The 280,086-nt window shown below is 42.7% G+C and overlaps 20 protein-coding genes and 2 long non-coding RNA genes across 35 annotated transcripts in view; 13 read left to right on the top strand and 9 right to left on the bottom strand.

Moving 5' to 3' along the window:
• The window catches only part of atad2b (ATPase family AAA domain containing 2B), a 39,526-nt gene extending 24,451 nt beyond the window's left edge, over positions 1-15,075 (bottom strand). The window contains exons 1-22 of the mRNA XM_088286658.1: positions 14,910-15,075; positions 12,933-13,090; positions 12,594-12,625; positions 12,336-12,483; positions 11,468-11,567; positions 11,261-11,384; positions 11,040-11,183; positions 10,893-10,968; positions 10,705-10,806; positions 10,304-10,415; positions 10,115-10,230; positions 9,771-9,945; positions 9,611-9,699; positions 9,238-9,397; positions 7,638-7,728; positions 6,986-7,294; positions 6,710-6,866; positions 6,299-6,485; positions 6,037-6,222; positions 4,641-4,776; positions 2,814-3,010; positions 2,583-2,742 (exon numbers count right to left, since the gene is read on the bottom strand). Coding sequence (XP_088142784.1) covers positions 2,583-2,742; positions 2,814-3,010; positions 4,641-4,776; positions 6,037-6,222; positions 6,299-6,485; positions 6,710-6,866; positions 6,986-7,294; positions 7,638-7,728; positions 9,238-9,397; positions 9,611-9,699; positions 9,771-9,945; positions 10,115-10,230; positions 10,304-10,415; positions 10,705-10,806; positions 10,893-10,968; positions 11,040-11,183; positions 11,261-11,384; positions 11,468-11,567; positions 12,336-12,483; positions 12,594-12,625; positions 12,933-13,090; positions 14,910-15,008 — 3,058 coding nt within the window. The 5' untranslated portion in view covers positions 15,009-15,075. The remainder of the gene's footprint in view (positions 1-2,582; positions 2,743-2,813; positions 3,011-4,640; positions 4,777-6,036; positions 6,223-6,298; positions 6,486-6,709; positions 6,867-6,985; positions 7,295-7,637; positions 7,729-9,237; positions 9,398-9,610; positions 9,700-9,770; positions 9,946-10,114; positions 10,231-10,303; positions 10,416-10,704; positions 10,807-10,892; positions 10,969-11,039; positions 11,184-11,260; positions 11,385-11,467; positions 11,568-12,335; positions 12,484-12,593; positions 12,626-12,932; positions 13,091-14,909) is intronic.
• Positions 15,076-16,430: 1,355 nt separating this feature from the next.
• On the top strand, positions 16,431-20,196 carry ubxn2a (UBX domain protein 2A). The gene is made up of 7 exons (XM_088286502.1): positions 16,431-16,553; positions 16,857-16,910; positions 17,086-17,197; positions 17,274-17,383; positions 17,462-17,599; positions 18,484-18,645; positions 19,810-20,196. The coding sequence occupies exons 2-7, from the start codon at positions 16,876-16,878 to the stop codon at positions 19,988-19,990; spliced, it is 738 nt and encodes a 245-aa protein (XP_088142628.1). The 5' UTR covers positions 16,431-16,553; positions 16,857-16,875; the 3' UTR covers positions 19,991-20,196.
• Positions 20,197-21,538: 1,342 nt separating this feature from the next.
• On the top strand, positions 21,539-34,245 carry mfsd2b (MFSD2 lysolipid transporter B, sphingolipid). Its single transcript, XM_088286826.1, has 15 exons — positions 21,539-21,677; positions 22,353-22,675; positions 25,752-25,877; positions 25,960-26,084; positions 28,074-28,197; positions 28,961-29,039; positions 29,109-29,290; positions 30,095-30,185; positions 30,994-31,115; positions 31,290-31,373; positions 31,922-32,005; positions 32,162-32,271; positions 32,335-32,478; positions 33,110-33,286; positions 33,480-34,245. Exons 2-15 carry the CDS (start codon positions 22,370-22,372, stop codon positions 33,526-33,528), a joined length of 1,803 nt encoding a protein of 600 aa, XP_088142952.1. The 5' UTR covers positions 21,539-21,677; positions 22,353-22,369; the 3' UTR covers positions 33,529-34,245.
• Positions 34,246-34,839: 594 nt separating this feature from the next.
• On the top strand, positions 34,840-38,511 carry irak1bp1 (interleukin-1 receptor-associated kinase 1 binding protein 1). Its single transcript, XM_088286007.1, has 5 exons — positions 34,840-35,152; positions 35,590-35,671; positions 35,849-35,979; positions 36,329-36,637; positions 38,332-38,511. Exons 1-4 carry the CDS (start codon positions 34,866-34,868, stop codon positions 36,612-36,614), a joined length of 786 nt encoding a protein of 261 aa, XP_088142133.1. The 5' UTR covers positions 34,840-34,865; the 3' UTR covers positions 36,615-36,637; positions 38,332-38,511.
• LOC148316672 (uncharacterized) lies at positions 37,716-40,441 on the bottom strand. Of its 3 annotated transcripts, none has more exons than XM_088286009.1 (7): positions 40,317-40,441; positions 39,500-39,627; positions 38,751-38,840; positions 38,587-38,675; positions 38,346-38,506; positions 38,019-38,135; positions 37,716-37,942 (listed from the first exon to the last, which is right to left on the bottom strand). In XM_088286009.1, the coding sequence occupies exons 2-7, from the start codon at positions 39,622-39,624 to the stop codon at positions 37,832-37,834; spliced, it is 693 nt and encodes a 230-aa protein (XP_088142135.1). In that variant the 5' UTR covers positions 39,625-39,627; positions 40,317-40,441; the 3' UTR covers positions 37,716-37,831. The 3 variants fall into 3 exon arrangements, with proteins under 3 accessions (XP_088142135.1, XP_088142137.1, XP_088142136.1); XM_088286011.1 differs by having other exon boundaries at positions 38,412-38,506; XM_088286010.1 differs by having other exon boundaries at positions 39,500-39,630; positions 40,317-40,408.
• Positions 40,442-40,889: 448 nt separating this feature from the next.
• On the bottom strand, positions 40,890-45,260 carry wdcp (WD repeat and coiled coil containing). Its single transcript, XM_088286006.1, has 4 exons — positions 45,144-45,260; positions 42,602-44,713; positions 41,899-42,019; positions 40,890-41,246 (listed from the first exon to the last, which is right to left on the bottom strand). Exons 2-4 carry the CDS (start codon positions 44,432-44,434, stop codon positions 41,059-41,061), a joined length of 2,142 nt encoding a protein of 713 aa, XP_088142132.1. The 5' UTR covers positions 44,435-44,713; positions 45,144-45,260; the 3' UTR covers positions 40,890-41,058.
• Positions 45,261-45,926: 666 nt separating this feature from the next.
• Positions 45,927-51,750, top strand: fkbp1b (FKBP prolyl isomerase 1B). The gene is made up of 4 exons (XM_088286012.1): positions 45,927-46,192; positions 46,750-46,797; positions 50,721-50,833; positions 51,202-51,750. Exons 1-4 carry the CDS (start codon positions 46,156-46,158, stop codon positions 51,328-51,330), a joined length of 327 nt encoding a protein of 108 aa, XP_088142138.1. The 5' UTR covers positions 45,927-46,155; the 3' UTR covers positions 51,331-51,750.
• A 237-nt stretch (positions 51,751-51,987) lies between these two features.
• Positions 51,988-58,807, top strand: mmut (methylmalonyl CoA mutase). Its single transcript, XM_088286880.1, has 13 exons — positions 51,988-52,114; positions 52,658-53,065; positions 53,489-53,856; positions 54,264-54,421; positions 55,167-55,338; positions 55,442-55,690; positions 55,898-56,009; positions 56,102-56,217; positions 56,755-56,870; positions 57,122-57,253; positions 57,421-57,568; positions 58,022-58,189; positions 58,390-58,807. The coding sequence occupies exons 2-13, from the start codon at positions 52,690-52,692 to the stop codon at positions 58,516-58,518; spliced, it is 2,244 nt and encodes a 747-aa protein (XP_088143006.1). The 5' UTR covers positions 51,988-52,114; positions 52,658-52,689; the 3' UTR covers positions 58,519-58,807.
• Positions 58,808-110,566: 51,759 nt separating this feature from the next.
• Positions 110,567-145,279, top strand: runx2b (RUNX family transcription factor 2b). Of its 2 annotated transcripts, XM_088286461.1 has the most exons (8): positions 110,567-110,708; positions 110,881-110,988; positions 128,929-129,257; positions 130,917-131,073; positions 133,064-133,168; positions 140,097-140,264; positions 140,859-141,020; positions 144,246-145,279. In XM_088286461.1, the coding sequence occupies exons 2-8, from the start codon at positions 110,931-110,933 to the stop codon at positions 144,746-144,748; spliced, it is 1,482 nt and encodes a 493-aa protein (XP_088142587.1). In that variant the 5' UTR covers positions 110,567-110,708; positions 110,881-110,930; the 3' UTR covers positions 144,749-145,279. The 2 variants fall into 2 exon arrangements, with proteins under 2 accessions (XP_088142587.1, XP_088142588.1); XM_088286462.1 differs by lacking the exon at positions 140,097-140,264.
• A 2,665-nt stretch (positions 145,280-147,944) lies between these two features.
• On the top strand, positions 147,945-155,696 carry LOC148316667 (uncharacterized). Its single transcript, XR_015840205.1, has 3 exons — positions 147,945-148,170; positions 152,371-152,490; positions 155,246-155,696. It is a non-coding gene; the product is annotated as an uncharacterized LOC148316667 (long non-coding RNA).
• On the bottom strand, positions 151,583-157,763 carry clic5b (CLIC family member 5b). 2 transcript variants are annotated; one of them, XM_088286659.1, is made up of 6 exons: positions 157,191-157,763; positions 154,420-154,529; positions 153,577-153,702; positions 153,332-153,438; positions 152,356-152,537; positions 151,583-152,110 (listed from the first exon to the last, which is right to left on the bottom strand). In XM_088286659.1, the coding sequence occupies exons 1-6, from the start codon at positions 157,659-157,661 to the stop codon at positions 151,946-151,948; spliced, it is 1,161 nt and encodes a 386-aa protein (XP_088142785.1). In that variant the 5' UTR covers positions 157,662-157,763; the 3' UTR covers positions 151,583-151,945. The 2 variants fall into 2 exon arrangements, with proteins under 2 accessions (XP_088142785.1, XP_088142786.1); XM_088286660.1 differs by lacking the exon at positions 157,191-157,763 and adding an exon at positions 155,475-155,626.
• A 541-nt stretch (positions 157,764-158,304) lies between these two features.
• Positions 158,305-164,001, bottom strand: enpp5 (ectonucleotide pyrophosphatase/phosphodiesterase 5). The gene is made up of 4 exons (XM_088286724.1): positions 163,740-164,001; positions 161,952-162,811; positions 161,298-161,474; positions 158,305-160,708 (listed from the first exon to the last, which is right to left on the bottom strand). The coding sequence occupies exons 2-4, from the start codon at positions 162,799-162,801 to the stop codon at positions 160,296-160,298; spliced, it is 1,440 nt and encodes a 479-aa protein (XP_088142850.1). The 5' UTR covers positions 162,802-162,811; positions 163,740-164,001; the 3' UTR covers positions 158,305-160,295.
• A 2,462-nt stretch (positions 164,002-166,463) lies between these two features.
• hmgn3 (high mobility group nucleosomal binding domain 3) lies at positions 166,464-170,141 on the top strand. Of its 5 annotated transcripts, none has more exons than XM_088285410.1 (7): positions 166,474-166,702; positions 167,644-167,694; positions 167,918-167,947; positions 168,758-168,808; positions 168,921-169,019; positions 169,127-169,226; positions 169,602-170,141. In XM_088285410.1, exons 1-7 carry the CDS (start codon positions 166,688-166,690, stop codon positions 169,607-169,609), a joined length of 354 nt encoding a protein of 117 aa, XP_088141536.1. In that variant the 5' UTR covers positions 166,474-166,687; the 3' UTR covers positions 169,610-170,141. The 5 variants fall into 5 exon arrangements, with proteins under 5 accessions (XP_088141538.1, XP_088141536.1, XP_088141537.1 ...); XM_088285409.1 differs by having other exon boundaries at positions 166,481-166,702; positions 167,641-167,694; XM_088285412.1 differs by lacking the exon at positions 167,918-167,947 and having other exon boundaries at positions 166,464-166,702.
• Positions 170,142-172,904: 2,763 nt separating this feature from the next.
• On the top strand, positions 172,905-192,715 carry phip (PHIP subunit of CUL4-Ring ligase complex). Of its 2 annotated transcripts, none has more exons than XM_088286271.1 (40): positions 172,905-173,054; positions 173,187-173,245; positions 173,340-173,369; positions 173,510-173,569; positions 176,021-176,171; positions 176,258-176,356; positions 176,721-176,881; positions 177,790-178,011; positions 178,142-178,242; positions 179,263-179,333; positions 179,422-179,522; positions 179,790-179,830; positions 180,054-180,152; positions 180,538-180,694; positions 180,838-180,972; positions 181,398-181,526; positions 181,602-181,827; positions 182,944-183,117; positions 183,225-183,408; positions 183,513-183,615; positions 183,903-184,040; positions 184,331-184,428; positions 184,553-184,760; positions 184,838-184,948; positions 185,295-185,402; positions 185,634-185,758; positions 185,836-185,918; positions 185,991-186,102; positions 186,205-186,266; positions 186,336-186,491; positions 187,616-187,736; positions 187,817-187,942; positions 188,174-188,249; positions 188,324-188,383; positions 188,689-188,841; positions 189,060-189,212; positions 189,401-189,621; positions 189,692-189,918; positions 190,248-190,397; positions 190,509-192,715. In XM_088286271.1, the coding sequence occupies exons 1-40, from the start codon at positions 173,015-173,017 to the stop codon at positions 191,237-191,239; spliced, it is 5,562 nt and encodes a 1,853-aa protein (XP_088142397.1). In that variant the 5' UTR covers positions 172,905-173,014; the 3' UTR covers positions 191,240-192,715. The 2 variants fall into 2 exon arrangements, with proteins under 2 accessions (XP_088142397.1, XP_088142396.1); XM_088286270.1 differs by having other exon boundaries at positions 188,321-188,383.
• Positions 192,716-195,900: 3,185 nt separating this feature from the next.
• On the top strand, positions 195,901-232,227 carry LOC148316662 (uncharacterized). Of its 4 annotated transcripts, XR_015840209.1 has the most exons (8): positions 195,901-196,058; positions 197,254-197,379; positions 198,926-198,963; positions 199,634-199,737; positions 221,990-222,156; positions 228,833-228,999; positions 229,854-230,036; positions 231,321-232,225. It is a non-coding gene; the product is annotated as an uncharacterized LOC148316662 (long non-coding RNA). The 4 variants fall into 4 exon arrangements; XR_015840208.1 differs by having other exon boundaries at positions 228,833-230,036; positions 231,321-232,227; XR_015840210.1 differs by lacking the exons at positions 221,990-222,156; positions 228,833-228,999; positions 229,854-230,036; positions 231,321-232,225 and adding an exon at positions 208,910-209,052.
• On the bottom strand, positions 227,974-236,074 carry tbx18 (T-box transcription factor 18). Its single transcript, XM_088286693.1, has 8 exons — positions 235,785-236,074; positions 234,892-235,039; positions 234,410-234,511; positions 233,767-233,938; positions 232,981-233,148; positions 231,622-231,686; positions 229,675-229,769; positions 227,974-229,532 (listed from the first exon to the last, which is right to left on the bottom strand). Exons 1-8 carry the CDS (start codon positions 235,996-235,998, stop codon positions 228,991-228,993), a joined length of 1,506 nt encoding a protein of 501 aa, XP_088142819.1. The 5' UTR covers positions 235,999-236,074; the 3' UTR covers positions 227,974-228,990.
• Positions 232,354-253,095, top strand: LOC148316660 (hormonally up-regulated neu tumor-associated kinase homolog). Of its 2 annotated transcripts, XM_088286692.1 has the most exons (15): positions 232,354-232,578; positions 233,785-233,979; positions 235,744-236,053; positions 237,082-237,145; positions 239,321-239,428; positions 241,898-241,987; positions 248,487-248,609; positions 248,669-248,838; positions 249,566-249,621; positions 249,708-249,846; positions 249,949-250,076; positions 250,142-250,277; positions 251,076-251,244; positions 251,360-251,585; positions 252,015-253,095. In XM_088286692.1, exons 6-15 carry the CDS (start codon positions 241,928-241,930, stop codon positions 252,581-252,583), a joined length of 1,776 nt encoding a protein of 591 aa, XP_088142818.1. In that variant the 5' UTR covers positions 232,354-232,578; positions 233,785-233,979; positions 235,744-236,053; positions 237,082-237,145; positions 239,321-239,428; positions 241,898-241,927; the 3' UTR covers positions 252,584-253,095. The 2 variants fall into 2 exon arrangements, with proteins under 2 accessions (XP_088142818.1, XP_088142817.1); XM_088286691.1 differs by lacking the exons at positions 232,354-232,578; positions 233,785-233,979; positions 235,744-236,053; ... (1 more) ...; positions 239,321-239,428; positions 241,898-241,987 and adding an exon at positions 247,676-247,870.
• Positions 253,096-253,793: 698 nt separating this feature from the next.
• On the bottom strand, positions 253,794-264,385 carry selenoi (selenoprotein I). Its single transcript, XM_088285443.1, has 12 exons — positions 264,107-264,385; positions 263,579-263,721; positions 259,676-259,909; positions 257,981-258,049; positions 257,517-257,625; positions 257,243-257,317; positions 256,907-257,169; positions 256,731-256,839; positions 256,322-256,370; positions 256,074-256,254; positions 255,744-255,923; positions 253,794-255,170 (listed from the first exon to the last, which is right to left on the bottom strand). The coding sequence occupies exons 3-12, from the start codon at positions 259,736-259,738 to the stop codon at positions 255,066-255,068; spliced, it is 1,203 nt and encodes a 400-aa protein (XP_088141569.1). The 5' UTR covers positions 259,739-259,909; positions 263,579-263,721; positions 264,107-264,385; the 3' UTR covers positions 253,794-255,065.
• agbl5 (AGBL carboxypeptidase 5) lies at positions 261,603-271,633 on the top strand. Its single transcript, XM_088285442.1, has 16 exons — positions 261,603-262,092; positions 262,894-263,163; positions 263,299-263,470; positions 263,543-263,709; positions 264,085-264,262; positions 264,465-264,643; positions 265,006-265,570; positions 266,096-266,265; positions 266,339-266,474; positions 266,582-266,796; positions 267,013-267,218; positions 268,012-268,188; positions 269,622-269,758; positions 269,841-269,893; positions 270,178-270,278; positions 270,388-271,633. The coding sequence occupies exons 2-16, from the start codon at positions 262,952-262,954 to the stop codon at positions 270,465-270,467; spliced, it is 2,748 nt and encodes a 915-aa protein (XP_088141568.1). The 5' UTR covers positions 261,603-262,092; positions 262,894-262,951; the 3' UTR covers positions 270,468-271,633.
• Positions 271,634-271,672: 39 nt separating this feature from the next.
• On the bottom strand, positions 271,673-272,815 carry ost4 (oligosaccharyltransferase complex subunit 4 (non-catalytic)). The gene is made up of 3 exons (XM_088285446.1): positions 272,803-272,815; positions 272,281-272,417; positions 271,673-271,787 (listed from the first exon to the last, which is right to left on the bottom strand). The coding sequence occupies exon 2, from the start codon at positions 272,414-272,416 to the stop codon at positions 272,303-272,305; it is 114 nt and encodes a 37-aa protein (XP_088141572.1). The 5' UTR covers position 272,417; positions 272,803-272,815; the 3' UTR covers positions 271,673-271,787; positions 272,281-272,302.
• A 384-nt stretch (positions 272,816-273,199) lies between these two features.
• c21h1orf198 (chromosome 21 C1orf198 homolog) lies at positions 273,200-276,404 on the top strand. Its single transcript, XM_088285445.1, has 6 exons — positions 273,200-273,545; positions 274,126-274,176; positions 274,361-274,483; positions 274,748-274,915; positions 275,065-275,406; positions 275,540-276,404. The coding sequence occupies exons 1-6, from the start codon at positions 273,240-273,242 to the stop codon at positions 275,594-275,596; spliced, it is 1,047 nt and encodes a 348-aa protein (XP_088141571.1). The 5' UTR covers positions 273,200-273,239; the 3' UTR covers positions 275,597-276,404.
• selenol (selenoprotein L) overlaps positions 276,401-280,086 on the bottom strand; it is a 4,109-nt gene continuing 423 nt past the window's right edge. Inside the window, exons 2-9 of the mRNA XM_088285444.1 lie at positions 279,999-280,077; positions 279,856-279,909; positions 279,278-279,323; positions 279,071-279,201; positions 278,233-278,347; positions 278,039-278,161; positions 277,772-277,909; positions 276,401-277,306 (exon numbers count right to left, since the gene is read on the bottom strand). Coding sequence (XP_088141570.1) covers positions 277,040-277,306; positions 277,772-277,909; positions 278,039-278,161; positions 278,233-278,347; positions 279,071-279,201; positions 279,278-279,323; positions 279,856-279,909; positions 279,999-280,077 — 953 coding nt within the window. The 3' untranslated portion in view covers positions 276,401-277,039. The remainder of the gene's footprint in view (positions 277,307-277,771; positions 277,910-278,038; positions 278,162-278,232; positions 278,348-279,070; positions 279,202-279,277; positions 279,324-279,855; positions 279,910-279,998; positions 280,078-280,086) is intronic.

Here is a 280,086-nt window from a genome sequence, read left to right as displayed (position 1 = left end):
AGAAAGGGCTTTGGCAGCATCTCATGGCATCTGAGTGAATTCCAGAACGAGCACAAAAAAATGCACAAAATAAAGTGCTGTGTGAATTTGCTCCAATATGTGGCAATTTACTGTGTCTGGAAAAACTTAATTTGTTTTTTGACTCCCTATTTTAGGCCGGAAAAAAAAAGTAGTGTTCTCCAGAACACCGTGTCTCTGTGATGTCCCCAGGCATCATTAATCCCCCATTTTGTGTGACTGAAGGGGCACGCTGAAGAGTGAGACTAAAAGCGTATCCACTGTAAACAGGCTGCCTCTCATTACAGACAGGCGGAGGTAGGGAGCGGCAGCGCAGGGGTAGCAATCTGCCAGCATTTGTCTAATTGGATGGCGGCGGCGTAATGGTGATGGAGGGAGTGTGGGAGGGGGAGTGAGAGTGAGAGAGTGCGAGAGAGTGAGTGAGAGAGAGAGTGCATACATTTAAAAAAAAAAAAAAAAAAGGCCTTTCGGAGGCTTTTAATGACATTTGCCCTGTTGGGAGCTCACCTCTTTGCTTTATGGTGAAAGATTTTCTTTGTGTTGATTAATTAGTAATATATTCTACTTAAATTGGACAATCCCCAATAAAATGACGAAGAATCGTGGGCGTGGTCGAAAAGACGCTCAGAGTGCCGGAGCACAGTGCATCAGGCACAACTACTTTTTCAGCCTTCTTTTGGCAGACGGAAAGGCACCAAAAATATTTGCCAACCGCAATAAGTCAACATGATCATGGAAGGGGGACCAGTCCGACCAGTCAAGTGGCACCTGAGTATACGTCACGGGACCAGCCAATCATTGGAGAGGAAAAAAAAAAAAAAAGTGTGACTTACAGTCGGAAAAATACAGTAATAAATAAATATATGGTCGCTACTTAGCGGGGTACTTTTTTGGTAAATGAGCGACTACTCTACAATCACATAATACAGCGCTGTTGGGTTATTTTTTTCCGTTTAGACGCAAGAGAAACAGGGCACCAACGAGCAACTGACAGCTTCACCATCATAATTAGAGGCTTAATTGTACCAAGACCGGGCCACAGTACACAGGATTAAGGCTTGGTTCGTCATCATTATAAAACAGTCTAATTGCATTTTCTCCCTTTGAGTTTATCTTTGGTAGATACCCCCGCATGCGGACAAATGACGGCACGATATAATTTATTCATTTAGCCCGGCAGAATACCGCTTCCCATGAAGCATCGCGGACGAAGCGAGAATTAAAATAGTTACTTGCGCTGTACGCTGATTTCAATTCATAACATTCTGTTCCGCCACCGTCACTAATGTTCTCTTTCAGCCAGCGTGGACATTTTTCACCAGCATACACAAAATACGGATGAATGTGTCAGCAAACAACAGGCCTCTTTCAATGTTTGTGCATACATTTGTCTTCTGTGATGTTCCGGGCGCTCAAGACGGAAAGAAAAGGGGGTGTGGGGGGGAATCAATTCTAGCGGTGAGACAAGAGACGAGATTAAATTTTCATGCATATGCAAGCCTTCCTCATTTTCTACATGGCAAACGGGGAAGCGAGGAAGTGACTTTCTTCATTTGAATTTCCGACGTGTACAAAAAGGCGCTTGGAGCTTTTGTAATTACCGCGCCTGTAGGCTCACTTAATAAGTCATTAGATTTTTAAAAAATTTTTTTGTTTGTTTACACACTCAATCACTAATGGAGCGCGATATAACTACAGAAGCAAACCATCGGACTGATTAAGGGAAGCCGTGTGTGTTTTTCGGTTGTCAATAACTAATCTAGCACCATTTTTAGAACTGATTCAAAATGTCAAAAGAAATAAAATAAATTGTCACCATTTTAAAACGTGCGTAAATCCTGACATAATCACAAAGAAAGATAACATCATACAAGCTGACATCTAACCATGGGGTACATTATGATTTATTTACAAATTTAAAATAATTTTAGTTCAGTTTGTCAACAACTCTGCAAACTATGCTCAACTCATGTGGACAAACCGGCACCTCCACAGGTGGCAGAGCATACTGCATTTTGCCTTAACGACGCCATTCATCAATAATTCATTTTGCAAGATCGACAGAATTCGTCTTCATCAATGATTTAAATATGTGAAGAATAACCAAAGAAGGCCATGGTGAAGAACTCGTTACAGTAATTGCATATTTTTTATGTATTTGTGCATTTATAATGCATTTTTAAAATGTCTAATGGTATTCTGATTTAAATACATTTCTTAAATACATTCCACTTCACAACTCTAATCACATCCATTACATGTTAGAAAAGTACTTTTTTTTGATTGATTACGTACTATAATACGATACTAACTACTTTTTTATAACCGTGTTTCCGGTTTATGGTCCTTGTTTGACCTTTGTAAAAATGGTACTTTGAAAAAAAAATCCCTGCAGCAGATTACAGCTGCATCTGAATATATAAAACTGTGAACAAAAGGTCCAGAGGAGTGTTGGTGAATATATCAGCAGAAAGGTGATAACCATGGAGCAGCCAGGATAAAACGGGAAAAGAAAAAAAAATAGAAGAAAAACACTATGTATGTGATCATGTAGTTCGTCTTACCTCCAGGATCCTTGTCAGGATTATACTCTAGTGCATTGCTGCAGATAAGGTCGATGTCCACCAGAAAGTCTTTGGCCGTCAAGTACTGGTGCTTGTCAATCTTGGTCATGACGGTGGACAGGTCCATGGGCTGTCCAATCACCTCCAAGTAATCCGACACCTAACAGATGCGCAATGAAATTGTGAACAAAATTACGAATAAAAATCCCTGCTTTTTTTTTTTGTCCTCACCTCCTCGATGTCGACGGGCTTGCTGAAGATATTGAAACGTTTGTCAGTGGCCAGCCGCTTGGTCACATCCCTGAGAAAGAGCCGGAGCTCCCGTAGCGTGTTTTCCTCCTGCTCCGCCAGGCGACTCTGCTCCTCAGCAGACAGCACCCTGGGGCCCGGGGCGTCGGCCACCGGCAGCACCTCCTCGCACCGCCGCTCTAGACCAGGGACAAAAGGCAAAAAACGGCAAACCGCTCTTAAAAGAGTCAAGCAGGGATTGATAGAGTTAAGACTGTTTTGAAATTTCTCACTCACACTTGTTACAATGTTAAAAGCAAAGATTAACCACGTCATATTAATCTTCCATTCAAAAGCTGTGCTTATGTATATTGAAAAATGCAGTGAGTCAAAAACATGAATTAATAATTGTTCCTTAATAAACTCATTTTTAAAAGTGAAGCAATAATACAGTTTTATGAATATTTCATAATTTAACATGCATACATACTTATTTTTCCACCTCGTGTGCGAATGACCAGATCAATCTATCCATTTTAAAACTCAAATACGGCCCTGGAGCGCAAAGGTTCACACACCCCTGCTCTGAATAAATGATGTTGAAGTATAGAGTGATTACGCGAAGTAAGGAAAAGCCAATGTCCGCTGCCCAGGCTGCATCAGTAGGCAGATGAGACATGCTTAGGAAGCCCCGGCGGCTTCGCACCGCTCCTCCATCACGAGCGTTCCCTGACTCTAATTAAGGCTAATAGCTCCAGCATTCGCGAGCCGCTTCCCTTCCCACCGATTTTATTCCTGCTGGAAGTCAGACCCCCGAAGAGTGGAGCAGAGGACCCCAGCCTTGAATCGATGAAGAGGAGGTGGTCTGGGGGATCCCATATAGCACATCAATGAAGGAGCGGGGCAGTGGCAGAGGACAGATTAATGCTTGGGATGAGGATGTGATAGGGGGGCACCGCGGGGAAGTGAGAAGGCAATTTTAACCCAGGAAACATTTACATTCGTGCATATCTCCCAGCCACGTAATTCACCTCGCAGGCCAAATATTTAGCTCGTACATATGCAAACAGAATATGAATGAGGCCTACACACGTATTTGGCTCAATGTGTGCTTCTCTGCTTGGAGCTGAAGGTACATATTTTAGGTTTGAAGTGGGGGAAGAAACACATGCAGACCAACACTGCCCTCTAGAGCCAATGTCCACAGCTTCATTTCCTTCGGGTGTCAGGGGCCAGCGTTCCAATCTTTTGGCGACCTCCATAATTGCTTAAAGCCAGTAAACTAAATTTTGAGGGGAAAATATGCTTCTTGGCATAAAACTTAAGTTTGAACGACCTCTGATGACAGAGCACCAAAAGGACAAGTTCTGGGGGGGTCCAGCTTTTGCTTTCATATGCCTCTGTTGCACAAAATCGAGTTTACACTGTTTTGCATTTTTGTCACTTTAAATATGCATCTCTCGCACATCATAGTTATTGCTTTAATATTTTATTATAAGCAATGCTTTACACGCATAGTGGTTAATACACATCACACCGATCATATCCATGGGATGATTAAGTTAATCAAATTGTGTTAAATTGGGTTCAATAAATAAATACAGGTGTAATTAAACATTGACATGTATTTATTCAACTTTTTACATGATTAATTTGCTTTCACAAATTGTAATCTTTAACAAGGGTGAATTATACCCGCAACATGCCAACGCACTTAATGGTTTAATGGCAAGAGTTTGGCCATGGAACTTGTTTATTTTGGGATAATTTCCCATGAGAATAATTCCAAATACAAATTGTCCAGGTGTACCAATACTTATGTCTATGTACCTGTATTCCTGAGGCGTGGTGGAGCTCTGGCCGCTTGAACCAGCAGCAGGTCGGAGAAGAAGCTCCGCCGCTCTCCTTCGCCCGGATGTTGCAGCGTGACCACCTCCCCGTAGGCCTTCTGGAACATACTCCTCACCTAAAAAGAAAAAATGTTAAAAATATAATAATCAATTTTAAAGGCAACACAATCCCAAAAGTTGCATTTAAATTGCTCGCTTCTATGCTTTGGAGTTAAGGCTGCACCCTCTTGGGAAGCTATTTTGCTGACAGAGGTTCTTCTTCCTCCTCTTTCTGTTTCTCATCAATCCTTACTCTTATCGCTTGACGCGTTTGAATGGCCTCTCGGTCTTTCTCGAATCTTTCGTCGGACGGAGGTTGGTAATCATTTTTAAAAACGGAGGAGAAACGGGGGTAAATTCGAGGGGAATGATGTAGCTGCGCAGAGGAAAGTGAGTGATGACGCTGGCTATTGCTCATGGTGATAAAGTCTGCATGGTGCGGGCACGTGGCGTTGGTGAATAATGCATGACTGTGTGTAATTTAACACCTGTTCTACTGGCGTGACACCAATGATATCTGGATTAATGCAGAGCGTAAGCGTCTGAATGTCATCATGAGTAATGCTGGACTACTGTGGTATCCGAATGGTGGTGGAGTCAGAGCTCGCGTTCCAGTTGTTCATCAAACAAATAAAAGGAGGGAAGAGGAAGCCCGAGTGAGTTGCCTCTAAATTGGATTACTTGCAGCTCAGGTGAGAGAAAACAAGTGAATGAGCATGAGGGACTTTTTATCATATACAGAAAAAGTGTGTTAAGACACCGGTAGTGGTAATTCCAGAAAATGCCCTCTGATGGATGCTGTGGAAAAAAAAAGAGATAATCTGGTCACACTGGGATCCTGCAAAATGGTGTCATCAGCGTCAGTATGTCACAAAGATCGCAAAAAAATGGCCGCATCAGAGTCATAAGTGAAGAACCAGTGCGTGGCCAACTCAACCTTTCATGCGAATCAAGCGAACCACAATACTAAAGGATTTCTGTGGGAATAAGTGGCAACATTCTGTGTGATGTACAGCGGGGCCTTGACATCCAAGTGAGACTCATCTTAGGAGGTTTTCAAAATATGAAATGTTGTTCTGGCCATTTTTTGTGCGTCAACTTGCGAGTGTATACTTGATGCGAGCGCTCTAGGGGGGAAGTGAACTCAACGAGACTCACTTCACAACAAGTGGCACTTTGGCAAACAATTCTTATAAAAAAAAAAAGGCTACAAGATGAGTATTGCCACTCATAAGTAGTTCACTGCCAAACAAAACATAAAAAGACTTAAAACAACCACAAAGCTTTGCCTTTCTATCCACGAGCTTAAAGCCAAGCCAATCTTGCCGTGTTCTCACCTCATCGGAGAGCCGTGAGTAGGATGTCTCGGCGGTGGCGAGGATGAGGACGGGACAGAAGGAGGGCACATCCAAAAGCAGGGAGAGGAATGTGCTCTTCAGCGTGTCGCTCACAGTCTCCCACCACTCAGAGATGTGCGGGACAAACACCACGCTGGGGACGCTACGGCAGGCCTCACGGAAAACCTGAAAGTACGGGTAAAAACTAATCGAGGATTCCACTGGGAATTTTCTCGCTTATGTGACTATGTATGTGTGTTACCTGAGCACAAGACTCCTCCGGTGTCTTGGCACTGGTGGAGTAGAGGGTGGGCAAGTCCAGGCGGTGCACTGGCAGCTTGTCCAGGTGGTGCAGCAAGGCAGGGGCCAGGTGGGAACTCTGTCCCGAGCCCGGGGAGCCGGCCAGGAGCAGACGGGGCCGGTACGCTGTGGGTTGCTGGTGGGGGGAACTGCAAGAAGAAAAGACCCCTTCATTACTCGGAGCTGCCAAGGAGAACACCGTTCAGATCAGGCAGATAGCATTGTTCTTGGACCGCTGTCTATTTAAACAAATGGATTTAGTAAATCCTTGTTATTGGTGGTGGAAAGAAAACGAGTCCTGCTGCAAATAGCAAACAAATAAAAATAAGGGGCAAAAATGGAATTTATGTTTATCGGCTTGACTTCGACTCACAAAGAGCAATGAATAAAAGGCCTGCACATGGCGGAGTCAGATGATGCTGATGGACTGATGGGGCATGAGGCAGGTTGGACTTCGTAGATGGAAGTGGCGGTGTCCTCGTTGTCATCGTCGCTGTACACTTCCTCTTCGAGGAGCTGATTGTCGCCGCCTAATACACACGCACACGCGTAAGCCAAGTTACACAAAAAACAATGTCGGAAATAGTCTGTCGGCAGAATAATTAAGTACATCTTTGCCAAGAGGTGAGGCATGGTTATTTCCGCCTACCGTGCGTGTCCCTGTCAGCACACTGAGCATGGGGGAAGACTCTGAGGAGAGCATTGAGCACCAAAGAGAAGGCGCCGGCCAGCAGGGGCCTGAGGACGGGCGACAGCCCTCGCCCCGGGGGAGCCAGGGCCCTCTGGGAGGCCGGCACGATGGCCCTCATGGCCCGACAGAAGTCGGTAGGCCCCAGCACGATGGAGGCCACGTCCAGCTTTAGCTTGACGCTGCTGCCATAGATCTGGGGGTAGCGGCGGCGCAGCGCCACCAGCGCCGTCTCTGTGCAAAGTGCTTTGATGTCAGCGCCACAGTAGCCTGCAGCGGGACAAATGGACGATTCAACAATTGCTTTGATTGTGACAATAATTATTCAAAAAGGTTCATACAGTCATCATGAATCTGAAAATGGAAGCGCCCCACTATTTGAGAGCCACTTTTGGGCAAGGTGACATTGGCACGCTTAAAAATAAATTAAAAAATCACACAGAATTTGCTCATTGTCTTATGTGGTGACATTAATCAAGAACATTAACAACAGTTAAACCCCTTGGCACTGGTAGGACAGTTATTTGTTTTTTTAATTCCAAGCATAAAGTTTGATCATCCATAGAACTGCAAATTGTCTAAGTGACATGAATGATTTCGGGGAGTTTCTTACCGACACATTTTTCTGCAATTTCATCGACAAATGGCTCAGACAATTTGGGGTTCCAGTCCCGTGTGTGGATCTGCAAGATGTGCTTTCGAGCCTGTAAGAAGATTAAGAAAAAAAATAAAATAAAATACCTTCAAGCAAGTAACAGCACCATGACTTAAGTCTGACTGAAACACAAGAAAGAAAGAAAGACACTTTTGAAATCGTATTACTATTATCTGATTAACGATTATATCATCCAATTGCAGGAATAGTCAGGAGTTAAGAAAGTTGTCTGGCATGCTGAATGAAACGCCAGAATAAAAGAGGGCCACAATGGCAGAGTTTCATCACAAGTAAAACACGGGGAGGATTGCTCGAGCTCTCATTTCAAAACAGAAAGCGGCACCAAGATCGGAGGTGAGCTACGCTGCCGCTGAAGTTGAGCGCGTTGCGTCACCCGCGGAGGACTCGGCTTTGATGGGCAGACGTCGAGAAGCAAGCGCGCTCGCTATTGTGTACATAAGGCTTTTCATCGTCTTTCATCACACTTTGTGGATTGGAGAGCCTAACTCGGCCAAGGTTTCACTATTGTGAGATTCAGACGGCTGAACTGATTTCGAATGTGTCCAGAGGGCCCTTTATTTGCACGAAAGCCATGTTTTTTAAAATTGTGACAAGCTCGCTGGTGTAACTGTCTGCAATGTTAAGATCAGGGATCACCAATCAAATCCTCGTCGCCTTAGGCTGCCATGTACGAATTTAAATTTAAACACCAATTGATATGGGCGGATCTCGTTTCTAAGTCCTTGCTCCTCTATTTATGTGCGACCACCTCTCACCAGAAATTCCATTGAGGATGGAGGACATTGACGAAGGCTTGAGGTGGAAAAAAAACGTTTTGGGGCAATGAGGCAGGCGATCACGCTTTAATGTCGTCCGTTCATGGCGATGTCTTCTTCAGAAGACGTTGCATCATTTACGCGCGTCACAAATGCACCATTCGCATGTCATAAGTATTGCTATCATCACAAATGTCCGCTTCATGTTTTGCAAGTGGGATAAAATTCACGTCAAATATGCACATCGTTACACTTCCCGATTTTGGAGAAGGAAGGACAAGCGCTTCAAAACAGGTTTAGTACAGTGTAATAAGCATGAGCCAATGCAATCAAGTCTTTTTGGTATCAGGTACTGCCTCAAATAGAACACTCAGCAAAATATGTGTATTCAATTTAAAATAAATCAATAAATTCCACAAACACGGATTATAACAATTAAAATGGTCCTCCTGGTGCACGCCCGTTTTCATACGTCACCCCGGAGGTACATCAGAGGTCTCTAAATTTAAGCAAGCCCGTTGGAAGCTTCCTGATGCTCGACACATGCACCTCAAGGCGCGTCTCAGACAACTGAGACGCTCCTTAATACGGTGGCGCTGCCTGAGAACTATTTCTGGGTCGTGTGCAATGTTTTAAAGAGCGAGGAGGTAGGAACGCTGCAATTAAGAGACATGAACCTTTTGTGTTGTGCAGTGGTTGCCACCACAGAGATGAAAGACATTTTTGGCAGGTTATAATGGGCATCTCGTTCGGACTCTTCATGCCAACACAGCATCTCTCACCGTCTTGTCGGGCAGGTTGAACAGAAACTCCCGGTCGAAACGGCCGGGCCTCCGCAGCGCCGGGTCGATAGAGTCAAGTCTGTTAGTAGCACCGATGACCACTATCTCCCCGCGGCCGTCCAAACCGTCCATCAAGGCCAACAGAGTGGACACAATGGAACTGACACACAAAAAAAAAAAAGAAAAGTCGGGGATGAAAGCCGATCAGAATATGGGACAAGGACAGTTTCATGGAAAGGCTTTGCATTGTGTAACTTTAGGCTGGTACAGGGTTGGAAGGTTTTGTTCTACCGCGTCAGTCAGAATTTAAAAAAAAAACAGCCAGAGGATCATTTTCAGGTTCTGTAAGGACATCACCATAAAGTTGTTTTACCTGTGTATCTGGTCTTGCCTACTGGAGCGAACAGGAGCCAAGCCATCAATCTCGTCAAAGAAGATAATGGACGGCCTCATCATGTACGCCTGATCATCATTAACAACATTTAAAACCGGCAACCATCTCTTTGAAGTGGGTTCAACAAAATGTGACTCGCCTGGTCGAAGAGGAGGCGGAGCTGGCGCTCCGATTCGCCAACCCACTTGCTGAGGCAGTCGGCGCCTTTGCGCATGAAGAAGGAAACCTTGCGCTCGCCCTGGCTGCACTCGTTGGCCAAGGCTCGTGCCACCAGTGTCTTTCCAGTCCCTGGCGGGCCGTAAAACAAACATCCCCTGCGGATAGGACATCAGAATCAGAATCAGTTTAAAAAAAAAAAATTGCCGGCGTTTTTGATGCCATCAATAAGAGTTGGCGGACGAGCCAGTCCAACTGCATTTCTAACCAAAACAGCAGCGCCAAACCTGTCATGACAAGATTATCTTGAAAATACATTTGACTGACCGTGGAGGTTGAATCTTGAACCTCTCAAAGACCTCCGGATAAAGAAGTGGGAACACCACCATCTCCTTTAAGGACTGGATGTGATTCCCAAGGCCACCCACTTGGTCAAATCTCACCTGAAGGAGAGGACGCGACTTTTGCAACGGCAAGGTATCAAAGTGGTCTCATGCGGGACACGGCGCCACTCACTGAGGTGTCGAGGTTCATGGGGTCGACGTCAGCCAGGCTGGCGCCCACTTTTGTTCTATCGCGCAGGACGCCGCTCGCCAGGTCCTCCGCTGTCAAGTTCATGGGCAAACATCTGCAAGACAGACGTGGTCAGGAGACAAGCTACAATTTTATTGATGAATTTTTTTCTTGGTTTTGTAACTGTCACAAATGCTGCATAAAATTGGTTAAGAGAGATACAATCTTAATTGGCTCTTCCTGACACTTTCTGATAATTAAACGTGCCCGCGAGTGTTTGAACTAAATGAGTTGACTCATTTACTGCCAACCACTTTCAAAGACGCACAGATTATTGTGTGTACTGTAACAATTGAAGCACAACACGTACAGTGAAAATGCCGCAAAATAAAAAATCTTATCACCTGTTCCTGGCCCGAGTCATGCTCTTGCTTTTCCTTCTCTCAAAGCGCTCCTCATCAGAAGATGAGGTTGTGTCGCTGCTGTGGATGGCGTGCTTCTTTATCCTTAAAATAAATAAATAAATAAATGAAAGAATAAAGTTGGCTTTGGATTGGTACATGTAGCTAGCATCGCATTTAGCACTACTCACCGTATATGGCTTCTTCGTGCTGGCGATCTGTGGGTGTCAAACAGTGTGGGGTTGCTTTGCTTCCTGTTCACTGGTTCTGAGGACATGAAATGATTTGGAACGGTCGCCACTTGCTTTTGTCAAAAAGACAATAAAAATCCTATTTACCAATCGGGGGCGCCTCGTATCTCTGCACAGTCTTGCGCTGTCTCAGGTTGTACGGCCTGTCGTTCTCCTCCCCTGCTTCCTCCGCTTCATCCCCTTCGTCATCCTCGTCCTCAGCGTCCTCTTCCTCTTCCTCCCCGTGAGACTCTGAACGTTTTCAGACATTTTCCCGGTATGACTCGGCTGATTCATAAAGAGATAGCCTGCCTGAGTCAGGAACTCACCTTCCGTGCCCTCCTCCTCTTCCTCCTCCGTTTTACTCATGGCTTTATGATGCGTGGGCAGGCTGAACGTGTTGCGGCGCATGGACTTCCTCCGCTTCACGCGAGAGTACATGTCCATGTTTTCCTGGTAGAAATATCAGATCACAGTGGGCAAGATTTCGTTGGGGAACTTCATAGAAAAGGTTTTTGGTTTTTTTTACCCCATACCTCCTCTGTGTCTCTGGTCCACATGCGAAGGCGCTCCACCTCGCGGTTCTGCCTGATGCTACTGATGTTGTCCATCTCCTGGAGTACGGCCTCAGCCGTGCTGCACAATTATCAAAAACAAAGTGATAGATTGAAAGCTACTATGAGGGGGATTCTTGGAGGCGTTACAAAAAGGGACTTGGGAATTGGAAGGTTTTATTGTAGCTTGGACGAAAATGTTGGAAGTTAAAGATAAAGTAAGAAAAAGTAAGAACGGTTGGTTATGAGTGTGGACTTTTTTTGGAAGGTTTTTACATAAAAATGACAGCCATGGCATCGTACTGGTTAACACGTCTACCTCACAATCAATGAGGTCCTTGGTTTGAATCCTGTTTCCAATTCAACTTTTTCCTCCCAAATTCACAAAACATGTATATCAGATTATCGAAATTAAAATGTTCTATAGATGTGCAAGCAGTCCACGATGTTGCCGGCCTTTCACCCATACTCGACGGTGATAGGCTCCCGATGAGGACAGGCGCCATTTAAAAAAAATAAATAAATATGTTTATGCTCAACACACATGCAGGCGCATGCATGTATACATATAAACATGTTATGCTATGTGAATGCTACATGTCTACCACGTTAACATTCTTCTGGGGTAGAACTATCCGGAGCCAGACCCAGAATGAGATGCGGAACAAACGTGCATGACAACATTGCCAAGATCTGGTGAACACTGCTTGGAATAAAATAAAACCTAAAGAATATACATCTAGATTTTCCTGCTACATCATGCGGCAAAGGATTGGCGATTGGCGCTCTTATCGTGACAGTAACCAAAGCACCAGGAGGTGGGTGGGGGGGTTTGTGCCCGGCTGCTCACCTGTTGACCAGCTGGTCAAACAGCAGGCTCTGGTTGAGGTGTTCAAACTGGCTCTTCCTGACACGGCAGCTCCTCTTCAGCTCCACGTGGCCGTTCATGCGCGAGTGGTCGCCCTGGCCCAACTCCTCCTTCCGGTGGCCCATGTGGCCTGCGACGTCAATGGCAAAACAAAAACACACAACTGATTAAATAAGGCATTCTCATTTATTGCTTTTATTATTAATTTTTTTTCAGCTTTACTGGCGTGTATAATATTACCGTGGCCATTTTGCATGATACGAGATGACAACCTAGAAGTGAAAAAACATTTGATATTAGGTTTGGCTGCACTGAAGTCATGATACACCATTTGCAAAAAGTTGGTGTTGGGCTTTTCGGTGGAATTTCAGGATAAACAAAATGCACTATGAACTTGACCTCTAAATTTTTGAATGAACATTCATGTTTGCTTGAATGACATCATTCACAACACGTGTTTGAACCATCTGACAATACATTTCCATAATCCTCAAATTTAGTTCATCCGTAAAGGTCGGTTTCATCCTGAAATTTCAACCAGAAGACAAAGATCCCCAAGACAACGTTAAGCAAGCCAACCTGGTGCGGTAGGTGGGAATGTCCCAGCTAACCCGCTGGCCTTTGGTCTGGGGCGAGGGGGACGTGTCGCTGGAGCTGGGTTCGGACGCCATCTGCCTGTGGGGCCGCTTGGCGGGCGGGCTGAGCCGCGGGCTGCTCACATCACTGGTCGTCTCCTTCTGGTCCAGCAAAAGACAATGATGGTGGAAAAAAATGCCAGTTGACACTTGTTGATCATGAACATAAAGCCATAAAAAAATTAAAAGGGTTGCTCAACACATTAGTCCCATAAGCGCCATCCAAGCATGACAAAAGTCAGAAAAATAATTAGAGAAAATTTACAAATAGACCTCAGTCATTGCTTTATATTTTGTGTTGCAAATGAGTCAATCAATGAAACAAGCATGGACATAATTAGGACACCCTTAATTTGTTGCACGACCTTTTCAGGCAATCAAAGCTACCAAACGATTGCCATGACTTTCAATGATACTTTTGCCACTGTCAACAGGTATTTTTAGGCAAGATACTTTATTCTTACAATTACTGAAGCCATTTTATGATCATATGTTCAGGAGTGGGCGGCACGGTGTACCGACTGGTTAGCACGATGGCCTCGCAATGCGGAGGTCGTGGGTTCGATCCCGGCTTCGGCCTTCCTTTGTGGAGTTTGCATGTTCTCCCCGTGCCAGCGTGGGTTTTCTCCGGGTACTCCGGTTTCCCCAAAACATACATGGCAGGTTGATTGGATGCTCTAAATTACCCATAGGTGTGAGAGTGAACGCGGATAGTTGTTCGACTAAGTGTACCCTGCGATTGGCTGCCAACCAGTTCAGGGTGTCCCCCGCCTACTGCCCGAAGATAGCTGGGATAGGCTCGAGCACTCCCCTCGACCCTTGTGAGGAGAAGCAGTAGATGATGGACGGATGTTCAGTAGTGTGTGTTAAAGGTTGTGTTGAATTGGAATCTTTCTTCCAAGCACTTTTGGGTTATATTGCTCAAATATGAAAATTCTATGTCACTTTCTTTCTGTTTCTCTTAAGATGTGGTAACTCGGGCAATGTGATTGCTTGCTCTTACACCAACTTTTTTACCCTTGTTCTGTGTTTTTGTCTTCCTCTTTCCATCTGTACAGCATGTCTCTATAAAGTGCCACTGACTTGTTTTCTTTCATTGGATTTTAATCTGTCATTGGGTTTTAATCTATGTCAGTCTCGTGTTGTACAGTTTGTCTCACGTTAAGGTTTCAAGTGGCTTTAATTTATATTAGGCCACTTATTTAATTTGGTTTTCTGACTCGACAGAGTGACACAAAAAGGCTGCTGTCAGTCAGCTTTATTGTCACACAAAGGAACTCAAGCTCAACTGGATTCAGTTTATTATATGTACCAGCATTAAACCAGCATATATTGACTAATTAAGGTAATGTATAGTATTAACGCTGTAGAGTTCACCAAGTTCAGACTTGCCTTATACGGGACGTGAGCCAGCCAACTGTTGTGATCCCTTCCCCCACAAGGCTACCCTGTCGGGCTAGCCATAGCTCCAGCCCCGCTTGCGCTTTAACACACTCATAAAAGTGTGAAATACTCCCACAAAGGGGACACACGTTCGCTGTGATACCCTTCTGTCAAACCCCGTGGTGGGCTTCACGCGAGGGGCTAAAACAAGCGAGCAAACGCGAGGCGACTCACCCGGGTCCAACTGCCAAACACAAAGGGAACTCAACTTGAAGCTAGCAGCTAACGCGGCTAGCCTCCGCTTTGAACGCCTTTTAATGATACTCGCTGGAAATGACAAGCGTACAAACCGCGATGTTAAGTTGTTCGGTTGCGTGCAAGCGTGGCCCGGTGGGTGTCAAGTCCGGCGGCGGTGTCATATCGCCGGGTAACGATGCCTCCCGAAGCGGGAGCAGCTCCTTCCCAGGCCAAGGCTACAGTTACAATTAGCCGCAGCTGTGTTAGCTCACCGGGGGGGGAAAGGGGGAAACCGGCTTACATGTTCGTCGGTGTTACGCTCGCTCCTCGACGACGAGCGGGTCCTGGAGGAGATGAAGTGGCCGCTGCCCGGCCGCGAGCTTTTCCGTGTGTTCACCATGTTTAGTTTCACTCAAACGGCTCCCGAACCGGCTCCAAACACTGGCTCAAAGAGCACGGCACCGAGGCGCCATTTCTCTCTCTCTCTCTCTCTCTCTCTCTCTCTCTCTCTCTCTCTCTCTCGCTCGCTCTGCAGCTCGTATGCTCCCTCTCTCTCTCGCTCGCTTTCCCCCTCGTGTGTGTTTGTTTTATGTCTCTCGCGCTCTCTTCCCTTCTTTCTGTACACAGTATGTTTCTCTTTTATGATGTCAAGTGGAAAGAGGGGAAGTTTAGTAATTAATGTCCCCGTGAAGTGGGAAGAGTCTGTGACACAACACTGAGCAGTGGCGTGCAGAGGAAGTGTCCGAGGGGGCGTGGGTGCCGGGGCCACCCTCTAATGAAAAATTAAATGGGCATCCGTATGAAAAAAAGGGGGTGGGGGGTATTTAGCAAAACCAGTTTCAAAAACTTGTAACTTAAGACCCACCGCATTGACAAAATGTTTAAGGTGGGTATCATAAGCATTCGCTCAACCGCAGCATCCGCTGAGCTTTGATGTTAACTTCACTGCCAGATTCAGCAAACATATTTCGGTGCACCCCTAGTCAGTTGATTAAATCATCGGTTTTGGACTCATAAAGCACCAACCAAAAACGGATACATTAAAATGCATTTCCCTGTGGAGGTGACACGAAGCCCCTGTCCACCTGTTGGTTGTCAAGTCAGATTTAACCCCCCTACCTCCTCGGGCTTCATCCTTTTCTGTGTGATGTGTGTGCACACTCAAGGCAAACAACGAGGCACTCTACAGTGTCCACACCAGCACAAAGTCCCTATCTAAAGTTGGCTGTCAAGTCAAGTTCTTATTTGTTTAAATCCCCCTCCCCTTTCCCCCTCCACCTCTTTTGTGTTTCTGTCTTGCTTTCTTTCTCGACTGTATATTTTTCATGATGATGTCAAGCGGTGACTCAAGAAGTTTTACAATGATTTAACATTAAAATGACTTTTTTCATAGTTTTTTCCCTTTTTCATTTTGTGTTTTTATTTTTCTTGCTCTCTTCCTTTACATAACATTCTGTCTCTCTTTTGGACAATGTGGTCTTAACTCACACTCTGTACAGTATATATCTCTCTTTTGGTTGATGTAATCTGAAAAATCAGTGTTTTAATTATTTTCAATTTATTATTCCAGGCCATTGTTTGTTTTATTGACCAATGTGCTATATTACTTCTCCTTCTACGTGTGTTATATATATATATATATATATATATATATATATATATATATATATATATATATATATATATATATATATATATATATATATAGAGAGAGAGAGAGAGAGAGAGAGAGAGAGAGAGAGAGAGAGAGAGAGAGAGAAAGAGAGCAATTATATGACATTAATGAGGTTTACGACAGTCGAACTGAGAACGGAGCTCATTACGACACTACCAGCAAATTTACGGTGTGGTATTGACGTCAAACAGCTGCTGCCGTAAACCGATCCAGTATCCAGCTGCAGATGTTTTATCCACGGATTCGCTGTTACAACACTCACACATTCTGGTAAAGTATTAATTTTCCTTAGTTTACCACATGTTTGAATATGGTTTGGTTTTGTTGTTTAATATATTCGTCAAATCTTTACAGTGCAGGGTTGTTTTGTTACGTCACTCGCGCCCATGTTAGTTATTAATGATAGCCTACGATGTTTATTAATAATAACATTAGACCTTTTTGATCGTTGACGAGTGTTGCATCGTTAAAAACACACGAGACAAGATACATGATGCCGTAAATTACTCAAAAAAATTGTAAATGGTCTTCTATAAAGTGTGCTTGTCTTATATGACTTGTTTTTGTTTTCAGATGGACAAGACACGACGACATGACACACAATGGCACTGAGGATGATGTCATTTGGTAAAGAAAATGCTTGCTGTCGTGGAACTACAACACTCAAAACTGTGAAAATACTTTCTTTTGCTATTGAATGGCAAAGTGTCTTAAAATCTTTAAGTTGTACCTTACATATCACACAATAATGGCCCTAAAGTGTAATAAAAGAGATTTTATAATATAATATTGTGTTGAACAGGGTTGCTAGCGATGATGATGAGAAGGAGATGCCGATGAGGTGCAGCTTCTCTGTGGAAGACCTCCTGGACGAGGTGGAGAAGATCTGTTATGATCCCTCAGAAACGTCCAAGGTCAGTAATTAATTGATGAATTAATTAGTGATATGAATCCACATGGAGATTAAGATGCTTCTGCTTTTATCCCGAGGTGGAGATGGTGGTGCGCCTCTGGAAGGACGGCTTCACCGTCAACGACCAGGAGTTCCGCAGCTATTCAGTCCCTGCAAACCAGGAGTTCCTGGATGCCATCAAAAGGGGGTGAGTTAAAATTTTCGCACAATTTCTAAAGATAGCCTCAAGTGAATATCTTCATTATCGTTGTGATCTTCAATGCAGGGAACTTCCGTCGGAGTGGGAGAGCCGAGCAGAGGAGGAGGAGCTGGAGGTCAACGTGGAGGATTTGACGGAGGAGGAGTACGTTCCCCGGAAGAAGGTTTTCCACCCTTTCAGTGGGCGAGGATACCGGCTTGGCAGGTGAGGGGCGGGGGGCTCTTTCCCCAAAATGGAGAGATTGCATGAAATAGTAATCAGGGTATCATGAAAAAGGCTTAAATGAGAGAAATGATATTTATTTTCTTTAAAAAAAAATAAATACACTTAAAATTTCAGTCTGCCATTCAGAGAGCGAAATGTTGAACCTGGTGATAGGAAAAATAATTACTTAAAGATGGAGTTTGCAACCCCTTCCAAAAAACATTTTTTGTCATCTATGTGAAAACTTCAAACAAAAACAAACCATAAATAATTCCTCTCCCCATCTTGTTCCTATAATTGGATTTTTTTTTTTTAGAAACCAAAGAGGACGAGCAAGCAATCATCAATCAATCAGAGAAAGAAGACGTAATCGACGAGTTGTAAATCATTTTTTGTGCTGATTTTTGAGGAGTGTAAACTCACCCTTTAAGTTAACATCACTCTAAAAAAATAAATATATTTGATTATTAATTCAGAATTAGAATTTTGGTGTAATATTGTGTGCATTGCACCCACTCCGTGTGGTCGCTTTTAATGAAGGATAGGTCTTTTTAATTTAATTTATTCAATCATATTCCACTGGAAAGTTCTTATTATATATTATTATTTTATTCAATAGGGAATGTAATTTAACCTGTAAAGTAAATTTGAGAATGAACGAATGAATTCATTCATTGGAATCTTCACTGGCTAATCTACAACTCGCCACAAGAGGTCACTCACTACCCAAAGCAATTAAAGCGGGTCATGGCATCACCCTGATGAGCTGCAAAAGAGCACCGATTTAATTTTCTCCTCCTCCCATCATCATCATCATCATCGGTATTAAAGATAAAGATTTAATCTGCCATGTTCTTAATCTCCGCTCTGTGTCTGTGCCGCAGTGTGGCGCCGCGAGTGGTGGCTCGCTCGCCATCGGTGCATGAGGACGGCGAATCTCCCCCCATCCCCATGGTAACCCTGGACCACGCCCTGCCCGTCACCTCTTTGCAGCTGTGGTTGTCCGACGGCCGCAGGCTGGTGCAGCGCTTCAACCTATCGCATCGGTGAGTATACAACATCACCAAACAAACAAAAACCACGGAGTTTGTCTTAATCTCTTCAAATGACAAAAAAAAAAGATTCCTGCTCGTTTGGATTACATCATGCTAGTCTGGTGCGCTAATCATAATCTGAGATGGAGTCCGTTTATCAAATCCCAGCAGGGGGATGGGTTGCGTAACCCCCAATGCAGCGTTTATGTAATGGGGTTGAGGAGCTCAAGGATGGAGAGAGCTTGTCTCCGACCTTGGCCAGCCTCCTGCGTGAGCAGGAGGCCACCGGTGCTCATGAATAATGGAGACCCTCCACTCCTCACACAAACACACACACACACACACACCTCGCTTGAATTTTGTGCGAGCGCGTGATGAGCTGTCACTTGTTTGTGTGGGAAGAAGTTAACACCTGTAAGTTACTGACCATATTTTTGAAAAATGAGAACTTTTTTTTTTAAACCTTTTTCTCCTAAATTGATTTTTTTATCTGTTAAAAAAAAAAAAAACGTCTTTGTTTTTTCAACAATTTAGTTTTATGCTCAAACAGTTGAACATTTTTTTCCCAATTTTTTTTTTTTGTGGCATAAAATGCAGATGTTTTGAAATGTAAATTTGGACATTTATGGGGAATGTCAACATATTTCCCTTAACACTATAACTAACTTTAAGAAATAAATTTTCTTCCAAATTCAGAATTTTTCCCCAAAAAATTCCAACTTTTTTACAAATATTTTGACATAATTATTATAAAATTCCTCGTGTCTCGTAAAATAAAAAATTCTTAACTTTTTATCGCCGCAAGTTATCACTGTTTCAAGTACTATTATCACTTTTTCCATTTTAGCTTCTAATATTTACTCTCAAAATATCGTGACAAATTGTCTAAATATTTAGACATGGTTTTCATAACATTTACCACTTTTATTTTCCATAATGTTAATTTTATAATGGCATTTAATTCTGGTAAAATGTAAACTTTATACCTATAAAATGATATATTTTCCCCTCAAAATATTACAACTATTGTTAAATTATTCCTGCGAGGTTGTTTTTTTTCCTCATAAAATCAGTCCGATTACAAATTGTACGCCGGGGTGTATTCACATTTCCCCTGCATTGGCCAAGTAACTGTTGCGATCTTTTAACCCCGAACTCTCGTCTTTCCCCGCTCAGGATCGTAGACGTTCACGAGTTTGTGTCGCGCTGCCAGAGGAGCTGCCCGCCCTTCGTCCTGACCACGTCGCTTCCCGTGCGGGAGCTCCACGACAAAGATCTGAGCCTCGAAGCGGCGGACTTGGCCAACGCCGTCATTGTCCAGCGGCCCCTCAACACCCACGCCCCCTTCGCGCCATAATCCACCTGTCCCCTTTCATAAAGCAGCACCAAAAAAAAAAAAAAAAAGTCTTCCCAAACTGTGAACGCCATTTTTATGCACTTTTCAAAGCTGACACTGCTTGCATGTTCAGGTTTATATTTGCCTTTTTTTTTTTGTCGACTCATTTTTTAATGTATCATGTTATGTGCCTGCATAATTTCCATCAAATAAAAAAATTATGAGGATTTTCCATTGTTTGGCTGCATCAATAACCGCCTCGGGAATGTGGGGGATGAAAGACAGTTCCTCACTTAAACAAGAAATCTTGTATGCGTTGTCTTTTTCCACTCGTCCCATTTTTTTCCCCCCTCATCGTTCTCCCGGGCCGAAAGCCATTATCCGTCGTCAATATTTAAAAGCCGCCCGAGGAGCATGCGCACAAGACGGGATTAAGCGGATGTGGATGGTCAAGGTCATGATAGCGACAGTGTGGTGAACATCCCGAGTTTGAGGGGTGTTGTGACGTGTTTTTGCAGTCAAAGCCCCCTGCGGAGAACCAGAAGAAAGCGTTCTAAAACATCATCATGGAGTGCGATTGTGTGTGGAATTTTAGCTCCTCACATAGATGTGAAAGAGTTCTCATTGTAATTTGAAAATTGCGGTGGTATTTGTTCTAATCTGAATTTGTCACGGATAATCGAAACTTTTTTTGTCATTACATTGACTCTATGGGAAAAATATCATTTGCATCCTAATTTGTCACGTGGTCGCTGGTGGTTTTAGTCCCTTAAAAGGCGCTATCTATGCGAAGATACTTTTAATAATATTTAACAGTTGCGTATTTGTCAAATTCAATAATGATGCATGTGGGAACAATTTTGCCAGGTTTTCTTTTTTTCTCACAAGGCTCACGCCTTTTGAAGGCTGAATCACTGCCTCCGACATGAAGCCAAACTTCATTGTTTGCATTCCACCTGCTGCTACTTAATTACAGGTACAAGGTACCACTGACGTGAGCCCAAGTGTCACTGTCTGGGGATGGTCTGGAATTTGTGTCTGGGGTTATTTGACAGCTCCAATTTTTCAAAGGGAATTTTTGGGCTTCCGTCTTGTGCAAGCAGCTCGCTGGAAATGTGATTGTCATGTTGTGAGCCATCAGGGACCAATGCTGGTTTGAACTGGTTCCATTGATGCTTCACCATTAATCATGGTGACATTTATTATGTACACCCCCGAATAGGGCTGTGCAATCAATTCAGCTAAATTAGTACCTCTTCTATAAAACTAAAATTACAGTAAAAATGCAAATCTATTTTTTCTTATTATTCTTATTAATCTCTCTCTCTCTCTCTCTCTCTCTCTATATATATATATATATATATATATATATATATATATATATATATATATATATATATATATATATAATTCATTTTTTAATTAATTAATTGATTTGTTTCTGCTCTGTGTGCGTGGATGCGTAAGCGAGCGTGCGTGATGTATGAATGAGTGTTGCAGTACACAGTTACGGCCGCACGGGGTCGCCTCAAAAGTGAACCAACCGTCGACTGTTTCCCTTTTACCCCCCCCAGTGTCTCTCCGTCCGTGTGCGGTTGTTCTCCTTCTCCGCAGTCTCCTTCTCATCCCGCCCGGCCGCCCAAACAGCTCCACACATCCAGCAACCCGCCCGCTTTACGGATCTCTCCTCTCCCTTCAATAACAGCAGGTAGGAGTAAGACGACACATTTTTTTCCTTTATATGTGATTTTGTTTTAAAAAAAAAAAATACATTATTGATGCGTGCTGCCAGGAATAGTAACACACTCGTTTTTTTTTTCAACACGGGACTCGCTTTGCATCCCGTTTGCACTGAGCAGACAAAACATTATTATAGGTACACATAATTCACCAACTGGAAAGGACATTCTAGATTTAAAAATCTAAATACTATTAATTAGAATTTTTATTGTTGATGTTGGGAGAGTCCGAATATTCGAAACAGCTTCCTCAGCACTCTTAATTACTATATAAATTTGCTGTTACATGCCTGGTGGTCCTCTGCAGACACAGACAAACCAAACAGGAAAAAAAAACTTGTAATGTAAATGTCACAGTTTGTTCTATATAAATGCACAGAAACTCCAGGAGGCAATTTGCATACGAGACAAATGAACCCAAAATACCACAGATAGCATATTTCCATATATATTGATAAATATAACACAAACTTATTTAGGCTGAACATTTAGCTGTAAAGTAGTGTGTATAGTAGCTTTTCATTATAGAATTCTGTGCACATGTGCGTCAGCATTCCAGAGCAATGTTGGGCATACTTGTTATTGAGTCTATTTTGTGTGTGTGTGTGCGTGTGTCATCCCCTGGTCTGGCCTCCCGGTTCCAGAGCACAGCAGCATGTGAATGGCGGCGGAAAGCGTCCGAGTTGTCCGGGAGGAGCAAGAGGAGGAAGCGGGGGAGGCGGTGCAGTCAGAGCTGCCGGCACGCAGTCAGAGCCACGTCCAATTGCCAGCTCGCCTTCAGGCGCACACACGCAGCCTCAGCCACACGCACTTTGGCACTCCATCGCAGAAGACGCGCACCTGCCGCCTCACCCACAGCCTCTCCGCCATGGCCCGCGGGGAGAGCGGCAACCGAGGGGGCCTGTCTGGAGAGGGAAAGATGCTCAAGGCCACTGAGACGCTGTTGGATGCCAAAGTCCCTCAGCAGGTAAGACCGCGCAAGGCGTGAGAAATGTTCTCAGGTGGTGTTTGGAAACTATTGGTGGTATGCATTTAATGGCCGTGTCAAGTATATGATTTCATTTTAGATTGTTTTTTTTTTTTTTTACATCCAATTTGGCAAGCATGAATTGAATACCTTGGATTTAAGATGGCTTTAGAGTGCCTCATTGTCACATCATGGAAAAGCCCGAAATGTGATGAACTCCAGCCATCGGAGGTTTTTACGTCTATATTTTCAGTTATGTGAAAGTTTATGTGGAGCTTTCATTTTTCCAGGTTGTAGTGTTAGTGTTTGATTCACAGTTGAGCTGGATACACGCCGCGTTCACAAGTGGAGAGAATGGCTGGATTTTTTTTTTTCTATACATTTACTTGCCAATGTTTTTAATCACTCAATCTTGGCAATTAAGGGAGTTAGCAACACTCTTCTCTTTGTGGTCAACTCACTTTAAGTGTCAAGCGCTTTTGTTTTTTGATCCAGTTTCCTTTTCAATGTGTGGCTGCCGGATTGTGGTCGTTCCTGTTCCTGCGCCTTCTGTTTCCAGTTGTCATTGAAGCAGCCTTAGACATGACTCACATAATGAGCCACCGCCATCCTTAATATTGCTGTTTTTCATATTTATTTTTAATTCACTTGCTGAGTGTGTGTGTTAGTTTTTGTTTTCCAGTGCAGTCAGTCTGTAGTTTTGTATTAATTTTCTTTGTGTCAGATTCCTGGTACTGCACCAGTGTGTCGTTCCTTTAAACTAGGTGACACGCACGCTCCCTATAATCCCTCAGTTTTGCTCTTTTTTAATTTGTGTATATTTGCGCTTGTGTGTGTGTGTGTGTGTAAATGCCCAATTCTGTTTGTCCCTATTCCTGTGCAGTCAGTTAATTAATTAATTAATTTTTTTGCTAATTTCCTTTTTTTTGCCTGTTTCCTGTTCCTGCGTCCAGATTTGTTTTCGCTGGTTGCCTGTGTCTCACTGTAAACACTTGAGATGGGATGCGAAGTAATTGGCAAAGCAAGTCATCACATAAAAAAAATAAATAAATAAATCACGTTATAGCCGCCACACAGCCTTCAGTCTAATCATCATCAACTTTTTTTTTTTTTTGTGCTCATAATCCATAATCTGTTTGGTAAATCTCTGGCCCCAACTCAATGAATCAATTTGAACATCTTTAGAATCTGATTAGCTCAGCATTTTAGCTCATCAAGTCTTTTACGTGGTATCGATTGTGCACTGTTAACCATTGAAGACCTCACTTAGAAACTGCATAAAAAAAAATATGTATTTGTTATATAAATGCTCCAACCACAATAAAAAAAAAAAAAATCAACGATGCAGGTGTACCTAATGAACTGACGTGTGCTGAGTGAGGCTTTTTTTTTTTTTTTTCTTGTGAATAACATTAGGCGGGACATCCTGTTTATCTCCTTTGATGAAAGCGGGAGAGTTGAGAAGGAAGGAATAAGAAAGGCTCCAGAGAAGAGTTCACAGCATATTTTTGCACATCATCAGTGGCGTGGAGCCAGCCAATGCACTTTGATTTTTTTTCTCCAATTAGCCGTAATTGCAGCGAGAGCCTCAGCCTTTACTTACCTCTGACCCGACTTGGTCTTGAGTTGGAATAATTACACGCGTCCCTCCTGGTAATTGTCCCTCGCCGGGCCCTTCATGTTTAGACAGGGCGGCGTTAATAAGAGCATTTCACTCTGAGATGTGGTTGCTTTGGTGGTGTTTGCGATTTGGATCGCAATGGGGCCTCTTATTCAGTACTTCAACTTCAACGAGAGATTCAAAAGAATTCATCCTTAGCATGACAAGTCAACGATTCAATAACGCAAAAATGAATGAGGAAATTCGACTCTTGCGTCACTTTCGAACTGTTGCGTCAGTCTTTACGTGAAACATTTGAACGAGGTTGAATTGAACTACTATGTTCTTGAGGAAACAGAAAAGGGAAAATATTCTTTTTGTCCTGTTTACATCAACATGAAACGGTTATTATTTCAGTCTGCGAAACCAAAAAACAAAATATATATTATAATATAATTGCGCCTCTTGTGACCACGAAGAGGCGTCTTTAGGTTCCTTACTCATCATTTCGTCAACGTCTTTCCGGGAATTTTAAGTCAGGAGGATAAAAATAACAAAAATGTTCACAATCCATTATTCAAAAGTGAAAGTGTTGTTAAAAATAGAAACACAGCAGGGAGGAAAATTGGTAAACAGTTAAGTTAAAGATAAATGAATCGTGATGGTGACTCCTGTTGTTCAAAAATTTGGGGTCAATTTAACAAGTAAATAATAAAAAAAAAATATAAAAAAAAATAAATAAATAAATAAAATAAAATAAAAATAAAATAAAAATAAAAATAAAAATAAAAATAAAAATAAAAATAAAAATAAAAATAAAAATAAAAATAAAAATAAAAATAAAATAAAATAAAAATAAAATAAAAATAAAAATAAAATAAAAATAAAATAAAAATAAAATAAAAATAATAATAATAATAATAAAAAGAAGAATTGCTTTGCAATGTCAGCGAATCTAAAGGTAGTCTTGGACTTTGTATGTACTAATCATAGAGAGCAAAGTGGAGTGTTTACTGTTCCCTGAATGCCTTCTTATAATAAAAATAAAACTAAAAATAAACAGCGCAAACAGGATAAATCAATAGACACTTCACCGCCTTGTTATTTACATGGTGTCTTTCCAGGCCATCATCATTTTCACTTCCGCAACCTCAGCCCGACACTTTTAAACCTTTAAATACAGATGCTGGGCACTTAAGGGGAAAACCAAATCGAACCGAATCGCGGGCACACTCACAGAAGTCTGCTTGGCTTTTTTTATTCCTTGCAAATAGAATATGCGGATCGCACGCTCCTGTAGTGGACTGCAATAAAATTGTAAGACTGCTGCAAACATTCTGTGAAAACTGGTCGTAAAATATCAGATCTGGATTTGTAGGAATCTTACCCATCACTCGGAAATTTGTGCATAAATTTTCATCGAATGTTAAAAGAATAATAATAAATTTGAATATTTTTTTTTCTCTTTCCTGTTAGACCGACCTGAGTCAGAAGCTATCGGTGTGCAACAAGCTGTGTTTCGCCATCGGTGGCGTCCCCAAAGAAGTTGCAGCCAGCGCCACCGCCTTCTTCCTGCAAATTTACTTGCTGGACGTTGCCCAGGTGAGCCCGAATGCCAGCGTGACATTTTTTACCATCGCGTTACCATCACACTGACAATGTGGCCGCCCCCCCCCTCCCGCAGATCAACGCCTTCCAGGCCTCCATGGTGCTGTTTGTCGGGAAGGCCTGGGGAGCTGTGGTGGATCCTGTGGTGGGCTTCTTTATCAACAAGACCAAGTGGACCAGGATCGGGAGACTCATGCCCTGGTGAGGCCCCTCTCCATCCGTGGAAACACACTATTACCTCCACCAAGGAACTTGTATTTGCAACATCATACACTTGCGGGATGACTAAATTATTTTGGTAATATATCTATATATTTATATATATAGACTAATGGCACCAGAACAGGAAGTTACACCACTCGATAAATTCAGTCAAAAATTCTAATTGTTCCTAGTCAAAATCTGAAACAGCCAATACAAGCAAAGCATTTGGAAGAATTGATTCCTGTCTTTTTTTTTTTTTCCATTTCATTTTGAAACATGAACAAAAATGCCATTTTAATTGCGCTCTTCCCGACGCACCCTGCATTGAGCTTCAGCATTTACGTAACGCTTCATTTCAACTTTGGGCAACATTTACCACCAAGATCTTTTTTTTTTGGGGTGGGGGGGGCTTTTTTCTTTTTTTTTTTTTCTCTCTCTTTAGCGTCCCGGATTTGCTTGCGTCAGGCTTTTACTGCCGTGATGGACTTAAGTGTAAAGCAGCTGCTGTAATTACACAGACACACTTTAATGCTGCGTGTACATTATAGGTTTTAGATCACACACTAACTGTTTAATGGAAGAGGTCCAAGTAAGAGTAGCAGACCGAAACTGAGGTCCAGTTTAACCACTTTGCCTGATTTGGGAGAATGTGGGCAAGTTTGTTGCCGGAGTCTCCTGCCGTCCTAGCGGCATCTTTTGATACACCGTGACGAGTTTGTCGTTTTTCGCCTCACGCGTTGATGGACATCTTCTCGGACAGGAAGGGCATTTCGTATATAGGCGTGTTTCGGTTTACCTAACAAAAGGAGATACGAGTGGCCCAAATTGCGAGTTTTTCCATGTTGGGATTGCAAATATTTGGAGCGTGTATGGCAATCATAATTCGCAAAAGTGTTGCTTAATGCTGACAAAACAATAGAAAATGCCATAGGCAGGCTAACGATTAACTGTCGACTTAAAATGGCATCACAGTCAGTCAACAGCAAGTTGGCAGTACCAGGCAAAATGGCCTCCTTGGGATTTTTCTGCTTAATTCGTATTCCACAAATGTAAAAAAACAAAAACAAAAAAAGTGGGGCCGCATGGAACATTATTGCAAAGAATATTTTGGACTTGAATTCCTTTTTAAACCATTGCTGACACGGAGGCTACATTACAATAGTACATCCCCAACGACAAGGATTCCTTGAAAATGAAAAGTTAATTAAAAGTAAAATTTCCTGCAACTCAAGGTGTCAAGTCATTTGCGTTGCCTTTTAAATCCCCTCTGTTGCTTTGCGTCTCCTCCAAAGAACTCAATTTAAATAAGCCCAATAACAATCATGATTGTCTTCTTATCGGATGGATGCAGTGGAGGGAGGGAGTCTTTTGTGCGCCACCTTGCTGCACATTCTCATTTGGACATTTTCATGGTGGACGGCCCCCCCCACCCACCGCCCCCCTCCATCCCTAATAGTGCAGCACCAGCGTTGTGCGTCGTCTTTTGTTATCGCAAACAATCGGGAGGTGAGAGGAGCAACACAGCCGGACGCTACCAGAAACCGCTCGGGCACTCACTCTTCATTATTTCTGTTCCTGCATCATGGGGTCAAAGGTTACTTGCTGTTGGGTATTTTTGGGTTCACCTAAATACCGTCACATTTTTTTTTTTGTGCTTTCAAAATGTTGCTGGTCCTGGATCATACTTGTTTGCCCCATCAGTCAATGATAAAAAGCAAAACAACAATTCTTAAAAAAAAAAATAAAATAAAAAAATTGGCAATTTAAATTGAAGCAAAACTAATTTTGGGGTGAAAATTTGCATCAACCGAATAAGTCAAATCAAATGTATGTATTATCCAACATGGTTTAAGCAGAGATCTTAATTTAACTTATCTTCGTAAAGTGACCTCATTCTGTTACATAACAGATTAAAGCAGACAGTTTGATTGACAGCCGTGGTTAAAATGGCATCCCAAACCCCCTTTACGTACCACTCTCGTGCAGGATGCTGGGCTGTACGCCGTTCCTTGTGGTGTCCTACTTCTACCTCTGGTACGTGCCCCCCTTTGATACCGGGCGGTTCGTGTGGTACCTCGGCTTCTACTGCCTCTACCAGACCCTCATCACGGTGAGTAGCATACTCGCTACTTGTACCGGCCTAAACTGCAAATATGTGACACTCTCATTTGCAAACTGACACGTCACTCACTCCCATTTTTGAAAGGCACACGCATTTGTATTCACAGATACTACAGTGTAGAATGTGAATACCTGTACATCACATGCATATTTTTTTAATGCTATTGTAAAATAATCAAAATCCATTTTTTTTTCGACGACTCGACTATTCAATGCGATCATCGGTAGATCAGCAATCTTATTGACAAGGGTACAACCCCCATTTTCAAAATGACCACCCTGCTATCAAAAGGCACTTTTCAAAAAGTTAAAAGCAGCATCTCATCAAATCACTGCCTAAATGGCAGTTTTTCACGGGATGAAAATTGAAGGTGAACGTTGACAGGAGGAGTAATCACATTGGGGAATTACGTCAGATGTTACAGCCTGGGGGCTTTCGGGGCGACGCCCCCCTCAAAGGGAAAGTGCTGCTATTCCTGGCGTTTTTTTTGTTGTCATGACACTTGATTCATCTCTGTTTGGCCTGTATTAGCGTGCCACGTTGTATAAGTGATCTGATCTTATAAACTACTGGATCTTTAATCAATCAAAATGAACTGAGCTTGATTGGACATATTGGTGGCAAATAAATGCGATTTTACGATTATTAATTGGCTACCTCACTTTTGATGGCTCAAAAGCAACAGTGTTCTTGCTCCGGCTTGTGTTACTCTTCCAGCGTTGTAATCTGCTTTGATTTTTTCCCCTGTTAGTGCTACCACGTGCCTTATTCCGCTCTCACCATGTTCCTGAGCACAGACCAGCGAGAGCGCGACTCAGCCACCGCCTACCGTAAGCTCCTGTCAATCATTTGTTGATCATTTTGGAAAGGATGGAATAACTGTACCTTTTTACCGTCAGGGATGACTCTGGAGGTGTTGGGCACCCTGGCCGGCGCTGCCATCCAGGGCCAAATTGTGGCCAGTGCCCACCGACTCAAACACTGCCAGGGGCATAACAACACCATTCATGCGTTGAACAAGAGTGGTGGGGCGGAGGTGGTCCGGAGTTTAGTGCGCTCGGAGGAGTACCTGTCACACGCTGTAAGTAAAAATAACATTCCGGAACGAAAGAATGCAATTAGTGGAGAAATTGCGTGGGAATGTTGAAGAGCTGAAGATGAACTGAAATGCAGTGGAATTGTTGAAATGTGGAATGTGAGACTTGAAGTGGAAGCAGAAATGATGTTTTGTCACTGGTGGAATTAGGGCATCTCGTTTCACAAAAAAAAAAAAAAAAATGAGTTACAAAACTCTGCATCACCGAAGTTGATATCAAACAGTTGTGCTCATGTAATAGGCAGAAATTAATCTGCACACAAACTTACCTTAATGTCTGACTTGTCAAAAAATGGATCTATTCAGGGTTTGATTTTCACTGCACAGCAAGAATGTCTTCGATCATCTTTGGTTGACGAAATCAAAAGGTTTCCTGCCGCTAGAGTAAAGTGGCTGTCAGAAACACATGCAGGCGTCTCGCGTCGGTTATATTAGTGTTTGTGTGGCACTGCGGGCTGGAAAAGTAATGCGATAGGTCACATGTTGGGATTTTGGTTTTTGGCCGCAGCTATTTGGGCCTGGCTTGTTCTTTCCGACACATTTTGGTTAAAGCTTCCTCGGCGGTTGGGGCAAAGGCAAATAATGATGGCAGGAAAACGGGAGCAAACAAACGCACTAAACAGCAGAGGCGTTATTTTTGGCGTCTGACTTGCCGTCACTGTTTGCTCACAACTGTATTCTGCAAGCCAACAAGGCGGCAGGATGGATTAGGATATATATTTTTTTTAAGACATTATAATGATTAAACTGTAGGAAATGATGGGTGTTTTGCTGTTTTTCTGGTTGCAGAAGGAAGTTTATATGATCGCTGCTGGTGTCATTGGAGGAATCTTCCTGGTCTGCACCGTGGTCATGTTCTTGGGAGTCAAAGAGAAAGATGGTGAGGCATTCACTAACCAACTAGCTGGCTAACTAACTAGCCTGATAAGAAGCTAAGTATCTGTCTAAGTAGAAAATGAAGTAGTATTCAAATACCTACTCGATAAAAAGCTAAGTAAATACTATAACAAGACAACTAACTAAGCTGATAATTCACTAAACCACTAACTAGCTAGTTTACTAATATTACCTCGTGTTTGGTGGAGGTTGAAATAACATTTAACTATTTAGCGACCGAGCTAAGTAGCGCGTTGCCTTCACGGCCTACCCAGAAAAGAGGAAAACAAAGAACCCGTGAACTATTTACAAAGTCGCTACAGTATGAAGTGACAATCCGTGTCGTGGAAATGAACAAGGTATGACTGTGTAAAAAGAAGCACGCAGATGAGAAAAATCTTCACCAAAAGGCGTGTTCATCATCAGAAGTACATATGTCGTATATTTAGGGAACAAGTTCAGCAGTGGCAGCGGTTGTCTGCGGTACATCCTGGTGGTTTTGTCGAGCATCAAATGAAGGCAAACATTTCAAAGAAGTGACCTTGAAACTCCTCAGGTGTTTACAAGATGAAAAGCACTCTATTTGTCAAGGAAAATGTTATATTAAGCCACAAAATCCTTACATTTGGACTTAAAGGGATGCATTTTGCTTGTACAGTTTCCCATGCACGTGATGTTGGCATTGAAGCATTATATTTAGCCACAGAAGTATCATATTAATGCACAAATGCCAGAGGATGACACAAAAAGTGTCCAAGAAATTATTTATTAAAAACAATATATGTATATGTGGTGTCCTGATTCCTGTCTAGATCCTTACGCACCGAAGACGGAGAAGCAGATTCCGTTCCACCGCGGATTCATCATGGTGATGCGTCACGGGCCGTACCTCATCCTCACCGCCGCCTTCCTCTTCATCCTGGTGGCCATTCAGGTATAAAAAAAAAAAAAAAAAAAAAAAAAAAAAAAAAAAGCCAGCCCGATCGATGCTAATGGGTCCCGGTCCGGTAGGCGGATCAATGGAGAGCAAATCTCACTTCTTATTTCTGTTACATTTAGTGCAGTCGACTGCCGTGTCACGTGACACCCTTTTGCTTGTTGTGTGCAGCTGGTGCAGAACAATTTTGTCCTCTTCTGCACGTACGCGGCCGACTTGAGGGAACACTTCCAGAATATCGTGCTGACCATCCTGGTGAGTTTGCACTTTCATTTTGTGGACTGTCTTTTTGTAAATTTGTGGCATAATAATTTTGCAATTGCATGACTAGTTTCCCGCGCGAATCCAACATTTTGCTCACAAACGTGCAGTATTTATTAACAAAACGTCAATGGTTCACCCTGTGCGTGTTGACATTTTCATTTTGGACGCCACGACAGAACGCGTCTATTAAATCTTGTTTATTCTTCCCCAAATGCTCCTTGGCGGTGGTTTGACTTCCTCCGCACGAAATTAAACTATTTGGATGTTTGTTTTTAGCTTTTAAATATATTTGCTAAAAAATATATATTATTAAAGATAGATTTATTAAAATCATAGATTTATTACAGTCGTGATTTTTCAACCGCTCACACTTGTCATGTGTGGATCCTGTATTTGTTCGTTATTTATGTATCCTGTAATTGTTGCTGAGTTTCTTACTTTTGTATCTTATTGTTGTTACTTGTGTGTCTTATAGATGTTATTTATGGTATTCTGTAATTTTTTTTTATTTTTAATGTGTCTACATTGTGTGCTCTCAGGTGTCTGCAGTAGTGAGCATCCCTTTGTGGCAGTGGTTCCTGCAGAGGTTCGGAAAGAAGACAGCAGCTTTTTGCGGCATCACGGTGAGTCTATCCTTACTGTTGTATTATGATTTTATTTTTTTTACGAGAATTAAGCCAACTCTTGTTATTTGGTTGTTGTGAGTGCCATCTTGTGGCCGTTTTCTGCATGTGGCGTAACAAAAGAATCGTCACCAGAGGTCTGTCTTCTCTCTTCAGTGGATCATGCCCTTCACAATGATGCTGGTGTTCATCCCCAACGTGGTGGTGGCCTACGTGGTGGCCGTGTCCTCCGGACTCAGTGTTGCCGCCTCGCTCCTTCTGCCCTGGTGAGGCTCCATTGTAGTGGTACAGTATCAAAGTCGCCATTGTGACAGCGAATATGATGACAGGTCCATGCTTCCCGACGTGGTGGATGACTTTCGGTTGGCCAACCCATACTGCAAAGGCCATGAGGCCATCTTCTACTCCTTCTATGTATTCTTCACCAAGTTCGCCGCCGCCATCTCACTGGGCGTGTCCACTCTGTTCCTGGAGTAAGTCGCCAGCACTCAAATCCAGTTGCAACCTGAAATTTGGTAGGCATCTTTATCGCAAGTACAGTTCGTAGTCTCACAATCCGATGTCCGAGAAACACATATGTTGGCTTGAAGCGGTCATTTTAGGAGACTTTAAGCCAGGCGTGTCAAACTCAAATACACGGTGGGCCGAAAAGTAAAACTTGAACAAAGCCGTGGGGCAGCATTGAACAAATGAACCTTTTAATTAATATGGACCCAAACAAGATTTGCTTTAACTTTGAATCTGGAACAAGCAACAGTTATTACTATATAATATCTAACTTAATAGTCCAGATATGCAAAATTGAATTTAATAATAATAATAATAATAATAATAATAAATATAATTTTAATAATAATAAATTATTATTTTAAAAATAAAAAAAACAATAATAAATCAATCCAGAAAAAAATGTTACTATTCTCATATACAATGTAAAATTATAATAATTAAACTGCCGGCCAAATTTGGCCCGCGGGCCAGCATTTGACACCTAGGCTAAACCCATGGAAACTCCAATAAGATGTATTTGAAAATTGCCCCCTGTAACCAGTGTCACTTAGCAAGATTGGTTTGCTTAAACTCGATTCCTTTGTGCGCGCTTAGGTTCGCAGGGTACGAAAACGGCGCCTGCAAGCAACCATTGGCTGTGGTGTACACGCTCAAACTGCTCATCGGCATTGCCCCGGTGGCCTTCATCATCACAGGCCTCATGATCCTGCTTCTGTATCCCATCACGGAAAAAGTGCGACTGCGCAATAAACTACACTTGGATGAGCTGCGGTGAGTAACAATCAAGTTAAGGCATGTCTATCATGAGAAGGCTGGCAAAAAAAAGTTATCAGGAAAGACATTTGAACATTTTCAGGTGTTCTTCAAAAAAAAACAATCTCATCCTAGAGATACAAAGGAAGTCTGCCATTTTGGTTTGATTCTAATTTACATTTCTTTTTCTATATTAACCTATAAAACACAGGAAACAAAGCAGTGTTTCCAGAAGTTCAGATGACTTGGGTGTGATGTGACGTGGAAAAAAAAAAATCTGGACGCCAGACACATATTCCAGCGGTGCATGCTGGGGAATTGATGCCATTGGTGTATATTACACTGAGACTTGATTTGTTTTTACCGTGAACATTTTTTGTTTAAAAACATGTACTGTATAGCCATGATATGATAAGAAGAATATTTATACAAATGAATGTATATCAAGGTTTTATTTCCCCCTCCTCTCTTTCCTTGCTGTGTATAGTTGCTCTGCGACATTGTTATTTATTATTTATAAATCATGTGAGAGAATGATGACACAGTAGGTCGAGGGGTTAATGTTGTGTTACTTTGCAGAGGAAATGAGGTGAGGACAGTAAAGAAAAAGCCACAAAGCTATGAAAAAAATAATGTCTATTTTATTTTATTTTTTAAGATAGTTGTGATTTTCTGTAGTGTTCTTAAACGACTTCCATCTGTGTGTTGTTCCCTCGGTAGGTAGGATGTGATATTAAACTTGCTCAAAAGGGAAATTTTGTGCAATACTCAAGCCTCCAGCCCACTTATTTTATTTAAGGTGCATTAGTTGTTGGACAATCAGCGTGGATTTAGAACAATATGAATGACATGTTTGGTGCTGTAACAATCAGGCGAACATGTCTCGGATAATGTCTCTGGAGTGAGATTGCGTACATGCCAATCTGATTATTAATCTGATGCCAAGAGCCCTGCAATAAAACCTCCTTTCATGATGATCTATATTGCTTTTATGTCTTTCTTGAGTGGGAGTGTGATGAGGCTGTGATTGGAATCACTCCCCTATATAGCTATATATAGTGTCCTATATAGTGACACTGGGACTGCTTAGTTTGAAATACTCTTGTAAAATACAATCATCTTAAAATAATAAAATGTTTATTTAATATTTATTTCAGGGTTACCATCTGTACTGTTGATCCTGCGTTTTAATAATATGGCCGCGATGACTTAAGGCATTAACAATACTGTTGCAGTTCAGAAACTATTATATCATAACAAAAACATAAAACATTTAAATAAACAGATGCTAAATATTAAAAGTATTTGTCGATACATCCCTACAAACGTGTTTTGCTCGTCAAAGTTGGTCGTATGAAATTTCGCGTCCATTCAGATGACGTAAATCAGATTGGACGAAAACATTTTTTTACATTTAAATGTACTAGAATGCAGTTTAGCCAAGAGAAATGCTGCAAAACGAAGATAATTATAAACGTATACAGTTGCTATTCGAATGTAGATTTCTTAGTGCTTGCGAAAGTAAATTACATATCCCAGCATGCATTTCACCCATTGCCATGGCAGCAGGAAGCCAGCTAGGCGATTAGCAATAGCAATGGCCAACAGGATTCAACTATTCCCCGGCGGGACGCAGCCTACTCCTTCCATAAACCCTTTTGTCGTCAACGAAGCCGACCATGGAGTCGGGGAGACGCGACCCGGAAGCAGACAAAGCCCCGCCGGGAACCAGGCGAGGGAGCTCCAGGTGACCGGGACGGCGGAGGTTAGCTACCCGGCCGACAGAGCGTCGGTGCGGCTCAGCGTGGGGAACAGCAAAGCGACCGTCAATGAGGTCACCAGCAGCGTGTCACGACGGCTGGAATACATTTTGCAAGCTGTCAGGTGCGATTAAAAAATGTTTAAAAAACACCACACACGCACACACCAACTTCATCTTCTTGTATGCAAATTTTGCGTCGCTTAGGTGCTAACGTTAACGTTAATTGAAGTATGGATCAAATCCAGCAAAAGTGCTGATAACATCATTAAAATAACACTTGCAACAAATCTTATTAATCTTACTTGTGTGAAGGTAGATGCACTTGTTCGAGGACTGTACTAAAGTAAACGTAAAAAAAAAGGTAATGTACTTAAAAGTCCAAATTGATGTTGATTCAATAATGAAAAAAAAAATGCACACCTCATATGCGCCACCTCTTGCCCAAAGTCAGCTGGGATAGGCTCCAGTTTCCAAGCAACTCTTCCATATAGAAAATGGAAGAGTAGAATCTACTGAGTTTTGTGTACGTGGCGTAACATTTAATGTTTTTTGATGACAGACAACATGGAGTCAGAGAAGACGACATCACTGTGAGGAAATTTCTCCACCGGAATGAAGAAATGTATCATATGAATACAGAGGTAGAGTACCATTATGTTACAGATCATGGTTATTATAATGGTTGTTCGTTTTGGTTAACTTGTTTAGCTACATGAAAGTGGCGACGCCGTCATGCTGTTTATTAGCCCGTCTATGGCAATTTGCATTTGTGCAGTCGTACCCAATGGTGTGTCTGATTTATCTTTATTTATATCTAGGTGACTGTCACCTTCTCTGACTTTGACAAAATGGAGCAGGCGTGCAGCGTTCTGCTGGAGAAACTGGACAGGAGCGTCTCAGTGGGGCAGCCTCGATTTTTCCACAGCGCAGAATGCCTCAATCGCGTCAGGTAAATGCCTTTTTTTCCTCTTTTTTTGCATTCTTTTTATTCATGGATTTTTATCTCCAATGGTTGGAGACCAGAGGTGGCAAAAGCAATCACGTTGTGTATTTACAGCAAATATAAAGTCTACACACACATTTTTTTCCGCATAGTTTGCTTATTTTATTTTAGGCTAGCACAAGACAAGTGGTCGCTGTGTCTTTTTGTCATTTTTTATGTCATCTTCCACATAGTAGTAAGTACAGATATGTGTTCAAATGTCGAAAAGTAAAAAGTCATCCAAAGAATGAATACTCAAGTACAGATATGTAAAATCTACACACATCCCATTTTGATACTGTGTGCACGTGTGTAGGCAGAGTGCGTGTGTTTCGGCGGTGGAGAACGCCCAGCAGAAGGCCAGCAGAGTCAGCCAGCTACTGGGGCAAAGCCTGGGTGCGCCCACCCTCGTGCGAGAGGAAGAGACGCGGGAGTGGAGGAGCCACGATGAGGACGAAGAGGAGGATGGGGGTGGAGGAAGGCGGGGCCAAGAGGCTGCCCCCATCCAGCCCGGCCCTCTTCCCCCCATACCCAGCATCACCGCCTCCTCGCGGGTGTCCGTCTACTTCCGGATGCGTGATGAAAATCGAAAGAAATACTAAACCAAAAATTTGACCTCTTAAAGGTAAGACGCAAATGGGAACATTTTCACTTTTTCAAAGCCAGTACAATAAAGCACAAATAAATCGCAGTTCTAAATCAGACTTGTATCGTATTGGGGCGATACCGTTCTTTAGGTATCAGTTTCACGCGGTGGCTGATGATACGCGACTTAAGGCAAAAAATATCAGATAATATCTGGTATCTAATACTGGTATCGGTCTGAAAAAAAAAGGTACCAAACTACCCCCCAGTGGCCAAAGTGGGCAAACCAGAAGCAGCACAATAAATCAAATTGCCGCATTAAATCATGATGCAAACTGTTTAATTCTATTTATGTGGTTACAATATTTTTTTCTAGTGCACTTTTCCTTATTAAAAATATATTGCAAAAATCTTTTTTTTTTCTACGAGGATTTTTTGGGTAGCCCGAAACAGATGATTTGAGTGTTCTCCAGCGTATAACGTCGACAGCGAGTGACTCCGAAAAACGTCCCCTTACGATAAACAGGGGTTGACTGTCTTGTCATTTATTTGAAGTCATACATTCATAATTATACATTCAAAGCCGCGCATGTACAGCACTGTGCAAAAGTCAAGCAACATCATTTTGAGATGACGCTATTATATGCAGCGTCTATGGGTAAAGCTGCCATTAAAAGTGAATATCGCGTCGCCATAATTGACGGCTTGTATGTGTCACAATACAGTGGAAGCGCCAAAGTTAAAATGACCGTGAAGTGATACAGTTTGGAACTGAAAACTAAAAAAAAAAAAAACTACCTCAATTCTACATGATTTGCATGATTTGCACCCACTGCGAGGGATTTTTTAATTTATTTTTTATTTTTGAGAGAGCAGCCTAAAATGGACACTTAACCCTCCTGAATGTTGTGGATCAAATTGACACTTTTGAAAAAAAAAAAAAAAAAATAGAAATACATTTTTAAAAATGAAGTGAGTGTTGTCATCACGATTTGTTAAAATGTTACTCCAAAAAATGACTTATGATGGCACCCTGGAACAGATTAATTCTATTTTCTGACTTCCTGTTTCCAGCCCCCTCCACATTTACTGTTATGACGAGAAGGCTTCTGTTTGGTAATGGCGGCTAAGACTTGCACACAAAACAGTCACACGATGCATTCAAATGAGCTGCTGCGCTCGGCGGAATCATCATGATCAAACATCGTCGTCGTCATCTCGCGAGCCAGTACGTTCAGGCACTGTCCATGTCGTCCTCCGGGAAAATCTCTTTCAGCCACGTTTGAGGCACAAATCGGTCACCTTCAAAATGAGTGAAGTAATGGTCCAAGCTGGGAATGTTCGGCTGCGAACACATTACAATTAATGCAACGCAAACTCCGTGTGTGTGTGTGTTTGTGTGATGACATTTGCGCTCCTACTTTTTTTCCAGTGATGCGCTTGAGTTGATTCTGAGGCAAGTAGGCCACCAGTACATGGTTAGGTCCTGGCCCACTGAACAGAACTTTGTAATGAGGAGTCTTCTCTGCTGCACCACCCTGAATGTTATCCAAACATACATCGTCATATAGGCAACATATATCGTCATATAGGCAGCATATATCGTCATATAGGTTTCAAATTGTTCAAATTTTGACAGATTAAAAAAAAGAAAAAGATACAGTGATAATCCTCTCACTGTACTTTTTCGCTACTTTGGCTGTGCTTTAAAACTCATTTTTTTTTTCTTCAGAGTCACGCCATCTGACCTTCCTTTTGCTGTACATCATTTCCACCCACTCGGCGGGAGCCCTCAGCCCGTCGTCCCAGCTCACCACCACGCCGATCCGGTGGCCCTTGCGCTCCATCACGACCTCGCCCACCCGCAGGAAGACGTAAGGCGGCCGCGGACTGCGCACTTCCTTAGATGCTGCAGGGGACAAAAACACAAAACGCATTTCATCAAAGGTGGCACTGCATTAATCAAGGCACGACTTTACGGACGCAAACCTCCAAAAAATCCCTGGTCATTGTCGATCATCATGGTTTCCACGGTGACCGAATTGACATCCTCGTCCGTGTTCACGCCGAGCACCGACCTGCGTGAAAAGACAACGAGCACGTTCAATGTTTTCACGAGGTGAGAAATGTGGGCTGTTCCTCAGCGTACTCACAGGATTTTGGAAAGCTGCCGCTTGGTCCACTCGCTCCACTCAGAAAAACTCAGATAAGAACTGCTCCAATCTTTCCACATTCGAATCAACCTTGAACGCAACAACATACAAAATTAGTTGTAAATATGTTCATTATTACCTCAGACAAGGAAAAAAAAAAAGGTACATCACCCATATAAAAATTTGTCCTGCGCTTACGAGAGCAAAAAGTAGAAGTAAAAAAAAAAAGCTTAAGAAGTAAAAGACAAAAATTAATTGCGATTTGCTTTTTTTTAAATTTTTCGCAATTTTCATTCCATTTTTCTAAATAAAGGTTCTCACACAAAATAAAATAAGAAGAAATAGCTTGCTAATCTAATGCTTGAACTGTGGAGCACAAGGCAGAAAAATACTGTTGCCTCGACTGAAAGGTGAGGGAAACTGGTACAGGCAGCTCATGAAAATGAGACAATAGTCATCAGGAAGTTATTTCGCCACACTGGTCGTGTGAGTGTGTGTGTGTCTCTCTCATTCTGCGTCCAAAACTACACGACTGAGGTGAATTTAAAGCATACAACTCATATAAATACGAACATATTAAAAGTTACAACCACTCAATTTTTCTGGAGTACTTCACTCAAGTACCTTTCATATCAGAAAATTACGTTTAATGGAAAAGGTAGTATAGCAAATGCCAAATATTTTTTTTGAAATCCCTGATTTATATGAACAAAATGATGTGCGCATGAATGTATGTTTTTGTTGCGTACTTTGCTGACGCGTGGAGGCGCTGTTCTGCAGTGTTGCCGCTCCATCTGTGGATAAGATACTGAGCCGGGAAAGCCGACAGCAGGAGAACCAGTTGCACAGCCGCAGACAACGTCAGTTGAGGCATCACCTGCTGGGCGAAAAATCAACTTCTCCTCTTAAATACTCCCACTATCGCGTTGTAATGACAGACAGCACCCAAACGCAAAATAACAGCACATAGTTTGAAGAAGTGCAGACGATAAATTACAGCATTATTTTTTTTTCATACGTGGCTTTAGCCGGAACATAAAATGAGCAAATAAACTCAGTCGATAGATTATAAATGTATTTGGCTCACTGGGTCAATGTCATGACGTCATTAGTGAAAGAATCAATCGCTAAAATTGGCTATTTATCATTTCAGAATAAGAGCATAAGACAGGAAATGCTTCGTTGATATGGATTATTTCTATGTGTACTTATTTCATTATTGTTGTCATTATTTATCCTGTTTGGGTTCACTTAGAGATCTTTATTTGATTCATAATTCTGTCATTGACAAACAAAAATGCTTTCGTTTCTGTAAAGTTGGGAATCTAATGTCAACATTTGATTTGTATTTTTTTTTAAATTATTTTTCATTTTGAATATATATATATATATATATATATATATATATATATATATATATATATATATATTTATTTATTTTTTTAAATTTAGCTAATTTCAACCGTGGCCGTAGAGCGCAAGAGTTTGCGCACCTCTTTGTTGACCTGGACTTCCCACCACCGGTCAAAACCACTGTCAAGAAAGCTGGTGAATTTTGGTGCTCACCTCGATTTGACTTTCAATCGCCTTTTTTCTTTTGCTTTCTTTCTGCAGTTGACACGACTTCTCTACGACTATGGCCACCTGTCTGTTGACGTGCCTAGAGTGGGGCGGGAACGTAAAACCAAAATACGTCTCAAGTTTCAGCCAATCGTGGCGGCCTACGGAGCTAACACGTGACCTCCTGTCAGACGGAGAGACACGTCAGTAGGAAGGCAAACCGGCAAAACGAAATATAGAAAATAGTAAATAATGACTAGCTCCGGAAGTGTACGTCAACAACACCGCCATATTGGAGGTGTTTGATCGTGTCCGTAAACGATTGTAATTCTGCGGACTGAACGTCATGAAGCGACACAAGCGCTATAAAGCACAAAGTAATCCTGCCGCATTCGTCATTTCTTCCATTCACACGCGCACACAGATTTTTACTGACAGGTGTAACACGGTGTTTTTTAAAAAATATATTTTGTAAACGTTTAATATAAATAATAAAATAAACACTGTTATTCATTTGACAAAAAAAATAAATCTCCTGTTTTTGTACCAGTTAAAAAAACACTAATTCAAACTAAAACATTGAATGGAACAACTTTATTTTTCTTAAAATGATGCAAAAACAGTTACATACCTCTCATAGACACTCGGGACATATTTGCTAGGAAATCGTGGCCTTTTGTTTTTACCCCCCTCTAAAAAAAATTAAAGAGCAAGTAAATTGTTGAAATTGCTTTATTGACTCCATAAACTATGAGGAGGCCTCAGTGGTGGGGTTGTTGCAGGGGGCCGGACTGGAGGGGCAGGAGGTCTCAGGGCTCCCGGGGGTGCGCAGGGTGGATCTTCGCTTGCCGTTGCGTACAGTGAGCTCGTCTCTGGACTTGAACGTCAGGGGCACAAAGCCATCGGAGTCGGCCACCAGGACGATCCACAGGGGGCCTGCAAGAATGTAAGCAAAACCACCGGGCAGGATCTTGTTAGATAGCGCGTTGTGGTTTAGGCCTGTTACATGCCAATAAAGTAAGCCGCTTCTGTTTAAAAGCTTCTAATCTGTCCTCGGCCGCTAATCACATCCAATTATAGCTCAAATACATCATGTGTTTTCATGCTTTGACCAGGGATGTGCACATTTTGAAAATAGAGACAGATGGGTCAGCTTTGTTGATTGAAAATAGGTAAAATTACATTTACTTCTAAAACAGTAAAAATTCACTTTTAAAAGAATCATTATTCATAAATAAATTATACAAATTAAACTACTTACAGTATTTAATAAAACAAAAGATTATTTGATGTTGATGCAAAATTGCTTATTTCAGCACAAAATACAATTTTAAATTGTGTTTTTTAAATGCAATTAATTATTTAATACAATGAATAAAATGTGTTAAATGTACTGTACATTCATATATAATTAACCATATCTTTAATGCATGAGTTTAACGAAAAATGTATTATGTTTATTTTAATAAAATAATTCTGTCATATTTTTTTTTGTAATGCAAATACAATCAGCCAATAGTATTAAATTACTTATTTCTTTATAATTAATTTTGTAGTAAATAATTCAATAATTAATGGATGGACGTACCGTGCAGCATCTCCACGACGGTGAGGTTGAAAAGTTCCTGGAGGACGCGTAGACACAGCTTGCCGTCGCACAGCAGCATCGGTCGCCGTTCGTCGATGAACACGTTCTCTGATAACTGCTTCTGCGGGACCCAAAACGTACGCAAAATGTTAAACGCCGGTTCCGATCCTGATACACACCACGTCTACCAGAATACAGTCAACCTCAGTTATATCGCAGTTGACTAGCAGTACAATAATCAATGTTCCTCTTTGTGTGTCTTTAAGGGGCGTGGCCTTGTGAGAGACAAGAGCACCCTCACACCGTAGCTGCTGTTGGCCACAGCACACACCCAGACACTCACACGCAGACTTTTGGTATCTAGCTAATATTTTTTATATCATTTATACTTGCAATTGTGTGATTGTTAGTGAGTTCAAATATGTTTACAATGTATTCAAAGCTCGATTTTAAGGATTCAGTGTAATTCCTGAAAAAAGATGAATATTGGGTAGGACATTTTTAGCGCATGAGCAGAATACTTCAGATTATTTTTCGCGGCTCCAAACATCACTGTCCCATAGAGACAAAAATAAACAAGGGAATGCAAAAGTATGAAGAAAAAACAAGGAAGTGTGTAAAATCAGACAAGAGATTTTTAGCACGAGGAAAAAAAAAAAAAAAGTACGGTTTCCATCTCAACTGTTTTCTTACGTGATCGTACCTGGCATGTGACGTTGAGGTAAGGGGGCTCGATGGCGGCAGGGTAAGAGCTCGGAACCTTTTTGCCGTTCTGGGCGCACTCACGGATCTCACCCAGGCACTGTTGCACGTCTGCGAAGCGAGCGAACAGCCGCTCCATGTTGAAGACCAGATGCTCCAGAGCTCGTTCTCTGGAAGATCCGCCCGCCGGGCCCACCATCGGCTCCGGTACCACCTCCGGTCGAGGCGATCCAGCCCGGCTGGAGTCCCTGCTGGTCTGGCAGGCTACCGCCAGGCTGGCCATGCGGCCGATGTCTAAGTTCTCAACGGCGGCAGAGGGGTTTTTTTCCGAGGAGGCGGAAAAGTCCGCAGAGGTTGCCAATGGGCTGGGCTCGGGGCTCCTCACCTCCTCAATCAGCCTGCGTCTGCTCCCGGGTGAGCAGGGGTGGACTCCCGCCCCAGGCAGAAGCAAGTCGTTTATCCCCAGCCGCTCCCTGTCCTCCTTGGGCAGGTGCTCCGAGTGCCTCCTAATCCGCGACAAATTAGAAGTAGGCTCTGCGTTGAGAAGGGAGGGGGCACCCTCTGCATCAAATTCTTTGGCCACCAAGCGTAGGATGTACTTTTCTGTGTTGGACGACGGGAGGAAGGCGGGGTCCATGGACTTTTGCCGGCCTACCATCATCAGCAGCATCTTTTCGCTGAGGAAACACACACCTTTAGGCCTGTCAGTGGCCTGCAGCGAGATCTGCTGGATGTTGGGCATGGCCGACGCCGTGATACGGTACACCAGCACCATGTTGCAAGTGTTGGACGCCACGGCCACGGTGGAGGCGCGCGGGTCGAACGCCATCAAATCCGGCACCAGGATCCCGGGGATGCTGACTTTGCGGGTGGTGACCACCTTGCGCTCGTAAGTGATTAGCATCAGGTGTGAGGAGTCCTGGCCAGATCCTGTTACTGCGTCCTTGCGCTGCAGGTGGATAAGCGGGCTTGGGTCTGAGCGCCGGTGTCTGGCCAGGAGGTGAGTGAGGTCCAGGGGGCCCGAGGTGGGCGTGTGGGACCTCTCAGCAAGGTCAAACGATAGCCGTCTGGAATCCTGAGAGAGGTCGTTTTCCAGCGTTTGGAGTCGCGGGGGGTCCACCTCGAAAGCCATGCCGGCGTTCAACCCGCACAGCTTCTCCAAAGGCAGCTCTGTCGCCACGGCAACCTGAGAGTCTCCCGTTGCCTCTGTGGCACAGATGTAGCCCCCCACGTCGAAAATGGGGCAGAAGGAGCAGGCCACCAGGTTTTTGTGAATGTCGTTCCAGATGTAGGAGTGGAGCGTGGTGCCGATAGCCACCACCAACCGGGTTCCGTCTTTAGTCCAACTTGCGCAGTGGATCAGCCCGCTACCTTTAATATCCGCCTTGGTCCTCCTGTTGTCCACCCGTGCCGAGAATAGCACAGAGGCGTCCCGCTTGGTGAGGAGGACCAGAATGTCCAGTTTGGGATGCCAAACGCAGCCCTGTGCGAGCAACGGGAATGGCTCGCTCATCTCGCAAGTCTGCGTGCACAACAGCTTGTTATGTTCCAGCGCGCTCAGTTGCAACTGCCAAACGCTAACGTGCTTCTTGTGCTGCACGGCCAACAGGGCGGGAGAGTCGGGGCAGCATAGCGGGCCCCAGAAGAGTCCCAGGACGTGCTCAAACTGCCCGATGACGTTTGTGTCACCGAATTTGGCCTCACCACGCTGGAAGTAGAGTGTCGTTAGGCACACCTGCTTGCCGTCGGTCCACGCCACGCCGTGAACGGGGTGGATGGCCTGGTGCAGCGTGTTGATGCCGCTCCGCAGCAGCTTGGCCTTACCCAGGTCCATCTCGGTGAGAAAGCGGTAAAACAATCTGAGCGGCTGGGAAGTCCTCGCCTTGCAGATTAGAACCGGCAAACGTTCTCTCCTGGGTTTCCTTCCAAGTAGGCGCCTTAATCTGCTCTCCTGAGCCGAGGGTGCGGTGACGAGCACTAATAGCCGATTAAAGCGCAACGACCTCGACACGACACTCTCTGGACCTTTCAGGACCCGAGGCCGCTGACGTCGCTCACTTAATCATACCTTGGGATGAGACATTTTGTCGTTCTCAGGGCCCAAACGGAGTTGCTAAGGGAGACAAGTAGGATTGAAAGGGGGTTGAAATATGTCCTTTAAATTTGCATGTCAAGTCATGTTTTTTTTTCTTCTTAATTCATTGCTTATATAGAGGTATCAGGTTGTAATGACCGAAGTGGTTACTATAAAAGATGTTACAGTATATTTTAGTGATACCTATGCCTGTTCGCTAAAGGTTTGTGTTTCTAAACAAGAGTTGATTAAAATAAAACACATTTTCATCACAAGTGCAAGTCAAGTATCGGCGTGTAATGAAATGTTAGTACGTAATTGTATTATGTCTGAAAAAAAGTGGTGAGAATGCAATCACATTGTGCTCTAACTTAAGCAAGCGTAGACTTAAACAGCCTAGAAAAAAAAACCACACGAAATATTGGAAACAACGCGTATTTTGTCGAGGAAAGCTTTGGAAAGCACTTACGGTGAATATTGTCATGCCTAACTTTACATTTTGCCGGCTCAACCACGCCGCGACGTCAATGTTTACTAATTTTGACCCGGAAGTACTCCTGGTGGAGCGTCCAGACAGATGCATCATGGGAAACGTAGTCGAATTTAAAGGAATAACTCCTTTTGTACATTTTTAATAATGTCCTCATAATGATTGCATAAATTAAATTAGAAACTACCTATTTTCCCCAAATGTATTAATAGCCTGTCTGACATTAGATTATTAATGTTTCAACAATGTTTCTGAGAAATTTGGAAATTTCATTTTCTATTTTCAGTCATTTATGGATAAAAACACGTACTAAACTTTCTGTACTAATGACATTTTCCTTGGTTTTATACATGGTGAATGGGATAACCATTTTAGTATACACATGCCAAATTTGACCTGGAACACTCAGTGTACACAAACCTTGTTCCAGGTGTAAACGATAATTACAACATATTAAATATTTTTGAAATTTTTATATTTTGGGTCACTTGGCAAAGTCTAGTTTCGTCCGTGTTTTAACACGGAAGTGATTTACGACCACCACCAATACAGATGTATCATGGGAAACGTAGTTAAATCGTAACTCATGCTCATTTCGAACGTATTTCCTCGTTTATAAATTGTGTTTGCACATTGATTTTAACTGAAAGCACCTAGAGGGACCTGATGTACATGCATCGGCTGACATTTTATCTCAAACAACAACCATAAATTCACAACAATCAACCACCACTGTGTACAGTAAGTACTCCACATCGCCGCAGTGTGGCGCCGCCATCTTGTGACGTCCCACCCGCTAGTTGAAGTCCAAAAATCCGCTCCCTCGCTTCTCTCATATCTCGGTTGGGAGGCTCTCGGCGGCGGTCGGGTGACGACTGCATGCTGTCCTTCCGCGGACACCGAGCTGTAACGGTAGCGGCCATACGGGGAAACGATCGTCTGGAGAGGACTTATGTTCCACGGCTAAAAGTCGACGACATATCGCAGAAACATGGGCGTGGAGGTCGAGACAATATCTCCCGGTGATGGTGAGTTGCTGCTTCGAAGGGGCTTGGTGCCCCTCTCCCTCCCCGGCCACGATATTATTCTATCTTCAATATTTGAGTTTATTTGTGTTTGTATTCGTTTTGGCTTTGTTCAAACTCTCAAGTCATCTTTCCCCATCAAAATGAACAGAAATGCCATTAATTGCCCCCCCCCCCTCAAAAAGAAATAAACACATAATTGTGCGTTCGTGAGCTGGGGGCTAATTTTTCCCTCCTGGTCGACACATTAGTTAAAAAATAATGTAATCGTTCAAATCAAATTTGATCACGATACTTGCCGAACTGCTGCTTGTTGTGGAGTCTCAAGGTTTTGTTCGTATCTTGAAAAATCAGTTGGGTCACTTACTTTATTGCTAAGAATAAAATCTTTCTACATTAAGTAAAGGACGCTTCATTTCCTTAAATTAAAATATAAAATAAAATAAATAGATTGTACTTGTAAGAAGTATTAAAATCTGTATTAAAGCATTGTGCAAATGTTGAACCGTGATGTAGCGGGTGAACTGTAATATGAACTCATCTGTATTTGTGTCCCACAGGAAGCACATTTCCAAAGAAGGGTCAGACGTGTGTGGTTCATTACATAGGTGAGTGAGTCATACCTTTTATGAAGGCTCTTGTATTGTCCCATTCGCTTTTATGTTGCCCTGCACGGTCTTATGTCGCTCTAGAACTGTCACATGTTGTCCCATGTGGTCTTTTGTTATCCCATGTGTTCACTTATTGTCCTATGTGTGGTCTTATTTTTTTCATCATTTTTCATGATAGGGGTACTTGCAAAAACTGGTCTAATGTTGTCCTCAACTGACCTCCCAGCATGTCACTGCTTCTTGCGCGAGGTCTTTTTTTGTTTTTGTTCAGACAGGCCAATATTTTTGAGCTGCACTCCTGCGACATGGAGGGGGGGGGGCACATTTGGGTTAGCGCGTGCCCTGGGCGCTTGTTCGGCGCTGACAAGTAGGTCAGACAGAAAGTAAACAAAACAAAAAGCAATGCTCGTTTGCTATCAACCCAGTCTGCGGATCAGCAGGTTTATGATGGGGCTATAAAAACAAAACAAAAAAAAAAACAGCCACGCCACTGCGCCACAGGCTTTGTCATAAACAAGTGGCTGCGTTGAGATGCACTCTGAACTATTATGTAACTCGAGCAAGAACAGTCAACTTCTGTTTATCGGTGGGATAACTTTCAGACTCATCCGTGATGGCTGGAGATACATTTGAAGGCATTCTCGATAAATGTTGGTCCGTAAAAATAACGAACTGCGATATAGTGAGGGAAACACTGTATTATCTAATGTTCCCAAAAAAAAAAGGCGTAACGCCCCCATTTGTCGTCGCTGCTTTCCTCCCAAACAAGGTCTCGAAGAAGGCAGTTTCACCGAGGAATGTCATTTTGGTTGGCGTGTCTATCATGAGTTGACTCACCCAAAAAGTTTTTGTTTGAAGCAGTTAATGATTTGATTTTGTCAGATGACGACCAAATTGCACCAAATACAGACTACTAAGCGGATAGGCGATGCAAAATTACCGTCATTTTTGGTTTTATTGCATGCTGGTGGGCAGCAGTTTGACGACCTGCATTAAAAATATGAAACGAATAAATTGGAAAATTCAGCCCTCTAAGGGAGTTTTCCTGAGCAACATGAAATTTGGGAGACATTTCTGTCATGAAAAGACCCGCAAAAAATTCTCAAGAAGCCCTGTGTGAAAGGACACAGGAAATCTGCAGTTTTGGTTTAAAATGAACAAATTTAGCGAACCGCCTATACTGGACAGATGGGCATTGCCAAATAGTGAGAAATATCTTGTCATTGTTGCGTGTGGGTGGAGCACTGTGGTGAAATTTGGCGGCGATATGTGGAACAAAGCCTGGCCCACTTTTTTTTTTTTGTTTTATAAGAGCCGAGATCAAACGAAGATATCGATGCGGAGGAAGTCTGGTGATAGCGGTTAGACAGATTTGGCGCCTGCTGGATAAGTAGAAGTAAAGATGAAGAGGCTTTTTGTAACATTGAGTATTTAGTTTTTTTGCTTACTTTCACTGGACGCAAACGTCCCCGTTCCGATCTCCTCACTTCATCCCAACGCGAATGGGAACGCTCAACGCGGCCGTTTATGATCCTCACTTTGGGATTCAAACCACGCAGACACGCACACATGCACAGACGCTCGCTTACATGCCGTGCAGCTGACCCTCCCGTGACTCGGAGGGCGAGGCAGAGATCACGAGGTTGACATTTTTGAGAAAAGCCGCTCACGCTCGCACATGGAGCTTTGAGTTCAAGTGTGGAAACGAATCGGTCGTTATTATTCGTATGATTCACTCGCTGAAAACAACATTTAAGTACGTCTCCGGATTCAATGGGTGGAAAATGTCTGGGTTGGTGAGATGCAGAATTTTCCAAATTGAAAATATTCCGTGGGGATAATGGGAATTTAGTGCAAGTAAAATCGACACATTTTGTTTTATCTTACGCAGGCCTCTGCAAAATACATAACTGTATGAAATCTGCTTGAAAAATATGTTCGCTGCGCCACCTCATTTGGTTTCACAATAGGTCTTTTGGGCTTTACTTGGCCCACACCCCGCAGTTTTCCCACCCTTGTTGTATGAAGTCCTCCCAGTCACCTAAAGCTACATTCGTACAGACTGCAGTGCGGGCTCAGACATAAAGCCTGACATGCAGCTTTTCTTATCCACCCTTTTTAATGCAGGAGGGAGCGGCGGGGAGGGGAGGGGCGGGGGTGTCAGACTGGCAGCTCCTCTAGACTGTGTGTGTGGTGTGTGTGTGTGTGTGGGGGGGGGGGGGGGGGGATATGGCAGACAGGATATGGCAGAGTAAAAATAACCCCGCCTCTGTTAGCGCTTAAGCTCTTTTCTTTTCTTTTTTGTGCCGAGGCAGCCGAAGAGCTTGGCGTTTTCTCTTGAGAGTTGTAAACTGGCGGCGTCAGGATCCGGAAGGGATGAGAGCTGCCACCCAACCCTTGCGCCCATCGCCGATTGCCGCAGCGAATGCGTCAAAAATCATGATACTATAAAATAATTCGTTGGCAATAATAATGCCGAGTATTTTTCATTTACAGGCTCCCACAACCAAAATATGAGCACATCTGTTTTAACGAATGTTACAAACCACCCTCAGGTTTTGTCTTAGTGTGTTTGGCTTGGAAACACCATTGATTGTTGAGCAAAGCCTACGTATTGTTGTTGCGGTCTTTTTAGACTTAGAGCAGGGGTGGGCAAACTTTTTGATTGGCGGGCCACAATGGGTTCTAAAATTTGACAGAGGGGCCGGACCAGGAGCAGATAGATGGAGTGTTTTGGTAACCTCACTTCATCTGAGAAAAAAAAAAAAATTACATTTTTTAAATAATTTTTTTTATTTATTTAATTTTCGATGAAAATGAACAAAATCATTAAAACAATAATACACAGTATTTAGAAAATAAAACATGAACAAGGTTTATTCATTTAATTTTTTTTCAAGTTTAGCGGGCCAGATTAAAACGTTTAACGGGCCACATGTGGCCCCCGGTCCGTAGTTTGCCCACGCCTGATTTAGCGGGATTTGGTTGATTTTTAGCATAGTAATTTTTTTCTTCTTTCATTTAGATTAGGTAAAATTTCGGAAGGAATTTTGTATTTATATGTTACATTTTTTTTATGCTGTCACTGATGCACGTTTTTTTCCCCCTCCAATTTATTGACCATGGCATAATCACTTTATGTCAATACCACTGGGCCACGAGGACGCGCCATAGCAGGTGCTGGCCACCCGTTGCTTGGACTTGGTGACTTCCATGTTTGGAACCGATCCTGGCCCAGCCTTGTGTGATTCTTAGATATGCCCAGAGTCTCTAAATTTAGACGGCCAGTGAAAGCGGAGAGGCGACGCAGTTATGCCGTTAAAGTGTGACGTTCACGCAACATCTTTGGACCCCCAACTTGCTGAGTGAACGCAGGGTGACATAAATTAAAGCGTCGTGACCGGAAGAGTATCGCAGTGCAGTGCCAAATCATTTGAACCCACATCAAGAATTTACAGTCGGCGAACTCGGCTACTATGAGATCGACCTTAGGGCCGGTTTACGGCGGGTTGCAGCAGTAAATCATGATGCCCCAAACCCGACCTCCCTTTACGGGGGCGACACTGCTTATCAAAACTCTTGTCACAAAAAATCATTCATGAGGTATTCAGTCAATAATAATAAAGCTCTGATTCTGACATTTTTATCCATCTAGGGTTTTTTTTTTTCTTCTTCTTTTCTCCCTCGACACGCTGTCAAGCGACGGCCTACTTGTTAACTTTAAAAATAATCCAATAAACCAGGCCACCCACTTCCTTTGTGCATTTGGGAGAATTGAAACCGACACGGGATCCTGATAAAGCGCCCCCTCCTCCCACCCACCCACTCGCTGTCACGCTTCAGATTTTCCAACAAAATCCTGAAAAAAAGGCCTCGTTTGCAAATCTCATCCTAAAGTGATGATTTGATCTTTTTGACAGGTATGCTGCAGAACGGCAAAAAGTTCGACTCATCCCGAGACAGAAACAAGCCCTTCAAGTTCAAGATAGGACGCAACGAGGTGATCAAAGGCTGGGAAGAAGGCGTGGCTCAGGTCTGGATAAACACGACATTCCTTGTAAACGCTCCTTTCACCTGCACAACTAGACGTAAGCGTAGATTGGTTTTGTCACTCTTAGCTTGTACAACAGCTCCCTCTGCTGGACAGTAGGCAGAAGGCAGGTTTTAGCGAAGAACCGTCGAAGTTTAGATATTTACATGTACAGCAGATATTTTCGTGACTGTTTAAAACAAAAAGATGAAAGGAAAGAATTAATTAAATTATTGGACTGTCAGTCCGTCCATTAAAATGGTACACGAACAGAAACACAAGCCACGTTAAACCAGATTTAAGTCTGTTAGTTCTGTGTTGTGATAAAAGTTGTCTGTGTATTTTGCTAAGAGTTACATGTTGCCCTTCAGATGAGCCTGGGTCAGAGGGTGAAGCTCACCTGCACGCCGGACGTCGCCTACGGCCTCACGGGGCACCCCGGCGTCATCCCTCCCAATGCCACGCTTGTTTTCGACGTGGAGCTCCTCAAACTGGAGTGAAAACGTTTGTACAGGGACCCGGTCGATGCGCTGACTCCCCTCCCACCGCCATCCCTCTGTCGTTCCATTTACTATTTAAATGCATCTAAAGTCATACTACACTGCAATCAAAACACTCACTGCCTTACAGTATTAGCAACAGAGCATAAGCACATTACTAAAGTCCCTCTATCTCGACTGGGTATTTTCTATGTAAACATGCTGACCTGACTCCATTGCCACTTTAATCAGGGTTTGTCCTACCTACTGAATGCTCCCGAAAATGTTGCCATGTTAACTATGTATTTGTAACTGCCCCTACAATAAAAAGCATTTACTGCACGTGTGTTTTCTCTAGTCGACCCGGTCTGATGGCGTACAGAACCGTTGCTGCTTACCATTTTGTTGACCAACTCTGGAATAAAAATGGCATGTTAACTACTAATGTGTCCTGTGTTCAATATTTGCTTGAGAAGAATATTGAGTAAAATAGTCAATCATACTTTCCATTTCAAACAACACACTTTTATAAATAACCTTTACAGCGACACTATGGGCAACCCACGAACCCTAAAAGGTCCAAAATTGCATATAAAATTTGCCAACATTTCACCCATTTGTCTTACTATACCGCACCAATATGGCCGTCGGAGACGCTACTGACTACTTACTTCCGGTCTTATAGTTCAGAGTTCACGGACCCGTCGTCTCTTCCAATTGGTTGACGGCTAATGTCATGAGAGTCCATTGGATGGACGCACGCACGCCTTTTGACAACCTTTAAAGACCACAAAAACGAAACAAGGTCAGTAAAATATTTAAATGTATACAACAGTCGTGCCATAAAATGAACGCTAGGAATAAAAGCTCAAATTCTTCGACGCAACACAAAAATATTAGTCCGCCATTGTTAGCTACGAGGGGCGACGTAGCTCGAGCACCTAGCTTAACTTTTTTTTTTTTTTACTGACTTAAAATGTATCATTTTCATTTGTACTGAATGGAAATTATTAGTTTCAAATCCCGACTAAAGTGTTCGTTATCACTGAGCTTGATTATGGTCTCTATGATGTAGTGTAACGTTTTCGACTAGCTTTTAGCTCAAAATGCTAAAATAGCGTTTATAGTGTATTATATGATATTGATTCATGAAGTTGTTCTCAACTATTGTCACCTTGGCAACTGCTTTGTCCTATTGCTTATAAAAGTAAAGAACTATAAATAAAATCGAACATAGGATCAACATGGCAACTACACGTACTGTCACAAATTAATGTTGTTTTCAAGATAAGGGCTGTTCTACAAAAAAACAAAACATCATCATTTCATGTGTGCTTTTCCTGGTCAGGTCATCAATGCACGTGTGAGCCCAGGGGAACCATGCTGACAGCACACAGAGCGTGCGCCACCGCCCGGCTCTTGACCCGGGTGCCACTTCACGCCTGCGGGATCCACACCTCGACCCAACGTCGGGACCCGGTGGAGCTTCACCCCAAGTGGGCCACCCTGGCCAAGAAGCAGCTGAAGGGGAAGAACCCAGAGGACCTAATATGGCACACGCCCGAGGGCATCGACATCAAGCCTGTGTACACCAAGGCCGACTCGGATGCGGCTGCGGACGAATTACCAGGGGTGTTTCCCTACACGAGGGGCCCCTATCCCACCATGTACACCAGCAGACCCTGGACCATCAGGCAATATGCGGGATTCAGCACTGTTGAGGAGAGCAACAAGTTTTATAAGGATAACATTAAAGGTAGGGGCAGACCTAAGGTCAAAACAGACAATTTTACTTATACTTTGAAGTAAAATAAAATAATTAACAAAAATATAAAATGAGAAATATTTCTAAATTTTATCACATTCCTAAAACAATAACTTAAATAATTTTTAATTTTTGTTTCCCCAGAAAACACTAAAAAATGAATATATTAATTCATAATTAATAATAACACTGGTCAACACATTTTTGCTAAATATTTTAATCAGAAATGCAATATTGACGATATTGCAGATAAATGGGTTGAAGTGTGGAGCAGAAGTTGAATGAATGCGAGTAATTCTACATGTATAAACAACTTTACCTTTTTTTTTTTTTTTTTTTAATAATCTTCTGTTGCCATTTTGAGACCAAATCCTAATATCTCCCCATTTTTATGTGTTCTTTTGTGAATCTCAGCGGGGCAGCAGGGCCTGTCGGTGGCCTTCGATCTTCCCACTCACCGCGGCTACGACTCGGACAACCCGCGGGTGCACGGCGACGTGGGCATGGCGGGCGTGGCTATCGACACGGTGGAGGACATGAAAATGCTCTTTGACGGCATCCCGCTGGAGAAGATGTCCGTGTCCATGACCATGAATGGGGCCGTCATCCCAGTGCTCGCCATGTTCATCGTGACGGGCGAGGAGCAAGGTGTCCCCAAGGCAAAGCTCACCGGAACCATCCAGAATGACATTTTGAAGGAGTTCATGGTGCGGAATACCTATATTTTCCCACCGGAACCTTCCATGCACGCCATCGCCGACATCTTTGCGTACACCTCGCAGGTAATTAGTCAACCTTTGCGTTTTGCGGTTCATAAGAAACACATTTACATGCATCAAATATTCAGCCATCACTTTCTGTTGGCATAAAAAGCAGAATTTCAGCAGATGAAATTATTTTAAACAAAAAATAAACTGCGCTAAAATATTTCTGTTTTGTTACCGTTTCAAATGTACACCATTTCAAACTAAATACGCCATCTAGTGGTTGACAGTGTAATTGAACCTAGTATAAAAATGCTTTAAAACCACAATGAACTATACAAAAAATAAATCAGTGAAATAGCAGCACCGCAAACCTAGAATACAATCGTGTGAGGTTTCCGGTTTTCTGTAAATAGTGAAACATACGTTGAACCATTTTTTGTACTCCGACTGCTGTCGATGCTAACGGTGCGTCATTTTTCTAGCACATGCCCAAGTTCAACTCCATCTCCATCAGCGGCTACCATCTTCAAGAGGCGGGGGCCGACGCCATCTTGGAAGTGGCTTACACCATCGCCAACGGGCTCGAGTACTGCCGCACCGGACTCAAAGCCGGCTTGACGATTGACGAGTTTGCGCCCAGGTGAAATGATGACACAGCCCCAGTTTGGGGATTTGAAATTCACTTTACATTTAGCGCAGTCATGCACCGAACACAAGTTTCAATTCTGCAACTTGAAATTGCTTTCATCCTAACGTCCTCTTGTGCCGTTTGGCACCACCGTCAATAACTGCAATAATTGTACATCGACGTGAGGGTGAAGGGTTCCCAAGGCTGCAGCAGACACAATCTTTTCACAGTTCTCACAAAGCCAATTATCTCCTTTCAGCAGCCGACCTGTTCCAGACGTGCCATTCGCAATGTCTAACAATAGATTCTGCTTGAAAGCCCCTTTTTTAATTTTTTTTTTTTTAATATTTGCTACAGGTAAAGTTGACCTTTTTCCTATCTGAGTTTTTTTTATTTTTTTTTATAGAAAGTCCTCCAGGGACACGCAATCATTTTTTTTTTACTTTGCAAGTTAGAAAAAAAAAATCTTTATTTCAACTTTAAACAATATTTTAGATGTGTTCAACCTCAACATTTGTTTGTTTTTAAGTTGAATTGTAATTTGTAACGTTTTTAAAATTCAATTTCTTTTGCAATTGTTTAATAACATTTAAAAAGTTAATCCAAATTTCAACTTCAATCTGACTCCATTTAAACTTGAATTTTAAATCTTTTGAAGTTCATTTTGATTTTGGAATGCAATTTTATTCCAACTTTAATTTAAACTCAAATAAAGTTCCACGTTTAATTCAACTTCTGTATGCATGTACATACGCAGATTGTCATTCTTCTGGGGCATCGGCATGAACTTCTACATGGAGATCGGCAAGCTGCGGGCGGCCAGGAAGCTGTGGTCCACGTTACTGCGGGAAAAGTTCCAGCCGCAAAACGCCAAGTCCCTCCTCCTCCGCACTCACTGCCAAACGTCTGGTTGGTCTCTCACGGAGCAAGTAAGTCACTTGCCGTCATTCACCGTCAGCTGTACAAAGTGAAATTGGAAGTTGAAGCCCCATTCAGGCCGTGCCTAAAAAAAATGCCCCGTCCATCCCCTAGGACCCGTACAACAACGTGATCCGCACGGTCATCGAGGCCATGGCGGCCGTGTTCGGAGGCACACAGTCGCTCCACACCAACTCGTTCGACGAGGCCCTGGGTCTGCCGACCGTGAAGAGCGCCCGCATCGCCCGCAACACGCAGATCATCATCCAAGAGGAGTCGGGCATCCCCAAAGTGGCCGACCCGTGGGGGGGATCGCACATGATGGAGTCCCTCACCGACGATCTCTACAACACGGCTTTGAAGGTGCGTGGGAAACGCAGGCAGTACATGTCTTAAAATGTTATAATTAGATAATAACAGTAATGTAATTAAATTTCAACTTCAGTTTAAGGTTTTTTTATTTTAACTTTTGATTTAAACGTCATCATACCCTCGCTCCAACAGACATTATTCACCGTTGTCAAAAAAAATTGACAGTTTTTTTTTTAGCTTCTTACCTTTTCCTTTTAGTTCATCCAAGAGATCGAGGAGATGGGCGGCATGGCCCGGGCGGTGGCCGAGGGCATCCCCAAGCTCCGCATTGAGGAATGTGCGGCGCGCAGACAGGCCCGCATCGATTCACGTACGCAAACGCTTGCATAAGAAATGTTTCCATGCCTTGCGACCGTAAAGCCTTCATCCTTTGGAGCGATGACATTTAGAAACCTTCTGCAGGGTCGGAGGTGATCGTCGGGGTGAACAAGTACCGCTTGGAGAAGGAGGAGACGGTGGAGGTGCTGGCTATCGACAACACCTTGGTTCGACAGAAGCAGATTGAAAAGTTGAAGAAGGTAAGAAAAATGCCAAAGACACTTTTAATGTTAATCTTTTAAAATAATAACTTTAGGACCTTTCAAGGAGCATAGATGCTTATTTTAAAAAATGGCCGAAAAAATCCAGAATGAAAGTAATATTATTATTATTATTTTATTAGTTTTAATTAGTATTAATAATAGTCATTTAAAAAAAAAAAAACTAAAATACACATTAAAAAGGGTTTTAAACAACATTGTTACATGATTAATTTGAAAACCTTTCACTTTCCTAGCAGTAAAAAATAAGCTAAAATATATTTAAAAATATTTTTTTCAGGCATTGTTTTAAATTAACAAAATAATTCTAAAATATTTGCATTTATATATAATTATAATTATCAAAATAAATCAGCCACTCTGGAATAAAATGGAAGTTATATAAATCTGTACCAATATGTGTTATTAATTATAAATAAAGTAATGATTGTGGTCATACAAAATAATACAAACGCACAGAATTTCACAGTGTGTGTGTATGGGACGACGTAAAGAAGAGTGTCATTTACGTAAAAGGTTCGGGAGAATCGCGACACGGACATCGCCCACAAGTGCCTAGCCGCCATCGAGGAGTGCGCCCGCACACGAGAGGGAAACCTGCTGGCTTTGGCTGTCGAGGCGGCACGCGCCAGGTTTGAACTTTGAAAATAGGTTCTAATCTTTTTATTTTTTATTTTTTTTAATTAAATTGTCCAATACAATTGAATCGGCGTCTGTTGTGTAAAGTGTAAAAATAAGTTCCCCACTCGGAGAAAACATAATTTAAAAAAAAAAGTGATCCAATAATAGTAATTACTGTACAATTACCACTTGTGATAACAATGCATTAAAATAAAGCATCTATTTTTAGTTTAAGAGTTTTTTTTTTCCTTGTTGAGTGCAGATGTTCTGTTGGTGAGATCACAGACGCCATGAAGAAAGTGTTCGGGGAGCACAAGGCCAGCAGCCGCATGGTGAGCGGAGCGTACCGCAGCGAGTACGGCGAACATGAAGAAATTGCCACGGCTCTCAGCAGGTAATCCATGCAAACGAGCAGAATCTATTTTGGTTACTTCTTTAAATTAGCATAAATGTTGCACTAGCTACTTTAACACTGAAGGAGCAGGAACACGTTCAAACAGGGCATCCCCAAAAATCAGAAATACTCAAAGGCGTTTATTCATCACAAAATAATAATTGCAGGGTGGCGGAATTTAAGAACCAGGAAGGGCGGAACCCTCGCCTCCTGGTGGCCAAGATGGGTCAGGACGGCCACGACAGAGGAGCCAAGGTGATCGCCACCGGATTCGCCGACCTTGGCTTTGACGTTGACATCGGGCCGCTATTTCAGGTTTGGACAATTCTACTCCTCCTCAAAACACGTGTGTATGAATGAAAATATTCGATAAAAGTACTAAAATCTAAAAAAAAAAAGGTCGCTTTACACTTACGACTATTATGATATTAATGGCAGAATATTTCAATGTTTTACGAATTTAGGCCTTTAGTATTTTCTTAATTTGACAACCGAGAGAAAAATTGGCTGGAGTCGGCGTTTTTTTAAATTTTTATATTTATTTATTTTTTTTTGAGGGTGTGAATGTTTGAAATCAGTGTTTTATGTTGTAACATGTACAAAAAAAAAGTCCAAAAGTCGGGCGATTCTTGACAATTTTACAAGACCTAATATCGTCTGATGATCAGTCAGGCCCTACCCCCCCCAAAAAAAAAAAAAAAAAAAAAAAAGGTAGGTAGCAAGTTGCGTGTGACTGACTTATGCTTGTTGTTGTTTGCTGTCCACCAGACCCCCGTAGAGGTGGCCCAACAGGCGGTGGATGCCGACGTTCACTGCGTGGGCGTCAGCACACTGGCTGCCGGCCACAAGACTTTAGTCCCCGAGCTCGTCAAGGAGCTCCGCAAGATGGGGCGACCTGACATCCTGGTCATCTGCGGGGGCGTCATCCCGCCACAGGTAACGACCAGCTTCGCTATGTAACTTTCGTCGTCATTTTTTTTTTTTTTTACAGCACAAGCAATGATTTGCACGGAAATAAAATAGGAATAATAGTTTGAAACAGGAGTCAGCGTCAATACAAAACTCCAAAACATTCAAAGTAGTGAAATGAATCAAACGAAAGTAAACATTAACATCGGCACCCTATTTAAACGCAGGACTACGACTTCTTGTACCAGAGCGGCGTGAGCGCCATCTTTGGGCCGGGCACCAGAATCCCACAAGCCGCCGTGGACGTGGTGGACAACATCCACAAGAGTCTTGAGAACATCCGACAGGCCATGTAAAGGCCAGCTCTTCACATTCGAAAGGAAATGTATCCCGTTTGCGATTTTCAACACATTTGTACTAAGAGGAATGTTATCCACTATCAAATGGTGATAATCGTAATAATAATCATGCCCAGAAGATGTTTTGTTTGTTATTTGCCTTACCAAGCATACCTGATATCATTCTGGATCATTATTTGTACATTGTGTATATTTTTTTAGAATTAAAAGCGACACAAGCCTGAGCTGTGTAAACTGCACCTCTTAAGCTTGTATGTTAAAAAAAAAAATAAATAAATGGTTGGAATATTACTAAAATGATCTTTTCAACAAAAATGGCCTTCTCTTGCCCCATCTTGACAAAACTAGCCAATCAAAATGTAGCGACAGAAAGTGTGGCCCATTTTTAATGTATTGTATATTCGAAATAATAAAAATAAACCGTTAACATTTCATGTTTGGCAACTTTTCAACATGAATACCAATGTCGTCTTGTGTACATTGCACACTTTCTGAGTGGCGTTGAGAGGGAGAAATGAATTGATGCTACATCGAAATCTTGCTAGCAGCTTGAACATCTTCAGCACCTTTACGCCATCTTAATTGCCAAAATGTTTTTTCGTCCAATAATGCACTGACAGCTGTTTGCTAACGAGAACTTTATTCCTCATGAAAATTGTATGATACAACACGCAGTGACATCAAGACAATTGTGTCGCTTTAAACTTGCTTGATGACAAAGATACCAGCCTTTAACAGCCATGAAATCCAAAATATTGGGGCGATCTTTTGGATTTTTGTGACGATTGATCGCAGTTTTCGGACATTAACATCTGGCAAGCGGTTGAAGTGGGCATGAGTACAGATACATGGTAACGATGGATCGTCATTTTGGGATAAAAGGTGACGTTAAGCTTGTTGAGAATAAACTGTCTCGAAATATTTGATCAAAAACGAGACTCGTAGCGCTGTCACAGTTTTTCCTAAAATGGCAAAAAAAAAGCACACGTGAAACTGAAACAGTAAAACTTTTTTTCAGCCTGGTTATGATCCCATCTTCGAATAATAACCTTTGATGAGCCAAAGCACCCGTTTGACATAAGAAAAATCTCATGCCTTGCCACCATAAAAAAAGAAAAAATGTCGCAAAAACTGTGAAATCTGGGCCTGTTTAATCGAACATAATGCTGATATGCTGATGGCATGGATCGAAAAAAAATATGCTGCCGCGTCATCGTATGATACCAATTCGTCGCCCAGCTGTACTGTACGAAAAAAATAACTATGACACTTTGACTCGACTTGTCAAAAAAGCATTGACTTCAAACAAATGTGTGGTGTTGTTTTCGAATCAGACCGCCAGGGGTCGCAGTTTTTCCGTTGCAGCGAGTCAACAGGTGTGCAAGGCTTCGTCGTCATTGTCGAGTTGCATTCGGTCTTAAAGCCTCGACCAAAAATAACTACAAGCCCAAAAATATATTCATACTCCAGTGTTTGAAGTTTTTTCCCTCACCGGAAATGTGAGAAAACATTCACTTGTCTTCTGGTTGTTCCCTCTGAACACAAGCCGCCACAGGCACCACCCTGGTCCAGTTCTCAGTTTCCCTTCAAACCAGTGTGGTCGCCGCAGCTCCTTTGGAGCTCATTGAGGACTTGCCTCCTCCTCCTCTAACATTGTCTTCGGTTTGTACATAGATTATGTACAAGCCCCCAAAGCGTATTTACTGAGCATAATAAAGTCACATACAAACAAAAATATGTTAAAAAACGTATACGACTCACATTTTTAATTCTAATTATAATATAAATAATTAATAAGCAACGTCATCGCCAGATGACGTATTCAAATGGGGCTTCACTTGGCTGCCTGTTGCTGGGTGGCTTTTTAAGCACAATATTGGCCTCATGGTTGTTAACTATATCATTTTTATTTGAAAGTGATCAAGTACGTAATGACAGTTTTTATATGAATCCATTTTCGGGCCATTTTTTGTGTGCGTGTGAGTGGGGTGGGTTAATAATTTAAAACAGGCACTGTGGGCACCTTATGGGGTCCTTTGTCATTAATGATGTTCGAGTCGTCACCTGGCTAATGCTAATATTCTAATTGATTCCGTTGACTTGTCGTTCCATTTTATGGAGTTAAGGTGAGTTAAGACCAAATAATAAAGTTAGCGACACTAATGTGCAATTAATAAGTTCCTTTCATTTCTCGCTAATACTTTGAAACATGAGTAAACTTTATTAACAACATAATTGAACCACTGAGGCCTGGTGGAATGTACAGTACTTACTGTATGCTGAACACTATGGTACTGTAAATGAGAATTATTAAATGGCAACATACCAACATACAACATCTTATTTTTTTCTTTAAGTTAGAATTGATTTTAAATCCTACTCATTGCTGCTCTTTACTTTTGTTTTTACTCTGTAGGTTATTTATACATTATTGTGACTATATGTCGCTGTGACAGTTTAATTCATTGCCCGAGCTGAATAAAGTATATCCTTTCCAAGCATACACTATCAGTTCCATAAATGTTTGTACTCTGAGTCCTTTTTCTGCATTCCAGCTCTGTACCACACCACAATGGATTTGAAATGGAACCATCAAGATGTGCTTTAAGTGCAGACTTTGAGATGTGATTTGAGTGTATTATTATCCAAATCAGGTGAATCAACACATTTCATACTTTATCTAAGGCGAATGCGATTGTCATGATTGTTGCATGTTTTCTTCTGTTAAAGCAAACCCAGAATGTATTTGCCTGCCGCCACTGAGTCACCCCCCCATCACAAATGCCACCAGTTTATACCTGACTGCACAGACAAAGGTAAAAAATGAAATTATCACAACAATAGTATAATCATAAAAAAGCTAGATGTTGAGGTCTTTGATTTTTTTCCTTGTTTATTCTAACGTTCATGAGTTATGCTGGCGAACAAACAATAATCTGTGGCTTGAATGCAACCTTGTGAATTATGCACTCATGTCAATGTAGGAAGTTGCAGAGAGCTTTTGAATGTGTATTTAAGCAAGCCTGCTTTATTCATATAGCACATTTCATACACAAGGTCATTCAATTTACTTTACATAATTGAACATGCTTTTAACGGCATTTGCAAACAAAATAATTTAAGGCATTTAAAAGTAATTAAAGAAATAAAAAGTAGCTTCATAATTACTAAAAGAAATTGGAACGCAGGAATTTGATTTAGGAAAAATGTATTTTAAAAATAGGTATGTGGAAACATACTAGAACCCGGACTTTGTGTTTTCTATATGAAATTTGTTTCATAAATAAATGAAGAAATGGGCAAAGAAAATTGCCCGCAATTTCTTAAAAATACTATTTCAGTGCCACCATGTGCAAAGTAATATTAAAATTAAATCATCTAATTATTTTGTTAGATTTTTCACTTAAGACAGAATATTTAAATGCAATTTATTATGCATTATTGTTTTGCGGACCACCACTGATATGCAATGAAACAATTTAATTTATTTTTACTTGGTTTGAACCCCTGACATCCACGTGGCTCTGCTAGATGAATGAAATGACCAAAATCTCTAAAATGGTATGTTTGATATTGTGTGGCACTTGTTGGAAGTCCGACGGCTGACCAAATTGTGCTTGTCAGAATGTCACCATAAGGGGGCAGTATTGCTTAGCTTTTGTTTCTGCACTTGCCGTCAAACCAGTTGCTTCATCCAGAAAATTATACAGTACAGATTTGATCTTAAAGCTGTGATGTAAGCTTTTGACTCTTGAAGTTAAAGAGGAAGCGAGATTCAAACCGAAGTATGCCTTCAAACTCCCACATAAATGTAATTATTAAGCTCCATCCAGATCAAAGTGTAATAAAAGAATTGAGCAAATTCTAGATATTTCTTTCCCCAAAATCCTTTGCAACAAGCCCGTTTCATTATGCATGAACCTCCGTGGTGGTGAAATATATTGGAGTCAGCGTTCTGTGACCATTTACGTAGATAAGGTTTCACTATTTATTTTTCACATAAATAATCACGCTCGTTCCCCTCAGGAGAGGTGGGGTGTATTTATTTTCCATGTGTGAGGTCAAAAACAACTTTTTCGCCTTTTTTTTCTCTCCCACGTCTTTTTCGCATACATGTTAGCTTCGTCAAGGCTGCTAAACACAAAGGGCCTGTTTGTGTAATCACTCCACACTCAAACACACACAGACACACGCAGAAGATTTGGTCTATACTGGCTTATGTTTAGAATGTTCTGTCATTGCGAATGCACATCGCAGCTCAATGTTTTCTATCGAAATGATGCATGTCGCACTGTTGGACTTTGACCTTTATAGCTTCATTTGGAATTTAAGGAGGCATGAGGTGTAAGTAATTGCGTTTGTCATTGTGGAGAAGAATGTCAGCAGCAGACTGGAAAGGTTGATTTTATTTATTTATTTATTTATTTTTTAAAGCATGCTCTGAAGAGTTTGTGGTTTCAAAAATCTCTTAGTCACTATCAAAAAGCAATAAAATTGCAGAAATGAACAAAACAAGATACAGCCGTGCTTTGCCGGAACGAAGAAACTCATATCTCAAGGCACCATTGTATTAAGATAAAAAAAAATCTATATATATTATTGGATGGAAAAGGATACCAAATGTTGTACTTCAAAAATCAGTACACAATTAGAAAACAGTGTTATTTAAAAAATAAAAATAAATAACTAATAATAATAATAAAAAAAAAAAAAAACCTTAACCGAAAACCACCAATTCTAAAATGTTGTAGTCTGTGCATAGAACGTACGCAGGGCTGTCAAATTGTGCCGCGGGCTCCTGCTCCACCTGCTGCTGTCTCCACTGGCAGCATAATAGCAGCTCATGTAAATGATCACAAAAAGTGTCGGGATGACAATTTTCCCACTGGACAATTGGGGGGGGGGGCTGATCAAACTGTCAGGGGATAAAACCGCAGTGGGTCGCTGGGCTCTGTGTGAAAACATTAAGGCGCTCATTATGATCACTTAGCAACCGCCAACCTGCTAAAATTGCTGCCAAATTGGCGGTCCCCCATTGAGAAATGGAGCAAATAGGACTGTAATTGCGTTAACTGTTAATATTGCCTTCTCTCGTCTGTTCATTTCAGCTGTCTCTGCTAATAAACGCACATCGAGTGACGTTGCGATGTGGAAATATTCTCCTCACAGCATGTGCAAAGTTACTATATATAAAGCTCTTCTTCTTGCTGGCTTCCTTCTTGTGCGTCCGCTTCGATTGAAAAACGTGCAGATCGGATGCATGTCATCGCGGAGGAGTTGGCAGAACGCGATGACGCTGAGGTTTGAAACCTCATTAAAAATTGTCACTTTATTTAAAGCAGCTGCCGCGCCAGCGAGTACCACATCCTTCTGGAAAAGCAATCAAGCTCAGAAGCTTGATGATCGTGGTGGTGCTGAAGGGGGGGGGGGGGATTAGGAGTGGGCCAAATGGCGTTCAAGCTGAAATTGTCCCGGTTGTTAGTTTGCTTCCCCCAATGTGACGTGAGGTCAATGAAAGCTTTTCATTTTCTTGTCAGCTGAATTACAAGCGTCTGTCCGGCGTTCCAGCGTCTCTGGGAATATTATTCGCGAAGATGTAAAAGCTGTCTGAACCATCATGTGCTTGCGTGTGGGCCTCGACCCTCGAAGCCAACGAAACCTAATTCGCAAAATCGGAAACAGCCACAGACGCCGCAGCCTCAACTGCACTTTAAGCGCTGGATGATGTCGTTTTGTGTCCCTGTCTCACCTTGTCCCGACGCAGTGTACAATTTCAATCATAATGACTCTTATAGTACTGGATAATCATAAAACAATTAGTGGCACCGTATAAAGTTAGCAGTGCATAAATAAAGATGAACAGCAACAAGATTAGGTTGCAGGGTTATAAATCATAACTGCATGAATAATATGTACGACATAACGTACAGGGGTGTGTAGACTTTTTAGAGCCACTGTATAGCTCCTAGAACCGTCTAGAACTTTTTTTTTTTCTGTGGGATCACTTAAAAAGATGAGTCACGTCATTCAAGTAGAATGAAAGCGTGGGCGTGACTTGACGTTAATAATTAGCAACAAAGTACAACAGGGTAAGACACGAAGTGGCAAACAAACAAAAGAAAAAAAAAAGCTGTGGTCTTAAGCGACTACACAAGATGATGAACAAAACGGGTTTCCAAACATGCTGTCTTTATTTAACTCATTTACTGCCATTGACGGCTAAAGACGTCAGAGCCATTTTTTTTTTTTTTTTTTAACTCGGCCGGTAGTGAATGAGTTAAATGCCCGTCATGCACAATTCGAGGAACGAATGCTCTTGTAAAATATCAACTCGAATTTACCCGAAAGTAGATCTCAAGTTTTAGCTTCGGTGATTAGCAATTAGCAGTTTTGTCGTAAAACAAGCATGGTGGCTGGTTCACATCCCCCGTTAGCCATCACCCATTGGCAAAATGACAAGAACATTGAACAGTCTGACCTCATTTGCGCCCTGAAAGACGTAGTCCTCATTTTTCGTGGCTATTTTTGCAGACAAAACCAGCGTTAGACATTAAGCCATATTTTGGCCGTTTTGGTTTGTAAGTGGCCCTTCAGAGTTGTTCCTTGAGATTTAATTGAGATCTGTATTTGAATCATAAAAATGGCTGCAACAAGGCATTCGTGTTTGCCGATGTCGCCTTCTTGCTCACTCCCTCCTCCTCCGTGCCACACTGCTCTACCCTCCCCTCTCTGCTCGCGGAGAAAGGGTGATTGGGCGGGACAGGCCCAAGCCTAGTGGTGATGAAGATCTCGCCCCGAAGAGGTCCAAAGTCACCTCCGTAGACCCTGTTTCTTTCGTCTGGCGCGCCTCCCGACGGGCATACGGGTGCGAGGAGGGCCCAGCCATCGCTGCTCTCAGCTTTAATTGCTTCTTGGTTCTGTCACAGAAACACAGGAACGCCTCAGCTGTCAGTCCCGCTTTTATGTTTATACATACCATGGACAGCTTCGCACATACGTACACAAAGTCCGACAAACACACACTCGCCAATGTGGACCGCTTTTGTCTGATTCGTTCAACGTCAGCATGCCGATTGAGTCCTTATAGCATGCAGATGGTTGGTGCCCTTCCAAGGTAAACCTCCCTCGGTGCCAGACGCGGAGTCCACGCCGGCTGCCAGCAGCCTCCGTGCTATCACGGTCTGCTTGCGTCCACCAACACTGCGACGCTGCGCGGTGGCGCGTAGGCCGAGCGTGTCCGCACACACGCGCAGACGACTTCCTGTTGTGCTTCTCCTCGCCGATGTCTAGAGATGAGTAGAAACAAGCTCCGAAACACAGCTGTTTATTGTTCCAGGTAGATGCAGTCAAGGCCCGCAGCGACGGCGGGGGGGGCCAAAACACGACTGTTTATTTTATTTTGGGCTCTGAAGTGTGCCTGAAGACTTGCTGAACAGGATGAATAACACATTTAGGAGGAAAGAAAAGGCAAAAAGTCAAATAATCAGCACTCGAGCAGAAAGACAGAGGGGACATACGAGAGGGGATTTTTGCAGAATTCCTGCAAGAGCAGCACAAAACAGCGAGAGACCCGTCCCCCAAAAACATTGGTCGTCGTCGTGATGCTTGATTTTTGGGTGAAAAAATATTTAGGGACTGTGCGAAAGGCGAAACCGTTTTGTTTTTGTCTATGAAAGTTCAAATGTTTGCCTTGGCCCCATCTGGCGGGCCCGAAGCAGGGGTCAGCTCGCATCGCCGTAGTAACACACAACGCCCGTCGAAACGGCCATTTTAGCGTCCGACTCCGAAGCAAGCCGAGCGGTACCTTTGACACGTGTCGGCAAAGCCGACCTTGACATGCGGCGTGAAAGGGGCTGAGGACCCTCTAGAGAACGTGGACTTGTGAAGTCTGTCGGGAACGGAAGCCCCGGTGCCTTATCCCATTGCCGTACGTTCGCGCAATGATCTGAACGAGCAGAACCTTGGCGCGCATCGTCAGTCTGGCGCTCCGAATGAGATCTCGTCTCGGCTTACATGTTTGAAACCCTTTCGACGTCTCTGTCAATTTTCGCCTGTTGTGTTGCTCAGACCTGATGACTAAAACAGATAAACTGCACTGGCGAGACACCAGTTACATTTCATTGTTCCAGTTTTGCGGAGAAGGACCGACTCCATACTTTCTGTCACGTTGAAACTGAATATCCGTTTTTGCTACTCATAATTGGAGTCTCTTGACCCGTGGAGTGTAAATCCATCCTAAAGGATACAATACCTCATCAGTTTTTTTTGTGGTTTTTTTTCATCATCCAGGCCAAAAATGCTCAATTGGGCACAAAAAAACCTTCCGGAAGCTCTCACATAATCAGCACTAGCCACAGTTTTCAGATGCGATTTAGATACGCGATGCTAACAAATGAGGCTTTACTCTTATAGCAACAGACTCCGTCATGGTGTTTCGGCGGCCTAACTGTGTTGCTTTCTAGTGGTTAGAGGAGCTTAGGCCGTTTCCTGAGGCACGTTCCGTAATGCACATTCTCCCCCTCGGCGTGTAATTGCGGTATTATTGCCGTGAAATACTGCAGTACACAGTCCATGATTTCAGCGTCGGGCATGGCACCAGCTTGTGCCTTCAGTACATTTAAGGAGTGTTTCTTTTGCTCGGGAATTGGAGTCACATTTGGCTGCGCGTCTGGATCCTCTTAAATAATACAAACACTGCTCCAGCGCCATATTTTTCTGGACAAACAGAGAAGGGAGCTATTATGCTCATTGCTTTTTTTTTTAAATGCAGGGACTTTTGCAGAATTGAGCGTTGCATGATTTGTAATGGAACAAAAATCCCTTTGATGTTTTTTTTTTGTGCGAAAAAAAAAAGGTTTCTCTTTAGCACCCCTTTGCTTCAGAGCTCACTTGGAGGAAGACGGCAGGAACTCCATTCAATTAATGGCGAGTAGCACTTTGGCACGTAGAATTAATAAATAATTCAAGAGAAGCTTAAAGTTGTTTATTGCCACTTTCAGGTGAAGTTAACTGTGAAACGAAACATAAATCAAGGAGTGAATTACATGAGAATTTGAAGCAACCACATGGCCTCTGCTAGCTTATTGCGAACACATAATGGGAAATTCCACAGACAGGGGCTAACTAATAGCAACACAAACGATGAAGCAACACATGTAGACTGATGACTACTCACAGGCATGTATTTTTTTTATCTTCACTCGGACTCGAGTACAAAAAATTGTGATCAGGACGTCCCTGGTTGTTAAGGAACATAAACTCTTACTTCTCTCAATTTCACCCATTTAATATCGAATTTAAGCATTTTTGCCACAATATTTGGACTTTTTCAAAATCACAATTTTCCGCCTCGATGACACTCGAGGACACGACACTGTGAAGCTCCTCCTTATGAAAACAACTTGCAGAATATCACTGGCGCCTCACTGTAAATTTATGAATTTTTTTTTTCCCCTACCCGTGTCCTGACAAGTAGGGAACGGACAGTTGGTCTGGCGTAACTGCGTGGGCCGCGGGGGGCCATGTTTAGTTTGGATGTCGCTGAATAAGCGAAGAATGTGAACTGAAGGGTTGTTTCTTTCTTTCTTTCTTTTTTTTTTTCTTCTTTTTTTTTTTTTCATGCACCACAGTGCGAACACAACTGTATTTGTGCTGTCTACCACCGACTTAACAAAGCTGCAATCTCTGTCTGATTTAATAAAATAAAGTCCAAGTGCAAATAAAAATCCCTCACGCTACTCTGTCTGTCCTTTTCAAATCAATCAGAGTTTGAATTTTAATCTTAATGCGTAAAGTACCTTCAGATAGCTTCTGTTGTGAATTGGCGGTGTATAAACAAAACTTTTACTCCTTTCGATAAGGAAGACATTGGCTACAGTAGCCCCACACCAGCTAGGAAACTGCCCCCTCCTTTTTTTTTTTTTTTGCAAACCTCAACATTTCTGCTGGGTAACCCGACCACTTGGCCACTTCCCCGTGAGATCAGCCGGTCAGGCAAGGGTGAAAAGTGAGGCAGCTCGCAAACAGCTGGCAGCAGTGTTGCGCTTTGGCAGCTGCAGGTCGGTGTCACCTAAACAAACTGCAGGACGAATCGGCCAAAGCTTCACCTTGAGGAGATGACTTCCACTTGAACTTTTGAATCAGTTGGAAGGAGTTGTTCTGGTGACGTCCTGCAGATGGCGATGTTGCCCTTGTTAGCGTTGATGCTGGTGCAACTGTACTGTGTGAGGTCTGGGTGCCCATTGACCAAATTTCTGGCTCCTTCTTTCATTTCCATTGGCTGGACTTCAAAGACTGGATTTACACTGATAGTACCTTAGACCTATATTTAAAAGTCAACATGATCCAGTTTACACATACTTTTAAGTTTTTAAAATTGTCATCGAATCAGCATTACGGCAAAAACCGTTTGGCGTGAAATTGAACTTCGCTTCTGTGACGGGCACATCGATGACTTTATAGTGCTGCCACGGCGCACGGCGTCATCGCCGGATGACTTTTTTCCTAAAACAGGACAAGAGAGTCACGGGCCAGATAGACGTGAATAAAACGAGCTTGGGGAGAACGGGATCCTCCCGAGGGCCGTGAAACTTTCCACAGGTTCTCGGTGTTTATGTGAGGTTGGCAGCTCCTCCGAAGAAGTCTGATTGGAGCGCTCCTTCTGCTCTCGCTATCTCTCCCGACATTTCCTCCACTTTTTTTACCGACCCAAGTCAAGAAGGCCGAGGCGTTAAAAGGCCTCAAAGTGGAGCCTGGGAAGAAGCCATGTTCCCACTTTATAGCCCCTAGTCACCCTTGCTGTTACCTTAGTCATGACACAGCTCTTTTTTTCCCCCCAATCGCCGGCCCAGATCAACAAAGCTTGAGTAATAATTTCAACATTCGTGTCCAAACACGCTACAGTAGGAGTTGACGGATCTCATTTGATGCAATAAAAGTCATATTAAACCATTTGTACAATGACACATGGCTCCAAGGCCTTGTGTCTACACAAATACTGTCTGTGATTCCAAAAAAAAAAAATAATCTTTTGCGTTTTGGGCCTTAAAAAAAGGCAGCGTTATGATTTGACATAACTTAGACGGGATTTTTTAATTTGGCACAGTGGCTGCAGTGTAGCCGCCATCTCCACCACCTCATCTCTATTAGCGCACGTGTTTACCCTTCATCCCTCAGCCGTGCTCCCCCCCCCCCCCTTCTCCGGGAAGAAAGGCCGCACTTGGGACATTTTGTATAAGATAAACTAAGCGATATGCAACCCTCGCTAACCTCGTATTTCTGGACTCCTGGCTGGCTGCCTGTAGTTGAGGCGGTGAATACCCCGCTACACCGAGCGGGGTTGTTGATGGTGGTCAGAGTGAATGACGAGTCACCGCAGCTCGTGTATTTTTTATTTATGCATTCGTTTCGTACTGAAATGAAGTCGCAGCGAGTCGGTCAACTTATGATGTCCTGCAGATGCAGTCGTTGTCAGATGAACAGATGCCGTTTGGCATCCCACACTTCTGCTTAAAGCATTAAAGGGACCAGGCCTTGTGTAGAATGAGTCGTTAGTCATAGAGATTCCCTCGTCTCGTAATAAGCTCGTCTAAATCGGTCATTTGTGGTTAAGTTCGACCACTGAACTGACATTTTTTTTCACGCTGACCGTCAGACCACCACCAGGGAGTGCGGACTTCATATTGGACCGATTGAAATTCGCCACTCAATTCCACCCCGTGGCGGACTGAAACCCAAACCCTGACCCGAATGAGAATTTTGATACCCTTAACTGATTTTGCAATGGAAATATTCTCCCGATTCCCCGATAATAGCGGCTGATCCAGTGCCTCCTTTTGAGTCGGCTTGTGCAATATCATGATAAAGCGCGAGTAAAGCGATTGCCGCCAAGGACAGGCGTGGCGGTGTAATGAAAACGGGCAAGTCGTTGTTTATTAACTTTCCGCTATGTCTCCCATTCGTGACGCCGCGGCGTAGACGGCGCTGAGAGTGTCAACAGTGGAGTCGGAGGATACGATAACATCACGTCTCAAGTCTGCTTTTTATGCACTGTGATTGTCGTATCAAAAAACTCCACACCGGTGGGCCAAAGTCAACCAATAATATTAGCCAACAGATGTACGATGTGTCACTCTTGGCTCCGTTGTATTCAGCTGAGAGGATCGTTGAGCCATTTTCTGTCCAGCACTCCAGAATGAAAGAGCATTTCCTTGCATATTTCCTCATCTTGATTCATCTTTTGGCATGATAGATTTCCGCCAGTAGGCCTACTGCAGGGTCCAAGAGCATAATTTCGGAATATTTACCAGACGATTTATGGGCTCAGTAAAGCTAAAGTACGTATTTTTTCAGTGAAGCAAACTTTCCGAAAATATTTTCAAAAACATGGATGACGAATATTTTTGTTTTTTGTAAACATCACAGAGTTGGTCTGCAACCAACCTTGTATGTTATTATTATTATTTTTTTTTTTTAAGTTAATTTTCATAAATTCAAGTATCTCAGATTTCTTCTTCCAGGATTACTTACCTGTTATATATTTTCCACATACGTTGAAGAAGCATTTTCACAAACATCACACTGATGACTTTCCTTTTGTCGCGTTTGTCAAAGCTGAAAAAGGAACCTCATGTGAGATTTTTAATTTTGTAGACATCGAGATTTACAGCCTTCAACAAACACTACAATATATGTAATTAAGTCTTCAACAAACCTCGTAGCAGATTATGATCGGGACGCGTTTAAGGAATTACAGTATACCGTAACTTAATTTTATATGGCGTTTCAGTCCAGACGCCGTGACAAGGATTTACGCGATCCATGATAGTGTTTCTCCACCGGGAACCACAAATAGGTCACCAAATATCAAAGCAGGACGCAAATTGAGACGTGGACTCATAATGGATAATGTATTAACACAATAGTCGGTATAAATCTGCTTTATACCTCCACCTCTCAGTTCCCTCTTCAAAATAAACGGCCTATGTGCGAGTGTTGTAGATTATTGTTGGACACACAACTAGCAACATCGATCATGGAAAGGAGGCGACGTCATATGCCGCTGAGAAATGTGTAATGGCTTTTCAACACGCGTCTGCAACTGACGCACTTGAAGCGCTGTTGTTTTTAGACGTCGAAATCCAAACCGTGCGATCGCCCATACATCAATTCGGGGCGCAGTAGCAGCTTGGCGTTCGGTGCGACTTTTAAGTCCAGCCATCTTTCCTGTTACCTTTTTTTGCAACGTTTGGAAGTGGAACATTCGCTTTGCGTCTTGATATGTGCAGTGCGGTGTTTGTTTTTCTGTGGGAAAAGTGAGACGGGAGCTGGCTGCTGGTGTCATTTTTAAATTTCTTCTTGATTGATAGGATATAGAGTTGCAGAGTCGGAATATTGCAATTTCACAAATCTCTTCAAATATATTGGACTGCTAAATTCCTATTCAATTCCACTTGACATATGTTTAACTTGTTTACTACCATTGACGGCTAAAGACGTCAAAGATCCATTTTTTAAATTTTTATTTATTTTTTTTTTTTTCGTGAATGAGTTAATGATGGGTCAAATTTTAAATCACTTCGTACTGAACACAGAATGCAATTGTCTTACCATGCATGTTCTCGGCAACATTGAAAACTATTTAGGTGTAAAAAAAAAAAAAATGTGAATCCGCCATATGTGGCTCTCGCAATGTGTTTTGTGATCGGACTTTCTGACCTGACGTTGAGCCTACCGCTGCAGTTCCAAAGTGCACCAAAAGGCTGGCAAAGGTAAAAAAAACAACAAAATAAAATCCGTCATCCTTAGCAGAGCTCGAGACATGGAAGCAAAACAAAGGCTGCTCTATTTTGAATGCAAACACATCCAAATAAAAGTTTCCATTTCGGGCACAGACACCTCGACAGCGCCTAGAAGGTTTTGAATTGCGCTGACCAATTGGATTGCGCTTCAAAGTCCCTGATGGCTCTTCAGGGCGCAACAAGAAAGGACCGAGCGATTGAGAGAGAAAACACACAATTCACCCGAGGTAATATGAAAACGATGGCAGCGCGATGTCATCTTTAATAGGTGTCGGCGGACTCCTTGCTTTCAGCGGCTAGCGCTCATTTAGAGATTACAACCTCCTAAATCCTGAGCGGCGTGCGGCGAACTTCCTCCGTTCCAACCAAGCCGCTCGGAGTAATCTGGAAAGTGCATCAAGCGCTCGAGCAGTTACCGCGCCATCAAAAGCATTGGATTGCAATCCGCCGCAGTAAATCTGCATGCGCACTTCCTCAGGCGAGGTCGGGGTCGATCTGATCAAAATGCATGATGGAGTGACGGGCCAAGTCTCGACACTGCCGTTTGCCTCAGCAGGCCTCCTTTTGTTGTTTTGTTGGGTTGTTGCTGCCAAAATTATTCGCTGTCCTTAAGCAGGGGGTGCAAAACTTGGTATTCAAACTAGATTTTCTGAAAAATAACAGAAGAAAAACGCACAAATGTGACATTATGCATCAAGTCAGCGAATCTCGAGCAATAACAGAGCATCTTATTTTGGTTTCATCATATAGTGCTGAGGTTGTAGTTTCTGATGGCTGTTTTGATTAAGGATCAAGCCCCGTGAATATTGGTTCAGAAAAAATAAAAAATCAGTGAGAACAGTTCCGCAAAATGTGGCATTGTCATTGTGGGCCACATCTGGCCCTCAGGCCTTGAGTTAGACAACTTGCCACAAAGGATGCCACATGCAATTTAGACTCCCTTAGATGGAGATCCTATCCTTGTGCAAGCCAGTGTGTTGCTTGGCTAGCGTTGGCGCTAATTCAGAGTCCAGGCACCCGGTGAGCAAAGCGTAAAAAGTGAGCAAATCCTAGAAAGGAGGCGGGGGGGGGGCAATAAAGCAGGAAAGAGGATGAAACGACTGCAAGAAGTTGTAACCATAAATCAGCTTGGTTCAGAGAATGAGATTTATGACGTCAAGGGAGGTGGCATTAGGCAGCTGAGAGTTACTAATGGAGAGGCATTAACTTCTTGTACCTGGCTGTCAGAGTGATACAGTTCCTCTTTGCGCCGGGAGGAAAAACTAGCCGCTGAGCTTCGAGCAGTCAGCGGTGGAAAAAGACATCCATGTCATCACTCTGGGAGAAAGTGGACGCCGTACTTCTTCTTGGAAAGAGGCTTAACTCTTTCGAGTCGGCCTGGTCTGACTGCTCATGAAAAAGTACAAACGTGTGCTTACGGCTCCAAAAGTGAAAATGATGAATTCGAAGGCGGCGCTGTGAAAACATATCAAAACCAAAGTCCCTTCTCCAAACATTCCAGGACCCATTTGAGCGCCCTCCCCTTTATTTATTTTTTTAATTTCTCCTCATGCATTTTAATAACGGCCTTCTCTTATAAATATTCCAGCATATCCTTAACACAGACCAAAAACAACAAGGCCGAAAACAGGGCGCTCTGTGTTCATTATAATATGCCGCGGCCAATCATCACGTTAATTAGCAAGCCCGCCACCGCCGCCATGGCAGGATGACGGAGTGGCCTGGTCGCCAGTGAGGGCCCAGAGTCAGAGGTTGAAAAACTATTTGGGGTCTCCCATCTATCTTTGGCTGCGTTCAGTGCAATTGCCCCATTCTTGTCATGCACGTGCAGGGGGGCTCTCGGCGGGCCCCTGCGGGACACCATATTCGTCACTCATCGCTGCCACGTTGATAACATCCTCGGCTTTTCTCCTTCAAACAAACGGACACACACACACACAGACCATAGTCGGCTTCCAAATACACACACTCGGTGATCCTTTTGTGATTTGCAGATGTCTAACAGGAAGTTGTTGAGGAGTGTATGAAGCCCGGTTTCCTTCCTACCCAGACGGCGTTGGACTCGGGCCAACGGCTCTTTAGCGCCCTCTGTTAGGCCAAATCTTGTACTATCTTCAAGTCCAAAAGCTTAACCTCCATCTCAACAGCTGTCCCCTGATGTATTCAGCTCGGCGACTGCACATGTGGGGTGGTGGTGGGGGTGGGGGGGAGGGGGATCCTCGTTTGCATATCAGGATGGCTGATTAGCAGGGCAACATGCGTGAGCACAACCCCTCAGGAAAGAAGAAAGAATGGCGAGGGGGGGACCCAAGTTAATAATGGCGTATTGCACAAAATCGGTCATAGGCGGCATACATCAATAAACAACAGCGTTGCCGTTTGAAATATTCAGCAGTTTTTTTTTTCCCCATTTACAGTAGAAGGAGACAGAAAGAAAACATAAATATATAATTGAATGATTGGCCTTCGGGTCAAATGCAGCTGCTTTGAGTTTGGGTGCAGTTGGGATACTCCAGATGTCGGAATATTTTAGCTCCATTATGCATCCACTGGCGTCGATAGACTTGATGTATATTTCTTATGTTCTATTTGAGGATACGAGTATAAAACACAAATGTTCACACGTAGCGACAACTCGACACCAAAAATGATACAATGGATGTGTTAACAATTTTATTGGTGAATATTTTGGATATGCCATCTGCACCCCATGTTAGTGTAGCTTGGTTCATAATTTAGAATTATTGATGAAATTTTTTTTTCGTTGCTCGCCCCTCCCCCCCCCCCACACACAATGAAACATCTGCCTTTAAATGGCTGCTATCCTCACACAAAGCTGCTGCGTCAAGGCCAAGACTGACACAAAAAAAGACCTACTCCTCACACGCTACTACATTCATCATAACCGAAGCACCCTCGAGAGTCATCCGATCGCAACGTATAGCAAAAAGCAGGATGTCGTGACCATGGTGTCAGGCGATGGCCGACTGACAGGAGGCTGGAAACTGGTGAGGGGGGGTTGGCTGGGGGGGGGGGCGTCATTTCTTTAGCCGTCACGCTAATCGCCAGATGAAGCATCCCGATGTCTGCTTGTTCTTCCCGCCGAGTGCCACTTAAGTTTGTTTGTTGCGCTCCGAGAGCCTTTTTTTTTTTTGCGAAGTTTACCTTAAAGTGGAGATGAGCTACCCAGCGTTCGGGATGATTAGTAATTGCTTTCACATGATCGCGTTGCTCCAGTGTGCTCTTAAATCACTGTGCCTTGGAAATTGATAAGTGCCCCAATTTCGGCGCCACGCAAACATGAAGCAGAATTATAATAATGTAATCTTTGCCTGGCTCAATTTAAATAAATCATACCGGAGTGATATCAGAAAAGAGCCAAAGGGGTAACTGAAGCCAGCTTTGGTATTGACAAATGGGGGCGCCCGGGTGGGGGGTTGTGGACTGACTTTATTTCATTTGCCACTGGGATGGTGCCTCTTTAAGAATGAAAACCACAAATTGCTCCCAACAATTCCTTTACCTCTGGAGCTGACCACTTTAAAATTGGCCCGGTCGGAGATTATAAATACGGCTATTTGATGGCTCTGTTATTACGCCCCGAGAAGGGGGCCGGAGGGGGGGGCCGGTGGGGTAGGGGAGCTTTGTGGCTGCAAGGACGGATGGTTTCTCTTGATGTGGCTGAGAGCTTTGAGCTTCCACGCCGCACACGTTTGGTGTGCGGCAACAGGAGATGGCTTCCAAATGGAGACCAAACGTACGTGCCTGCGTGCGTACTCCAGTCAACAGTGTGAGGTGACGCGACGCAAACGGTAAAGCAGACTGATTGTCACAAAACGTTGTGGCGACATAGAAGGGGCGTGGAAAGAAGAATTTTGTTGTATCGTTAGAAGTGGGCAAAAATATCAATTATTATTATTATTATTATATTACATCGTCATTTGTTATGACACAGTCGTTACAGTGGCGGATACCGATTTCCCGATTGAAAACTTTTTTTTTTTTTAAGCCATTGTCATTCTGCAAATGATTCATATTTTGTGTGTCGCCCCATCTCACTCAATTTCCAGTAGACAGAGTCATGAAGTGGCCTCTCTCTCATTTCTACGCGACGAGGTCAACAACAGAGTGACAAAGTCAAACAGCGACCGGCCAAACGAGTCACAGCAGGGATCTTTTTACAACTTAACGGGAAGTGTTTTTGCTCGTTTTCCCTCCCTCTTTCTTCCTCCTCCCTCGCTTTGTATCCGGCCACCTTCGCAAGTACGCATTTCTGCCTCTCCTCCTGCCGTTGCGGCTTGTTGCCGCGAGGCTGACTCAGCCCTCGACGTCTATTCTCGGACCCCGACGGCCGCTCCAACGCCATAAACCCCGTCTTTTGTTCATGCCGCCTTTTTTGCCCCCCCCCCCCCCCCTCCTCTCTCGCCGCTTGACCTGCCAACCGATGAAGTGTAAGCACACCACTTGAGGTCAACGAAATGAGTTTATGTTTCTCTAAGTGCGTGGGCCACTCCAGGGGAACATGATAGGGCACAACTGCAGAGGCCTAACATAGAACTTAAGAAAACAAGATGACCACAGCTATGTTGATGTATTCCTGCGCCTTTGGGTCAAGACAAGATGTGCAGATGTTCTTTAGGGTAGTGGTGGTGGTGATGATGAGGAACCACCTCATTACTAACCAGCCCGGATGTTTTAGAACTCCAGTGCTGTGATCCATGATTGCCAAAGGGGAGGGAGGAAAAAAAAAAATCCCAAGGGTGTATTTGGATTGTGCATGACTATTATATGACCCCCCCCCCCCTTTTTTTTTTAGGTCAATACATAAAGGTTGTTAAGCCTGCATGATTTGACACAATTCAAATTATTTGTGTGTGTTTGTTACAAGTTAGGGTGTCATGGCAGTGTAAATAAAGAATAATAATATAATGATAAGAATTTAAAAAAAAATGATATAGACATTAAGTTAGAGTTATACACTCATACCTGCGATGTAAATCCAGCCTAAAAATATAAATGCTGAATAGCTTTGCCCGTTGAAATATGATCAAATAATGTATTTTGGGCGTAGCCGTAATCGAGTTAATGTATTTGTGCTGCGGTGTTTTTCCAATATTATGTCATTCCATTTAGCTTTTAGCAGGTTTCGGTAGCGTGGTGGCTCGCCTTCTCGTACTCTTGAAGCATCTGGCTGATGTTAGCGCCAATGATTTCGCTGCAGAAGATTCATTCAAATCAGCACCTGCGGTTTGAACGCAAGCTTTTGTCCGCAATCATTGTTGTCCCATCGTCACTGGACTTCGATGTCATTGATTCTCTAAGTCAGGCGTGGGCAAACTGCGGCCCGGGGGCCACAAGCGGCCCGTTTAAGTTTTAATCCGGCCCGCCGAACTTGAAAAAAAATTAAATGAATAAACCTTGTTAATGTTTTATTTTCTATATACTCTGGTGTGCCAAAGACGTATATGGAATTCACTGTAAAAATGACTCAGCAACTTTGTTAGCATAGGTGGTTTGACTTTTAAATATAGCATGCTTTGCTTTATGTTTCCTCGTGAAGAAGCGTATGCGGGATTTTTTTTTTTTCTTCCCATTTTGGCGCACGTTGTCACAAAAGGCTGCTTTGCGGCCCACAAAATGGCCACTGAGCCAATATAACAGTGTTCCGCACTGTCTTCGTCTTTCAAATAAATACGGCAAGAAGAACGCCTCTCCAGTTTGCAAGCTGCCTGTCTGTGGTGCTGTCATCCTCCTTTTTTTTTTTTGAGATGCGAGATAAATTCAAAGCGCCTTTCATATTAGTGGCGGGTGGCAAAGCGTAAACTGGAACCATCTGCCAGAGCGGGAAAGCTGAAAGGTAGAAGCGCTCGCTGTTGTCGGATGCCCTCGCTGCTTATTACTGGCGCTGAGAGAAAATAACAAGACAGAGAGAACAAGGAATTCTGGAAAATAGCTCAAGGTATTATCTCATCTGAGAAGGACGCGAAAACCAACGGGGCTTTCAAGCGTTCTCCACCCGGTGCAACGCAGACGACAGAAAGAAATTAGGAACTCCAAGTGGGAATGATTGATGGGATGCCTGAGGATAGAAAGCGAGCGTGTGCGCTTCGCAGAGTTATGCTGACACAAAATGTTCACGAGGGTGTCAGCAGGCTGTGCTTTTTGATAGCCGACATGCTGGATGGATTCGGAGTTTGAAATCTTATATGTGTAATGCACTTCTATTGGTTATGTAAGACCTAACGCGTGCCAGCCGCTAATCTAATGATGAATATCTGGAGCCGACTTGGTCAAAGGTTTTTTTTTTCCTATTGAGGTGTTTTGATTTTGAGCAAAATCTCTAGATGGTATTACCCAGTGAATTAAAGGCGATAGTGTTGTGAACGACAGACTATAAATCATCCTGCTGCAATGAAAAAAATGATTAAAATCTCCATTCATAATCCCAAGGAGGAAGGCATTGTTGTAATATAAGCGGACAAGGCTGCGCGGAGATGCCAACCGTCCCGATTTCAACGAAAAAAGTCAATTTTGCTATGCTTAGATTTATTTTTAAACAGAGCAAATTTATTGCTCAAATTGCTCCGTGCATTTATTTTTAATCTGGTCGAACTTCAGCCATTGTGGAGTGGCCTTGTTAACCGCTACGCCGATGGAAAAAAAAAAATCACATCAATCACGAGAAGTCTTAAAACGATTTTGATTGAACGAAGCGCCGTGGGAGGCCCAGATGAAGAAAGCACATTTGCCTCGCTCAGCAATTAAAACGTAGCCATAGAAGCAGAGGCTTTTGCGAGAGACACAGACCACCGCCTCTGCTTTAATTGAAACAGGCCCTCCAATCCGACGGCAACAGCCGCATTTATTTATTTTCCAAGACGTTTAACATGTCTGTGATCTTTGTCTCGCGGCACTAATCGCTCCTTCCGACAGGAAGACCCAGAGTCCATGGCTAGTTTATGTACAAAGAGATTTGAATCGGAGGCCCGATCTCCTGAGCTGGACTTTATGGAAAATATGGAAAAAGTATGAGCGTCTTTTGACAACGCAGGATAATCCCCGACTGTTTTGCTAAGGTCGGTAAATATTTAAAGCGCTTGCTGCCCCGGCGGTAAACTGTTGGAAATTGCCCTGGCCGAATGCTCGCCAAGCGGTGTTGTTTGCCCACGTTTCTCCAGCACATTACATCATGAGAATATTTGTTTGGGAGTTTGATGAGGGGTCTTGGAAAACCCGCAAGAATGCACAAAATTGCCCATCCTCTTTGGCCTGGCGTTCGCTCGACAAGAGGCTGGAAATAGGAGAAAGCGCTGGGTGAAAGGAATGTAATTATGGTGTGTTGGGTGATCTTTTGTGCGGACGATGCTCAGATCACGTCAGCTTTTACGATTATTGTTCTTATCGTCCGAAAGCAATATGTCGTATCACGTGATCCAACGTGACTGGGTGCAGTACCTGGATTGGCCTTTGAGAGTCAGTGATGAGTCATACTGCCTGCCGGAATTTTCGGAATTTTCTTGATCATTCTTCGTCTGAGATCGGCGGGCAGTAGGACTTTGGTTTCGAGGGAGGATTTACAATGACAAATCTTTTGAATTAAAGTCTGGAACCACTCAAAAGTCTCATTTTGTGGTGCTTAATCAACCGCAACAGTTTTTTGATACTGATTCCTCCTGTTTTAGTGCTGTTTATGGATGCTTAATATCAAATAAATAATAAAAAATAAAAAATAAAATAAATAATAAAAAATAAATGAATGGAAAACAAAAATTGTCTTTGTAAGTCAAAGAATTTAATTCACTGTTGTTGTTGTTTTTTTAATTACTAATAATGATGATGGCACCATATTTATTGTGCTAAACTCAAATATTTGTTTGGTTTTAGGCTCTCTTATTTTATCAATATGACTGAACTGTCGCAAAATGGCAAATATTTAGGTCATGCTAAAATGAAATAAAATACAAAAGGTTTGGAAAACCCAGAACAGAACATTGAAACATTTGACAATTTTAATATAATCTAATAAATGTACTGTAATACTGCCAGTATAGCCTCGAGGTATGATACTTTCAATTTTTTATTTATTTATTTTTTGTCTTGAAATCACTCCCATGCAGACGCCAACAGTCTGCGCTGGGTAGAGGGCGGGCGAGCCCAGCCGATGGGGGCCACATGGATGAGTACGGCCTGGTGAGCCAGACAGTTACGGATCGCTTGCTTTTAATTAGCGGCTTCGCATGCAGCCCGTGTGGAGCTGTGAGCCCACCGCAAACGCACGGGAGATGTCACATCCCGCCCCGCCACCCTCTCCTGTACCGCCCCCCCCACCCCCCAGTCCTCCCGCTCTCTCTCAGGCTCCGGCATTACTGCAGCGTCTCGAATCAACACAATACCCAATGTGCGCGCCAGACCCGCAGCAATTAGCTTCTAAGGTTCCCCCCGATTTTTTTTTTTTTTCCCTCTCTGCGCCGTCTCTCTTTTCTTTTTAATGTCAGAGCTTGGAAAGGCTCAATATAATCAAGTCAAGAAAAGTTGATGCTGTTTAGAATTCCATGTGTTTCCAGAAAGCCAGGCTGCGCAGTGAGGCTGCATGTACCATCCTGCTTACAGTGTTTGGGTGGGCGGGAGGTTGTTGGAGTAAGGGGGGGGGGCAGGGGGGGGTCGGCCTAGCAGACACCCCGGCTCCGAAGCAATAGACTGGCCGACTGGTGTTTCTAAACACTGCTGAAGCCGTTCTCCCGTCACTCAGCGCGCATGCCGTGTTCCAAATTCCCCCCCCGCCCCCCACCCCTTACACGCGTTCCTCAGCCCCCCCCCCTCCCTTTTTTTTTTTTTCCTTCGACATCCAAGACTTTTCCCAAGTTTCAGCGGTTGATCGTCACCTCGCTTCTGAGGTCTGTTCAAAGACTGCGCTTCCAAACGCTTGGCGCCTTCTCTGCCGCTCAGACATTTCAAATGACCGCCGCGCCACCCCATGACAACGACCTGGTCATTTTGGCCCAGTGAAAAAAAATGTAAAAATCACAAGTGACGCATGAGTTTAATGGTTAAACTTATTACGCACATGGGAGGTTTTAAAATCCTGCAAATATGGTGAATTTAACTGAGGAAGTTGGTCCACTTGAGGATGCTGAGCAGTTTTTAGGTACAGTATTGCTACAATTTCAACTCACTTCACTCAAATTAATTGATCAATCATGTGTATAACTCTTGTTTGAAATATAATATTATTATTTTCCCCTGACTTTTGTATTCCCATCTTGGGCTCTACAGTGCAGTGGTGCCTTGAGACAAATTTTTCAAGAGCCGAGCTGTTGTTTGACCGACTTTTTTTACCCTTTTCCATTCATACATGCGTCGTTATAACCTTTAAACAACTGAACACAATCGGTGGCGCGACTCATCTAGACGGCGATAACAATTCTCACGTGCATATATTTATCCTATGCGAAAAACTTTCAAAGTGTAGGCTGAGTCTCCAAATTTGATTAACTTCAGTTAATTTGAGCTCAGTCACGCGTGCGTCGGACTGTAAGTGTCACTTACTCGTGATACTTCACAATAACCAATGAACAGCCATCGTCAGATGGGGGCCGGACTTTGATGTCCGTACTGCCGTTCTATTGGCGTTCACTAACGAGTCCGTGTGGAAAGAAGAGCCGAGCGATCCAAGCTACGAGAGTGCTCCGAAACGGCCTTCGCTCGGGGCCCCGTCGCCATGGGAACCAAAATCAGATTTGAAGGCTGCATTCGAAAGCCGTGAAACTTTGACGAGCAGACGAGTCGCACCGTAAGTCATGTGGCTGACAAATCTGGCCTTGGGAGGAATTTGGACACAGCTTGAGAGTGCTAACGTATTCGCACCTGCAAGAGTTCAGGCGGGAAATAAGGCTATGTTATGGGGTTCCAAAAAAAAAAAAATGCACGGGTGGATGCGGCCGCCTCATCTTTGTGGACGTAGCTGCAATGGCGAATAGAGGCGGGCTTGTCCTCTGTCAGGCTTGCGTTGCGCCAGAAGGGGAAGCCTTTTCACGGCTGGCTGACGAAACCTCAGCGTGTAGCGTTCTAACCCTACGACCACTGTGGGACCATGAGGGTCCCAACCGGTTAAGAATAACAAACCCTCATACACTAAAGTATCCTTTTAGTTCATAGTTTCTTCAAAAAAAAAAAAAAAAAAATGAGAGCAGTCGTAGTGCATCACTGTCATTTGTCATTTTACCTTCTGTGTCAGCATGTGAATCCCCAAATGACCTTTCGATGCTTTCAGTAATTAGATTTTGGGGTATTTCCCGGATCCCAAAGTGCATAATCCCACTGCCCTAATTAATAGTCTAATCATAAGAGCTGTTTTTCTTGGCCTGATTCACGGCTAGAAATATGAGCTGTTGCTATGTTCGTATAACGATGGCTTTCTTGTTATCAAGCCAAGATCTGCAAATAAATATAATCACAGCAAGGGATATGTGATATGTAAATCGTATGAAGATAGATTTTATATTATAAAAAAAAAAAATGGTCATGTGCACAGTGGCTTTCTCTTTTTTTTTTTAAATTTTTAAAAAAATTTTTTAATTTTATCGACAAAAGTGGAGTGTAATTTCTTAGCATGCCATTTGCTGAAGCCCTAATGCCCGTTAATGGATTTCCCTTGTTCCTATCATTTGTCTTTTAAATAAATCCGCCCTTCATGCGGGACGGATGGTCAGCAAACGTGGCGCTATTAATCCACGTCTGCAGTCTTAACAAATGAGGCCGTGCGATCATATGGAAACAATCTGGCTCGTGCCCTCGGAGAGACAGAAAACAGAGCCAAATGAAGAACATCCTTTCTCTTAAGGCCTGTAATTTGTTTTTATTACCTATTAGGTAAAACACCTCATTTATCACTGTCAGCGCTGCGCACAGAATGATAGCTGTCCGCATGTAAATCAGCTAATGCCATGTATGGCTCAGAATTAAGTGGGCCCTTTCTTATGAAATGCTCCACTCTGTGGGCTCAGTGACCCAGCGAAGCCACCCACGACCAGACGTTTTTCTTTCACTGCGCTGGAAAAGCGAGCGGGAGAACACTTAAAACGCAACTGATTAAGCACAGACCTAACTGTGTTTCACTCAGCCTCGTTCGTCTTAGCGCGTGCAATGTGCTATGAGCTGCAAACTGCTGGAAATTCGGAAAAACTTGGAGTGTCGTCCCGAACTTTTTAAGATTCTGACAGTGTTAGAAATGAAGATTCAACGGAATGGAGCGTCATAATCGGATTTTCAAATATTTTTCGAACCATGCAGCTACTTTGGACTTTGCGACATCCTGACAGAGATGGTGCAAGCAAGAAATTTAGAACAATGCAAAAAGAATACATCATATTGGGAATTTGGTAATCATTTAAAGGAGGCGGAGCCAACTCATTCTCATTTACTGCCATTGACGGCTAAAGACGTCAAAGATTCATTAAAAAAAATTTTTTTTTTTACTCTGCTGGTAATGAATGAGTTCATATTTTTTTAAACTATCTCAGTGGTCGGCCATTTTGCTGCTCACAGTTGCTCAGCAATTACGGCTCGGTGAAAACGGGTGCAAATCCTATATAAGCATAATTTAAATCAGTTTTCCTCAAATTCTCTTTATCCTTCAACGATCAAATTGCCGCGGGAAAATTCAAACCGTACGACTGATAGCATCATGTATCATCTAAATTACAATTTGCCAACCCGCGCAACCCCTTTAACACCCGAACAAAGCTTCCGCAAGAAAAACTCAAAGGAATCCCAGATTAGTCAAACTATGCTGCGTGACAGAGTTGGCACATCTCACAATTTAGAAGTCGCCGATCTTCAAGAAATACGGTCTTGACCCTAAATTCAGTAAATTACTTTGTAAAGACAATTTTTTTTTCCTCTTCCATTTTATTCATCATTTGTGAATCCATTGGTTTTAATCTCACGTCTGTGTCGAAGCGCATTGCACCGCCTCCTGCTGCTCAGCTCCACACTTCACATCATAAATAAGACCTTTCAGAGTATATTTAGGCCGTCTCCCGAATAGAACTGGCAACTTTATTTCTCTCTGACAAGTCTAAATATTGTTTTGTCCGTGAACGCCTCATGTAGCGTTGCCTTTGCGGACGTGGGGGGGCTCGGCGCTTCAAAATCTCGCGTCCGGTGCACATCCGCCTGCCAGCTCGTTGACCGTGTGGCTCGCCATGCCATCACAAGCAACCCTGAACTTGCTACAGTACATTCAGCGCGATGAATGACCCGACCGGTGCCAAGTAACACAAGTTGAAATTGACGATACGGAACCGTCCAGCACTTTTTGTTCGAGCATATCTGTCAGTCTGGCAGCCGACTCGTTCTCTTTTATAGCCGCCAGTAAAACGTCGAGTGGCCGTGGTTGCGCTCGCACGAACAATAGCAGGATTGTGCTGCCGCTGCTCGTCTCTTTTTCTTTTATTTTTCAAGCGTTTGTTATTCTCACTCAAACGGGCAGGCTGGCTCCACAAGCAGGGGCCGCCGCCGCGTCTCGGAACCCGGGGCCCTTGCAGGCCAGGAAAAACTCGATGGAGCCAGACGGATAAAAAAAAAAGAAAACTACGCGCCGACGCCATGCAACTTCCAATCTGGATCCTGTCAGGGGGACATCAAGGGAACACCCGCAATGCAATCTCCAAGCGTCTCCCCTTCCTTCTTCTTCTCTCGATACGTCTTACAGATGACTGAACCATCGCCAAATGCTCCCAAATCCCCCCCCCCCCCCCCACCTCTACTCTTGTGTCTGTGTTTGGAGCCTCCCGTTATGGATTTGGATCAATTTGCGAAGAAATGATAATTATCCTGTCAGATTCAATTGATGCATGATGATGTAAGAAACAGGAAATGTAATAAACATCAGCGGAATCCTGGCTTCTTTGATTGGGAGCAGAATTAAATCCCAGGCCGAAAGCTCGGAACGGTTTGCCGGTTCTGTGCCATCCCCGCTGAGAGGCCTTCATGCCTTGCCTCATGCCGCGGAATGCGTCTTAAAGTGTAATGCGGCACGTAATTACCAAATTCCACATTCAGCTTGGAGACGTTATCATTTGGAACGTGGCTACATGAGAAATTATTCGTGTGGCGTCTATCCGGTGAAGTGGACTTTCTGTGAAGGTTTAGGAAAAGGAAGAAATGCAAATGCGCTTTGCCTCTTCTGCATACCTTTAACAGATTTAAACTTAAAAATTCAGATTTTATAGTATTCCTTGGCCCCTCTTCTCACTTTCACGCAGAAGAAATTTTCTGAACGACCCATCGACTTCAAGGATGAATTTAAAAAATTATGTCACATCTGAGCGCGATATACCGTTAAAATGCGTAGCTATGCCGATTTAATATAACGGAATGAACTTGAAAAAAAAGTTTCTATTTCCTAATTGCAACATATACCAGGACTAGACATCATGTTATCGTCCAAGTTACTTTCATGATATTCAATTTTAATTATCGAGTATTAATCCTGTCCCTAAAAAACGTACCAGTTGAAAAACGTCCGGGTCCAGTGATTGGCTGCAACGCCAATCCGTCCTTTTGGCTCTCATACGACAGAGCCTGATTCCTGTCGGACTGCGCTTTGTCGCCTGGATTTGTTTAACCCCGGAGATCAACCTTCAGACGGGAGCATGTGTGCAGGTAATGGCTGCCAGATGAGGCCAAGCCGGCACTCCCGGAGACCTCGCCGATACTGCGAAGACGAAGAATGAGCGCTCACATGTGCGAACAAATACAGGAACTGTTCTGGGAGACAACTGTGCAAATAGAGCAAGTCGACTTGGGGTGACTTTTTTTTTTTTTTTTTTTTTTAAGAAATGTTGATACAAAGCTGGACTAATGCGAGGCGCCGTTTGCTGATGTGATGTCACTGCGGCTTTAAAGCCGTCTGGCCGCGAATGGGCCAAAGGTGAGTTTGCTCCGGTGGAGTCTGGACATCGGGCTACCGCAGTCTCGCTGGATGAACGGTCACCCTGTAATGAGGAGCTGATGCGACTCTCATCTTGCGTCTTCATTCGCAAAGCAAACAAATAAACGTCGGAGATTAAACATCGGGGTGCATCTTTGGCACTTGCCGCGACCACCCAGCAGGCCACAGTGGCTCCCAAATTTAGCAGACTCCCACATAGTCAACAAAAACAAGGCGACGTTGCCAGGGGTGTATTTAATTAATTGGGAATATGTTGTCGGGGCTAATAGTCTCATTGGAAAAGCAGCGGTATCTGATTTGAATCTTTTTCACGCCATGCGGCTAAAAGTAATTCCTTCCTTGAAATGTCATCATGTTCTACGCCGGTCGCCATGGCTGTGAATTAATTCGCTCCCCTCCGCAGCCCAGGCGGTAAATATCCCAGTAGTGTGTAGCTTGGAGAGGATGAAGAGTGCGCCGAATGATTGAATTAAAACCCCAGCGTTCATGATTTTGAAAAAAAGGCCTTGAACGTCTCAAAAACGCGCGGCAGGGGAGGAACGGCGAGAAGCTTGACTGGCAGCTTCGTGTTACAGAAAGTGCGCGTTTCTGTTTGGATCCAACTTACCCTCGTCGTCTGACAAACGTTAACATTAAAAAACAACTTGGATGCGAATCTCGGTACGGATCCAACCTACCTCAAGCCTGGATCGCATTTGGTGAAAAACTTGGGTCCGACAGACCCCCCATCAGCTTTTACTCGTAAACGACTGAATGATCCACATTATCGCTTTTGTTGACTTGACCTGAGCGGTCGCCAGGGAACTGGGCCTACGACAGGAAGCGTCTCCACATCAACGACCGTACGGGATAATTTACCGCGGCAACCCCCTCTGCTCCAACAGCAAGAACAGAACAAACAAGACCCAGGGGTTTGATAAAGACGCCGGGTGATGAAAAGGCTACCAGAATTTAACCCCTCCTTCTCCCTTTTGTAAGCCAAACACGTGCACCTGGACTTGACACAGTCCACTTTCCTCTTCCTGTTAAACCAGCGCCCACCCGACCGACCCCCTTTTCCCTCATCGGTAAAGGGGGGCATTCAAGCGTCGGAGCCACCTGGGGCAGCAGCAGCAGCAGGTTGAGAGAAACGCCGGTGAAGTCAGGCTCTGGAACATGTCTGCGGGCAAATTACTCTGCCGCTACTGATTAGTCGGGCCAACTTCTCACCTGGCAAACTCAATATCACCGCATGACACCACCACAACAAGAGGGAGCGCTCGCCGCACTTACGAGGTGTGAAACTTCAGCTTGTCAACGGTGACTCTTATTGAGGGGTCTTCCTTGAAATGGGACAGATTGTGGAAAAGTCGTACCTTGAATTACGAGGACGCCGACTTGCGAGTGTTTTGAATTACGAGCTTGGTGATTCGCAAATTTCAACTCATCTTTATATACTTTTTTAGCGCTTTTACAAGAGCAACAAATGTGTGAAAGTATTAAAAAAAATACTGTAAAACTATGAACACAAGTTTAGTTCATCAAAGTCTGGTGTAGCTTTACTTATTCACTACCAGCCAAGTAAAAAGAAAAATTAAATTGGATCTTTGACGTCTTTAGCCATCAATGGCAGTGAATGAGTTGATGTTAAAGTAATAGAGAACAATAAAACGGACTTACGTTGATTTTGGGAGGTTGGAGCCAATTAATGGCATTTCAATTCAGAGATGCACAAGTAAATAGAGTTCCGAGCCGGAATGTAACTGAAAAAATAAAATAAAATAAAATAACTGAACAGCATGAACTAGTAAGACAATATGTCCAAAACACCGGCAACAAAAGTTACACAACCCACTGTTACATTGTATAAATGCAGAGTTAGTTGTATACGTTTTTAAAGTGTGCTTGGCCAAAACGTAGGCACAAAACAAAAAAAGGAGTACACAGCAACCGGGCGTCAGAAACATTTTGTGAGCAAGCAGCAGAAAAAGTCCCGACTGACGTTTCTGCTGCAGCGTACATAATAATTAAGTCTGACCACGCTTTTCCTCTTCGCTCTTCCTCGTCCTCCAGAAATAGACGCTTCTATTCCTCCACCCTCTGGCTGCCTCTGCCTTTTGTCCAGGGTTACGCTCATCACTCTCCAAGCACTGGCATTAATATCCCCAACACTGTTGGAGTTTGTAGTCCAATATATTTCGGCTTTTTTCGAATGTCCGTTGTTTAAAGTGAAAGCCTGTGGACATGTCTCTCTCACCCCAAACACGCAATTTGCCTTTCGGTTTTTGTAGATGATTTGGGCAGTGTCCGTTCAGCTTGCTGTGTCTGTCAGAGTGTGTGTGTGTGTGCGTGGGTGTGTGTGTTGCGGCATTATAACTAACACTACATGCTACAGCAACGTAGGTTCTTGGTTTTGGAGGTACATAGTTTTTCCTTTTTAAGATTGACATATAAAAACTCTTGCAGCACTGATTTTTTTTTTCTTTTACGCGAGTAAAAAAAAATTCCACCTGTTGCTAGAGCTAACCCTTAATTCATAAATATTACAATATATTATTATTATTATTATTATAAATAATAATAATAAGTAGTAATAATTTTATTTATTTTTAATAATAATAATTTTATTTATTATTACTATGAGCTAAAGATAAAAGCAGAATTTTTTTTTTTAAAAAGTTTACTAAAAATTTGTTGATCAGTGTTACTTAAAAAATGTGCGTAGATCTTTGTCAACCCGTACCGATCAGCTGAAAGTTACATGATTGGCAACGATTTCCGATCACATGATCGGGTCAAGACACAGTGTCCCTGCAAGTGTGTGAAATAGAAGTTGTGTGCGCCAATTTTCTGGTGTGTCTGAGCGAAAGAGGATATTAAAATGCTGTCAACACTTGTCCAATGGCGTTTTTCTTCCTGTTCTTCTCGTAGGAGGCTTGCTTATTATTGAATGGCGTCTCTGTGAGCTCAGCAAAGGCGGGAGGACATCTTATTAGGAGGTTAACAAAACACTCATCAGCTAATACCGCTTGTAATTGCAACGGCGGTGAGGAAACGCAGCATGCTAACACCCGGTATGGAAACAATCTGACAATGCAAACACTTCACGAAAGCCACAATGCGTGTGCGTGGAAGTGTGTGTGTGTGTGCTTGTGCAGATGGCGGGTGTGCGAAGCGTCAAATTGGAGAGGGGGGGGTGGGGTACGGCGTGAGTGCACATCTGGAGGGAATTTATGGCATAATTCCGTCTATTATTGCTGCGGTCGGTGCTTAAGGAGCGCGCGTACAATTAGCGTCCACTCGGCGAGGCTACAAATGGCCCCTGGCCTAAACTAATAAACTGTGCTGGAGAGCGCAGGATTCATTTGAGGTTATCATCATCATCATCATCATCATAAGAGGGGTCTCTCCTCTAACACGCTCTGTGATGTTGACTCGTCATCAATAGGGAACATTCTACAGTTTGATTATCGGCACGTTACTCGACTTGTTAGTAAGAGCTAAAATCTTATGGGCCGCGGAGTAGAAGTGAAGAAAGGTGACAAAGGTCACGGCTAGCGATGTTCTTTAGGTTGTCTAACTCAACCCGTTTGAGATGCCAATGCAAAGTTTAGTGTTGCCGTTGTTCTTGTTTCCCTCAATGAGAAAATGATTGATGCTGCATTTACAAAAACACGCAGTGGATATAAAAGGTCTGCACACCCCTGCCAAGTTTTTGTGATATATTAAAATTAAAAAAAAAAAAAAAAAAAAAAAAGAGTACCGTTATAGCTCTCATAACCATGATAAATAATCACAAGAATAAAATGACTCCTATTACAAAATTGTCAGTCGAGTTCAGTCCAATCTAATAGCTCCTCTTGCTTTCGAGTGAACTTGCTGTTGTTGTTTTTTTTTTCCTTCAATGATTATTGATGAGGCGTTGGAGGGTTAAGATCTCAGCTGGGAAAAGTGAGCGCCGCGTGTGATTTAGGAGCTTCTAACAGCTCTGGCTAAAGCAGCTCGTAAACCACAACAATAAAGCGCTGCCGTCCGTGACCCGCCCTCTTCTTCACTTTCGGGGTCAAGTAGCTACACGTGTCGGGTTCGTGACCTCTAACCCCACCCCCCTCAGCCATCTTATGTCACTTTTTCTTCCCTGGTTCTTTGTCACTGATCCTTCACACACACACACACACACCCCCACGCGCGCACACCCACACGCACACACACACTTCCTTTAAAGCGCAGGCGTTTTTGTCCGTGGCCAACATAAAACATTAACTCTAAAGGCAATGTAACATGTGAAATCACGTATAAAGTTACCTACTAGCTCACCACTGTTTAAATTAAAGCTTAAAACTGTCATACACTCGGCTGATTGAAAAAGTCTTGCATTTGAGAGAAAAATCAAATAATAATGAAATATAATTAAAAACAAAACATTGCAGTGACATTGCTGAATCTATCGTGGAATATCCCCCATTCATATTCACATGAACAAAACCAAAATGCGATTCAGAAGCAATGTGGAATTAGCAACATTTCTCCCAAATAGTTATCATCTCTCTTTTTTCAAATTGATTTTACATCCCAACAAATAAAAAAAACTCTCCATTGGGAATAAGTCATACTGCTACTGATGCTTCCGTGGCTAACATTGGCTTCTTACAGTGCTCATGCTAACGTAGCATTGGTAGCACCGCTATTCTTTCACTTTGATGATCACGCAACGCTAATTAAAACCACCTGAAATTTTTATCACGCTTTTATTGGTCGACCGGAAACTGTTTCATCCCGTTTATTTCTGTGGCCCAGTGTGATCTAAATATAAATATGTTGGGATGGTCGGAATAAGGTGATGAGTAATGCACTTGTGGTTTTACCCACTTGTTTTTTTTTTTTTTCTTCTGCTGCTGCAATGCTTTGTCACCCTTCCTGTAAATGTGTGCATGTGTGTGCGTGCTTGTTTATATTCCGGGCTGTGCCTGTGTTTTTGTCTTTTTGACTATTTTTACAAGGCTTGGAATGTCTAGGCAAAGAAAAAAAAAAAAGTGCTTTCGGATTCACAAAGTATTTATTCTTTTTCTACTGTTGTGAAAAAGGCGGTTAAGGCGGTTATATGCTTGCAATGTATGTGTTTCGTCACGGAAATAAGTAATAAATGCAGAATGTTGTGCTCTTTTATGATGTCAAAATTAACAGGCTGAATGGTGATTCATTATTTCTAAGTTTGCGTATCCGCTAAGGTTTTTATCATTTCAACATTTCGTTTTAGAAACCTGAAAATTGTGAATTTTCCAGTTCCATAGCGAATACATTTGAGAATGCTGCTTTTATGAAATGATAGATAAAATAGGTCGGCTCAACATGGACCGGCTCTCCAAGAATAAGCTCAGGTGGTAAAAGTTGAGTATTGTAACATACTATTTGTACTTTGTTACTTCCCATCACTGGAAATAAATTGCCCGTTAATTCCATTAAGTGACGTGTTGAATTGTGCGTCACGCCATTTTAGAATGTACGCCGTGTGGTGATGCGGTCGCAGTGACGACCACACGACAAGCAGGAAAGACCGCAGAGAGAGAGGAAATAAGCATTGAAACAAGGTAGATCTACCACAAACTGAGGGGAAAAAAAGACATTTTAATCAATACTTTCTGTGACCCTTGAGACAATTTCTGCTTTTCTTCTCATGTGAGCAGAATAATTTTAACTTGCTTAAAGGCTGCAAGACGGGGGGTAGCGGATGAATGGCAATTACAAGAAGCTTGGGAGAAAAAGGGACATGAAAAGGTCTCTGCATGTGTGGGGGACTCACACACACTTTTTCCAAGAAGCGCCAACAGTCAAACACGTTTTTCACAATAACGAGGCCAAAGAACATGCATTTTAAGGTCAAGTTGACAGCTGTGCTAGGATACATACGGGGTGGAAGTGGCGGTGTGTTTTGATTGGCGGGCAGAATATGGTGATTTTCGGGATGGAAAGACAACATTAAGCAAGGTACGACATATCAAGCATAATGCAAAAACGTCAGTGAAATTAAATTCAGTTTTGAGTCTTATTCAAAAACCTTGAGAAGGTTCTTATCGTTTCCACCTGTTTGAATATATGATTAGCCGGACAATTAAATTTCTCCTCCTCTGTGAGTAGAGCCTGGAATGAATAGAGAAGTGCAGATGTAAGAGTCCCGCTCAAAGGAAGCCTGCAGCTCGTTTGACACCGTCATCCTCGATTGTATCGCCGGGAGAAATTATTAAAAGAAGCATAAATGCCTAAAAGTCTGGGAGTGAACTTTTACAACTTCCCCATTCAGTTTCTGGTCCTAACATGAAGGCATATGTAATACCCCAAAAAGCATGCGACTTCGACGAGGAGGAGGGGGGGGGGGAGAAATCTGTAATTTGCTCCAGTTGGGTAATTCATTCCATTTGTTTAGTCACAAAAGGCTTTGGTCCGGCTCAGGAAGCGACAGAGACAACTGTCTTCAAAAGCAGGCCGACTGGCCGCTGATCAGTGGGACGCTTTGCGGTGCAAAAAATGAGGGGAAAAAAGTTCCCCCTCACAGTCTCGTCCAATGCTCGGCCTTCACGGTCGTCCAAACTCGTTGGGCCTCCCGCTCTGCCACTTAACCCTCCTTTTGATTTCTTGTCACCGGCCGGTAAAGGAGAGGAGACCGAATGCAATCCAAAGGAAACTCATTAATTCATTGACTGCCATTGACGGCTAAAGACGTCAAAGATCCATTTTTTTTTTTTTAACTCGGCTGGTAGTGAATGAGTTAATGTTGCTGTTTGAAATGTACGCTTCGAAACATAAAACAAAGAATTGAACGACAAAAGCCTGCTAGCTTAATGCGAACATATAATGTGGAACGGCGAGCTAGAGATGAGCTAAAGAAAATTAGCATCTATAGAATGCTAATCGTCAACCTTCAAACAACTATCGCACGTTTGCATATATTGTCGCTTTTCAGCATTTGATACTTGTTACCAAGCCAACAGCTTGTGTAGCGTTAACTTTTCTGGGATGTGCTTCCGGGAAGTGCAGGCAGGTTCAAAGGTGAACAAGAAATATCAGCGACATGGCTAACATTGCAAACATACAATAAATGAAAACCATATTTATATTACTAATGTGCATTGTTGCGAGCCGTCTAATTAAAGCGCGTCTTCATCGTTACCGTCCGGCATGCAGCTGTATCTGTCTTCTATAATTTTCCTTCCCTTGACTGGCTCCTGTGTAAGTCACTTTCACATCGCTTGCAAATCGCTATCTATTGAAACCATGTGTCTCATATTAAACCCTTCCACTTCCAATAAATCAGCCGTAGTTGACGTTGTAACTTTATTGCAACAGCGTCTGCGTCATCTCTTGCGTGTTGCAGCGCTGCATATTAATTCTTCTAAAGTGATTAATTGTTTGTTTGCCGTCGCATGATCAAATGATGTGGGGAAACGATTCAAGTCAGGCTGTGTGAAATCATTACCATGATCCGTGTCTTCACGGTGATTCTCAGTTTCAAAAAGGTTGTTGTCTGTTCTAGTGTGTGGGGGTTTATGTAAAAAATATGGGAAGAGAAACTAGCCATAGAAATAAGCTTCTGAATTCAAGCCAATGCACGATGCCGCCTGCTGCTATGATTGGATCCCACACCTCTCATCCTCCCAGAACCTTATCGTGATTAGTATCGTATTTGGCAAAACACAAGCCCGTTAGCCTCCAGCTCAACTTTAGCCGCGGACCCTGAGAAAACGCACCAGGCAGCCCGAGCCCTCAGGTGGGGCCTTTGCTGACTTGTCTGCATCCCATTATTTTCTGCAAATCAAAGACAGCTCACATAGGAAAAGCTCTTTGGAGGTAAATTACAGTGGACTGTCGTTTATCGCGGCAGATATGTTTCAGACCCAACAGAGATCGGTTACAATCCGTGGTATAAATACCAGAAATACCAGAGTGTGAGAGAGAGAGAGAGTGTGAGAGAGAGAGTGTGAGAAAGAGAGAGTGTGAGAGAGAGAGTGTGTGAGAGAGAGAGAGAGAGAGAGAATATTTAATTTTTCAAGTTCGGTGGGCCGGATTAAAACGTCTAATGGGCCGCATGTGGCCCCCGGGCCGTAGTTTGCCAACCACTACGCTAGCTTATCGTAATGTTAATAGCGGCAAAAATTCAGCAGCATGCAAGAATCCTTCATGACCTAGGAGTAGCAGCTGTTCAGCATTCAGGAACGCTAACAATCATCGACTGGGGAGGCTTTTCGATTCTGCCCCTCTCTGATGTTCACTTTGCTACGCTGGCCTTTTCATAAATATTTTCAAGTCTGTCAGTTAATTCTGAGATTCCCCCGGCGGAGGCCGTCTGGGAAAATAAACGCGGTGCCACTACATTTGCGCGGCGAAACGTTGCTTATTTTTGCTTCACTCTCAGAGTGGCGCTTCTGACAAGTTTGTGGCGCGATTTCAGCGACAGCGTTGGGCTCTGTAATTATGAGCGATGTAGAACAAGGACTCTTTGAACACAAGCGGAGAGTGATAATGGGTCCCAAAAAATGCGCACCCACCAAAAAAAAAAAAAAAAACATGTATTATCAAAAAGAAAGCACGTGCTGAGCCTTTTTGGGAATTTTTCACAAGCTGCATTTTGCAAATCTGAGCAAGATGACCAAAACAAGGACTCTGAATTTTTTATTTTTTATTTATTTATTATTTTTTTTTTAAACAATGAAATCACAACAGCACAATTTGTTCACTAGAACTTTTTAAAGCAAACAGGAGTGGAGTTTGCTGTTCCTCATAATTCTTTCTTCGCCTCGTAGAAATGTTGACACATTGGCCTCAAAAATGTCCCTCCCGCATTAGAGGCATCTCTTTCCGAGCCAGTCGTCAGCCTCCGTTGTGAGCGGGCCAGTGACCATCGCGGCCCACAACCCACCGCGTGGTCTCGCTCCGAAATAGAATGGTACATTCCAAACCAATATAACAGCGGCAGCGCACCATCTTGCGACCGCAGTAAATGGCAAAATTGTTGTGCATGCACTCCGAGGGCACGCCTTGAGCGAGAGCGAAAAAAAAAAAAATTCCAGTGGCGCTAACATCAGGTAGCATTTAAGTGTCCTTCTGCCTTAATGTATGACGAAACATGCCCGGCGTGCCATAAAGACACCACTCGGGCCTTCAAAAACAGGATATGGTCTGCAGTTCTCGTTGAGCGCGCACAAACACCCTTTAAAAATAAAACGTTACTTCTGTCTGATTTGCAAGAAAAAAAAAGAAAAGGACAAATAGTCACAAGGCAGCTGCCGCCCATTTCTTGGGAAACTTTGCCGTGTTGCTGAAGACGTTTTTCAGAGGGTGTACTCGCAGCTGTTTTCCCGCCCGTGTGTTGTAAAAGGCAGGAATGTCCCCAAGTTATAAGGAGATGGCAGGATGGGGGGGGGGATTAAATTAAAATCGCTCTGTTGGTTGGTTTTATTGCTCTCAAAACGCAGATTATCGCAGGAAACATTTCTGAGGACCCTTTAATTAAGTTGTTCCGCAGTTCTGATGAATTTGATGAAATACTAATTTTTGAATGATTTATTTCAGCCACTTGTGGCAAAAGATGAAAAATGTTGCAAACCTTTCGTGGGAATTTATTAGAATAAACAGGAATGAACGAGGAATTTGTTTAACTCTTGATGGGGAATGTTGCAGCAATGGCAAAACTAAATCTTGATATTTACGCTTGCCGAAAACAAAAACATTTTGTTTATGGCAAGATAATTTTTCTTGTTTTTGAAAAGAAATATTTTTGGGTAATTTCCTAAAATATATTAGTACCCAAAATTTAACCACTTGATTCCTATTCAGTTTCTGTGCCAAATGTACAGTAAATGCCATTTATTTACCAGTAAATAGTAATTTATTTTTTATTTAGTTCAACTTTTTTTGTGATTTTTTCTTTTTTTTTTTTTAGCTAAATAAAATTTAGATGTTGTATTTTATCATAATTCACGAGTTATTCACCAAGAATATTGCTAGTCAGGGAACAAAATCAAAGCAAATTGCATCCTCCAGCTCATAAACACCAACGGTGACTAAATCAAAGCCTCCCTGGTGGAGGTAATGAGTGGGACCACATGATGGAACGAGAGGCAATCTAAAGAAGCCAACGTTGTGCGAGCTGTAGATGTGTGCTTTCAGCGTCGTGAAAAATTGTGCGGGAACATGTTGGGCAGTGCTGAGCTCGCCTGAGCAAGATGCAGAATAATTAAAAGCGAGAATACGATTCAGAAAATGTCCTCAATTAAGACGATAGTTGCACCGGAGCAGAGAAAATAGAAGCCTTTGAGTAGTGTGTGCTCGGTTTGTATGTGTTGCTGCACCATTTGTGTTCACGTCGCCGTTATTTGAAGGTTACACAAAATCAACGCTAATATCGTTTGGCCTGAAATGACGTTTTTTGTCTTGTTAGCATAAAGTTAGTCGATTTTCATGAGCTGACATAACATCATCTATCACGAGTGCTTCTGGAATATATCTCCGCGAATAATGCTATATTTTTCTTTTTTTTTTTTAAGCTTTGTAGCATCTTTTCCGCTTTTTTATGTCTTAACATTATTTTGGCATCCATGTGGGCCGGCAAAGTACGACTCTTGTCAGTTGTCAAAGAGCTTGTATGGCTCCTGCGAGTCATCGGCTGCGTATCAAAACGTCGGCAGTTTGATCTGACAAACTAGCGTCGTTGACATCAATGCGTTCCAGATCTGGCAACCCGATAGTCTGCCTTTCTTCTGCTCCGTAAACAGATCATCCATTCAAAGCCCCTCCGCGTCTTGACTTAAGACCGGGCCGAGCTCCGTGTCCTCTGACTGCTTCCACGTGTGTGTAGGCGGCGTTGAGGTGTGCGTTGTACACTGCTGGCTATGTTGCTTAAAAGGAACATGACGGATATCCTTCGCGGGCTCTAATTACCGCCGAGGTGTCTTGAGATGACCCCGGTGACAAACCCGAGCCGGGGGGCGGAGCCTGTTCAGAAAGCGAAACATTAGTCAATCAGCGGACGCCTCGGCGCTGTCGATGTGCGTAAGGTCGTCGCCTTGTCAACTGACGCCCGGATTGCCGCTGAGTAATATTTGAATGGGGGATGAAAGTCGGAAATCTGGAGGGCATTTTGGGACGTCGCCCAAATGGGCTCGATATTTCCACGGTGGGGAGCTTTGTAAGAAGTCAGGACAAAGGGTGGATTTACAAAATGATCAATTTCCATATTAGGCCTTTATTTACTCTCTGTTCCAAATTATTATGCACGTAACAATTTTCTTAGATTTTTATGAAAATAATTTGCATGTCTTTAAACAAACTTCCCAATTCAATTCAATAGATTTTTTTTTTTAATAAAAACATTGTCTTTGTTGCACAGCAGTGTTACAAAGCATTTGATATATTGCAAAACACTGGAAAGTCTTTTTTTTTTTTTTTGCTTCAAAGGTTGTCAATCGGGTTGATCGTCAGGCGAGGAAAAGGGGCCACACACACGTTTGTCTCCTTTTAAGCACATGACGCAGATGACTTTTTGCTGTCATAAATAAATATGACTTTGTTTTGCACCAGTTCTGTTCTTAATTTCGTACCATCGAAGAAAGTAGTCAGGCGACCACAAAGACTCTCTGAAGTGTCAAGTATCAATCAACCCTTAAGTCGAAACTCTACGGCCCGCACTGCCATTTGCTGGTGCTTAGATCAAAATTGTTGCTCTTTCGACTTCATAAAATCGAGACGGATTCAAGCCACAGACATTGAAAATTGGATTTTGGGCTGGCAGTGTTAACAAGGCCCAAGTGGTAAAGAAACGCAAGAGGCTGCCAGCACAGAAGCCTGCAATCCTTCCCAGCATCCGCACTGACAATGGGCTTACATCGAGGCTTACGCCCTCAAGCCCAAAATGACTTCCAGAATTGAGGTTGCTCCGCATTTTCTGAGAGGATGCAGAGAAATAAACCCATGTGAGTTTTTTTTTTTTTTTTTTGTCAGATCAAAGATGGTAATTCGTTTACACTGTCCCTCCTCCATGACGACGAAAATCCACCAGCGGATGGTGACCATATGTTTGGCACATAAATCCTCATCCAGGAGAACACAAAACAGGAAGAGATGGACAAGAGGGGGGTCGAGGTGGAGAGGCTCAAAACATAAAATAATCGATGCGTCATGTGGCCAATAGGGAGCAATCCTTTCACACGTTTGTCCAGACGCGGATGAATCGAGGGTGGTTGGCTCATCGGAGACTTTTTATAATAATAATAATAATGCCTTTATTAGTCCCACAATGGGGAAATTCGAGATTCGAACCCAGGCCTCCTGGGGAGACTGGGTCCTGAACGCGGCGCCTTAGACCACTCGGCCATCCTGGCAGCCATAATGCCTTTATTAGTCCCACAATGGGGAAATTCGAGATTCGAACCCAGGCCTCCTGGGGAGACTGGGTCCTGAACGCGGCGCCTTAGACCACTCGGCCATCCTGGCAGCCCACTCGGCCATCCTGGCAGCCCACTCGTGGAAGATTATTATGGTTATTAGATTGCCAGAAAGCATTTTATTTCAAGGCTTCTTACAATATGCCCTATGTTAACAGGTGCTGCTGGAAATTTAAACCGGGTTGGTTCGCTTGGATTAAAATTTGTTTTTTTTAAAAAACGAAATTTTTACAAATTTTGGGAATTTTCCTGGATCATCGACCAAAACCGGGAAAAGTGAGAAATTACAAACAAGCAATGAGGAACAGCAATCTGTGCTTCTTAAGTGTCATTAGCTCCGGACTCGAACCAAGACCAGGACTCCGCCCAGAACTGGACTAAACTCAGCAGGCTTCATCAGAAAACGTGTAGCGAGGAGTAAAAGAAATTGAACATGTAGCTTGTCGTTGCTGAATATTCAGTAACTGTGACCTATAATGCTGTGCAATGAATAGTTTTGAACATGTTTTAAGAATAAAAACTCCATAAATTCAAGCAAACAGCATCTGGTCAAGAAAATATGCGCGTTTAAAATGGAACAAAGTTTTGACATCTTGGGTTGAGTTTCCCTTTAAATGGCATCCGTTTGGGAATGTGACCAAGGGCAGAAAGAATGGGAAAAATATGCGGATAGGTGCACATTTGAGCAAATAGTTTGACAGTAGTTATGCTATATAGAAAAGGACACGGGTTCACTGTTGTTCCTAAATGTTTGTTCAAATAATGAAATCACGGAACGATTTGCAGCTGTTGTTGTCGTATTTGAGTCACTGTACTTGGTAGTTGTAGCTTATCAGAAGCAACAAAATAAATGCCGCATGTGCGCCCCCCCCCACCCGCAGCATGAATGTTCCCCTTTCACGGGCATTTTGATAATGGTGTTTTTGGCCACAGCCCAGCCGCGCTGCACCTACAGTATGCATAAGTCAAATATTTGTCTTAGTTCAAAAATACACGCTTATATTGAGATGGAAGCGGGGCGAGATGATTTAATGGACACGGCGGAGAGGGAGCGAGAGAGCGGAGCTCGGGGCGCCAAAGGCTTGTGCGTGTTTGGTGGTCTTCTTGCCAGAGATCAAGAACAGCCGACGGGACGTTGCGGAGACGACCAGATGCTGACATTCTCTACGGGGACATGAAAGTGTTAAAGGGATGGTGGAAGCTTCCGGAGGGCAATTAGTGCACATCAAGGCACGTTTCAAACAAAGGTCCTCCGTATGATAGATTTATTTCTTTTTACCTTCTGAAAGTCAGAAAAGGGTTACGGGATTATATTTTTAATGTTCGTGTGACTTTACAGAAATTTTAAATGGATCAAAAAAGCGTTTGTAGCGGAGTTACTACTACAAAATTGCTGTTTTTCTTTCTTAAAGGGGAAGTCCACCCCGAAAATTTCTAAACAAGAATATGTTCTTTGCAGGCCCACTACTTGAAACACGGCATTTTGATTAATATTGCGCTTGTGGAAAATGAATTCAGCAGTAAAATCCACCTGTTTTTGTACTTCTCAGGGGCCGGACGTTTTGCCACTTGCTGTCCACATCATGGTTGCTCAGGGCTCCGATAACAACCAATCATGGCTCAGCTTCAGAAACCAGGTGAGGCGTGATTGCTTGTTTGCTCATCCCAGAGCAACTGTGATGTCATTTTTAGTCGACAGAAAGTGACAAAATGGTCACCATCAGAGATGGCTAAAAATAAGTGGATTTTTCATATTTTACAAACACAATATTAATCAGAATGCCAAATTTAGAAGAGTGAAAGCACATAAAACATATTATTTCGAAGAACGTTTTGGGTTGACTTCCCCTTTAATAGAGGCAGGACACGCAAGATGCAACATCATCAGAGTAAATTAAACCGTACTTTTCAGAAAGATATTATTTTTACGGCACTCCACCATACTTTTTTTTTTTTTGGACTCTTCATTCATCTAAACCTGTTTGCAGAAACAGTTAATATTTAAAAAAAAAAAAAAAGTGTTTCGTTCCTGGGATTCTCTGCCTCATTTTGAAAGACATTTATAAAGCATATACGTCGCACATCATACATCACTGTTAACGTCAAGCATCACAGACCTAGAAATAATATTTGTCTTGGTTTATTTTCCTCTGTGTCGAAACCTTTGATGAAATGTTCTGGAGTAGTGTTGTCCTTCTGGAGACTTTCAGATGTTTCCAGAGGGCTCTTCTTAAGTTACGCCAGGAAGCAAATGATGGTTACATTACTGAATATGATCAGTCGGTCTTCACTCGTTTGCTGACTGAAAATAAAAGCACAACAGAACGTCAACTAGGCGAAGGCGAGCTTCATATAGTCAAATACCCAAGTTTCCGAGAGAGCGGAACGTAAAAACATATGTACAAAAATTGAAACAAGTGTGTGCAAAGCACAAGAACTTTGCAGGGCAAAATTGAAGATTAAATCTAATGTAGGATTTTAGGAAGATAGCATTTAGCAGCCAAAGTAATAATAGAACCACCAGAGTGACTAGCGATGTGGAATTTTTTTGTTTGTTTGTTTTCCTTCGAGTAGAAGGAGAAGCCCAGCCTCTTCTCCGCGATTTATAAGTTAAATTCAAACCCCGTATTTTCCTGAACCATGCGACAATATAACAGTGTGGCTTGTCTGTGCATTTTTCTTTCACCAGTAGGGGGCGCTTGTATATTGTTTTGGTTTTTTTTTTCAAAAAGGGATGCTGCGCCTTATGATCCATAAAATACGGTAACTGAACTGTTTCCTAAACATTCTCTGTGAACAAAATACAATGTCTAAGAAGCGTTGTTGTTTATTTCGTGATAAATTTCCCCTCCCACTGCAACTTATTTTAATCAGCAGGTTTGCATGCAATGATTGACATCCATCTGCACCCATCTGGATTGAACAGCACACCGCCAGAAACGTCGCTTTCAACGAAACCTTAACGTCAGGATCCCACCACCAACTTTCACCGGGAAGCTCCACGTTCCCCCCCCCCCGTCTGTTCAGTCGTCACTAATTACTGTCAGACTCTCTGACAGGTTTGACTTTACGGCGTGGCGTTAATAGCAACAATTTGACAAAAGACAAACAGCTCCTGGGGAAATTCACAAGATGTTTCCTCTCAGCCAGAGGGAAAGGAAAGACGGATGATCGCAGATGCTGGCTCTTCACAAACATGACTCACGGCTTTGTGCTGAACGCCTTCATTTCTCAATTCAGTTTACCGTCACAACAGCTGGGACGTAAATTATCCCTAATCCCAATATGGACACGATTGACGCCCGACTCCTTGAAGGCTGGTGCGGTGCCCAGGGAGAGCGACGCCCCGCTAAGACCAACGTGCTATCACTTAAGCAGCTTTGTGATGACTTTGCTGGCCGATGAAAGAGACGTGAGAGCCACGAAAGCGGAGACTCATCGGCATGTCTGAAGTAATCAGGAACAGGCACCGGGCCGCCGGGGTTGTCCATGTCCGTCAACACCATCCAAAAATCTTGGAGCGTGATTTACAAAAGCGGCCACAAACCTGATGGGGCACTTTGGTTTTTTTTTTTTTTTCATCAACTTTTCAATTTTTCTTTTGTTTTGGATAGAGAGGTGGCAAACCAGTATGTGAGACAGCGCTGTAGAATGTTTCCCAATTATTTTATTTCTCACGCCAACCACATCAAATCAACCTGCTCAATTCCACTGTCACCAAGGCCAAGTGGACATGCTCAGACTACTTTTTTAATTTTTAGCGCGACGATCATGTCTGCCAAATGGGGGGGGAAAAAAAAAAAAAAAAAAGCCATGACTTGAACGCACAAATCAAACCTGAGACAACTTACGGCGGCTGATTTTGCATCTTTAAATAGCTCATCTGAGAAGCAAGCGGACCAGGAGCAGATGGGTGGAGTGTTTTGGTCACCTCACCTCATCGGAGAAAAAAAAAATTCAATTTAATTTGAAATGAAAGTGAACAAAAGCATTACAAAAATATGTCTTTGAAAAACCACAGTATTCAGAAAATAAAACATGAACAAGGTTTATTCATTTCATTTTTTTCAAGTTCGGCGGGCCGGATTAAAACGTTTAACGGGCCGCATGTGGCCCCCCAGGCCGTAGTTTGCCCACCCCTGTGTTAGACAGAACATCCAATCTGTCTGTTATTTGGAATCGTATTAAATCCGCTACTCCGTGTTCACACGCCATCTCTCTATCGCATCCAAGCTTGACCGAGACCACTTGAGAAGGTTGCCACGGTGACACTCCCAAGTCAACCTGAGTGTGCAATTTGCTTGCCATCGGAAAGGCTTCGGCTTTTAAAACCGGAGAGCGTGTGACATGTCCTGTACTGTACCGTTTTCAAAGCACCCCAGTATGTGTGAACCTTGCCTATCCGGCTTCCTTCCGCTCGACATCGTTCCCGCTGCCTCTCACACTGTCAGTTTGCATTCGCGCGAGTTCATCAGAGGCACTTGTATTGTTTTTGCACGGTCAGACCTTTTTTTTTTTTTTTTTCGGGGTATTTTCGCAGCCCGCTGTTTGCACACCTGGCGGAATTGTGAAAGTTTGTCTTGGGTCATGTGTGTGTTTATGCAGCCCGGGCCCCAGAGGTAACCCCGTCACGCCGACAACTGGAAAGCTGGCCGCTTGCTTGCGTGTGTGTGTGTGTGCAACTGTGAGACTGCGATTGCGTGTGCGTGCGTGTGTGCCGGGTGACTCCACAAGTGGCCTTGCTTGGAGAAGAGCCACACTCCCTTTCAGCAATCAAGCATCGGCGCCCCGCTGCACTGTGTGTGTGTGTGTGTGGGGGGGGGTGTGCGTGTTTGTGTGTGCGCTCACATTGCTTGTGTGCAAGGCGCTACCATGTTTTCAGAAGCATGGCTCAATACGGAGCCGGCTACTAATGAAAGCCAGCTTACATTGCTCCCATTTGGACTTTGAGGCGAAGAGCATTATGTAACAGAGATGGCGTAAACATTGCAAAATTGTCTCAGCAAATTCGACACGTTTGGACTGCTTAAGCTGCTGCCCTTGTGACCTGACCCTGGATAAACGGAAGAAAATGGATGGATGTAATATTCGGTAGATTGCAACTACTCAGCGCAGCTCTGCTTATCTTTTGACTTTGGCACAATAACAGGGGTGCATGATGCCGCGTCTACATAAATGTTCGGACGGTGTTGTCATTAACTGTGATGGTGCAGTCAATAGGTAGATAAAAAAAAAATGGCTTGGTTGTTTTCATTCAAACTTGATTGGTGGGCATTCACTCCCAAAATCGATTTATTTCAGCGGCGGGCCGTCAAGGCCTTCTCTGCTGGCTGAACATAAACAAGAAAAAAATTATCATATTCTTCCCCTTGATGTCATATTATTTCATAGCGTTGTATTTTTAGGTGAGAGTTTTTAATCCAATCAGAATTACGCTAGCTGGTGTTGCCAGGCAGATTTCAGAATACTATTCTTTCCGAGGCCTTCGGATGCAATTGTGCGGGCATCTCTTCTGTCAAAGTCAATGGACTTTCACATTTGATTGACAGTTGCGATAGCCAATCAGATCACGAGTTGGTTACAGTGAGCCTTCTCGCTGGCTTTACGCTGAAGGCGATGAACGCATTTTGTGATTGGATACTCACTCGTGAGGGGGCAGCGCAATGATGGTGTTATGAGGGGGGATTTATTCCAGTAGGACTTCACTGAAGGCCCAGGTGTGCAATGCACGGCCTGCCACTGATTTTATTTCGACAAAGAATTCTCAACAAAAAGCAAAATTCAATCAAGTGATGACTCGTACCACGGAAGCGCTCGTAAATGAAAATAAAAAAAAATTGTAAGTCAAAGCACCGCTGTCAGCATATTCCAAGGGAGGCGTCGATTACACTCAGCGCTTCGCTATTTGCAACTGGGCACGGTCCCCATTACAAACCTTTGGAAGCGAAACAAAGCGCTGGCACAGAACAAGCATCTTAAGTTTCTTTTCCGAAAAATTCACGTCTGATTTGGTGACTCATGAATATTGGATGCGTCCATAGGCCGAGACCCAACGCTCGCGCATAAACAGATAAACAGATAATGACTTTTCAACCACATGGCGAGTCTTTGTCAATACAACACGCAATCGGAGCCGCGGCCACTTCTAATGATATCCGCGTCGTCGTTTACCTCTGCTCACCCCGTAACCGCGAGACGGTGAGTAAGCACGTAGCTGCCTGCTGCTTATGCTATTAGCAGCGTTGATGAGAGACGTCTGAACGTCTGTAAAGTCAACCCGTAATTATCGTGGCTACGTGTCCGCGGGGCAAAGAAACAGAGTCAGATTTATAGATTTATTCCATCTTCAAATTAGCATCATGCCTCACATTCCGCCGTTTCATCTCAGCTGGAATGTGTGCGGAGTAGTAACCGGCAGCTGTATGATAATGGCGCGGCAGCCGGGGTATGCGAGGTATTGCACGGATCGGACAATTCGGTGATTATTTCTTTCGCTATGGATTTAATTGGCAATGCATAGTCTTTCTTACACAGAAAAAAAAAATGCAGATTTTTAAGGAAATCAGTTTTAGGCTCAGACCAAAAATTGGTAGTGGGGGGGGGGTAGTATCGGAGGTGGGCTTCCGTCTATGTTCCGCCTTTTCTTTCTCTGTGGCGACTCCGTCTTGAAGTAAAAATAAGGTTGCTTTGAATGCATCTGGCACCGCACGTTTTGATGGATGAATGATTTTTTGTTTTGAATGCGTTGCCACCACAAACAGCAAACATCCTCGCTTTATTTCTCCGGGCTGACTCACACTTTCCACATTTAGGACCAGTCTGAAAGGTTCAACGCTCATCAATTAGCATTCGTGGACAGCGGAAAGTCATAAAGCATTTTGATGGATGGCCTTTGGAGCTTTATGGCTGTAATTCAATTAAGATATCAGTGGGAACCACGCAGTTTGTCGCTTATAATTAAATTAACTCCTCTTAATTACATTTATAGGCCGTTGCTACTGTGCTTCATCGTACTCCAGCGTGGGACTGGAATATTTAACGGGAATGCGAGAGCAAAGCTTTATGTCTAATGTTGATTATTCTGTTTTTATTTCAGGAATGAAAGACGATAGACAACGTACAATAAGTCAACCGTTTTCATTTTGGACTCCGAATTTCAAGGTGAGGTATCATAAATTAAATAATTTTAATTTTTTTATTTTTAGTTTTTTTTTTAATTCAAACCATACAAGAATATTATGTAACAGATGTTGAAAAGTCAAATGTCACCAATGTTTTGTTCAAGTGGTTCTCAAACATTTTTTTTTATTTTTCATTTATTTATTTATTTTTTATTATTATTTTTTTTTGGTCACGTCAAGTAGCACCTAAAAATATTTGGCTCTCCAACAATTTACTTCTAATGCATTGAACTTAAAAACTACACAGTGGCTTGTTCATTCTATAAAACTTGCATTTTATTTAAAAAAAAAATATCTATAAAGGGTTGATTGCATTGGATTGCATTTTAAACGCAACTTTAAAGATAGAAGGCAACCTTTTTATTTTTTTCGTTAGACAATTTAGTCCATAATTTGGTCACTGGGCAGCTATCTTTCTTTCCCTGCCGGCATTTTTTCATCCATCAATGCTTGAATCTTGCCTAATTTTTTTTTTACCACACTGAAGAAGAAAAGCAGCCTCTTGTCCACAATGTCCTAAATTCATCTTAAGAAGGGGCGGGGCATGGAGGCACGGCATTGTGAAATCATGTGAGGCGGGCAATTATCCGTCACGACAAGAAGACAGCGAAGGCTTTTGTTTGCGCCATTGTCGCTGGCGACACGGGCCACCCTCACATTGGCTCACTTCTCCAAAAGCAGACGTTGCCTCCTATCAGGCCGGCTTTGTTCTCGCTGGCAAATCAACAGACTGCCACATAATGGGCCGCTTATGTGTAAGATCACTGAGGTTGACTGGCGTGCCCCACGCTGACTGAGTCACGGGCCTTGCGCGTCGTCACTCACTCTTTCCCGGTGACACATTTCGGTTTATGACACTGGGCGTCATGTGACTTGCGTTGGTCTTGCATCATCACGACGGCGGGGTGTTATTATGCGTGCTGACTTTGCACTTCAGATGCTTAAACTGGACCAACCCGTCGGTGAAGCGCTTTCACCGCACAATGGGAGAGTTACCAGAGGATATATCTGCAGCTGAGTGTTTGTGCTGCGGCGGGATTAAAATGAGCGATGAACAAAAAATTCAGTGATCTCTGCCAATGATCTGATGATCTGACCTCTGACCTTTTTTTTTTCTCCATGTGTGTTAAGGCGCCATTTGATATTAAACATTTCCCTTTTCTTTATTTTCCTTTTGACTCCAAAAACAGCCCTGCCGACGCCACAAAAAAAGATCACTAGAAGAGAAAAATACAAAAAATTCCCATTGTGTATCCTCACCCCGCAAATGATTTTTCTTTAAGAAAATCAGCTTCAGCCTTGCAAATTGCTTTTCTTGAGCTGCTTGATTTTTTTTTTTTTTTTTTTTTCTGCTAAAAAATGTCAACAAACCATTTTATTGTCAAATCGTTGATCTGACTGTCATACTTCCAATGCGGTGAATAATGCATGTACGAATAGAATTTTTTTTTTTTTAAATCATTACAAAATTCATAACCTGTTGAGTGACATTTTTTAAACAAAAGGGAAGAATCTATAAATGAGGATATCAGATCTTAGTGAAAAAAAAAATCCGATATTTGTTTACAGGCCATATCACCTAGCCCAAGCTTCCATGCATGCTGTCATTATCCACTCATACTTTTCCCGAAATGCAAACAATCTCTTTCCAACCTGAAGGAAGGAAGGAAGGAAACCATCGCGAGCGCGTGTAATTCTCAGCAACACGTAAAACCTCTATTATGTTTCTGCGAGGGCTTGTGATAACATTGAAGGTGCGTGCATGTGTGGTCCTGAGTGGCAGAGCGGCCGGGTGGGCCTTCCGGGACCCGTTGCAGAACTCACGGCCCGTCCAAGCTCTTCATCTTCAACTTGAGTTGTTGGTGAATTCGGCCACCGGAGGAGAAAATCTTATGAATTAAATATTATATTCCGTATCGTATTCCAGCCTTTCACGTGAACACAGCTGTCAGGAATTGTCTCGACACTGCAGGGTCCCCCCCCCACCCCCCTACGCCTCAATAGCATGCCTTGTTTACATCCAGAACAGTGCGATTTAGAAAAGGTTCAATCCGCGAAAACACTGGGTTTCGCTTGAACTCCAGACGTCGTCGCGAATGCGCTCTCGCGTGACTCGCTCGGCTCCTCTTACGACGTAATTGTCCCAAATCCCCTCCAATCATGGACGTTCGTCTTTGTGTTTTTTTGCCTCCGCAGCCTGAAAAACAAAAGCAGAAGCTTGATTTTGGCATGTATAGCCCACTTTGGATCAGATCTGGTATTGGTTGAGGTCAACCTCCTTGGTTGAGGTTTGGGCAGGATGAAGGTGAGTGAACTCCACACCCAAAATCTTTTTTTTTCATGTATGGTGCATGTCACTGATTTTCACGTCATTCTGTTCTCACTCTCTGGCTTTTAAGGAACGTGCGTTCTCCAAATTAGAGGTCCAGCATGCTCGCTTCAAGCTGTTTATACATCACTTCCTGTTGAAGCTTACTGTAAAATTGACTCATAAAAATATAAGTTTATCTAGATAGGGGCCAGCAAACAGCAGTTTATTAGAAAAAAAAAATAGTTAAGATTTTTTCCCAAAAAATACGTTTCATGCTGTTTATTGCCGCATTCAGTTGGTTTACTGTCAAACTAAACTAAACAAAGAAAATTGCACCTTTTAAAACAAACGCATAGCTTAGCGTCTCTCGGTATGTTAGCTTAATGCTAATGCTAAATAGCATCTATGTTGCAGGGCTTTAATACTTAAGGCAACGGGTTGAACACAAACGGTGCAGCAACACATGAAGGCAGACGATATAACAGTGCTCACGGGCATATTCTTCATCCTCAGCGTAGAAGCATGCGTGTAGTGCCGTACTGATGAGCTGAGAGGAGTGTAGACATCGCAATCAACAAGATGGGCACACTGATTATTTTTCTCTATTTACAATATGTAAATTCTGAGTATTTTAAGGTTGAATATTATCGTGTGATATTTCTTATTAAAATGTACGTTATAACAATTTGAGATACAAGCGTGCTCATGGAACAAATTAAACTTACATCTCAAGGCACTACTGTATCTACAATGAAGCCGACGAAATATGAAGAGCTTTGTGTGTCCCACTCAGGGTGTTTCCTGCCACACCAGTCGGCTTTTCTGATTTATTTTTCATTCCGTCTTTTAGGCCTGGTCGTGACGTGCAAATTACACTCCCTTCAGATTGCTGGTAATTTGCCGCGCTCGTCCGTCCCGCACCTTTAACGCTTCTGACAGCGGGGCATCCGATCTCGTTGGCGCGCGGCGGTAAAAGTTGTTATTCGAAAGGCTAGAGTTTCCAAATATCCAGAAAATACACCGCGCATTAAATCTCAAAGTGGAAATAGCCGGCGTGCGTCTCGTCGATGCCCGGGGGCGTGTTTGCCTGCTGCCAACAGCCGCATGGCGACGGCCAATCCCGAGCTGGTGCTGTGACCCGGCTGGCATGTTCTTGTTTTAGACGGCAAATATTTACCGAGCGCCCAGCACCAAGGTAAATTCTTCAGTGCGCAGAATAACGGTAAGTGGGGAGGACGTGAGGAACTGCTGGGCGGCTCGGATTTAACGTCATTATTCTTTATTGTCCTAAAACATACACACATGGAGGCTATTAAAATGTGTTTAATCACGACTAATTGGGCCCCACCGACATCAATTATACAAATAACTGTATAAGATTTCATAGCTCATAAATATGGACTTTATTGATTTAAGCCGGGGATTTAAATGCTGGACAATGGAGCAAACCTCAACATAAAACCTGATCCCTGGAGGAGATCAGTATAAAAATATAATCAGTGCGTATATTAGCCCCCCCAAAAAGTATTGGAACATTAAGGCAAATTCATTTGAACTGAAAGCATTTGGTTTTGCCGTCATATAATGATGAGAAATGACCTTTATTTCCAGGTATTTATGTGGAACTTTTTCTTGTGAGCAAAATTGTTGGATCATGTGACTGACAGGCGTGCAGGAGTTTTTTGTTGGAGTTAAAATGACTTGTAATATTTAGGAGTCCTGCTGGATCTTAGAGATGATTTAATATTTGTGCAAAAATTAATAAAAATCTAATCTCAGTTATTGCTATTATTTATTATTATTCAAGATTTGAGGTCAAGCCCTGCGCTATGTCGCCCCTGAGATTCAATCGTCCGCCTTTGACTTTTTCTGCTGTGTCAGCGGCAAAGTTAGCGACTCTAACCGACTTTCTCGCCTTCATTCCACGCATTCCCCTCGTGGCTTCTGCGCGCACCTGACACGGCGGCTCCGAAGCACATCACGATAGAAGGCGGCAGGCCAGATTGCTGAGCCCTTGTTGGAATCGTCCCAAAAATCGTTCTGACTTTGGAACGCGACAACGCAACTCTTCATGTGGGACACGCCCATTTACAAATGAGCTTTTCGCCACCTCTCGCCGTTCTGTGCACAGCCTACTAGGATCGCAGAAAGCGGGAGTGGAGCCTCCTGACACTTGGGGGAGATGGCTGCGCTCGAGCTCGGAGCCTGGAAGCGCAGCTGAACCACTCGAGGAGGAGGAGGAGGAAAAAGGAGGGAAGGGAGGAGAGAGGGAAACCACAACGAGGGTCCGGCCCACCGACGTGGTGACGTCGCGGGGGCACGTGAGCGAGGCTCTCCAGTGACAGCGCGTGGAGGGCAGGAAAAGCAGTTTTTAAAGCCGCTGGTGCCGTTTTGGGGTTTTTGCGCGAGGTGCTCCTCCAAAACAACCACAGAACCACAGACGCGCGGCTCGGGGCTTGGCGTGGCCAGAGCGTCAATGGTTAATGGTCGCGGGCCAGCAGCACCAGTCACAAGGACGGCGCTAAGCGAGTAAGTACGCCGCACCATCTGATTTTTTATTTTTTTTTCCCTAGTCCATAAAAACCAACGCCGGCTTCTTCCTTGTGGTCATCCGAATAGTTGCTACGTAAACGCATGTCTCGCGGCTTCCTGAATGTATTTTTTCACCCACGTCCTCCTCCCCCCCGGTGACATGGTTTAGGACGTGTCAAGGTTCACGGAAACCGCCGAGGAGCGAGAGACGGTCCCGGCATGGCGTCAAACAGTCTCTTCAGCACCGTCGCACCATGCCAGCAGAACTTCTTCTGGGGTGAGTAGCGCTCTGGTTGCTTTTTGGGGGGTCTCCGGGTCAGGTGTATGGATGTGAGGGAGGCAAGCATCCTGGATGACCATCAACAGGATCCTTGTCCCACCACGCTCACCCACGCACTCGCCAAAAATGCTTCTAAAACTCAAAATGTGCAACCTTTCTTTCCGGGTGCGTTATCCGGACAGACGTTGTCAATTTCAAGGATTTGTTCATCTTGTGCAACACAGCTCAAATTTCAAGTGCCGCATTTGGGCAACCGCAACGACGGCAGTGAGTTTATCAATGATTTTGGCACGTAACAAAACCGCAAAACCAGAACGTAATTGCTACGTACTCATTTAAATGCCTTTGATATGTTCTATCTGTAGTAAGCCTCCCTTTTTTAATCTTGATCTCCGAGTCTCAATTTCCATCGCGGAGTCGTTTTTAGGCGACAAAAGCTTGAGTTTCAGGAACCACATTTTGGCACATGGAAAAGAATACGATTTTACGATTCATCCTGCATATCGAATTTAACGCAGCCGAGGGATTTTTTACACTTTGACAGACAAAGACTGTGAGATATGCGGCGGGCCAATAACAAATAATCATTTTGCATATTAAGGAGGATCCGAAATGTTGGGCAACAGAGCTCAAGGTTTAGGTGCCTCCATTTTGGCAACTGCTGTGAATTAAAAAACAATTTGTGACTCAAAGCAGACAAAGTGATTGTATTCCAGAGGGACTTGGGAACTTTCTCAAAGGAGAAATCACAGGTGACAAATTGAATCTTGGTTAACATTTATTTAGTAAATTAACCAAAAAAAGCTTTAAAGAATGTCACTAAAATTTTTTTCTTGCATTATGAAAGCAGCTTTAAAACAAATTACTCACTTGCTCTGTTCTGCATTTAGACCGTGTCTCTAATTTAACCCAACAAAGGTCCCTCTCAAAAAAAAAAAATCTACATTTTTAAATTTTTTTTTTTTTTGGGATAATTCCTGCGGATGCAACACTAATTAAGGATGAAAGGACACATTTCAGGACACGTGTTCTTTAAAACAGTGGCAACAATTGCTGTGTAAAAAAAGAATAATACACACCATAGCCAAAAAAGTTAGTTTATAAATAGTTATAAATAAAGTACAAAAAAAATATGGCACACATGAGATGCAAAGATGAGAACTAGCTCTTGCATGCTTGATGTTGTTGTTGTTGTTTGCATTGTAGTGATTTTGTTGTGGAATTTCATTATAAGACGGCAAAAAAACTTCATTTCGAAAGATTGCTATCTCCTCTTAATAGCGGCGCCATGATTTTCAGTCGTCTGTGCGCTGTAATTCATGCTCGCCTTTTTTTTTTTTTTGTTGTTGTTGTGGTCTTGACACCACCAGCTCAATGTGAAGTTTTAGGTGTTGTGGAAATTCATGAAAAAATTTTGGAGCGATTAGGATGTGTTTGGAACAGCAGTGTAATGATTTTTAGAATTGTATTGAATTTATTTATTTATTTTTGCTGTTGTGGCCCTTTTTTGCATTTTGGTGGTGACTTGACAATGTTGTCGATGCGTGTTATGGCGTCTTGAAGGGGACACATGAACAAAAGCAATGTTAGAGAAATGCGTGGCCCGTCTTTGAATTTCAGAATTTGGAAAGATCGGGATCTGCTTTTATGGACGGTGTCTTAATAATTCTCCCTTCTCTTTTGTTGTTGTCGTTACGGCCTTTTCGCGTGGCGCAGGCGTCTTGAGACAACCGACTCAATCGGGCAAATAAATAGTGCATGAGCGCTGAAATCTTAAACAAACATTTAGAAGCCAGCGTCTCCACTCGCTCCGTAGCCTGCGCGGCCGAGTCCAAATCAAATATCTCCAAGATGTTTTGTCAGAAGTCTCACATCTGCTGCGGGCCTCTCCACAGAAGCAGCGTCGGCTTCTTAATGCGCTCCAGCGTCTTCCACCAATCACTGCCGCCTATTACCGCGTTAACCTCTCACCCGTGGGGAGCGAGCGCGGCAGGAAATTGAAAGCAGGGTGATGCTCAGGTGCGAAGGGGGAAAGGATGGAGGCGGCGGGCTGCGGGGGGGAAGCGGGGGCGGGGCGGTGTGCGGTACAAGCCGGCCGGCCGATCGCCTATCGATTCTCACGGCGTCCCGCTGATTGATGTCGCCTCCGGCGCCGTTTTACGATCATCTGGCTTGTAAATCTGTCAGCGCCGCCACGAAATGTCCCCGGGACCACCGGAGTGTCGAGCTGTGTTTGTAATTTGAAAATAAAAACAAGTATTATGTATCGTGGAAGGGAAAAAAAACTAGGATTGGTGTTGCAAACCAAAACAAAGACAAAATAATAACCCTAATCCGTAATCCCAACATCAGTTAAACATAACTGTGTACAGGTTAGTGGATTAAAAAAAAAAAATTGTAATTTTACGAAACCAAAGAAGTTATGTTCTGAGAATAGAGATGTATTTTTTCATGATAGTTGGAATATTGCGATATGAAAGTCAAAATGTAACAATTCAAGAAAATGTATAACAAATAGGAATATATTCTCAAAAATATACATATAATGCAAATTATGATCAATTATAAATTTTTTTCTGATTTATGATGTGTCACAATCATCATATCAGTCGTGCTTTTTATTAGCCCAGATTTAGGCAGGGAGGAGTATTTAGTTTTGGATGTTTATTTATTGGCCACCAATATCATTTTTGAAAATGATACCACACAATGATGTCTTGCAAATGATTTCGAGGACCCCCACGGTATGGCTCGCGCACCCCAGTTTGAGAAGCCCTGAGTTAGCTAACATTGGACATGTAAATTGCGATGTATATTTTGAGAGCACTAAGGATTAATCATCTTTTCCATCATCAGTCAACTTAAATCCCGTGTGTGAGATCCGAGACGTCCGCGATGTTTTCTCAACTTGTTCCTGCTGGACCCATTTTTTTGGGGGGGGGAGCTTTTATGTGTGTGTGGGTGACTGTGCGTGTGTGTGTGTGCGTGTGTCTGTGTGGCGTAAGCTTCATTTTTTTTTTGTTGCTTTTTTTTTGCCCAGAACGCAAGTCGCAAGAATCTTTGTTTTGTTTGCCATAGCGCCACATTGCTGCCGTCACGGACACTTTTAATTTGGGCTGCCGGCGCATTCCCGCAGAAAGACGACGCTGGCGAAATAGTCCCATCACCGTGAAGATTTGTCTTGGCGTTGCGTTCCTATTTAATTGCCCAAAATACATTTTTTGGCTTGGCGCAGGCGGCAGAAAAGTCCTCGACTCATGTGGCAGCCACTCAAGCGCCAGCCACTGTCTGGTGAACACATAATGGCCCCTATTAAAAACTTAATTGCAAATAGATAATTAAGTCATGGGGCCAATTATCCTCGCGTGGACGGTGTTAGATCAACAGGATCAAAAAAAGAAAACCTGTGGAATTATATAAAGGCGGAAAACTTGAATGAGTGGTTAGAGCATTTATTCCATATCCTTGATAGCCGTCTTAAGGTCAGCCAATTTAGTGCACTTGTCGAACCACCACCTACAACATGGACCATACAGACACTTTAAAGTACATTTGTGAATAAAAATAAACAAATAAATAAACCCAATTAACTCATGGACCTTAACTAATTCCCTACCAGCCAAGTACAAAAAATTTATTTTTGACGTCTTTAGCCGTCAATGGCAGTAAATGAGTTAATATAGATATCAAGAATTTTGACTAAATGCTCAAACGGCTTTTCATGCTAACCACAAGCCTGTGACATCTTAAAACTCCGTCTGAGACGCTTCAATTGATCGTTAATTTGCAACAAAGCTGAGCTTCAGTGGCAGCTACTGTGCTCTCACTCGTCTTAAATGGAGGCCCGCTTTGACCCCCAGCGGCTTGTTATTTACGTCCCAAAATAGCGCACGTGCCTTTTTGTGAGCTGCACGTGCTATTCGTGCCTGTTAGCCACGTATCTTATCATCCCCTGTGTAATTCTCGCAGGGCGAATCAGCGCATGTCTGCGTGATACAGTCTTGGCTGTGCAGACAATTAGCGGCTTTGTGTGTTGTAGTGTTAATAGTTGAGTGTCAACTAAGGTGTGGTCATGAGTGGCGTGGTGTCATTTTCATGCTTGAATATAAACGAGTGATTCCAGTAAGACAGGGACAACACTTTAGGTCTTAGATGGTTCTGCGTCAGCTGCTTTTGATGTGAAGAGACAACAAAGTCTTTTACAAAATATTTTTCACGAAAAGCACTCCGACTCCAAAGCTGCGTTCCCGAGCTTGTCACAAAATGGAAGTGGAACGATGTTGTATTGAATCGAGGCCATATATTGTAAGAGTGTTTTCCTGATTTCTTGGGCATGGTTGTCTCCGATTATTCCAGAAATTCTTCTCATCACACGTTATCCAGCACAACAGTGTCTGCCACACCCCCAAAAATGCATCTTGCTGTAGCCGCTTTAGAGTGCCTCGTTGCAGGCCTTGAGTGCACGCATGACACGGTGAGGAAGGTAGAAGCTCCAGGAGGGGAAAAGAAGAGGGCGACTTGACAAGCCAACATGTGGACCAGGTCTCCGTGCTTTTGTGGCCTCTTTAGAGCGCCTCGTTGTCTGTGAGAAAGGTGCAAGTGCCTGCAGCCTCATTTGCAAACTTTTTCATTATTCAATCACTCTTCTCCAGGATGTGTCAAATTTAGAAGACTTTAAAATTTAAATCCAATTAAAATGAGATGGAAATGAGATATCTATTAGTTTGTGGGTCAAATTGAATCGAATGAAAATCGAAAATGCGGGTGCCATGATGTAGAAATACGATGAAGAGCACATGCAAGCTTGGATCTTCAAAACAAAGCAAACAACTTTGGTCGTCTCCAGAAAAAATAAATAAATAAAAATTGTTTTACTGACGAGGTCGGAAGACAGTACTGACCACCAGGAGCGAGATACTCGTCAAAAACGAGACATGGTAATGAACGTAAAACGAAATAAAAGCCAGACAGAAACAAAAGGGATCTTAATTAGTTTCTTGCTGAACCTTGAACGCAGGCGGCATTATGTAGTTACACAATTTGTGAGTGTATGCACGGTTGTTGACAATTGGCTCAATTAAAAAAAAAAAAAAAAAGTAATTGCTTGTTTGGCTTTCATCTTCGGCGTCTTTGCTTGTCTTCCGTACAAACGCACTTTATTTCATTTAATCACGGACGCGTTCCTCCTTAAATTAATCATCCGTCGTCGTCAAGGCTACTTTTTTTTTCCATCCACGCTTGAAAGAGGTTTGATTTACATCTTACAATATCAGATTACAGTTTTTTTTTTCCTCTCTTACAAGGGAGCCGCAGATCACAATTGTACCGCAGCCAACAAGGGTGTGCTCAGTCCTCACATCCTTTCTAATCAACTTCTTAAATCAAAGCATCGGGTTTCCGACTCTTTGATTTTGCCGCGTTTAGCACCAAGTGCTCTGTCGTCGATGTTCCTCCGTTTTAGTGACATAATATAGTTATTAATATGTTGTTACTAATTGACATGGGTGCTTTTGAACATATTCAGGTGCTCAATAAATCTCTCATTTCATCATTCACGTCCCTGCCGTGTCGCTGATTCTTAAATGAATCTTTCATAAAGTGCCAGGACTGAATTGTTTGAAAACCGTCTTACACAAGTTCCCAAAGTCCCATTCCCCGCACCGACGAGGGCGTATAAAAGTGTGCACAGCCTCCTGGATGTTTGTTTTCGGCTCGTAATGATGTGAGCGGTGACGCACAAGGCCTTACCTGTTTCGCGGCGCGAGGGAGGGAAGAGGTCAAGCCTTCCACCGTGTTGGTTTTAGTCCGGCAGGAATGCGGCATCCCCTCCGATGTAAACTTTCTTAGCGGCGGGTCATGAAAGGAGCGACATAGGTGGGATGTTAATCGTGTTTGGAGGTAATTTCCACCCTTGAGCTGAGGAAACACAGGAGGTGTCGGAGCCGAAAGGTGGATTTAAGTCTTTGAAATCCGTCGTGACTGACGCAGGGGCGTCCTTGGTTCGTTAAAACTAAGTAATGACTTTGGATGGCTTTACTTCTGTTGACCAGGAGAGATACTTCTTGAGGACACGATGTAAAAAATAAAAAAATAATAAAAATGTTTTTGAATCGCTGCCTTCCCAATCCAAATTTGTTGACATTTGGTTCGTTAAAATCAAAGTAATGACTTCGGTTGGATTCTGGCTTCAGTTTCGCATATCTTGTAGTCATGGCAACCAGTGGATGCACTTTTTCAAAGTATTCTATTTATACGGTATTCTGTGATTGGTTGGTCTTTTGTCGTCTTCTATTCCAAGGGAACTTGTCGTTCTGTTGACCGGTGGCGATACCACTTTTTTCAGACCCCATACCAGAACAAGTATTGAGTAATCACCGATATCGAGTACCAAAACCACCAGTACTTTTGATGTATGAAATTTGTCAAACCGTCCCAGAGGGTGCGGCAACCACTCTGAAGACGACTGACTTATTGTCGGATTTTTGTTGCCATTAAGTATCCTTGCTGGTATCGACGGCTCCCAGCTGGTATCGCCATGATACCGATACCGATATCGTTACTCGCCCGTCCCTCGTAAAAATCGTACATTATAAAACAAATTTTTAAAGCATTCATTGAATGAAAACAAAGCAACACGTTTAGATTGACTTTCATCTTCAGCGTTTTTTTTTTTGCTTGTCCTCAAGCAAGTGCAACTCTAAATTTGGACTTTCCTGTATGTTGTTAAAATTATTTTTTAAAAAAGACCTTTTGAACTGCGACTGTACTAAAACACATGCTTGTTAAGGCCAGTCAGTCGTCGCGCAGGTGTACTCGTCGTCGTAGTAAACATGCACGTGCACTTAACGTGTCTATGACAAGAAGATCTGTCCGCTTGATTAATGCTCTCACTCAAACTGCCACCTGGAAACAATCCCCCCCCCCCACCCCCTACGCTCCTCTTTTTCTTTTTTCTTTTTTTTTTTACCGCCCCCGTCCCCTGCGCCTTTGCATGTGCATACCATGAGGGCCGGCTAGTGTTGAGCAGATGCCACCGGGTGGTATGGGGAGGGGTCGTGGGGGTAACTCAGAAGGGAAAGAAAAGAAAAGAAAGGTGTGTGTGAACAATAGTGAACGTGCAGCCGATGGTGTCGGGTGACTTTAATAACACATTTTGCTCAAATTACCCACCCGGCCCGCGACGCACGCTAACGGATCAAACGCATCCTCACGGCGACGCCCACTCGTTTTACTTTTAAGGTTGTGTCGGCCGACATGCCCTTCCGCTTCAGTGGAACCATACATTATTATTTATTGATAAAGTTATTATTTTAATGTATATACGATAAATGCTCATTCGTAGCAGTATTGTTGTACAACTCACCTTAAAATTATAAATTGAATGCTGTCGTAGACTGTTTTACTCAAGATCTTTACATAAAATATTTATACTTTGTATGACTGTTAAATTGTCAGACTAGACTTTGCGTAAGCATTTCTCCTAAAAAATCATTTGAGTCTGAGCGTTACTTAACTCATTTATACACTTAAAATGTGGCCTGTGCGGTTTATCAAACATCTACAACCGCAACGGTTGGCGCCCGGTTTGGATTATTTCCAATTTCCGCGCGACAGAGTTTTGCGTTGGCGAGCGCGAACAACCGCAGGCGTCCTTTTTTTTTTTTTTTTTTTTTTTTTTAAACACCTCCCATCTGGCGACGTTGGGGCGAGCATTTGGCCCCTCTTCCCCTTTCCTCCCTCCTCCTCCTCCTCTTCACCCACGCCGTGAGGAAAAAAGGCTGATGACAAACGTATCTGGGCCGCGTACCACCTGTGGCACACGTTCACACACGTAATTAACTTGAATGCGAACCACAGATCCAAAAGGAGTGCAAACGTGTGTGCACGCAGGTGGATGTCAAGTCTTTGAAGTGAAAACAAGAACGTACGGCTCGTATTGACTGCTGGGCGGTGCGGCGGGTTTGCAAATGCACTTCCTGGAAGAGAAAGAAAATCCCAAAAAGTGAGCTGGGCTTTCAGGTCAGATTCAAGGACGGGATAAAGTTACTCATACTTTTTTAATTACCTCTAATAAAGTTCTCTGCGATTCCGTCATCGTCTTCATCACTTATAAAATGCTACAGCAGCACATCCCTCGTAATTTTTGCAACAGCATGTCATCAAAACTGTCACTTGCAGGATGCATTAAGTTTATTGGCGCGACAAAAGATATTTTTGAAAACGGAAAAAAAAACAAATCAATTTTCACGAATCAAAAATATAAGTGCATTTCTTAAAATCTTTGAATATAAATATTTATTTATTTATTTATTATTTTTATTTATTTATTTTATAGTAAAAAAATTATTACGTACGTATCTCCAAAGGCTATTAGTTACATTTAATAAATTTAATTTTAAAAATTAATGAAAAAAATAATACTAATCTTAATACGTCTGGTATTAAATGCTGTCAAATGTTGTCAAAGTTTGCGTCAATAAAACGTTGAAGTTTTGTGCATTTTCTGCTTTCCAGGCAACTTTGCAAACATCAGACCTACTTTCTTCCCCCTTTGTCATATTTCCGCCTTATCTTCCGCTTTTCCGACAACCGTCGCTGTTTTCCGTCACTACAGTCGTCTGAAGTCGGCTTTGTCTGTCTGGTCTTTTATTTTTTTTTATTCGCTCCCTCAACTGTTGCGCCGCTCCCGACAGGAAATAGGTCTGTCTCCCCTTTTTTCCCCCCTCTCCTGATGCTGAACGAGCAAAAGGTGGAGGAGGCGGGAATATTTGATCAGAGTGGCAGAGACTTTTGATGGAATTTTAAGATGCCACGTCTTGCGACTTTGCCGATTCAAAGTTAAACGACGTTGCTCTCCTGCCTCCGTCACATTTGTTGTCTGCGGCGCTTCTGTCTCGGCTCAAACAAACAAAAACAAAAAAAGCAATCATTTCTTTTTTTTTTTTTCTTTTTTTTTTGCTGACACGTCTGATGCAAATGGAGATTTTTGCTTATTTGTGACCTTTTTCATCAGAAAAACAGGCAGGGCTGATGTTGATGTTGAAAATCTAAAAATGCAGCTCGGCGATTTTTTTTTTTTTTTTTTTTTTTAGAAGGTGGCTCGCTCTCTTAAGTCATGTTTACTGAATGAGAGGTCTTAAATTTTATGATAGTCGCCTTTAAAAAGTTCTTCAAAACATGAATTTTGCTTCGGTAAACTTGCTATCGCTCAAAATAATTAATTTCATCCAATACACGAAATATTGATCGCTCTTTCGTCGTGATCAAATTTACTGAAGCGAGGTCTTAAATGTTTTGCAAATGCGAGGATTTTAATTATGTCTGTCCAAAACTTGCTGTGAATCAAAATTATTTCTGAAAATGAAATTCAATTAGAAATTGTTTAATATTCAAAATTGACAATTATTTTCTCAAAAGCAGAACTTTTTTGATACAACCAGAGGACCTCATGTTGTGTTTAGCGAGTATGTAGCGTGAGGAAAAAAATTGACTGCGGTTTTCAGTTTTTATATATTTTTTTATTTATTTTTTTAACAGCTTCTGGCAGTGATAAACTGTAATTTTCTATGATTGTATTTTGGGAGAAAAGAACATCCTCTGGCGCACAGAATGATGGATACCTTCTCCCTTCTGACCACATTTCCACTACAAAATGGCCGTCAAAATATCCATGTCAAATAGACAAATAGACGCTCGGCTGTGGTTCGACAAAAACGTACGCATTACGTCATGTTTTAATAACAAGATTATCAATAAATGTAATAATACCGTAATGGTGAATATGTGCTATGATGTTCGGAGGCCAATTTAAAAAAAAAAGGGAAAAAAGGAAAATAAAAAAGATAAAAAAAATAAAATAAAAATGAATTAAAATTATAGTTATTCTACTTTGAAGATTTTTGCCAAAAAAGGACTTGCACAATTGAAAACACACAGCCAGGGAAAAAAATCTACACTGATATATAATAAATGCCAGACATGAATGACAAAATACATTTTTTTTTATTTAATATATATTTGGGAATATAAGGTTAAAAATCATTTAAAATATTCAACGAATACAAAAAATATTAAATACAATACAACAATTACAAAAAATAAAAATGCAGATTAAAATTTTAAAGGGAAATTTTTAAACCCATGACTCAATCAAACAATAAATTGCAATAAAATATTTTTGAAAATAACTAACAATGCAATAAAAATATCTCATAATTACCAAATAAAATAAACATTTTTTTTTTGGAAAATTAATCTCCTGGACATGTAGAAGCATAAAAACACACAAAAAGTCTAAAAGAGTCAATAAAAAAAAAAAAAAAGGCAAAAATCTGGAAAGAAAGTGTCCAATAACACATTTCACAAAATTGAAATGTTTCAAAGTTTCAATCTTCATTCTGCTTTGACCGTGCCATGACTGCTCATTTTCTTGTCGCCTGAAAGTCTGTTTGGCAGCAATTCAAGCATTCGACATCGTTTAACGCATTCACTGCCATTGACGGGTATAGAAGCCAAAAAGCACATTCGTTTTACCTGGCACTGAATGAGTTAAAAGACAAGATGGATGCTTTAACTGTCGGTGAGCGACGACCATACACGGGAACCCCCCCCCCTTTCTCCGGAGATTTTACGCGTGATCTACGAGGCCGTAAAGAAATCCAGGAAGGGAGATTTAGGGCCGGTCGTATTTCACGCGCGCAATTTTAGTGTCAGCTCGCGACCGCATCTCGCCGAAGCCGCTGCCATCATACAACAGCGTGAAATGTTTGAGAGGCAAAAAGTTTGACAATGATGTTCCCGCTGGGACCCGCTGGCGTCGGAGCACAGCCGATGGGAATGTTATGACAAAAAAGACACCAGCGCCGTAGCGCTACTTTTTTTGCAGCCGAATGTAATTAACTCGTTGACTGCCAATCGTTTTCCAAGAATTTCACGCAGCTTGTTCAACTTCTTTGCCGCATTTACTGCGGAGTCTTGCTGCTAATGCGAATCCTAATTCTCCTATTGGCCGTCCCGCAGTCCCAGGATCAGGATAAGGATTTACCCGTGTGAACTCTGGCAAATTCAACTTAACCACTTAGTGGAAAACGTGGTTCTGGGCCATTTTCACACTTGGTCCGGGCCAGAAATTCTTCGTGTACTCGAGCGGTAGCGTGAAAACTGTCCAGGTTGCGGAGTTCAGCATTGCGGCGTGGCGCTCGCTCAAACCCTCAAAAATCTGTTATTATTATTTCCTGTTTATCTGATTTTGATTGCGATGCGTCTTGACAGGCATTCGCTTTTCTGCCAGTGAAATGAAAAGTGATTGCCATTAAAATGAAGACAAACATTCACTTTAGTCTGCGACGGCTTAAAGAAATCCCCCCCCCCGCTACCCCAAGCCACGTTTCATATGGATCGGGTTTCTATGTTCTACAGTCGAGACTTCAGACCTCTTTTACGAAGACTCTGTGTGGGATATAAAAAAAAAAAAAACTGCCGCTAAAATTTCTTCAAATGTTCTATAATGTCGAGCCAATATTGCGTCAACCTTCAAACATCCACGAGGAATCGTCTTATCGCTAAAAATGTCGTCATTTGCAAAACAGATCACAGTCTCTTCATCTCTCATCTTTTACTCCCATTATTACCGTTTCTGGCCTTCACTCCGTTCCCTCAACCTGGAATTGTACGCGCTAACCGATAGCTCCCCGGCGAGCGGCGCTCGCCGTCCCCGCAGCCGCCGTATCCACCTCGCCAGAGCCTCGTTAATCACCCGCCGTCGCATCAATCATCCCTGCTCGTGACACGACGGCGCCGAGAGATCCACAGCGGCGTAAACGGCGGTCGATAAACCCGCTGTTAGTCCTACCTCGCCCAATGAAACGCCGGTTCGGATAACATGAGGCCAGCGTGTCTTTGCGGATATACTCATAATATTTGGATACTCGTGCGTGGAGAGGAAGCGAGGCCGGGGCAAACGCACAGAGGAGCGGGAGAGAGAGGGAAGTGTCAAGCGGAATGTTGGCCCGGAACGAGACGTCTGTATTGTCTTTAGCACCTTTGGTGGCTCGACGTCCAAGAACAACGCTGCTTACCAGGAGTCCCGTTGCGCTCCTCGATACGCCGCGTTTCCCCTCAAGCTAATCCTCGAGGAGGAGGAGGAGGGTGGGCTCGGGTTTGATTAATACTATACAGTGAACTATTGCGATATCATGCTCCATTGTTCGTGGATTCCTGGAAATTAAAAGTTAAGGAGATTCATTTAGACAAAAGTAACGCTTTACTGCCATCTTGTGTCATCTATCTGTTTATTTAGTTCCAGTCTCTAGATTGCAGCGTTCCACCAATCTCTGGAACGTGACACCCCGCGATAAATGGCGCGATCGGATCCGATTGAGTGATGGAAGGGAAAAGCAGACAACCTTGGAGACACTCCCGGCCAACAGTGCGGCGGCTCCGGGCCGTTTTTGATGGCTGGTGTGGCTGAACTGAAGTGAAGGGCTAATAATAGTATAGCGAGTGACACAAAGGCTGCAGAGAGAGAGGCACGGGCCAAAACGCCTCAAGCCTGTTAAGATATTTGGTTGCATGCAAAAGTTGAAATGGTTTTTTTTTTGGCATGTTTTTGGCCGCCAACCCAGGCAATGTCACCCCATCAACTACCCGCGCAGGAACACTCAGAACGTATTAGTGGCTGTTTCCATTGTGAACAGGCCGAAAGATCAAAAACGATCCTGTCCCCTGTTTCAGCATGTTTTTTGTTAGGGGTTCGCTATAGCCCAGCAAACTTTTGATCTTTTGATTTTTTTTTTTTTTTTTTTGGGGGGGGTGTCCAGTTATAAATATTTGATTGGAATTTTTTTCACTTCATTGCAGATTTTTAAATCATATAATTAATGTTAAATCACATTTTTGCTGTGTCGTGAGAAATACATTTCATGCTTAGAAATTTTTATTTATTTATTTTTTATTTGCTGGCTAAACATGCATGGCCCGCCTTTTAAAGCTACACACATTCAAAGTCACAGATACTACATTTAGATGGCGATGCAATGCAGACAAACTAAAACATGTTCCTCACGTGAATATTTTTCTTTTTTTTTTTTTTTTTTTTTTGGAGGGATGTTCGATAACATTTTTTTTTTTTTTTCAGACCGATAACAGTCCAGTATCGGTACTGGCCCATCCCTAATATTATGTAAGGTCATTAGGCTTGAGAGAAAAATAAAAACTCAGGTAAAGTACACGTCCCTGAAGAATTTACTCAAGTATAGTGGCAAAGTGTAACATTGTGAACTGAGCCGTGCTGCGTGCCTCGGCGGGAACATGTCGCCCCCTCACATGTGTCCTTGGGAGTCTTTTAACCGTCTCAGGTCTCGCTGCTTTATTTTCTCTGCCAGCCCACAGAAGTTCCTCTCTGGTGCCTATTTTTTGCCTACAAGTGATGTCAATTAGGGACCTCCGTGAAGGCGCTAGGCGGCAGACAGTCAGAGCAGTAAGAGCCCAGAGGAAATTGTCCTCCTACCCCCACCGCCTGCTCGACTCGCTCCCTCCTGCTTTGCCGCCTTTGCTTGCTCGCTACGACCCGCTAGAAGCCGCCCACTCCTCATTTCCGTCTCAATTTTTTTTACGCAGTTCCCAACGAACACACTTTTTTCCCCCGAAAGTAATCGTTGTTGTTCCTACCCAGCAGAGATGCTCCACGTATGTTAAACTGGCATTTGCTTGAAGGTGCGTGATTATCCGAACATCTGAGATCATTTCAGTTAGCCCGTCTATGGCTTTCGCGTTATACGTTAGCATTAGACCACCAGAGTTTCCTTTGATGAACTTAAAAAGTTTGCGTCAACATTTTGGCATATAAAAAGCACCTATTCGTGGATTTTTTTTTTTTTTTTTCCTGTGAGAAAATGATACCCCCCCACAAAACGTTTGTAATTGTTTACAGATGCCACAGGATGATAGCAAAGCACTACTTGTATCTAAATGCAACTCCTCTACTCACTTCAACAAAGTTCCTTTGCACCAAGCTACCACAAGATGGTGCTGTTCACTGCACTCGCTGAAGAGTTTGAGTGGGATATTAGAAACCCTTCCGCTGATGTCACGGGCCGGGTGACAAACATTAATTACAGGCTTAGCTGTGATCCGAACCGCCATGAGGTCACCCAGAGTAAGGTTACCTGCCCTCATCCTTTGTTGTCCTCGAGCGGGTCGGCCATCTCCGGTGCCAGCCTCGCTCCTGGGGCGGCCTCTCCCGTCCCGCTTCGCTTTTATCCCGCTGATCGGCTCCTTTGGCTGCATCCCGGAGCTGGCAGGGGGCTGGCAGGCGTCTTCTCCAACGTGGAAACATCTCTCTCCGAGCCGAGAGCCTCTACGGCGGCCTTCTCCAAGAAGCTGTAATTAAGGGTCTTGAAAAAGGCACCGCTGTGAAATGGAGCCTTAATCCTCGCGTCTTTTCCCCTCGTTGCTGATGACGCTGGTTTAAAAAAAAAAAAACAGGCCTGGCCTCTCATGTGCAGTCATGTTTTTTTTCACAATGAAAATGCACTTTATCGACAGGGACAAACGGTCAAAACACACAAATACAAACAGATGCAACGTAAACAGCCAATAATAGTTAGTCGTAATTTAATAATTATTGTACGTCTATATTTTAATGACATGCTGTTATCTCTAAATGCTCGTTATCTGCCGATGCTATAGACATGGGCTTATGGACATAGTTGTGGTTTGAAGCGACTGCAAGTTGGAACCGGGACAGAAACGTGAGTGGTATCTCAACTGTACGTAGACGTCACTGAAAACGGCGTGTGTGACGGGTTTCCAATATTCCCATAGATCATAAAATCATGCATCGCTGCGCACGTCTTTCCTGCTTAGCAAACAACGGCCAAGACGAGGAAGGCGAGTGCGGGAGAAATTGCAGTTCTCCAGTTATAAGGACAAGATTAGCAATTTAGCCTAGTAATACCACACATCTTAGTTTGTGCTTCCTTTTTTGTTTTTTGTTTTTTTTTTAGTTCAATTCCCGACTAAATGTATGTATGCTTCCCGCTTTCGGCTTGGAGTTTATCTCTATTCCAGATATAATTCCGACGACTCGCGTGCATCCATCTGCGCACCGTGAGCTGATGTTTGGGAACGTCGGGACAAAATGAAGCATATCCCCGCCGCGCCGGGCTCGTGGAAGGGGGAAATGTAACCCAATCGTCCACTTGACGACGTGCCAGATACGTGTCGGTGCTTTCAGACTTTTTAGAGTGTTCTCCTGTTATGTTGAGCTGTGTAGGATTCCTGCTATATTGCATTTTTTTTTTACATGATACTGGCAAGTCCCAATTTAGGGTCTTTCTAGAGCAGGGGTGTGCAAACTTTTTGATTGGCGGGCCACAATGGGGTCTCAAATTTGACAGAGGGGCCGAATCAGGAGTGTTTTTGGTAACCTCACCTCATCGGAGAACAAAAAAATACATTTAATTTTAAATGATAGTGAACAAAGGCATTACAACAATATATATGTCTTAGAAAAACCACAGTATTTTGAAAATAAAACATTCACAAGGATTATTCATTTAATTTTTTTCAAATTCGGCGGGCCGGATGTGGCCCCCGGGCCGTAGTTTGCCCACGCCTGTTCTAGAGCCTATATTCTAATACCACGTTGACGTCGTAGAAGATGCTCTGTTTGTCTGAGTTGCTGTTTTAGTCGCAGTTTTCTGAAGGTTTACAATTAACGCAACATCTAAGCGAATTTCCATGTGCCCACCTATGCCGTTATACATTGGTAGCGTTAAGCCAGTTGTTGTTTTTAAAGTATGGTTTAATAGGTGTGCGAGTGGCGAAACTATTTGGGAAAATATTTTTATATTATATGTCTCTGATTATTGCAGCTGGGTTTGTGCCCACATGAAAAAGGGGAGTTTAATATATGAAATATACTGGATGGATGGATGTCCCTCACACACACACTCGCTCACACACACAGTGTATCCTGTATGTGTTTTACATAAGGAGCAATAAAATGGTTTCTAATCTTAGTCCACCTTGAAGATGCCTGACACGCAGCTCTTATTTTGAAAGGAATCAAAGCGCTAGCGTGCAATAAAATTTGGTCGGGTTGCAGTGGAAAAGCAGCAGTCGCATTACACACGCAGACACAGACACATACATCGGTTTGCGCGTGTGATGTGGCAGCCAGGAGACTGACTGGAGACTGATGTCTAATCAGGGGGTTGGGCAATTTGGTGAGAATGAATGAGAGCCTCACAGAGGGTCAATGATGCCCTCTACAGTAGACACACACACTTAAGTATTAGCCTGTGTATATAAATGATATTTGAGAACTGACACAAATTTGTGCTTAAAAAAAAATGTATATATATATATATATATATATATATACACTTTATAGTATTTGTTTCTAGTACAAGAATAACTCACTTATTTTTTGTATACTTTTTGAATGTGTTATATATTTTTATTCAGAAACATATAGCATTATTTTTTTTAATTTTATTGCAAAAGCAACAATGTATTAGTGATTTATTTTTGACATTCCCTATTTTTATTAACAGAAATACTTTCTGTCATTATACATTTCATGATAGCATACTTTTTAATGCATATTTTAGTGTAAAGTAAAAGTATAGTGATAAGAATGTTCTACTAGTATCACTAGTTGTAAATGTGTGCTTTGCTGATTTATTTTTTTGTTTGTTGCTTTCGTATTTAGTTGATTGTAATATTTAATTTCAAAATTACATTTCATTTATGTGGTGGTGCCTCCTTAAGGTTTATTTTGTACGTTATTATTAAAATTGTTGCTTTTCTGTTATTTTTCTCACAAGCTAAAATGACCTGTGATGAATGATTGAATTAAAAAAAATATATTAATAAGCTTCTTAGAATTATTATTTATTATTTTTTCCGCGTACATTTTGTACACTTTCAGGGTTTTATATTTTAGAACATTTTTACTAGGCTTAAATGGCGGTTTAGTGCCGTGAACGCAGTATACGCGGTCGGACAGTCCTTGAACGCACCACTTGAGTTGGTCTGTGAACGCCACACACGCGCTCACATTAGAGAGTCTTCCGGATACACATGCTCATTGAAGACGTTCCTCGAACGCAACACGCTCGAGTCGCTTCCGATAAAGAAAAACAAACGTTCGGGACGCTTCCTGAACGCAACACAAGCATTGTGGTCGCGTCGTGAACGCAGCACACGTGCCCAGAGGACGCTTTCCGTGAACGCAACACTTGCACGCTCTTATGACTTTGTTGCGGTCGCCGTCTTCGTGGATCATGCGGGTACGTACACGCGTGTGTGTGGGAGGCGTGTCGCCCCCTCAAGTTATATTGAATCACTTTAAAAAAAAAAAAAAAAAAAAGAAGGAAAAAAAGACACGCGGACGGGAAATCCCGGCCCACGAAGAAGCCTCTTCTCCCTCGCACAGTGTAAAAGAGAGACGGAAAATAATTGTTCAACGTATTTGTTTTTTACCTGTGTATTTTTTCCTCTTTTAGGATATTAATAAAGCATAATTAAATTTTTATAAATGTTTTGAATTCGTGAATCACACCCGCCAACTCGTTCAAGTTCGTCTGTGACGCACCTGGAAGCTGCCCCGACATATTTTTTTTAAAGCCCCCCACGCGTGGACGTCCATTTGAAGTTATTTATAGCGGCAAATGCGTGGTGGCGCGCCGACTTTTTAAGAAGCCACAGAGACCACCACGACCACCCGCCTCCTCCTCTTTCTCACACTCCCCACGCGTGGTTTTCCTCCTCCTGCCAGGCAGAAAAGAGGCTTTCCCACTCGCGGTGCTCCCGAGGAAGGATCGCTCGCGACTTTCCTTTTATCCTCCACTTTTCTTTTTTGATCGCCTTCGTGGGCGATTTAATTGACTTTAAATCCACCCTCGTTGTTTGTGATGCGCATCCCCGTAGACCCGAGTGCCAGCCGGAGGTTCAGCCCGCCGTCCAGCAGCCTGCAGCCGCTCGCGGGCAAGATGACGGACGTGAGCTCACCGGTTGCCGGCGGAGGTGGCGGCGGCGGCGGCGGAGGGGGAGGAGGAGGTGGCCCCGGCGGGCAGGCGGACGCGGCTTCGGCGGCGGCGGTGGTACCGAGGCTGCGCGCTGCCCACGAGAACCGCAGCATGGCTGAGATCATCGCCGACCATCCGGCCGAGTTGGTGCGCACCGACAGCCCCAACTTTTTGTGCTCCGTGCTGCCGTCGCACTGGCGATGTAATAAGACTCTGCCTGTTGCTTTCAAGGTGAGTTATCATGATGTTATTTAAAAAAAAAAATAATTATATATATATATATATATATGTATGTATTTTTATTTTTGGCTCAGTGAAATGTCACTAAGTAACATTACTGCTGATTTATTAATAGTACATCTAATTGTTTTTGTCATCTTGGCACAAAGCTATAGACCACGCCAAAAATGTTTTTTTCCAACTATTACTTACTTGGGGGGGGCATTAAAAAGTAACTGCTGTGTTGTTTTTGATTATAAACACATTTAAAACTTACTGCTAGTTTTCATATGAAAGGCTATTTTCGGAGATATCGCAGATGGATCAAACGCTGTCAAAGTGTGTTGAAATGTGTTGCTTGGCTGCAAAACAAACAAAGCTTTTCATAATTCTTTTTTTTTTCTTCTTTTTTTTGAACAAGCACTTACTGCTGTCTGGGTCGTTATAGCAGCTGCTCAGTCCCCTTTTTTTGTTATCTCCTTCCAGGAATCTTAATGAGAATCTTAGTGGGGCTTTTCTTGCTGTTATAAAATTAAAAGACACTTTGAAGGTGTTTTGATGTGTGTTCTGAGATGTGCTGTATAATTACTTCTGCCAGGGAGTTGGCATGAGGCCATAGTTTGTGTTCTTAAAGCTCGTGGCATTTGGTTCACCTTATTAAAAGAAACGTTTCAATTTTTGGAATTCAATTGACTTAGTTTGTCAGTAAATGTTCTTAGGGGGGGTGCTTAGGGTTAGTATAATGGTGGAGGTCAACTCTTCAATTAATTGCTCATGCAGTTGTGGTTTGCTCTGATGCCTCATTTGATTGTGTGAAAAATGACACAAAATGAAAAGTTATGTTAATTTATTTATCTTTGAATTGGGAGTGCACAACAGTCAGGAGTGTGTTTCAACCTTACTGATAAAAGAAAGGGAAAATAGGACAAATCAAGATGACCTAGTTCTAATTAACTAATTTGTAAATTATTTTTAATGTATTTACTTGAAAGAGTTCTTATTTTCACATACATTTTATTTGTAAATTATTACAATTTTTTTTTGCGCTTTTAAAATATTAAATTAATTATATTAAATAAAATGTTGAAAAAGGTCTACATTCTTTAACATGAAGAATCCTTTTTTTTTTCTTTCTCAATACTGACACCGAAGACGTTTTATTTCGTGTTTGTGGGGAGTAAAGTAAGTGCACCAACTGTCAGTTTACTTGGTGGGTGTACGAGGCGAGAGAATTCTCTGATGAACCAGCCTATTTGTCTTTTTGGTGACGCACCGTTTATCTCGGGGAGAGACCGTATTAAAAAAAAAAAGTTTTACCCCTCCCAAGTGCGTTAAACACCCGAAATAAACACTTTTGAACTTATTTTTTTAAAAAAACAGCGCCTGTTCTCCTAATAAGATGCCAACTGTGCTTGCTTCAAGCTGTTTATCGCTCATATTTTAAGTTTACCAGAACTGACCCAGAAAACGAAAGACAATTCCGCATTGTGTATTTAAACACCAAAATGTGTTAGTCGACTGAAAGGCCGCTAGCGTAATGAGAAGATTTAATACGAAGGCCATAGACAGGCTAACGTGAATTAGCTTTTACTGGATCTTAGTTGGGGACCTTCTCTGCCTCTTCTTCTTGCTATATTTCTCTAAATATAAGGTTTGTGTCTTTGCCGCCAGGTGGTGGCGCTAGGGGACATAACGGATGGCACGGTGGTGACGGTGATGGCCGGCAACGACGAGAACTACTCGGCCGAGTTGCGAAACGCCTCGGGTGTGATGAAGAACCAGGTGGCACGCTTCAACGACCTGCGCTTCGTAGGCCGCAGTGGCCGAGGTGAAGAGACACGCACACACACACACACACTCTTAGGTGGTGAGGATTAGTGATCTCCTTCGCTTACGTGGCAACCACATAATGGTCTTTCCCACTCCGAGCGCACGTCTGATTCAAAGCCTCAACTTGCAAATCTCTGCCAAGGCCAAACAACCCTAATTGGAATCAGCATACACTCCTCCTGAGTGTTGTTAAGAATACACACCGAAAAAGAAGAAACCGTAAGAAATGAGACAAATAATAACAGCATCAACACTTGTCGACAGACCATATAAAAAATATATTTTTTTATCCTCGGCGAACAATGATGGTGTTCAAGCAATTTAAGGAGAAGCGCAGTCGTTGAGAAAGTGTTTTAAGTTACAAGTGTGGTCACGGAATGAATTGAAACTTGTATCTCAAGGCACCACTTTAGCGTTACAAAGTAAGCAAATTATTTATCGTTACCCATATCGTAATATTTTTGATTGGTCGTTATGCAACAAACGAACCACCGTTAAACCAAGAAAATGCAACTTCCTCAAAGGTGGCATTGAGCATGCTCATAAACACGATTCCCTCCCCGAAAAGTCATAAATATTCTTTCAAAAAAGATTTCGAGACGAGTCTGCCTTTGGTCCGAGGCATCCCAGTTATCAACATGTTTGGCCGGTTGCCGTGGAAACCCATGTCACAGAATCTGGCGACAGGAAGTGACATAGGAGCCCGGAGGTGAGAGATCAGACTACGAGGTGTCTGAAATGAATACGCAGCCGGCGGTGTCGAAGCGATGTTGCTGATGTGGATGCCACATCGGAGCCGTGACAGCCACGATTGATAGCGCAGGTAGCTTAGCGTAAGTGGATACTGTTGAGAGCGTCATTAGACTTGATAGAGTGGCAGTGGAACTTCTTAAGGCCGTAGGAAATAACGTCTCTTGATTAATTTTTTCATCCAAGTGTAAAAATAAGTTAACTCGCTTAATATGATTACATTGTTCGCAGCCTTACCACAAATTTGGGTTTTAAAATTTAGCAGTTGTGAGTTTATCAGTACGCAAACTATGATGATTTGTGTTTTTAAATAAAACTGTCACTAAAAATGCAAACGAAGCAGTCGGAAGGCGAACCTCCGGATGTGTCCACTTCATCATCTCAACACGGCGCACACCTGTCGCATGTGGACTCATGCTTACAGTCGGCGTGGCAGACGCCCACGCGTGGACAGCTGCCGCGATGAGTCGCCGCATTTAACCCCGTGGTCCGCCCCCATTTCCTGGCCCCCACCCGGCCCCGCTCGTCGCCACGGTTACATGATGCATACCTTTTCAAGTCTTCATCGCGCAGCGACCCGGTGCCGGTGATTCACCACATTCCTGGCGCTGACACACACTTCCACGCGTAAAGTTGGGATTGGTGGGCCACAATGGGTTCTAAAATTTGACAGAGGGGCCGGACCAGGTGCAGATAGCTGGAGTGTTTTGGGAACCTCACCTCATCGGAGAAAAAAAAAATATATTTAATTCTAAATGAAAATGAACAAACGCATAACAACAAAATGTTTTTGACACACCAGAGTATTTAGAAAACAAAACATTTACAAGGTTTATTCATTTAATTTTTGTCAAGTTTGGCGGGCCGGATTAAAACGTTTAACGGCCGCATGTGGCCCCCAGGCCGCAGTTTGCCCAAGCCTGCCGTAGACTGTGAAAAAAAATCGTAACAATCGCTGAAAGAGTCGCAAAAGGCGATCTGCGACATGGCGCATGTTCACTGTTTAAGGAGAGGAAGTGCCAATTAAAAGAGCCCACTCACTCCTGGAAAGAGACCACATAAGGGCGTAGTGTCTCCTCCAGTCGTGAGACTCTCACACAAGCCGTCGTTGTCCACCGTGACTCCTCGCCAAAAGCCCTCACCCCCAGTTTGTATTGAATGCGTCTCGTTGTCCCCGAGGCGCATGGCGTGTCAACTTTGCAAATAATGACGATGATGTCATTTTGATGTCGCCGCAGGCAAAAGCTTCACACTGACCATCACCGTGTTCACCAACCCGCCGCAAGTCGCCACTTACCACCGAGCCATCAAGGTTACAGTGGACGGACCACGAGAGCCCAGGAGTGAGTACGCGCAATTACATTCTGTGTCACGCCCGTTACGTGTGCTAGCTTAATGCTAACACATAATGGGGAAATGCCAGGCCAACAAATGCGTGTTTTCTTACTATAGTAGCCAAAATGCACGCTAGTATCTCAGTAGGCGCTTAATAAAAATAACCACACTCTCCACTCTTGATTTCATCACATTTATTCATGAAACTCAGTTGGGCCAGAATCAGTGAACTTCAGGTTGTAAATTTTGGCCACCCCCGATGCTTACTTCATGGTTATTAAAAAATTATTAAATAATTTTTGATTCAATAATAAAAATGTTCATGTGTATATACCAGGGGTGTGCAAACTTTTTGATTGGCAGGCCACAATGGGTTCTAAAATTTGACAGAAGGGTTGGACCAGGAGCAGATGGATGGAGTGTTTTGGTCACCTCATCGGAGACAAAAAAAAACAAAACATTAAATTTTAAATTAAAATGAACAAAAGCATTACAACAATATATATTCATTATTATTCATTTAATTTTTTTCAAGTTTGGCGGGCCGGATTAAAGTGCTCAACGGGCCGCATGTGGCCCCGGGGCCGTAGTTTGCCCACGCCTGGGCTAGAACATAACAATAGCATTTGCATTCATTTTAACGGTGATAGTTGAGTTGACCCTGACCCAAACCTTGATTCGTGTTATAGAGGACGAACTCGGTGTCGTAGCGCTTTTCCCACACTGGCTTACTTTCGGCACCAAGACGGTGAGGTGGAATATACCCAAGAGGCTACACTGGGTAGCAAGAGTGCTAGCATCAGCTCCTTTTAATAGGCTGTATAAAAACAACTGAGCAGGAAGTTGGGGCGGGGGGCTAAACTTTACTATAGTAGAGCCGTCAGTGCCAGCTGGTCTGGCACGCAGCTGTTTGCCTCCTCCTTGAGAAATTCTTAAAAAATGAAAAAAAAAAAAAATGATGTGACAAACAACGCTCACATGTGGCACCGGGACACAGCGGAGCCGGGAGACGATCGCGCTAGCAAACGATGTCGTTCCTGACGCTAGGAAAATCTGCTCGCGCTGCCAAGAACACACTCACTCGCACGCTCACTCACACGCACGCTCGATCTGCTGCGTTTGATCAAAAGCATTTCCTGTGCATCTGCTGCCGCGCGTCACATGACTTATTTTAGCCCGTTGTTTGGTGGCCGACAGATGAGACTCCATCGCAATGTATGTTAACAAAACGCCCGTAAAATTGATGAAAGGTATCAAACTAAGTATTTCCACAAGACAGGACGGGTTGAGTTCAATTCAGGTTGCCGAGTCCCAGCGGATCGTTAAAAAGTCTTAGAAGCCTTTGAATCAATCTAAAATGTCTAATTTAGATTACTGAAAATAATACCTTGTGATTTTCCTTTTAATTATAGCTCTGTACTGAAACAATATCAATGATGTCATCGGTGACTAGTCGCCAACCAACTAACTAAGAAAATCTGAAGTCGTCTTGGCCCTAGTGTGCGTGGGTGTGTTTGTGTGTGCCGCTCAGGACACATGTATGAGTGTGTAATTATATGTTAATAGTGTCATTAGCAGAGTGCAACTAATAGGCCTCATTAAATGTCATTTGCAGCTAATAGGAGGCGGGGAGTGGCCATGAGTAGACCCGAGTGTGTGAGAGACTCACACACACACACACACAACGGTAGCAGAGAGCGCACCCGTCCTCTTAAGCAAATCTTCAGTTTGTCAATTCAATTGATGGTCCGCTCACTCGAGAGGTGACACAAAACATTGCGGTGTCACACAAAGTTAGCGTTGTGGCTAAGCGTGCGTGTGTGTGTGTGTGTTGTGGAGGTCAGCGTGTTAACAAGTCTGGTGAGGAGGCAGCGGTTCGGCAGACCATATTAGCGGTTGCTTCCAAACCCCACACAGAGACACACAAAAGTACGCGCGGACACACACACACACACACAACCAGGCATTAAAATCCACTCGTCTGTATAACGTGCCGGAATGACTCACTGACAAGTTTATGACAAAAAAAGGCTGTATTTTCTCAAATGGTGTCCCAAAAAATTGACGCAGTTATTATTATTGTTATTATATAGTTATTGTCTTGAGTGGGTTTTTAAAAAAAAAAAATCAAAGCGTTCCTGAGAGGGTGGAAACAACCCCCCCCCCCTAAATTAATTAGATAATGGTACGGCCTGGAAAAGTGGAAAACATAATTTTGTCAATTATTTGATATGTGAGGGGAAAAAACAGGCTTTCACAATCGTCATGACTCAAAATCATACTGTGGAAATTCCCTTTTTTGCCAAAGCCAAGTGTTTAGTAATTGTTGCTGGCTGCATCGTAACTTGAATGTCTTTTATGCCGCTCATGTTGAAAATTAACTGGATAATTAAACTCAATTAAATCATTTGATAAAACTAAGAAAAAAAAAGCAGGTCATTTAACTCGCAGCCCTGCGAGACGCAGCATTGAAAAAAAATAATTTTATATAATTTTATCATTTTAAAAATATTTTTTTATCTCATTTTTATAGTCGTATATAATTTGATTAGAATTCATAAAAGCATGACACGTTTACATGTTTTTAATTTACCAATAATTTCGGGACTTTTTTAATTAAATCAATAAATAAACATTTTTATTTCACCGGAAAAATATCTTAATTAATGCAACAAATATTACAAGCCTCTAGCATTGTGCTTCTCCACATCATACATTTCCTGTCACATTCATTCTGAGTAAAAGTCTCCATTTTTTTTTTTCTCCCTGCGCGTCATCAAACAACAAAATCCGTGATAATTGGGAGTCACGCCTCGACTCAAAATCAAGAGCGATGAAATGAGGGAGTAGGTTGAGAAGAAAGTGAAAAAAAAAAAAAAAGAAACAAATCTTTTCTTGAGGCAGCCAATCAAGTTGTGTGAAGTTCCACGTGACTGAATCGGCGTGCGTGAGTGTCTGTGGGCGCGAGTGCACGTGCGTTGGTGTGTGACACTAAACACAAAATCATTCAGCGAGCGGCAGAAAAAAAAAGTGAGGAAAAGAAATAAAAAGCTGCTCTCCCGTTCTGAATCATCTCTAATGTGTTTTTGCGTGAAATCATAGTATCGCCTCGGGGAGCTGTCCTGGACGTCTACATCCATAAGTGGAGAGTGTGAGTGCGTGTGCGCGTGCTTTCCCTTCCCTGGCCGGACCACACAGATGCCTGGCAGCGTTCCACCGCAGTCAGCACGGCTCCTTTTCACTCGCTTTTTCCTCTTCCTCTTTTTTTCCCGCCTTCTCCTCCTCTCCCCCCCCCCTGTTCTCCTCCCTCCATCTCTGGTTTTATCATCTGCCCTCATTTCTTCCAATCCCTCCTTCCCTTGATACCAGACCCCCACGGCGGACGGGCGCCTGGCTGTCACCCTGCCTTCAGCCCAGCCTAACTCCACATTTTTTTTTTCCTCTGGAAGTCATCCACTGGAATAATTCATGACGTCAAAAAAAAGAAAGAAAATAGTCATTGTGAGGCCTCAGAATTTAAAATAGACCTGAATTCATGGATGAGTGACATCCACACACATGTGTAGTGAGGCCTTAGCCCGCCACAAAAACCCGCTTACTCAAGCTTTAATCTGACACAAAAAAGGGTACATGAAAAGGCAATCGTGAAATACGATCATAACCATAGAACTGAATTGGTTGTGCAACATGGCCAGCACTCGCAAGGAACATGGATGGATTGATGTACACTGTGGGCCAAAACAATGGAAAGCACCAAGAACTAAAAGTTCTACGAAACAAATTGTTGGGACAAAAACAGAAAAAGAAATATGTCTGACGTGGGAATTGAAAATGACTGAAAAATTGTAGAGAAACAAAAATCAGGAAAAATATTTTTTCTAAAATATTTATTAAGGGGAAAAAAAAATCTTGCTTAAAGTCTGCTAAATGTTTTTTTTTTAAAGTATTTTAGGAATTATTTCTGAAGTTAAAAAGAAAAAAAGTAAATTTTTTTTGAAAGACTTTTATTGATCGAAAAAAAGAGAAAAAAAGTTTGTTTAAAAGAAAAAAAAACTGGAAAAAAATACTAACTTTGCTATTTAGTATTATTTTTAAAATTAAATTTGACAAAATGTCCGGTTCTTTAACCATTAGTCACATCATCAAGTTGTTTCAACCAACATATCTTGAGTCTCACTGGTTAAAATTTATTTAACTTGATTCTGGACAAAGCCGAGCTTGTTTTTCCAACAGCCAAGGCTAAGCAATGCTAAGCTAAGATAGCAATTGACGTTTGGTGCTCCATAAGGTGACGTTAGCCAGCATAAATCAAGTGCAAAGCCGCAAGTCTTACCGCTTGACATTATTTGGCTCGATTCAGGACAAAGCCAGGCTTGTTTTTGCAGCTCCCAAGGCGGAGCAGTGCTAAGCTAAGCTAGCGTTGGCGTCTTGTGTTCTCAAATGCCTTCAAGGAGAGTGTAAAACTTACCCAGCTGTCTACATGCGTAAAAAAAAAAAAATTCCCGTTATAAACATCACGCCAGTGTTTGTCTTTCTCAAAGTTTTCACATTAATTCATCAGCCTGCAGTCATGTGCGGAGCTGAAGGTTATTAGTCTTGAAATAAATCATAAATTAGCATTAACTGTGGTTGAGACGATGTTAGCCTAGCATAGCATAAATCAACAAGACCCACAAGTAAAAAAAAAAAAATATTTTGCTTGATTCCACACAAATCCAGGCTTGTTTTTCCAACTTGGATTTAATAAACTATATATCTAAGTCTCTGAACGGTGACGTTAGCCTAGCTGAGCATAAATCAAGCTTAATTTTGCTCAATTCTACATCAAGTCATGTCGATGTTGCCACTGTCAAGGCTGAGCAAAGCTAAGCTAGCGCCGGCAGCAGAGCGTAACGAGCACGCCCGCAAGTCCCCGACCCATCAAGGGGAAACCACCTCACACGGCTTCTTTTTTCTCCTTGCCTGCTTTTCTTTTGATCTGATTAGCCCGGCGCGCCACAGAGCAAAGAAGTCCCTTTTGGAACTGTACTTCCGACGACTTGCGAGCAAGCGTTTGCACGTGGCCGCCGAGCAGTCGCACATCTGGTGCGAATCTGTCCTCGCTTCCGGTCGCCGGCCGGGGCATGCAAGGAAGTGGCAGGGGAGGGTGCTATTTGCTATTCTGGTGGTACAAGCGCTTTGTTCCTGCGCGGAAATATATTTTAAGTAGACTCTTTACTTTTACGCCCTACATTTTGGGAAAAAAGAAAAAATTGGCCGCTTAATGCCAAAGGATGTGAGTTGAGGAATTTCATTTCGACAGAAGTCGTCCTTTACCGCCATCTTGTGACAGCATTTGGCAACTGCAGTACAATGTCAAGCTCTGCCTGCTTCGCTGTAGTTCTTTAAAGCGTCTTTTCCACTCCACAATTATCTTTCCTTTCAGCCCTGCACAAAGTGTGACGACTTATACCATCTCTGCTGATCACGATGATGATGATGATGGGAATGTCAGGGACTTTCCCCAACGGTGGGTGAAATCATCCATCCCCTTTTCCTGCGTCTTTTCAAACACCCGCCGGCGCATCGCTCAGCAGCCTGACCAGAGTTCCGATAAAACAGCTGAGACATGAGCTTGGCTTTGGCAGTGTACGAGGCGTCATGAAGAAGAAGAAAAACGCTTTCTGTAAAGCTTTGAAAAGCGTGTAATTGTCAATTTAATGTTTCGTTTAAAGTCCACCCGACATTCATGGGCACAAACGACTCTTTACGGGAAAGGCAAGAATCCCTGCGGCAACAATGTGAGACATGTGATGGGGGGGGTGTTTGTATTTTGCAATGTCTTGTGACTTAACTTCCGGGACTTTCTTCTCAAATGAAAGGCCTTAATTATCTGTGAAAATTGCATAAACACGAAAAGCAATATGGATTTGCGGAATTGGTCCAGTTTGGATTTGGTCTATTTGGGGTGTGGTGTTTATTTATTGATTTTGTTTTTTTTTTTGTTTTTTTTTTGTGAACGATTTTACTTTGAATATAAAAAAAATGGGTAAATCTAGCAAAAAAAATTAAGAAAACAGACTTGGGCCGTGGCTCAAACTGTTGCAATCAAGATCTTCGCAGGGAAATAGTTGACCCCTAATGGTTAAATGTCGTAAATGTGCCAGATATGTTTTTTAACGTACTTTATTTTGACTGTTTTGATGAAAAAAAAAAACATGGTGATAAAGTCTGAGCAACCTCTGAATACACAAGAAACAAGAAAATCCCGGTGCAGACTTAATTTTCTTTTTTTTTTTTTTTTAACTCCATGTCACCTTCCAGCAAACTCGACCTGGTTAGTTGTCGTCCCGCCGTAATCAGGTTTATCCAGATTGTAAATGACGCTGCCGACTGTTTGCCGGGCCCGCTGGCGTTCTGCCAAAGCGTGGCGGGAATTCCGCCGTTGTCAGAACGCTGCGCGGCATCAAAAGAAAACAAAAACCAATGTCCTTGCCAGTGAGTCCACACCTGAGTCCAGAAATAAACTCCAGACGAGTGAGCCTGAGGCTCATTATGGTAACGTTTGCGTGTGTTTGATACACTAAGTCACGCCTGTGAGAAGCATAAATGTGACAAAGGGGTGTCCAGATTTTGCCAGAGGAATGCGGGAAGAGAGCGAGGCGAGAATATTTTTGGCAGGCCGCGCGTCTCCTGTAGGGATAATGGCGGCGTGGCGTGAGAAACTCTGTTTACCTGGCGAACAGGCCTCGGCTTAACGAGCGTATGGCTTCCTCTCGCAGTCGGAGGATCCCCAGTCACTCGCGCTTGAAACTGACATTTCTGGAGGGGGGGGGATAAGAACATCCCGTGTCAAACTGTCATCGTCATGCGAGTTTATCCAGCATTTGGACTGGCGTGAAAAAGAAGTTAGCCGCACTGTATTATAATTTTCTTGGTCCAACGCTGCCTCCTCAGGGCATCGTCAGAAGCTGGAGGACCCTCCAAAGTCGGGCCTGTTTTCGGACCGCCTGAGCGAGCTGGAGAGGATGAGGGTCCGCGTGGCGGTGCCCGCCCAAGCCCAGCGACCGGCGCTCAACACGGCGCCCAACTCGTTCACGCCGCAGGGACAGACGCAGATCACCGGTAATAGTTGGAAAGCAGAATTTTTATTCAAATATTGGTGAATTAAATTCGTTTATTGTACGATTCAAAAAATCAGGCGAAACAATTAATTTAATTCAACTGGACATCGCAATTTAGTGGAACGTCATTTTCAAATCGCTTTGGTATTATTATATTTATATGTAATAAATCGGTTATTACATTATTGTAATGTAGATTCATGTATTTCTTATTTAAAACAATTTTAAATAGGACCTTTCAAAAAAAAAATAATGATACATTAAATGACAATCGCTATATTGAGGAAAGTAAATCGCAATCGGATTAGTTTTCAAAATTATTCTGGCCTTGAAAAAAAAAAAAAAAAACTGAAAATTAATTATTTTATTTTGAACATTTTACACACTTTACATGCACATCTAAATGACTTGGCCCATGTGTCCGTTTTAAAACACCAACATTTTCTCGCCCCGGCTCGTTTAGCTCCATGTTTACATGCTGCTGCCTTTTATAAGGCAAACAGGAAGTTTTTCCTCCGGGACAGTAAACACTCCAAAAGACTCCGACCGAGTCCATCAGACGCAACTGACTGTTTCTCCCTCTCCACCCCACCAGACCCGCGTCAGTCGCAGTCGTCGCCGCCGTGGTCGTACGAGCAGACGTACCCGTCCTACCTGAGTCCCATGGCGTCCCCCTCGGTGCACTCCACCGCCCCGCTCTCCTCCAGCAGAGGCACGGGCCTGCCCTCCATCAGCGACGTGCCCAGACGCTTGCCAGGTTAGGCTCACGCAGAACTCATCAACTCACCACCACTTACTTGTGCAGTGCTGCCTTGAGATAAGAGTTTAAATATTTCCATCATCACGGTTGTAATAAAAAACGATCTTTGTTTTATATATTATTATAATAGATGGGCACAATTCCTCACTAAGCTGCAGTAGTGTTAATATTGTAATTTGCAGAGGATAAAGAATATATGCCTGTGAGCGTTAGAAAAATAACCCAAAAGTTCTTGGAAAAAAAACAGGCATAAACCAGTAATAAGCGTCTGTTCAAATATTTAAAAAAAAACGAAAAATTTAAAATGCTCGCCATATCTAAACATTTTTATAAGTGAAGACAATTTGCAATTTTGATATTTTAGCGAGAAACACTGACTGGACGTAATTTGCTTTTGTGGGCCTCAAGTATTTGCTCTCAAGTCAAAGCAAAGAAATTGCGACAGCTCGCATCGCAAGTCGGCTCACTTGCAAAACAAAAAACCACAGTACACGAAAGCCCATAAATTCAAGCGTTCAAGCGAGCCTTATAATTTCTTGAAATGGAAATTCACTAGCTTAATGCTAACATAATTTAGACAAGCTAACAGAAAGCGGAGGAAAGCAGAGTACACGATTACTTCATGTGTGGATTTGTTTCCTCGTCTTCCCAACAGTCGTCCTTTGATCTCAGAGGGCCGACCCGGCGTAAATGACAGGCTGGCTGTTTAATAACAGACCAACTAAGTGTCTTTAAGATATGCTGCTCTTCTGTACTCACGTACACGGCATTGTGCCAAATTGCATAAGCCGGCTTGTTTGTATCTCGCTTACAGTTTGTAAAAAAAAAAAAAAAAGTGAAGCGCTTCTTTTGAAGTCCCAACATGCCGCCAGACAAGTTTTCTCTCCGTACACCTGCTGAGTCACTGGCATGTTTCAAACGTAGTCAGCTGGCTTGGCGGCCTTGACGACTTTGGACTTTCCCCTAGTCGGCTTTCGTTTCGTCACTCGTATGAGGTTGCCGCGTAGATCCAAAATATTTACCTCTCACGGTCACTAAAAAAAAAAAAAATGACATTTACTAAAAAAAACAAAATGTCACACATACTAAAAACCTCTCACACTCACCAAAACTTGTCACACTATACATATATATATATATATATATATATATATATATATATATATATTAGAGGCATACAGACATTAAATATTGTGATTTGGTGTAAATTTGTTCCACTAGAAGTGTCTACCGAGACATAAATGTGACGTAAACATGACCTCATATTCTTTCTAGAATAATAAGAGGAAATTGGCAGGGGGCGGTGTCTTCTAATTAGCATCATATGCTACGTGATGCTAACTCGCATGCAAACATGCTGAGCCCCTCCCTTTCTCTCCACGAGGCCTCCACCCCCTCGTCCTTCCTCGTCCTCTTTTCGCAGCAGACGTGGTGACAGGGAAGACGCCTCATGATTTATGATAAGAGCACCGTTGGACGAAACCACTGAGGGAGGGGGGGGGACGAACGGGGGTCCGGGTTTTGTATGGCATGAAGGTCCGGAGTAGACCTCCCATTCTCCATAAACTCGGCACTCGGTGCCGCGCTCGCCGCAGCCAGTTAGCGGTTTTTGGGGGGTACTTTTTATTTTTGGGGATATAGCTCACTCACACACGCACACGCGCACGCATACACGCGCACTCACTGGAGCCGACGGGAGGCGAGCGTCGGAGCCACATCAGAGCCGGGGTCCGCCTCATTATGGATCTCATGGAAACTGTTTCTTGCACAAAGTGTTTCCACATGTGCTGCTCCTCATTCGACACACACACACTCACATTTGTGTGTATGTACAGCACACACACACACACACGTAAAAATGCGTAAACATGCAAACGCTTTGTCAGCGTCGGCCGGCGAGACAGAAGATGATGAATAAAACAATACAGGCATTTTTCGTCACATTTATTCCACCCTAAGGAAAACATGGCAATCGAAAAGGCGGGGGGGGTGTGACTTTTCTGTGATCTTTGCAGCTTTTGAACACTTTTAACGGGCTTATAAATGTAAAAAGGGGTGAACCATTGTTTATCATGAAAACAAATCTGATCCGAACTGCTCGATGGCGCCACAAAACTTCGCAACATTCAGCCGTCATGGATTCGCATTGCTTTTCTTGCAGTGGAGGGATTATACCAGTTGGTGGCGGTAGTGTGCCACTAAGCTGCCCACAAAAAAAAAAAAAAACTGAGCAAAGAAGGACAAAACATTAGGTACAGTTGTGATTTGTGCTCGCATTTTCCGTGTTATTTGTTGTTTTTACCGTTTTTGCATTATTAGTTAATTAAATCGCTAACTTGCTAACCAGACGTTTTGCTTATTAACGTAATTATTTGCCACAAGTTGAAAAGTCCAAAAATACAGCGGTAGTGCCCCAACTCGCGAGCTTTTCCACTTGGTCAATTTCTTTTGCTTTTGTGTTGCGAGCCAAAATTATAGTTGCGAGTGAGCTTTATACATGTCGTCCCTTTGAGTGGAAATAAATCGAGGAATTACGGTCCACGAATTCCCTCCCATGTGCGTAAGGAGAGCCACAGACACTGATGCAAAACGAGAACAGTCACAAAGAGCTGATGTCGGTTATAACTCACACCCAGACGCTCACATACAGACGAAGCCGACAAGCTGACTCCGACTCCTGATTTGACTCATTAGGCCACGCCCCCTCACGGTGCACATACAATACTGCAGTTCTTGTTGTGACATTAGGAATGTTCCAACATGGTCATTTTGTTGTTATTTTGGTTTTGACTTGTGCCCAACAGATACAGATTTGTTTTTAGGCCAATTCTGATAATTGGCGAAAAAAAAAAATTCCAATAACCGTTTAATCATCTGATTACGACAATAAAGACTTTAATGTCAGACAGAACGCATGACTGTTTTGTAATCCTTTGTGCTTTATTATTTAACAACTGAATATTTTTTTCCATCATTATCTTACATTATGTTGTAAAAAAAGTTGGCCAAAAATCAGCCAATTTTTGCAGATTTTTTTTTTAACAGCGAATAAGAGCCGACAATTTTTTTTTTTTTTTTTTTACAAATTAATGTCATTTCAATTAATTTCAATGGAAAAAAAAATATTTGACGAACAATATATTTAGTGAAGAGCTTGGTGAATTAAAGCAGTTGCCCCCGTGTCGAGCATCTATTCCAAACTTGTTGTTGTCTTCCTTTCAGGTTCTTCGGACCTGAGCCCTTTCCCGGGCCAATTTGAGCGCCAGTTCCCAGGATTGTCCTCCCTGGCGGAGAGTCGCTTCAGCAGTCCTCGCATGCACTACCCGGCCACCTTCACCTACACGCCGCCCGTCACCTCCGCCATGTCGTTGGGGGGCCCCCACTACCACACCTACCTTCCGCCTCCCTACCCGGGCTCCACGCAGAACCAGAGCGGACCTTTCCAGACCAGCAGCACCCCTTACCTGTACTACGGCGCCTCATCCGGGTCCTATCAGATCTCCATGGTGTCGGGCGGCGGGGGCGGGGGCGGCGGTGAGCGCTCGCCCTCCCGCGTGGTCCCTCCGCCCTGCACCAGCGCCTCCACGGGGACCTCGCTGGTCAACCCCAACCTGCCCAGCCAGACGGACGGCGGCGTGGACGGAGGAGACGGGAGCCACAGCAACTCCCCCACTGTCCTTAACACTGGGGGACGCATGGATGAGGCCGTGTGGAGGCCCTACTGAATGCCTGACTGAAAAGGGATTTTTTTTCTGGGGTGGGTTTGTTTTGTTTAAAGCAGCTCGTCCCGACTTGTGCAAACTTGTCTTCCTGGAATGTTTGGACCAAAACTCTCGGAGCAGCAATAAGCAGCACATCCTTCCTAACAAACTTTTTTTTGTATCTTTTTAATACCAATGTGGAGGAGGCACAGATTCAAAAGAACAAAATAATAATTATTGCACTACCACGTTGATGTTGGAATTTACCAGCATGATGTTGTGTATTTAGAGGGGGAAAAAACTTTTCTTGAAAAAATGACTTTCTCGAAAATATGACATGTTGTCGACTATATCTGACTATTTTTTTTCTTTTAAATATCCAACTATTTGAGGGGATTTGTTTCACATAAATATGACTGACATCAACTACTTTTTTTCCCAATGTTGGACTTTTTCTAAAAAAAAATCTAAAGTTTTTCACAAATATATACTTTTTGGTTAAAAATATTCAACAAAATATTGAAAAATATCAGACTTTACTCAAGTTTTCTATTTTTAACTCAAATGCTTTTATCTTGAATACTTTATTCTAAAAAAAAAAAAAAAAAGAAAAGCACAGCTTTTCTCGAGAGTTTGTTTCTCCCTTTTTCTCTAACATTTTCAAAAATATTTTGGAATATTTTGACTTTTCCTCAAATACGCAATTTTGTTCTTGTAATGATTCTGACGTTAATGTGGTGGTGTAATTATTTTTCTTTCGTCCCGATATGTCCTTTAAGGCTTTGTTTTGGGGGTTTTTTTCCCCCCGCATTAGGCATGTTTTTTGTTTTTCTATACGACAATACAGAGACGCACTGAGCAGCGAGACTTATTTAAACGTGTATATCACAGGGCGCTCCGCTTCCTGTTTAACTTATGAAGCCATAACTTATGTGTTATTATATTTTTGAAACTTGACTCATCCCAATACTTTTTTTGCTGCGTCTTTATGACTACATTGTTCAAAACAGCAACAAGAAAAAGAGAAACTACGGTGGTACCCAAAGATGCGAGTCTTACGCCGACAGCCAAGATTTAGACAATCATTGAAGTTCCCATTAAAGAGCTCAGGACCTGATTTTTTTTTTTCTTTCTTTTTTTAATAAGTGGCGACTTTGAGAAAGTTGGTCAGGGTGTGTGACACTCGCGTTGTTTTCTTTAATAATCCTTTTGTCATGTTGACGCCATCTTGAACCAGTAAAAGCACTTATTGATGGTTACAGAAGTCATGTGATGTCATCCTGTTGCCTGATTGGCTGTTTTTTGTCAGCGATTATCTTCCATCCTACACACACGATATTGCAGTCTCTTGTCATTCCATTTTTTTGTAGGATTTTTAAAAAAAAGTAAAACAGGGTAATAAGTAGAAAGCACCCACATTTTTTGTGAATTCTATTCTATGATGTCAATTCCAAAGGTACATTTTCATAAACTTTTGTACAAAACCAAACGTTTTGCAATTTAGTACAAATCACACTTTTTTTAAGGATTATGAATTTGATTGATGCTTCCTATGATCTCACTTCCTGTACTGTATTTTATATGCCAAAGGTGCAAATTTTGCGTATAATTTGTACAAAAACAATTAGTGGAATTAGTAGAGAGCCCACATTTTTTTATTCATCCCCTCTGGAATCTCTCTTTGATATTCGTGTTCCAAGAATTTATGAGAATTTTTTTCCAACAATGAATGGTAATAAGTAGCAAAGACAATTTTTTTAGTCAACTATTTTCATGTTTATGTTTTGGCCAGTGTGACCTCACTTCCAGCACATTTCTTCTTCTTTTTTTTTTTTAATTGAGAAATGAATCCACTTCAGCGTTTCGGTATGACCTACTAAATTGTGAGAAATGACAAATTATCTTTTTTTTAATTTGTTATATTCAGAAATAAGGCATCGTTTTTTTTTTATTCAATTCATCAATCCTCATGGACAATGTTTTGCACTATGAACGCTACAACAAACTTTTTTGTCACGTAAAATTGGCACAAAACGAGATGCAGACGTCAATGGTGGGCAGTTGGTTGTCATCAGATCTGTAATTTAGTGGGCGCTAATATAATAAAGTCATTTGGGAGGACTTTATTATTCGAGGTTTGCATGCAGGCGGAATCAAATATTCCACACACACAGACACACACACACACACACACGCCGACATTCCCGCTGCTTCAGCCTGAAAAGTCAAAAGTATTTATGTTGTAACTGGAGAAAGCAAATAAAAAGCTTTTAGATGATTTGATGGATTTTAATGACATGTTTTTTTTTGCAGTCTTCCAGATAACTACCAACATCTGTCCTGATCTTCTCCCAAGTTTTTATTTTTTTGGTGCGCCTTTGTCTGCATTTTTTTTTTCATCTGATGTGTTTTGTTTTCCCATGCTTGTTGATGTGTGACATTTTAAGACTTACAGGAACTCAATCCTGGGAATTATTTTTGATGGATTTCATTTGTCAGGACGTTTACGGGCCGGCTCGCCTAAATAAGGTCATGAGGAAGTGTTTCATCCAGCTCCCCTGAAAGAGACACATGACACATTGCTGAATGAGCACTTTTTTTTATGGAGTGGTGACACGAACGTGGAAAAATTAATCAATGGTATATCTCCGGGGCGGTACCGTGGCCGACTGGTTAGCACGATGGCCTCACAGTGAGACACAACAGCGGTCGTGGGTTCGATTCTGGCGCCGGCCTTCCTGTGTGGAGTTTGCATGTTCTCCTTTGCCTGTGTGGGTTTTCTCCGGGTACTCTGGTTTCCTCCCACATTCAGTGTGAGCGTGGTTGGTTGTTCGTCTATGTGTCCCCTGCGGTCCAGATAATGGATGGATGTGAGTAGAAAGTATGGAACACACGCACTTCTGGTGGATTTTCTCACAAACAAATCATTTCTATGCTTACACAAGTGTGCAGGGAAAAAATATTCATTTTAATTATTTTTATTGCGTGTATTTCTATTTTGTGACCACAAATATATACACTGGCTGCCATTTTGTATTTTGCAGGCACAATTTAATATGTTAATTTTTTTCTGTGTGGAAAAGTAAGAGTTTTGAATAGAAACATTTGCGCTCGGATCCTAATGAACTCTTGTTATACTGTTGCGTGTACTGTCCCTTTAAGAGAGCGCTGTGGTGAGTGCGCATGCGTCGTGTGGTGAACAGCGGGTTCGTCAAACTCTTAACCCGGAAGTGACTCTGTCCAGACAACTAATTAGCGTTTTATTTTTTAACATATGTATACAACTGCTTAGTTATCCAGCTAACGAGCTTTAAATCGACTGCTCACTACAGTTTAAATGAAGCCCATCTTGGCAGTGGTTCAAAGCTTTGTCATTACTTCATTTTGGACTTCACTGCTATAACTTAGATTCTACACGTTGCCATAATGCAGAAATGGATGTCAAGGTAAGCCAATTTTAACTTTAAAGAAAAACTTCTTGGAGTTATAATGGCTGCCTGCCGCTGGCCTGAACAGCTACGTAAACTTTGCTAATAAGTGAATGTGAGGATTTCGATACACTGAAATATAAGTGCACTTACCATTTCGATCATAGTTGTTCCACTCACTGATGTTTACAAAATGGCGAATGGAGATCTGTATCGAGTCTCCTCACGAGGGTCGCGGGGGGGGGGTGTGGGAGGCAATCGCAGCCGTCTTCGGGCAGTTGGCGAGGTACACCCTGAACTGGTTGTCAGCCAATCGCAGGGCACACAAAGACTAACAAACATCCATGCTCACAAACACACACACAGGGGCAATTCAGGGTGTCCAATCAACCTGCCATGCATGTTTTGGGATTGTGGGAGGAAAGTATACCCGGAGAAAAGCAACGCAGGCACGAGGAGAATATGCAAAGGCTGGAATCGAACCTTGCGCCTCTGCACTGTGAGACCATCGTGCTAACCAGTCGTTCATCGTGCTGCACTTATTTTATACTCATGTGATATTTAATGAGTGGCCACAAATTTGCCTTTTGTGCTCCGGTGGTGTTTTTATTGTAGCCAAAATTAATTTCTGTAACTTTTTGACAAACCAAGGAATATTTTCACTTTTTCCTCATCTGTCTGTCAACGTCCAGTAGTTCCTCCCGACTTTTCCGCGCAGCGTCACCTTGGGATCGTCGCTATGTCTGAGCGCGAGTTGTCTTTGGATGATGTCGGTGGCGGCAATTTGGGGGGTGGGGGGTGGTCTGTGTGGGATGTGGGGGCAGCGGCTTAGTTGGGCGGCGCTCATCCAGACTCCAGCCGCCGTCAAACTGGCGTTCCAGAGACGGGAGCAGAGACATGGACACGCCGGGAAGCTGTTTTACATTATTCCCAGACATAATAGAGCCAATCTAAGTGTTCGCATGAGTTGGGAAAAAGAAGAAGAAAAAAAGAGAGAGTGGAGGGGGTTGTGAAGCTTCACCATCCGTGTGTTTGTGCGCGTGTGTGCGTGTGTTTTCTAACGTCAAGAACATTCTTGGGATTTCCCTGAATTTAAATTATTGTGGAAGGAAAAAAAAAATCCCGCTGGTTATAGTTTGACATTCCCGGCGTTGTGCAATTACAATGATGAAGTTAAAACAAGCCAGACGCCCAAAGACATTTGCATCAGTTGACTATGTGAAAGGTACACAAGGAGCTCTCTGAAGGGCTCGCGCCCTTTCCAGTCCACAAGTCTCTATTTCCGAAAATATCTGTCTTGTAAATTTGACACAGGCCAGAGAAGAGTGTTGCTAACAACCCTGCCAAATTTGAATGATTTAAAAAAAAAAAAAACGAAGCTTCAAAATCATGCAAAATCCCGCCATTCTTTCCACTCCCAAAAGTTGTGGACGCAGAAAACACGCCTCACTCAAATGTCAACCGTCAATCAAATGCCACAAATGCTCACGAGCAAGCAGGCTTCCTGTTGTTGGTGTGGCTCCACATAACAGATACACTTCATGGAAAGTTAACCGTTTATTAAAAAGTGAAGCGCATAGTCAGCCGGTGGCTCACTCGACATACTTTCGAATCATCTTTTATATCAGCCTCATAAAAAGTGACCAAAAGCATCTTAATATGCTCCCAGTGCATCAAGAGCAAGTGTGTACTTTGGCGCCCCCTAGTGGCTTTAGAAGAGAGTGCCGTGGATGAGGTGGGCCGCCCACCCATGCCGCCCTCCCTGGAGCCAAAGGCCGGCTCGCTTGTGCTTATTAAGTTAGCGCCGCTCCAACACATTTTTGCATGCCAGATCCCGACCGGTCCCTAATTGCCGGCCGACACGCTAACGTCCCCCCCCGCCCCCGCACCCAACGCAACTCATAAATACAACTTGTCTTTGCTGACCCAATGCTCGAAATCATCCATCAACGCATGAAAGTGAAAAACACTTCCAGTAGAGAAGTATTATATACTTTTTGTTTTGTTTCGACATGACTGTATTCTACTGCCACCTGGTGGTGATTCTCAGTTTTTGTTGGAGTACAATATTATACAGGAAACCTTCCAACCCTTCTTCAGCACTGCTTTTTGGGGTTCTGGGAAAAACAAAAGAAAAGCGTGCTTATTAAATCGACTTCATACATGTAATAACATCTGCCAGATCTAATCAGGCGCTCAATCGTGTCAGCAATGGCGTCAATTTTCAAAGTGTCAGGACCATGGACAGCGACCAAGCGTGCAAACAAAGGACCCCTTTGTCGGCGGCCCCCGCGTTCACGTCACTGTTTGGAGTTAGACATCATCCCGACTGTCAGGGCGAGGCGGGTACGCAAGGCGGACTTGAGCTGCGTGCCAAAACTTCATGCGGAACAGGCCTCACACGCACACGCACTCACACACACACATGCAGCCAAGGGACTCGGGGGCAGCACCCCGTACCACCCCCACACCCTTTTTTTGTGATAACAAAGAATAGAGTCATAAATGTGATCGTTGCTGCCCACACATGGAGATAAAATACACTTTAATATGACCCTTTAAAATGTTCCTCACAGTATAAGTAGCAAGTCCAAATTTCGTGTTGCGTCCCATAAGTGTAGTACCACAATGTGCCACAACATGCCAAGCAGTAGTGAGCTCTTCTGAACTGTGAGAATAAGAGGCAGAGAAGGTCCTCAACTAAGCTTCAATAGTGGTTGAGAATGTATGCGTTGTTGCTCTACATACGTGCAAGAAGCAGATGTTTGATGGTTTGTAATTACACGATCATAGATGCTAATTTCCGTGCCAATTGGTTTCGCATTATCGGGTAGCATTACGCCGGATCATTGGAAATGCTCTCTGGTCCAAGTTCCTTCACAAAGCTGTGCTTTTTTTTTTTCCCCAATCTCAAATAACCCAAATCGCAGCTGCGGTTGCCTTTACCTCTCTCCATTTCCATCCGAGATTGAAAATACTTAACCAGCCTATTTTGACAACGTAACGAGTCGAAAGAACCGATTTGTTTTCAAATGTAGGAGGACAAGTAAGAAGTCGGAAAAATAAATACTCAAGTAAAGTACTGACACCTGAAAAATCTACTTACGTGTATGTAGTGTTTGTATTTGTTTCGTCCCACCGCGGCTAATTAGCAAGCAGCGAGTCTCGCTCGGTACTTTGCGTGCCGTGGAAACGCCAGGCCGGTGGACGGCTTGTGTTTATTTTCTCTGGCATCAAGTTAGCGGCGCGGAACCGCCGCAGAGAATTGGACGAGCGCTTCTTCGTTAAGTGAGGAAAACTGGAGGTGGCTCGCGTGGCGGCGCTCGGCGTTTTTTCCCCAGCCAGGACGGTGTTTTCAACCTCTGGCTCGCAAGACTTCGACGATCCGTCTGTGTTTCAATATTTTTGTGTCAGAGTGAAGAGAAAAGCATGAGGAGGCAAAACAAGTGGAGTTTAATGACGACCGAGAGGAACATTGACATTGACGTTGACAGCTCGTAGGCGCGCCATCCCGGGGGAAGACGAGGCGCAGCGGGACCTCAATAATAAACATCGGAGTCAGGCGAGACGTCCACGGGCGTGGGGGATAAATAAATCTAACCGCCTGGACGCGCGTGTGAGTCAAAGCTTTGCAGCACATGTGAAAGGGAGCTTTGTGTCATGAGGAATAAATACAGACAGCGGGATCGGGACCATCCGTCACATCTGAGTGCGTTTGAGCATCCTTAAACTAATAAATCTCTGGAGGGCTGAGAGTTAAAAAAAAAAAAGGAAGGTTTTGGTCGCTAAGGGGCTACTTAGCGAGCCTCTTGGCCACGTCCTGGTAGGCCATCTCGATCTCGGAGTCGGCGGCGCACGTGTTGTTGAACTCGTCGCGGGTGGCGGCGTTTCTCAGGTAGCGCCAGATTCCCGTCATGTCCGATGGGACGTCGTAGTTGCGGTACTTCTTGGCCACCACCTGGAAGACGCAAATGGTTTTCAATATCGACCAACTTGTGTTCTGAGAGTTTTAGGGGGATCTGCTCATGATAGACCAAAGTTTGCAAAGCGAAACTTTAGGGCATTATTGGGGCATCATTTTCAAACTCAACTAATTATATAATCGAAATTGAAAAAAAAAAAATCTAAACTGGCTTTGTGGAGCTGCTCTATTTTTACATTTCATCTATTTATTTTTTTTGTTCCCTCTCCCTGGCCTTCTACCTTGACGATGTGCAGTTTGGGCAGCAGGTTGCAGTCGGCCAGCGTCAGCTCGTTTCCGTCCAGAAAGTTTCTCCTGGATGCCTTTTCCTCCTCCACACTGTTGGCGTCGATCTCGTCAGGCAGCGGACTGTTCAGGTATTCGTCCAGCTTCTGTAGGGCCCTCGTCAGCCCTTTCTTCAGCGCTAAAAAGCATGCAACGTAATCGAGCGTCAGTGAGGAATGATGTCCACTAGGTGGCAGCAAAGGATTCAGTAAGATGCAAAAAGTGGAGTCTGCTGCCCTCTAGTGAGGACTGTCATCATTTTACACTGTCCAACACATATTTTTACATTTAAAAATGTTTGGTACGCATTATTATTAATTTTTTAAAATTTAATTCTTAGCTTAATTAAATTGTTGAAATTTTTCAACACTTTTTTTTCTCTGAAATATGTTACAAAAATAAGTCTACCTTTAATTATTAACACTTCACACTGCCACAGACTTTTACAATTATAAACATTTTAATTAGTATTACTTTTCCTCAGATATTTGCGTTTGGTCGGCTTTCAAATTACTTAAGAAAAAATAAATACTATTTTTTGATGTTTCTTTAGATTTTTTATTTATATATATATTTTTTCTTTTATATTTTTTATTTTTAATTAGATATAATTATCAACACATTTTGAAATGTGTTTGAAAGGCTTTAATATGATTTCACTTTTTAAAAGTTAACATTAAATTATTTGCACTTTTTTCACACATTTTTAAATAGTTATTTGAAACTAATTATTCAATCTTTTAAATTATCACCATTTCAATAATTGGACACTTTTTCCAAATATTTAGATTTTTTTTTTTTATTCACTAATGTGTTTGAAAGGCATTAATACAATTTTTGCTTTTTTAAAAAAACACATCTAATTCAATAAAGTGGAAAATACCCCCCCACCCCCCTCAAAAAAAAAAAAAGAAAATTGCGAGTTGCCCTTACCGTCGTTGGCGTCCATTTTAGTGTTCTTGATGAAGGCTGAGAACTTGGCGAAGATGTCGTTGCCCGCCATGTTGGACTCTCTCTGCTTGGCTGCCAATTTGGGATACCTCAGTTACAATCAGAAGAACAACAACTATTGTTATCATCATCATTTTTATTATTATCATATACAGCGTAGGCCAAATGTAGGTTTGCACTTTTAAAAAGTAATGCATTTAGGAAGGTAGGAAGGATTTATGATTTACTTGGGCGGGGCTAGCATTTCCTCAAGGAACTCTTCGATCTTGTTGATGTCCGTCTTGACGTCCCCATTGTAGGTGAGGAACGGCGGGTGTGTGCCGGGCGCCAGGTTGTTCAGGTCGGCCGGCTTCCTAAGGGAGGGACTCCTTCTTAATCATCAATTAAATGGATTTGATAACATGAACCCTGCTAATAAAACCTTTTAAGCCTGCTGGCGGAAGAGTGAAGAAAAGGAACGTGACATCATCAAGCTAATTGTTATATGATCACTGATAGGCCACTGTTGTGCTTTTCATGTTCTTCAGTTCCGTGGTGACGTGGACCAAATGGTTGACTCATAAGTCAAAAGTAAAGCTACTTTCGGACTACTTGGGCACGACAATAATTACGTTATTGCTATAACGACATTATTACAATTTACAACGTACCGGATCAATGTCAAAGGTGCGGCAGCTTCATAAATAGTAAAAAATTTAATAAGATTCGATTGCTTTGAGATGCACGTATTGTACAACACGAATGCAAACAAAGCAGTTTTATGGCCGTCAATGTTGTGATGTCTTGGTCTTCTTACATTTTTTTTTTAAATTCACAAAACTATACTGTAACTCCCAAATTACATCTACGGAAAATGAAACGTGGCCTATTTTATTTATTTATATATTTTTCACAGCTGATTAAAGATATTTTCGCACCACAACAAGGGGATTTATCTCGCCCCGTAAATAAATAAATAAATATATAATAGAAAATGAATGCACATTCCAGCTCAAATGTGCATTTGAATAGCACGAGAAAATGGCAATGGCAGCTGAGGATTGTCGGCAGCGATGACCTCAATCGCTCACCTCTTGAGGTCCACGGTGGTGACGTTGAAGACGACGCCTTTGAGCCACAAGATCATGAAGAGCCGCTGAGAGAAAGGACAGTTGCCAATACTCTCGCCATCGCTGCCCGCCTGCGAACAATTGGTCAATTATTATTATGGGAAAGAATCACATTCATTTCTAACCAGACCCGCCCGGGACATGGAAAAATCTGTGTCAAGTATTGCTTAGCGCTTCTTTTCAGAGAAACGTGCTTGCTTTTAGCTGTTTGTCACTCCCACTAGACGTCTACTGTAAAAAAAAAATACCGATGTAGCAAGCATCCTATTGATTTTGAACGATCTCGTGTTTCGGCGCACATTTGAGAGCGTACACCTAACCCGCCACCTAAATTATGCATGTCTCACACACAAACATACAGAGGCAAACACCAGAACACAGCAGACGTGGAGCTAAAAAGTTGCCAAGTCAGCTTGAATGCAGCGCCAGCATGTGTCATTGTTACCACACAAAAACAACACAACAAATGAAATACAAAGTACAATGCAGACAACACGCGCACACACACACACACACACACACGCACAAAGGCTGCTTACCTGCTGATCTACACGACCAGCTCAGACTAACCAAAATATTTAACAATAATAAAATAATAAACATATTGTGCTCCATCGTACTTAAATTGACTTGTACAATTTCATATATATATATTAGGTATTCCATAATAATAATTAAAAAAAATTAATGATTTCCATTATTGATTTTTAGAATTATATTTATATTTTATTTATTTATTTTATTTTTATTTATTTATTTTTTTCTAATTTCCTGCCACCTGCCTCAGGTGCGCGCACACCCACCCGTCGAGTCCCAGGGGGCGCCGAGCGACACAAAAAGCACCGGCGAGGACAACCGAAGAAGAACCTGCACGTCACTGAGCATCCCCTGGTAACTTTACCGCTGCTATTGTGTTACTCTGACACACACGGACCCACACACACACACATTTGTTTTAGAGTCACATGCACACACACAAAAGCAAAAAAAAGTTACTTTTTTTTTTTCCATCTTACCTTGACAAAAAGTTCAATCTCAGGCTCCCTATCAGGACCTGACATGCTTCCTCTTCAATAGCAATCTCTTGAATGTATCACGTCACTACATCCTACCTTCAAACTGTACTCATCGTCCCAGTGTCAAAAGTCCAATTATGCAACAAAGCGGTCCTAACCTCAGCTGATGTGTCGGGGATGCAGATGGAGGTCAGATTTGTCTCGTAAAGCAGCTGGAATGCAAGCAGCTGAGCGTTCAATGACACCGAGTGCAAACAGGTGTCAGGCTATGCTGCAGAGGAGGGAGGGAGGGAGAGAGGGGGGGGGGGGGCGGCGATCTGGGGGGTACGAAGGGGGCAGAGCCTGAGCTGCATTTTTAATAACGCGTGTTCGCGTTTACAGCAGATGGAGAAAGTGAGCGTGAAACCACGGGAAATTACAAGCTCCTGTCAAAAAGACATAAATAACGAAGCCAATCAATATGTTATAATTATAGGAGTTAGAAATATAAATGCATCATTTTACCAGAATTTGTGAATTGAAAAAAAAAATCTAAATGTGACCTAAAATCTGTACAATTTTAAATAAAAAAATACATCCTTCATTTTGGGGGAATTGCGAGAATTTTTGGGAGCATGACTTTTTTTTTCTTGTATGTGTGTGTGTGTGTGTGTATGTGAATGTTTTTATTTTTATTTTTTGAGAGCGTAAGATCTTGTGTGACAGATAAATATCAAATATACTCAATCGTAATTATGATAAATAATCATCAAACCTCATCAATTACGTAACTGCATTTATTCTGAAAACTTGCACTCAAGTCATGAGGACGAAAGGAAGTCATTTTATTTCTTGTCCCTAAACTGAGCCACTGTCCAAAAATAGCATGTAAATATTTCGGTTTCGCCGAAGGTTTAGTTATTAAATGAGCCTTTAAAGATGATGGTTGAAATCTGTGACTTGTCAAGCTAATCATTCACTGGCCTATCAAACAGTAACGCGTCAAAAAAATCAAGACAACTCACAACACCTTTGACTTCTTTTGACACATGAAGAAAACTAATTGAGCCAAAAATAATAATTCATATAAAGGTAAAAAAAAATATTCAACTTAATTTTGATTTTATGAACAGAGTTGCTCTGGCCCAATAAAATCAAAAAATATTTGAAGTGTTCTTTAAAATGTAGTCAACACTGAGAGTGTTCACTTCAAACATTGTCTGTGCAGTCAATGAAGATTTGACACTGATTTCTATTTTTTTTTTTATCGTATTTAGTCTTTCCATATTTGAACATGGTTGCTTTTACGGACGTGTAGAGGAATGTGTGAAACTCGGGCGTGGTGCTGAACGCCGGTGATCTCTGCCCGCCGTTTATCGGAAGCGTCATATATAGATAAGACCGAAATGCACCTGTCGTAAATGCGAGGGCGCTCCCTGAGGCGTCACTGCAAACACCGCGGCTCATATGATTACGAAATTGGTTCCATTTGAATAATGTCATGATGCCGAATGCAAAGTAGAAGCTTAATTGTGAATATTCTGGGAGCTGAATAGCTTTTGGGGCAGCGTCAATCCAAAGTGAGCACCCAAGTTTTAAAAATGTACACTTTTGAGGGCAACTCTGGTTTTGACTGCCTCCGAAATCGGACATTTGCCAAGGTTGGATTATTTCGAGAATCAGAACACACAACTTCATCTTGTGAACTTTGAACGATCGCTGCAGACATCGTCCTACCTTGACAAAGAGCGAGATCTCCGGATGCCCGGGCTTGACCGGAGCGAAGGCGCTTTGGTCCAGGGTGAGGTTCTCCAGGGTCTTGATGCGGTAGTCCACCACCTGTTCCTCCTTGACCACGTTGGCCTCGACCTCTTGGTGCTTGTAGGCCATCATCATGCCGTCCTCGGCGTTGTCCTCCTCCGCGGAAGATGAAGATGACGATGATGATGAGGAGCGTCGGGATCCGCCGTTCACCTCCTCCGCTTTGGTCTCCTGGACGACAGGTTTCATTTCCATCACCTGTTTGGTGTCCTCCTCGCCCTTCTCTTGGGCTTTCTCCTCTTCTTCATGGCTGGAGGAGGACGACGACGAAGACGACGAGGAGGAGCGGCTGCGTTTTTCTCCGTCCCTGGTGTCCATGTAGTCGGGAGAGTTGTGCTCTCCCTCGGCCGAGATGTGCACCATGACGTCATCCACGCTCACTTCCATGCTGGTTGTTGGATCGTCTGACGAGTGGAGTGGAGAGGAGAGGAGAAAAGAAAAGCGGCGGTGGTGGAGGCTGCCTCCGAGAAGACTAAACTTCAACCGATGCCTGATCGGGCAAATTCCAGCGGCGACTCCCTATGCGGGACCTTTGAACCTGGCAGCTCACTGATCATTTACAAAGTGTGCTTTGCTGCCAATGCCTGCGGGCTTCATTTACACTTCTCAAAGTTAAACGACTCAAGGTTTTACTTGCTAAACTTCCAAATTCACTTGTTCGATCTTAATGTTACAAACACTTGCCTGCAGTCACTGAAATGTGAATAAAAACATTTTGTTAAAAAAAAAATTATGATACTGCCAGTCGTTTTTGGATAATTTTTTTTTTGGTCAAATAGTATATATTTTGTAAATGTATCTTTTTATCTGTGTCCTGTGTTTTAGATTTTTTTTAAATTGTCGTTTTAACATATTTAAATGTATTTCATGTTTTAAATGGTATTGTTTTATTTTTTTTAATATTTTTATATTTTTTTTAATGCATTTATAAATGGTATAAATTTATTCTTTCTTTGTTTCATCAATTTCACGTGTTTTTTTTTCTGAATGTGATATTTTTGGAAACATGAAGAAAATTCAAGAGGACACCTCGATTTAAAGTCCTTTTAATTCAGAAGGCGTTTTAATTCCATCAACAGCAAATACAGTACATTTCTTGACCCATGTTGATACATTTTGCAAATGCATCTCAACTGGCTAGCTTTCTTTGAACAAATCATCCAAATTATGTACGTGTGTGTGTGTGTGTGTGTGTGTGTTTGTTTCATTCATCTGTCAGCAAGACACTCGTTCCTCTTTCAGTTTGAAAATGTACCATAGAAATTGAAAAACAATACATCACAGTGTCATTTTGGGGGACTCGGGTACGTTGTTAATCTGAAAGCCATAAAGACAGAAAAATACTCAACAAGTTGCTAACACTTTTTTACGCTGATTTAAAAGCTTTTTGGCGAGAGGCACCTAACTTTTTTCTTTTTTTTTTCTGTTTTTTCACTACGACATGAAGTGTAAAGTATACGTAACCTACGGACTACTGCCCCCTGTCGGTCATGTAGTGCAAATCGCAGGAACAGTTCTGGCCCGAAGCAACGAGGGAAAAAAATAAAATAAAAACTCCTAAGAGAGGAAAATACTCACAATGGCAAAACTGCACTTTACATTCCACCAACATAGAAATTGATCCAAAAGAACAGACCACACGCAATGACTATGACACGTTGCCATTTGGAATTGGATGAGTTTGTGGCCTCAAAAAGTTTTGTAAACTAGTATGACAAAGTTGTTCTACTAGTTTTTCTACCAGTACACTGAATTGTTTTACAAGTAATCTGGATATCAGGGAAAAAGACATTTGAGCATTTATTCAATATCCTTAACATCTACTTGTCCTATTAAATTGTTCGCCATTGTGCAGAAATGTCGTACATTCGTGGAAGGCAGTAGTGGAAAAAAATGCTACTAGTAGCTAACACACTGTCCTACGTACTTGGACCTTAAGCTTGATATCAAGGAAATTAAATAAATGTGCATTTTCATACAGCAACACTGCATCCTGCAATTGGGTAATTAGATAACGCCAAAGCTCTCATCTGGGCAATTTGATAATTTGTTTCCAATGCAAAAAGGCAAGAAAACAGTGTCGGGTGTCGAACTTGACAACTCGGAGAGCAGAATTATGTTGCCATCTAAAGGTACCTCCATTTTCAAGTCGACTTCATCCAACTGTTGGGTGCTGCTTATACACAACTTCAGAAAATGAAGATGGAAAAACACAATTTTTGCAGGCAGGCTGAAAGGGGCTGCTGTTGTTGTGTAAACAAATGGACCAGATTTTGTCTTGTTTTGCACTGGGTAAAGGTAGCTCTAGTTAACAAAAGCACCACACTGGGCTTGGGTGTCAAACAAAGGTAGCATGAACACGATGGGACAACGTTAGAGATTTATAATTAAGTTTGTTAAATTTGCCAGGGATTTTTGACGTTGGAAACTTTCAATGAGAATCAACTCAGCTCAGCTTCATGCAGACAGGACAAAAAGTGGACTTAATGAGAAAATGTCATTTTTGCTCAGCGGGAATGTGATCCGCATAGCAGTGAAATACAAATACAGTGAAAAGAGCAGTGGCCCCGGAATTGAACCCTGTGGAACACCATACGTCAGTGGGGCCGAGCTGGACTCAGAACAATCAAGGCTTGCCAAACTATAGAGCGCTATCGACGCCCACCGGGTGTTACAAACACACCAATGTAATATTGTGGTGCACCGTATCAAAGGTTATGATACCTTTCCATTAAATTAGCCTCCCAATTAATTCTCATGAAAAGTTTCCAATTTAGAATACGTCCAAAAGTCCCCAGCTTAAGTTCCAAAGGAAATTTCCTGGAAACTTTACAGAAACCAGAAATTTTCCACCCCTTTGAAACCTTGTTCACAATCAAAGAAAAGCCACTAAAAGCTTCACACAAAGATTTTAAAGTCCTTCCGCCAAAAGCATCCACACTGGACCAGAATCCCCACCTGCTCATGATTGGACCTCCTCCAGGATGGGGTACCAGTCCAGCATTTCCGCTTGCTTCCCAGCTACAGGTGCAAGTCGTCTTGCAGCAAAGGCTGCGACATCTCCCTGCTGGTGGGTTTGATCGGGGGCAGCTGCGTGAGCGTCAGCTGCTGCACGAACACCATCAGGAAGCCCACAACCATCAGCAAGCCCAGGAGGCAGCCGACCACCACGGGGAAGTAAGAAAGATGCGCCGGTCCCGGAGGGGTGGGGTTGGTGGGCGGGGACGCCGTGGGCTCTGGGTGCAGCAGGTCCCGAACATTCAAGAAGGAGCCGTTGTTCGGCAGAGGCGGGATGGCCAGGATGTGGCACATGAGGGGGTACAAGTCCACAGAGCGCATGGTGGGCTTCACGTAGTTCTGGCGGAAGGCGGGACCACGAGCCATGAAGATGGGTTGCATGCTGCGGAGGCTGTTGTTGTAGCCGTGATTTCCAACTGAGGAGAGACCACAACGAAATGGACCCAAGACAACAGATATTGATGCCGGATTATTACGCTCCACTTGGAGAAAAATAAATAAATTTAAAAAAAAAAAAGAGAAAAAATTTACGCATTAATAATCTTACACTTACCATATATTTAGTATCACAAATCTAATACTAAAACTCATCAAAATAAACTAAATATAAATAAATAAATACTAACGAACTTGCCCTTAAAATTATTTTAAAACTAAAAATCAAAACAAAATAAAACCTTAACCAAAGTAGTCTTTTCAATTTGCAGGTACTATTTTTAGTGCCTGGTCAGTACCACGTAAAAATATCAAAGAGATGCGAGCCATTCTGGCTGACAACAAACCTGATAAAAAAAAAACGTCTGCTTTGTGAAAGCAAGAGGAAGCTTACGCCCACACACCCTCCTGCTCCTGTTCTTTCTTTGTTAATTTCATCAAGTGGGATTCAGTTCTATGTGTAAGAAAAAAAAAAACAACCAAAAAAGACAACTCCAGCAATGCTAAAAATAGAACAAAGGGAGAAAGCTGTGCACGCAAAAAGACTTTTTATGCGGCGTAGAGACGTACGCATGAGTGATGTGCTCCGGTTCTGCACGATGGTCCATCCCTCCCGAGCCTCCAACAGGATGGGCATGATCCTAACGTTGTGGCGGTAGTGAAGGCGTTCGGGGATGGCTTCCTTCCGGTAGACCGCCATGTAGGGGTTGGCATCCGCCAACTTGTCGTACACCTCATCGAGCTTCCCTGCGAGACATGCCACCGCTAGGTTTGTGCTTGTAAAAATCGGGTTGATGTGGTTACGAGAGTCAGTCGGGAGTCGCGATGGCTTGGATGTGAGAAGATCTAGTATAAGTGGAACCTTTCCGTATTAGAGAGCAAAGAACCTAGCAGGTGTGGGCAAACTACGGCCCGGGGGCCACATGCGGCCCGTTAAAACATTTTAATCCGGCCCGGCAAACTTGAAAAAAAATTCAATGGATACACCTTGTTAATGTTTTATTTTCCAAATCCTGTGATTTATATCTTGTTGTAATGCTTTTGTTCATTTTCATTTCAAATTAAATGTATTTTTCTTCTCCGATGAGGTGAGGTGACCAAAACACTCCATCCGTCTGCTTCTGGTCCGGCCCCTGTGTCAAATTTTAGAACCCATTGTGTCCCACCAATCAAAAAGTTTGCCAACCCCTGGCCTAGAGCGTTAGGTACCAATGTGTAAGTTACCTTCTTTGGGCAGGATTCCCACCACGGGACTTTTGTCCACCCAGGTGTACAGGTCCCTGCTCACATACTCGTCCAGTTGGATGATCTTATCAGCGAACAGCTGCGTCATGCCGTGGTCACTGGTCACCACCAAGTTGATCTTCTCATACAGACCCGCCTTCTTCAGCTCGTTGCGCAGGAAGCCCAGTTTCTCGTCCACGTCGGCGATGACGGCGTCCATCTGGGAGCTCTCCGGCCCCAAATCGTGCCCGCTGTCGTCCGGTTCCTCCCAGTACAGCACCCCAAAATCCACAGATTCCTTATCGGGAGCAGACAACCATTTGACGATATGCTCCACCCGCGTCTCGAAGCCGACTGAGGCGTTGTACGGGAGGTAGCGAGTGGGGAACATTCCGTGGATCTTCACGTCGGAACCGGGCCACATAGCGGCGCCGCTTCGCCCTCCGGAATTCTGGATGGTGACCCACAAGGGCACCGCCTGCTCCCACCACTGGGACTCGTAGAGGCTGTCCGCGTCCATTGAGAAGGAGCGGTTGAGAACCGGGTCAAACATGTCGTTGGCAACGATGCCGTGCGTCTCGGCATAAAGGCCCGTCACCAGGCTGTAGTGGTTGGGTAAGGTCTTGGTGATGTACACGTTCTCAACCTGCTCCACCGTCACGCCTTCCTCCATCAGGGCGTGGAAGTTAGGCGTGGGGACGCGGTCCACGTAGTCCCAGCGGAAGCCGTCGAAGGACACCAGGAGCAGTTTGGGGCGCTGCGTCAAGTCCTGGAGGGAAACGAAAGGCAGGAGGGGCCACAAGAGGACCAGAAGGTCCAGCCTTCCACGCACGTGACGACCCGGCATCATGCAAAGAAACCTGTCAACATAGAAGACAAGGTAGGCCTTTAGCACCCGTCTGATTCTGTATCCGTTACACTGGTCTAAACAAATTTTATTCAGAGATAGATTTTAGTCTCCCTAAATGTGTTTTGGACACACTTCACGGATGTTCGGGCGGATTTTTTTTTTTTTTTTTTTTTCGAAGGCGAGTGACAATTGTTTCTGATTAATTCAACTGACTCACTTGTGTGTGCTCATACAGAATGTTCAAAACAAAACGAGGTCCGATGTATATTTGCATTACTTGTCCTTAATCAATAAATGTTTTATTTTTGAGAGGGTTATTACTAACCGTGAATAACATGTATTAGTGTTTTTCGCATTTATAGCAGCTATATAACAAGTCGTAGAATTAATACTCAATTTAAATAGTTTGAACAAGTGGGTGTTTGGATGATACTCTCCAATGTTTGTCCTTTGTTGCGTATGTTTGCTTTACATTCAACTTCAACTGGTAGTGACAAATAAACTGATTGGAGCAAGCACACTTTGCTTCTTATTTGAAGAACCGTGCAAGTAGTTAAGTTTGAGAAATGGTTACGCTCACAGTTGCATGTGATGGCTAAACCGATCAAGTCAATTATTTCCCAGGTGGGCCCGGAACGAATTTCCGCGATCGACGGGGTTTCACTCGTATTAGTAAAATCCAGTACACGAATTGCGCAGATATGATATTAGAGAGGGAGCCCGGCGTGTAGACACGAGCGGTCAGTGTGTAGATGACGAATGCATCAAAGCAAAAGGACAACACACAAGATTAGCCGCAGCCCGGTTAAATTTGCTCCAGACATTTTGGAGGTTTCGCACCGTTTTCACGCTGCAACAACAACTGCACATCGTCGAGCAAACGGAGGGAAAAGCACATAATGTTAATGACATAAGAGCCGTGTGACCATGAGGCTTACCTCGCTATCTGATCGTTGTACTGCGTGCGTACTGAGATAAACAGCCCAACTCTGCTGACAGCCGGAAGGAAGTCCCGCCTATTTGGCAGCGTTCACGTATGTATTTAGGAGATTTGCCTCAGACGATGATAGGAAAACAAATCAATCCTGCACTCGGATGCATTATTTTCCTGTATGCACGCGTGCGTGGATGGGTATTAGTGAATGCTGCTTTCTCTTTGCGCCGTGACGGACAAGTGCGCCGATTTCATGACGTCATAAAGTCTCGGTGACGGGCGGGGCGGGGCGGAGGAGGATCAAACAGTATTAAAAATGGATTCGTTTATTATTTTTTTCATTATAGAAATGCTTTCCAATATTTGTTTTCCCCCAAAAAATTAATCATAGGAAAGAGGGAGAGCATTGTTTTTCTTTTGCATTTCAAAGCATTAACATTTAGGGCTAACTTTAGTTCTGTTGGCAGCTATTATCAAATGGCCTGGTTCCCTTAAAATTTGAAATATTTCAAAACAATTTAAAATGCTCTTGCTCCTGTTTTTCAAATTGAAGTATTTTGTTAATTTAAGCCTAAATATAATAGCAGAATTGCAAAAACTCGACTTGCAATATTATATTTCTCCACAAGATGGCAGTCAAAGCCTGCCTCGATGTGTCAATTATTTTTTATTTTTTAATTATCGGTACTCCGTAGATAGACACGAACACAAAAGGTAAGATAAGACTGGCCTGCAATCAAACAAAAGTGACATCACTGTTTCTTTATATTTTTAATGTTTTAGTGAAGAGCAACTCAACATTAGTATTTTACAACACAAAAGTAGTTACTATGATCAAATTAAATAATAATGATGATCCGTCGCTGGGAGGTTCTCCCAGCATGCTTTGCGCCATTAAGGATGTAAATAGCATTTAAAATGCATGTTTTGTGTCAATTATATTCCTTTATTTTTAATTTGTTTTTTGGTTGTTTCATTATTATTTTAGTATGGTATTCTTTTGTGATCGTTTTAGCTTTGATGTGACACCGTGATTGCATATGACGTGACGACTAAACAAATGCGTCCTCTCGTGTCATAAACAATCTTTGGTCAACGTGCGGCGACCTCGAAGCTCCCCGCAATTTCAATGAGCGGAAGTCCGTAGAGCGGAAGTGCTTCTCGGCAACTTCTAGTTTTCAAAATAAGTGTTAGAAGCGAACGTAAGCATCGTCAGATATACGAATATTTAAATGTATGGTTTTAATTTATGGACATGGGATTTGATGAGCGGTACACATCTCTTATTCGTGGTCTCCAGCTGCATGTACTGTATTCCATGGCACTCCACTGTGCCATTAGAAAAGAATAATAAAAATAGATTCACTATTGGAATGAATTATTTCCATCCATCCATTATCCAAACCGCTTATTCTCACGAGGGTCGCGGGAGTGTTGGAGCCTATCCCAGCTGTCTTCGAGCAGTAGGCGGTCCTATGGGACTAATTGTTGAGTGTTGAAAGCAGAGGCATTTATTTAAAGGTTCCACAAAGATATTTTGAACAAAAGGCAAACATTGTTTGTTAATAACGTGAGATGACGTGTTCTATACGTGCGGATTCTACACATTTCGACACAAGCTTGATGCATTACACGTGTGCTCCTCATTGTTTCATTCAGCTGACATTGTGTTTTTCAACACGTGCACGCTTCATGACAAGGATTTTTTGGGTGTGTTTTGTTTGTGGAAAAAAAGCTCTTTTGTCATTTTGTGGCACTCACTACACACTTCTGCTCGGGTGACGTTGCACACGATGGTCGAGCGTTTAGGTTCAAAGGTTCTGGATGTTGTGCACATGCACTATATGCACTACACATTTTCATGTATTCATGCCCTGTATCGACAGTATTACATTATTAGCAATATTACACCTCACCAAGCAATATTATTATCGAGGCTTCTGAGAACCAAACCAAACTTATGGAAACCATAGAATGGTCGTTTTTCACTATGAAAATATGTGGGTTACATGTGACCGGCTTTTTATTTACATCCTTTTTTTGTCTGTTTTTAATTACATGGAAGACCAAATCAGTGCTCTCGGAGGGCAGTATATGACCCGCAGCCCTTAAGTTCATCAACACCGAATCAATTTAGTTAATACTATTTCTTTCCAATGTTTAAGATGCTGTAAAAATGCTATGTTGGGATGGATCTGTCCCCTGGGCCTTGGGTTTGACGACCGTGACTTTGGCGTAATTTTGAACTACTTTTTCATTCGCGCTACAATTATGGTGGGATTTTATATTGATTTTAATCATTTTGCCTTTGTAAAGCATTATGAATTTACTTTGTGCATGAATGGTGCTATACAAATAAACTATCCTTGCCTAACTAAAAAAAAACACCTATTTTTAAATGCATGTTTAGTTGTTGTGTGTTTTATTGGGCTTGTGCCATAGAATTGGTTTCCAAAAAAATCTACACAATGGCCGCTGTTCGAGATGTACAACACGCGTAGCATCGCGTCAATTTTTCCTGCTCCTTTTTGTTGGCTTTTGTTTTGTTCTGTTTTTCGGGACAATCAACAATGCTCTCGGACGTGATCCAGATGCGCCGCTGTCATAATTCGCCTTGAGGACTGAGCAGGGGCGGGATCCGATCTAGGACGCCCAGCCAATCGGATACGGTCAAAGGCGACTGTCAATCAAAACATCCGTGACGCTCTTATTTACATGGAGACAGTGATGACCAATGGGGAGTCGGGATGGGAGAAGATTTGGCCAATGGCGTGGCGAGGCACAGAGTTTTAGGGGAGTACATAATAATCAACATATTAGCCAAGGTGCTTTTTAGATATCGATCCTCTATTGCTCGCTAGTTGGAATTATCCTTCTGTGTGGACTTTTCAGAACCTTGACTTTTTAGTGTAGCGTCGGTTTTTTTTTGGTGCTTTTCCGTTGTCGACCAACATGCCGAAGAGGAAGGTGAGTGTCGCCGCCGCTATTCACGGCTCGTCCGCTTCGCAATTTTCGCTGGTAAAAAAAAACAACAGCACGCGTCCGAACAAGTGCCGTGCAAGTTAGAAGACCTTTCCCTCGTTATATCCTAGTTAAACCCTGAATTGCTGTGTTTTTCGTGCACAATGTCACGAGGACGCGCCGAGTGGATAAATGGCAAAAACGTGATAAGAGGAGGCGTCGGCGCTGAAATATGCAACGTTAAGAAACAAATCAAAATAACACGAGAGAAATGTGTTTAGAACGCACATTTTCTAAACACCTGGTTGCTACCATTGTGTGTGTGCGCGTGTGTGTTTGAGAGAGAAGAGGGGGGGGTGTTTGGGCCCATCCTAAACCAACACCGTGTGGACCCTCAGTCTGTGTTTGTGTGCGATGTTGCGCATGCGCGTAGAGCAGCCCGCCTTTATAATTCGGTGATTCTCTCGGCCAAAATCCGGTCCTCGAGAGCCGCCATCCAGCCTCTTTTAGATGTCTCCCTCCTCCAACGTAGTATCCAAAACGATAAGCGATTAAAAAGGAATGAAATGGTTTTCTACGTGTCTCTCAACACATTTGCATGCATGCACACACAATCTCACACTAGTATCGTTTCATACTCCTTGCAAGTGTTTTCATTTTGTATTTGTGTTGACTATACCGTCCAATAAATGTCTGAAAGTGCTTCGGCGACTCTCATTTTCCTTTTTTCCCCACTAAACTTCAGTTGATCTGGAATCTACCTAGCGACGGCTCGTAACTTGAAGCTGTTGTATGTTCGGGCATTCGAGATTCAAGTTACCACTGTACTTTTTTTCTCTCTCTCATGGTTGTAATATATATATTTTATTCACTGCCTGTGTTATTGTAATAAAAAAAAAAAGACAATATTCTGATCCAATGTGCTCACTGTGCTCACTCCACAGCAGTCTTCTGAAGGTCTTGAGGCCAAAGATAGCTCCAAGGTCACCAAGCAAGAGGTAAACCTCAGTGCATCTTGTGTGCGTGTGTTGGGGTGTGTGTGTGTGTGTGTGTGTGTGTGTGTGTGTGTGTGTGTGTGTGTGTGTTATCTTTTCTCTTAACTTGAGAAGCAGTCATGAAGCGAGCAGATCAGGTAAAGACACAGACTGCAGAAGTACGACTGATATGTCTCTCTCTCTCTCTTTCTGTCACTGTCTCTCGCTCTTTTAATGATCATCTTAGCCCACCAGGAAGTCCGAGAGATTGTTATCGGTAAGTTTGGCCTTCTCCTCCTCATCGCTGTCTTCACCACTATTCTTTTTTCGGTGGCAAAGTTTTGCACGTGTTATTTTGTGTTTGTATTTATGTCATCTCTATGTTTGTTTGTTGTCAAGTGTGGTGTAGTAGAAATGAATGAACCCTAAATTCATGGGTCAAATGTTATTTGAAGACATTTAGGTCAATTGATTACTTTCGAGATTTGTCGGAACTGTTTGTGGGAGGACGTCAGGGAAACCCATGAAGTCATAGTTGGATGAGTTAAACAATACTCATTTCCAGAAAACTGCTTCACCACACAACCCGTTTTTTTTTCTGTGTTAATACTATCGCTGGCGTCGGCCGGAATCCTTCGACCTCCAAAATCACCACTTTTTCAGGGGATATGGCAAAACGGCACATTTGTTCAACCATGATTATGACATGAGTCAGTAAATTCTACATTAACACCCACATGGGTGTTGACCAATAGTCTAGATTTGTAAACAAAATATGAAATGTAAATTGCGACCGATGCCAGCGAATCCTGTCGAACTCTGTATGTGTTCAATGTGGTGTGCATGTAAACGGTTTCACTGTTGTCGCCCTCTCGAATGTACCTTTTGCATGTCACGAGACTAATTGGGTCACTGTATGGAAGGTCCAAGATTTGAATGATCTTCTTTTTCAAAGAGGTCATTAAGAAATGTGAATTTTAGAAGACACGTCCATCATGAGTACGATAATTAGATCAATAAAAAAAATCTCAAGAGCCAATTGTCCGACAAGCCAATTCAGTCTAATGAGGTTCTGTTGGTCCCGCAGAAGCCTCCGCTGCCAAAACCCGAGGCCAAAGCCAAGAAGGTCGTCGTCAAGGTAAAGCACACAATCTATTTATGACATCCAATCTTAACGAGCCGCTCCCCACCCCCCACGTTTTTCCCCATCGTAATGATCAACGAACGGATAACTCATTGATCTTCTGCAGAAAGTGGCTGATGAAAAGGGGGCGAAGGCACGGAAAGGCACCACCAGAGGGAAGAAGGAGGATGGCCCCGCCCAGAACGGAGACGCCAAGACTAACGAGGTTTGAGATGGACACAAATTTTTTTCAATCGAAAGCAAAAAAAAGAGAATTAAATAACGATTGTTTGTTTTGTTTTCCAACACATACACATTTGCATACACACACAGATCTTTGTGTGTCGTCCATCTGTTAGTGTGTCTTCCATCAGAAACTCCGCCCCCTCCACCATGTCAGTGCGAGGGCAGAGCGAGACAGTCAGAGTGAAGGGTATGCAAGAGTGTCACGCTAACACAGCTTTGCGTGTGCCCGACTAACCCACCGCTTCATCTTCGGCAGAAAAGTCTTTTCGCCCTGCACTTAGTACAGCTTAGTGCCCATTCATTGCGTACGTACTGCTGAGGCGCAATGGCGCAACGTCATGCCGCCGAGGCGGACGGCCCATGAAGTTGTGATGACATTTCGGCTTTTTTATGTTACTGACTGACTCTTGACACATGCTAATCATCTCGGTCGCGTAATATTAATAATATTAAATATTAAAAGGGAAAAAAAGACGTATTTGGAAAGCATCTTTGCAATGGGGGAAGCGGCATCTTGAACGTAAAAACAAGTCTTAATTCTTGCCGTTTTTCTATCCTGCAGGCAACTGAGGAGGCTACAGAGGAGAAGGCGTAAAAACACCCGGCTCCAGCCCCCCCCCCACCCCACCCCCTCCTTTTTTCCTATCAACAAATTTTTTGTAACATGCTGAATTTTTGTAGACTTGTGATAGATGCTAGAGATCAACGACCAGCGTTCCCTAAAACTTTATGTCCACACACTCCTTGACTTCTTAACACTACCTTCCCAACTTTTTTTTTTTTTTTACGATTAGACGACTGCTAATGTTCTTCATCCTGATTTCTTCCAGTAGTCATATTTCAGAAGTACTTGACGTATTCTTTTAGAGAAAGCGGCAGTCACCTTGGAGAACACCTGCAGGGTTTTTAAAGCTTTTTTTGGGTCTCGTGTTTGACTTCCCAGCCTTTTTCCTCTCTCTCCTATACCCAACTCCCCCCAACCCCCCATCCCCCCAAATTCCCTCGTCCTGCAGCAGAGTGACATAGCAATAAGCAGCGGTGCGGTGCTCAATTAGCTTCATTCTGTTGGGAGAGTATTTTCAAATAAAAAGAAAAAGAGGAACATTTTGTTTTTCTTTTCTGCAAAACTCCATTTATTAGGCCACATTCACACAGCAGGGCATGATGACCAATTTGGATTTTTATGTTAAAGCCAAAGTTTTTATATACTTGATCACATTACAAAAACAAATGCGAAGAAGAGAAATATGCCTGTCTAATATTGCACTGTATAAATACAAAAATCTTTATTTTCACTAATCTCCATTTTATTTCCTTTTTCACCACAAAAATATATTTTTTACTTACTTTGCCGTGCTACGGAAAATCGTAACTGAGGGAGTGTTTCTGCAACTAAAATAAAAATAAATATACAGGTGAATTGTTTAAAGTTCTCTTTTACTGAGACATTTATATTGCAATTGTATTAGGAGAAGCCACCGTCGCAGAGTAGCTTTTTAGGGCATTTTCCAGCAGTGGGGCCCTGCACAACTGTGCGTGAATGAGTGGCTGGACATCTCACGTGACTCGGACAAATACAAAAAAGTGCTGTATCAGAAAGTGAAAGGTCAGCAATCGGCAGAGCCAATGTGGCGGCTCTGTCGGCCTCTCGTCGGCTTTGTTTTTAGATTAAAGGAGAAATTAAATGACAGAAGATCAGCGGTGGCAAGTAAAGCACTTCTTGGTAAAGGTGATGTCAACTGAGGTTGAGAAATTAATTGACTAACATACCTTTTATTAATTGCCATGATAGGAATCAGGATGATTCTTTGTGAAAAGTTGAGCATTGTTTGGTTAACTTGTCATCCTGGATTCCTAAATAGCTGTCATGTGAGAGAGCTATGACGTCACTGTCAACACCTAACAGCGAGCAAAAGGAGAGGCTGCAAAAAAAAAAAAAAGGAGAGGCTGCCTCCCTGTGGCTACACACAAGATTCAGAATATGAGGTTCACATAAATGTGGGCAAACATATGATTTCTAAAACAATTTCTTTTTGGGATTTGTTTTTTTTAATGATACAATTGTTTACTGTAACAATTCATTTTCTGGTTATTTTTTTAATTAGATTTAAAATAAATATATCACAAAATACAACAGTTATGTATTTTGTTTTAGTCCACAGATTTTCTATTTTATTTACAATTTTAAAATGTAAATGACAAAGTACATGTCACAGTTTTTAAATAATTCTCCCTTCTCAAGGTGATGTCACAAAATTGGGCTGTGAGGTCAACATGCCAAGTGCTCACCTTCTTTGTAAATTTTTGAAAAAAAACGTGAAATGAGCACTTCAAACGACTCTAAAACAATTGGACTGCTTACATACATGACATTCTACTGCCCACACTGCTTTTCTCACCAATTATCTTCCCTCTGCGCTGGTTAACTTGAGTTTTTAGGTCAAGTGTCAGTATTTGAAACATCACACTAATTTTGACCCGTTGACATCTTGGAATTTGGATATTTTTAACTTAAATATGTCAGCCAATGAGAAAGGGGAGTTCCTCGAGTAGTAGAAAACAAAAAAGAATGAATCAAGGAGCGTGTTGAGAAATAATGACGTTATATTATTTTACTCTAATATGACCAGATTTTCTAAAGGTGGTGTCACCCAAAAACAATCCTCAAAAAGACCCCCCCTACACACACAAAAAGCATAATTTCTGCAGAACGCTTCATCTGGTTTTCTGGCTGTCTTGTACTGTGGTTGAAGTGGCCTTTCCAACCAGCCTTTTGATTGCATTTGCATTTTGATGGATCTTCATTTTCTGTCAATTCTGCCACATTGCTAATATTATATTATAAGAAGGTAACTCACACTACTGGCCTCAGCACAGAAAACTTACAGGGTTAAGACCTGCAACATACGTGTATATTTTGCTTAAGGATGCCACTTTCCTTACTGAGGACAGCTGATGTGCCCTTGAGCAAGGCTGTCTGTGAATCTTACTGTGATTTTGTATACTCGAATGGACGATAATGCTTATATTGGCCAACCACTGTTCAATTTTGTTTTTGTTACTTAGTGAATTAAGGTGTTTTGTAGAACCAGGAGTATGTGTCCCTTCTTCAGATTCGTGATAATTGCTATAATGTTACTCCAATGTTTCCATTGTGTTTCACTAACTCATAAGATTTTCCTTCATCAGGCTACGTTGTTGCCCCCTCTGTCGCTAACAACCCTTCCCCCATTTTAATGTCAGGCGGCGTTAAGGAGATGGTTTTCTTCCGAGTAGGCTCCAGGGGAGGGCGAGTGTGTTAGCGAGACATTTTGCTCGAGTAACACCAAAACCAAACGAACACTCAAGCAAACAAACGTCGACGCCAAGTTACGTTTCAAGAAGTAGCTAGCCTTCTCGCGCAGATTCGGCAGCCATGTTTTACGTCTAAAAAATCTTAAGCGTGTCCACCCGCGACTCGATTAATGGTCAATCGTTACTTATTGAGCAGTCAAACTTCATCTAGATGGGAAGTATCGACCACTTTTAAGTTAGAAATGTTCTCTTCCTCGAGTAGGTTGCCATTACATGCTCCTCTCTACAGTGGCCTATGCGTGAAACACACCGCTGATATCCCTCCGCAGAGGGTTCGCGTTTTACATTTTGAAGGGGGAGGGGGATCTGAATAAAACACGTTCATAAGATTAAAATCCCACCACATGAATCAACATTTCACCCTCGTATAAACATATCTGTGCGTGCTTTGCGCCCCCGTCGTAGGCGGCGGTGTTTAACGCGCAAACCCACTGGGGGGGCACTAGACTCGTCGCCCCGCGGAGGAACACCGTGAGCGGAGGCGAGCCGGGTCTGTTTTCTAGCGCCTGAATGGAGGCAGCCTCTTCCTGGTGGATAAACAGTGACAGCTACAGGGCAGCCACCGACACCCAGCGGCCCGGCTCCGGCTCCGGCGCTGCCCCGCCGAAACACGCCGAAAACATGGCTTCAGACAGGCCTCACATCGCGCAGTTGACTTCTGGTGAGTAGCGGAGCTCCGGGAGCGGGCCGAGGTTGTCGTTTATGTCCCCCCTTCTCCCTCCCCGCGATCGGTAGCCCTCTTGTAACGTAGCTCCCCCGTGCTTCTTCTTCTCTCCCCTCCGACCCACACCAGAGCTCTACTTCCTAATCGCCCGCTTTCTCGAAGCCGGACCGTGCCGAGAAGCAGCCGAGGTGGGTGTTTTTGACAATTTCAGGGGGGGCTCATTTGGAGCACATGAAGGCGGCCATGAGGCGTCATGTTGCCTTTTTTTTAATCCATTTTCAGACGCTGATAAGGGAGGTGGAGGATAAGGAGGTAAGTGGAGTGGAGAGATGCGCGGGCGCTGCAACGTAGCCTCTTTTTGCTTCACTTCTCATGGGCATGTGTTTAAAAAAAACAACACTTTTTATAATGAGAGCACTTGAAATATATTTCCTGTGTTGCTATTTGTTTAGCTGCTGCCCAGGAGGGTGGACTGGACCGGACAGGAACACCCCGGGACGTATGACAATTTGGTAAGCGAGCTTCTCTCTTTTGCAGGGAGAAAGTTTCACACGGCTACTTTACGAATTGAATTTCCCGCATTTTCCCCCATGCTAGCAGCAAAACCTTTTTTAAAATCAGTTTTTTCGGGAAGAGGGGGTCAACTTTAAATAGGGGTTTGATGATAATTTTTAGTGAGGGGGTCAGGACCTGGCATCTTCACCCAAGTGGTGTCCCACGCAAGTGCTTAAAGGGGGAAAGTGGAGTTTGAACGCGCGTGGAATTGTTGCTACGTCACGAGTGTTGTGGGTGCAGGCAAGCAAGCTGGCTGGACTGGACTGGAGCACAGCCGCTCACGCTCGCTCCATACACACAAACAACACCCTCCTCAGCTCCAAACTGGATTATTTCACTCGTTTTTTTTTTCAAATCAATTCATATTTGGATCAAATCCGGATTAACAGATGACACTCAGAAGGAAGGAAGATAGTAAGGTGTTGTTGGATATCCTTTTTTTTTCCCCACGGGAGATTTTACTTTGGACATGGAGATGAGAGGTAACGTTCAACTTTTGTTATTTTTTTTTTTAATGTAGTAATACTCAAAAGAATCCCTCAATGGGGGAGATTCGACTCACATTCTGTTGCTGCACGCCTCACAGAGAAACAGATCACCCACATGCAGGCTTGCAAGGAGAGTTGTCAGAGTGAAACTACGGCGGTTCGCTCTGACATCACCTCTCGATGTTGTCGTGCCTTGCTCAAGGGTACCTCGGCAGTAGTTTAGAAGCAGACGAGTATCCTTGCAACAATTAGTTGTCATTTTTCATTCGTTCACATAGCAGGACTCCGAACCCCGTCCTTCAGTTTCCCAACCCCAGAGCCGTACAGATGAGCTAGTGTCAACCATTTGCATAATACTCAAATATTGCAATGGATTAATGTTCATATTATGCTAATTAAAACGCCCATAAGCAAGCTGTCTGGCGTTTTAGGAAATGGAGACAATACACTAATCCCCATGTGGCTGGCTACATTTACCAATGAGCTATGCATGTGCAATGTACATGCTTTGCTATTAATCTGATTATCCGATTTAATAATTTACAACTGCTTAACTATTGATATGCATTTTGGGTGCTTTTTCATACGTGAATATTTTCATTGCACTCACTCAAAGTGAGCATTATATATTTATACGTAGAAGATTAGCGTATGTGAAAGTGTAATGTTTATGGAATTGTAAAGTATATTTTTGCCTGAGTGCACGTAGTCTCTTTCTCTCGCTTGCTTTCTCTGTGTGCCCCTCCCACCACCTGTCAATCAAACCGCGTCTTCTATTATTCTCGTGAAAAACAAATGCTCCAAACGCTTTTAATTATTAAGAAAATTATCTTTCTGTGAGGTCACATTTGTATTATTTGCTTATTAATGTTTTTGTTTTTGTAACTCCCAAGTGTATTGTGCATTTAGACTGCAAGGGTGGAGATGGGGAATTAATTACCTTTTTATTAATTAGGGCTAATTAGTTAAGACACATTAATTAAATGAATGCACATATCTTGCATTATGACACGAGAACAGGGGTGTACAGTTGCACATGTTTATTTTAAATATTTTTAGTGAATGATGAGCCATCTTGGCAATGTTTGAGTTTTTTTTTCCCCTCTCGGTGCCGTGCTTTAGTGTGCTGCATGGAAAATGACAGCTTTGAAGACAGTTTCTTTTGCAATTATGTGCAGAGAAAATTGTTAATATCTGTGTGTGTGCATTGTGATATGCTAATCACGTTTCTCGTACCAGCAATGATGTTGAATGTAATTATGGGCAGCCATTAATTGTCCATGTGTGTGTGTGTGTGTTACACAGGCTGTTAATGCACTGATAAGAGAATGGACTGTGTGTGCGTGTGTGTTGCATGTCAGTCGGCTATTTGCATCTGTGCATAGGTCATGTGTGGTCAATAAGAGTCCCTGAAATATAATTCACTTACGTGACCCCCACAAAAAAATGTTGACATTTGTCTTATTTGAAAATAAAATACAGGATACTGACTACTTGTGACACACACATGATGAGAAAGCAGTGTATTACACGGTATTTACACTGTAATTGCAACTTTTAGTGTGTGATGATTACATAAGTATTTTGTTTTAATATATTCTGGGGCTCAGTGCTGCTACGTAGTTTGTTTTATATGAGACATAAATTATGAAATAGGGGCGTAAATCTCACTTTTTTTCATTCATTTTTTTTCTCCTTTGCTGTGATGTAACAATTGCCTTTATTTACTGCTCCATCCCCTCTCATCATCCAAAGGAAAAATATTTGATCATTTTGCTACTGGTGGCTTATTCAAAACGAATCGGCTTCTGTAGATGGATTAAGACACCTCATTAATTGTCACGGCAAATATGAACGTTGTGGATTGTTTTGATTTTGTTGCCTATCTAACAGCGTGTGTGTGTGTGTGTTACCATGTAGGTGAAGTTGTACCGCCACATCAGTCCGGAGCACCTGCTTCATGTATGCTCCAGGGTGTGCCCTCTGCTGGAGCGGGACGTCCCAGCCAGCGTGCCGGGACTCACCAGCCTGCTGGGGGCGGGCCGGCAGAATCTACTCCGCACCAGCAAGAGTGAGCAGAGAGCAAACACACATATGGAATCTGCTTTCCATTAAAGGGCACTCGACGTCTTTTCTGTTGTTGTGTCTGTCGTCCAGGTTGTAAGCATGTGGTGTGGAAAGGTTCAGCGCTGGCGGCGCTTCACTGCGGACGGCCGCCAGAGCCTCCCATCATCTACGGGAGCCCGGCCAACATCGGTAAGGAACACCTGTGATTTTTGTTCCACTCACAGCCACTGATGGTCTTTTGCGGGTTTAGTTCAAATTCCCCAAACGCCATATTCATCAGAATGCCGCGTTTTTGACTCAACTTCACCTTTAAACATGCTTTTCAGCGGGCTGCGTTTGCTTTGCATCTGAAGCTGTAAACACACAAATTCCAAACGACTGACCAAACTGTGCCTCTTTCGAAAACAAGCTCCCATCTGGTTGCCACCATCTTTTCAGTGTAAACAATTTGCATCGGCAGACGTAGGAAGCTGCTAAAGGGGAAAAAACAAAACTTTTTGATTTAATTCTTGATGGAAGTCTTGCGTTCTCACGTCATGTGTCGTCGTCCCAGTGGAGACCAGCCACGGCCGACGTCTGAATGGTTCTTACCGCCTGCGCCAGCTGGTGCCCACCGCGGTGTATCAGCACATGAAGATGCATAAGCGGATCCTGGGACACCTTTCGTCAGTCTACTGCGTCACCTTTGATAGGACTGGACGGCGCATATTCACTGTGAGTGTCACTTTGAGTATTTAGGGTTCCATTGTGCAAAAAAAAAAAAATGTGTGTCATGGTGACCCCCCCCCCCCCCCCCTTGGCCCCGCCCCTTGTGGTCGTCATGTGATTGTGGCGTTTCTTTCATCATCATCCTCGTCTTCTGATTGTCTGACTTTAAGTTTTCCTGCCTGCTTCCATTTGCCGCTTTCACGTCCTAAAATGTCCAAAAATGGCTGAGGCAGCACGGAGGGGGTGGTCCGGGGGGTTTCTGCACGGCTACTAGATTGACTCCTCCGGTATCGCTCTTCGCGTTTGTACATTTCCTGGCCTCACTTTGCCGTCTTCTCCTTCTCCTCCCGTGCGGCCCCGCCTTTGTTCTGTTTCCTAACTGCCCCCCACCCTCCTTTCTTTTTTTTTCTTTTTTTTTTCTGCTTTTCCTCCTCACAACTGGAGAGCGCGAGTGTTTCCTCTGAGGCTTTAGCTGGATAAATGCCAGAATTAACATTCATCCTCCGTCTCCTTCAACACCCCCCCACGTTTGCAGTCTCTTTTCATAATGGCATTTACTGTCGATCAGTTTTACCTTGAGACGAGCATGTTGATTATTTTTCCTTGAGTAGGGTTCCATATGAACTGATTTTGCAATCAGATTATTTTGTGCACTGTTAGAGGAGCATGACTGTCGAAGTTGTTGCACATTACACTAAATTTTTTGAAAACTAGTTTTACTTTACCACAATTTTAAATTGCATTTTTCCCCTTGATAGTTGTGATATATTGTCTTTATTTCCATTTGATGTTTCTTATTTTGATTAGGCGGAAAAAAAATCTATTATCAATATCAACTGATGTGAAATCCTTGTCATATGGCCCAGCCTTACATCAAAGTCGTTCTGATGTCCTTTCTCCGGCTTTGACTTCAGGGTTCCGATGACTGCCTGGTGAAGATATGGAGCACGGACAACGGTCGTCTGCTGGCGACGCTGCGCGGGCACGCCGCCGAGATCTCCGACATGGCGGTGAGCTACGAGAATACCATGATCGCCGCCGGCTCGTGCGACAAGACCATCCGCGTGTGGTGCTTGCAAACGTGCGCCCCGCTCGCCGTGCTGGAGGGCCACGCCGCGTCTATCACGTCCCTACAGGTGAGGAATCTCCTTCTGCATCATGAGAGTGTAAATACTCTATGGGAGTGAGTATTGTATGCTAACAGTTAGCTATTTTTTTGTGTGTGTATGACATCACCTTATTATGATAACCTGCTTGTGTTTGCAGTTTTCTCCTCTATGTAGCGGCTCCAAGCGCTACCTGTCCTCCACAGGCGCTGACGGCACCATCTGTTTCTGGCAATGGGACGCACGCACGCTAAAGTTCGGGTGAGACACAGCTGCCACTGTAATAAGTGCGCGTCGATTTTCTTTATTATACGTCAATAATAATATTCTGAACATATGGACTGTACACTACCGTGGAATCTCCAAAGTTGAACGCAATTTGACATTTCCCCCCCAGGAAATAATGTGAATAAAATGAATTCATCTGTTCCAGGGCCAGCCTTTATTAAAACGCTCTTGTGTTGGGGGTCATATTGACTCCTTTTAAAGTTTGAAAAGCAGGAAAAAATTAAACTTGCATGGTTGATTAAGTAGGTAAATTGTATTTGTGCAGCACTTCTCACAGAGTGGAATCACAAATTACGCTGTTGAAAGACAAGATAATTTATATAGAGTCACAGACAAAATGGTGATTGGCCATGGTTGGCCCATGGTATAAGAGAAGGATTCCGGTACCGCATTGACAGAGTTCAAACCCTTGGCTGCCAGGATGGCCGAGTGGTCTAAGGCGCCGCGTTCAGGACCCAGTCTCCCCAGGAGGCCAGGGTTCGAATCTCGAATTTCCCCATTGTGGGACTAATAAAGGCAATATTATTATTATTATTATTATTATTATTATTAAATAAAATTAAATTTTCCATTATTCACGAAAAAAAACAATCAATTGATTCTAGTAGTTGCATGAAAAATTGACTGAATAGTTTATAATTGTAAGGTTTATTATCATTATTATTATTTATTTATTCATTTTTATTTATTTATTTATTTTTTTGGTGCGTCTCACATTGACCCATCAACAAATTTGGTGTACCAAAGAAACTTTAATGCATGAATTGGCATGAGGCTATCATTGAATAAATCAATGAATCATTTTTTATTTTGATCTCAGTCAATATAATATTTTTTTTCAATAATCATCCATTCCTGTTTTATCTATAATGCCGCATAATAGGTGATATTTTATGTTGCTCATGTTAGTTTTTTTGTTTTTTTTCATACATTTGTTCCATTAACTTTTCAATGGCTTCTTCGGTGACTTCATCTTTTTTTCCTCGCCTCCAGTCAGAGACCTAGTAAGTTCACCGAACGTTCCAGACCCGGTGTCCAGATGATGTGCTCCTCCTTCAGTGCAGGTGGACAATACCCTTTCTTCTCCAACCACTGTTTACAAACGTCACCGTTTGGACGTTATCAAACTGAAAAGTATTTGTTTGCGTACAGGTGGGATGTTCCTGGCGACGGGAAGCACGGACCACATCATCCGAGTGTACTACTTTGGCTCAGGACAACCAGAGAAGATCTCAGAGCTGGAGTCCCATACAGTCAGTAAATCCATTGAGCAACATACATTTACTTTATTTAGTTCCTCATGCGGTGGCCAGGAGTGGTTTTGTTTTTTGCTTTATTGTATAAGTATATATAAGGATAAAAAACACATAATAGGTGTAAGACATTTGTTGGATGAAGCTTTCCACTCTCGTCATTATATGTTCATGTAGTGAAGATTTGTATTGCGCTGTGTGAGGAACTACTTCGATTTGGAAACCGTCCTACTCACACTTGCTCCATATTTTTTTTTTGCTAACTAGGACAAAGTTGACAGCATCCAGTTCTCACACTGCAGCGACCGGTGAGTTTGTTTGTCTGCTTGTGTGGCAAATGAGTTATTGTTGTTTAATTTTTGCCAGCACGCTTCGGGTGTACTAATTAACTGTCTTGTCAGCACAGTAGAAAATTTTTTTTTCTCTCAGTGACTAATACTGGATACACATTCATTGTTAGATTTGAGGAGCTGTTGTGTTTACTTACCATTTTTTTTTTGGTCGTTATTGTTTTTATTTTTATTTTTTTAGGTTTGTGAGTGGCAGCAGAGACGGCACGGCGCGCATCTGGCAGCTCCAGCCGCAAGGCTGGAGGAGCATCCTGTTAGACATGCAGACTAAATTACCAGGGTGTGTATCGGACATAGTGAGCACCTGTTTTTTTTTTTTTTTTAAAGCACCGGTCAGTCAAAACCCCAAAGATGAGCTAACGTAAATATGTATACACCTTACGGTAACTATAAAACCTTTAAAGGCCTGAAACTTTAGCTCACACAGCGCATTAGCTCAAGCTCAACAACAACAATTACTGAATGATGCGAACGGTGAACCGCAAATAGTGAGGGAACACTCCGCTGTGTGCGCTAATTTCAAATCAAAACGTGAGCAAGAACGCTATTAATTTAGGAGATTTAGGCCCTTTTTTTTTTTTTTTTTGCTTCCAAAGATAATTTTAACCTCGCTTGTCATGATGAATAATTGATTTTCAATATTTACACCGGGGCCTTTCCTGTAGGAAATACAACCCACCACCTCTAGAAGACAAGGTGACCAAGCTAAAGGTCACCATGGTGGCGTGGGATCGCCATGACGGCACAGTGATCACGGCAGCCAACAACCTGACGCTGAAGGTCTGGAATTCCATCAGCGGGAACCTAGTTCACGTCCTGATGGTACGTATGGCTATTTTTAAGTCCACTAACACACTGTCAATATAAAATAATTATGTTTGCAACTTAGTCGCAAGATCTCGTTCAAGTTTGTTTTTGGAGTCTCTTCATGGGTTCTATTCATGAAAGTCATTTCATCTGGACAGGGTCACGAGGACGAGGTGTTCGTCCTGGAGCCTCACCCCTTCGATCCCCGCATCCTATTCTCGGCGGGGCATGACGGCAATTGTATTGTGTGGGATCTGGCCAGAGGCGTCAAGATTCGGTCCTACTTCAACATGGTGAGCTGGCACTGGAAAAAAAAAGATCTACATTTCTGCTTATTTGTCCTCCTCACATGTGGTGCAGATGTTTTACTTCAATTCTGGTCTCCAGACTGCTTGAATAAATTAATATACTTAGCGGAAGTATGTGCACTGGCACTTAACAAAGCATCACTACAGCAACTATTCACATCTGTTTCCACATTTTGGGTGAAAATAAATGTGAAGAGCAGTAAAATATTTTAAGTAAGTCTAAAAATTTACAAGTAAGAGCTTGTATCTTAAAGAGTTTGTTCATCAGGTCACTTGCCTATGTACTCAAAAGTAAATGCAAAACATGTCAACATCTTCACACTGTGCCTTGGAAAACGAGCTGTGGTTTGTGACACTTTTAATTGATTGCGGTGTGTCTAATAAACTACAGAATGCTTACATGTCTCTAGATCGAGGGTCAGGGACACGGGGCGTTGTTTGACTGCAAGTGTAGTCCGGACGGGCAACATTTTGCAGCCACCGACTCCCACGGTCACCTGCTCATTTTTGGCTTTGGTTCCAGTGGGAAGTATGACAAAGTGAGGTCACGCGCCCACACACACATGCGCACACATAATGACGTCACCTAACGTTATTGATCTGCCGTATTCAAGATCGCCGACCAGATGTTCTTCCACACTGACTACCGGCCACTTATCCGCGACGCCAACAACTACGTGCTAGACGAGCAGACCCAACAGGCGCCTCACCTCATGCCGCCGCCCTTCCTGGTGGATGTAGACGGCAACCCCCATCCGCCCCGATATCAGCGGCTGGTGCCTGGCCGGGAGGGCTGCCGAGATGAGCAGCTCATCCCGCAGATGGGCGTCACCTCCTCTGGTATGAGTGTGATGTCGTTAAGACACCTGTTGTGTTGGTTTGACGTCGTCGCAACTGTGTTAAAGGATTATGTCGTATGATTTAGTTTGATCCTAAAATTGGTTAATTTACTTTACATTTTTATTTAATGTCATTAAATAATTTGATCATTGAGACTCATTGTTAAAAATAAATAACATGAACATTGAGAAAGTGGTTGAATACTTATAATTCAATTATAAATATTTTTAAAATAAAAAAATATTTTACATAAAATGAAAAAGATAATAAAATACAAATTTTTACAATTGGTTTTACTTTTTGAAATTTTATCGAGTAACCAATGTTAATGTATACTAATTATGAATCACAATTTAAATAAGCATCAATTATATATATTTTTTTCATATTTTATTTTCTAAAATAAACTGCCCATTTGTTAGAAGAAAATGTAATACAATTTGACCCTTAAGTACATTTTTTTTTGTGTGTGTGTGTGGTTAGTATGGGCGGCACGGTGGAGGACTGGTTAGCACGATGGCCTCACAGTGCAGAGGTCATGGGATCAATTTCGGCCCCTAGGTTTGAGTGTCAGCGCGGATGATTGTTCGTCTATTTGTGCCCTGTGATTGGCTGGCAACCAGTTCACGGAGATAGTTAGGAGAGGCACCAGCACCCCCGCGAGCGTAGTGAGGAGAAGCGGTACAAATAATGGATGAATTGGTGTTGTTGGTCTTTGAAGTAAAATGGGCAGAAGAATAAGTTTAATGCTAAATTTGGGGGAATTTTTATTTCAAACATATTATTTTTCCCCTTAACATAAATCATTTTTATTTCATATTTACACTCAATAAATTAATCAATACATCATGGTTGCCGACGACTGCGCCTTTCCAGTCAGACTGAAAGATCTCATCTTGGTCATCCACCAAGACAAGAACATTATCTCTCTGTTTATGTGCTTTAACGAGATGCTTTTAGGGAAACTACACTCTAATGTCGGTTAACAAGCCACTTGATGCTACTTACTGACTCCACATAATTAAGAGATCATTGAAAGGTAAAGGGCTAATGGAACAAACTCCACAGATTTCAAGTCTTGAGTCTCAATTCTATTCTTGTTTGTCTGTTCACCAGGTTTAAACCAAGTGGTCAGCGAGCAGGCAGTAGATGGCTCCAGTCCTCTGGATACCATGATCCAGAGATTACAACAGGAACAGGACCAGAGGCTGGGCTCCAATGACGCGCCTGCTCCTACTGCGCCCTCTGCCGCCGCCGCCGCTGTTACCGCGAGCTCCCGAGTCAGCAGAGGTATTCATGCTTTGTGAATTTGTTGGAAGGCTTCAACGATGTTTCAGAATGGAGCAGAAAGATGAAAAATCTAAAATAATGTTTCTTCTTTCCTTTTTATATTTAAGCGTCTGTGGGTTCTCCGACCGAGGTGCACTCGCCACCCAACGTGGGCCTCCGTCGCAGCGGGCAGATTGAGGGTGTGCGGCAGATGCACAGCAACGCACCGCGCAGCCAGATGGCCACCGAGGGCGACCTGGTGGCGTGGAGCCGCCGGGTGCTGGTGCCTGAGCTGGAGGACGCGTCCGTCAGGTAACCAAGTTGATTTCGCCTCACTTGGTTTTACTGTACAATTTGTTGTAACATTTCTTAACATGCTTGTGTGCTGACTGTGTGTGTGGATTTTGTTCATATAGGAAACAGGTGAACTGGCGAGAGGCCAAAGGGGAGGAGGAGATCAATATCTACCAGTCGGAACGCCGGAGACGCACCATCCACTCCCTGCCCAAGGAGAGCAGAGTAATACAAATGTTATTTTGAACATAGCATAATTAACTAATTCATTAAGAAATTAGAAGAAAATATCAATACATAAATTTGCAGTGTGCTTTCCTCAAGCCACACCCAGTCTGTAATGATTTTTAAAACATAGAATACAATCTAACAACAAAATCTCCTTGGCGAGTGCAATGAGAAGCAACAGACTCACCTTGCCTCAGTTTCCCCGACCTAATTATTATACCACAAATGATTTTTTAATGGACCAAGTCACAAGGACATCACTTTTGCTCGTTTTTGGCTTGCAGGGTCATCCAACGTCAGAGAGCGTGGCCGATGAGGGGAGGCGGAGTCAGGGTAACCATGGATACCAGACTCGGGCAGCCGTGGAGGAGACTAGCCGCCAGAGTGCCGAGGCGGCCGAGGATGACGACAGCGTCTCGGAGGTAGAACGCACCGATGCGCCATCGCAAATTGTGCTTCATCCACTTCGGACAACTAAGCGCCTCCTTTCTTGCATCAGAATAAGGGTCGTAACTTTAAAAATAGCGGTTACTTCAACCTTTGTTGTGAAGTGTTTAAATCTGTTACTACCCAAAACAGCAGCACCTATGGAAGCATCCAAACGGCTTCCTAGATATCCAGCGATACCGAGTCCAGATCCGATACCTCAGCGATGCATTCAGAAGAAAAATAAAAGAGAATCCAGATTGTCAATTTCTTTGCGTGTCATCAGGGCGAGACAGAGGTCCGGCAGATCAACGGGCACTCGTCGGAGGAGGAGAAGGATGAGGAGCAAAAAGAGCCGTGGCCCGATGATCACAGCAGTTCAAGGTATGGCTGGGTGATAAGAACTTAAAATGAGATAAGATATTTATCAACGTGACTGTCTGCTGGCACTGCAACATATGCAAATGAGGACACAAGCCTCCGTCCTGACATCGTCTCGTCGGCACAGCGACTACTCCAGCGACTACTCGGACTGGACGGCCGACGCGGGCATCAACTTGGAGCCGCCTAAGAAAAGCGTGAAGGTGAAGAAGAAGAGCAGCAGCTCCGAAGAGGACGGCGACAAGAAGCGCGATCCCAAGAAAGAACGCAAGAAGGACAAATGCGACAAGGACGGGGCCATACCAAAGAAGCAGCAGCCTAAGGAGAAGAGGAAGGTTTGTCATTTAAAATGGAAAAAAAAAAAACCTCAGCATCATGGAAAAAAAATTAAATGAAGGATGTTGTCTGGCAGAGGGCAGAGTTGCAGGAGCAAGGGCTGACTTTGGAGGAGTGGCTTCCCTCTTCCTGGATCACCGACCTGCTTCCCAGAAGATGTCCGTATATTCCACAGATGGGGGACGAGGTACGTGAAGATTAGACGATCCCCGGAGGAATAATTCACCTTGCACAAGCATTTAATAGCTTTGTGAGAGCAGCGCTTTAATGAAAAACACCATTTTTTTTCTTACCTCCGTCAAGTAACTATTTTGTTCGAACTAATTTAACGTTTGTCAGGCACAACAGGCATTTTATAGCAGTGGGGGAAGAGGAATATATTTTTCAAAGTCCTTAATAAGCAATGTAGACCTTTTTGTTCATGGAGGCTGCAGTTAGAAATCTTTTGGCAGTGTTTATTAAAGATGAGGTATTTATTTGTTTGACAGCTTCGCTTTGTCATCTTGGGTAACGCTGTGTGTTTGTGTGCGCAGTTGTATTACTTCCGTCAGGGCCACGAGGCGTACGTGGAGATGGCCAAACAAAAGAAGATTTACAGCATCAACCCGAAGAAGCAACCCTGGCACAAGATGGAGCTGCGGGTAAGGCGAGAGTGAATTTTTTTAGAGGTGTGACTTGATACAAAATCATTTTGAGCCCCTCTATTATTAAACATGCCCTCAGATCAATGTGCAGGACACTTTTGTATATGTGACACTTAATTTTATACTATCTGTCCAATTTACACAAATTCTGTATTATTTTATTTCATTTTTTGTATGGATTTTACTCGTCAAATGAATTAAGTTTTTTTTTTTTTTTGTGCGTGTCAGGAGCAGGAGCTGATGAAGATTGTGGGAATAAAGTATGAGGTGGGCTTGCCCACGTTATGCTGCCTCAAGTTGGCCTTCCTGGACCCGGACACCGGCAAACTGACTGGAGGTTCCTTCTCCATGAAGTAAAGATCCCAATTTGCCCTTCAAATTTTATTTTTTATGATAATTTTATTTTATTATTACATTTTTTTGGTCACAGGTACCACGACATGCCGGACGTCATAGACTTCTTAGTGCTGCGGCAACAGTTTGACAATGCCAGGAAGCGGCAGTGGACTATTGGTAAGGTGTCAACGTGCACATTATTTTTATAGTGAAGTGGATTTAATTCACGCGTGAGCGGCTCGTCTGCAGGTGACAGGTTTCGCTCGGTGATTGACGACGCGTGGTGGTTCGGCACCATTGAGAGTCACGAGCCGTACCAGCCGCAGTACCAGGATAGCCTCTTTCTCTGCTACAATGTCTGGTAAACATCACACAAAAGTTGTTGTGCTATTATGTATGATGGAGTCGTTTTAAAAACTAGCATTGTGAAAAGTTGTTGCTAAGATTTCATTTGTGGTTGCAGCTGGGATAATGGAGACACGGAGAGGATGAGTCCATGGGATATGGAGCTCATTCCTGATGAGGGTGAGTCCTTGTAACGTGCAACAAGCTTCTTTTAAGTCCCACTTTTCCAAAGGCTGTTTTCTTCCTCAGCGTCATTCCCGGATGAATTGGGCACGAGTGTTCCGCTCACGGAGGAGGAGCATCGCGAGCTCCTCTACGTGCCGCTGGACGGCGAATGGGGATGCCGCACACGCTCCGATGAGTGCGAGCGCATCATCAAAGCCATCGACCAGCTCTGCACCCTCGGTAGGACGTCGTCGTCATTGTCGGCATGCTTCTCGTCCTGCCTTGCCTCCTTACGGCTGTGTCATGCAAAAAAAAAAAAAAATGACGACTTCTTGTAACACGAGTCAGCATGTTGAGGTCATCAGCATGACGGATTGGCTGCTTTGTTGCTGAAGTGACGCCCCGTTTATTGTGGGGGATACGTTAAAAAACGGGTACTCCTGACCCACCGTTATGCAAAGAAAGGAGATACCGTATATTCCCCATAATTAATTATTTATGTCAGCAGTGTAAACATTTTACAGACTGCGAAAAGATGTTTCACGCAAGAGACTTTAAAAATGAGAATTAAAAAATTGTTTAGCAGTAAATAAAAACAAACATGTGTCAAGAATACAGTACGGTAGGATTGTGAGCTTTTGCCTCAGTAATTGTACTCTACGACTGGGGAAAAAAAAAACACTTGACACACAAGATTTTAAAATACAAAAACATGCATGGGATGAAACTGATGAAAGTGCGAGGGGGGGGTAAAAAGGACAGAAAAAAGAAAGGAAAGCCCCTTTTCATGTATCCTTGACCTCATGAATTATTCCAGCAAAGGTTTGGTGGTGTAAAGGTTAGGAGATTTGAATTTCTCGAGAGGCCTGCAGTCTTTTTATAGACACCTGAAACGTTCTTCAATAGCGCCCCCTTGTGACATTTTGGTGTAACTGCCTGATGATGGTCGTTCCAAAAGTTTTACACTGCAGGTTCATTCCAGTTTAATGCTTATATCCTATATATATATATATTTTTTTTTTGTTTGTTTTTGGTTTGTATTTACACCATATTTAATTTAATTTGCTTTTGCTGTTTATACGTGTTGCTTGAGCCGACGGGGTTGCACTGTACATGCGTCACCAATTAGTGTGTTTACATGATATCAAGCTAGCTTTGACATATCTCGCCTGCCTGGTTAGATGATAATAAAAATCAGATTTTTATCTGGAACGCCCTGTTCTGATCGGATGATATCCGAGTTCTTGTGTTTTTGGAGTTGTCACATGACTCCTGCAGTGTAAATACACCCTTCAGGCTTGATTCTCTACAGAAGTTTGATTCTCTACAGTAGTTTAACACAAACCATTTTTGTTTGTTTTCAGACATTGCGGCGCCATTTGCTTTCCCGGTGGACCTTCAAGCGTACCCCACCTACTGCACGGTGGTGGCTTACGTCACAGACCTCAGCACCATACGCCAACGGCTGGTCAACCGCTTTTACAGGTATCGGAATGTGACGCGACTGTTTGTATGCGATAGGATTAAGCACGATGGATCATAGTGTGTGCGCACTTTGGCTTTAGACGGCTGTCGTCTCTGATGTGGGAAGTTCGTTACGTGGAGCACAACGCGCAAACGTTTAACGAGCCGGGCTCCTTCATCGTCACCACTGCCAAGTTTGTTTCCGACCTCATGCTGCAGTTCATTAAGTGAGTTGGGTGTCCACAAGCTTCTTTGGCAAATTTTTTAACTGATCATGGGCAGCTTATTTATTTAGAAGTATTTTCAATATTTATTTATTTATTTATTTTTATTTATTTATTTTTTTAAATAAATTTAATAACCCTTTAATTCATGCCGCCTATTAAAAATGCCTTGAAATATGGTATGAAATCCACTTCAAACTGAATGATTTTTTATTTTTTTTTCCCCTTTCTCAGAGACCAAAGTGTGATAGACCTAATGCCGCTCTACAAAACTCTGAAGAAGGCCACCTTCTCTGACACTGAAGACGAGGTGTGTTTCTCAAAGTGTCAACTCAATCCAAATTTAGCATACAAAGGTTAATGTATTTGTTCTGCTTGGAGGAGGAGGAGGAAGAGGAGGATGAGGACGCCAGTACGCCAGGAACCTCCACGCAAAACCACAAGGTCAAATAAAATGTGAAAGACAATCTAACAGAATGAATAAAAAAAAAAAATGAAGGGAGAAACGAACTAAGTTGAGCTTGCGTGGTCAAAGCATTTTTTTTATTGACTATTTTTTTGTTCATTTTCTGATATTTAAGCAAAATGTTAATGTTCAAACTGTGTATAATGCAACATTGGCTTACTTTTTGGGAATGAAACCTCTGGTTCATGTCAGCGCAAAGTACTTTTCTGAGGTGGTGCTGTAACTCGATATTTAAAATGTTGAAGAAACGCTTATCGACTTCATGTCTGAATGTCCTGTACAGGAGCGGCGTCCAACACGGCGTCGTCTGCGCACGCGACCGCCCTCGTACGACCCACAAGCGTGGCGAGGACGCTGCAAGGAGCTGCTGGACCTCATCTTCCAATGCGAGGACTCGGAGCCCTTCAGAGAACCCGTTGACCTGCAGGAGTATCCGGTATGTGCTTTTTTTTTGGGGGGAGGGGGTGATTTTGACGAATTAAATATTCTAGTACCTCCTTTTGCTGAAGCGTGCATGTTAGAGCCTGTCAATGTTTTTTCATGTGGGCAAAAGCGGCTTATTTTATACTCAAGTGTGTCAGATATGTACTTTGTGATGTAGGGGTGCGTGTCAATGGTCACTCAGTCATCATGAATCGTCTGTTACTGTGCCAGGATTACCTCCAGATCGTAGACTCGCCAATGGACTTTGGCACCGTCCTCGACACGCTGACTGCAGGCAAGTACCAGACGCCCATCCAGCTCTGCAAAGATGTGCGCCTCATCTTCAGCAACTCCAAAGCGTACACGCCCAGTAAGAAGTCCAGGGTGAGAGAAACTCGCACACAAAAACACTCCTGGGTACGCAAACTTAATTGAAACTCTGCTGCAAGGGCACAAACACAAAAGCTTGGTATTGATTTGACATCATTTTGTGGCACCTTGATTCTAAGGAACTATGTCAAAGTATCTAATCTGGTAACATGGCATATGTACGCGTGTTTGTGCGCGTTCAGATCTACAGCATGAGTCTGAGGCTGTCTGCGCTCTTCGAGGAGCACATGAGCTCCATCCTAGCCGACTACCAGGCCATCCACGGCCTGACGGACAAGCTGACCCGACGGACCGCCGAGCGCCACACCCGACACACCACCCCCACCCCCGACCAGCGACCCACACGGCACAACGTCAAAAGGCGACGCCGCAGCGAGTCCCCCCCCAGCAGTGTGGCGTCCAGGTACGACCCCAAAACCTGGTTCGTGTGTCCAGCCTCAACCGCAATCTTGTGACCCGCCCTCTGTTCGTAGCCCAGAGAGGAAGAGGCGCGTCTCGTCCCGAGTCACCAGCAGGCGTGAGCCTTCGCCGCCTCCTTCACGGCCACCCTCCCTGAGACAGAACCTCCCCCCGAAGCACACGCCTCCGCTGCTCAACGGGAAGACGGAGACGCCGGCTGTGGGACGCACGCGCAGCGCCGCAAGGCACTTAACGCAATCGCCCCCCTCGTCAGCGTCTGCTAACAATCCTAGCGCAACAGGTAAGATCACCAACAAATTAAATGTTTATTGATAAAATTGTAAAAAGTGAAAATGTCAAATTAATTTAATTACAAAACATATTACATTTTATTTTTTTGTTCAAATATAGTTGTTGTTTTTTTTAAAGATAAAAATGTCAATATTTTATTGGGGTACATATTTTAAAATCAGATAAGTGTTATGAAAAAAGAAGAATGTTTTTATGTACCCCATATTTCCGACACCCCCACTGATTTTGTTAAAGTATTTTCAAAACACATTCCCAGAAAATAAATTTTCTGCAACTGATTTTCATGCATGTTAATTCTCCTTTTTCTCTCCATCCTAGAGTCAACGCGCTCGCTGAGAACGCACAACTTTGTCTCCGCCTCCAGCCCACCTCCAGCAGCTGAGAGGACGACGCCCTCTCCGGCCATGGAAGGTGGCGTGACGGGAAGCATTCGGCGGAAACCGAGGACGCCTGTGAGACGAAGATCAGGTAATCAGAGATTACTATAAAACGCGACATTCGTCTTTCTTTTATATCTTGAAAATAAGTCTCCTATGTTGGCTCTTAAACACATCTTCTGTGTGTCACTTGCCCTCCCAGGGTCTCCTGAAAGCCCCCCGTCCCAGAGCACAGCCCACCTGAACGGCCACAGTGCTCACATGACCGCCGGACCGGGAAGGAGGGGTCGTAAATCTCGAGCGGACCCGCCGGCGAGCCCTCCGCCAGACCCGGCGACTCCGGCTAGCCCTTCCAGAAGGCGCGGTCGCCCCCCGGGCAAGAAACGAGGCAGGAGGAGCAAAGAGGACCGTGCCAGCCCCGCCCCTGACGATGAGCTTGACCAATCCACCGGCGACGAGGGCGGCGCGGCGGCCGTCACGTCAGACTCTGGCACGCAGAGAAAGAGGGGACGGCCGCGGTCCCTCAGAACTGAGGAAGTAACACCGCCACCCCCACCACATCCTCCTCCTCTTTCTCCTCCTCCTCCGCCTCCCACCTCGGAAACCCCTGAACCTTCGCCTCTGAGGAGGAGCAGCCGCAGAGCGCACGAGGACATTACGTCTCTGCCACCACGGACGCAAAGAGGCACTCGGAGGGATGGGGCGGTGGACCACCAGGGGGAGGAGGACGAGGAGGAGGGGGAGGATGGGGCGGGGGGCTCCATGCGCACCCGTAACCAGGGGCGACGCTCAGCCTGGTATGTGGAGGACGACTCGGAGGAGGAGCAGAGGCAGCTGCTCTTTGAGGACTCCTCCATCACCTTTGGAACCTCCTCCAAGGGACGCGTACGCAAGCTGACAGAGAAGGCCAAGGCCAACCTGATTGGCTGGTAGCCCGACATACACATTCATGTACACACACACACACACACACACACACACACAAGCCCCTTTCACACTGCCCATCAAAGTCAGCAAGTTTCTCTGGGTTGAATAAGATTTGGATAAAACAAAAAGTAACATTTTCTGAAAAGACTCAAAATTAGGGATTTTTCTTTTTATCCCCAAAATTCCAGACAACGCTTTTTTTAATGCAATGTTCTGAAAAAGTTTTTGGACAAAATAACTCCAAATAATTTTTTCTTTCTTTTTATCAAAAATATTTCTTCATTTTATTTGTGCTGTTTTAAAATGTGAAAAAGAAATAGTGAGAAGTGATATTTTTTTGTAAATGACTTTGGGCTGAAAATAACAAACCGAAATATATATGTAAACCTAAATACTTCTAAAAAAAATTTCAAGTCCATGTTTTCTGGGATCAAAGAAAAAAAAATCTTCCCAAAAATGTGTTTTTAACCTTAAAAAAGACTAAAATAATTATTATTCATTTTTATAATTGAAAAAAGTGGTTTAAAATTCATAAAAGGTATGTATGGACAGAGATAATTTGGGGATTTTTCTTTTTATCTAAAGAGTTTCAAATTTGATTGTTTGAAAGCAAAACAACTGGAGGAAAGTAAACTATTCTGAATCTAAAATAGTCCTATTTTTTTAAAATACATTTTTATATATGTATCTAAAAAAAATGAAATTACAGTAAGAATTTGGGGGATAACTGTAATGTCTTCTCCACTCACCCAAAACTTTTTGTTTTTATGTGAAATACATGGGACTAAATGTCGAATATATCATCCTGTTATTATTTTATTAAAGAGAAGGGATCATTTGAAAATCCATGCTGAATAATTATTTGGGGTGTTTATCCACCCGAATCATATTTTGATAAAAAGGAAAATAAAACAATTTGGATATAAACACCATTTCCTGATCATTAAAACTCACATTTCATCATGAAATATTTTTTGCTGAAACGCTGTGTGCAAGGGGCTGCGCACCTACATGCTAATTGGCCCAGCTGCTGCTAATCCAAGCTGTGCCCCCCCCTCGCCTCCTCCTAAAGAATTGGTCCATGTTGGACCCCCCCTTCCGTTCCCCTTGTCTTAGTACTTGAAAGAAAATCTGCAAGAGGAGCGCTTGCTTAACGGAACTTTACCGTCTCCAGTGGGTGGGCGGAGTCAAAGACGCCCACTTGAGCCCAGAACGCCCCCCCCCCCTCCTGTCCCCGAACGTTGGTTTTATACACCCCCTGTCCCCCCTCTTTTTTTTTTTTTCTTTTTCTAACATTTGTACATAATGCTTTGCCCTCTGCTGGAAGTCTTACGCGTTGCTGTCCAATGAAAAGCATGTCGCTCCATATGTTTGTGCCTAAAAATTCTACTCCATGTTTTTTTTTCTTCAGCTTTTTAGCCAAAAATGTTTTTTTTTTTCTTTGTTTTTCATAAACAATAGTAATAAAAGCTTTTGACGATGCATTGCTTTACAGTGGACAACAACGATATGGAAGTGTGTGTGTGAGTGTGTGTGTGTGTGTGTGTGTGATTCATGTATGTCCAATGAAAACAATGAGTGTGTTTGCTGTCCAATGAAAATTAAGTATTTACAAATTTGGTCATTTCAATTTTTATCCCACCTCCTCCAATTAGTTTAATCACAATTTTTTGTAATTTCATTTTGTTAATGGAAATGAAAATTATTATGGTGACATACGGTTCGTCTGTGCTTGTTGTCGTCCAATGAAAAAACATTGTACCGTTACATAAGTAAGGTTTTTTTTTTTATTCTTTAATTTGTGAATTATCTTTTCATCCCCAACAAATCACAAACATGTCACTTGTCATTTTATTATGATATAAATGTGAATGACAATTGTAAAAGAAAAGTTTATTTTTCTTTTTTAAATAGCAAGAAGGCTTGATTTTTCTTTTACATTGTTTTTCACGAAACACAGGAAAACCTTTGGCAATATATGCTTTTCATTGGACAACAATAACATAACATGGATGTGTTCCTGTCCGTTGGGGAAAAAATTGATTCTTTCAAATATGTGGGGATTGGAAAAAAAAAAAATCTTTAATTTTTAAAATCATTTTTTAAAACATTTTTTAAGGGATTTAGGGGTGCAAATTTGGAGATTATTTTTCTTTTCCAGAAAACGCTCACAAAATGCGTATCTACATATTTTCCAACATGGATCTGTGTGCTGAAAAACCAAATGTTGTACCTTTTTACTGGTACTGTTGGTCCGAAGGGTTATATTATGTTGTATTATCTATCAACATGGATGAAAGAGCTCATGTGTACGTTCGACTGCATTTGCAATGTGCCTTTATGTCTTTGAAGCGTGCGTGTGAGAGAGACAGACAAGCGTGTATTTATTCAATCATGTGACTCATATCACGTAACCAACGCTATAACCACATGCACTTACCCCGCACCGCTTCTTCACAATGTGCTTTTTACTGTATTATTCAAGTGTTGTGACCACACACACATATACAAATCCTTTAAAAAAAAAAAAAAAAAAAATTGGGTCAAATTGGCGAGTGTCATTTTCGTGGTCTGTGCTGGTGTGCCTTGATGAATTCTGTCGGGACCTTTTTTAAAAGGTCATTTAGCTTCCAGGACCAGGCCAGGCTGGATTCTCACCAAACAAAATATCCGTCGTCCTCTTCTGTTGCTCTAACATTAACGCCATACATGATATGTCAACTGCGGCAGATTATTGATGTTCTGGACACAATCGTAATATTTTAACGTGTACTTTGACGTTTTGATTGACAAGCTTTGAGAGTGTGTTTGTTTGATGCATGTTGTGGTCCAAAGTGTCGCCTTACATGGCTCATACAGTGGAATCTCCAAATGTCCCATTTTTCTGTTTTCACGTAGGAAAGTAGAGCTGGGTCCGCCGTTAAAAGAACACCTCCAATTTTTGGGGTTAAATGTAAAGTCTCATTTACTTGCCAATTTTTTAAATTCATATTATTTAACTCATTTACTGCCATTGACGGCTACAGACGTCAAAGATGGCGTTTTTTTTTTTTGTTTGTTTTTTTTTTTACTCGCCGATAGTAAATGAGTTAATTAGACATGTTTGCTCCTCTCTGTCTGCAGCTGTTTTGGCACCTGCTTTAAAAATAAATAATGTAAATTAAACAATCAATCAGCCAGCTCCATCGCAAATAATGAAAATATTCTCTTCCTGCTTCCTGGGTCAAACTATGGCCTTCATAGAACATAGTGTAAAAGTAAGCAACAACAAATGCTGCTCTAAAGGATGACGGCACGTGCAGGGGAGGTGAGTCTCTTCCCATTCACGCTGTTTTGTTATGTTATGAATCCTTTTTCTTATTATTGTTTTAGCTGAATTGTACTCTGCAGCCCGGACAGGGTACCACATTCCGACCTCGCAGTAAGTTCCATTTCCTATTCTATGGTCATAGTTTAATCGGTTAACATCACTGTAATTTAGACAATTTTTGTGGGTCTTTAATTGACCTATTTAAGGAATTTTGAGGCAAATTTGGGGGAATGTTGAATAATTTTCAAATAAGAGAAAAACTTGCTGGCAAGCAAAAAGCGTGCATCGCCAGATTTGAGTTTATATTTTTTTTATCAATTTTTTTAAACTTCAATTGTGTTTTTTTTTTGTTTTTTTTTTGGTCTGAAGAATAAAAATGTATTAAAAATCACTAACTTAAATGTGTACTATTTTTACTTTATATGCTGAGCTCTTTTTTTGTCAACAATTTTGGGATTGAAGTAGAAAAAAATATTCTCTGCATTTCTTGATTTTTAATAAAGTCCGTCCCCGCAAAAAAAAAGAAAACATTTGAAGAAAAACAAAATTTCCAAAAAGTGAGGTATCATTGGAAAGGAAAAACTTAACTTTGGAGGTTCCACTGCTCATACCATACAAAAATCTGGTTCCCTCAAATGTTCCGCTGACTTGATTACAATAACACTCGACGCCAATCGTAATAATGCTAATAATTTTTATGAAATCAATTAATTTTGGCTTTCTTTTTAAAATGTGTCAAGTTGTTTGTTTTTTTTATCCCAAATGAGACAAAGAAGAAGCCTAAAGCTGGAATGTACGTATACGTTTGTGTGTAGGCAAAGTACTGCTGTCCTGTTAGGTGATACACGCAATATTTTAAAGAAATAAAATAAATCGTGTCACGTTTGTTTGCTATGGTGTCACAGTAATGGACATTTTTAATGTGACGTTGGTTTCACTAAGATAAAGAAAGCTGTTGGGAACTGAAACAGCTTTTCTACTAGTCCCACTCTGGTTGATTTTATTACCGGTTGTTAAATTGATATGAATCACTGAATACCAAAATCAGAAAGGCTTAAATTTAAGTAGTATTCAGAAAGTCCACAGGACCTGGTTGTTAATGCCAAGTGAAATATTATACAATATATATATTTTGTTGCTTTATAAATTCATATTGTGTCTCACATGAGTTTAATATCAAACTTGATTGGCTTAAGCTTCTGTCAGTCAACAATCAGTTCGCTACTTATGTTGCCTGGCGAGACTGGTTTTAAATCTGATTGGCTATTTTTTTAACTCGAATCACCCGGTGACCTTCCTCTTGATTACCTGATGACGTATGTTAGACGCCTTGACCATTAATTATTGTAAGACCAACGAGAGGTTTTATTTTGGATGGACTCACTTTTTTTTTTATTTGTTGTGACTTTTGTGCTCATACCGATGCTTTTTTTTTTTAAACAATGGAATTTCCGAGTGGCCTGGCGAACTTGATGACGTCTTTTCAAGATGGACGACATCGTCGTTCCCAGCCAGGTAGTCAACGGCGACGCTCACAAGTCCAACAAAAATAAAATAAAGAAGCTCAATTTGGTCATTTATAAGTGTCTTTTAACCAAGGTAAAATAATTTGCTATTACATTTACATTGCTTTATTAACCTCGGTGATTTATATGCTCGAGCAAATTTCCTCTCCAAAAGTAAACTAACCCGTTGGACTAGTGCTCCAAGTTTGGCCATTAAGTCAACACTAACTAGATAACTACAGCTACACAAAGTCCAAGAGTTTCCACGTCTTCTTATATTTCTTGTATACTATAAATTTTCATGGTCTACGTTGCTGAGGCAATGTCCTCTTTTAGTCGACAGATGGCGACAAAGTAACAAAAATGTTCAAACTGCAATCAATAGTTTGTGGCCTGAAAAAACAATTGTTTGCTAGTTTTTGTATGTCAAATTGAATCTTGTTTTGCATGCCTGTCTTGTCATCATCCACATTATTGCTTCCATTTAAAGCTCTGTTCTTGTGAATGAAATATTCTGAATGTGAGCGCATGTCGTTTCAACTGTGTAATGCATTAATTTGTATATTAATGTAAATGTAATCATAGAGGAACAAAGTTTCATATGTGTATGCATGCATGCACAAATGTAACAGTGATCCCATCCCAGTTGTGTACACCGGTACTGTTTTTTGAAGGCCGCAGTTTGTTTGGCTACGCCCGCGCATCAAACTGTGAAAAGTGGATTTTATACTGGCAACCTAAAAATACGGAGGCCGTGTTTGTTGTCGTAGTCTCTAGTTTCAACGCTCCCCTGCTATGATCCGTGAAACCAAAACCTCTGATGCGCTGCGCCAGCCAAAAATGACCAAGACGCCCGCACAAATGAAAAAAAAAATGTTTTTCACACACTAGGAGGACAGTGGTACATAAACTTCTGGATTGTGATTAAAATCCAACCTCTGAAAAGCTCAACATGACAAATTTTGTTTGGATCAAAAAAACATTTTAACAATGAACAGATGCGACATTTTCCGATGGATGCTTCACATTTGTAAGTTTTGTACCATCACACACTGTCCACAGTCATCAAATTGAATGAAATATATCGTGACGCATAAAACTGTCTTTTTATAAGCACAGAGGAAATGACCTTTTTCTGTTTGCCAAGGAAGCGATCTAAGATTCAAGACTTAATCTCTGTTTCTTCTTTCTGTTGCTTTCCCCAGTCATGGATGTCTTGAGGTTCAGGATGGAACATTTACATTTGGTCAGTCGTGGATATTCTCTTGACATGGGGGACTTGTTTCCATCCCTTGTGTTCCGTCACTCCTCTTTCCAAAATGTCAAAACAGGTTTGTATTTTAGCCCTGAAGAGTGCGATACGTGTCAGTGCATTAAAAAAAAGATTTGCTAAGAAAGCTTTGTGACAGTGAGATGATTGCCTAAACGGACGTCATTGTCACTGCGAGTAATTTCCGGATCCACTATAATTGCGGATGTCCTGCGGAATGATTCTGCTAACAGACGGAAATATCGCTAGCAGCTTTTAGACCGTTGCAGTGAATGCAAATGGCGCTTAACTATTTGCGTGTTTGACTCTGTTCTAACTTTATAGTAAAAGCGCAAATTCCGAGTTCCCTCCTGATGTTTATAAAAGTCACTTTAATAGTCAGGCCCGCCATGTGACATAAGGATTTATGTAAAGCCAAAGAAGAAGAAAAAAAAGGTGTTGATAAAAAGCTCGGTAAACTGAGCTCTCCTTGGAAGTTGGCCTGAGAAGGGGCCGGGGTACCCCCCGCCCCCCTCCTCCCCAGCCACCGCCGCCCGCTGGAGACCGTGGCCACGTCGGGAAAAAGATTTGCCTCTAATGGTCTCTGAATCTGTTGACGTCCCCGCCGCGCTCTCTCTTGCTTGCTTGCTTTTTCAGATGTAGCAATAAAGTCGGCCATGTTGGAGCGCCGCCACATCCCTGTGACGACCACAATCAAGCCCAGCGCAGCTTTATTGCGTCTTTTTATTTTCATATTGTCTAAAATCACCAAACGCCGTAAATCCTTTATTTTGACTCAGCTTCTTTTGTTTTTCCACAAATTTACGAGCGAAGGTGCTAAAAATCCGTGTGGCGTCAGCGTGTCCGCAAGTCGTTTTGCGCTGGACGTTATTGTGAAAGAGGAAGAAAAGTCAAGTTGAATTTTGCGGCGTCCTCGTGTGATTTGTGCCATCAAACCTTTTTGGTTTGAAACCATACAAACAAAACCTGTGAGCGTCCCCTTGCGAGATTAAGAAAATACAAATAAAACACGTGAAATACAATAATTGTCCATTTTACGGAACAAATGCAGTGGCATTTTTACTTTTGAGTGCCCAAACTTGAACATTTTTAAAGATACCGCTACCCACACACATATACATACCGTTTTTATTCATTTTATTTTTTTGCCTGTGTTCCACTAATGAGAGGTTTCCATGTTGTGCTTCTCTCTGGCTCTCTCTCGGTCACTCTCTCACACGTACACGAGCGTGCATAAACATCTGGGCACAGCTGAACCTGTTGTAAAGACCTCATAAAGACTCCACATCTGTTTATTGCAACGCCCGCCTGCCGATTCGCCAACACGGACACCCACCCACATCAACGTGCACCCATTTAAGAGCTGTGTTTTTCTTTTTTTCTTTTTTCTTTTTTTTTTAAAGGTCACACACAAACACATTGGCACTGATATAAATAAATACACACCCAGATGTGATGGCCAAGCTATTTCCAAAAATTATAATACATTGGCAACACTTTTTGGTTTTGTTTTGGAAACCTTTGTTTTTGACGTATTGTCGTGCTTTTAATTATTTTGGGAGTGTTTCACTGATTCCTTGAGCATTGTTTTTTTTCGTCTTTTCCAGAAATGACTTTCTTCGTCTTCCTGAGGAGTGTACGAAATGTAAGTATGCATTATTATTATTTTTGTGCTGTTGCCTTTTTGTACACTGTACGCTGGAGTCCTCACACCCCCCCAACCATCATTTTTTTTTTGTAGACAGGTGCGTATTTTGTGCATCATTTACTTTAACAACCTCTTGGTCACGTCACCCCGTTGTCCTCATGCTTTTTCCTCGATAACCCCCCCAACCCTCTTTTGTCACTCCTTTTTTTTTTTTTTTTTTTCCATTCTTGGGCCTGCTCGGCTATTCGGGCCTCTCCTAAAACTTCAAAGGTGGTGTTTACTACTGTAACTGGAGCTAGTCTGCACTGCAGCTCGCACTAATGAGTGCACGGAGCACATAGCGCACAAAGCAACACATGTTCCCCTCATGCAGGCAGGCAGCAACATTCCCGACCGACACCATCACCGCCGTGTCAGAGAGCCAAAGATCCATCACAGATTAACAACCTTTCAGCGCCAGGCTTTGTTGTCTCCATCCTCGCTGATGAAGATCTTGGCCTCCCATGTTTACATCTATGTCGGTGTAGATGTGTGCCAATTATCCAGTGTTAACCCACATTTCAAAACAAAGCTTCAACGTGCATAGAGTGGAGGGATTGCTGTGGGAAGTAGCAGTGTAAGTAGAAATTTGTGACCTTTTTTTTTTTATTTTTTTTATTTCCTCCAGGTATGTGGACTCAAGTGTTTTCTGCCAACTACTCCCCCTACTGATTTTCCAAGCTCCACGAATGACGACAAAATGTAAAAAACAAAAAGGACAAATACAGTCAGGTGAGGATTATAGATACATAGACAAATATAGATTTAATTTGATTTATTGACATGTTGGTGTCTTATAAGCCTGGGAAAAAAAACAGAGGAAAACATTTTCCCTTGCGTTTTGGAAATTTTGCCATGGAACCAAGGTTGAACTTTTTGGCCAGAAGGTATATTTGGCTCAAATGCTAAATTGCTCATCCCCAAAACATCACCATACTTGACAGTGAAGCATGGTGCTTTGGGGTGGTTCCCCCCCAACTCCCCTCAAACTGAGGTCTTAATTAAGGTTGTGGAAATAGCAGTTCGTTATAGTACAAATAAATAATTAAAAAAAAACAAAAATTATAATATAGATAAATAAAAATAATATGATATATAATTAAAAATAAAAAAAATCAAACATCTGAAATAGATTTGGTATGAATCAGAGGTACTTTAATTGCTGGCAGGTGCGGGTTGACTTCCATTTAACATGCATTTAAATGTGATTGGTATATTCTGTACAGAGCCACATCCCAGTTGTAAGAGGGTGTGCATACTTGTGCAACCACCTGATTTCCATTGTTGATGATTTACATTCCTCTCAAAAAGATATTTAGAAAGTTTGTTTGCATTGTGCAGCTTATAGGTAACATTAATTGCAAATGTAATTTTTTAAAAAGTTTATCTGGTGCTTTTTTGTAATATCACAAAAAAAGCTGGGATGCGAACAGGGGTGTGTAGACGTATTAACTGTACATGTAAAATTGGTTGGATGTTATTCAAATGGTTGAACAAAAATTAATGAACCAACTGTTTAATGAGAAGTAATTATAAAATAATTATTGCACTTTAAAATATTTTTTTCACAGAATAAAGGCTGTTAAATTAATGTAAAAATATTATAGGCCTTTTGATGTAAATGTTTGGTGGTTTCATCATTTGCGCTTGCGTGGATTCAAGCCTTGAGGGGAAAGCTTGCATTGCCAGCTCAATCGTAAATGGCATCCCTTCTATAACAAATTAGAATTTAATCATGTTTGCCGAGTCTTTCCGGGGGTCTCGCGGTTTGACCTTTCTCCGTGCTGTGTCCTCGAACGGCTGACATTCTTGCATAAACACAAAAGCAAACACGGCGAAGCCGAGGATTAGACGTCTGGAATGGACTTATTTAGGCTGGGCCAAACTTTAGCTGCGTGTGCGTGTTTGCACGCGTGTATGTGTGCGCGTATGTTACGAGAGGCCTTGCTTCATTTGTCCGTCGTTATTATTCTTCATATAATTCGGCATCTTTGAGGAATGTTCTCCAAAGCTTCACCGTCTTCACCTTGGTGTCATTGTCTTTCAAATTCAGCCCCTAAAGCCTGTTTCACTTGGCAACATGAAATCTAGAAGGTATGTCTATCCTGAGTGAACACCCCCCCCCCCCCAAAAAAAGACACGGAAAGTCAGCCATTTTGGCTTGAAATTTTGCATTTTAGGATAAATATGATTTTTAATCCAAAGTCCCTTTGTCTGCTACCCATCTATGCATCATATATCAACGTATAATTTTTTTTCAGTTTCAGGTTGTCATTTCCACGCTAAAACAAAAACCATGCACTAAAGTTAAATAAATTCCATTGTTTTAGTTGTACTATTGCCGTTCGTCAAGAACTTCCTGAAGGCAGACTTGCTGGCCCAGAAATCCAAAACGTATATTATTATTACCCGCTTGCAGCCGACTTGCCTTCAGGGGAGAGTCCCCAGCAGTGACCCCTGGCCCTCGACGCTCAAGGGAGGGAGGGGGGGGAGCCGCCACGCCGCATTCTCGCTCTCCTCCTCCCGCTCGGCGTTTGCGGTCCGGTCCGAAAATCTTAAAAGGAGAACAAACCGTTTTCAAGGGAACAATATCCGAGGTCATGTTCCGGGAAGGTCGCTGAGGCAATATTCTTTTATTGCGGCCCAGCGGCGAAGCAAACAACCCTTGTGGTTTTGTCCCGCCAAGAACCGATCCCAGCCCATCCAAGTGGACACTCCCCTAAGTTTGTTACCTGACCACCGTTCCAAGATTTCCATCCCCCTCGGTCGGCCTTCACTCGCCGTCTCCACCTGGGGGCAGAGCACCTGCACGGCTCGCTGACGACCATCTGTCAGTCAAGCGCATAAGAACCTGTTCTAAGACACAAAAAAAAAAGGTGCCTAGTGGACGGGGGTCAAAGTTTAAAGCGGCCCATTTCCTGTCCAGACGTACATGGATTCGGCACCCCCTCCTCGTCCAACCACCCATTTTCGCCCTTCCTGCTTTCGCCACGATTAGAGCTTTTTTTTCTCGTGGGATTGATGCTTAATGCGTTCTTGAAGCCGGAAGCAGCAGCAAACTGTTTTATTTCTTTGTTTAATTTGTTCTTACGTTAAGCATGCTACAATCGGTGGTGAAAAGTGAGGAACGCGCATCCCGATTTTTTAACATTAAAAAATACATTAAAATTTTTTTTTATTTTTAAAAAGATTTTTAAATTACCATGGAAATTTCCCATAGTAAGCAACCTCGGGATCCAATCAATTTGCCTGTGTGTTGCCTATATACAAGTTTGCTTCATTGTGTCTCATAAGAAGGAAATTTTGTGACATTTGACTCTAATGGCAAGATAAAAATAAATTTCACCGAGTGTCATGATAATAGTTTTTTTTTGGGTGTAATCCCACTAGCTATTATATAAACAAACTATAGTTGTCACTTTTTCATGCTTGTCAGCATAAAAGGAAAAAAAAGCAGCAAGGATTTATAATTCCAACGCTCCAAATGGCTTCCCTCAAACGATCTTATGTTACATTTAATTAGCGGCAAAACTGTCTGGCAGGTCGTTATGCTCCAAATCAGTTGATGTATGAACAGAAAAAAAAAAAAAAAAAAACACGCTTTAATAAGTCTTGGCTAAACATGCTCTGGTTTTGTGCGTGCAGGGCATGTGCTGGCCATCAGGCCGTTTGTACACCGACACTCTTTAAGCGTCCCTCGCAAGGTGCCGTCCAGCATCGTAGCCAGCCGAGCGACCGCTATTTCTGCCATGGGAGCCTCTGCGGTGCAGCGCTAATAGTCGTCAGTGCGCGGAGATTAATGTGAACTCTTATTGGCGTAATGATGCAGCGCGCCGTGGTGGTTTCAGCCTCTAATTTGTGCATGCGTGTGTGGAAAGAAACACAAGTTTTGCGCGCATGTGTATGGAACCCTGAAAAATACACCAGCTCTCACATCAACACGTGTAAAAAAACAAAAAACAAAAAAACAAACAAACGGGGAATCGTATTACATAAAACAGCAATTTAGTCAAATTAATGTCATTGGGAAAACACATTTGTAGACTGTCCGATACGTTTTAGCCAGTCAGAAAAGAGGAGTCAAAAAGGTGAAAAGTGCAACATTTATTTTTCTATAAAATAGTTTCATCTAATTTCTTATGTACTTGCATGGTGATTAACAATGGTAGAATTTTACCAAAAAAAATGACCTGTAAATTATTTGAAGTATAAAAAGCTAGGAAGTCTTTTGAGAAGTATTAAATGTGTGAATTTATTGGGTATGACTTTTTTTGTGCAATCTTTCTTGTTTGTGAGAGGGAAGTTTCATAACTAAGAATCTCTGTAAGAAAGCAATTTTGGAACAACAATTACGTTTGAGAAATAAATGAACTACTTTTACCTCATAAAGGTTTGAATGGATTCCACAAAACGTAATCCGGTTTTCACCCTAAAACACTTTTGGGGGGAAAAAAAGTCCGAAACAATGCCAAAAGTTTCCTTGTCGTCGTTAAAGGCAGTTCAACTTGAGGTTGTAGTTTTAGCAGAGTTGAATTTGACTCCGGGGTGGAGAGGCTGAATAAATATGAAAAAAAAAAAAAAATTAGAAACACCTTCACAACCATGTGCCTGTGCGTGATGCCAACAGACCTCATGTGATTGACAGCCGAGCAGTCGCCGGGACAGTTGTGGGAAGAGAAGGACCTCGCCGCTTTTCCGTCCCTGAGGGGAACTTACGTGTTGCGAATCTAAACAAAATAATGAAGAACACGGGGATGTGCTTTCCGGACACTAAAATCTCCCACATTCCTGTCTCTACTGGTCACCTTGTGCTAAGATAAAATGACCCCTTAAGCCATTCTTTTCTTACAGCAACTATCCAGTTTTTATTTTGAGGCCGCGTTCGCAAATACTGGACCGCGATAACTGTGTGCGGGTCAACAACGCCATCATTGTGAAGTGCTACTGGCGCATTAAGTGGAAAAATAACTGATTTGTTGTATTTCGAAGCATTATCAACGAACACTGAGTTGAGGATGCCAAAGATAACAGCAATGAAATCGCACGTTAAATTAGTCCGGAGAAGAGATAACATCCCAAAGATGTGATTGGAAACTGGACTCTTCCTATATTATGACCGTTCAAGTTCTCGAAAACGTGAGAACCAATTTATTTTCCCTTACCATGTCGGCATTCAGAGCGGATTTTTCCCAACCCTGAACAATTGATTAAAAGAAACATCTGTGTGATAATTTTTTTGGACTATAATTTGCCTGTGCAGTTAATAAAGGGTTAATTATTTTAGTTGTTGGGCACTTTTACTTATTTCGTTTAATTGTTTGATGGCAGTCATTATCTATACATTTAAATAATGTTTATTGCTTCCGTTTACGTCATCCTCAATGGCTAAAGTCCTTTTGACTTTTGAACAGCCCCCGGTGTCATAAAACGCATTGTCTTGTGTTTACAGTACAATTCGTACTACAACGGCGTGACCTCTTTCACAACTTAAATTCAATAAAATCCACATTAAATGCTAACATTACAAAACCGCTGTCTTATTTTTGGCCACGGCAGAAGTCGTATCGCTGTAGGGGAGCGTGGGCTCCCGGCCATCTGGCATCTAAGGTGTCTCCCGAACGTCGGGAGGTGTGAATCCGCCTGGGCCGAGGTATTTTGCGCCGGCCACGGATCAATAAAGTTAACTAAAAACATTCAAGCGCTGCCGTTTGAAATCACCCATTTCATGACTCGTTGTTCCTGCAAAAGCTGGAAAAGGCCCCCGCTTGGATTTATTAGGAAATAGCGGAGACGTGGGCTGGAATTTCAAATGATTGAGTTTCTGTTTGGATAAGTTTCAGGCGAGAAGCGCACGCAAACACTGCAAATAGATTCTTCTCCGTAATCACATTCGGCTTGAGTGGAACTGGCAATCTTTGTGATGCTGCCACCTGCAGGATGGGAGTGGAATAACATCACCCAGTATGACATTGTTAAACCAATCCGGCAAGTCAGACCAACATGCTCGAGATTATTTTTGGCCTTGGCGGAGGTCTCATGACGGGAGCGTTTTCTGGTTTCTTGAAGCTCTAGTTGCTACTCAGTATCGGGAATGCCCCTCCTGTGTGGCCACTTTTTTTTTTTCCCCATGTATAATTAATTATTTTAGCGTCGTTAACCACTAACCGTACGTGGGACACGGGCCATAAAGGCGATTAGTTCAGCCATGTCGTTCTGTGTGCATGATGACTGCTTTACACTGATGGACTATTCTATTCACTCCGGTCAGGCGCTCCCTCAGGGCCGCACAGGAAAAAGGAAGGAAAAAATCGTCCGTTTTTTTTTTTTTTTTTCTTTTTAACAGCCGTCTCGCACTGTGGCAGTTTACCTTAGCGTCCGTTAGGAGGTAAATCCCCCCGACAGCTGCCTGGCTTTCATGAGACTTGTTACCTGTGCTCGCCGCTTTATGGCAGAATCCTGCGCATTAACAAGCGCGCATGGAAGGAATTAGCCCGGATGCCACGCTTGGTGGGGGGGGGGGGGGGTGTCGTCACCTGTGACGTTAAAGGAGACAATCTGCCAGTGGTGGGATGTAATGAAGTACAAATACTTTGTTCCTGTAACTTATTCAATTTGTGTAATGTATTATTTTTTGGGGTTATTCAGTTCACAATGTTAGCAAAATTATGAGGGCGTGCAAGCGCTAGCTATTTTCTTTTTTTTTTTTGTTCTCAGTATCAGCTTTTTTTTTTTTTTTTAAAGAGAGAGAACATACTATTTCGTGTGCAGAGAAGCTGTGAGTCATTATAGCGTTGAATGCAAGTTCAGAATAGAAGTATTTTTTTTTTTCTCACCTCTGCAATCCAGCGCCCGATTCCAGACGTGCGCGGCGACAGGCGCTGACGGACAACCGAAGCGGGTGACCAAAGACACGGGGATTCCGAGCAGGAAGGAGGGCTTTTGCGTGAACATGTGTGAGGCACTCGGCCCGTGTTTGTGAGCGTATGCGCCAGGCCGTGTGTTTACGCTGCTAATGGCGGTTTAATTTGATAAGCGGTTGGCGGATTTGTCGGCGCTCGTCTTGGACGGAGGCGGCCTGGGTTCTGTATATTTTGGGTAAACACAGAGAAATTCATTCCAGGTCCCCCCCCCCCTGTGACTCTCGGTCTCGCTGGCCTGTGTTTGCGTGCGTGTGTACTTTGTCAGGGTGCATTGCTGTGCAAGTATTTTTCCTTAGAGGACAACTAATCAAATGGATCACAGGTGTCAAACTGAAGGCCCGCGGGCAGGATGAGACCCTCCATGGCATTTTTATGTTGTCTGCAAAGTGTGTGAGGTTGCATAATCATTCTCAAGTCGCAGTGTACTTGCAATAACCTACACACAGTGATGGTTGGAGGGAGGGGGGGAGGCAAAATTCAGATGCGCTGTCGCTCGAGTGAAGGGATAAGAACATACAGACGGTCATGAACCGAGGGCCGCCTGTGTAATGAAAAAATTTAAACCTGCTTACAACTTCACTTGGACCTTGTCTGGCTTCAGAGGGTGTCCAAGGTGAGGCGGAGGCGTCTGAGTTGGGCCTTCTAATGTAGTCACAACAGAGGGTTCCGAGCCAAAGGAAGCAGCCCCCCCCCCCCAATTCCCAAACAGGATGGGAGGATGAGACCACACGCACTGAGTTGTGTGTTCTATACATGTATCTACATATGGATCAAATACATACACCATGTTCCGCTCTATTGGATTCCGGCACCTATTCTGATGATTTCTGCTTGACCCTGATGTGTCTCTGACTCCCACACGGACACGCACACACGTCTTCACACAGTTCTTGTCGGTACAAAGCACCACATTCCCAGAGGAAGCCTCTCCATGAATGGCTCCTCTGTTTTTCCCGTCTAATCTTTTTACTCCTCCTGCTCCTCCTCCTGCCGCTCACTAGGAAGTGGACCCAGATAAGCTTTATCACCAAAGATAGGCCAGCGCAATTACTCATGACATATTGCACATGATAGTGCAACAAGTGGCTCTTCTATTTCGTCCTCCATGTGCTTCATATTTTGTATTCTAGTACAATTAGTCGATTTTACAGCTATTTGGGGTTTGTTGATTCTTGGAAAAATTAAACTTAAATTTAATATTCTATAACACAAGTATAACACAGGCAGGTTCCGCATAAGCCATTTGTGCCATTTTGTGTGTGTGCCTGTGGTGTTATTGCAGGTGTTTGGTAAGGGAAAGTGTGTGTGAATCAGATGGGAGTGCCATCCTTCATCACCTTGCGTTGTGCGTGTCGGAGTGTGCGAGATCAAAAATATTCCTGCCTAGCCTAAGCGAAGGCAGCCTCGCTGAGATCCGCAGCCACACTGGGACGCTTTGATATATTAGAAGTGGAAGCAGAGGGGGACAGGAGGTACACCAGCGGTGTGTGTGTGTGTGTCTGCGTGCACATGTGACCGTGTCTATGTGTGGCGGCGGAGGTAGCACAAGTGTGTAAACACTCCCCACTGGCCAACACCGGCACCTTCATACTGTGAAGCGTCAGGACATCCTGTGCAATGGAGATAAAGTTGATAAAAGTTGGATTTAATCATTTGCTCCAGATGTGGAAGTATTTCTTTATCGTTGGTGTCAAACTGTTTGGATTAGAGCGACGATATGTGGTAATTTGATTTTCAAATAACAGCATATGGGTGCTGGTGTGACGGTTTTGGGTTACAGGCGAAGGTGGGCAAACGGATTTGCATCACGCTTGTGCCGCACCAGTTTTATTGTTTTTTTTGGGGTGTGTCATTAATCGCTGCTTGACAGGGTTGTGTGTAAAAAAAAAAAAAAAAACAACAACAAAAAGCAGAACAATCAGTCTTCCGTGTTTTTCAGTTTTCCGAAATCTGTTTGAGCAATTATCTCCTAAAGCTACTGCTTCCGATTTATAAAAAAAAAAAAAAAAAGTTGTTTCTTTTCCCTTTCTTTTATTGAAGCTTATTTGACATGCCCACCTGGCTTGGCCACATCATATTAAGTCAGCAGGCCTCCGTCGAGCGGGGTTCGGCGAGATGGTTTTCGCAGCGCCTCCGTTTGAGCAGCACACCCCCGCCTGCGGAGCGGCGAGTGGTGAAGGGTGCACCACGGTCCACTGCGCCCACAAAATCACCGCAGTCAGCACGTCTGCGCGAGGGAGCGGCTTTGAGAAAAGCAAAGCCTTCGCTACCAATGCAACAATGAAACGTCTTTTTTTTTTTTTATTTTCTTAACCTCGGGGACCTTCAGCTCAGTTGGAACCGAGCGAAGGTGACGGCAGTTTGCAGTGAACTCGCTTCAAGGCGGAATTATTGAAGCCTCGGGACTTTGCAGTCGTCTATCTGCTGACTGAATTGAAATCCAACATTTTTTTAAAGCAATCCAGTCATTTTTACTAAAGCTAGTCTTGTAAAACTATTTTTTTCCCCTCAGGAGGGGACATAAGGAGTTGCAATTATTCAGTTCTGCGTCCCAGTTTTGTGGTTCCCGAAAAAAAAAAAAAACGCAAGCTAAATTTTATGAATGAGACACCACAACAGGCTAGCATAGGATGTTGACGCATAGAACGATAACAAAATTTCAACTATCCACACAAGTGCAATCATGTGGTGCAAGGCCAATGTGACTTTCCAATTTGTCCCCAGATTGTTGTTCTTTAAATCATAATTTTGAACAAAAACAAAAAAATCAACGCACGCATAACGCCATTATTCTATGATAATCCATCTTGTTCAGGTCTGCAGAGCCACACCGCATTAAAATCACAATTTGTTTGACGATGACATCATACGACTTGAATTGATTAGCCTCATGTTTTTTGGCACGGGGGGGGGAGCGTCCAAAACTGGCAGGCCATTTGTGGCCGTAAAAAAAAAACGCAGCCATTTATGTGTCCATGCTGTAGGTAAGAAGTGCTGTCGTAAGAGTCCCCCTCTGAACTTTGCCCTGGCGTTGAGGGAAGCGACACCATTTGCTCCTCTGCTGCTCCATGACCTTCCAAGACCTGGACCCGCCACCCACCTAAAGCCAAGTGCTCTCAACAGGTCCCACAGTTCTTGCAAATGTATTCGTCCACAAACTTTTTCGATGTAGGGCTCTCTAAAATTTTCAGAGAAACAACAACCCATACTGGAAAAAAAAAAACTCATGAAATAGGCATAATTAATACATGACACACAGACTAGTTAAGTGGAGGTGGGGGGGGGGCATTACAAGTCTCTTGCAGAGGGCAGCCTTCACAAGCCGTCAGCGCGCCACCACATCCCATATGCAGGTGCGCCATAATAGAAGAAGGGAGAGGGGTTGGCGGGAGCCAAGCCAAAAGAAGCAAGCCTTTGGTGCCGTCTGGTGGCAAATTTGGCATTTAAAAAATAACACAAAAAATGTGAAGAGGTGCAGTTTTCAGGTGACAGTAAGTTAAAAAAAAAAAAAAAAAAAACATGAATAGTTGAAGTGTCAGATATTTTTTTTTGCAGAACCCCAAATTGACGTTTGAGGACCACTAGGGGCCCATGCGCCTGAGGTTTAGCACCACTGTTACACTTTCTGTAACTTTGCGCGACGTGCATCAACTTCAGAGAACCTCACATTCACAACGATGAAAGGTGTTCAGGGTGCTCTGGTTGGCCTTGCTTTTTCTCCCCCCCCTCTGCTTGGCGAGTGTGTTGCTCAGCGTTTTGGCACCCGCATCTCCTGTGGCCGCAGTTTGAGCATAAGCACATTACAAATTCACACATTGGCCCCCCACCTACTCCCCCAACTCGTTCTCTGCTTTATTGCCCCCACATCTGATGTGGCCGCAACACCGCTACAAAGAGGCTGCCAGGCAGGGGGCGCCGGTGAGGGTTTCTTCTTCTTTTTTTTTTTTTGGGGCACTCTAGTAGTAAAAAAGGTGAGAATTTCCTAATGTTAAAGACTCTGGTGTGTGTTGCCACATCTTTTCATCTGAACATTTTATGTCATATTTAAGTCGAGGACTTGCATTGAGTTGAACCCTCATCTCATTTTTTTTTTTTTTTGCTGGCCTCAAGTGGCCAGAAATCAATGTATGTGTTTTCTGTTTCGAAAAATGTTTGCAAAGCTCAACTGCGCTTTGTTGCATGATGGATATGATTCTTCCCGCATCATGCAAACCGCCTGGTTTGCTCCATACCATCTACGACTACACACACACAAACGCAGACCCACACCTAGGTCCGCGCCAGAGCAAGATTGACACTCAGTAAAGTTTTACAGGTGCGCCCAGGCGGATAATTAGCCTGTTAGCCGCCACTAATGAAATCTCCACCCATGAAGCCTCAACTGCAGCCGGGGCAGAGGCCAACTTCCTGTTTGGATAGGCGACGCTTTAAAGCAGCACGAGGCGAGTGTGTGTATGTGAGCGTGTGCGCGTCACCGCATGTGTTGAGTGAAAGAAGGAAATTGAAGCGGCTGAAAAGTGCCACAAGGGGCAAGTGGGCGGTCCTTTCACCTGGGGGGCTTCTTTATGGAAACGCACACGTTGGTTACACACCGGCATGCGTATGTCATCAGAGGGGCGGGGCCTCATTTGGCTTTTTGCGTTTACACTCGCAATGACTTAATGATGATAATGTGTATGGCTGCTGGCTTCAACTTGCAGCTGTGCTTGAATTTTTTTTTGTTTTCACGATACGACGCCTGCTTGCTGCTATTTTGTCTTTACTTTTCGCACTTACTTTCTTTGCTTTTGTTTTTCTTTTCCTCCTTTTTTGTCCTTTCTTTGCTTTCACGTCTTCCTCTACTGGATTTTCCCTTCTTTGCCTTTTCGCTTAGTTTCTTTCCCTTGCATTTACTTCCTTTTGCTTCCCTGCTTCCCTTTTTTTTGTGGCTTTCCTTGCGTTATTTTCATCTACTTTCCTTTTCATTTCCCCTCCTTTTTGTTTTTCCTTCACTTCGTTCCCTCTGTCATCCTTTTTTCTTTTCATCCCTCCCTTCTGTCATTCCCCAACATGAGCTGATTAGAGTCTTGATGAGGGTCCTTTGTGAATTCTTGACATGCTTTTTCCTCACGCAAGCTTGTGTCACATAAATAGTCGCGTGCTCACGTGAGCCTGACGGATTGACGAGCGGCCGCGAGGAGCGGTCAGCGGGGGCCTGACCTCCCAACCTTTTGACTGTCCTGCGACAGAGAGATTTTTGTAGCTCCACATGCTAACATCTTATTTTCGACAGTGGGGAGGTCGTTAACGTCTAGCACGCTTTTATCTGCGACATTTAACATGCCAACATGACACTTTATTATATCCATCAAGGTCAAAAAGCTTTTTGCTGTTTTAGATTACATTTTTAAATCCCCTCGCAGAAAGCAGAACGTTTAATTTAAATTTAATTTATAGCTATGATATTTCAGGAAAAACTGTCACCTGTTGCTGAACCTCAATTCTTGACTATTACTAAATCGCTTCTTCTGAGGTTATCTTGATTGCCAATGAGCTATGAAGTTGACTTGATCACCTTTGGTTGGTGAGTTAGCAGCGACGTCCGACATGAAGAATGAAGTCAACAAAACATGATAGAGGGCTAAATACACTTGACATGTTTGTAATGCACGTTACTGCCATCCACAGAACTGAAGTGGAATTCTCAAAAGTCCCAAAAACATGTTGAGCGTCGCTTTGCCTTGGCAAAAGCTCTCTCCGTCCGGCCGCCACCTGACTTGTGGCGCTGAGCGCGCTAACGAGCTTTACGTGCGTCACCGCAAAACAGGCAAGATGAAAAAGGACTTTCTACGAATAGCCCGAGAGAATGAAGTGTGAGATGGAGAAAGGGAAGACGCGGAAGAAGAAAGCCGAAGAAGCAAACATGACGCCAATGGGAACTTTAGGATCGCAAACCTTCTAATGACAATTTCAGATGTCGCACTTAAAAGGAACGAGGCGTGTGCGCTCGCGTGTGTGTTTCTTTAATTGTGATCTGTAGCAAGTTAAAGGTTTTGTAGCGTTAAAAAAAAAAAAAAAAGATCCTTTCCATTCCTCTCTCGTCTTACTTCCTTTTCTTTCCTGCTTTTCCTTTCTTTTTTTCTTGATCTACATATCAAAACAAAGTGCATTCATGTCGGTCCAAACTTCTGTGATGTGTGATTGTCACATGTGCGTCTTTGTATTGATGCCAATACCCTCTTTAAAGTCGAGATGTTGGGAGCGAAACGCCTGCAGGCCCAAAATATCTCGTTCATGTTTATAAAGATTCGGCCCATTTGGGGGGGAAGGCCCGTAAAACGCCGAAGCGTTTGGGACCAATCTGGATCGTGTCTGTTAATGAGCTTCACCAGAGAGCTGACTTCCCTTTGAAGGATCGCCCCGTTAAAATGTTTCAGATTGTTCCTCGCCGTTTGCGTTCCGAAATAACCCAAAACCTCCCGACCGCAAGTCCACATAAAGTTAAGCGGGCGAGGAAGCCAGCGAGCCGGATGGGATTCGCACACACTGACCGCCGCTTTTCAGGCTTTGCGTTCGCATAGCGGAGAAGTAAAGAAACACCAAATAACTATTTGGATCATCAGCACTTTTAAAGTGAGGCGACGATTAAAAGCGACCGTCGCGTGTGGGATTTAATCGGGCAGGAGATTGCCTTAATGGCGAGCGTTTCATGTGGCTGTTCGGGCGTTTTTGGTTTTTTTTCTCCACCGACTTATTGTATTTTCTAAAGCGATTCCGCTTGGGATTTCCGTTCTCTACTTCACAATGGTGGATCATCAGGGCTAGCAAGACCTTCTCTGATGGCCTAAACACTGTCACAAGCACTAACCTACATTTAGAACCTAAATTCTAATACAGTTGTGCTTTGGGATAGTAGTGACACGAGTTTTCCAAGATATGAGAGCAAAAATTTCAGAACTGGCAGTGAGCTCAACTCAAACCACTTCACAACAAGTAGCAGTTTGGCGTCGTGAATAAATCTTCAAAAAAGAGGCTTCAAGCTGTTTAATGCTACACCGCCAAAACTGAACATAACAAACAATGACAATAAAACATCTGTTAGCTTCATACTAACTTAGAGTTGGAACTGTCATAAACGGGCTAATAAATAGCATCTATGAGGCGGTGATATAACGCTTCAACAAACAGAAATTGGAACACAAACGCTGCAGTAGACGCATGTAGACACACAATGTAACAATGCACACAGGCGTTTATTTTTATCATCGGCGGTGGCCAACTCATGCACGCAAGGGGAAACCGTACGGAATTCATCTTGACGCACAAAAGATTTCATTCTTCACATTCGACTTAAATATGCCACTGGCACTGTGTTTCCTTGTCATTCTAATAAGGTCAATGCTTTCAGAATGTGTAAAGTAAAACATTTAACATTTAATAAACAGCATACCTGGTGAGTATGATGTTTTATTTTGCAAATGTTTTTTTTTTTGTGTTATTAGATAAATGTTGAATGTGAGCTGGTTCAGATGATGGACATGGCACAGTTGTGAGCTGTTTTATTGTGTTTTAGAGTAGCGTTGCTGGATTATATAATTGTGACATGATGGTGGACAAGATTGGGAAAGTCCCTTCCAATACTGCATTTGAGTGAAGTGGCAATTAAACATGGCCAACACATGATGGAATTTATGAGATTTTTGAGGTTGCTAATCACCACTTTAGAGAATCTTTTATGACCATTTTCTTTTTAAACTATTCATGTCAGCGACCGCTTTATTTCCTGAGGAGAATCAGAGAGGGCTTCCCTCCCTGAATTTCATGCATCCTCCCGGCGTGTCTGAGAATAACCAGCTTTGGTCTTTTTATCGGGACATGTCAGCTCTTCAAACATGTCCGCCGTGGACTCCCCTCCCTTTCCCCTGTCTCCCTCCGACTCTGTCTGTAAAATTATTAAAAGACGCCTTGAGGTCGGTAACACCTCCCGCTAGATTTTTGGGGAAAATCTCCTAACATGATGCACAGGTTCCGGGGTTGACACCGTATTAGGAACACTTCCACCATCTCATAAGATTCACTATAAAAATTGTGCATTAACAACCACAGCATGAAAAAAATGGTGGGAAGAATTTCAAACTGTATTTGAAAGTGCCTGCAGGACAGGAACAGAAGGGGGCATTTGAAGGCGCTTCTGGATCGCAGAAAGAACTACCTGCCTTCAAATTTATCTTTTGAGAGGGATGCAGGATATTAGCAGTGTTGTCCCTGAAAATCAGGAGAAGGACATATCTGATGGAGTGTCAGACAGCTTACAATTGAACTGCCTTCAATTGTAGTGATGAATCTGCCAAAAGTTAAAGAAGACTGCATTTGGACAGGAATTGAGATGGTTTGGCCTTTTGCCTTCATTTGTAGCCAAATAGGATAGTTTGTGGTATTGGAAATCAAGAGAAGGTTGCATTTGAAGGAGCCTTGAAATACTGTCGGAATTGGGATAGCCTTCCTACACTGTAGCCTCTGAAGGATGCAGCATTGTAGTATCAGTCTTCCAAAAAGTGAGGGAAAAGTAGGTGGCATTTGAAGGATCCTTGGAGAGTTGGGATGCGTGAATCAGGAGCGAATTGGCCACAAATGTCTGAAGAAGGCCTTTAACAAGACTGAGCAAGAATTAATCAGCCTCATATGGTGTCCTTATCTGCCTTCAATTGTAGCATTTGTGAAATCCAACCCCTAAATTGAACCAAAGTTATGAATCGTCAGACTATATCCTGTGCTGTGATTGGCCATCGGGTTCACATCTAGACAAGCTCTTTTGCTCTCCGCAACTTTATCCGGGATGGAGCCGTGTTGTCGTTCCTTTTCCTCCTGCTATCTTCCACTTATTTGTCTTCCGGCCCCTCCGTCTCGCTGTGTTTATGCAATCGCTGCTTACTGGCCCAGCTTGTACGTAATCGAGATAAGAGCAAAGACGGCGTTAAAGCATGAACGAGCAGTGGAGGAGTCCGTTATCGCATTAATGAGGAGAAGTCTTATCAAATTTATGAGCGCTGGAGTCGGCGAGGCTCATCATTCTGCCGCTATGAGACAAGCAGTGAAAGAAGTCGAGATGGGGGGGTTGAAGGACCCCCCCCTCGTCATAAAAGACCTTATTGATGGATTATTCTATTAAAACACACACTCCGTGGACTCTTGAGTGTTTTCTTATGACACCGATACGCCGCACTTCAAACGGCGCTTCCGCTGTGGTTTTCCTTCTCGGTGGTGCTCCATCCTGGCCTTCGGAGAGTGCAGGAAGTGCATCTCACTTTTAAAGAGCGCCGCTTGCTCAGATCAGGACGAAGGTTCCGTGCCAGACTGCAGGAAACGTCAAAGAGTTGTGTATGTTTTATAAGAGGTCTCGTCTGCTTCCTGGTTGAGGACTTTGACTCTCTGGGTGAAATCACAAATTTTTGAATTATCCTAAATATGTTGGGAACTCAAGTCGGGGTTATAAGATTTGAAGGCGACCTCTTCTGCTTTGACTCTACGACCTCTGACATCATGAAGACTATGAAGTCCTTTTCACGTGGAACGTGTGAAGTAACATTTTCTGTCATCACCATAATCAATAATAGTTTGACACAAACACGCTTTTAATAACTCTTTGTACCTACTTCAGAATTAGCAACGTGCCGAGCTTTTCGCCATGACGGGTCATAAATCAAGCGACACTTACTCCTCAAGTACGTGACAATCGCTATCAGGTCAGACGCCGATGCCCGAGGACGTGACGGAGACACTGGACAGAGACCGCGGCTTGATTTTTCTCACCCTCTCCAGCGCTTTAGTCGCTCGATAAGCGCTCGTAGCCGGCAGATACGACGAGCACCCTGTCAGCTTCGTCAACACTTTGAAACGACGCGAACGGTGCATTAAGCGGCGGGTACTTGTGTTTCTGGAAGAGTTACCAAGTGCGTGAGGCAGCTATATTTATATGATGATGCTCCTCTTTATTTATTTATTTATTTTAAGAGCTTCATCAAAAGAATGGCGATGAAAACACAAGCTCTCTGGTCAGGGTAGTAAAATTTAATCTAAAGCAGCAGCGTGTCGGCGCATTTCCGCATCTCGTCTTCTGATTCTGTTCTGATGAACAGCTGATAGTGCTTATGGTTGATTTGCAAGCCCCCCCACCCTCCCTCCTACCTAATCCCTCATCCCAGCTCAAAACTTTCTCGCACGCTGTAAATCTGACTAATAAGGCCTCGGAGCGCCTGGCAGGCCTGTTCCATTTCACCGTGATAAATAAGCGCGCGGATGAAATCCAACTCACTTTCGAACCAGGCAATGAATTGACTTTAGCACAATATATTTAGTGACTTTTCCAAGGTACATGCTTTCAATTCACAAATATTTTGGTAGCAGACATCACTAAAGTCGGACTGAAACCTCTATGACAATATTTGCAAACTTTTATTTTTTTTTATATTTCCAGTAATTTAATAAAATATTGTTCAGTCCAAGACGTGTATTTTCATAAATTGGTGGTCCAGCTATAGTGTTGAAAATGGCTTGGTGTCATTGACGAGGCAATGTTAGTGGTTGAGTACGTTTGTTTATTTATTTATTTTTATTTATTAAATCTCCATTGCTCATTCCCATATATTCTTAGTACCATAAAGTACATAAAATAACTGTTGCTCCTGCAGGGGCAAAAACAGTTTTAAAAATTGCTTTGAATAATACCATTTTCATTTGCTGTTTTCATTAAAAAATAAAGGGGGGATCATTTAAAATCGAAAAATGGAGATTTTAATTTTAAGGCCAATTTGCCCAACCTTCCTTTATAAAAAAAAAAAATTAAAAAAAAAGTGATCCCTGCAGGAGTCTCAGGCATCCAGTTTTTAATTTTTAATTTTTTTATTTATTTTTATCTCGGCTCTCATTGCAAGGTCAGCGACGGGCTAAACTCTGGACTGGCGGCCGGTTCTGCTTTTCCTCGCCACCGCCGCCTCGTCTCCCAGGTAATCGGCTGATTACCGAACCCGGAGACAGACGTCTGACGGAATGTCCTCACCCCCGCGGGCTCGTTAATTACTCAGTGCGAAACGCGAAAGCATCGGCGGCGGGCGCTTATCTCTCGCTTGGATGACGCTTGCGGCGATACGCTGGCCTCTGGCAGGCCCGGGGAGTAGCAGTGGTGTGATAAGCATGCTGGGAGAATGCGGAGGGGAGGGAGACTCACGAGCACCCCTCTTGAGTTACACTTTTCAGACTCAACAGAACTCTTTGCTTCAATCGCTGATTATTCACTGGTGGTTTAAGAAAAAATAAAAAAAATAGCATGGTAGTCCGTAACAGTTACTGATTAAACTCTGGCGTCTATTTTATTTATTTATTTATTTTTTTAACATTCTGAAATGTCCTACACACAAACGTAAGCACACACAGTAGCCAGCGGTGCTATAGTGACCAGGGTGAACGTGGGATTTTTTTTCAGGTCCACTTGTAGAGGAAGTTTTGCTCCATCTGCCATTTCCCGGTCCACCAAGCGTCGCCTCGGGCCATAAACATTACATCGGCCGTTCACGTTTTTTTGGGGGGGGGTCAGTAAAAAGTGCTGTTAATTCAATATTTCAGTTCAGCATTGCTGCTCTTGTAAAGTAAAACCCAGAAGAAATCAAACTACTTTACGTGACACTCGTCAACAAGGTATAGAGAAGTATTAGCAAAACAATTATTACTGTAAAAGTCAATATTAGACAACTAAAACAAAAGCATAATGCAAAAACAGAACGTGAACAGAAATAAAATAGATGGAAATGCTCAAATATGAGGACCAGAATCTTTGGAATAAATGCAAAATATTGGCCACACAGCATCTGCTAATGTCTTCTGTATCCCCCGCGACCTTGAATTGGATGTTTGGTGACGCTAAGTTTAGTGTTTACTCTGCCGTCTGAAATTAGCCCGGCCGCAGGACCAACTAATTCAAACGAGCTCCTTCTGAAATGGACGCCCTCGTTAAAAAAACAACAACAAAAAAAAAAGCAAGACATTCTCCGGTTTCCGCTCGCGCCGCCCTCCTCTCTCTGATCACGGTGCTAATCACAAGCGCTCGCCTTGCCATGTTTAGTGTTTACGACGCCGCATTCGCACACGGCCACAGATGCGTGCCTGACGTTTGGGCGCTTCGTTTCAATTGACAGGTTAGCACATGTGGAAGAATATTTTGGGATTTTATAGCAGAGCATCTTTCACTAATTAAGTCTACTCGGAAAGTAAATTCATTTTTGTTTGTTAGCTTGATGCTAACTGGCTGAATTTACATGACCTCAAGGTTAGACAAAATATGGTCTGCGGGCTACTTACGGCCCACTCCGTTCTTTTACGCAGACCACCGAGTGTTCAAGTCGATTTGTGGAAAGAACTATATTCATCTGAAGCCTGAATTGTTCCTTCGTCCACGTTTGTGTGTGTTTTTGTGAGATACATAGGCAGTGAAATTACAACCTGTGGGTTCAGGGTTCAAGGCCAGTTACTCACTGCAGTGTGTGCATTGAAGGGCTGTGTGCTGGACTGATGAAACGTTTTGTGTTCGGGAGGACAGTGGAAGGGTGTTGGGAGGGTGTTTTCACGGACGGTCGGGCGTGTGACGGAAGACGTTCATGAGGAATTTGGATTTCCACGCATTGGGAAAACAAACCAGCGGCAAGACGAAGAGGCGGCATGGGAACGTCTTGTCCGCCCATCTGGAGGAGATTGTCGGCAGCGCCACTTGTCATGACTCACAATTAAACTTTATTTTGAGATCTCAACTCAAGAATTCTGTTGATTTGCATTAAGACATGACAAAGGCTTTTTTTCTCGCTATTGGTAATTGTCGACTGTGGGGGGAATTTTTAAAATGCAATATATTTTTCACAAACATCCTTTTTCCAATTTCAAATCCTGTCCAGGATTCATGACATTTTTTGATCTGAGATTTTTACGAGTGGAGCAGAGGTGTCATTCCTATAACTTCATTCCCAACTTCCCCTGGACTCTTTTGGACCTCCAGATGTTGATGTGTGAAGTCCCATATATCTATATATATTTTTTTCCTTTCGTATAGAACCCATAATACATTGCACATTGCCCCGTGAGTCACCGAAGTGTGATGGACATGTGGAAAGGCGGTGGGAACGTCAGAGAGCAAAGAATCATAAAAGAGGCCATGACGTTGTTTTATTTCAATTACCGTGTGCATGTGTGGATTGAGATGGAGTGTGAAGCGTGTTTATTTGGTCATGGGTGTAAAGCGGATGGAAAGGTGTGGGCAGCAGCAGCACTGGGAGATGTTATCACACACACACACATGCGCACACCCCGGTCAGTCCTGGGGTGGTTCTGGCTCATGCTACATTAGCATCCGAATGGCGTGTCCTTCCCTGCTGCGAAGACGGTCGTGGGAAATGGAGGCAGACAGGAAGTCATTTAGGTGCATACCGAATTTTGGATGTAATAATAATAAGAATAAAAAATATATACCGGTAATATATATTTGTCTTAGTAGATATGGTTTTGCGTTAGCCGTGCGTAACAAAGTGAACTCTCGACAATTTTTAAATCCCCATTTGCAGGTTTTAGAATGTAACTAAAACTACTAAAAAAATAAAATAAACAAAATATATAATAAAATCAAATGTAAAAATATATATATTTGATTTTGTGATGTAAAAAATTTCAGTATGCATCAAGATGTCCCGTCAGTTTGACAGCAAACAGCAGCGTGAGTCCAATAGAGGCCTGTCGACTATTGGCTATTTTTTCCTGTTCGCAGCAAGTCTTGGTCGCAGGTAATGTTTGTAATTACATGCCCATATTAAAAATGTTAAATGTTTGTGTTGCCCTTTCAAAAAAAAAAAAAAAAAAACGACAATGCCTTAGTCCAGACTAGAGCCAGGAAGCAAAAGAAGCGTCCTCACGTTGCCATGTTGCTACTTGTGGAACCAGTGACGGTGCTTCCTCGTCTTCCTCCCGGCCGACCGCATCTGATGCGATGAAAAGTCCTGATAGTCTCGCCTCGCCGCCGCGGTGCATGCTCGAGTGCATGGACACAGATTATCCACGTCCTTTGGCGCCCGTCTGCGGCTCCAGAGCTGACGGCGTGTCACTCGGTTGCTGACAGCAGAGGGGGATATTCATATTTGGGAGTGAGTTTTCATTTTTTTTTTTTTTGTCAGGATTACGTAAAAGGGATTTAATTTTCATTTTCTAAGAACAGTTAATATATATATATATATATAAATATATATATATATATATATATATATATATATATATATAAATATATATATATATATATATATATATATATATATATCTTAAGGATGAGCCATGGAAACCGAATACCAAGGCTCTGAATATATTTCTTTTTTTTTTTTTCTTTTTTTTTTTTTTTATATTGCAACAAATGTTGGTCCCAAAAGCTCATGAGCTATGTGTGCGTGCGTGTGCCCACATGGTTTTCCCGTCGGACTTTTACACCCTTTTGCTGTGTAACCAACCATCTGTTCTGTTCTCGATTTGTGTGTTTAAGAACCATTTACAGTATTTCACCACCACCCCCACAACCTCCTCACACACCCTCATTCACCACCATGCGCCCCTCATCCCCCAATAAACACCTGAACATCAATGCCCCCTACAGAGAAAAACTTTCCAACCTCATAAATTGAAACAGGCTTTCAAAATTGTTTTAAAATGTCATGTCATGCCGCACGTACTAACAATGCACACTTCGTCCTTGACGCCTTCACACCTGTATGGCAAACACTAGCCTATAGCTTTCTTTAAGAAACGACTCAGTTTTCTACTTTATCAGCCTCCAGCACACGGTGAAAGCTGATTGGTCGCCTCCGTGATGTGAGGGTGCGCGTGTGTGTGTTGTGTTTAACAGGCAGGCCCGTTTCCGCTGCTTGTAGCGTGGATGTTTTTGTCTGCTTTAAAGCCCCCCCCCCCCTGTGGAAATCCAATCTGTGCTTCCTCCTCCTTCATGGAGTGCAGTCAAAATACACTTGTTTAGGCTTGGTGGATTTTTCAGGCACGTTACCGGGGACGGGTAGGATTTGGGGCAAGGTGGAGAACCTTTTAAGGTGAAGTGATTTCAGCAGATGTTGGACAACCCTTTTTAGCTCAGAGGGTTTGTGTTGTGGCCCACGTCGTAGTTAGTTAATCCGTTATAAACCTCATCATCATAATACAGATACACAACTTCGCCCTGCAAATAAACCAATCCTTTTTTACAAACGGTTGCACACTCCTGTAAGACCAATTGCTACTAAAGACTTTTTAGGCCCCATGTCGTATTTTTCCATAAATAAAAGTAGAAAACTACTCTCAAAAAAATATATATATATTACATTGTACTGTGGCGTCGCCTTGGAAATGATTTTGCAGCCTTCTCCAGGTTGAGATTGGAGAAGCTCTCTGCGGACCGTGACTTTTAGAGGAAGATGCAACTAACTTACCTCAGGTGTCATAGGATGTGTGTATTAGTGCAATTAATGCTAAAAAAAAGAAGAAATTTTGTTTAATCTAGGTCTTTTTTTTTTTTTACATTAGAAAACTTGGCATGAGAAAATAGTTTGCAGACTTTTTCTATCCACTTTCAATCCAGACAGAATTGTATTGATCAATTTTGTACTAGAATCTCACTAAATGCAAGACAAATTACTGCTGATTTGAGACTTTTTTGTCCCTAAATTTACATTTTTCGCAATTCTCTTAGGTGGATGCGCCCGTGTGTGTTTTAATCCCCGTCCTTGTGAGCCGGTCACACGTGTGCACATTTGCCCTTTATGGGCTACAGTAGCTAGCTGCTATGGTGTGTTTGAGCATGTGCTGAGCCCATACAGTAAATCCTGGCCATGCACTGTAATCACTGATCAATAGAAAGTGATCAATCACGCACAAACACGCTTCCATCTGTTCCATGTTGTTTACATGATAACCATTATAAGTGCCAAGTCGCCGCCCCCTTCTACACACACGCACACAGTCTACAGTATGAAGGCGTCATTAATGCAGTGTGCCGGATGTTTCTGTGACCTTTCTCTCTTTAGGCCTGACCCCAACGGATGACCCTGGAGAGGGATTAGGGCCTGATTCGCCTAATTAGCCCCACGACCCCCTCCACACCACCGAGCCCCTCCGACTCACTCGCTTCATTAGGGAGGCCTGCACTCGTCGCAGAAATAGAAAGAATAGCAAAGGAAGTCGTTTGCTGAAGGTAAGTAATTAGTTATTCAGGTTACTTTTAGTTGGATGACATTTTGTGAGGAGCCTTGAATAATACTGCTCAATTCCTTTTTTTTTTTTGCCCGCCTCTTGTTTACTGATATTTATGCGTGCTGACACATCAACAAGTATCCCGCGAGGCGTCAAATCATGAAGTCATCCTTCGAAGGCGTTCGCTAATTGTTTGCACCCGTCAGTGCGTGTGCGTGCGCATGTTGATGTCGTCAGCGTGTCAGCAAAGAGGTGAAGATGATTTAGGATGGCACTCGTCATGTAGAAATTCCGTACTGCTCGTTTTTTTGTTTTTTTCCCCCCTCCCCTCAATGCCAACGTGCGATGAAACGGCGTCTGCTTTGGATTGTCGGGATGAACTCATTAATCTTCATGCCTGTGTCACACTTTCAGCTTCTGAAGAATTAATTTAAAGGCAACATAAGCACATATGGGAAAAGTTTTTACTTTTTATACGAATAGTTGCGTCTCTGGAGTGCCCGCCCAATTTTGCCTCACCTAAAGAACCACTACGGTCGCCAAAGCAAAGCATATAAAAAAAAAAATAGGTAAGCTGAGCTGCGTTGTCTGCACATATTAGCGTTAGCAGCCTTAGCTTCTGATCATTATATTATTCTAACGCTCAACTAAGTTGCCTACGTGGTGGGCCGTGATTGACGGTGCTTCCTGGGTGGTAGCAGGCGGTGACAGCTCCGTCACTACGGCAACAAACACAGCAGGCTGACGAGTGGATCTGCGAACGCCCCTCGGGATCCATCACAACACACATGCACAGATTGGTGTGTGTGTGTTGACTAGGTATGGCAGGATCTCCTGTTGACACCGTCTTCGTGCACACACACACACTGCGGAGCCACCCTCGCTATCGAGCTTCACAAGCGAACACAGTCGGACACTTTGCGTATGAACACGATCGATCACATCATGGATGAAATGTAAATGGAAACGGCCTGTTTCAGGGTCACAATGTTGCAGAACTAAAAAACCTTTATGTGCTGAATGAACATTTTAACTGTTGGAGAAGTTTAGAAATAAGATAACCAACCAGGGCAAGTTAATAATCATGTACCACAGTGACGCCTGAAAATGACATCAATTTTTCTCGAATTATTTAAATGTATCATTTGTTCATCATTATTGTCATATTGTCACTTCCTCCTCCTCGTCTTTTTTTGTATTTGTCTTTCCTCTTTTGGTGTTATCTCCCATCAGCTCGTCCCATCTTTGTTTATTTCAGCGCCGCCGCTTCTGTTTATGTGTCCTTCTCCCTGCGTCCATAAATCGCTCTCTCGTTGGCTGTTGAAGTGTGAGGAATGGCACGTGTGACGTCTCCTCGCAGCTGCTGTCGCTACCACCCGCCTCTGCCAGCGGCAGGCAAAATATACACCACGCCGCTGCACGTGGAAACAGTTTGACCTGCTTTGATGTGCGCCTACTTTGTCCTGCCTTGGAAAAGTCTGGGGGAAAAAAAGATGTTGGGACGTCTGCAGTGTTGTTGTCATCCACACCGCAGACTTTATAAAGTCGCGTGTACCTGTTTTCTTTCGAATGGCTCAGGGCAGTGTGCATGTGTGTAAGTTGAAGTTGGCCTGAGAGCCACTTAACCGGGAAGTACAGTTCACAGCGGTGGCTTAGTGTCGTTTAGTCAGCCACGATGGTCGACTACTGGAATAAGCAAGTTGTGACCTTTTTTTTTTTCCCCTCGCCACATCCTTCTTTTACTCCGACACCTTTCCCGACTTTGAGTCCCACTTTGCTCCTTCACCTCTCCCTCCTCTTCCTCCTCCTCATCTTTCCACCCTCCTCCCATTTAGACTCGACCACCGAATAGTGATCATGTTTGTCGTTTCATCAGCTCTTTGCACCGCTCTGCACTATTGAGATTGATGAGCTGCTCGGCTATAAATGACCTATACACACACATACACACGCATGCACGCATGTATGTGGGTGTTGGGGGGTCACGAGAAGGCTTTGTTTTGGTTACGAAAAATTGAGACAGTCAACCGCCTAATAATGCAAGACTAACTTTTTTTTTTTTTTTTCCGTTGTAAATACTGACTACTGCCACCTACAGGAATGGAGGTTTTCTCAATCATAGAATTATTCAATAAAAACAACTCGTTACCTATCTTATTCTGAATGTCCCTTTAAGTTTGTCTATTTAGTGACAGGTGGGCAAGAGTGAATCAAAGTAAAACTCAATAAAGCTTAAAAGCAGGCTCCTTTTGTTGCAAGTTAAGATTTTATTAACGATGGACGACTTCTTTTTATTTCCCAGTCACTTCCTGCCTGGCTTCTACTTCTATCCAAAGTGCGGTTTCCGCCTTATCCGTCATATCAGCCATCTAAAAATAGGCAAAGCATGCGAGCTGGACAGCCCCAAGAATTTTCGGCTCAGTTGCTACTTGAGTTAAGTCAGCGGCGAACTTGAGCTTTCTGGTCACTTGTATTTATTTGTTAGCTCACTGTAAGGATATAAATGTATAATAGAGCCACTTTTAGACTGCTAATTGAGTGGCTTCATGCTTGTTGTCAAGTAGCTGCCATTAGTCCTGCTTTGTCAAATAATTGCACTGGCATACAACATTAACTTTTGATTTATAGATTTTTAGAGGTGTTTGTTCTGTCGTTAAATATTCCCGGGAAAGCAAAACTCAAGTCACGAGGCTGGTGTTGTTCTGTTTCCTTTACGTCCAGCATGATTTCACTACAAACTCAAGTTTTGTGGGACTTTCGTGGCATGTTTTTCCAAATTCCCAAGACACCTTTGGCATTACTTTCGTTTCAAAGATGACTAGTTAAGGAATGTAGCGTTTTGAAAGCCAGATATCTTACTAGCTAGCTAGCTAGCAACTGTTAAACATGTCATACAGTATCGTCCCAGGTTATCTTAGCAGCGGGAAGTGCGTTGGGCAGGTGTTTGTTTCTAAAATCATCCGTCTTTAAACATTTAAAAAAAAAAAAAAAAACATTATTTGTTTTTCCTCCTTTGTAATATCGAGCCGCAAATCATCGCTTGACTTGCCAACGATTTAACAGCTGTAAAGGATGGCCCTGTGGCTTGAGTTCTTGTGACTGCCATCAAATAGCCGTCGAGTCGTTAATGGCTCACAGAAGCCTGCCCCCCAACACACACACAACACACAACACACACACACGCACAGAGCGTGTACTTAGAGCATGAAGACCTTGATCGTTCCTGCTTGGCAAAATTTTGAGCCGAGCTTGTTGACGTCATTCAATGATACCGTGACAAAAAAAATTGGGGGAGATAGGCATCTCACAAAAATGAAATAAATAAATGAAATACTTAAAGCAGGGGCTCCTGAGACACAACTATTTGTATATAAGTTAATTTTACGCAATGTTTCTCCTTAAAAGCATTGAGTGAATTTTCTTCTGGCTCATTTCATTAATGAATGTGTTCCTAACGCTCATTCATATTTAAAGTGCCTTGAAATCAGTTTAGGCTTGGCACCGTTTAAATAGAACGACATTAAACCACGTTTGTAATTCTACTTTTCTCTGACATGTGCACGTTTCTTGATTCCACACTTGGCTGGAACCTTCCTCCACTGCCCACTATGACCTCACCTGCGGGCTCTTAATGCTCAGTCACGGACCCCGCGGCTGCAAAACCGAGCCTGCCGCATCTGAGGCCTGTAATGCTAATAGGTGCTTCCACGCCAAGCGAGGCTAAAACCGCACAACTGGACTTTATGCAAATGCTAACTACTGTGTTGAGAGATGAGATTAGTGTGCTCCCTCCCCTTTCCCTTTAAAACTAAATAAAAATTCCCGAGAAATTAATGCATAACCACTATTTCTAGGCATTATCTTTATCGTTAGAAATCTGATTTTGTTTAATCTTAATAATGCATAAATACTTGACGGTAGCTACGCAGAGCGCTTTAACCCAATAGTCGCGCACACACACACACACACCCCCCTTGCTGAGAGCCCCCCCACTGTCCGACAACACGCCCCTCACTTGCTCCCAGCAGCTAGCGTGACAGATTTGTCACGTCGGCACCTGGTCGCGGACAAGTGTCCTCGTCCCCACCCTGGCTAGATATCACCAGATCACCACACACTGCGAGATTGTGTGTGGGTGCGTGTGTATAGAAATATTGGAGGATTCTATAAATTGTTTATACCTATATTCTCACATTTGAAAAGAGATTTTTTTTATGTTGAATATACAGTATGCGTTTGTGAGGGTGGCACGCTGGGGGTTCCCGTTTCCTCGTTACTCGGGGAACAACAAGGCGACCATTCCATGCCTTCTAAAATTAGCTGCCCTCCACCTCCTCCTCACATGTGCTTGTCTCGTCAGCGACCCCTCGCCCTCACGTTGACAGCGGGCAACACGAGAGGCCGCGCCCGAACCAAGGCGGAAGCGGATGACTTCTTTTAAAACCCGTTTGTATATGAGCTGGACAGATTTTGTCGAACAATGAGGGGAAAATATTGCGTTTAGGTGGTGTTTTCGTTTTTTTTTATTATTATTATTTTGTGGATTTGCTATATTTTTGTTTTTGTATTTTTTCAATTGCATTATACGTTTTTATTTTATGTTGTGATGGGGGAGTGGTTTGTCCAGGCGCAGCAATCTTGCAAAAAGTCGAATCCCGACATGAGCGTGCTTTTGTGGTTGATTCTTCTGTGCGAGAAATATCATACTTGGCAACAAATAAAAAACAAGTTGCCAAGCCCAAGTTTTAGTCATTTGCAATAAAATGCTTGCTTTGTTAGCCGTATGGGTGAACTCTACGTCCACCCTGCCAACTTAACTTGTTAAAATTTACATGAACAGACCCTTTGAACACAATTTCATACTCCCAAAGTGTTGTTGATGCGGAAATGAAGTGGTGGTAATTGCCCGATGTTAAGAAGACGGTACACGTGTTCGCATTGGCGTAACTTGACGAATGTTCTCATCGAAGGAGTATGCCTCAGAAGGAGGAGGCAAAGGGGGTGTGGGAGGTTGTAGTCTCCTCTTGGATTTTCTGGGATCAGCGTGACCTTTTGAGACGTCTCAACCACCTGTTGCCACACACATTCACACCTTCACACCCTCCTTGGCGTACGCTTTCGCTCTCGTGTGAGCGAGCGCTCAGTTGGCGGGGGGCGGGGCGTGGCGGGGGGGACGGACGAGGGTCCGTTTGCGCTGTTACGCAACACTTTGATCGGCGCTTTGCTGTTTATGGCTTTGGATGGGCTTAGATCAGGGTTCGGGCTAGTCAACTGGAGATGTCAAGGTTCACGTGAGGGGCATTGGGAATGTATTGTGCTGTACTTCAAAGTTAAAAACAACTGAACTCGACTTAGAAAATGAACTGTGTGGAATAAAAAGTTGTTCAAACTTGCTGTATGTTTAACGCCAAGCTTGACCACGGGAGAGGGTTTGTGTACCGCTAGTAGCAATCGCATCGCACTTTGTGAATGACTGCCATCTAACATACGCAAAAATCATAAGCACAGTGAATATTTGTACGAAACACATAAATAGAAATTGTCTATAAAAGCGCCAAGTATGGTGGTGGTAACTGAGGGTTGGGTGCCATCGTTAAACAGAGGAACCTTTGGAATCATAACTCATAAAATACATCCACTAATTTTGTTTGAAATCCCGCTCTATTCAGATTCTGATGAGAATATTGTTGTCTTTAACCCACACGAAGGCAGACCACAAGTAAATGTTCATATTGTAAACACTTTATGTAATTGATCGAGATTAAATGTCAACAATTGTGTGTGCTGTCAATTAAGTTAGTTAGCGTACAAAAGTTGTTGGCATGGATAGATGTGCGTTTGTCTTTGCGTATATATCTGGGTCAAGAGCGTATGTGTAAGAAGAGTCGCTAACAAATAAGTTCAAGGTCGAAAAGCAGGTGGGCCCCCCTGTCATCTACTCGTCTTCCCGCCACTATATACACATGCATGGCTGCGAGGAAAGATGCACACGCAGCTGCTCACTTTGTCCAAGTAGACGTACAACACATTCTGAAGATCCAATGGTCCCAAGTCACATTCCGTAGTTCTCCTTCCATGTGTTAAGGAAATACAAATGGAATATAGGCACTGAGGCTGGATTTACGCTGCTTGGTTCAAATAAGACTATTCCACTTTTTACTTTTTGGCACAATTGGGATATGCGTAAATGCATGGAATCGGACATCTTCCAAATGTGGTTTGAAATCCGATACATTTGGGATCTACAATGCACGTGCAGCAGAACGTTTAATATTTATATTATTTCTGTTACATCCGTGTTGTCACCTCTTATGGAGTTCAGTTTAATTAGTGTGTGTTTTGTTAATGTAAACACATGTATGGGATGTGTCATGAGAAGGTTATTCCGATAATATTAAAAGAAATAAAATAAATTCTACGGATGAAATTGGACTACAATACAGTGTAAATCCAGCCTTTATCGGGATTTAGACCTGGAGTATCAATCCAGCCTGAAAGTTGGCTCATTCGATGCGTATGTACATTTTTATTATTATGATTATTATTATATGGAATACTGGATATTGTCCCTTGAGAGGCAAGCAGAGTTTAGCATCTCCTTCCCAACAAGAAAAAAGTGCTCACTTCAAGTCACAAGGCCTCCTAATCAATTCCAGTTTTCACCCCTGTCATTGCAGTGTCACGATTGGCTGGCGACCAGTCCACGGTGGACCCTTCCGATCGGCTCCCACTCACCCCAATGAGGAGAAGAAAACAAATGGATTATCACATGACGGCGGATGGCCGACGTTTGAAGCGTTCCTGAGTGACAATTTCAGATGTCCGGTGACCGATTTCAGCCAAGGTGGGCTGCGACTTGCGGGCCCCCGCTCCCCGACGGGTTTCCTGCCAGCCCCAAAGTCCGAGAGTCGAATAAGAAGCCCTGCTGTCCGGCGGCGAGCACCCCCAGGCTGTCCGTTAGCGTCCCGCTAGGGGACGAGCCCAGCAGGGCGTTCTGTTGGTTGGTGGCGACGGTGGCGCTCGTTTTGTCCGGACTTGCGGCCAGGCGGGGTGACGGCGGGAAGGTGTAGCCGTACAGGCTGTAGGGAGGCGTGTGAAGGCGGAGGCCGGCGTAGCCTTGCGCGGCGGGGCCGGACAGGTAGCCCAGTTGCGACGTGGAGAGCGGGAGGGTGCAGAAGGCGTCGCTCTCGAAGGAAGGCGGGCCTCGGGGCGGCGCGAAGGGCTCCGGAGGGGCGGCGTAGCGGTGGAGCGGGAGGGCCGGGCGGCTGCAGGTGAAGTCGCTCGGGCTGAGAGGGCACACCTGGAAAGGTGACGAGCACGGTGAGGGTGAGAGCAAGTGGGGGGATGCGCTGACGCCCCCGTGTGCTCCTTGGACTCCTGTGGAAACAAAAAGTTTTCTTGTTTGTATCTGTACTTGATGTCAACTGAAAATGCCGTCACAGTATCTAAAGGCTCAGGTAACGACCGTCATGGCTCACTTGTTGTCTGGGTTTTTGCCGCGAAAACAAAGATCACATACCTTGTTTGGCCATACCAGGTATGTCCTCGAAGGTCAGCGTCCGCAAAGATGGCCGCCAGAAGGCGTACGACTCCACCAGGGCTTCCAGGCCCATCCTGCAAACACAAATCACATTAGCCACGCCACCTCGTAAAGCGACCACCTGGCTGCCATCTTGGTCTGTCTCTCTGTCTGTGCAGGTAATGAGGGGGCATAAACGCCACGTCGCCATTGGCCGCTGCCAGCCGGGCGCTCCGAGGTAATTGCTTTCACGCGGCTTTTATGGGCCAATCAGGAGCAAGGAGGCAGGAAGCCGCAGTGAGGATTTATGAGGTGGGATAACACACCCCCACCGCACCCCACCCCACCCGTCCTCCTCCAAGGTAGGTTGGCGTGGAGGCCTAATGCAACTCCCTCCTCTGTTGGACCTCGTTAGCGTCAGGATGAAAGTCAAAACCCCACCCTCCCGAAACATATGCGAACACCCGTGGGGTTGAAGCCGCAGCGATAATTTAGACAAGCTGCCCTGTGAAAAAGCATGTACTGTATGCTCACATTTTGCAAGTTTGACGCGTAACGAAAGGTTTCTTTTGTTGGCTAACTGCACTCAACTAACTCTTGTTTGCATTTCACAAAATCTTGTGCAAGCCTTGGAAGGCCAAAGAAGTTGGCTGACTATTTTTCCATTTGACGACTTTCATGACAAAATGTAAACGGTTTTCTTTTAAACCACAGGTGTCAAACTCAAGGCCCGGGGGCCAGATGTGGCCCGCAACCTCATTTTATGTGGCCCGCAAAGCGCAAATCACATGCGTCAATTTCCTGTTTCAAGCACTTTTTTTCCCACTTTTAACAACATTGAGATGTGAGATATTGCAATTTGTTACCAATCCTCCGCTTTTAAAATAAATTGAATTGTTGAACAAACAATTACTTACTGGCTTCTGAGTTCAAAAGTGGCCTTCCATCAATTTGTTGTGTGTATGTGATAACGTAAGGTGATCATACATTTATATTGGTTCACATGTCACAGTCATAACGGCCCTCTGAGGGAAACCAGAACCAAGATGTGGCCCGTCCACAAAAATGAGTTTGACACCCCTGTTTTAAACGGTCATTCAATAAGAACGGAAATTGGAAATGTCTGTGATTAAATGAAAACATTTGGTCAACAAAAATTTCATGTGAACATTCTGTATCTTTTTTCCCCTCACTACCAACAGTTGTCAAAGTTGGTAAACATCCCCCCCCCCAAAAAAAAAAAACATGCATCTCCATATTAATTTTGTGTTTTATCAGCTACCAAAGAAAATTGTTCTTGTTTTTTTTTTAAGTTTTATTAAAACTCATAAAATATGCACAAGCCTGCTTTTCATATGCACGGGAAAAGAAGTTGACATCTTAATTTTTCTGTCTGCCGTTTAGTTCGTGGTTTTGAATTTATGAGAATTCTATAGGAAACATGAAAAAAAGGCCGGAGGCAAAGGAAGTTCCAGTTGTTAGTTGTTGCCATTTAGTTCATATAAGCACGCACGCACACACACACACATACTTATACTGTGTGTTTGTGTATATATAAGACTAGGTATATAGTAAATTATTGGTGTACTGCAGTTTTTTGGGAGGGGGGTTGTACAGATTGGACTTATTTTGCTTTTATGTTTCAGAAGCTGTGATCCGATCTTCCCCCTTCACCACGGCAAAGTGACAGTAAGAACCAATACGCCACGACTAAATCTCCTAAACGTTGCGGTAAAACTTGATTAGTTCCACTCCGGATGGATTTTCACATTCACGGAGGCCCGTCGCACACTTCTCGTGCGAGAAGGATAAATGAATGCACGCCGTGCTTTTTCCCTTCCCGTAATATCAGACCGAAATAGCCGTGACAAAAAAAAAAAAACACAGGCCAGCAAGAATATCAAACATGACCCAGTTGCTGCGGGTAATGTGAAGGTTTCGACTCACCGATTCCTTCCAGAGTCTCTGAAGCCTTTGGCAAAAGGGTTTCTGTCGATTTTCAGCCTGGTTATCTGGAAAACGCAGAGGAAAAAAATCCCCCAAATCTTATGACAACACATTCAGCATGCCAGCAGAAATAGTCTTCTGTTTGTGTAAACTTGGCTTGGACTTGCCAACATGACGCTTTTTGTCTCTTGGCATTTAGGAAACTGAAGCAGTGTGTTTGCTGCGCCGCACACGTGACGCCCCCCAGTCAAAAAAGAATTTGGTCGACCTTGTGAGCTGCATCCAACGTCAGATGTTCAGTCTTACGCTCGAGTTAGACGATGTACACCATTACATTATTTTTACAGGCAGCTTGTTTGTTCGTTGGCACTATTAAGCAAAACAAAACAAAAAAATGAAAGGGAAAATGGGGATCTTTACGATCATTTTTTTGTGGCTACTTTATGGCTTTTTCTATAAAACCTCTTTGGAGATATAAAAAAAAAAAAGGCACCAGAATTTGGACACGCATGCTTTCCATTGTACCGCTATGATATTTCCAATGTCTAATGTGAAAATAGTATCTCCCAATGACTTAATTTTTCAGGTCAAGTCCCGGTGAAAAGGACTCCCACTCCCGTCCTGCTGGCGTTCAGAATAACTCCTACTTTCATGCCACTCCCATTTTGGAGATCAGCCACATTAAAAATGGCTGTGCATCTGTCCGCTGATTTTATTGTATTTTTCCCCTTACTGCATAACCCTGAACCCGTCTCCTCACATGAACTTTAAACTCTTAAAATGTGATAGGAGACCAGAATCTGAGTTATGTGCTCCTTCCTATGAGTTTCAATTAGTGGGCGAGCAGCAGTATTATGGACCAACTGGAGACGCATGAGGAGGAGGACTCCAAAATAAAGTGCATTGCAGCTCATGTTAAAAAAAAGGTCGGAAGAATCAAGGCAAGATGTAATGAAGGTATGGATTGCTAAGTGATTTTCAATCTGAGAAGCTTTACATTCGTGCACTGCCTAAAATGTAAAATGTTGGATTTAAAAACCGCACCAATTTGCTCGTCCGATTTTGAAATCACCGTCCAATGTGAAACACAATTTTGTCTTTAGATAAGATGCCAGGGTTCCTAAGTCGAGGGTTGGTGTGGGTGACCCGACATCACCCAAATAACCAAAGTGACCATCTTAGGGACCTGGCTGAGAGGACACCACCCAGTGCAGTCCACCAGTCCAAATTGAAAATAATTTGCCGCAAAATGTTTTTTTTTGGGCCATGATGGCGAAATGCACTCAACTGTGTGTCAACATTTTACTTGTTTTCGTACGGTTGGAGCGGGTGACTTGGTTATGATGAGTAAGTACAAACCTGCTGATTCTGGTACGCCGTGACGGTGGTGAAGACGGTCTCAGGGAAGGCGAAGGTGCGTGTGCCCTCTCCAGCGGGTACGGCCTTCACCGGGGACAACTCCTCGCCGCACTCCTTGCGGATGACGTGCACGCGCGGCTGGTACTTGTGCATGGAGTGCAGGATTATCTGGAAGGCGAGCAAACCAGTTGGGTCACAATTTGCTCAGATTGTCTAAAAATTTATTTTTTTAAATTTTGTCTTAGTTTGACATTAAATTAGATCTCCATTTTAATTTTAGAGGAATCTATTTTGTTTGCTAGGTTGTTGAGAAAGCTTCATCTGTAATGTAGACCTCCCCCAAGGCAAACCTTCGGAGTTACTCACATATTTTTGTAAAATCAGGATTCACATTTGACTTTCTGTAAAATTTAGGGAAATGTGAAAAATTAATGTTTTGATTGGAAAAAACCTGGATTCATACTATTTTCTGCTGGGGTGCTCCCCCAAACGATACTAATATAGGGTACTTTTTAAAAAAAAATTAGGCAGGATATTTTTCAAAATTTCCCTTAATGGAGGTCTAAGCACTGTAGCTAGTAATTTTTTGTTTTTGTTTTTTTTAAGGGATTTTGTGTTTTTAAAAAAAAAAATCTAATGAAAGCAATATTCTTTATTTTCAAAATGCATAGGAAGTAGTGGCAGTATAAAAGTATTACAATAAACATTAATGCTAATAAGGATAAGTGGTACAAAGACTGAATTGATGGATGATGGTGATGATGATGATAATAATTGCTGAATTACATGTCCCTGGTCGTCCAGCTCGTTGTTGGTGAGCTTGAGCTTGTCGAAGCTGACCACCTGCCGCATCCACGTCTCTCCGGAGGCTGGCGAGTCCGGGTGGATGTAGACCCTGGGCGGCACCGGCGAGTCGGCGTTTCCCGCCACCATCCACTTGGAGCTGTGGTATACGTACCTGTGAGCACACAGCACCGACCGAAAAAAGAAAAAAAACACGTAAGAACACAACGAGTTGCACTTGGGGGCAAAATCTGTTTTGTTTTGTTTTAAATATTCAAAGCTTTGAATTGGTTGCGAAACGTGGAAGCAGACGCGTGTGTGTTGCGGGGGGGGCGGGTTTAGGGAAAATAAGAATAATAATCTTACGAATTCGCAAAATAACTGAAGTTATGCAAATGTCAAACAATGTTTTTCAACAAGAGTGTTGGATCGTTAAAGCGTGCGTAAATGTGCACAAAAGGCTTTGAGGAGCTTTGTTGTGCTCTTTTTTCCCCCCTCGGTAGATTATAGCACATTTGCTGCTTTGACCTTCCAGCAGGCCGAGGTTAAAAGTCCAAAAGGAACAACTAAACAACTTTGTCCAGCGCCGTTTGTGGGGTTAAAAAAAAAAGAATTATGACTGCAAGGTGTCTTATTTCGAGTTTACCTGTATCGTTTGTTGTCCACGGGGATGATGTCCATGGCGATGTAATATTGCTGGTGTGGGTCCAAACCGGACATTTTCACGCGCATGGCCGGGAACATGCGCCTGAAAAACAAACACGTCGTTTTTAAAAAATGCGATTGTGCTGTAGAATGGGACTGCAGTTGGATTCAAGCTTTCAATTGTTCTGGCAAAAAAAAAACTAAAATATAATAATAATATAATAATGCGGTGTTTTAAAATTAAAAAAAAAAATTCATTAAATTCCCACAAAATGAGCATTAGTCTTTGAATCTATTTTAATTGATTGTCATGAAGGCATGCAGGTACCCCATAAGTGTTTTTGCGAGTTTACACCAAGCATGCCTTTGTAATAATATATGTAACCAAAGCGTGCAATTTGCTTGATAAAAGTACACCATTTTCCTGGACTTTTCATTCAATTTGACTTGCATGAAGACAAACGGGCAAAAATGTCTGTGTACCTTCCCGCCTTGGTGATGATCATCTCCGTGCCGATCTCGTGGAAGCGTTTCCACAGGTCCGAGCCTTGCAAGTCTACGCGTGGGTCTTCGCTCCCACTGCCGCAAACGGCTGCGGGCTGCGGGCTCTCCTGGAGCGCGTCCTCGCTCTCTGTTGCACACGCGCACACAATCAATTGTTTCTGCAATCACCAAATGTGGTCTATGCATATTATTCTTTATTTTACCCCACTAAAGTTGTTGTTTTGGTACAATTGAGCCCTAAATGTGACTATTTGTTAATCCGTATTGATAAACAGCGCATTTAATTGTTTAATGGGCAATATTTGCTCACTTAGGAATATGCTTACAATACAATTGTGAGGGTAATAGAATTTTATTTTGTTGATCATTCTGATAACTAAGCACATTTATGAGCGTGTTTTGTTCATTTATTTTTTTTTATGATTTACATGCAGGTCCCGAGGCTTATTGCATTGGAAGTGACACTGTAGACACGAGTATTAGGTTTCCAAGTTTCCAGTGCACTCTGGTGCTTTTGGGTCCGTTTCTACTGCTGCTAATTGGCGTGTTTACGACTGCAGCCCAAAACTCATAAAATTAAGCATCGACTCGCAGTCATAATTGTCACACACTTTGCGCGCCGGCCACAAGCTCACGTGTCTTGTTTGCAGGAGTGGCTTGTAGCATGAGAATAATCAGCTTTATTAATAATTTCAATATTGACTGCGCTGGGAGGGGGAATAGCTAACAGTCAAATGTGTGCATAATGGTAATTATTAGCAGCCGATAGTCTTGTTAAATGTTGTAGATGTATGCAACTTTATGTTCGTATTATTCCATCTTGTGTTGCAGTATTATTGGCAGCACTACTTGTTTGCGGTGCTTTTACTTACGGGATCCGTCGCTGGCGTATTCCGCCTCGCTGGTGTGCGCTCTGGCCACCGGTCGTATCTCCGGACTGGCGTCCGCTCTCGGGACGTCGTAGCCGGGCGACGTCGCGCTTTCCCCGGCCGTCCTGCGCCTCTTCTCGGCCCCGATGAGCGCCTCCACCGAGAAGGCGTGCGCCTTGACGCTGAGCGCGCACGGCGAGCGCCGCTTCTCGGCCATGGTTCCGATGCCAGGTCCCGGGAAGCGACGACGAAGAAGAAGAGTCCACAAAAAGGTGAAGACGTGTTCTGTAGTGCAAGTTTCTCCGCGTCTGACGTCTGGGTTATCCACCACTTTCTTTGGAGGGAGGTGTCAACATTAGAGGACAACCAAGGAGGGGCAGTGGGGGAGCTGTCAATCACAGCTCCTCTCAGCCAATCAGGCGTTGTCCCAGCGCCCATTACGGAAGTGGTTTCCCTCCTTGGCCACGCCCACTACTGAGCCCTTATGTAGTCAACGAATGGATCAGCATCACATCAAACCCTACAGTTAGTATTTATTGCATTTCTGACGTTTTATGCTCAGCGTTATAACACGTAATTCATTACTAGGCAAATTATTACATTGCAATAATTAACTCAGAATTAAATGGGAAAATGTGCACATGCAACTACATCTGTCCGATTTTTCGGTCGATGGACTGCTCATCTCGTGGGTAAACGAGAGTTAAATAAGAGCACGAATGAGCAATTGAAATTAAATATAATCTAAATTTATGTTGTGATGTGTTTTATTTATACTTGTACCATTAGTGCAAAGCTGGTGCTTGGTGGTATATCATCGTCAATGTTGAAATGAATATTATTACAATGTACCCAAAATGCAAAGTGTACAAAACTGATGGTAATTAACACTGTAAAAGATAAAATGCATAGGCTGTGGTGCAATAATTGTTATGATGAATGTTGCGCTGAAAAGTAGACCCGAAGAAAGACATTGAGTAACATGTAAAAATATAATTTTCCATGAGTTATGTGTCCTTTACAAGACGCGATGTAATTCAAAGTGATTATTTTTCACATGGAAAATATAACAGGAGCTTTTTTTTTAAAAACATAGGTATATTGTCTCCGTCACTAAACTCATCAATGGGGTTTTTTAAAAATTAGATTATTGAATGAGAAAGCAAAGTTGAACATGATGTTTTTATTTAGATGTCCAACAAATAGATATTTACAAAACATTTCCATCCGGTTTGATTTGAATATCTGTGTCATATAAAAGATTTTTATTTGTTTATTTATTGACGTTTTTCTGTTTCAGTGATGGTGAGAACGGTACCCGAAGTGACACTTTGATCTCCACGATGAGTGAGCAAATAAATCAGGTTAGGAGAATTGGTTAGAATTCATGAAAATATTTATGCGACTGTGTGCACACGTCAAAACTTTTATGTCGGGAGAAAGTAGATGCAGTGTTATAAAATGCTGCTTTTACATCAAAATCTGCGCTGATTCTTTTTTTTTTTTCAAGCATTTGCGGATTATTTTGTTTCTAGTTCAATCGCTTTGCATTTTGTTTTCAATTGTAAATACTCTATCTCGATGTATTATTAGTAAAATAAAAAAAAGCCCTTTAATTTTATTGCAATGGCTAATACTTTTTTCTTGTTGCATAATTACAATAGATATATTTCAGTTGTGTTTTTCTGGCTTGTACTTTGTCACATGTCTTGATTTAAAACAAAAAGTGTCTATACAGTATTAAAATCCTATTATTTTAAATCTATCCGCATATTTTTAAATAATTTAATTGTCATCCATAAAAACCGGACGTGTTACTGACTAAAAAAAATACAAATAATGTTAATGGTGGGGGTTAGTGGTTATAAATTAAATTTTATATTAGGGACACTCATTGTTTTTCCATTATAATTATTGTAATAAATATTACAATGTGTAAACAATTCATATCTGGCAATCATAAAATATAGCAGTATAATATAAAATTACAACTCGTTTATATTCTTCACTTATGATTGTACGAACGTGGTTAATCTACGTTTATTGTTTCTCCGTTTGCCCCACTGATTTTTATTGTGAATAAATGACAAATAGAAGCAGATGAAAGAAATCTGTTTTATATATATTTTTTAAACAAAGTAAGAATGAAGCGTGAGAGGCAGCTGATGACTTCCGCGTTTGCTCACCTGCGCGTTCACGTTCAGCCAATCAGAGTCGAGCACACGTTGTTAGCTAAGAGACTCAGTACGTGACTGCTTTAAGGCCCGTGTGTGTCAGACGCGTGCCCGAGCGCGCTTCTTTTAATGAGCCTTGACTTCGCGTGCCAGTCTGCAGGCACCTTCTTCATGCTTTCATTTCATCATTTTTAGATTAAGACAAAAAAAGCGTTGTGACACTCATATTTGTTTCAAATAAAATGAATGGGGGGAATGCAACACGCAAGTATTGTGTTTAATCGTCAATTTCTGTAAATGTATTTTCCTTTTAGAAATATATACATACAATACAATGTCATCATAGCACATTTGGTCATTTACAATCAACGATTTTTAGTAAGAATTACATTTGTTGCCTTATTTTGTCACGTCACTGAGTCAAAATATTGGGAATATGAAGCACAAGTCCACTAACTAATAAGAAATAAAGTAACCATCAGCAATGAGTGTAAGACACAACACACTTTGGGTTTTGCAATTGTGTTCTACATCAAAAGTGTTATTAAAAAATAAATGACAAACAAACCTTGCAAAACTTGAAATGCATGGGTGTCGACTACAAAATAGTGATATTTATTGGCAAAACCACTCCTTTAAAAAATATATATTTACCTCCAAAATGAAAATTTTACCCTCATAAAATTAGAACTTTGTTCTTAAAAAGATTGTCTTTTTGTAAAATTACTCATTTTTACCCCCAGAAAAAATAATATATATTTTTTCTCCCATAAAGTTAGCTTTTTATGGTGTAAAATTATTTTTGTCTTTTTGGAAATTGCAACTTCATGGCCAAAACATTTTTTCATAATTTAGATTCTATATTATTTGTGTGCATGTATGTGATGAGTTGCAGATGTTTGCTTTTTATGATTGTTATTTTTACATTGTGGTGAGCCCTCGCCTCATTACCTGTGTGTGTGTGTGCGTGTGTGTGCGTGTGTTAATGGGAGGACAAACTATCAGTCTTAGCATGCAATCAATTTAGTCCTTTGATGAAGCTCAGTTTGAATGTGTGCACCTTTTAGCAGCTCATTATGCGGCCGCATTCAGGAAACTATAGAGATGATTACACACACGCACACACACACCCACGCACCCCCCTGCGCACACACACACACACACCATGGCAGCAAAAATGGTGGCAATGAAAGTCTGCTGGTGACTAACTTGACATGTTGGTTTTGTTTTTTTTTCAGATTTTACAGAGGTGAGGTTGGAAGTTTTCACCTCCATAAAAACAGCACCTGCTTGCATGTTCTTTAAACATGGTGATGATGTCATCGTGGCATGATAATTTATTCATGCTGTTCATTTTCATTTCAGGGCCCTGATTGGATGGCAAGAGGACTGCGTGTGTACCTTGAAAGACTTTTGGCCGATCTGAAGCTGAAGCCGACTTGATTCTTGTCTAAAGCTGCTCTTTTGACCAAGGTGGGCGCCCGTAACGTCGCTAACACTCACGATGATGTGAAAATCGCAATCTTCAAATGCAAACATCTGCAGCTCGTAATTGAGCTTTCAGGGAGCGGCCCAACAACGTTTATTTTCATCCCATTTCTTTGTCCCACGCAACTGGGAGCATTTAAGCTTTTTTTTTTTTTTTTTTTTTAATCAAAGAACAAAAAAGAAACCATAAAAAAAAAAATCTGAATTGGCCACTAATCCCGCCTTTCCTCCCCGTCTAACTAGCATTTAGTGCATATTGAGGGAATGTCGTAAAAATGTGCACAAACACAGTGTTTTTTGTAACGAGGTTGCAGAAAGAGGAAAGAAAGTGTGCGAGTGTTTCCCTTGCCAGTTCCTATTTTTACCTTTTTCTAATTGGTGGTAATGACTCCATTTTAATGGCTAATGGCATCATGAAAGCAGCACGACAGACAGGTTACATGTGTTGCCTGGACAAGCTCGTACTTTACTCAGTACTTCATGCTTATATGACAATAATATACTGCACTGTATTTATGGGTCCGCTCGGCTAATTTTTCATGGCTAACAACGAGGCGCTCTAAAGCAGTAACGGCGGCCCAGTCCAGTTCCATTTTGCCAGGAAATCGACACAATTTGCCAAACAATTACCATTGGTTCAAGTCATTTTATAGTGTACGCCATTTCCTTCGGCATTTTAACATTATGGTTGTGGTTAAAACTAAAATGAAACAATCTTTTTTAGCACTCTCCTTCTTATCATGAACATATTTTATTGTCCATCCAACATCTTGACCTTCTCTTCCTTTTTTTTTTTAAATTCCTTTTAATGCTGTATTCCCATTCGTCATTGTTAGCGTAGTTGCATCTTTTTTTCTTTTCTTTTTTATGGGCCCACTGGAGATTTTCAAACATGAAGCACACACAAGCCAGGATGCACTCGACGTGTTTGGGTGTCTCCCAATCTTAACGAAAGAAAAGTTTTGTTGTTTTGTTGAAGACGTATTGCTCCAATGCATGACAACATACACTTTTATTTAAAGCACGCTTTCACAAAAGGGCAATTCAAGGCTGAGATGTATACAGGATCCCCGCTATTTGCGGGGGATTGAGCTGGGCCCGGCCCGTGAATAGAGAAAATCTAAATGATGCCCACTGATGAAATGTATTGGGGTGAGGGGCAAAAAGCATTTTTTTTTTATTTAACTCCCCCCAAAAAAACTTCATAAAATGTGGATAAACCCCCAATATGAATTTTCCATGGAAAAAATGGTTGCTCCCCCCAACTCCAAATGTTTTGAGACAAGAACAATCAACATTTTACAACAAATGATGAATAAGCTGTGAATCTGCAAAAAGTAATGGAATAAATAAGTAGTAATTTTACAGGGTGAAAAAAAAAGTTCTCATGTTTTGAGATGATGTTTGCAATTTTTAGAAGCAGGAAAATGTGCACTTTTATTTAAAAAAATAAATGTAATTTTGCGAGAACAAAGTTATAATTGTATAACAAAAAAAGGATGGAATATTTTTAGAAAAAAGTAAGAAAGATTTTGTCACATTTGTTGCATTTACAGGCTGTAATTGAGCTTTGATTGAACTTTTTCTGGATTTTATTTTTCTCAAAATTTCCCCCCAAATTTTTTTAATATTTGACTCACGGTGAGTGTGCGGCTTTAAAATTTTGTAAAAGGTTGGACGTTAAATAAAAAAAAAAAAAAAATGTCCGTCCGTTTTCAATGCCTAGTCTGCTTTTACTGGAAGCCCCAAACATTTTTTTTCTGGTGGCTTTGTCCTCGGTGATACGGCCTCGGGCGAGAAATGTGTTTTTCATCCAGCGTCTCTTCCTCCCTCTTCCCGGGATAACGGGGTCACAGCATGGAGACCCCCGATGACTCCACACCTGGAACAACAACGCCCGGAATATCCGCTCGCCGTGCACGTGTTTAGCGTGTGTGCGTGCATGTGTGTGCGCTAATCCTTCTTCAACACCTCTTCAGGCCTGAAACGAGCCCAGGGGTGCACCGAGTATGAAACACTTGAGGCGTTTTTTTTTTTTTTTTTTTCCCAGCATGTGTGCGTATGTGTGTGTGAGCAGGCGACACGGCGCTGAGATGTGATTAATAAAAGATGAGTGCAGGGGAAGTCGCAGTGTTTGAATTCAGTCTTTACGGGATGAAAGACGGGTAAAAGTGGAGGGGGGGGGGGCGAGTGGAGGTGGGAGTGGGCCGGGACCACACTGTGAACGGGCCTTCGAGGGGGGGGCTGAGTGCAACAAGTGATGACAACGAGAAAATATTCCCATCCGCCGTCTTTTGATGCCTGCGGCGTGCCGTCTTGCTCAAAGCTGTGCTCCAAAATGAACTGGAAAAGATGCTGACTGCACAATGATGCAGTTCATTACCAAATCATATTGTTTTAAATTACTCCTTTTTTTCCTATATATAATATAATATCTTCTTTTCCTGTTACTAGGCGCGGCTGGTGTGCGGGAGCCCACCCCAGATGAACTTGGATGAGAGGTGGGGGCCTAACTGGACTGCTTGCCAGCCAGTCACAGATGAGGTAACTCATAAAAAAAACTTTGAAAAATGTTTATCTCATTTTATTCTGGAGATAATAAGATCCAGATTTTTACAAAATAGTGCAATCTTTTGGATTGAAATTACGTTACCTCAATGCCCCCCACTCATAAAACCTAAAAAAAAAATCCAATTCACCCAAAAAAATATTGACTTAGACTTATTTTGGATTTTTTTTTTTTGCAAAATTTTAGTTTTACTCATTCAAACTACAATATGTATTTTCATATTTAGTTATTTTCCCCCAATTTTTTCACCCCAATTTTATTATAAAATGACTTTGGTCTCACTAGACTTTTTTTGGTCAAACTGTTTGCTAAAATGGCATTTTTGATATATATATATATATTTTTTTTGCCATCATTGCCTGCCAAGCACCACCACACCGACAGCCTGGCAGCATGCCCGTCGTCCAGATGCAATGTAATGTTTTTTTACATTCTGCGCGTTCATCCATTCCCAACTATTTCAACTTCAAATAAAGTTTTGCCGATGCAAAGTGGTTATCGCACAAGACGACGTGCAAAGCTCTCTTGTAAATGATATCAAACATGTGGAATTTACAAGGCATACGCTTTGGAGCCAAATGTTTTCCGTGTTTCTGATTTGATTTGGCTCTTTTAGCTCTTCGAAATCTGTATCTTGTTAGTAATGCAGACAAAAGTATTTGGACACAGCTTTTTATTTGAGGGTACATCAAGGTGTGTTGGGGGTTTGCTGCTCAACAATAAGGCCATTAACCAGGAAGTCTTTTGAAGATTTGACTCGGAAACGCACATGCGACAATAAAAAGCATCCAAGCTCGGGCATGAAAGCTGACGGAATGCGAGTAAGGCTAATTGCAGCCCAGCCTCGTGTGGTATCACAGCTTCAAGTTGAATTTGGTCCGGCACCAAGCTAGTGACCGCACCGAATTGTGGTTGACGTTGACGTGCCATGTGAGTGTACGTTTTTCTTATCCAATATTTTCCTGAAAAAAAGAATTATAATTTTTTATAAAAGTATTATTATAAAAATCATTTCAAATTTATTCAATGCAATATATTAATTTTATCTATTCTATACGTGCACTTATTTTTTATTTTTATTTTTATTCATTTCATTATGAATATAATAAAATAATTCTGAAAACTTAAAACTAAATTTTTGGTGTTTTTGCTTTTTTGTTTTTGTTTATTTTATTATTTTTTGTTAATCATTTAAAAAAAATATTATCAAATATTTTATATTTCATTTCACATTTTTTGAAGATTTGTAGCCTGAAATGGCTTTCTTCTGACTTTCTATTGGCTAAAACAGCCTTCCTTTTTTAACTAAATTGCCAATGTTGTCTTTACATGCGGCTGCCTGCAAATACCTTTTCTTTCCAACTTTTTTTTTTTTTAATTAGCTGTATACAACTAGACATGACTTGTGTAGTGCTTATACACAAACACACGCACACACAAAAATGGTCTTTGTGGAGCACACAAGCACAGTTGTACGACATTTTAATGGCCTGATTTTTGCCAGCTAACGAGGTGTGCTATTAACAACATCACACGTGCTTAATGAACAAACACACACACACTAATAAGGGAGGATACACTTTACAGCGTGCCGTTCACACAGAAACACATTTTTACTGCACAAGTCACAACAAAGGTGTCGCGGGGAGGGAGGTGTGCCGGGAGCTTCTGTCAATAATCCCCTCCAATTCCATTTCCTGTGCGCGTGTGTGTGCGCGTGTGTGTGTGTGTGTTCAAATGATATTCAACCATAATGACCTGTAAATAACATCGAGCCACTGATTTGGCCCGGGACGAAAAATGTCAACGTATTTCTTTTTGCACGAAATATCTTTCAATTCGCTCGCGTTCTCGCAGCGACTTGACAACATGGAGCTTTCGTGGCAGCTGCTGGGCTACGTGGGAGTCGGTTGACGTGGCTTTTTAGTGGACCGGGGCTTGCTTTCGCGAGCTAATTAAGAGTTAGCAATTGGGAACAGATTGTGACACGCACGTGCACGTTAACGCACACAAACATACATGCACACGCACGTGAGGGCTAATGAGGTTGTGAGGAAAATGCTTAAGGGGCCGTCCCATCAGTGAACAGGTTGTAACTCAGAACATATTCTGCCTCTGTGTGTGTGTGTGTGTGAGAGAGACACACACGCACACACGCACACACATGCGCACACAGTTCCAGTGTGTTTCCTTCCCATAAAAGCAACACTTAGCACTTCATTGGCATTGCGCATTTGTGACAACATTATGCAGCAGAAGCACACTCGCTCAGGTGAGAATATTCAGGATACGGTTTTTAATTTGTTCAATGAAATCGTCTTTTTTTCCCCATGGCTGGACCGATTTAATTAATTACATGGGTTTGGATGTTGGCATTTTTCACCCAATCAGATTTCAGCCTCTTTATGTTGCTGTGTTAATCTAATCTGCCCAGCGCCTTCAGAATCAGTTCTGCTGCAGGCTCATGTAATGTCAACTGTATTTTCAGTTACTTCGTCTTTTGACTAGTAACTTAGTAAGGTTTTTTTATTTTAATTTTTTTTTTAACGAGCTATGCCAAATGAGGTGAGCAAAGGAAGAGGAAGAAGAAGGGGCGTGTCCGGCGTCAGTGTTGGGAATATTTCACGAGCGTCATTAACGAGCCTTCTGAAAGCGCCCGTCATTAAGAGGCCGATTATGTTCACGTGCATGCCAGCCCATTGAAGTGGCGTCAATGGCGACATTTTCACTAACAAGCGGCCATTCTTGTTTGGCACAAAGTGGACTTTGACGCCACTGTGCCGCCGCCCTGAGAGCCAAAATGAACACTTCCCATTTGGGAAGCGACAACACTTGGTCACCTTTTTGCCGCTTTGGCAGAGTCAGCCCGAGCAAAATGTCATTTTGGGAGTCTTTATTTCTACCAATATTATTGATTATTTGTTATTTATTATTCAGTCTTGAATTTTATACATTCTTTCATTATTTACAAGCTTACGCTATCCAAACAATAATTTTATTGATTTTTTTTTCTTTTTACATATGTATATAATTCATTCTCTACAGGCTAGAGCTTTACTGATTTTTTTTTTTACATTTACATTATTATGCATAGTAAATTAGAAATCCTGTTATTTTTTTCTTACTAATCTAAACTAAATAAATTACATTTATAGTTGTAAGTTATATCCAACAAAAGCAAGAACCGTACTGATTTTTATTTCTACAGTTCTAAGCTTATCTATGTCCACTTGTTACATTCAGGGATTTTTTTAAAAATCTATTTTAAATTGAATCTTAGTATTTCATTTTTTTTTACCAGTTTATTCTCAATTTAAAAAAGAAATGCCGCATTGTATAGTCATACACGCACCTTTGATTAGGTACACCTGCCTGCACATTCTAATGACTTTAAATACATACTGTCAATATTTTCAAGTGTCAACACACTTCAAGTTTGTGAAGGCAAAATCGGCATCGCCGCTAATGCGGACCGTGTGTGCACACATGTGCACACAGTGTGTCTGTGTGTGCGTGCGTGTGTGCTGCCCGCTGCGCCGCTCCCCAAATTGAAATGTGAAAGAAATGTGTTGGAAGGTGATGACAAGAGTGAAGCGAACCAGTCATTTCCTGGCGGCCCGACCCACATGTGTCTCACACGCACACGCGCGCACACACGCACACAAATCTGCACCACATTCTGCTTGAATAAGTAGGACATTTAAGCAGGCAAGCGTGTGTGTGCGTGCACGTGTGTGTTCAATGTTCAATGCATGCCAGTGCGCGCGCGTGTGTGTGTGCGTGTGTTTGTTTTTTACTTTAATTGGGCCTTTTAGTAGGGAAACCCTGCAGAAGGTTGAAGAAAGCACAGTGGGCCGAGCCCCCTGTCACCACTCAACACACACGCACAAACACACACATGCACGTTCACCCCTTCAGTATACTCACGCAAACACGTGCACACAAACACACGCGCATGCACACGCTGTTCTGCTAGCTGACCATAATGGCCGCTGTTTTATCCTAGAATAACAAGGAAATATTCCTACCTCATCGCTCATCTCTATTCCCAAATTCCTTTTTTTAAGTATCAGGGGCGGGGTTTTTATTTTTGCAACACGCCCCCCAAATGGAGGAGCCGGGACAGGAAGTGACATCACATGCCATTTTGTCAACTCATGTTGCAGAGTTGTTGCTTAATTGTAGATGTAATTGTTGATGTCATTGCATAATTACATGAAAGAACTTTCCAGTAGATTGTACACGAACATTAATCAAAATTGACTGGCGGCCAAGTCAGCAAAAAAAACCGATTTCAATTCTAATGTAGAAAACTTCATTTTTACTTCACTTTTTAGTTTTAAATCTAAAATAAACACGACGCTTTATAGTTTTGCTTTATTCAATATTTGTCAAGATTCATCTCTATATTTGTTTAGTTTCAATTCAAGTTGTTGAACTTTTTGAACACATCAAGTGAATTTACTCAGAATGGACTTAATCTAGTTTCAAAGGTAGTCTTAAAATTCTTTGATCTAGCAACAAAAGTGCCAACGTGAGCTGCAATGTGGCACTTTGGCCACTAGAGAGCAGCAGTGACAGCTCATCCGATTTTGGCTCGACTGCGACTAATTACTGCAGTAATGATGATGATGATAATAATACTAATAACTGCATGAGTCAGACATCACCAAATTACAAAAAAGTATTTTGACCTCTGCGCAAGGCCACTTTATTACGTAAAGCCATAAAACTGCGACGTGCACACACGGAACTAACCACCGAAAATAAATGTGTTACAAAACTTGACAACATAAATATTAGCTTAGCTATCCTGCAGTAGCGCAATACGTGTGTGATTATGTATAGTGTGTGTGCGTGTGTGTGTGTGAGCAACCTATTAGAACAGACTTTGCGTGTGCACGCGCACGTGTGTGTGCGTGTGTGTGTCATGTTACAATGCATATTGAAGCATCTAGTGAGTGAGTACGACACACTCGACACACTGCAATCTGAGCCCACCCCCCTACACACAACACACACACACACACCTGCACGCGACCTTCACACAAACGCGGTGATGGAGTTCAATGGCAGGCGCCAGCGTGAAACCTCACCTCTGTTTTCCACTGAACACTATTGAACCTGCTCGCCCTTTAAACGCCTGCTTTTCACACATTATTAACATAAAAATGAAAAATTGGTTACCAAATAATATATAATAATTAACGCTAGATTATATCGTTCCGGGTCATCGTGGGGATTTTCCACAGGGCAACAACGAGGCACTCATGCCAGCCTATGAAGTTATCCGACTATGCCTGTTTTCAGCAGTTTTCTTCAAATTATAATGTATTTAGAAACAAATCTCTGCATTCGCGTAAATCTTGTAAATGTAGGTCAATGATTCTTCTGATGGCCCTGACAGCTCACCACAGGTATGAGAGCAAGGAAGAGCGTCTGAGTGGTTGCTGTGTAACTGCGGCCAAGCAGTACAGAATAGTGTGCGTGTGCGCGTGTGTGTTTGAGGGGGGGCGTAATTAGGGTGTCGCGTGTCACCAGCAAAAAAAAAAAAAAGAAGAGTTAATGATGCACCAGCGGCTGAGCAGGAAGCAACGCCAACGCTTTCTCGTGTTTCTCCTCTGCGAGCAACCGGGGTGTCGCACCATGAGGTACACTTCTCGATGCCGGGCGCTGCAGTGAAGGGGAAAGTGGGGGCAGCGGGCGCAGGTCGCGGCTTGTTGGCGGCCCCCTGCAAGGACCTGCTCAGGAGCTTCCCCCACACCAAGCGGGTGGGCTCCTACCTGGTGGGCAAGATGATCAACAAGGGCTCCTTCGCCAAGGTGATGGAGGGCCTCCACATCGGCACCGGAGAGAAGGTCCGACATGCGCACACTCTAAAGATGCATTTGCCGCACGTGATCCAAATATCAGGAAGGTGTTTTTGTTGAGCTGTGTTGCTATGCAGACACGTCCTCACATAGCCACTAGGTGGTGCTAAAGCACTTGTCCTTTTGCCCTAGATCGAAACTCCTTAATTAGCTCTTTAACATTTTTTTCCCTTCATTCATCAATATTCAATATTTACAAAATAAAAGATTTCCATCGTAATGCTTCAATGTAAAATAAATGTCAGTCGGAAATGTGTTTTAAATGATTTATCCATTTTTTGTGATTCATGAAAACATGCCTTTTGAACTGGGGTGTGTAGACTTATGTACACTGTAACCTCCTTTGTTGATGGTTGATTTATTGACAATTGATTGTTTTAACAGAAATAAACACGTGATTTTTTTTTAATTATACGTACGATTTGAGCAGTTATTTAATGGCAGTCGTTTTCCCAAATATGTTTTAATTCTGGTGTTAATCCACACACAACCTGCAGGTTATTCTCATTTTCATTTAACGTTCAATGATTTACTTCCCCACCGAACGACATATTTGCTCACTTTCTATATTTTACAATACTTACAAGTACATTTGTGTGTTAAGGTGGCCATCAAGGTGATCAACAAGAAGAAAGCGCGCCAGGACTCTTACGTTCAAAAAAACATGAAGAGAGAGCCTCACATCCACCAGATGATTCGACACCCAAACGTCGTCATCCTGCTGGAGGTAATCCAAATTATACGCAATATTTGAAATTGTATTTTTACGCCGTGCGTGTTGTGTAGACCTTGGAAACGGAGAACAGCTTCTATATGGTGCTGGAGTTGTGCGGCGGCGGCGACCTGATGGATCGGATCTGCGACAGGAAGCGTCTGCCGGAGAAGGAGGTGCGGCGATACGCACGGCAGATCCTGTCGGCGGTGGCGCACCTTCACCAGCATGGTGTCGTGCACAGGTGACACACACACATCGTATGAGCGTTACGATGACTCAAAAAGTACACGCACACACATGCACGATGCAGCAGGGCATGCTTTTAAGAGGTTTGGCTCCTCCGAAGGTGGGAATGTGATTACCAGGCAATGACCTCATCACGCTGCGCCGGCGCCATGATTCACACATCATCACGACATCACTGACTTCCTCTCTAATGAAGTCCCTCAACGACGGCCAAACACACACACACACACTGAGATGCGATTAAAATGGAAATAAATGGAAAATTTGCACGGAAAGCCACTTCCCGCTCCCCCACGTTCAGGTTTACCGCAAACTTTTTTTTTTGTGCTCTTTCCTCAGTTCTCTGTCGTCCGTCTGGCTTTGTCTCCTTTTGTCCGGTTTCTCAGCATCTGCTGTTGAGTTGAATGAAGTTGAAAGGGAATGTATGATTCCCAGGGCGGATGGCGAGCGCAGATGTTCATGTAGCCTCGTTGAGGCGTCTCAGGACGTCAACATCCAAATTGGTCCCCCTTGTAAGATGAATTCAGAGACTTGGGACAAAATATTATACGTGTACATATTTTTGAAGATAATTGCTGAAAATTTGCAAAGATTGAGAATGATGTAGTAGTTTGTTGTTTTTTTGTTTGGAGGATTAGATTTATTGTTTTTCGGCATGTTTTCTATCACCAAAATATGAGAATGAAAATACAAGATCCTTGTGTTGTTGTCTCGTGTGTCAGAGATTTGAAGATTGAGAACTTCCTGCTGGACGAGCACAACAACATCAAGATCGTGGGTACGTCGCCCACGCGCTAAAACGAATGTCAACGTGTTTGGATGAAACACGTCGACACTGGTGACTTGTCTCGCTTCTGCGTTCAGATTTTGGCCTAAGCAACAAACTGAGGTCGGAGTCTTTGCCTCTCGAGCTGCTTAGCACTCAGTGCGGAAGCCCCGCCTACGCCGCTCCCGAGCTCCTCGCCCACAGGAAGTATGGCCCAAAAGTGGACGTGTGGTCCGTGTAAGTCATAATAACCGTGTAATAACGGAAAATGTAACTTGCATCTACTGTAGTATTTGTGTGTTGATTGCGTGCCTTTAAGTGACGTACGTGTGTTGTCAGAGGCGTGAGCGTGTTCGCCATGCTGACGGGCACGCTGCCCTTCACCGTGGAGCCCTTCAACATCAAAAATCTCCACCACAAGATGGTGGACGGCGACATCGCACACATCCCCGGTGACATCAGCAAAGGTCCGCAACAACAACACACTCGACACAACTCACAAAAAATGGCATCTGAGTGATCCATCCGACAGGTGCGGTGACGTTCGTGCTGTCTCTGCTGCAAGCCGACCCGGACAAAAGACCCAGCATCCGAGTCGCCATGGAGGGGGTCTGGATCAACGAAGGCTACGCTAAAAGGCCGCTACACACGCTATCGCACAACGCCAGGTAGATGTGTGTGTTTGCTGTGGCGAGGAGTCAGGGACAGCAGATCACTCTTTTCAATTTGGGTGCACTGCTTCCCGTGGTGGATTTTTTTTTTTTTTGTCCAATCAGATTTCAGCTTCTGTGTTGTCATGTGATCTAATCTGCCAATTGCTTTCCGAATCAGGAGTGCTGGCTTTTGTCACTTCAACTTTCCAAGAAATGTTTCTGTAACCAGTCAAAGTTCTAATGTGTCCTCAGATGGACAGCGTACTGAAATCTAATTGGTTAATGTTTACTATTTATGGTTTCTAGAACTGCAACATGATAGTGATGGTAGTAAGAAGTTAAATTCTTGTCCCTACTTAAGGCCCAAGTACAAAATGTCACTGACACACACACAACATCAGTATTTTTCCTTTTGGATCCCTTGGAGAAAATCCCCCCCACTTACGGCGTTGTTGGTGTGAGTTTTGTAATCCGAGAGCATTTGAGCAGAAGGAAATGAAGGCAAATGAAAATTGTTGTGGTCGTCAGCGTGACAGCTTTTGTGTGTTAAAATGTAACTTGAAGTCTTTTATGGAGCCGTCTGGAAATGTCATCACGGCTAAGTGGCCGTGCTTGCCTGGGCCACGATGCAAACACGCCCCCTAGTGGCTGCGTGGAGTCATTGGCGCTTTTGGTAATGCCGTGACATCATTTCTTGGATCCAATGAGGAAAAGTTTGGCCCAGCTCGCATGCATGACCCGCCAATGTTTAAAACAAGCGTGGCAATGAAGCATGCGGCTCCCGGCACTCGTCGGTCTTTCCTGGGCCCGCAGGCTTCGCGTTGAGGACGTGGACGCGTCGGTGCTGGCGTACATGACAGACACGCTGGGTTACTCGACCTCGGAGGTCACGCACACGCTCGTCGACAACCGGCCCTCCGCCGTCATGGCCGCCTACCACTTGCTGCTCGCCAAGATCAAGAGAAGCCGCCGATGTTTCAAGGTGAGATCGTCACGCGGTCACTGTCTGTTGGTGGGTTAGTCCATTGTATAATCAGTCGGCCAGCTAGCTAGCTAGTTAGTTAGTTAATTAGTTTGTCACTACATTCGCTATCAAGGAGAAAAAGACGGCGAGCAGACGTCCCAAAGAAAACCGACAAATAGCAGAGCAGCAGCCGCCACGAGGGCAAGATCATGAAGATGATGATGACGATGATGCTGATGATGACAACGGCGAGGCGTCCGCCTCCGTGCCCCCGCTCAGATCTTCATCATCACCAGAGGCCACTGTTGAGGACGCTGCCGCCATCTTGAATGACAGGCACATCTTGCTTCTTCCTGACGGTACGTCGTCATTCAGGAAAAATATATTTTAAAAAATCATTTAAAAAAAAAAAACAATCCTTTTTTCTTTCAGAATTTATTTATATATGTTTAAGTTCACCTTTTAATAAAATTTACAGATGTAAAGAATGGGAACAAAAATCTGACTTCTTTTGAAAAACTTAATTATGGCTCTTTGAAAATATTTTTGTCAACTGACTAAAAAAAAAAAGTAAAACAATGTATAATGGTTTAATAGTTTGTTGAAATCTTTACTTTAAAAAAACAAAATTCTGAAAAAGTTTTTTTTTTTATTTAAACACAACTCTTACATTATTAACCCTTTTTTAGTTTTTCTTAATAGAACCTTTTTAAAAAATATATTTTAATGACAACTATCAATGATTTTAATGATGCTTATGTAAATAATTTCTCTTAATCTCCTTGTAGTGTTGGGATCAAAAGACCAAGTGGTCCATCTTTCTCCTCCCAAAACCGCCGCATCGCACCTGTGTGACTCCGCCCCTTGCCATTCCCTCTTGCCCACCGATCCAAGTGGAGACGCCGGCGTCTCGAGGCCCGTCCGACAGCTCATCGGGACCACGCGGTCGGACGGCGGCGGGGGTCCGATGGTGGCCGTCCTGAAGTTCGACGCACCACAGAAGAGCCTCGCTTCTCCTAGAATTCTCCTGGAAACCATGCAGAGAGCTCCGCCCACCTCGTTGCCCCGCCTACGCAACCAGGGGTTGAAAGACGGACGAGGCAGGAAGGTTTTGTGGGTCCCGCCGAGCCTGCCCGAGCCCTCCGGACTGCAAGTGAGTGAGTCAAAAACTCCGACTTGCCCCTCGCAGAGAAACGCTTTGGCTTTGAAAGGCGGGAAGGCAACGGGAACCAAGAGGAACTCCATAGCGAAGTTCCGCTCAACTCCGCGACGACGGATGGCAGAGCTCAATCTGCCGTTGCTTCCTGCCGCACTGCAACGTAAGAACGACAGGAAGCTACGCAGCATGGACTGCTGACGCCGCAAAATATATTATTGGAATTTAGAAATAACAAATGAAAAATATTTTTAAAAAGATTTTTATTAAATTTACTTTCTAATAATAATTTTAAAAAACCATTTATCTTAAATTTATTTAAAAAAAAAACAAAACACTACTTTCCGTATTGCTGCGAGGAGAGTCGGACAGAAATGCTGCACATGGCCTGCTGACGCACAGATTCATGAAGACTGCACATACGCACATCCCGCCTCAGTTAGGGATCTGAGTCATCAGAAAGTGGAAAAATTGCCAATTCAGCTTCACCCAACATTCTTGTGTTGGTGCCGTTTAAATCATAGAATAACAACAGATAAAGGTTTAAGATAGGAAAAGCAAGCTGTAGTGCCAAACGAATTATAATTGAGGTGTCCTCAGAACCCTTTTTTAATGGAACCAAAGTCTTAAGATAAGTGTTTTTGGAAAAGAACACTTTTTCTTGAAAAAGTAATTTTATATAAAATAATAAAAAAATATTTTTAACTCATTCATTTTTTTCCATCTTAAAAGTACTCTATGTTAAAAAAAAATCTAAGAAAAAAAGAAGGCAAAAAATGTTATATTTAACATTTTGAAAAAAAAAAAGCAGTATTAAAGCTTTTACCCTTGAAATTAAGAATTGTTTCTGTACGAGTGTCTCGTGTGAATTTGTTGTCTCTTGCAAGCTTCAAAGTCAAGTCATGCGTGTGGCCAGAATAGAACATGTTGTTAGTTTGCCATTCAAGTGCACTACTCAATAATTCATCCTGCTATGAGATACTGTGTGTATTCTTTGCAAGCGTGTTGGTATGCGCTGGGTGGGTGTACCCTGCAAGGACCACGCTGAGGTTGACTCAACGGTCGCGCTCCCATTCGTTCAGTTTTGAAGTCCGCCTAAAAAGAGCGCAATTGCGCTTTCTCGCCGGGAGGTGGCAATGTTTTCCAATTTCTCATGTTTTGGATTTAACCCTTAGATGCATGAGTGAGTGGACCCTACTCTCTTCCACAAGTGATGACCCATATTAGAATCAATGTGTTTCTATGACATTTTGGTGACAAATAATGAGTATAATAATTAGTAATATATTTAGGACCACACAAAAACTATCTGTTTGAAATATCAATATTTTACACTTTTTAACATTTTTGAAAAAGAAAATGACGTGTCCGCAAAAAGAAAAAAATATGCACAAAGTGTGTCCAAAATTCTTGAGATTTAAAAATGTTTATTTATGAAATTATATGTCCAATACTTCCAGGTTGAGTAGCATTTATTCCGATATTTTCAGGAACTGATCAGGAGTACAAAGCATTGCAGGCATTTTATTTTTTTCCCACGTTTTAATTAAAAAAATAAAATAAACAAACACACAAATAGTGGCGCGCCCAAGGTTAATGGTGGGAAAAAAAATCACTTTAAACTTTCATAGACATTTTATTACACGGAGCGTAAATAGCACCACACAAATCCGCCATGTATTGATCGCACTTGCTCCTCTTTAGACTCATCAATTGTGTTCATCTCATGTATTCCGTCAGTTTCTTTTCAAGATTCCCAACAACCACGCGCATGCACGCACACACTCAGACGATTACAGACCAACAATGTGCATTATTAAACATATTAATCACTGTAAAAAATAGAGGACAGACACAAACGGTACACACAAACACACACTTCCTTGTCTCTTTATGTGCTTGAAACGCATGCAGCCTTTCCCTCAACACGCGTCTCGTTCGCCAAGCATTACTTGTCGAGCTGCAGACTTGCTACTTTTATAAAGAGTTGTTTGTTTTATGACAAAATTAAAAAATAAAAAAAAAACATCAAAACAAAAAAGGCCGGGCGGCATGCGCTCGCTCGCTCCCTTCAGAGTGAGTCCGCTCCGTCGTGCGGCTTTTGGGATGCACTCTTCATTCAAGCAGCCGCTGTCGCCACGGCAACATAAAAACGATGAAGAAAAGAGGAACGAATCAGCGTGACAGACAACACTTCCCTGTATCATCCGCGTCAGATTGCCACCAGCGCAAAGCGGATTCAAAATGATCCACCGTGCCGGAGCCGTTAGTCAGGTCGACTTCCAAACACCCACGGCTAAATTGGCTCATCCTAAAATAATGAATTAAAGAGCGGAATAAAACTTTAGAGTTCAGAGTTCCAGTTCCCATCAAGGCTTATCGTTATTATACATTCAGAATACTATTATATTGTGTGTGTGTGTTTATTGGCTCCCCAGCCCTTAAATGGAACACATTTCCGTAGGAAACACTCGCACCTAATTGGCTCGACACAGTGCACCAATCCTCCAATGAGGTAAGCCCCCAATCACAAAAGGAAACAAGAGTTAGGTGGCTGTGTGTGCGTGTGCATGTTTGTGCGTTTAAGGGCGTCCCTCACTGGATGGAGAGGATACAGTTGCCGCGGTGACGAGAGTGACATGTCGTTGAGCAGAGTGGAAAGTGGGCCCGGGGTGGGTGGAGTCTAGACCTCTGCTCCTTTCAAGCCGATTCGTTCATCCTCATGTCAGTCACTGCTGGGCTTCAGTGAGAAGGCCAAGATGCCAAAATGACTGCTGAGTTGTTGGACCTGAACACAAGGAAAGTAAATCATTGACAATGACATGATCTTGCTCAAAAACAACACTAATCAAATCATGACAAGGTTGAATACTGGAACACGGGCAAAATAATGATACCACAAAACAAAAGTAGATCTGCTAAATGATGAACTCATTAGCAGGTAAACAACTGCACTCCTCACAACAACTCAACACTTGCCAACTAATGGTCGCCGCGTTTCATTAATGAACACTTGCCAAATAACGACTCCTTCCAACAATTCAACAATTGTCACTTACAGTAACAATTGCAAAATAGTGACCTCTCACGACAACTGGAGAGTTGCCATATGATGAACCTCCACAAAGTATAATATATGAACACTTGCCAAATAATGACCCTCACCACGTATAATATGTCACTTGCCGATGGCAAATAATGAGCCCTATCAATAGAATGTGACTTGACAAATACTGACCCCCCCGCCCCCACACACACACAAATTTTTAATACGTGTACATCAAGTCACAAACTTGACCACTCATCAAAGTGTCATGAACTAAGCGTGCGCGTGCATGCGTGCGTGCGTGCGTGTCCTCACCACCGACACGCCGTAGTGTATGTGCGCCAGCACGACGGCGGCCGTCCACAAGTGCAGCAACAGCGTCTCGTCAGCCACCAGGCCCGACACAGCCAGCGCCACCACGCCGGCCATCGGCAGCAGCAGCCAGCTCAGCGGCTGGCAACGCGTGTTGCTCATTTGACACACGATCAGCTTGCACTGCACAAACACAGCGCAAATTAAAATGATAATCATGGCAAAAGGTAACAATCACGTGATAAGGGGGAACATTTGATTATTTCATGTTTTTTTTTTGTCTTTATAAGCGATTTTTTTTGGGGGGGGGGGGGGGGTGATGAAGACACCCACCGTGACGTTGGCAAAGGCCGTGCCCACCATGAGGTAGTAGAGCCTGGGCTGCTGCTCCACAATGTCGGACGGAGAAAAGAGCACCCAAATGGTGGACAGGACAAAGAGGAGCACGGGCGACAGGAAGGGCAGGAAGGCCTCGTACAAGCTGCCGTGTTTCAGCGAGTTGCTGCGGTACGCCCTGAACAAACACAACTAAGTCGCACTCATGCTACTTAGCAGCGACGACGACAACAACAAAAACATACCTGAGGACGTTGTAGAGGCTCATGGGCAACGTCACCAAGAAGGAGCAGGCTGAAAATCAGGAGACGGGAGTTAAAGGGTGAATGTGGAGCGTCTTTTCGAATAATTACAGTATGAAGTCTGCAACATTATCCTTGCGCTCGCTCACTAATTGACTGCTACCGGCTCACTTAGGAGAAAAAATAAAAAAAGATTTGACCAAAAACACGATTCCAAAAGCACGTATCCATCTATACATGTATGATTTTTGTGCAAAAAATATTTTTTTAAATTATTGTCATGTTGAGTTTTGAATTTTAACATCCTGTTGAAAAAGTGAAACAATTATTTATTTTTTTTACATCCGTAAATGCCCTCAATGCGTCAATTAGCCAGCGTTCTAAGAATTCTGTGTTTACGTAAGCGGCTCACCAATGATCATTAAGGTAAAAAGGTCTCTGTAGAGGAACTGGAACAGGGCGGGCCGGTACCAGGTCTCTACGCCCACCACTGCCGTGACCACGTAGACCAGCGAGATGGTCTGGAAGACAAAAAAGTCATTTGAACACGGCGACTTTGTGAATAAACGATCATTTTCTCAACTTCACCACTTGGCTGATGTCGTAGCCCCACGGCAGGAAGAGCACGCCCGTGTTGTACTTCTCCCAATGCGACAGGATGAAAGAGAACAGCACCACCCAAAGGATGTAGTAAAGCGTGGCCACGCCCACGCCGCTAGCACCTCGCCCAAATATGGAATAGACGGTGGCCACAAAGAAAATGCACGCCCAGCTGTCCAGCCCGTGGTCAAACAGCTCCCCGAGTGGCGTGGAGGAGTTGGTGCGCCGTGCCTGCTTGCCATCCACGCCGTCTGTAAAAAGTTAACCGTCACAGTGTGAGGCCAAATCAACGCAAGACGAGGACACGTGAACACGGTCGCTCACCGAGGGTGTAGGCCAGGAAGTTGAAGATCCCCGCCGTCACCCAGACCCAGCTCGGCACATGTTGATGTCCGAGGGCTGAAACACGCACGCACAATATGGCAAAATAAAAATTCACAGTCATTCAAACGAAAAAAAATTTGGAGTCATATAAATATTTCTAATTCATTACCAGCCAAGTTAAAAAAAAAAAAAAAAAAAAAAAAAGATCTGACGTCTTTAGCCATCAATGGCAGTAAACGAGTTACCAAAAACGAAGTGTTACTTGCCAACACACCTGAGGCGTTGAAGTCATAGTCGTAAAAGGCCAGCATGAGGAAGTTGACCACCAGGAACATGAAACCGGTGAATGTGATGAGGTTCGGAGCCAACCACTGTGGTAGAAACTAAAATCAAAGACACATAACCAGTGATGAAAATACTTGGTAAAAAAAAAATATGATCAAAGTCTTTCGCATTTAATCAATATTATGGTTTAAGCCCCACCCCCAAAAACATTTTTTTTTTCCAAAGTTCTTCTCTTTGAGTAACTCACTCACTCTTGAGTTCTCACTCTTGAAAGTGAGCTGTCCAGTCATCCAGCGCCAAACATGATTACATAAGACGTCATAACAAATATAATTACAACCATGGAGGCCATATTTGATCAACACAATATCGGACGTGACGCAACAGCGCAAGGAGTGTCGCAGAAGTGTCAGTGCTTGTCAAAACACACACACATGCTAACGTGTTTCTCACCTTCACCACAAAGTTCCAGAAAGGGTGCATGACGTAGACGGACAAAGGATTGGAGTCCACTGCGCTGTACTGCAAACACACACACACACACACACACATTATCAGTGTAATTTGTCACTGTGACACGCATGCACATAAATTGCCTGTTAACTCATTTCATCTGGCCTCTGTCATTGCAGCAGTTTGTACATTTTTGTAATACATCTGTAAAATATGCAGCAAAATTCAGTTCACGGACAAAAGGTTATCTTGGCTCATGGCAGGGAAAAGTTCAATTTTGCTTAAAAAAATCATTTGTCTATGCATCACACATAGCAAGCATGCAGGTTTTTTTTTTTAAATCATACAAATCTCCCGAAACTTTGATCTAATTTTGAAAAGGAAATACTCTCGCAGTAGAGAAAATGTAATTCAAACAGCAATTATGCAAATGAATTGTACCAAGCAGTCTTCAGAGGGAGAATACAAATATACATTTTATTTTTAATAAAAGAAATTAACACTATATTGTATGCAAATAATAAAAGATGATAAAAACAAATGTTTTTTTTTTACGTGTACTCACTGTAGAAAAAGTAATTGGCATAATTACGGCACGCTCAATGACTGACATTGCCATTACAAGCTGAAGTAAAATGCGGTGACATTATTCTAATTATGGAAGTCAGCAGGAAGGATGAGAAAACCGCATGTGTTGTGTGATCACACGTACGAGCTCAAACGACTGCGCCAACTCACAATATCTCAATTCTTCAAAAAGTAAGTCACAAGCAGGATTTGCATTTGCCATGCTGCTCACTTAACCTCAGACTGCAAGCCTTTCTGGTGGTGGAAAAACAATTCGGGGAATAGAAGACTCAGGGTGACTAAAGTCATTCCAGCTCGGAAGTCCTGATTTACATTTAAGGCACCTGAGTCCAAATCACGTGATTTTCGCTTCCTTAGAAATATAATAAGAAAAAGCGTGCACATCCAAACTGTTACAATATTCTTGACTTTTGTATCTGATTAATAGATTTTCTAACGATGCTGTTTGTAGATGGCTATAAGCAGGGGGGTGTCTATAACCATTTTAATATCGTTCGCAAAGGGGCAGAAGAAGTTGTTGCTTGGAGCTCATTTATTAAATCGCTCAATATTAAATTGAACAAATTTAGCCATTTTTAGCCCGACAGCAGCATTACGTTGTTTCCCTTTTTCAGTGTTACAAGATTCCCCTAATAACACTTCAAAGACCAACAACTGTCACATAGGCGTTCCATCACGATGCGTCTTGATTTTGCACATACTATTAAATTTAAATATATTTTTGTACACAAAGCTTAGATGTCAAACCAAATTTTGTAGAGTGTCGTTTTTTTTAAAGAGTTTAATTTTTGTATTTTAAATAAGGCAGTTTGATTTATAAGGCACATTTCTGACAAAATGTAATTCAATGTGATTCGTAAAAACTAAACGCACTAGTAGAGCACTTTCAGGACAATTCCAGGATGAATGACAAACGTTTAGGGTAACAGCCTTTTTTATGTCAAAAAGGGTCACATTTCAGCAGAACAGTGTCCAAGAGTTAAGATCGATATGTTGGCTATGGAATAGACGCACATACATTTTCTATAATTGTTGCAGGTTGTGAGCTGAGTTAAACCCGCATACATGCATACACACATATACATGGCTAGCTAGTTAGCATGCTACCTTGTATTTGTCGAAGCCTGCGAGTTGCTCCTGCGTGACGTATTCGTACAGAGGAGCCATCATTGAACAGTCCGTCGCCGCTACGCAATACAACAAAAGACGATGAAAGTCCGGGGGAAGGTTCCAGGTTGAAGCTTTGCAGCCGAGGCGACGTTAGGTAAGTGATCATAGAAGCAAAGCAGCCGTCGGTCACGCCGGCTGACGTGAGATCGGAACACTCTTTGGCCGCTCCTCCTAGGGAAAGGGCGACACCCCACCAGGGAGTTGAACTCACTAGCGACAACTATAGGCCGGGTGGCCATATCGCACCATTCATTTCGTGCGGAAGGAGACACACCAAAAGTGAGTTTGGCTCACTAGCGCCATCTAAGGCCCGGATGACTACAGCACCTCATTAATTTCTGTGCGTAACTCTTACGCCAGGATTTACCAAACGTTTTGAAATTTGACAGCAACATCTTGCTGAATAATGGTAACAAAAATAAAATAACATTTACTCACTCTTTTACACCTCAATTGACACCTCAAGACAATTTAGAGTCTTCAGTGAAGAAAACGAGCATATTTTGGGAACTAGGGGGTAAACGTAGGGTCCATCAATATTTAATACAGTTTGGCTATAGTATAACATTGACAACGAGTAAGTGGAACCGAGAGCAGAGTTGCGTCGCGGGAACGCGTCACTGTTGTTACCAGGGTAACCGACGTCCTTGTAACGTGTTTGCGTAGCACGCGTCATACAGCGTTCAAGAAATAAAACGTCACAAAACGTGGCCACATCGCAGTAAACTATCACGTTGGCTAACAACAGACAAGAATATCAATGATCCCCACACTCCTCCTGCCCTAGCTAGATCCTGACATGAAAACCCTCCCCTGTCAGGTGAGCACAAATTTATCAAAACATACAACTCAAAGTAACGATAGAAAAAATAAAATGTTCAAAATTACGACATAGTCAACAAAAACACGGTGGTACAGGTAACAGATCCGGACTTCAACACGTAGTTGTTTTTACAGAAGCACCTGGACGCTTCATTGCCGACTGTAGATAAGTTACCATATTTGCATGATGTGATTGAACGCAACACACGTCTGCGCTATGACAACAGCAGGTGCGCTTTGAAAATTTGTTATGAATGGGTACGTCACTCGTACTTCCGGGTCGTGATTGAGCCCCTGGTACAAGGTTCACTCTATTTTTTTACAATTGAGAGAACAGGGGCGAAAAGGCTTTAACGGTGACTTTAACCTAGCCTTTTTACTACTACCCCAGATTGATTGTGTGAAGTGTCAGCGGAAAGAAAATGCTGCAAGAGATAAAGTGCTTCAAAGTAAGACATGTTAACAGGAAATTGAGTCAAAGACGTGTAAAATCAGACATACATGTATTTGACACGATCACTGAGGAGACTTGTCTATCAATTCAGGAGATTAATGAAATTAGTCACTGTGGATGTAGCTTACTTGCACCTTTTGCAAATTAGGGGAGCTGCCATGCACCACCTTCCCTTAAAAAAATAACAATGAAAGCAAGCTTCACGTGTATTCTATAAATAGACAAAAACATGGTTGAGTTTGACAGGCTTGCTAAGTATGAAGCTCCATTGTGGAGGTTCATGACATGCCATTGCAGTGTCTCGAGGTGTTTCCATTGTTACCGGTTGTGCAATAAAACGATTGAAATTGCACCAATGGCTGTTTCCGTACTTGGTTACCTGTGGAGGGAATCCAGTTGTATTTAGCTAGCATTGGTAGTTTGTTAAATTAGCCAACTCTGGTGACCCAGAAGGATCACTTACATTTACAAGGGACAAGTTCCTTTTGCATATTGCATATTTTTGAGTTCAACGTAAAAAATAAATAAAAAAATCCCTAGGTCTTTGAACGCAACACGCGGACGCGGTTTTACATTTTCGGGGCTTCCTTGAACGCTTCAGTCAACGCGACTAACTGAAGAGTGCATAGAAACAAACAAAAAAAGGACAGTGACATGACATCAAAAGACGGAACTCGATCGACGGCATAATAAATCCGTCGATATTTATTGGTGCGGCGTAGAGAACACATTCGAGCTATTATCCAGCAACGATGTGCAAAAGTCACGCAGAGGCGATCGTCTTTTTTCTTCCTAGCAACGACCGCTAGCTGGGTAGCTAGTTGTCCCTTGTAGCTTAGTAACGTCTCGATAGCGATCAAGGACTAAACAACGTTATCGTTGCATCATGTTTACTACACGGATTGCATGACAATCAAACCCTCTTGTCCTCCTGTCCGGTGGATGTGACAGCGCGAGAGGCTTTAAATCTCCATCCCCGATGCCTGAGCCTGTTTTGTGGGTCAGCGCTTCATCTTTGGTGGCGGCGGTGAGACCGAATCTCAGCCATTGTTGTGTCCTCCCGGATAAACATGAGCTGGTTAGTTGGAAACAATCGTTCTCGTCACATTTTCACACATTGATTGAATTGTGTTAAAGAAGTTTTGTCGAGGAAATGTGTCATTTGGTCCCGGTTGTAGTTTTCCAGCCCGCCTCTGGATGTCGCTGTTATCTGTTTATATTTTCACACCCACCAGGGTGGGGGGGTGTTTTTTTTGTGTTAATTGTCAACAAAAAAAAATCCCTATATTTTGAGAACAATGTAGCGGTGCTAAGAATAGGAAAAGTCTGAATATTTTGAGCGCTAAGCTGTAATATACCTTTTTGTAAAACAGCAGTTGCAGTTTTGAGAGCGCAAGAGAGCAAAAGCAAAAATAAATCATTTTAACTTTAAAGCTAACATATTTATTATGAAGAATTAAACAGCTATACTGTTCGGAAAAAGTAAGCAAATAGGTGATAATACTGAATTGTAAAGAGGGAAAAAAAATATTTTAAAATAGTTTACATTTTATGAATAAAGGCTCCCTCTAGTGGTACGCAAATTGAATCACCGAATTAAATGTTCAAACTGCATGACATTTCTTTTTACTCCAGTACAGTACATTTAACTATAATTCAGTTAACATCACTCAAGTAATTTAATAGTACGTTTTTTCCTCCCGATATACAAGTGCAGTGCTATGGTTTAAATTGAAATTTTGGTAATAATGTGGATACTTGAATAACTAAATCTTTTTTTCTGAGGTGGTACTTGGTGTAAAAAGTTTGTGATCCTCAAAGCAGAAGTATTTTTCCTTTGACCATCAATTTATTTTCCTATTTCTGTATTTGATTTTAGGCTTCATAAGGTTTTGTGGCGCGTGAAAGCCGTCTAAGAGGAAACTCCTCTCTCGGTCATGGATGCTCGCTTTGGCAACATCGTGTTCAGCTCCAAGTTCGACTCGGGCAACCTGGCCCGTGTGGAGAGGGTAAACAAGCGCACGCCGAGCCCTCTAAATGATGGCGCTCCTCCCGGGGGTGCCGCAGTCACCTTCAACATCCCAGACTACGAATTCAACGTGTGGACACAGCCCGACTGTGCCGGCACGGAATACGAGAACGGCAACAGGTGATTGGGACCCAAAGATGGGAAATGAATAGTCGGAAATATTCCAGGAATAATCGTGTGGTTTAGTTTACGGAAAGTGTTATGAGGATGAGTTTTATAAAAGACAGCTGTTATATTTCTTTTTGTGTGTTTGAGGTCATGGTTCTACTTCAGCGTGCACAGCACAGCTCCTGGAAAACTGCTTAAGATCAACATGATGAACATGAACAACCAGAGGAAGCTTTACAGTCAAGGCATGGCGCCTCTGGTACGGACTTTCCCCGGAAAGAACAAGTGGGAGCGGATCCGAGACAGACCCGTCATTGAGGTACCAAACGTGCCTATCAAAAAGTAACACTGACCTAATTATTGATAATAATTTGCGCTTTTCCTTCTACAGATTGTACGCAACCAGTTCATCATGTCCTTCACTCACCGTCTGCCGGAGGTTCGAGGTGCCACCACCTTCTTCTCCTTCTGCTTCCCTTTCTCGTACACCGAGTGTCAGGAGATGCTGCAGTGTTTGGACGACCGCCACCGTCGCGCAGCAGAGCTCGGTCCTGGCAGGTAACAACGCAACTTGTGGAGAAAAAAAAATGAATTCAAAAATGAAGTTATAGAGAAATATGATGTACTTTTAATTTTTTTTATTTTTTTACGAAAAAAGTAAATTCACAAAAAAAAATTTAATTCTTGAGGGAAAATCATGGCTGTTTGTGAAAAAAATAATTTTTATTTTTAACTCATTCACACCCAGCCAAGTAAAAAAAAAAAAGAAAAAAATGGATCTTTGACGTCTTGAGCCGTCAATGGCAGTAAATGTGTTACAAAAGCCACTTTCTGAAACTTTTTTTCAAAGCTCTAATGTTAGCAAAAAAAAAAAAAGTCTGAAAAGTTTGGAGACAACCCAATTAGTCCCGATGTCTCCCTTGTGCGCGTCAGCCCCCCGGACGAGGTGTACTACCGGCGCGAGCTGCTGTGCCGCTCTCTGGATGGCAACCGCGTGGACCTCCTCACTGTGACCAACTGCAGCGGCATCCGGGACGAGCGCGAGCCTCGCCTTCCTCAGCTCTTCCCCGACACGGACACACTTCGACCTCACCGCTTCAAGAACAAAAAGGTACAAATAAAACTTAGCTTGGGAGTGGCCAAAAAACATTTGTTTTTTACTCTCTGTTAATGCTTGCAAATAATGCAAAACAAAACGAACGGCATCAGGGTCATGGCATTATCATTCTAACCCTAGAAGCGAACCCCTCACCACCCCACTTTGCTCACTCACAGATCTCACATATTTATCATGACTTTTGAATCGTCGGTAGGTATTCTTCCTAAGCAGCCGCGTGCACCCCGGTGAGACGCCGTCCTCGTTTGTCTTCAACGGCTTCCTGGACTTCATCCTGCGGAAAGATGACCCGCGAGCCCACGCCCTCAGGAACATGTTCGTCTTCAAGCTCATCCCCATGCTTAACCCGGATGGCGTCGTGCGAGGCCATTACAGGTGCGGATAACATACCCAGCTCGTTGCATAAATAGTACTCTTCATTAGGTACACCAGCACGGTCTTAATAATTACGTAATAGAAGACGGTGTGAAAAAAAATGAGATGTGGTCATTTTGAAGGGAAAAAATAATTGGCGGGATATCAGGAGAGAAAAAAGGTCAGAAATATTTAGAGAATTAATTTTCAATTTAAAAAAAAATATATATTTCAATTGAACAGAAAATTACCTAACAGCCTTTAAATCAATACAGTGGTGCCATGAGATACGAGTAACCTAGATTGTAGTTTTCTGATGAAATTTGTAACGTCAAATTGCAAATTAATAAAAGTAAAAGCTGTTGAATGTTTTTAATGTATAGGACCGACTCACGGGGTGTGAACCTGAACAGGCAGTACTTGAATCCCAGCCCCGAGCTGCACCCGTCCATCTACGCCGCCAAAGCACTGCTGCTCTACCATCACTTGAACAACCGTAAGACAAAAAATAATGCACAGCCCAGTGTGCCCCCGGCCCCTCCCGTTGTCGCCCAGGACCCTCATCCTCAAACGGAGGCCGCTGATCAGCAAGAGGTTCCTGCCCTCACCACCCTGGAAGTCAGCCTGAATCAGCGCGACACAGCCAAGGATGCAACTCCCCCGCAGCCCGAGGTCACCATGGTGACGGAAGGGAACTGCTGGACGACGAAAGACGACGGCAGCAGCTCGTCCAGCTCCTCAGAGATCGTCGTGGCCACTGTGCCGGCAGATGAATCACAAGAGCAACCAAAAGAGGAACCATCGACACTGCTGAAGGCAAAAGAAGAGCAGCAGGAATACCTTCTGCCAAAGGAGGGGGGCGTGGCCTATTATGTGGATTTGCATGGCCATGCCTCCAAGAGGGGCTGCTTCATGTACGGAAACAATCTGCCTGAGGAGAGCCAACAGGTAAACGAAAACTGAACATTTTATAAGGCTAAATATGAGTCCTCAGCCATATTTTATGGAGAATAAAAGGAGTGTGTTTGTTTGTGAAAAAGACCTAGAAGTTCAAAATATTTTGACAATTTTACAAAACAAAAGGTGTTGACATTTTATTACAAAAGCTAAAAGAAAAATTGGAATTCTACAAGACTAAAGTAGCAATTTTTTGCGGCAAAAGTCAATCTTAATATATTAATATTTTGAGACTATTAAGATTTTTAAGAGTATTCCACAAGAAAATTCTTTTTTTTTTTTCATAGATTTTAGAAAAATGGTTGCAATTTTATGAGGCAAATTAAGAGAATAAAGTAGCGATTTTTTTTGCTAGCAAGATTTTTTGCAAAGTGAAAAAAAAAATTTGCAAATAAGGTTTTGCAGCATTGTCTTTTTTTTTTTTGAAGAAGCGTTGGTTAAATTTGTCTTGTAGTAATGTCATTTGTTGCTACAGGGTGCAGCCAAGCATAAAATAGCGTGTCGTCATGCGCACAGGTGGAGAACTTGCTATACCCAAAACTGATCGCCATCAACTCGCCACACTTTGACTTTCTGGGTTGCAACTTCTCTGAGAAGAACATGTACGCGCGGGACAAACGCGACGGCCAATCGAAGGAAGGCAGCGGCCGCGTTGCCATTCACAAAGCCATCGGCATTCTGCACAGGTAAAATACATGAATGCTGTCACACTGATAATTAGATATCATGAAAATAAGCACGTCGTCGCTGTTTCGTTAGCTACACGTTAGAGTGCAACTACAACACGGGAAAGGCTCTGAACCCCATCCCAGCAGCGTGCCATGACAACGGCAGAGCCACGCCACCTTTGATGCCGACGTTCCCGCTCAAGTACACGCCAGAAATCTTTGAACAGGTGCAGTACAACACATACAGGGGAAGATTTTCAAATTTGTTCTGCCTTGTCTGGGGATTACTATGTTGACGTAGCATTACAGCTGTGACGCCCCCTCCCCCAATCAGGTGGGACGCGCCGTGGCCATCTCAGCGCTGGATATGGCCGAGTGCAATCCGTGGCCGCGTCTGATCCTATCGGAGCACAGCTGCCTGGGAAACCTTCGGGCATGGGTTCTCAAGCACGTGCGCAACACCAAAGCCCCGGGAATCCACATCAGCGCACACCCGGCGAACAAGGCGCACCACCCTGGGAAAGCGTCGCCGCCCAAGACCTTCCTCAAGTGAGTTTTCACACACCCACCCACGTAAGACATAGGCTGTGTTTGGAAACATTCACCGGTTCCCAACTCCCTGCCACTTACATTTGCATGAAAAGTGACCTAAAAGTCCACAATGTACCAAGGGAAAACTTGATAGTGAATTGGGAGTTATTCTGAACACAGCCACAATTTTGTACACGCTTTTAAAACCCGTATGTGTGGACAATGGCGTGGCAGTGGTCTGAGCGGCCCAACGCCCGAGGGCTCCTTCGGTCGGGTGCGCTGCAACAGCCAGAGCAGCAGCAGCCTGACGCCCTCCCCCAAGATGCCCAACTCGCCCAGCTTCACCTTTGGGTGCCCCCCGCCGCGGGCGCACTCGCACAACCACAGCAGCGGCGGTGGCGGGCGAGGCGGTGGCCACAAGTCTGCTGGGCCCGTGAGGGGTGAGTTGCCGTTTCCCGTCTCGTGACTGATGCGCACTATACCAACAGAGTTAAAACAAACGAAATTTAAATTTAGACTTTGATACCTTGAGGAGCAGCTGGTCAGCTGACCTGAGGTTCCGAGCATGGGCTGTGTGCTAGCTCTTATGTGTCACATTTAAGAGGCAAGCATCAATATTTTGAAACAAAGGGAGACGGGTGAGGGTGGGCTGGAAAAAAATATATACATGCTTTAAACTGACTAACAAACTTGGTTCACAATTTTAGAGGTAAAAGTACAAGTGGCTTATCTTAGAGCGAAGGTATTGGCTCTTGGTGGATTCAAATGACTGCAAAAACAATTCCAGGCAACCTCTGTGGTTGAGTATAACATTTTACAAATAGGTGAACATTGCTTACCTTGGAGTTGACAAAGGTGTTGATTCCTAAGGGATCCAAAGGAATGGCACCTAGCATAACAGAACAAAATTCACGCTAACAAAAACATAGCATTATTTTACAGAACAATGTTGCTTTTGACAAAGGTGCTGATTCTTGAGCTATTCCAGTGCCAAAGTGTCGACGACATAGTTAATACAATAAAAAATTACCGACAAGTACATTGGTTACCTTGGATCTGACTGAAGTGTCGATTCTTGATGGCTTCTTATTTCTCACATTTATCTGAGTCGGACCTGCGCTGTGATTGGCCGGTCAGTATGCACGGGCGTGGCTTAGCAAAATGTCAATTGCATGGCCCTCGGCATGCTGCCCCCGACCCTGCATGTGTCAGCAGGTGTGTCTGTCTCCGTAGACGCCAAAATTGCGGAGAAGAGACGCCTCCCTCCTCACCACCGCGCTGTCCTGCGTTCCCCCGGCAACAGCCACATACCCGCCCGCCCCCCTCAAACACCCTCACCCACCCCTTCCTCCTCTTCGTCGTCGTCTTCGTCAGTGTGCGCCGCGGCGGCGGTCTCCTCGAGCATGGCAGGTGTGTACTCCCTGCGGTCCCCGAGCCTGTCCGCACTCCTGCCCTCCCTGCAGACGCTCCCCCGGCCCGGACTGCTCTCTAAGCTTGGCCCGTGCCTCCTGCAGGGGCCACCGCCTGCCAACAACTCCCCCGCTAGGGAAACCAAGGACTAAATTATTGAGTCAATTATGAAGCGTTGACTTTTGTGTGTGTGTATCTAATGGTCCCTTACGTTCCCGTCAATATTGGTGCTAACATAAGTAGATGATTAATCTGCTAGCAGCTACCTAAGGCTCGGTACTATTTCACAATGCAAATATGAAATCGAACCTTTAATGAATGAATCAAGCACTAGATAACATTTACAGTACTATTTGTGTGCAGTGGGATAAAACAGTTTCTAATATTTCTGATTGAAGCGTATAAAATGACATTTCAAGGTGAGTGAAATTGTGAATATTTTCTTGGTTCAAATTTAGTCTTAAGTATTTTATACTAATCTTCAAATGATGCATGCAACAAAAATAGCTACCAGAATAAAAACTCCAATTTTTATTTATTATTAATTATTTTATTAATTAATTTTAATTTAACTTGGATTTAATTCCGGAGGTTTTCGTTCTCTTTCGTGTTATTCACCACTGTTGCCGGAATTTTTTTTTTTTCGGTTGGTTTAAGTGTTTCAAAAAAAGGTTGGACATGTTTCATATAATGGGATCGAGGCTTTTTTTTTTTTATGATTAGTTCTTATTTGTCTCTTGTGGCGCAAAATTAGTTTTATGGTCCATACGTGAACTGTTTACGAGATGCTTTGTGATGTTTTCAGTGTTTTGGAGCCAGCTATGTAAATTGAAAGTCTAATGGTAGACGTTACGTTAAATGTTGTGACCTGGTATCTTGTCACGTGGGACTTGTTGGGTTCTATTGAGGAATATTTTGCTATCATATATAAAAAAAAAAATTATGTATTTTAAAAGCTGCACTCTGGCTATTCATGTCTTCAATTGCTGGCAAATATATATAAAAGTGCCAAACGTGATCCAAGGTTATTAGAAAAAGTTACAAATTTTTATAGTCATTTTGTTGAATGTTACTGACACCTTTTTATGTAAAAGTAATGAATATTTGTTAGTTGTTTTTTTGTGTTAATTTATAAAAAAAAAAAAAAAAAAAAAGATGCGGGGGAAGCCAACTTACTGTCACGTACATTGTGGGATTTGTTAGTTATCGTAGTTAAGCTTCTCACTGTGGCTTGTAGAAAAACCTTCACTTTTTAACAAAGTAAAAAAGTTTTGTGCCTTTTCCTCCACTTTGTGTGGTGCTAATTGCTGTCACTAGTAGACGACTTTAATGTTCTCTTGTGATGCTCTTAAAATAAAATAAAGATTACGTTTGCAAAGCATCTTTTTGACTCTGGCTTTGTTGGTTTGTGACTTTCCATGTGTGCTCGGCAGGACTGAGCTGTGCTGACTTCCATGCAGGCTCATCGGCGGCGTGGTCCAAGCCAGCTTTACCCGCACGCCCCGGCCGAAGCGGAAGAGGCACCCGAAGCGCAGGAAACCGAAACATCAGTAACCGTGCTGCTTCAGCGGTCTGCCTCCATTATATTCATCTTTAGATTTACATTTGATTTTTTTGATGGGAGTTCTTACTTTTGTCTTCATCTGTCACAGACGACTAAAGACTGTGGGCCCGAGCACATCTTGGCCTCGGTCAAATTTAGCAAGTGAGTCAAAAAAATTTGTGTTATTTTCCTTATTATGCTACTCGCAAAAAAATAAATACAAATAAAAATACATATTTGGTTTACGGGTGAAATAACACTTTTAAATGCAAGAGCTGAAAGGCAAGCTTCACAACAGCCATTATGCCTTTCTGTGACTCTTCCCGTCCCTCTTTGTCGCAACCTTCTGATTCCACGCAAAAATCACGGAATAATGAAAATGCTTTGCAAAGTTAAGGCTAACATCACTCAACATTTGGACTTGCGACATTGTTTTGCCCGTGCAGGTGCGAGCTGCAGCCACATGTGGTACGCAACAAGAAGGGAGGGACGTCCGACGGTGCCGGGGCACGTCTCGGTAAAAACCGCCCCAACGGAATCATTCAAGGTAACGAACGTCGCAAAGATGGTATTTTGAGCTCTAGATTTAACGAAGATGAGCTTTGATGCTGTGAAAATCATTGAGCCTGCTGATGGTCTTTTTCTGTGCCCCGCAGCAACTGACGACGAGCGAAGCAAGCAGCAGACTTGTAAATCCCTCAAGAGGACCACCACCCGAGCCCATGTTGTGAAATAACTACCGCTGTACAGACGAATCTGGGAACCGCACATTTCCTCAACAACCCGTGGGTTGACTCTCAAATCGCCTCGTCAGACCAATAATGATAACTTTGAAACAAGACAGCTGTCGCATTCGTTCCTAATGAAGAGGCCCCTGAGTGTCATGTATATTTCCATATTATTGAGTGCAATCGTATTGTCGTCGTCAGGTCCAAGTGCCTTCACCACAGTGAGTATAAGCAAGCGGAGATTATCTTTATCACATTTCTATATCGTCAGCAAACTATACTGTGACAGCCTCACACCGACAAATGCAGAGGTACCTTGACAAATGAGTAACCCATGGACTTTTTTTTTTTTTTTTTTGCTTTGGCGAGTAAAGAAATGAAGAGCCACACAAATTTTAATTTTTTTTTTTAAGGACAACACAAAATGAGATTAATCGATTTTATTGGCTTGCTGATTTAATTGGCTGATCTCATTATTTATTTTTTTTAAATACATATTAGAGAACCTTAGCCATTTGAACGGCTTAATGACATTTCAATTAATTTCAAAGGGTAAGATTTGATCTACCAGCCACTTGAGTTAAGATTGGACAAAATCACAAGTCAAGATACCACTGAGCACACACTTGACTGACAAGCACCTTGTTTACCAACCTCACTCTGTAAGATGTTGCCTATGAGAAGAATCCACTTTAATGCTGCTCCTTTATACGCAATGGATGTTGTATAACATATTGTGTGTTTTCAGAAATGCCGGCGGGGTCCGCTCGGGCAACGCCACCAAAAATTGTTGAAAAATAAGTTTTAAGACGTTTGCTTGAACTTCCATCATGTGTTCATCCTTTGATTAACTCATTCACTACCAGCCGAGTAAAAAAAAAAACATGGATCTTTGACGTATTTAGCCGTCAATGGTAGTAAATGAGTTAAGTGTAATAAATACATATCCATGTAATACCTTCCTCCGTGGACCAATAAGTGTTGAATATTATAAAAGTATTTTGTCACCATGTGTATGTCATTATTTTTACTGTGGCTGCATTATATACAAGAACTGTGATTATCATACACTAACTGAAGTTGTTACTGTTTAAAAGTTATTTTACAGCTACTAACATTCATCTACACTTAGCGATAATGAATAGTCAAACAATGGTATGTGGGAAATGCTGCGCAAAACCTTATTACAGATAAAATTAGAGGAAAGAAAATTTCTTTGCATGTTTTATTGAAAAAAGTAACTACTGCACAATGCTTAGGAAATAATTTGGGGGGAATGTTTTTGTTCCCTGGGAGGAAGAGGAGGTGGTGGTGGTGGTGATTGCCATCTGTAGAGTGGAAAAACAAGTGATGACATTACTTTTGTTTTCCTGTATAGCGTACCACACTGATTTGGAAACAAACTGACTATGATGGTAGACTTTTTCATAGTACCTCCATTTTGAGGTAATATTTGGGCAGCATATGAAGATTTGCGAGATCAGTAAATATCAGAGAAACCCTTATTTGGATCTTGAGTAGATTTTGTTCTCCATACTCTTCCTACTTTACTCGCAAGGGCTCCAAAGTAATCGGAAAGTAGCAGTTATGCACTCCTCCAATGCCAAGGCACTGCCTCCGCTATGTTTGACAATATGATGTGGTATTCTTTGGATCACAAGCTCACTCTCCATTTCTTTACACATGAACCTCCATTTTAAGAGGCTTCAGCACATGATGTGATATGATTTGGATTTGCCATTTTGTCTTTCCATCATTCCGATTACAAGTTGACCACAGTTTCATCTGGTCAGAGAACCATACAGTGCATATTACACTCACCTGCCCAGGGTGCGACCGGTTTTTAGTCAAGCTTCTTGGGGTTGTTGACGGCCACGTAGTGGTACAGCACTACCAACAGGAACAGGGAAACGCCAAGCATATTGGCGAAAATGGCCAACTGTACGTCTGTCACCATCCTGTCAAGGTAAAACAACATAGGATTATACTTTTTATATTATTTAACAAAGAAAGCGAGGGAGGACAGTATGTGATGAATGATGAAGCAGAAAAGGACTGTGTAAACGAGTAGGAAGAAGTAAACAAGGATGTACAAAATTCAAAGAATGAAGGGAAATTACGTTCATATATTTCCATGAATCTATGCCAACGTACAGAGCAAATTTGAAGTCGCTAACAGTAGCAAAGGCCCCAAAATAAATCAACTCAAGTTTTAATGCAAAATGCTCGAAACATAACCAAAGCAGTCCTCGTAAAGCAAAAAAGCAGCCACACACGGACCAAACAACAAAACGAACGGTTATGGGGTTTTGTCTTGTTTTTTTTAGTGATGTACCTACTTACTTTATATCTTTAAGTGGTTTTCTTAAAGAAATTTGCTAAATTTATGGCGAGCTCACGCGCAACGACAGATTCAATCTCTTCCGGTTTAAGAGGAAGGACACGTCACGTTTACCCGACCAAATGCTGCGTTCGTTGTACTTCGTAAATTTGATCAATGAAAAATAGACATTGTACTGTTTGGTTGTACGGTGTCCTTGTGGACCAAGCAACAGTTCTTAATTCCTAAACTCGTGGAAAAACTGGAACTGGGTGCGAGTACGTTTCGCTTCACTTGTTTTTGGTCCCTCGCCATTCGCATGCTGCCCGAATAAATACCTATATCATCCGCCCAGTATATCAAGTGCCACACTTCACATGAAGTCAGTGAATCATACACTTCCCACCCACTCAGTGACGTTTTCTTTCCCACAACAAAAAACAGCTGGAAGACGTACAAGATGGCGGCCGCATCGGTCGTGGGGCTCGAAGCCCATACCATGGATGAGAAGAAATTCCAATACTTCTCATCCATCAACTCCATGGCCAAGAAGATCATGCAGGAACGGGAGAAAATCAAAAACAATCACGGCTCGACATGGGACAAAATGTCACCGCAAGAGCAGGACAACGCCATTGACAACTGGATGATGGATCCGCTCATCCGAGCCCGATATGCGATGCATCGGGTGGATCGAGAGGAAGTGGTCTGCTACCCTAAGCTCCTCATAGAAACCGGACAGAAGATCGTCCATTTTGGAGAAGAGGTGCTTAGAAATGGTCAACGTGCGAATTCAACCTGAGAGTTTTTAGGCCATTTTAGCTGCATTGCTAACCGCTAGCCACGTAGTCGGGAGGTAATTCTGGGTTCTGATTTCTGCCTTGGAAGTTTCATTTGACTTTTGTTTAAAGTCACATCCAGTTACTAATAGTTGACTATATAGTATTGTGACTTAATTATTTTTAGTGCTTTTCAAGAGTTGTAGTGAGCATAAAGTATTCTAACATTTTTAGTGACGTCACATACCCATATTGGGAGGTGGACACGTTACAGCCAATGACGTAATCAAAGAAACATTATTTTTTCCCCTTTATTTATTATTAATAAAAAAAACATGACAATTCAGTAAATCTTATTTTAGCGAGACACTGAGAACACAAACGTGCACAATTATACATAAAAAGAACTCTAAAATATTTTTAGTTTGTCTGAAATTCTCAATTTCTTTCATATAAAACAAAAAGCGGGTGACATTTGTGCAATTGAAGGTAATGAGTGAACCATTCCAAACAAAATAATGTGAACTAAAATGACATGTGAAATAGTGATTCCTCTTTTGTGTCCAGGATATCACATGGCAAGATGAGCATTCAGCACCCTTCTCGTGGGAAACCAAGGTAAACATGATAAATTTAATTAAACTGTGAATGATTATATTATTGCAAATTTATTTATTTATTCTATAAATCTTTATACTCCCTATAAAAAGTTAGGGGCATGTGACTTAAGGGGTGATCTAAATTGAGCCAGCCCTCATTCCACCCTAAAATGTCCTCTGAGAGCCTTGTCACGGTCTTTCAGAGCCAGCTCGAATTCAGCTTGACATCGGGCCCCGACCAGGGCATATTCGTCTCGCAGGGGGACACCAAACCTGCAAAGACCCCTCACTCCACTCAAAATGGCAAGAGTGCAACTGGAACCAAGGTACTGAATACTTTTTGCCTCACAGTGTCTTCTTTGAGTTTGAATACATAGCGCTCTGAACTTTTATGCAAATGATATTTCTGATTTTCCTAAATAGTCAATGTAAATTGTTATTTTTCTTCACCCACGAGAATATAATTCACATTTTTTTCAACACATAAAAAGTTAAAGGAGAAACAAAAGTGAAAGTGGTGCTGCTGACTCTCTGCAACCAGATGTGACGTATCACATTCGATAAAATGACTCACTATGTGTCTTACCAAGGTGTTGGTAAACGAGAGCAGGCGTCCCGAGGAGGAGTCTGCTTTCTGGAAGATCAGCGCCGAGCGATCGCGACTGGAAGGCGAGCAAGCCGACTTCCAGTCATTGACGCCCAGCCAGATCAAGTCCCTGGAGAAAGGAGAGAAGTCGCTGCCATCGTACCTGCGCCAGGTCAGACAATTGTCAACAGGCTTGCGAGGATACACTGTAAAAAAAAATGTAATCATTTTTAGGTGAAAAAAAAGAATACATGATATTACAACAGTCTAAACGCTTGGTGTTCCGAATTAAGAACTGATCTTAAATGTGTTTGCCCACAGGAAACGTCTTTCCCCACCAAAGAACTGGAGCTGGACCCCCACCCTCCAGTGTTGTCCAGGCCGACCAAGCAACGGGCACCCAAGCCTCCTGCACCTCAGCCTCCCACCGCCGCACCACCCCCGGTTCCCGCCGCCATCTCTATTTCGCCCAGCCCCGTCGCTCCGCTCAGCGTCTCGTCATCAGTGGCGGGCTGGGAGCGATCGCAGAGCACGTTGCCGGTTGTCAGCTACACCGTGGATGAGGTCTTCCCCACCCCCAGCCCGCTTGTCAAGAGCCCCACTTTCCCCGGGAACAAAGAAAAAGAAGACGTGGCCTCGCCTGGTAGTCCCGCCTTCCCCCAGGTGACCTTCCATTGAATTGTATTTTATTTCTGAACAGTGAGCCCTTATACCCCTCTTGTCCTCTTGCGTGAATTTCAGCATAGTGTCATAGTTGTCCAGAATCTCAAATCACTAAAGTGTCCTCTCTTTCCAGTTCAACACTAGCAACAACATCCTGAAGACAGGATTCGACTTTCTGGACAACTGGTAAGCCCGCCAGCGAAGACGGGGGGGGGCCTTGGATGACGTCATTGCCACTTCACCGACATTCCCATCATCCAATCACGTGGCCCAATTTTGCCTTTTTTTTTGGGGAAGGTTTTTTTTTTGTTGTTTTGAACACTTCTTGCTTCACACTGCCTGTCCTCTAGACTCCTTTATCGGACCTTTGCCAAGCCAATTGCATCAGCATTTGTTAGCTTGATGGGGTTTTCGCGCTCCATCATTTTGAGTGTTATTAGAGAGCTTTTCTCTTAGAGATGCAAAAATGTTAAAATAACTACATGGCAACAACTTTAGCGCTTGTTTAGTAATTGGCTAACTAGCACAATCATTTTCTTGCGAGTGCATGTAAGAATGGCATCAAGTCTTTGTTGTTTGTTAGCTTGATGCTAACTGCCTTCGCTAATCTAACGAGAGACGATTTCTTTCTGAAGTAATATCACATTTTGTTTCAAATTGAGGGTCAAAATATTACAGTTCAGCAAACATGTAGTCATAGCAACAGCATAGCCCTCATTTAAATGTTACATTTATCGTTCTTGGATGAGTGTTTATCAGGTACTTTTGTAGCCTTGTGGCGACCAATCACACGCGAGTTAGCATCATGCTAGTCTGCATCTTTACACGAGATGTCTTTTTAAAGGCGATGTTGCGACGTGGCCTAAATGCTACTAGAGAACTATTTTAGTGAGAAGATATTGATGCACTGGTTGTCAGGACCACCATGCATGTACGCTCGCTTTGCATTTTGTGATGAAGTCACACATTACAATAAAGGAACATCAGGAAAAAGTTAATTTTTGTGTTTTTACTGTCAAATGAAAAGTTGGATCTTTTCGTTATTGGCATACTGCTCACACCCATTTAAGTTCACACAATCTTAACATACAAACCACACAAGAAGGCCTGAACTGAGAATCGAACCCAGAACCTCACAACATGCATGTTACTGTAAAATCGGCCTCCACTAAGAAGGAACAGGGTTAATTATAATTAATAAGTGCATAATAAACGAAAATATACACACTGGTAAAAATCGTTATTCAAGATTTATCTCAATGAAAACAGCTAATAGCTGTTTTGCACTTTATGGCCACACGGCGGCGCCAAATTCAAATGTGGGGACTGCATTGCTTGTGGAAAGCAGTTTGAAAATGTCATCAATATCCTTATTACCCAGCGTTTAAGGTCCGTATACTAAAAAGCTCTTTGGCCTCACTAGAAAGACCATTTAGCGCACTGGTAAAAGAATTATGGTATATCTAACACAAGTGACATTTTTTCCACAACTTGTTCCACTTTAGCCACTACAGGATTAACTTGTCATCCTAGTAGTATGCTAAAGTTGCCCTAATGGTACATGGACCCCACATTCAATATTAAAGATATGGAATGAATGCTCAAATGGCAGTCTGAATCGTTCACGTTTAAGTTACAGCAAGGATCTGACAGCAAGAAACGGGCGGCCAGTCCGCACAGCTTGGCATCGGTCGCACCTCTTCACGGTGTCGTGAGTGTGAGGTGCGACGTCATGAGCATGCGTCGGAGTGCCACTCCCGCTAACTTCCTGTGCGACTAGCTCGGTCGAGCCAGACGCCATCCGCAGGATGTCGCTCAGGGTGGGTCGGTCCATCGGGTACTTGCTTGGGTGGGACAGGAGGACTTTGTTGGTATCGCTGAGCAGAAAGTCACCTCCCATCTGGAAAAATATATTTATTTTTAGCCTGGCGACACCAAAGTGGCTAGCTGTAGTTCAGTGGCTAGTCTAATTGGCTAATTGTAATTATAGGGATAGCAGCTTCTAACTGGCCAAACAAATTAAGTTAAAACCCAAGATTAACTGGAGAAATGGAAGCAAGTGTGCTGATGGAAGGCAAATAACCGACTGTACCTGGCTAACTGTCATACTAGACTTCATCTCTATAGCTAACAACAATTTAGCTAGCTAACTGCAGTAAAACAGTTCAACTGTAAATACCTAACTAACTGTTCACTGGATAATAATACCTAGCTGGCTAAAAGGTATTAAGTAGCCGAGCTAACTCAGAGTCGTAAGTTAAGTGACACAGGCTGAGTGAGGCCAACTGGCAGCCTTAAAGCTAGCTGGCTAGCTGCGACAAGAGTCGGATCAAATCCAAACAAACTTGGCTAACGTCTTCTGTACCTGGTATATGTCCTCCAGCATGTGCATGGGGAATTCTGGGAAGTCTCTGTTGGCAGCGTGGTACTCGGAATACCGGAGCATGGAGTCAAAGTTCATGACTTTAGCGCAGGAGGAGATCAGTCCAAAGCTCTGGTAGATCTAAGACCAACAAGACAACTATTTAGCTGTGATAGGTCATAATTTGGCCTTAAAATAAAATGAATAAAAATAACAAAAGGATGAAACAGAGAACGGGTAACGATGAGATGATGTATGATGGTTGCAAACCTTCCTGTGTGGATCCAAAACAAAGTCCAAGGAGCATCCAGTCTGCTGCAGCCACAAGCGAGCCCCCTTCAGGGCCCCGAAAGACACGACCACAACCCTAACAGACCGAGCCTCCAGGGCAGCCTGCGGACCACAAGAAAACATGTTTAAAAACATTTGAATTGTTTACGTCATATGTCATATGTTCAACTAACTCTGTTGCCCTCCAGCTCGGCCACATGGTCGCGTCACGGTAGTCATCCAAAGTGTCTGATGAGGACAAGCAGAAGCTTCTGACCCGGAGAACGGTAGTGATCCAGGGTGACACGCCTTCAAAAGCAACACAAACAGATTTAAACTTGTCGATGCTTTAGCAATTACTAGTTACCAAAGCAATATGCATAAACAAAATGTACAGTCCTGTTCCTAGCTTGCTAAGAAAGTTCAACTGCCTATGTGAAGCAAGCTGGACCTAGGCTAACTAATGTCAACTAAACTTACCTGACTAATTGTGGTTAAATGCTTAACGATACCCTAAGGCAGGTGTGGGCAAACTGCGGCCCGGGGGCCACATGCGGCCCGCTGAACGTTTTAATCCGGCCCGCCGAACTTGAAAAAAATTCAATGAATAAACCTTGATGATGTTTTATTTTCTAAATACTGTGACTTATATCTTGTTGTTATGCTTTTGTTCACTTTCATTCAAAATTAAATGTATTTTTTTTTTCTCCAATGAGGTGAGGTTACCAAAACACTCTATCTGCCCCTCTGTCAAATTTTAGAATCCATTGTGGCCCGCCAATCAAAAGGTTTGCCCACCCATGCCCTAAGGGCTAAGTGAAGTTAAGGAAAATATAGCTAGCTAGCTGACATTAACTTGACATCTGTGGCTAACAAAACCCTTGCGGAGGGGTTGGGAGCTTAAAAATGTTTTGGTCACAGGCTGCTATTCAACGTTAAATTTACATCACTACAGGATAAACTGGCTTTATAAGTTTTAGAGGAGTGCGCTAACTTTGCCATCAGTGTTGAAATGGTGGTGCACGTACTCACTTTCCACTGCGTCCATCAGTCAACAAAGTTTCAGGGCTAAAGATGTCTGCTGTCTGTCCTACTGATGTTACGGGAGCACAAGATGACTGAAGACTTCGGTCCACATGCTCTAGGAAGGAGTCCCACTCTTTCTGTATAGACAAATTCACCCACGCTTTGGTCAAATAGGGGCAATTGGACAATGAGTGTACATTTCCTGGTACAAACCTGGAGCTGGAGCAGCTCCTCCACCTGTTCTCTCACTGCTACATGACTGTGAAAACACAAATAGCCACTCAGCACTTTGGCTTACTGATTATTGAAAATGCATTATAACCTCCGAAGCGCAAGTGGAATTTGAACCAATATGTGTCTGTAAAAGTTAAACCAAAGTAAATCAACACATTCTCATGTGTGACGTCAGTTGGCATTTTCTTTGGATTTTTTTTGTTATGATGCAGGGAGGCGAAAATGTGAACAAGAAATGCATCTTGTCTCTGCAATTTTTTAAAATTAAATCTTTTGAATTATTTCTAATTATCAAATTATTTAACTATTATTTTTAATTAATGCTGAAATAGATTTGTAATTTCTGATCCTTTGGATAATTTTAAGAACAGCAGGTCACATCTATGTTCTGATTGCTTACATTTTTTTGTGTGCAAAAAAAAAAAGATGTGACATGCATGCTAAGGTAACAAATGTGTTGTCATGGTAACTATTTAACCTGGTACACACTGAAGCAAAGTGATACGTTAACATAATTACAGTAATCTGCGACCTTTGGTCTGTTTGTTTAGATTTACCGATATGACTTCTGCCAGATAGCCTCGGCTTCGCTCTTCTTTTTCACTCCAATGCTAAGGAAGAGCAAGAATACACCATTAAATGTATGCAACTTTTTCAGTTAATCTTTTTTTTTTTAACCACAAGAGAAACTGAAACTCACCTCTTGTAAAAATCTGCTCCAGCAGCTATCACACCCAACAAAGTGGCAATTTTGTATGGGACCAAGTCCTCCATGGACTCTGCAAGAG

This window comes from Idiotropiscis lumnitzeri, chromosome 21 (assembly GCF_059441095.1).
Source record: "Idiotropiscis lumnitzeri isolate Australia: NSW breed Sydney's pygmy pipehorse chromosome 21, RoL_Ilum_1.0, whole genome shotgun sequence".
In the NCBI taxonomy this organism is placed as follows: Eukaryota; Metazoa; Chordata; class Actinopteri; order Syngnathiformes; family Syngnathidae; genus Idiotropiscis; species Idiotropiscis lumnitzeri.
The sequence above is the reverse complement of the archived record's forward strand: the minus strand, read 5'-3'. Positions and strand labels throughout refer to the sequence as shown.

Coding starts and splice junctions, on each gene's coding strand:
- fkbp1b (XM_088286012.1), top strand. CDS start 46,156: ATGGGCGTGGAGGTCGAGACAATATCTCCCGGTGATG. Junction 46,798..50,720: donor GTGTGTGGTTCATTACATAG/GTGAGTGAGTCA, acceptor TCTTTTTGACAG/GTATGCTGCAGAACGGCAAA. Junction 50,834..51,201: donor GGGAAGAAGGCGTGGCTCAG/GTCTGGATAAAC, acceptor GTTGCCCTTCAG/ATGAGCCTGGGTCAGAGGGT.
- ubxn2a (XM_088286502.1), top strand. CDS start 16,876: ATGACACACAATGGCACTGAGGATGATGTCATTTG. Junction 17,384..17,461: donor CTGGATGCCATCAAAAGGGG/GTGAGTTAAAAT, acceptor TCTTCAATGCAG/GGAACTTCCGTCGGAGTGGG. Junction 18,646..19,809: donor CGCTTCAACCTATCGCATCG/GTGAGTATACAA, acceptor TTCCCCGCTCAG/GATCGTAGACGTTCACGAGT.
- LOC148316660 (XM_088286691.1), top strand. CDS start 247,676: ATGCCGGGCGCTGCAGTGAAGGGGAAAGTGGGGGCAGCGGGCGCAGGT. Junction 247,871..248,486: donor ACATCGGCACCGGAGAGAAG/GTCCGACATGCG, acceptor TTGTGTGTTAAG/GTGGCCATCAAGGTGATCAA. Junction 250,278..251,075: donor ACGCTATCGCACAACGCCAG/GTAGATGTGTGT, acceptor CTGGGCCCGCAG/GCTTCGCGTTGAGGACGTGG.
- mmut (XM_088286880.1), top strand. CDS start 52,690: ATGCTGACAGCACACAGAGCGTGCGCCACCGCCCGGCTCTTGACCCGG. Junction 53,857..54,263: donor TCTTTGCGTACACCTCGCAG/GTAATTAGTCAA, acceptor TCATTTTTCTAG/CACATGCCCAAGTTCAACTC. Junction 55,339..55,441: donor GTTGGTCTCTCACGGAGCAA/GTAAGTCACTTG, acceptor TCCATCCCCTAG/GACCCGTACAACAACGTGAT.
- phip (XM_088286270.1), top strand. CDS start 173,015: ATGGCTTCAGACAGGCCTCACATCGCGCAGTTGACTTCTG. Junction 183,616..183,902: donor CCCTGCCCAAGGAGAGCAGA/GTAATACAAATG, acceptor TTTGGCTTGCAG/GGTCATCCAACGTCAGAGAG. Junction 186,267..186,335: donor GGAGCTCATTCCTGATGAGG/GTGAGTCCTTGT, acceptor TTTCTTCCTCAG/CGTCATTCCCGGATGAATTG.
- ost4 (XM_088285446.1), bottom strand. CDS start 272,416: ATGGTGACAGACGTACAGTTGGCCATTTTCGCCAATATGCTTGGCGTT.
- irak1bp1 (XM_088286007.1), top strand. CDS start 34,866: ATGGCCAACAGGATTCAACTATTCCCCGGCGGGACGCAGCCTACTCCT. Junction 35,153..35,589: donor TACATTTTGCAAGCTGTCAG/GTGCGATTAAAA, acceptor TTTTGATGACAG/ACAACATGGAGTCAGAGAAG. Junction 35,672..35,848: donor TGTATCATATGAATACAGAG/GTAGAGTACCAT, acceptor ATTTATATCTAG/GTGACTGTCACCTTCTCTGA.
- runx2b (XM_088286461.1), top strand. CDS start 110,931: ATGGCGTCAAACAGTCTCTTCAGCACCGTCGCACCATGCCAGCAGAAC. Junction 133,169..140,096: donor CGGACCACGAGAGCCCAGGA/GTGAGTACGCGC, acceptor CTGCCTCCTCAG/GGCATCGTCAGAAGCTGGAG. Junction 141,021..144,245: donor CGTGCCCAGACGCTTGCCAG/GTTAGGCTCACG, acceptor TCTTCCTTTCAG/GTTCTTCGGACCTGAGCCCT.
- c21h1orf198 (XM_088285445.1), top strand. CDS start 273,240: ATGGCGGCCGCATCGGTCGTGGGGCTCGAAGCCCATACCATGGATGAG. Junction 273,546..274,125: donor TCGTCCATTTTGGAGAAGAG/GTGCTTAGAAAT, acceptor TTTTGTGTCCAG/GATATCACATGGCAAGATGA. Junction 274,484..274,747: donor AGAGTGCAACTGGAACCAAG/GTACTGAATACT, acceptor TGTCTTACCAAG/GTGTTGGTAAACGAGAGCAG.
- LOC148316672 (XM_088286009.1), bottom strand. CDS start 39,624: ATGCCTCAACTGACGTTGTCTGCGGCTGTGCAACTGGTTCTCCTGCTG. Junction 38,841..39,499: donor CGCCTCCACGCGTCAGCAAA/GTACGCAACAAA, acceptor GTTGCGTTCAAG/GTTGATTCGAATGTGGAAAG. Junction 37,943..38,018: donor AGCGCATCACTGGAAAAAAA/GTAGGAGCGCAA, acceptor ATGTGTTCGCAG/CCGAACATTCCCAGCTTGGA.
- agbl5 (XM_088285442.1), top strand. CDS start 262,952: ATGGATGCTCGCTTTGGCAACATCGTGTTCAGCTCCAAGTTCGACTCG. Junction 264,263..264,464: donor ACCGCTTCAAGAACAAAAAG/GTACAAATAAAA, acceptor AATCGTCGGTAG/GTATTCTTCCTAAGCAGCCG. Junction 268,189..269,621: donor GGTCTCCTCGAGCATGGCAG/GTGTGTACTCCC, acceptor TGTGCTCGGCAG/GACTGAGCTGTGCTGACTTC.
- mfsd2b (XM_088286826.1), top strand. CDS start 22,370: ATGGCGGCGGAAAGCGTCCGAGTTGTCCGGGAGGAGCAAGAGGAGGAA. Junction 22,676..25,751: donor ATGCCAAAGTCCCTCAGCAG/GTAAGACCGCGC, acceptor CTTTCCTGTTAG/ACCGACCTGAGTCAGAAGCT. Junction 29,291..30,094: donor AGGAGTACCTGTCACACGCT/GTAAGTAAAAAT, acceptor TTCTGGTTGCAG/AAGGAAGTTTATATGATCGC.
- tbx18 (XM_088286693.1), bottom strand. CDS start 235,998: ATGGCCGAGAAGCGGCGCTCGCCGTGCGCGCTCAGCGTCAAGGCGCAC. Junction 235,040..235,784: donor ATACGCCAGCGACGGATCCC/GTAAGTAAAAGC, acceptor CGTGTGCAACAG/AGAGCGAGGACGCGCTCCAG. Junction 233,149..233,766: donor AGCTGGACGACCAGGGACAT/GTAATTCAGCAA, acceptor CTCGCCTTCCAG/ATAATCCTGCACTCCATGCA.
- hmgn3 (XM_088285409.1), top strand. Junction 167,695..167,917: donor CCAAGGTCACCAAGCAAGAG/GTAAACCTCAGT, acceptor TGATCATCTTAG/CCCACCAGGAAGTCCGAGAG. Junction 167,948..168,757: donor AGTCCGAGAGATTGTTATCG/GTAAGTTTGGCC, acceptor TTGGTCCCGCAG/AAGCCTCCGCTGCCAAAACC.
- enpp5 (XM_088286724.1), bottom strand. CDS start 162,801: ATGATGCCGGGTCGTCACGTGCGTGGAAGGCTGGACCTTCTGGTCCTC. Junction 161,475..161,951: donor GGGAATCCTGCCCAAAGAAG/GTAACTTACACA, acceptor CATGTCTCGCAG/GGAAGCTCGATGAGGTGTAC. Junction 160,709..161,297: donor CCGGAGCACATCACTCATGC/GTACGTCTCTAC, acceptor GTCTCTCCTCAG/TTGGAAATCACGGCTACAAC.
- clic5b (XM_088286659.1), bottom strand. CDS start 157,661: ATGGAAGTGAGCGTGGATGACGTCATGGTGCACATCTCGGCCGAGGGA. Junction 153,703..154,419: donor ACCACCGTGGACCTCAAGAG/GTGAGCGATTGA, acceptor TCCCTCCCTTAG/GAAGCCGGCCGACCTGAACA. Junction 152,111..152,355: donor CCAAACTGCACATCGTCAAG/GTAGAAGGCCAG, acceptor TGCGTCTTCCAG/GTGGTGGCCAAGAAGTACCG.
- wdcp (XM_088286006.1), bottom strand. CDS start 44,434: ATGGACCTGGGTAAGGCCAAGCTGCTGCGGAGCGGCATCAACACGCTG. Junction 42,020..42,601: donor ACCTCAACGTCACATGCCAG/GTACGATCACGT, acceptor TGGGTCCCGCAG/AAGCAGTTATCAGAGAACGT. Junction 41,247..41,898: donor CGTCGTGGAGATGCTGCACG/GTACGTCCATCC, acceptor ACATTCTTGCAG/GCCCCCTGTGGATCGTCCTG.